Source organism: Phyllostomus hastatus, unplaced genomic scaffold (assembly GCF_019186645.2).
Source record: "Phyllostomus hastatus isolate PE091 unplaced genomic scaffold, TTU_PhHast_1.1 phas_contig_402, whole genome shotgun sequence".
Taxonomy (NCBI): domain Eukaryota; kingdom Metazoa; phylum Chordata; class Mammalia; order Chiroptera; family Phyllostomidae; genus Phyllostomus; species Phyllostomus hastatus.
In genome coordinates, this window is record NW_025333873.1 from 15,042,471 (window position 1) to 15,319,089 (window position 276,619).

General features: G+C 59.2%; 3 protein-coding genes and 2 long non-coding RNA genes across 18 annotated transcripts; 3 read left to right on the forward strand and 2 right to left on the reverse strand.

Moving 5' to 3' along the window:
• Nucleotides 1–12,504: 12,504 nt before the first annotated feature.
• MBOAT2 (membrane bound O-acyltransferase domain containing 2) lies at nt 12,505–81,144 on the forward strand. Of its 5 annotated transcripts, XM_045844542.1 has the most exons (13): nt 12,507–12,769; nt 35,649–35,794; nt 39,429–39,506; nt 54,086–54,181; nt 63,667–63,722; nt 64,977–65,031; nt 68,752–68,935; nt 70,098–70,290; nt 72,496–72,599; nt 74,959–75,023; nt 76,328–76,460; nt 78,343–78,494; nt 79,677–81,144. In XM_045844542.1, the coding sequence occupies exons 1-13, from the start codon at nt 12,695–12,697 to the stop codon at nt 79,900–79,902; spliced, it is 1,563 nt and encodes a 520-aa protein (XP_045700498.1). In that variant the 5' UTR covers nt 12,507–12,694; the 3' UTR covers nt 79,903–81,144. The 5 variants fall into 5 exon arrangements, with proteins under 5 accessions (XP_045700499.1, XP_045700498.1, XP_045700500.1 ...); XM_045844543.1 differs by lacking the exon at nt 54,086–54,181 and having other exon boundaries at nt 12,505–12,769; XM_045844544.1 differs by lacking the exon at nt 35,649–35,794 and having other exon boundaries at nt 12,509–12,769.
• Nucleotides 81,145–93,885: 12,741 nt separating this feature from the next.
• KIDINS220 (kinase D interacting substrate 220) lies at nt 93,886–165,334 on the forward strand. 9 transcript variants are annotated; one of them, XM_045844681.1, is made up of 31 exons: nt 93,886–94,035; nt 100,801–100,935; nt 102,126–102,224; nt 103,227–103,325; nt 107,462–107,560; nt 108,686–108,787; nt 111,051–111,149; nt 112,403–112,600; nt 114,983–115,081; nt 115,349–115,447; nt 116,709–116,807; nt 117,610–117,787; nt 120,204–120,368; nt 121,297–121,476; nt 122,274–122,439; nt 122,888–123,039; nt 123,243–123,532; nt 124,724–124,864; nt 125,583–125,826; nt 125,952–126,040; nt 127,400–127,544; nt 128,680–128,842; nt 143,055–143,233; nt 144,163–144,389; nt 146,976–147,089; nt 147,792–147,848; nt 153,335–153,367; nt 158,651–158,779; nt 159,043–159,141; nt 160,102–160,338; nt 162,537–165,334. In XM_045844681.1, the coding sequence occupies exons 2-31, from the start codon at nt 100,828–100,830 to the stop codon at nt 163,788–163,790; spliced, it is 5,343 nt and encodes a 1,780-aa protein (XP_045700637.1). In that variant the 5' UTR covers nt 93,886–94,035; nt 100,801–100,827; the 3' UTR covers nt 163,791–165,334. The 9 variants fall into 9 exon arrangements, with proteins under 9 accessions (XP_045700637.1, XP_045700641.1, XP_045700642.1 ...); XM_045844685.1 differs by having other exon boundaries at nt 108,689–108,787; XM_045844682.1 differs by lacking the exon at nt 93,886–94,035 and adding an exon at nt 95,862–95,921.
• An 11,970-nt stretch (nt 165,335–177,304) lies between these two features.
• ID2 (inhibitor of DNA binding 2) lies at nt 177,305–179,688 on the reverse strand. Its single transcript, XM_045844504.1, has 3 exons — nt 179,225–179,688; nt 178,813–178,876; nt 177,305–178,035 (listed from the first exon to the last, which is right to left on the reverse strand). The coding sequence occupies exons 1-2, from the start codon at nt 179,570–179,572 to the stop codon at nt 178,820–178,822; spliced, it is 405 nt and encodes a 134-aa protein (XP_045700460.1). The 5' UTR covers nt 179,573–179,688; the 3' UTR covers nt 177,305–178,035; nt 178,813–178,819.
• A 5,455-nt stretch (nt 179,689–185,143) lies between these two features.
• Nucleotides 185,144–207,452, forward strand: LOC123822611. Of its 2 annotated transcripts, none has more exons than XR_006786373.1 (4): nt 185,144–185,680; nt 201,439–201,612; nt 201,829–201,882; nt 207,176–207,452. It is a non-coding gene; the product is annotated as an uncharacterized LOC123822611 (long non-coding RNA). The 2 variants fall into 2 exon arrangements; XR_006786372.1 differs by lacking the exon at nt 185,144–185,680 and adding an exon at nt 190,245–190,494.
• Nucleotides 190,110–192,154, reverse strand: LOC123822613. Its single transcript, XR_006786374.1, has 3 exons — nt 190,727–192,154; nt 190,402–190,476; nt 190,110–190,251 (listed from the first exon to the last, which is right to left on the reverse strand). It is a non-coding gene; the product is annotated as an uncharacterized LOC123822613 (long non-coding RNA).
• Nucleotides 207,453–276,619: the final 69,167 nt, after the last annotated feature.

Here is a 276,619-nt window from a genome sequence, read left to right on the forward strand (position 1 = left end):
ACACACACCCCACCAGCTTCCCTGCGCCCAGGGAGCACCCTCGCCAGATTCTCGGCTGAGCGAGTAAGCCCGCCCACGTCCTCCGCGATTTGATGTTCGCTTAATAATCTCCATCTCGGACTTGATTATCGACGCTAATGAGTTTGAGGAAAGACCCTGAACATTCCCGTCTCCTTTCCCCTTCTCTCTGAAATTGCTCAGTTTTCGGACTGAAGCTGTAAGCAATCTCGTTCAAATACATATTCTGTCACCGGAAGATTAAAATGATGGGCATAGAAGGGGTTCCCCTGTTTTACTGATGGAAATAAGTTCTCTCTCATGATTGGATCTTTGCCTGGGTCAGGCCCACCTAAACCTACACCCACCGCTGCCCTAGAGACTCACAAGGTGTCAGCTGCTTTTGAAAGTATTTGACCCATTGTTATAGTAATAGAGTATACATTAAGTTTTATTTACACCTACGAACAGAATCTCTGCTAATGAAAAGTTAATAACGGAGTACCATGCATGCAGTTGTCAAAGCTCCTGTGACGTGTATGGGAATTAAGTGAAAATCGGACACTTAGTAAAGGTTTGCTGTTCATGGAAACAGTCAGATACACTTCCATGTTCTCTTCAATGACCTTATTGTTGTATACAAGAATATTGCACACGATTTGTATACAACACAAATCTGTCATGAATAGGGAACAGTGACGAATGCTTAAGCAAACGTTAATTTCATGCACTCCGCATGGGTGTTTAAATATCCTCGGGAGACGCCGTGAGCTGCGCGGCTATGCCAGTGCGTAGGTTTCATTTTGATTTTGCCACCTGTGCACATTTTAAAGGCAAAAGTGGAACTCCTGGAACGTCTAAAACTGGAACCATGAACACCAGTTGTGCTCATTCGTTGGGCCGAGTCGGATCCGTCTGACTCTCCAGATGGGAGGGAACACGGGTAGAAAGTCAGCGCGGTCACGGCCTCAGAAGGGGTCTTCTTCTGCCTCGCTCTGGGTCGCCTCTGAGCCCTGGGTCCCCCCCTGCGTCACTGGGTTTGTGCTTTAGATCGCTTAGCTGGCCTCCTGTGGGGGGGTACAGTAGCCATCCCCCCCTTCTCTGCGGTGCCACTCTTTGCGGTTTGAGTTGACATAACTGTGGCCAGCTGTGGTCTGAAAACTCAAACGGAAAAGTCCAGCAATAAACCATGTATACGTTTTCAGGTGCACGCCGTTCTGAGCAGCGGGGCGGAACCCCACGGCGACTCACTGGGCCTGGCCCGGGAAGTGACTTCACTCCGCATCTCCCCTCCGTCACTCGGTAGCTGTCTTGGTCGTCAGATTGGTCATCGGAGAGAGAGGGACCGCCTTCCCGTAACTTGTGTTACAACATATTGCGACGATCTTCTATGTTAGTACGTTTCTGTTGTTAGTCTCTTACGGCACCTCATTTGTAAATGAAACTTCATCGCAGCTCTAGGGAAAAAAGTATGCATAGCGTCCGGGACTACCCGAGGCTCCAGGCAACCACTGGAGGCCTTGCAGCGTGTGTCCCTGCAGACAAGGGGGCGTTAGCGCGGTGCGGGGCGCTCCACGGTGGCCTGTGGCTTTCAGTGCTGCTTTTTAAAGGTTGATGACAACTGTGTCTTGTGCCCCAGCTCTGACAGACGTCAAAATGACCACGGGTGGAAAAACTGTTCAGGATTTCTACCTTGTTAGCAGCCAAGAGGGGTGGTTCATTAGGCTGCCTCCCCATTACTTCTGTGAATACAGCCTGAATTTTGACTTTGTGAGTATGACATCTGAGGTAATACCAAATGTATTACACAGACCATCAAATGAGGCCATTGCCCGAGGTCAAAGACGTATTTCAACTTCCACGGGGATACCATGGAAGGGGAGAACGAATATCGTGGGAAATGCATGTCCATGTTGTAACCCATCGCTCGCGTCTTCAGACACAGTCTGGGTTTTTAAAAAATGAATGGGTTTTCAATACTTTGGTGAGTTCACACCTCACAACCTTCCTTTCCAATAAAGCACGTGTCTTTTTGAGAAGCTCAAGATGCATTTCAACCTGAAAAGCCAGGAGACTTATTACGAGATCCTATACATTTCAAGATAAAGGTCAACTTTTTTCACTAAATTATTTGCCTGACAAACTGTTTGCACCTCTATATTGAAAAGTATCTTTATATTCAGGACAGGTTCGTCCTTTCATAGCTCAGCAGGGAGAAATCGCGCACTGGAAACGCGACTATGGTCTAATAGGTGTTCTTAAGAAATCTTTGTAGCAAAGATTTGATGACAAATATAACTCGGGAAGAAGTAAACTTGGTTCAACACTTCAATCCGAACATTATTTGTGTATTCCGTGACATTTTTAATTATGAATATGTACGTGTATCTTTGTTGTTTTCTAATTAACTGGTAATTCTTAACAAGTGTACAAACACTAATTTGAGGTTGCAGTTTTGAAAACTGCTGATATGTGAATGCACACTCTTTGACATGGTGCTGTGTGTCACATTACGTAAAGCTGGCTGATTTAATGGGCACTGAGTTCAATTAGAAAAAAGTTCGAACCAATACTTTCCTGTGTGTGGAAACCACTCCTAGTGGTTTGTTTGCTGTCCTTCATTGCTCATGCTGTGTTACTGTAATTATTACTCATGCTATTTTATAGTACGCCGTGTCAGAGTCTCCCTGTAAGACCAGGGGAACCGGGATTACAGTGAAACCTGCTCAGCCAGCAGGTTGAGAGGTTGGTTTATTTGTTTTTTTTTTTTTACCTTGGAAACATCGAACAATTAGGGCGGAAGATGCTATTATGAGTCTAATGCCTGTATTGTGACAATCGGAAACATAAGGTGGATCCTGCATCTCTTCATGTCCTCATTTACGTTTCGCCAGTGGCTGATTTAGTAATTCTGTAAACAGTGATACATGGTGAGCTGGTCAATGGGAGCACTGTCTCCTACACGTCCCTTTGGGTGTGTGCTGAGTGCGTGTGTTTTCTTGGACAGATTCCCTTTCTCGTAACACGACATTTTTAACTGTGAAATATATTTTATTGTTATCTTATTTCGTCACTTCTATTCATTACAAGAAGTTTCATTGAGGGAAATGTACATAATTTTTGTGAAGGATTTCGTGAAAAATATTTGAAGGGCAGAACCAGCCAATCAGGAGAAATTTGGAAGACGAAGTTGAGGAAGTCTTATGTGAGCAAAGACAGAGCTGAAAAATAGAGAAAAAAAATTAACTTAGAGACTCAATCCGGGAAGTCTAATATCTTACAAATAAGAATTCCATAGAGAGCGAGCAGAAGTAATGAAGGGGACAGAATTATCATCAAAGAAAGAAGGAAGTCTCCCTGAATTGAAGGTCATGTGTTTCTGGCAGGGCCCACAAAATACCCGGCAATATGAGTACAGAAGACCCACCCCAAGAAAGATCGTTAAAGCTTCAGAATGTCAACAATATGGACACGATATCCAAAAGGCTCTCAGAGAAAGAAGAAACCCCCCAGCAGATCCCACACAAAGCAGCAGCAGTGAGAGTGCCATTTCTCAGCAGCAGCATCGGAACTGACAGCGAAACGGAGCACCCACCGCCTTCAGAAGTTCTGAGTGCAAAGCGTCCCAGTCCAAAATTCCGGACCTCCCTCTGGCAGGAGTGACGGACCGCCCCTGTCTCTGCTTCAAACGCTAGAAAGCTGAGACCACGTTTCCCAGGCTCCCTTGCAGCGACGGTTCTGAAGGTCACCCAAGTCCCGTCAGGCAGACTCCCCCACGAGGACCTGGCAGGGGGAGATGGGGACACAACACAGGGCGTCCCACGTCCCGGGGCGTCTGTGGCAAAGGCTGCACCAGCTCCGTGTTCCCCGGCCTCTTTGTTTTCGTTCCTGCTCCCCCGAGGAGCCTGTTGAGATCTTTTTCCCTCTAATTACCACCACTCGTGGAATTTTAATGCCACAGATACACTGTAGTAACTGTCTATGTGCTGTACGCTTTATAAGAATGCGGTTTTTTGGACTCCCCATGCCCAACAACAATTTTTTTGGTTTTGGGGGGAAATACTGCCCCACGGGGAATGCACATCCTGCCTGGTCCCTGGAGCCGTCAGTCCCGCACACCAGGCAGCCACGGCGGTGGGGCTGCTGTGAGAACGGTCCAGTGCTGTGACCGAGGGCCGCTCCCGGTTGGGGGGCAACCGGCTGTTCCCATACAGGAGGGACGGGCAAGCAGTCCTTCACGATGCCACAGGGGAATTCTCATCCGAAGGCCTGCTGTGGGGCTTAGGGAGCAGCCCGTCCCGAGTGGAACGGAAGAAGGCGGGGGGGGGGGGTGTCCAGGACACCTGGGAAGACGCAGAACTGACCACACTGATAAGAGTTTTAGAGTCGTGTGGTAGGGCTGGGAGATGAGCCAGCGACACAGAAAACCGAAGGCAGGAAAAGAGGCGGCAAAGGCCAACCCCAGGGAAGACACAGAGCGGTGGAGGAAACGTGAGTGTGGTAGGCTGCGTGACCCCCTTTGGACAGTGTTTGTGACGTCATAATAAGGGACATGCTGAGTATTTATGTGACTCCAAGTGGCAAGATAATGCTATTGGGAGAACAGGGCTGAAGGGAAGGTGGAGAAAGAGCAGTGTTCTCACCAACCACAGCAAAGTGGTCTGTGCATAATGTTTCAAATGAGAACATCTTGAAAGCAGGATAGACATTTTTTTAAAGATTTTCATTTATTTATTTTTAGAGAGGGAAGGGAGGGAGAAAGAGAGAGAGAGAGATCAATGTGCAGTTGCTGGGGGGCCGTGGCCTGCAACCCAGGCATGTGCCCTGACTGGGAATCGAACCTGCAACACTTTGGTTCGCAGCCCGCGCTCAATCCACTGAGCTATGCCAGCCAGGGCAGGATAAGCATTTTTTATAGGAAAACGTGCAGGTCAGCACCATTGGAGGCAGATCTGAGAGAGTTGAAAATGCTGACTATGGGAAGCAAAAATCAGGAGCGAGGGGAGGCCCGACAGGTAACTCTCCTTTTCCTACTGAAGTCCGTGCTATTTGATGTTTTAACCCATACATGTATTCCTTTATGAAAAATAAAAATAAAATGAAAGTCAAAAAAAAAATAAAAGTGGGAGAAAAAGGTGCCTGCACTGTTCTAGGGCCTCTTAGCTGCTTCTTCCTTCTCAACTTCCCCCCCGGGTGATCTTCCTAATACTCGTCTATAACCACCTTTTCTTCAAGGACCCCAGATACACCACTCCTGAGCGAAGACCGTGGGCAGCCATATTGTTCACAGGTCTTGCTTAGACGAGTTCCTTGCAATGGAGCACGGTGGTGCGTGAATTTCCTTTGCTTCCCCAATTCTCTCCCCGATCCAAACGCCCCAGCCCTCGGGTGGGGTTTCGGCCAATGCCAGACCTCAAACGCGGGGTCTCAAAGTCGGCAGCCTGCTGATGCTTGCGAAAAACCAGTTATCAGAACTATAGAGGAGCATTCACATTTTTATCTTTATTACACATTGCAGTCAACAAGAATTTACCCTGAGCATTCAGTGTCGGTTTCATTTAAATAACCACACGGGCCTGGGCAGTATTAGTTGTCATAGGTATTTGTACTAACTTAGTATCAGTGAATTTAATGAACATTTTCACATAGGAAAAGGGTTACAGACTTATTCATTGTAAATTGGAAAGACACTTAAAACCTAGCTAAATTACTTGTTCTAAGAGTCAGCACCTGTGAATTATTTCTGTATTTGATGAAAACGATGTCCTTAACGGAGTAAGAGCCTGGAGTGCTGGCCCTGGCTGGTGTAGCTCAGTGGATTGAGCATGGGCTGCGAATCAAAGAGTCACCAGTTCGATTCCCAGTCAGGGCACATGCCTGGAGTGCAGGCCAGGTCCCCAGTAGGGGCCACGTGAGAGGCAACCACACATTGGTGTTTCTCTCCCTCTCTCCCTCCCTTCCCCTCTCTCTAAAAATAAATAAAATCTTAAAAATATAATCATTCCTAAAAAAAAAAAAGAACCTGGAGTGCTGGTTCCCGAACTTCAGCGGGTGCCTAGGAATGACCCGTGGACACTGGTAAAATGCAGATTCCAGGGCCCTGGCCTAAAAATAACAGTTCTCCTTCATTTTCTGATTCTGATTGTTCGCGTGCTTGGTAATGCCCAGGCATCTGGACTTTAAACAGTGTCCTGGGCGGTCCCCATAACGGCGATCTGGGGGGAGCCACCGAGACACGCAGACTCGTCGGGTTGCATTAGACGTGCCTGAGCTCGTGTTCCTTTCCCTTCGATTTGTTTCTCGATGGCCCTCAAGCCACCCCCCAGGGAACCACTGTAAGCGCTCTCCCAGATGAGTCTCTAGGGACCAGCGGCTGGATGCATTTTACGCAAAGAGGACGGGAGCAGCTTCGTGCAATGAGACCGAGTTCCTGGCTCCTGTTGCCTGCTGGACGCCGACCAAAGCGGGACAAACATCCCTGGGTCCGGAGGCGGCGCGTGAAGAGGTGCTGTTCGGAGCGGCGAGGTCTAACGGTGCCTGGAGTTCTCAAATGCATCAGGGCAACGATTTTTAAATGTGCCACAAAGTAATACCCCCAATGACAAATTACACCTTCACTTGCTTAGTTCTTACCCATGAAATCCTCACCTAAATTTCCATTTGTCTTTTTTGCATCCTTTTTTCTATCGCGTAAGCTGTAAGGGCTCAGAATAGATCCTCGCAGCCAAAAATCAAGGTAGCCTCACGTACCAGACCGACTCCAGCGTTTCAGAGGAAAGAGCTGAAAACTCGTTGTCATCTGTTTCTGTACATAAAAGCTCTGCTAATGCTTTCAGATGAGACAGACCAGGACTGTAACACACCATTTAGTGTTCTCTTTACACTAATCCCAGCTCTTGGTATCTCTTTCCTCCTGTCATACACCAGCCAAACCGTTTGTTTGCTGCTCAAGTGCACTCCTGCCTGGCACCGGGGACCCAAGGGAGAGGGGACCGTGCGCTCCAAGACCCGCCACTTCTCTAACGACAACGGGGCGGGGGGTGATCTGGATGGAGGTGACAATGGCTAATACGACTGAGAGCTTACAATCTGACAGGCACGACATGCTCTATGTACATTAACTTACCTGGGCGGTCCAGACCATGATTATTCCCATTTTATAGGTGAGAAGACTGTGGCCCGAGAGATAGATAACATGTCCCAAGTCAAACGAATCCAACCCAGTCAAACTCAGGCAATCCGGTTCTAGTGCCAACTCTTCACCTGGTGCTTTGTGACATCACCCCCACCCCAGCGCCTCAACCAGGTTAGTGGTGGTGTTCCAAATGAAGAAGAGTCTAGCCCTGGCTGGCATAGCTCAGTGGATTGAGCGCGGGCTGGGAACCAAAGTGCCACAGGTTCGATTCCCAGCCAGGGTGCATGCCTGGGTTGTGGGCCAGGTCCCCCAGCAACCGCACATTCATGTTTCTCTCTCTCTCTCTCCCTCCCTTCCCTCTCTAAAAATAAATAAATAAAATCTTTAAAAATAAAGAGAGTCTAAGGAAGGGGCTCCTATGGGCGGTCATTCCCCCTGACCCACACCCTCACTCTCTAAGTGGCGACCTATTATTTAGACACCAAATAATGCAAATGGTTTAAGCTTCCTTGGGAGCCTTTGGTGCCCCTTCCCTTCTAGATGTTTATTATAAAGCTGTCCTGTGCTGTACGGGTTTTTAAGCATAGATCAGAGGTTCCACACCGAAACCCAAATAAGAGAGAGTAACTATCTGCTTTCAAATGGAACTAAATTAAAATATAATTTGGTGAAATCGAAACCAAGCCATTATCTGATCGTAAGGTCATTTCTTGGCAGGCAGCTCGTGTTCAACCAGAAGAGCCGCCTGTCCGGGACAGCAGGTCTTTGCTGAGGGAGCCGGGGTAGATGCGGTAGCCACAGGCTTTCCACAGAAGGCAGGGGGGATCCTTGTTCCTAACTCTGCGCCCCTTCGGGCTCCAGCACCGCTACTGGGGTTCGTGGAGCAAAACCAGCCTCTGAAAAAGCACAGTCGTGGAGGGCGTGTTTAAGCAGAAAGTACTTACCACAGAACACGTTTTTAGACACATTTACTCAGGGAGAGGAAGATTCGCTGCAAGTGACAGCGTCTGCAGGGTGACACAGAACTCCTTGCGGGGTGGGGGGGCTGGAGAGTCACCACTTTCTCTTTGTTACAGAGCTGGCATCAAAGGAGGGGGTGTGCCTCCTCCCGAGTCACTGGACTGCACTCCTTAGGAGAGAAGCGATGTGTCAGCAGGTGTGAGGGTGGGGGACCCTCTTCTGATCACAGATAAACGGACATAACCTGCGCGAGCAGGCACAGCTGAGAGGACGCGGCTGGGCGGGGCCGGAAGCAGAGGGACAAGGTGCTGCAGGTGGAGACGGTGCCGGTGCCGGTGACGAAACCTGGGAGGGTGTGGCGATTTCCACTTGGGACTCGTCATAATCTGAACACAAATGCCATCATTACGCAGACGTGTGGGTGCAAGGGGGTCGCACTTTGTTTTTCTGGGGCTGGAGACGGCAGGGTTTCACGTGGCACACTCACAGCGTACGTGAGCGTGCAGGGGGTGCTCTTTGGGCTGAGACTAGACTCAGCCGGAGGAAGTGAAAAAGCCAGGTAAAGTTCGAGGAAAGCGGTTCACCGCCCCAAGATGTACGGATGTCACTCGGACATCAGCGTGGGCCACTGCGAACGACAGACGTTTGCAAGGAGCAAGTCTGATCAGAGAGAGCCCACGAAGTACAGGGGCCCAGGGCCCAGCGGGGCAACACGCGGACCTCGGCCTGGAGTGCTGGTTAGTTTGGTTGGCACCCCTAAGACAGACCTGTGAATGTGGGTGCAGGAAGAAAGAAAACTTCCAGATGTTGCTGGGAGCCATGGAATTTTAGGAAGAAGGGGCTGCTGAAATGACTCAGTTTTTTTTAATCTCCTGTCTGGACAGCGAAACTGAAGATGAAATGACTGGCCGCCGCCCTGGCCTCCTCAGCGGTGGGGTGGCGCCGGGCCTCCCAAGCAGGTCGCCCACCGTTCCCTGTTCGCCATCTCTTGTCCCACCTCCCTCGTGATGTCCTGCTGGCGTGGCCTTTGGTCTCACAGGGTGGCTTCCTGAATTTCACTGTTTGGACTTGGGGTAGCGCTGGCTTGTAGGTGCTTAGGGAGGGCAACCGGTTGACTGGGGCTCTTACGATGGGTACGGCCCAATGCCTTTCATCCGCAGAGGTACACCAGGAGGTGAGGGCACAGGATGGGCAGGACCATTGCCCAAGAACACACGTGTCATGGCACGTACCGCTTTTATGAAACAAAAGCAGCTTGGCAGAAGAGTCATTTCTTCTGAGTGGCTTTATTCAGAGTTAAAAATAAGTTGGAAGGGAAATTTTCGTTTTAGCAATCTTTAATTACTATTACCACTTTAGGAGGGGAGAGCCAGGAGGAGGAGGAGCCTGGGAGACAGTCATTTTATTACTCCGTGAACTCTGCTCACTGCCCTCCCAATTGGGCCTAGGGTAGTAACTTGGTAAAATGTGGTTGCTATATTGAAATCCCTCTTCTGCTTATTATTTCTAATACTGACATTACTAATGTATTTAAAATAGCTTAGTCTATTATTAACTTCATGCTCAGAGTCACAATACCCCTGTGACACGGGACAAAGAGTTATCATTATCCCTTTTTAGCCAGGAGAAACTTCGGGCACAGGAAAGGTAAGCAGATTTTTCAGGGTCATAGCTGTTTAGTGGAAAAGTCAGGGCTGCAAATCAGGTCTCTGGACTTCCAGCCAAGTTTCCTTCTCCTGGATGTGTTCTTTTGAGTTTAATATTTAATGAAAGACCTCATTTGGTACTTTTCTTCCTTTTATTTCCCAATGACACTTGTCATACAATATCATGTTGGTTTCCAGTGTATGACACAGTGATTAGACACCTACCACGCCCTACGACAGGTGCTTTTCTGATAACACCCCTCTCTCCATGTTGTCTGACGGTTTCTTCTTTTGGTCACAAGCACCATTTACTCTTTTCGAACCCCACACAGCTTGAACCCGGCATGTTCTTGATAAATGTTTATTTTTGTTTGGTTTGGTTTTGAAGAATTCAAATGTGAGAATGTGAGAGTTACTTTCATAGAATGAATGTTCTCTGAGGTAGGACAGCGAGGCATTACATATCATTAGTTCAATTCTTTCTTTTCTCATCACTGTTCAAGGGTTTTGGGTCTGATTAGCAGACACTGGTTAGAAGGCCTGCATTGAATTTTGCTCAATATTGAGTTATTAGCTTAAAATATGGGTCTCAGTTTCTTCATTAAAAACATGAAAATGTAGTATTTTTAGTACGAGAAAAAGTTTCCATTTTCAGAGTTACATTATGTTTCTTGGATGGCGATTAATATATTTTAAGCCTTACCCTGCACCACACAGAGTTCGGAGGTCTTTATGCAAGTCCTATAATTTATGAATTATAATTTGTGAAATATAATTTTTGCTGTTATGCTCATTTTTACACGAGAGAACTGAGTCTTAGACAGGATAACTTGCCCAATATCCTGCAGCAAATAAAAGAGGTAGCTAAAAACCAGTTTCACTCCCAAATTTAAGCTGTTATTAAAACTCCTCGCTACGTTGCCTACAGCTTTATGACCGACACAGCAAATCCTCCCGATGGTTAAAATCCTCCCCATCACAGACACCCCACTTGCGTGCTCACCCCCAGGAAAGTCTGTAATAGGTTCTGTCACGTGCTACTAAAATGTCAGCCCAAAGAAGCTTTTTTGCACACACTCTTTGTTCTGGACCCCAGAGTGTGTCTTCAGGCTGCTTGCTTCCTTTAGGTTGTACTCCGGCCCCAACACTCACCTGTCAAGTTTTTTACACAGTATTTCAAATTTCTTCCAGTTTGTGCGCTGAGCCACCTGTATACCTTCTCTACACTTCCCAAAGTGGAAAAAAAGTGGGAAAACATACAGCATTTTCTAAGATGATGTGAACAGGACGTCCAGACTATCGGACGTTCCAAGAGCCGCCCAAGGAACAGGCTGGGCCTCCGGCGGAGGGAGGCCAAGTCCTGCTGGAAGCAGACCCCAGGGAGAAGGCAGGCTCTGGTGGGTGGGTGGTCCTGCCTTCCACCCTCCGCCCGGGGGCGGCGGAGCCTAGGGTTCACCGGATTCAGTGACCCACAGGACCGACCGAGCACGTGGGGCAGGGAGAGACTGGACCGGGAAATCCCACCGCCTCCTGTTCAGAGGGACCACTGCGGCCCGGAGCGGCTGCTCGAAGCCCGGGCGTCACCGCTGCGCCGTCTCACCACCCGACCGCGCAGGAGCCGTGGCGGAGGCCGGCCGCCTGACCACGGACTGGACCGCCGGGCTGGGTCTAGCGGCGGGACGACGAGGGCCTGGCGTCCGAGAGGGAAAGCGAAGGGAGGTTATTGGGATCGCAGTCCTTTCTCTGCGGATTATTACGGCCGCGCGCCCCTGGGCCAGGCACCGAGCTTTTCGGTGACTCGATGTCTTTCTTCGCTGTAAATGGAGGGTGGTCACAGGCCTCCGTCGCGCGGCGGCTGCGGCGATTACGTGTTAACACGCACCTCGAAGGCAGCGTTCGAAGCATGAAGGCTTGTGGTTCGATTCTGCTTAACCGATTCCCGGCCCCAAATTCACCCCGTTCCGTCCTCGAATTCGGGGCTCTCCCCGGCACTCCTCCCCTTTGGAAGTTTTGCAGACAGCAGCCGGCGCCGACCAAGTTCGGGCAAGCAGATGACGCCTGCGCACGACGCGAGGGCCACCCCGCACCCGGGGGCCTGGGGACGGAAGCGCTCCGGGGGGGGGGACGGAGCCCCGGAAACGGCGCGCTGGGCCAGGTCGCCGCGGGGGCGCGGGAGGCTGCGTCCCGCACCTGCGCCTCGGGCCCCTAGAAGGCCCCGGGGGTTGCGGGGGGCCGACAGGCGCGCGCGGCTGGACCTGGTCCTGAGCCTGCGCTTCCCCCCAGGAACCCCGAAGACAAAGGGGCTTCTCATCGGGCTCACTTTCTCGGGGGGCTGCCCTCCTCGTCGTCCCAGCCCCGGGCTTTGTCCCCAGCTTGCCCAGGGCCGGCCAGACGGCGCCCCTCGCGCCGTCCCTTTGTCTGCCGGCCCCGCGGGTCCCCTTTGTTGTCCGCCGCCCCTTCTAGGCTGGTGGGGGGGCCGCGGACCCTCGGGGAGGAGCAACAGGAGGACGAGGCGGCGCAGACCGGCCCGCGCCGCCGCCCGGCGCCCCTCAGCCCGAGCCTGGCATGGGGCGGAGCGTGGCGGAGCCGGCGCCCTCTGATTGGCCGCCGTTGCCGGGGCGCCGCGCCTGGATTGGGCCGCGGGGCTGTCTGGCGCGAGGGCGCGCGAGGTGGGGAGGGGGCGGCTGGAAGCTGCTGGAAGTCGGGGGGCGGGGCGGGCGCTCGGGCGGTCTAGGGCGCCGGGTGCGGGGCGCGGGGGCGGTCGGGGACGCGAGGGGAGGGTGCGCGGGGGAGGGCCCAGCCGGTCACCGCCCCCGGCCCCTCCCCGGCCCCGCCCCGCGCAGCCCCGACCGCGGGCGGCCAGGGGGCAGGCGCGCCGGCTGCATCCCCATCCTCGGCGTCGCCCGGCAGAGCGCGCGGGCGGCCGGAGCGCGGCGGGCGGAGCGCCAGGCCGGCCATGGCCACCACCAGCACCACGGGCTCCACCCTGCTGCAGCCCCTCAGCAACGCCGTGCAGCTGCCCATAGACCAGGTACGCGAGGCGGCCCTGCTGGCATTGCGCCCTCGCCTCCCCCTCCGGAGCCGTGTGTCCTCCGCGCCGGAGCCGGGAGTCGGGAGCCGGGCGCGGGCTGGGGTGGGGGCCGCCCCTTGAAGGGAGGGGGCGACCTGCCTGTTATTGTCCTCCCGCCGCCTGGCACTGTCGCCCCTCCCGGCGTGCCCACCCAGCCCCCACCCGGCCGGTGCCCGTGCCGCCAGGGGGGGCTCGGGGCACCGACGTGCGCGCGTGCATGCTTGGCCCTGCGCCGTGCCACAGTAGTGCCGGGACCGGGGCGTGTGTGCACCGGGAGGCCGGCCGGCCCCCCGGAGTTCCGAAGCCACTTACAGGGCGTGCGGACACCGGTGTAGACAGCGTAGAAGGGCTGTGTTTCGGGGAAACTCAGGTTTCTGTGCCCTGCGTGCATGCCTGGCGCCCACTGCCCCACGGGGAAACAGGACGGGTGTGCCTAGGTCGAGGGAGCACAGGACGAGGGTGTGTGGCGTGGAGGGGGCCAGCGACCTGTGCTGTCGGACAGTTAGCGCTGAGGTGTCGCTAATTTAAGAGGCAACAGTGTGTGGGAAGACAGGGGTTATGGAGGCAAGTCAGAGAGAGTTAATAATCCAAGGATTTCTGGGTGAGAAAGTTGCAACCTTGTAGCTAGAGGCAGCCACCCCGTCCCTTCCCTCCCACCAGTCGATAAAGCCTTTGACATCGTCTAGGGGAGGGTGGCGATTCAGGGGGGCCGACGGAGTTCGTGTGAAAGGCCTAGGGACTGTGGCGAAACACGCGGCCCTGGGATGGGCGCAGCAGCGTTCGGGTTACTCAGAAAAGAAAGTTCGCAGGTGCTCCGTCCCAGTGACATTCAGGGAAGCTGCTGATGGGGATCATGGATTGCTCCAGCCCCCAGCTTCAGGGAATTAACTGGACGTTTTGCTGCAAGCGATTTCAAATGCAATTGATACAGAAGGGTTTGCCCTTTGCAAGGGACCCTGGTGCCCTGTCCTCCTGAATGCGTAGTTGTCATTGATGTCATCGGGGACTTCTCTCGCAATACAGGATTCCTCTGCACCCAGACCCGGTTTCATAGCAGCGGGATGGGGCAACTCCTGGGTCTGCATTAGGACACTAACTGCTTTGTGCTCTGCTGCTTCAAAAAAAAAAATCCACCTTCTGTTCACATCTGAATTCTTTTCTTACGTTTTAGTCGTACCTTTGGGTTCATAGTACAATGCCTACCCGCCCCGCCCCCCATACCTTGAACCGGGATCATGGGCGCGTGCTGATAGGTTCAGGTGTCCCTGGTGAAATGGATCCCGTCCTCTGAGGAAGGGGTCGGAGTCCTGTCTGGTCATGAGCACGCTGGTCGGGCTTGAGGGGGCTCCTGTGGGAGTCTCCCTGTGGAGAGCCGAGTGTGACCTACCCCCGGCTTAAGTAGGTTGCTGCTGGTGTATCAGCACAGGCAGGGCAGCGCCGGTGTAGAATTTTTTTGCTGATGAGGAGCAAAGTTTATTTTAAGGAGAAAGGTGTATTCCTATTCTCTCTGTCCTCCTCTGCCCCTGCCGTGATGAAGTTTTTCCTAACCGTGCTAATACATTGAAATTTATATGAAGCTTATCTGTTCAGAGTGATTTAATATTAATGAAGTCCTTGAAACGTCTCAGCAGCGCAGAGCAAGTTCTTTTCAGCCCTGAGACAGCAGGGGGGCCAGGGAAGGGGGCAGGGGGGCCAGGGAAGGGGGCAGGGCTGCACTCCACTTCCCTTCCCTGTTACCCACAGTCTCGTTTTGGGCCTTTGGACAGGCTTGCTGCTCCTGGGAGTGCTCTGGGTTGGTAGGGCCGTGTGCACAGAGTTTTGAGTTGTTTTCTCTAAGCAAGTCTTTCTCTCTTTCAACGGGGTTTTCGTGTTAGTTTCAGGTGTACAGCATGGTGGCTAGACAATCATGTACTTTACAGAGTATCCCCCCGATATTTCAGGTTCCCGCCTGGCATCAAGCATAGTCATTACAGACTTATTAACTCTATTCCCTGTGCTGTGCATTACATCCCCACAACTATTCTGTGCCTACAGCTCTGTGCTCCTCCGTCCCTTCACCGTTTTCACCCAGCCCCCCCGCCCCTCCCCTCTGGCAACCACCTGTGCTGTGTGTCAGTGAGTCAGTCTCTGCTTTGTGTGTTTATTTGTTTTGTTTTTTAAATTGCACATATGAGTGAAATCTTACGGTGCTTGTCTTTCTCTGACCTACTTCGCTTAGCATAATTCTCTGTCTATCTATGCTTTTGCAAATGGTGAGATTTCATTTTTTATGGCTGAGTAATATTCCATTGTACATATGTACCACAATTTTTTTATCCACTCATCAACTGATGGGCACTTGGGTTGCTTCCATAGCTTGGCTGTTGTAAATAATGCTGCAATGATCGCAGAGGTGTGTGTGTCCTTTTAAGCTGGTGTCTTGGGTTTCTTTGAATATATGCCCGGAAGTGGAGTCACTGGGTCATAAGGCAGTCCCACTTTTAACTTCCTGAGGACACTCCGTATTGTTTCCCATAGCGACCGCACCAACATGCGTTCTTTCTCCATGCCCTGAACCATACTTGTTGCTGATTTACTGGTGATGGCCCTTCTGACAGGTGTGAGATGGTACCACACTGCGGTTTTAATTTGCATCTCCCTGATGATTAGTGGTGTTGAACATCTTTTCGTGTGTCCATTGGCCATCTTGATGTCCTCTTTGGAGAAGTGTCTCTTCAAGTCCTCTGCCCATTTTTTAAATTGGATTGTCTGTTTTTCCAAGTGAGTCTTAATGATATTAATATCAACGAACACCTTAACTTTTTATATAGCGATGATAAATGACTTCTTTGAAGCACTGAAGAGTTGGCTTTTTTTGTTGATAAATCCCTTGGGATTACCGAAGGCTCTTACTGTAAAATTGAATGAATAGCCACTTAGCCCATCATTTCAGAATTGAGCAAAATAGAAAATAATGTTGGTAATACGTAAATAATTGAGTCCAAGTTAGAGAGAGCTTGAGCATGGGTTGTAGTCAGACAGCGTGACTTGACAGGAAAGAGACGCATCAGGAAAGGCGAAGTGTGAACATGTAACTCTTGTTCGTGTGCGAGTTCGGCGTGTACTGACAGTGCTCTGAAGGTTCAGGAGGTCATGAAGGTCGTCGTCCATCTCAGAGGGAGAAAAGGACCTTGGGGCCAGAAAAACAGTCTAACTTTTAGACTAACTTTTCAATAGTCTACCTTTCTAGGTTGTAGAACTTACAAAACGATAGAAACTATTGATATGTATGGAACGCAGGGTGGGGCAGAAGTAGAAAATACTGTATAGAAAATAATACAGTAACGAATAAATAATGATGCGAGAATAAAGTCTGTGTTCCGTGGACTTGGAACCGTGGGCCGACTTTCGCCTCACCCCGTGTGGGGACGCCCATGGCAGGCGGGGTAGGCGAGAAAGGGGCGGGGGAGCGTTGCACAGGGAGACCAGGCAAATGGAAAGGAGCAGAATATCTCACCTTAGACCCCTGGGTGTCTCCCCTTCCCTGGAATTCCAGCATGGCCTTGGGGCGACCACAGTGTTTGTTCAGCGGGCCTCACATTGCGATGAAAATACAAACCCTAGTTTGTATCGGGTGAGGTTCCTCGATGCTTTAGGGTGGGAAATACCCAGCGTCTGATGTTCCCCCTCTTTAGGCCTCGCATCCGGGTGACTTCATTTTGAGGGCGGCGACCGGAAGGGGGCACGTGGAGGGTGGGTTTGTGGAGGCCCGGGGCTGAGGGACAGCTGTGCCAAAGTCAAGGGCCACAGGCGCTGGGTGCGGTGGTGCCCCTTGTCGGTTGCTGATGCGGTGACTTTTCAAGGCCCCGGCAGTGAGGCGCACCGCACCGAAGGGAATGACCGCAGGTCCCAGATCAGCCTGGTTTTCTTTCGTGTGTTTTAACCTTGACACGTCCATTCTGTCGCGTTTGGTCTACCTGAGTCTCTGAGTTATCAGACCGAGGTCGTCCTGTAGCCCTCGCCTCCCTCCTGGCCTGTCTCCCTCTTTCTCTCTTTCCTTGTTTGGGGGGGAGGGGGAGGGGTTTTGAAAGATGTGGTTTATTAGCTCTTTCCCTATTGCAAAGCCAGCAGTGCAGAAACTGCAGACGGGGACCACGGCGCTGAGTGTTCTTCGTTCCAGAAAATGCTGCGGAAGCATCTGCAAGCTGGCATCCAGGTGCGCGTGAGGGGTGGCCTTTTTTTAATTGAGGTGTAATTGACACTGTAACATACTAGTTTCAGGTGCACAACAAGTGATTTGTTATTTGCATGGATTGTGGGATGATTTCCACAATAAGTCTAGTTAACATCCATTAACTAATATCTGTAAAGAAACATCCGTGGTTTTTTTTTTTTAACCACTTTGTTTCCTTATTTTCTGTGATGCTGTAATTGCCGTGAAACTAGAGTACGTTTCCCTAGTGACGGGACATCCGGGAGGACACGTCTGGCAGGTGGCCCGCTGGGAGTGAGACTGGCTCGTTGAACAGTCCTGTCTGGGCACGGACGGGGTCCCTGTTCTGGGGAGGCCGTGGTTCACTGTTGGGGGGCGCAGAGGGGCCAGAGGGAGACGCGGGTATGTGGAAAGGCTTTGGAGGAGGGGGAACAGGGGGACAGCCTGCTGTGTGTCGTTGACCCTGCAAACGCAGGCAGTGATTTTAACGGGCAGCCCCTTCCGGTTTCCAGGTGGCGTCAGTTGCGTTATACGATTCAAGTGACTCCTCACAGCCCCTTGGGAAGACAGATCAGATTCAAGGCTTGAAGCATTTAGCTTCAGAAAATACATATATTTGACCTTGAGTCAAAGGTCAATTTTAATGTACAGTCTCAACACGTGGCAAAAGATTCGGGCTGGTCATCGCTTTAGCTCTGGGGTTGCCCGCACACTTTTGGAGGAGAGGGCGGAGGGAGAGGACTTCACCAGCCCCGCCGGGCTGGCGGGTGTGGGACCAGGAGAAGCGCGTGTCTGTGGGGGAGAGGGACGTGCAGAGGCTTGTAGAAAATTGTTTCCTCTCTGGTGGTCAGTTTGCTGGTGGGCCTTCTCTGAACACCTGCACCCGCACCGTCCAGGGGTGTCCGTCCTTTGGGCGCCTCTGCGCCACACCGGAGGAAGAAGAGCTGTCTGGGGCCACACGTTAATACACAAACACTGACAAAAAGTGATGAGCGAGAGAAGGTTTTAAGTACATTTACAGTTTTGTGTTGGGCCGCATTCGTAGCCATCCTGGGCCACATGCAGCCCGCGGGCTGGGGGTGGGACACCCCGATAGAGCATCAGTGAAATGAAGCAATGTTTAAAACATTAACCTCGCCCTGGCTGGCGTAGCTCAGAGGATTGATTGCGGGCTGCGAACCAAAGTGTCGCAGGTTCGATTCCCAGTCAGGGCACAGGCCTGGGTTGCAGGCCACGGGCCCCAGCAACCGCACATTGATGTTTCTCTCTCTCTCTCTTTCTCCCTCCCTTCCCTCTCTATAAAAATTAATAAAATCTTAAAAAAACACAAAAAACATTAACCCCTCTCCTCCCCCTCCAGTGCTGTACTATGATGAGCCCCATTTCACAGACGAACTAAGCGGCGCTCTCAGCATCGGCCCTTTTTAGGGATGTGAACTTCAGAAGAAGGTGAATGACAGCAGAGGCAGCCAGTCAGGGATTACGAACTTCATTTTGAAATGGCCACTTGGCCGCTCTGGGTGTGGAACATAAATGTTGAACGAATGGGTCTCTCGTGTCTGCTCTGCCCCCACGAAGAGCACCTGTGCTCTCGGGCGACCCCTGCAGTGCCTGCGAGGCCTGTGGGAGCGGCGTCCCATGCACAGGGAGGCCTCGGGGTGGGAGCTCGGACCCGACCCACACTGCAGGCCCCGTTGCTTACGCAACACACACGGGCGGGTTCTCTCCCGTGTAAGATGTGTGTCACGCTTCGTTTTTGAGTCCCACGATTCTTTGTCTCGTGAACCGAGGAAGCTGCCCCAGATTCTTCTTGGGCTGAGTTGGAGGGAATGTCAATGAGAACCGCGGGGAGGAGACGGACCGATACATTTTGAAGACTTCTCTCGGCAGTAGCAGTTCAAACTGCTTCTCCGTTTAATCGGAAGCCGCTGAGCGGAGTACACCACGTGCCCGGGAACCGGCAGGGCCCGTGGGCTTCCCCGAGGATCGGCGGGCGGGCTGTTTCCCTTGGTCGGTAGGAAGTAGCTCTGCGGGGGCGGGGGGGGGGGCGGGGAAACACCGGGTTGCCTGGCTTTGGAGCCAGACAGTGCCGGCCCGGTGCGCTGTGGCACGTCCTGGCACTGTTCCCGAAGCCCAGTCTCCATCATCTGTGCGGCAAGGACGGTCGGCAGCACCTGCCTGAGGGTGGCTGTGGCGGTCAGCGCGGCCCCTGTGGCGCGCCTGGCTCCTCCCGCATGTGTCGACCCAGTTCTTGCCTCCTTGTGCGTCACGCGGTGCGTGGAATTTACTGTCTCTTCGTCGTCCGAGGTACCCCACTTCTGTCGTCAGGGCTTCCTCTGTGGGAGGGGAGCGCGAGCCCCCGGTTCAGCCGTGCGCCCGCGCCGTGGCCAGACAGGATTAGAGTCCAGTTTGGAGTTTGGAGTCAAAAGTGGTTTTTCTGCTTCCTCGCTGCTTCAAGGGTTCTTTGTGCCCCTGTGTTAGTACTGCCTCACCGGCTACAAATAACCCCGGCCTCTGTTTACTGTGGTCTGAGCGCTGGCTTTCCAGGGGCCGTGATCCAAACAGCTCGCCCGCGGGGCGCCCCCCCCCCCCCCCGCGGCGGCTCACCGGGCAGGGCTCTGCAGTAGTGACGGAGCGGGACACGACGTCTGTCAGCCGCCAGCGCGGCCCCCGGGAGAGGGGTCACCTGGTGAATCTGTGAGTGACCCGGAGGAAGCCTGAAGCCGTGCACGCGTTGGCAGATGCCAGGTGTGGGGAGGGGGTGGGGAGAGCTGATGGGGAGACCCGAACAGGTGCGGACGGTGCGCCCTTCTTCCCTCGTTTGTCCGGGCCCTAGCCGTTCTCCCCGCCCCAGTCCCGCGCACCGTGTGCATAAATCTTTCCTGAATGCCGGCCACCTGATGGGCCTGCTTGCTCGTTTGAACAACGGAAGCATTTTGGATTTGGCGTTTGTATTCTGTTTAATGTTACGCGTATCGCTCAGGGTTCTGGTAGGAGACGGACTGAACTAGGTAACCAAGGAGACTTAAAGAATCATTCACCCCTGACATCCAGGCAGGTTAGGGGAACAGTCCCCCAGTGCCAGCTGCTCGGGGCCTGCAGGGCAAGGGGAAGGACGGCGCAGACCCCGGGGGAGCAGCCCCCGAGCCGCTGGGAAGGACCGTGGCCTCCAGTGAGGGACCAGCCAGCTGGAGGCGGTGGACTGAGGGAGGGGGCTGCGGGCAGGTGAGTGTGCCCCCCTCCCCCCACCTCCTGCTGGTGTGCCTCAGAGGGCAGGCCCGGGGCACGGCGAGGTGGGTAGTGGGTTGGAGGGCTCGTATTCCCACCCTGAACAGTCTGGCCGCTGACGCACCGAGCTGCACAGCATCGCCCGTCTCTGTGCCCGATGGACCCGGGGGAGGGGCCCTCACCGGGCCTCTGGCACGCCCTCACTCCCCTCCCTCCCAGCCCTGCGCCGGGAAAGGACCCCTGGTTCTTGCTTTCCCACTTTCCTCATTCCCGGTCACTCACGGCCGTTGTGATCGGGGCTCGGCCGCCAACACCAGTGGCCAAATCCAGCGCAGATTTTGAGGAACCGGGACTCACCGGTTCCGCCCCGCCCCAGGGCTGTTAGAGCTGGCTCTGAGGCCGCTGGTGCCGGCAGTCACCTGGGAGTGTCGTTAAAGAGACCCGTTCTCTCCCCGGACCTCCCGGGTGACGGCCGGGAGCCTGCGTGTTTGACCACCGCCGTCAGGGGGAGGGGGCTCCCCGGGCACATTTGTAGAAGACCCTGCCCGTCGTTACAGGGTTATAGCCACCGGTGCACTTTCCACGTGTGTGCACTGAAGCAGTTACCATGGACCCTCCGAGATGTCACGCAGGGTCACTGTGCCGCTGGCAGCGCGCCACGAGGTTCGGGGAAGAGGAAGCGCAGGGTGCGCTGGGGCAGCACGGCCCTGACACAGGACGCATGCTCAGCGGACGCGGTTCTCGCCCCCTCGCGGTGCTGTCACTGCGTCCCCAGGGGCCGTCTGTGTGGCCGCCTGGGCAGGCAGGGTCATCAGCCGGCCCACTCACGGCCCTTCCTGAACTGGGCTGCCCCGGGCGAGGCCGTGTTCCTCCCGGTGCTGCTGCTGGCTCGCCCGCGGGGACCCCGGCAGCCTCCAGAGGGTGGGCGCCAGCTCCGTTCCTCCTGTTCAGACGGCGCACCCCGCCTCTGCCCCCCTCTCTGACACTCACCTCTCACACTCACCTCTCACACTCACCCTCTCTCACCCTTGCACACTCACCCTCACACTCACCCTCTCACACTCACCCTCTCACACCCACCCTCGCTCACTCACCCTCGCTCACTCACCCTCTCACACTCACCCTCGCACACTCACCCTCTCACACTCACCCTCGCTCACTCACCCTCGCTCACTCACCCTCTCACACTCACCCTCTCACACTCACCCTCGCTCACTCACCCTCTCACACTCACCCTCTCTCACTCGCCCTCGCACACTCACCCTCTCACACTCACCCTCTCACCCTCACCCTCACACACTCACCCTCACACTCACCCTCGCTCACTCACCCTCGCTCACTCACCCTCTCACCTTCACTCTCTCACACTCACCTCTCACACCCACCCTCTCACACTCACCCTCTCTCACTCACCCTCTCTCACACTCACTCTCTCACACTCACCCTCTCACACTCACCCTCTCTCACTCACCCTCTCACACTCACCCTCTCTCGGACGGGGCGGGGGCGCCACGCGTGTGGAAGCACTCTGCCGGGGTTCAGTCCGGGCCTGCTGCACGCCAGGTGCCGTCAGCACACCTTCCCGCATTTGAACTCCATGCCTTTTCAAGCTGCTTCCTCCGCCTCACGTCCCCTCCACCCTTTTTTTGGCCGGACACACCTGTATTTTTCGGTGTTCAGCCACAGCCTGCACCCCCTCGGCACAGCTTTGGAAGCTCCGTCCCATGTTTTCCGGTCCCTCGACTCGACTCGCCCTTTCTGAGCCTCTGCTGCGTGTGTAAGACGCACGCGCACTGGGGGTCAGTGCACTCCTCCACCTCGGGTGGGGCAGGGTGTTCCTAGTGGAGCCTTCGTTCCTGTGCGCCTCCTGCTTACGCCCCGCAGCACTCGTGGGACGGGCTGGCTGCCCTGCGGCCTCTCCCTCGGCTCCGGACCCTGCCGCTTCTCCGCATCCACAGAGCCAGGGCCCGGGGCCACCCGCATCTGTCTTTCTTGGGAAGGAGTTAGTGGGCTCTTTGGGGGGCGTCTTTCCACTGGCACCTTGACAGCTGTGGGCCCCTCCCACTCTAGGAGGCAGTGGGAGCCCTCCCCCCCCCCACACTGCCCCCAGTTTGCAGAGAGCTGGCTGCCCGGCCGATGTCCCCGCCTTCCCACCCTGTCCTGCCCCGCTCCGACAGCGCCTGCCACACCAGCGCGGTCGCTCACCGCACAGGTCTCACTGCTGAGCAGCCGTGACTCACTCCCAGCACAGGGCCTCCTTTTCCTCACGCTGCCACCGCCTGCTTGGACCCTGGTCGGCACAGAGTGTGTCTGCAGTTCGCAGGGCTGGCATGACGCAGGACGTGGGCGCCTTGACGCTGCCGGCCCCGGGGAGCCATGTGGGCTGAGCCCGTGTGCGCCTTGGCTTCCTGGGCTGTGAGGTGGGTGCAGGCGGCCCTGCCTCCTGGGCTGGTGGTGGGCTTTGCGGGGGTGGGGGGGGTGCAGGCAGAGGGCAGAGCCCAGGGAGAGCCCGGTCAGTGCTGGGCGTCCCTAACTAGGTGGGCGCTTCGCCGGCGGCTGTGGAGGGATCAGGTTCTCTGTCCATCGGTGCGTTCTCAGTGACCCGTTTGCAAGTATCTGAGTGTCTGGCGCGTGCTGCACAGCGCGCTGGAAGCACGGGCGCAGGGGAGGAAGGGCTGCCGTTTAGTGCAGTGGTTTCCAACTTTCCAAACCCGTGGCTGCCGGGAGCAGTGGGCCAGGTGGCTGGGCGGCGACTGGAGCCGAGCTCCTGGCTGGGACTTAAGGCTTGGCGGGCCCTCAGAGGTCTTTTTCCTGGGAGCGTGTCCCTTTGTCACTCTCCCTCTCTGGCACTCACACCCCTGGGCTAGAAGACTGCGCCCTTTCCCTGGCTGAGGCCCTCCCCCAACTTTGCACAGCTCCTCGGATCGGGCCCAGGGCACGGCCTGCCCCGGGCGCTCCAGCTGGCCACTGCCATGCCTCTGGCGAGCTGCGTGGCCCCGAGGGGTGCGGTCCTGGGCTGCGAGGCTCACCGGGGATGCACAGCGGGCCTCCCTCAGGTGAGGAAGCCGAGGATCCCTTCTGGCTGACTTCTCTTCTCTGAGCAGGTCGCTTGAATGGAGACAGGCGTGCAAAGCATTGAGGGTTTGGGGGGGGCACGTGACTGATCAGAGGGAACGAGGGTGACTGTGCGAGGGGCAGCGGTCTCAGCAGGGTGGCGGTTATGGCCTGGGAGGCCGGGGGCGGTTGGAAGGGGAAGGGCTACCTGAACGTGTGTGATCACGACCGGCCGTCAGAGAAACAGAGGCTTCGGCGCGAGAGATGGGCGTCTGGGAAGAACAGAGGCCGCTCCGCCCGCCCTCTCTGCTCTTGGGGGCCCCACGCCCTCCAGCCCCTCCTCCAGCCAGCCAGCCCAGCCCGGGGTGGGGGGCGCCTGGCTTTTGCCCAGTAGCAGGGGTCTTCAGCAGACCCTCCGCGGGCGGCCAGTGCCTTGTGGTGTGAAGAAGCCAGGACCGCCCACCCCCACCCCACCAACCAGATGGACCTCACTCTGCAGAGGCCCAGGTCCCTGGCCGGCCTGCGTGCCCCTGTCTAGGCGTGGGGCGGGCACGAGACGTGCTTGCTGTTTTCATTCATGATCCCACGGAAACCTCGTTTGCTCTCAGACGTTTCCTGTTGCAACCCGGTGTTTGTGGGAGGTCCGAGGTGTAGGTATTGTATAATTTTCTATATGTTAAAGTTACTCAGTGCATGTACATCCAGATAAAATAGCTGTCTGCTTATACAAACAAGCAAAAGGGTGAATTCTTTTACTTTCTTTTGGAAACTCAGTGGTAAGGAGAGCTATAGCACGCGCAAGCCCGTCAAGCGATGCCGTGTTGAGACGGACTGGAGGGGGCTCTGCCCTTGGCAGAGCCGCTGGCTTCCAGAGCGCTCCTCGCGGGTGCCGAGTGCGTCAAGATCGACTTGAGCGCAGCTAGCTGAACAACAGTGAACTTCAAGGAAACTGTAAGGGCCTGCATCTGCGCTCCGGAAGTCAGTTGTGCGGAGCACAGGTGCCCGAGACCAGCGTGAGGTCTCACGAGCAGGCCCTGGGGGTGGCGAGTGTCATGAGTGCGGCTCAGCTGCGCGGGTCCCGGGCAGGTGGGGGGGTAGCGCCTTTAGGGCTCCCACCCAGTCCCGGTGTCCGCGGGGCCGCCGGCGAAGGTGGCTGGCCATTTCCTGAGTGTGGACAGCGTGGTCATCCAGAAGGCCCCCCTCACTTCCGCTGACGGGGGGACCGCAGCGGGTTTTTTGAGGGAAACTGGAATTCTGGGTTTCCTTCTGACAACCTAGAAAGTCGGCTCTCGGTTGCCTTTCCTTGAGCCCGAACAGCACACCTCGGCCGCTGTAGCTGACCGGCCGCCGGGGGGCGGGCGCAGCTTCGGTTGCGGGGGTGGCGGCCAGTCTCGCGTGGGTCACGCTGCCCTGCACTGAGGCCGAAGGGGGGGCACCAGTGGAGTGGGGCGGTGCCATCTGGGGGCGGGGGATGGGGGGTTGGTCGACGGGAGGCCCGGAGCCCGGGTCGTCCAGTAGTTGAGGACGCCGTTCCGGCACTTCGCCGCGCAGGCGTGTCAGCCTTGCCCCGGCCAACAGAATTTTACTTTTCATTTTGTAAATTTTTAAAAAAGAATTTTAATTTGGAAACAATGAGTATAATTAAGCATGAAATAATTTCATTCTTTTTTTAAAGATTTTACTTATCTTCCTGGCTGGCGTAGCTCAGTGGATTGAGCGTGGGCTGGGAACCAAAGTGTCCCAGGTTCAATTCCCAGTCAGGGCACATGCCTGGGTTGCAGGCCACGGCCCCCAGCAACCACACATTGATGTTTCTCTCTCTCTCTCTCTCTCTCTCTTTCTCCCTCCCTTCCCTCTCTAAAAATAAATAAATAAAAAAATATATATATAAAAAAAAAGATTTTACTTATCTTTAGAGAGAGGGAAAGGGAGGGCGACAGAGAGGGAAACATCAGTCAGGTGCCTCTCGCACGCCCCACACTGAGGACCTGGCCCTCAACCCAGGCGTGTGCCCTGACTGGGAATCGAACCAGCGACCTTTCGGTTTGCGGGACCGATGTGCAACCCACTGAGCCCCACCAGCCAGGGCCAGAATTTTAAGTTAAATTTTATCTGACTAGTTCTTTTCATTCAGAGAGGGTTTCATCTTGGAATATAGCCTTGAGAGGTGGCGCCCCGCTGCAGGGGAGGCCAGGGTCGCGCACGGCCGCACACGGCCACACACGGCCACCTCCTCACTCCTCCTGCAGGCCCGCTGTGCACGTGGCCGTTGGCCTGGGTCAGCAGGGCTCCCTTTGGGGTGTGACATTTTAAAACATGAGTCTAGCTAGTAGGGAAGGAAGGGATGTTCGGAAAGGTCTTGATTACCTTTTCATTGTTTAACAAAAATTTTTTTAAAGGAGAGAGGGAGAGAAATATCAATGTGTGGTTGTCTCTTGTGCATTCCCTGCTGGGAACTGGCCTGCAACCCAGGCATGTGCCCCGACTGGGAATCAAACCGCAATCCTTTGGTTCCCAGGCCTGCGCTCAGTCCACTGAGCCACACCAGCCAGGGCCAGCTTCTCAGGTTAACAGTGTGTATTACGGGATTTTGGCCGGAGTACTTCATGTTGCATTAGCTGCTCAGGCTGTGGAGTTTGCATCTGATCTGCGGTGTGCTTCCCCGTGACTGCCAGCGTGCCTTTCCCGTGCAAGGGCGGCACAGCTGTGCGTGCCGGCTGCAGACCGAGAATAGAAGTGACGGGGATTTTCGGGGTCTGGGTGGGGCCGAGAGGATGAAGGCGGTAGAGCACAGGGCGGGGCCACCCTCAGCCGGCGCCCAGTGTCCCTGGTGACAGCTAGGGTCAAGGGGCCCTGACCCTGAGACCGTGGCCCTGGTCCCTGCACATGTGCCGTAGCCGGAGACTGGTTTACATCTCCTTATTCCTGGAAACTATTTTAAAGCCACAGTTCACCGAGGGGAATCTTGGTAAATTTGCCTCTACCGCACTGAGCTTCAGCCTCCCCCTAGGCCTGAGTGGAAATGGTGATAAACCAGTCCCAACTGAAGAGTAGAATTCTGGGCATTGCCGGTCTGTGTACCCGGCAGAAGCGTTGATGTGGGTTGGAAGGGTTCGTTCTGAAGGGCCAGATTTTTCTTTTAAGGTGCGGGAAGGACAAAGTAACGGAGAAATACGCCGTTCCAAGGCGGCTTTTGGCATCGGCTCAAGAGTTTTACCAGGTGGGGCTGGGAAGCGACTTATCAAACAACGTTGCTGGGTGCACGGCCCTTGCTGGAAAACACCGGTAGGTTTTTACAAGTCCTGCTCGGAGTGTTAAAGGCGAGAGGATGTTGGGACTGTTTTGGCAACGCTGCCCCGTAAAAGAGACGGGGGCAACGCAGAGGGCTGGTCTTGAGCTGTTTCCCTTTTTCTGTCGGTTTTATTGAAAGTGGGGACCTCTGCAAACATGGGGGGTGTTAAACTGCTTTCCCCTGGTTTTGTCCCTGACTCCAGGTTTGGCTCCTGCCGCATGAAGGGGGAGGCAGGGGAGGCCAGGGGCTGCTCTGGGGGTGTCCTGGGTCCGTGGGGCAGTCGGCGGCAGGGCGAGGCCAGCAAGGAGCGCCCAGTGTTCTGTGCATCCTGGTGACTTCGCGGCGAGGGGAGGCGGGCCAGGGTCAAAGTCGACACCCCTCTCTGAAGCTGGGGCCCGGGAGACTAGGCCGTGGGGGTGCAGAGGACACGCCCTTGACACATCGGCATCGTTCTGGGAGTCAGCGTAGGTTTGGGAAGTTTCAGTCTGTAGGGAGCGTTGGGACTTCGGGAGCCTGTTTGAAGAGGACAGCCGGTGCCACTTCGGGTGCTGGGAGTGGAGGGAGAACGGGTCTGTAGCCTTTGTCTGCTGAGCCTGCGGTGTAGGCCGGGGTGTCGCTGGGCCCTGGGGAGATGCTCAGATGCGCATGACTCTGAGCTCTGGAGCTGGCTCTGGCCCCGGCGCGGCCCGGCCAGCGGGAGGAGCAAGCCTGACAGTTGGTAGCGGCACGGACGTACGTGAGCGTCCGAAGGGAGACGTGTCGGAGGTCATTGGGATGAAGCTGCTGTGGCGGAGTCCCAACAATGTCGGCGGCGTAAGCTAACACAAGTCTGATTTTCTCACATGACAGCGTGGATGTGAATTGTCCCGATCGCTGGGTAGCCCTGCTCCGCTCTGTTGGCGGCACAGGGACCTGCGTTCCTTCCGACACCTCCTCCTGCTCAGGACCGGGACAGTGGGTGGGGCCTCACCACCCGCCTGCTTACTGCTGGTTGGCCGCGGGCCACGGCCCTCAGGGTCGCCTGTGGGTCCCCTGCAGCACTCACTGCCAACAGGGACCGCTGGGCTGGACGACCAGGCTGTCTGACTCAGTAGGTCCTGGCTGGGGCCGGGTCCTGTGCGAGTGTGACTGGGTCACAGGTGACATTCCTGCTGCTGCCGCCCTGGGTCTCGTGCTTCAAGAATGTGGAGCCTTCCAGCCATCCGGCAGGCAGGACGGGGACGGGACCCCCGTGGTCACAGCTGTTGGCCAGAAGTGGCACATGCAGAGCACTCCAACTCACATTCCTTTTGCCGGAGCTTTGTCACGTGGCCGGCCGCAAGGAGGTGGGTGGGGGTGGCTGGTAAATGCCTCCTCTCTGGGGCCGTGCCCAGCCGCAGCTCTGCAGGGTGGGGGTTGGCGGGGCGGGCTCCGCCGCAGTCTGGAATCATCTGGGGCAGAGCTGTGACTCCGGGTTGGATTGGCCAGGGCCCAGTCACATTTGAGCCCAGGTCTGGAGGGTTACCTGTGTCTGGTGGCTCAGCGCGTGCACAGCTGCTAGTGGAGGAGCCAGTTTGCAAGGGAGAGGGGGCAGGCTCGCTCCCTCAGTAAATACTGGTGGATGGCGGGGGCAGGCGGGGGCGCGGCCGTGGCCGTGTGTGGCAGAGGTCAGAGGGCAGACGGGCAGCGCCCGATGGCGCAGCTGATGGAAAGGCAAAGGTGTTTCATACGGGAAGAGTCTGGTGGTGAAGACCAGGGGCTCAGGGCCCAGCTCAGGTTCAGGGTGTGGTTCTGCCACTTGGCAGCACTTTCGAGCTGGTGGGCCGCCGGAGCCGGGCCCCTCTGTGTCACGGAGCACCCTGCCCGTGTCCGTGGTCACGGGCCTGGCACCGGGGCTGCGAGCTGCTCTTGGGAACTGGAACCACCGCTGGGCACGCTGGTGGGCGCTCATGGGGCTCCTCTCCGCACAGCGGCCCACGGAGAGCTTGCTGCTTCTGAGGCAGGCAGTGCCGTTTCTGGACAGCGGCGGCCATTAGCCCTCTTCCCCACGGCCACCTCCTCGATCACAGGAGATAACACCCTTCTTTCTTCACGTGGCTGCAGTGTGGACAGCGGCACTTCAGTGACTTGGGTGTGAGCGCCCGAGTCTTCTGTGTGGAATTCACGGGCTTGCACGCGAGTGTTCCCAGCCCTCCGGGGGAGGGAAGCCGCGTCGGAAGGTTGGTGGTGTCCGCGTCGGGGCCTCTCCGAGCAGCGCAGTGTTGGCGTGCCGGCTGAGGATCTGCCGCCGTTGCCTCATTGTGGGCTCGTGTGCACCGGAAGCAAAAAAGTGCCGACCCTGTCCCGAGCACCCTCTGTCAAGAGTGCAGTTGAGACCAGGGTAGGAACCGCCGGGCGTGCCCCGAGCACCGTTTCCGCAGGCGCGGTGGACGCGCTGTGCTCTCCTCCGCCGCCTCATTGTGAGTCCGGTGCGAGACGAAGAGCGTGCCCAGGGCCACGTGGCGTGTCGCCGGAGGTGGTGTGGAGACGGGCCTGCCGGGTCCTGTCTTGGGCCGGGCGTCTGACGGCTGGGCACCGGAGTCAACACTGAGCCAGGGCCGGCCAGTCTCAGCGTCCGGGGTCCCCGGCTCCGGCCGGCAGTCGCCAGCCCTGTCGCCGCTCCACAGACACGGGTTTCCCCCCACCGCCACCGGTGCGAGCCAGCAGGGGTCCTCTTCTTGAGACGTGTCCGTGAAGACCATTTGTCCAGTCGGTCAGCGAGAACAAAACGTGTCTCGGGGAACTGGGTTCTTCTGGACACTCGGCCGTGCTCTTTGTGTCTCTGGGGTGTCTCTGGGGTGTCTCTGTGCAGCGCGTGCGGGTCACCGCCGCTGCTGCCGTGTGCGTGTGGGGCTGCTGCTGGTTCTGCTCCCATCGCTGGCACAGGACGCACGGTGTTCCCAAGCAGAGTTTTTTCCTCGATCAAGGTCATGGTCGTGACTTAATGGAACTGCCTAAAGATTGAATGCAGTTCCTAAAGGTCGCTTTGTTTTAAGGTAGTACAGCAAACGGTTTTGCAAGTAAGTAAGGGGATTATGGAATAATCTAATCTCTTCAGACCTTAAAAAGTTTTATAGCACTGGCTCAGAGGCTGTAATGTTTATTTAAACAAAATCGGGCGTATGCTGAGTATAAAGTTTCGGTGATCTTTCGTTTCTACTTTTTGAGAGCCATCTTCGGTTCTGTTAAATTGCTTCCCCAAACCTACGCATCGTTCGGATGTGGTGCTGTTTAGCGACTCCTCGGTCGCGTGTGACCTCTGCTCCCGCGATCTCACAGTGAAGTTCCTCATCCGTACGCTGGACACGTACACCCGATTATTTTACTTGGGAAGGGGGTCCTTGAGTCTGAGACAATATGTGAAATCACTGTTTTTTTTTAACAACTAGGATAACTTTTCCTTTTTTTCTTAAATTATTAGTTGTTTGCTTTCTCCTTTAGTTACACTTCCCCTTTCTTTTATTTCTTCGTACTCACACCCTTCAGATTTCAGGGGTGTCCAGCCCGAGAGCCGTGTGCGGCCCAGGATGGCTGTGAACGCGGCCCCACCCAAAATTGTAAATGGACTCAAGCCTCTTGTTTGCTCATCAGTTTGCGTTAGCGTTTGTGCATTTAACGTGTGGCCCAAGACAGCTCTCCTTCCAGGGTGGCCCAGAGACGCCGAGAGGGTGGGCCCCCCCCCAGAAGTCGCGCCGCCTTGTTCTCGGGCACCCCCGAGTCCTCGCCCAGGGGAGCTGCCCGTGCTCCCGGCCGGGGTGGGTCGGGGCCGTCCCGGCTGCCCCCGCTCCCTGAGCCTTTACCACCGAGGGGGGGCCTGCGGCAAGTGGCTGCCGTCGGCATCCCTGTCCTGGGCTGTCTCCCCCACTGGGCTGAGCTCCCAGCGCAGGCCTGGGCCTGCCGCGTCTCCTCCGTGGGCGCGGGTGTCCACCCTGCCGGCGCTTCCCAGATGTTGGCGTCGCGTACACGCTGGTGGTGCTAACGCTTCTGAGTCTTAGAAAGACTGATTTTTAACCCTCCAAACCAGCTGGAAGTCTACCAGCAGGTTTCCCCCGTACTCTTTCTAAACCATTCAGTCGCCTAAAAGCACTGGTAGAAGTTCGCTGTTGTGCGTGACCTTTCCGTGTTCTCGCCGTGGCTTGTTTGGTGTCAGGAGAGGCAGACTCGCCGTGAAGGGCCAGCCGCTGCCTCGGGGATGCAGGACACTGGTCGGGGCGCCCGGGGCTGAGCACCTGCTGCCTCACACTCGGGTCACACCAAGCCACCTGGAAGGAGGTGTCACTGAGCAGACCCTCCCATGTGTCCTCTGTCCTGCCAGCCGGCCCCACCACACGCTCCCGTGCGTCTCCCGCTGCGGGAGGAGGAAAAACGGACGGCACTGAGCTGCTGCAGGGCTGTGCTGTGGAGGCGGGCGGGCGGGCGGGCAGGCAGATGCCCAGCACCAAGTACTCGCGGCTCTGCCCTCTCAGCGGCCGCAGGGGCCCTGCCGACTGCTCCGGCCCCGCGTCCTGCGGTTTCTTCTCCCCGCCGTCGCCTGCCTCGGCGTCCTCACGGTGCCTTGGGTGTTTTCAGCATGTTCCTGCCTCTGGGCCTTTGCACTCGACACTCCTGCTCCCTAGCCATTTCTAGACCCGGGGGTGGGGGATGTGTGAAAAGTGGACACCAAGGAAGGGGAGACCAATTCTTCTAGAGATTTTTCGACAGTGGTGGTCAGCCGCAGTTTCCGCTCCAGTGGTGCGCCTGGCTGAGCCAAATGACGCACGCCCCGGACACTCCGTCGCACCGGACACTCCCTCACACCAGACACTCCGTCGCACTGGACGGACAGTCCGTTCGCACCAGACAGTCCGTCACGCGGGCTGGGCTGCGTCTCCTTTGTCCGCGGCGGAGGCCGTGGTGAGGAGGTCCGGCCCCTGCACAGAGGGTGGGGTTTACGAATGTTGATGTTAGGGCGTGTTGTCTCACTACAAAGTAAAGGCAAGGGGGAGAAATGAACATGGGAAAAGTACAGTGAAGCCTTTTTTGGACAAATCACATGAGCATGAAGAGTGAGGATTTTGTGGAAGAGGGTGTGTGTGCCCCCAGAGTTTGAGAACACGGTGAACGCTCGTCGGCGGCAGGTGCCTCACCGCACGGCGGTGAGCTCGTCCCGCCCGCCTGCTCCGGCGCGTCCCCGGTCAGAGCTCCCGCGGTTTCTGTGCCCTGGCAGCGACCTCGGTCGCCTGGTCCCTGGCCCAGCCTGACGACAGGTGCAGGCGGAGCGCTGCTCCGCCCCTTTCAGTGGGGAGAGCAGGGCCCCTTCCAACTCCGAGACTGAGACCGAGACCGCCTTCCTTTTTCTTCCCCCGGGGCTTCCCTGGTCTTTTCCGGCCACGATTTCACTTGCAAAGTAAAAGGTCACCGGGCAGGGCCTCGGCTGAGCTGTGCTCTGACTCCGAGGGCGCGGAGCTGTGGCTTTCCAGCACGTGCCGTGGCTGGTGGCAGAATCGGACGTGAGTCGTCCCGTGCACTGCGTGTCGGCCTCGTTTTCTTCCCTGAAAACCCGCAGGGTCTCCCACTTCCCCGCGTGGCCTGCAGGTTCGCTCTGTGTGGGCCCTCGCTGAGGTCTTCCAGCGCAGAGGAGACTCCCGTTCTTTAGCTCTGGGGACCCCTCCCCGGAGGTACCTCTTAGCCGGCTTCCTGCCCCCTCTCCTCCTCCTCCTCGTCGCTGTCGCCTCCCTCCCGGGACTCTCGTGTCGGGTGGCGGCGTCCCGGATGGGCTCGCTGTCTGTTCCCCGTTGCACCCGCGTCTTCGGGGACTTGCCTCAACTTCATATTTCCACCCGTGGTGGGTTTCATTCTCCAAACATGGTCACAGCAGTGTCTTCAGTATTCGCCACTCCCTGCCCAGGGAGGAATGTTTTCCCCTTGCCCTGGGACCTGGACAGGTTTACGACGGCGTGGCTGCTGCGGCGAACGGCCTCATGGGAGCGCGGGGGAGCGAGGCTCTGCGGCCTTGGGATTGACCCGTTTGCAGGCCTCCGCTTCCCACTGGGGCCTGTGGGGCTCTGTTTCTCTCCCCCTCCCCGCTCCCGCTTGTCCTTGAAACCTTAACAATAAAATAGCCAGTTGTCTTACCAGCAAAAATGCGTTTATTAGGGTTTAGCAGAGGAATCGGCAATTCGGCACATGCAAACTATGGCGAACGACAGGCAAGTGCAGGGAACCAAGGAGGGGAGCGCTATTTTACAGGGAAAACGCCCTGGGGGGCGGGGAGAGTTGGGGTGGCGGTGGCTTCCCATTGGCCAGTTGGGGGCTGAGAGAGAAACGCCCTCCCTCCTGCTGGGGAGCACAGTGCGCGTCCTCCTCCCCAGACTCGTACGGCCAGCTGCAGGGGTGCTGCGCGTGCACAGGAGCTCCCCCTTCAGGCCTCCCCGTGCCCCCCACACGGGGGGAGGTTTTCCTTTGCTCGTGCGCACACCAGCCGCCGCCATGTCGTGGGGAAGCCCAGGGCACGCACAGGGGCCACGCCGGCGTTTCAACCTCCAGCCCCGCTCGGGGTCTCAGAGCGCAGCCGCTCGAGAGTGAAAGGAATGTTGTTTCAAGCCGTCAAGTTCAAGGGTAATTTACACGTCATCAGATTTCTCATTTCGGCAATGACGTTTTTAAAATGTTTACTGAGTTACAACGTACGAAGAAATGCAGAGATTGGAGAGCCCGCTCTGATTGGTTTGAAACTCGGGGGACGCAGGTGTGGCCCCTCATGCACGTGCCTGCCCCTCTCGTCGGGCCCCAGAGCCGCCCAGGCCACCCTGGGCTGACGCGTGTCCTGGCGTCTTACTCTTTGCCCGTGCGATGCTCTGTGTGTGCTTGTTGAATTAGAGGCACTTGGGAGTTTTTACACTGTGAGAGGCTCTGTCGACCGTCGATGTGAGTAGTTATTACTATCAAAAATACTTACTTTTCAGCCCTGACCAGTGTGGTCCAGTTGGTTGGATAGTGAGCTGCAAAGCAAAAGGTCGCTGGTTCGATCCCCAGCCAGAGCACGGGGCTAGGCGGTGGGTTCGGTGCCCTGTACGAGAGACAGCTGACTGATCCACGTTTCTCTCTCTCATCGATGCTTCTCTCCCACTTTCCCCCCTTCTTCTTCTCTCTCTGAAAATAAAGTATTTTTTCTGGCCTGAATTGTTTATTGGGTAAGAATTTAAAAGCACGACACATATGAGCGGTGACGGTGGAGCTGGAGAGCCTTGTGTCCTCTCCAGGCTGCCCGGCGAGGACCACCAACAGTGTGGTGGCACCCGGGCCCTTTCCAAGGCCACGGCCCCCAGCCCGCCGCTGTCGGCCCCCACACCGCCCTGTGCTTGTGGACCGGCCCGGGGACCCACCGCGGGGGTGGGGCGGGGGAGGGGCAGGACTCCTTCCGACAGCCAGCCTCTCGGAACGGGTCAGGAGGACAACCTCAGGGAATCCGTGCGTGGAACCCTCCCCGATCCCGTGAGGATCTGGGGCGCTCAGAGCCCCCCAGCGGTGCCCAGCCAGCTCCTCAGCAGCAGACCGAGGGCTCCGGGCCCGCTGCGGCTGGTCAGCACCCAGAGGGGCAGGCTCGCCGTCGGCCGCACCCTCAGGAACAGGGCGTTCGCGGCTGTCCTGGGCACATGAACATGCTGTTTGTGGTAGGGCCTCGCCTGGCCTTGCGTCCCAGCCTGTGTGCCTCATCGGGCTTGGCCGGGGGGCCTTGAGCTCGAAGAGCACATGTCCCTCTTGTGGGACTGCCCCTCCCTCTGCAGCTCCTGGTATGTGCAAGCGTCCATCTCGGCTCACCTCGTGGCTGCGGCCGGAAGGAAAGAGAAGAGAACGTGGTTTAAAATACTTGTTTTTCAGGTGTGCTGTTTGCGTAATGAAAATGCTGTTCTGTTCCGGTGGGGTGGAAACGGTGCTGAGCACCTGGTGGGAGGCGTTTTGCTGGTATCGCGTCTGTTTCTGAGAAGGGTTGAAGGAACGGCAGTGTTCAGCTGATTTCCTCCTAGCGACGCCAGGAAGCGCGTGGGGCTGGCTGCCTCGGGGCGGAGACGCCTCCGTGGGTCCGCGCCCGCGTCTGCCGCGCACCGTGGTGTGCTCCTGCCGAGGTTCCCGAAACAGCCCCTCTCCCCGGCGGATCTGGGGTTCCTGCAAGTCCCGATGCCCAGTGGATCTTTCATTTGTTTGTGCAATTTTAGACAGGTGTTCCTCGAGATTTTAGGAGAATATAAGAGTGAAGTGGAGATCGTTCTTGAGTCTTTACGTGGCGTGAAGGAGTTTTCTCTGTACCCTTTTACTGTGTTACTTCTCTAGGGCAAGAAGTGGTGAGGGGGAGGAGGGGGCTCCGTCTCCAGCGTGCGTCTCACGTCTGCAGGCGAAGGGCGGTGTCGTCCTAGCGCGCTATGAGGACTGGAAAGCTGACACTGGCGGGCTTGGGGGCGAATGCCGCCCCCCCCCCCCACTGCTTTCTGAAGGCTCCTTCCTCTGCTGTCAGCCACGATGTCCTTCGTCCCTCCTGAGCCGTCCTTGAGAACCGCCAGAGCTGAGATGTGTGGTTCCCACTGTGTCCCCCGGGGTGGCTGCAGGCCCGCAGCACCCCCCCAACACCTCGCCCACTGGGGCGGGCACAAGCCTGCTGGGAGAGGACATGTCCCACCGGGCCCTCGGGGGTCCTGTGCAGACCCTGACCCCGGGGACCTTTGCAGAAACCCAGCTCTTATTTTCTCCCAGTTCAATAAGTCTCTCCCCCCACACCACGGGGCGCTGCACCTTCCACGCCGAGTCTGACCCTGTGTCCGCCCCGTCCTTCCGGGCGTCCCTCAGGTCTTCTCCCAAGCTGGGCTCCACCTGTCCCTACCAAGTGACAGGTGCACTGGCCGCCACCCTGGACCGGGGGCTGTCATCCCGGGAAGGCCCCCGCCGATTTCTGTTTGTGCTTCTTTTGTAAAACGGAAGGTCTTGGTTTTACACAGCGTTTTGGTCCTGAGAATCTTGAGACGACGTCACGTGAAACGTTTCCGTCCGGGTTGCTAACGGGGCATTTTCGTCTCCCCCCACAGGTCAACTTCGTGGTGGGCCAGCTCTTGGCCTTGCTGGCGGCGGTCTGGTTCCGAACCTACCTGCACTCGGGCAAAACGAGCTCCTTCGTGAGGCACGTGGTGGCCACCCTCTTGGGCCTTTATCTCGCACTCTTCTGCTTTGGATGGTGAGTGTCTCTGCGTGGAGACTTCGGGCATCTTCGTGCGTGGAGTGTGTAGAGAGATACACGCTGCAGGGTGTTGTGCTTATGTTTACTTACCATGTTTTGTCATTTTCATTTTAATGGGAAACAAAGAGTGGAGAACGGGCTCTGTCCCTTCGGCTGGGGCACGGGGCACACGACTGTTTATAATTTACGAAAAAGGGCAGATGAGGGATGGAGACATTTTATTCCGTCACGGGTAGTTCTGTTCACCTCTGTTGCAGGTGTTTTATGCCAAGACAAAGAAACCACTTAAAATAGTTAAAAACAAATTTATTTCTGTGCAAGTGGCTGTCACGAGTCCGGTGAAGCCCACCGGGGGAACCGTGTTACCGTGTTTTAGAGCCTGCCGCTGGCGAGAAGGGGTGTTCTGCTTGTTGTGGGGGGAAGAACTGTTTATGATGGAGAGCTCCTCTTTCTGGCCCTTCGGTGTTCTGCGGGCGTTCCCTCGGGCTGCCCGAGCGTTTGCAGTCAGAGGTGCCGCCCCACCATCGGTGCCGGGGGGACAGCAGAAGCAGGAGCGGAGACCCCCGGTGGGAGGGCTGCCCGGTGGTTTCTCCCGCGTCACCGCCGGCCGCCGGCTCCCATGCGCACAGCCCAGCCCTCTGGGCCTGCTCTCTCCGTGGGCTCCGCTCTGGGACCGAGGTTCCCCGAGAGCAGAGAAATGCACCCCCCGCCCGGGGGTCCGGTCCCTTCTCTCGTGGGGGGGGCCCCTGTGGGGCTTGGGGAGCGCCTCTGCGTTCCCTCCAGGGCGCCGTTTCCGGTTCCCGTGAGCGCTGGGATGGGCGCAGCTTCCTTGTCCAGGGTTTGCCTCCGGCACGTGCCCGTGTTCCCTGGAAACCTGTGGACGTCAGCCGGTCTCCCCCGCGTTGCCCGGTGACCGTCTCCTGCTAGATCCGGTGTGTGTCGTCCTCAGATTTGAGTGTGATCGCCTGTCACGAGCGGGTGCCTGTGATACGGTCTCTCCTGTAAGTCAGCTGAGCAGCCCGGCACCCAGGAACGGGCGAGAGTCACACCCAGGACTCTGCTCTTCACTCAGCTCTTACCGAGTGCGGGGTCCCTCAGAGTAGAACAGCAGCACGCACTCATGTCCTGCTCACACGGTGACAGTCTAAGAGGAATCTCACTCTCTCCCTCTCTCTCTCTCTCTCTCTCTCTCTCTCTCTCTCACATACACACACACACACACACACACACACACACACACACACACAGCAATCCTCGGGGGACAGTGAACCCGGGCCCCAGAGTCTCAGTCTGCGGGTGTCCGGGAGACAGCACGGTGGGAAGGGAGTCGTCAGCGTCCTGCAAGGAAGGGTCTCCGGAGCCAGGTGGGCAGCAGGGTGGATGACATCCTCAGCCCGGCAGGGCAGAGCCCCTGGCGGCCGATGCCGAGGGAGGCCAGCACGGCGTGGAGCAGCCCTCCGGGGTGGGGGCTCGGCCGTCTCAGCAGTGGTCTGGGACCTGCCTCAGTCATGCCCTTGAGAGGGGTGCACCCCACCCTTCTGGGCCTCTTGATTAGTGTCTTGGCACCCCTGATGGCATGTGGGGACTTTCCCCAGGAGCCCGTCTGTGGGTGGACCCGCTCTGCAGACGCGGCTGTTCTGACCACGGGGGCAGATAGCTTGGGTGCGTCTCCCTGCCGGATGTGTCTGGAGGGACTCGCGCGGTTTCCCTCTTGAACCAAAGTGTCGCGGCCTCCGGGCAGCCATCTCGGGGGACACGAGCGCCTCCACTTGGCTTTAGTTCCCTCATGCCGTCCTGACCGGACCGCTGCCACTTCACCGGTCCTGCCCTCCCGTCTTCACGCAGAGCAGACATCGTCTTTCCACCTCCTCGGTAGCGTCAAATTTATATCATCAGATTTTCCTAGGTTTTGCAGGCGATTCTGTGTAAAATCCTTGTCATATATCACGCCGTGGGGTCATGTGTGCGTGTGTGTGCGTGCACGTGCTTTAACTTTTTATCACAGCAAGTTTTAAGTACAAAAGTAACAGAATAGTGAGGCGGACACTCCCACTCCCACTGCTCAGCTTTGGCAGTCGCTGGGACGCCACCGTTCTCGTCTGTCCTTTCCCTGACTGACCTCCCTGGGGCGTGTCTCAGGGCACACGCTGTGCTCAGAAACGGCAGCATTCAGTGTGTGTCTGGATGTAGCGTATTGTAGGGCGTCGTTTGGGAAGGCTTGTAGTCTAGGGACACATGGGGGGGCTTGTAAGTGGGGGGAGACGGAAGGGTGCCAGGGGTCGGGGGGGGGGCCACTGTCGCTGTGCTGAGAGGGCCCCGCCCTGCTCAGGGGCTTAGTGACGGGAGGAACCCGCGGGGGCTCCTCCGGCCGAGGCCGTGCTCCTGCCCGTGGACGAGTGTCCGGAGAGAAAGAGCTTCGGTTTCGGCGTCAGCCGGGGTGTGACGACGAGCACGTGGCCTTCCAGCGCAGCCCTGACCGAGGGGACTGGGGGAGCACAGACCGCTCCGGACGCCGTCTGACCTGCGTTTCCCGCTCTCGTAATGTAACGCCGCCTCGTCCGGGGCTGCATTGCGCCCCGCAGCCCAGGCCGCACTCCCCACACGTCTCCGCCAGTCCCGGCGGCTGGTGGGCGCTGCTGGGCGGGCGGCACGCTCGTTTCACGCAGGAGGACAAGTGGGGCGCTGCACAGGGCGAGTCACAGAGACAGTCCCCGGGGTCCAGCGGCTCCTTGCCACGGCGGTCCGTGAGGCAGGCGGGTGCGGACCCCCCTCCTTGGGGGCCAGGTCACAGCAGCAGAGGCTCGCGCAGCCGGAGGCCAGCACCCCAGATGGCGCCCCGCGCACCCTCTGGCCCTGGTTCCCGGGCCTCGGGCACCCACCGTGATGTAAGGAGACACGAGACGCGGCTTCTGTGCCGTCCCACGCTCTTCAGGTTCCCGGGAAACTTACTTGTAGAAAAGGAGACACGTCCCCAAGAGTCTGCAGAGCTGGTTGGGCGAGCACCTTGAACGACCGCATCTTCAGTTAGCAGCGCCCTCAGCCCTCGGCTGTGTCTGGCCGAGGTCAGCACGTCCACGTCCGGTCTGCCGGGGAACGGCCAGCGCCGGCCGACGCTCGGGGTGGGCAGTGGGTGTGGAGAGTGTGTGTCGTCGTCGTCCTTTGCAGCTTCCGTTTGGTTCGCGCTCACAGACGTGCTCGTCTGCTTCCCGTGGCCACGGCGACACTGCGGGACCGTGCGGGACCGTGCGTGGGCGGAGCCTGCTTCCGTGTGCAGTGTCTCCGCGGGAACTGTGTTCGAAAGTGCGGCTGGCGTTGCCCCGTGGCAGTTGCCCGTGACTCCGTAACAATCAGGTTTAGAAGTCATTTCCATCGCAGGCCGAGAGTCCTGATGAGCACTGTGGAACGGTGTGCGGGGTCGGCGCGTTTTTTCAGGAATCCCGCGTGCCGTCCGAGGGTAGAGGGGACCGGAGCGTGTGCACAGGCACGCGTGGCCGGGACCGTCGGGTTGACTCCAGGACCGGAGTCCTGGCCGTGTCTGGCCCGAGTTTTGTGGGAGGGGTGGGCAAGTTGGGGCGCTCGCTGGGCGGCGGACGGCTGCCCACCCGTCTGACGGCGCTCCCCCTCTCCGCAGGTACGCCTTACACTTCCTGGTCCAAAGCGGCATTTCCTACTGTATCATGATCGGGATGGGCGTGGAGGCCATGCACAGGTAAGTGGTTGCTTCGCGCACACGTGCACGGAGGCGTGTTCCGCTCCAGCGCAGTCGGAGCAGAGCAGACTGTGGCCACGCGAACAGTGGTCCCGAACGGGGGCCGTCCGTCGAGAACTGTCACACGTGCCGAGGCAGAACCACCGGCACACACCGCGCGGCTGTCTCCCTGGAGCCGGGTCTCCCGCCGCAGAAGCGCCCGGAACGCGCTGCGACTGCATGAATGTGTCCAGATGTGCCCAGGTGGCCCTTGCGGGGCAGAACTGCCTCCAGTCAAGGCCACTAGCTTAATCCGAGGGGCGACGGCTGTGGGGAGGAGTGAGGCGGACTGGGAGAGACTTAGACGGTAGGACTGGAGGGCTCTGTGACTGACGGGAAGTGCGGGTGGGGCGAGGGGGTCCTGGGCGGCTCCCGGCTGCTGGCTGGAGCGGTGGGGTCGCTGGGAGCCCCATTTCCTGCTACGGGAACCCTGGAGGCGGGGCAGTGTTCGGGGGTAACATGTCAAGTGAGCATATACTTACTTAGCACCTAAAACAGTAAACCCTCAGTGAGCCTTTGCTGGATAAACACATGTCACTCACTGGCAGCTGGGTGTGGAGGTCGGGGTGAGACTCGGGGACTTTGGGGAGAGGTTTGTGCAGCTGCCCTGGTCGACCCCCGCCCCGGGGGGCAGAGCGGACCAGGGGACCCTAAGCCCGTGATGACCCTCGCACCGTGTTCCCGAATTCGGAACACGTACGATACGACTCCACGAGTTTGTCAGGAAGTCTGGACCTAGAGCTGCCGGACCGGCTCTCCGGTGTGGACGCAGTGGGCACCCGCTCTTGTGCCCCGCTGCCCTACTGTCCCCTCAGTCTCCGGGGGTGCCACCTGCACCGGCTCGAGGACACCCACGTTCACACGTTCTTGTTTTGATTTTGTACGAGGAGTAAGACACCCTTCGTGTTAGCTTTTTGTTTTAACTTTTCTGTGGAAAAACCTGTTTTGCATCCATCCCAGGAAGTCTGAGACTTTCGGGACACAGCACAAGGAAGCCCCATCATTTCAACGCGAACTGGGGGTGGTTAAAACGGGAAGGGCGGAGGAGCCTGCTGATCTCGAGAAGCGAAGCCGAAGTATTTTCCTTATGGCTCAGCGAGTAACGTTCAACAGAAGCGCCGAGCAGAAGAAGCATAACAGGCGTGGGGAGAGACGGGGAAATGGCGCGGATCCCGGGGGCGGCCGAGCCGGGACGGGACGAGCCGGGACTGGACGGGCAGAGCAGAGCTGCGGAAGGCGACGTCGCACCACCTACCGCCCACCCTGCGGCCCGGCTCCGCACCGCCTGGAGCAGACGTGTCCCGAGCGCCGGGGCGTCTCCGGAGACTCAGCGCGGGAGGGCGTGTGGTGCTTCGCCGCCACACTGCACCGCTCGCCGGGGACACTGAGGCTGTCAGTCGCGCAGCAGGTGTCTATCGTGCTGACGCTGGGGTCCAGCACAGGTGAAAAGACAGGCTGTCTCCACCAGATGCGTCCTGTCCCACGCCCCTGCGGCTGCGGGCACATGCCCATGCCGAGGGCCGGGCTCGGGGAGGAGGGAGAGGCGCCGGCACCAGCCGTTCTCGGCCGGCGCAGCAGAGGCAGAGTGCGGTGTGTGGTGGTAGGCAGAGTTGCGCCCAGTGTGTTTCCTGAAATCAGGAAATACTACGAGTACTTTCCTCAGACCGCTCCTTTACTGACGGGACACTGGAGCCGCTGGCCAGGCCTGGGGACAAGGGGGGACTGCGGCTCGGACCTGCACCGGGTGGCCGTGCAGCTGACTGGGTGACGCTGGTCCGGAGTCAGCCCTGCCCGGGTGTGAACTCGGGCCCTGCCAGATGTCCGTTAGCTTGGGGACCGTGGCCCAGTCCCTCTCCCTTCCCGGGTCCAAAGTGGGTTGAACCAGTGACTCAGCCGACGGTGGGCGTCCAGGTGAGCTCCGCCTGCACGGAGGGCCTGGCCACCCAGAAGGGGCGCTCAGACTCTGGGGGTGCTTCCAGAGGCTGTTCTCGGTGACGCAGTGTTTCCCGCGATGCCATGGCAGAGCTCGCCGCCCTCAGTGTGCGCACTGTCAGGGCCGCCTCCACGTGCGGCGATGCCGGGTCCCTGGCTGCCGAGTGCGGACTCCCGGCCGGGGCTCCGCGCCCGTTCTCTAGCCCCGCCCCCAGGGGTCGATGCTGGCAGCCCAGGGGGTGAGCGGCGCCTTTGAGTCTTTTTTTTAACATCCCTGGTTTTGGTTTGGTCGAGTTTTCTCAAGGAGATGTATTTGTTTGTGCTCCAGGCCTTAAGGAGCACGGTCAGTGGGCTGACTCACAGCCCTGTTTCCTGTCTCCTTTTCTGGTCAATTTTCTGGCCCTGAGCTCACCTCAGAGCTGCGGCCCCGGGGACTGGGCAGTGTGAGCTGGGGTGGCCTTTGTGTGGGTCCACCGGGACCCTGAAGGGCGGGTGGTCCGGTCCTCTCCCCCTGCCACGCACAAGCTGCCCCTGCAGAGGAGACTCGGACAGCACGATCCCGATGAAAGCGCCATTGGGAGATGCCGGAGCTCCGCAAGGACGGGACAGTGACCTTGGCAATGCCGTCTGGCAGACGGCAGCCTTGAGTTGCGTGAAGACTTGTGCTCGCGAAGTTAATCAGCAGGGGTGAGCGGCTCGGTGGGAACTCTGGGGAAAACGCTCGCCTCACTGAGGACAGCCCTGTGGGCCCCCGAGAGGGAGTGGGGCCTGGCAGGAAGGAGGCCGGACTCCTGGGTCTTCACGCCCTCTGGGGGTCCTGTTCCGAAGTGGTTTGGAACACAGCTGTCCGTTTGGCGTTGCTGTGCTAGAAGTTGGATTTCACTTGGAAACCCACCAGTCATTCTAAAAGTGCTGTTCTGTGCTCTCCTTGGGTTAAAGTTTCAGTCATCCCTGTGTGTCCGTGCTTGCACGCAGCCCGGACAGCGCCACTTAATGCGGGCTCAGCCCTTGCTGGTGGGCGTGGCGGACCTGTCTCACAGAGCGAGCGGTGAGTCACGGGTGGAGGCGGGATTGGAACCGGTGTCGGCGGCACCCAGGGCCACACCTTTTCCTGCTGCTCTGTGTGGGGAGCCGGCACCAGCAAGGCTTTGCTTGGGTGTATTCCAGCAGAGGTGCAAAGGTGCGAAAGGATGCGGCGTGCTTAGGATTCAAGGTTTTTAAGTATTCCCAGTTCCCATAGGAAGGAGCACCCGTTACGTGGTGGTAGGTAAGAGGGTGTCCGAGTCCTGTCAGAGCTCTGAAAGATCTGTGGGACCCAGCACCCCTCCACAGAGTCCCGCACTCAGGAGAAAGCACGGTCGGGCCCCTTTTTGTGGGTAGGTCAGTGGAGTGGACTTTGAATTCTAAATTTGGTTTCCGGTTGTAAACTGGATCTCTTTTAAGGAGGGTTCAGTCATCCGTGAGCAAGTAGAGGAGCTTCCCCCCTTTGGAGTGAGGTTTTCATAGGAAGAGGGGTGGTCACATTAAAGTAGGGGCACCAAAGAGACCAACCCCCATCTCCCCGGTACTAAAGGTGCCGCGCGGGGTGTTGCCGTCACGTCCGACTGGGCTGGAGGGGAGAGGGACCTGCCCAGGGCACCCCCGTGACGGCGCCTGCCGGCTCAGGCCCTCAGGGACGCAGACTGGCGGCTGGTTCTCCACGCCGTCGGTTAAAAAGCGAGAGAGCGTTTGAAGATGCTACCCAATCAGCCGATGCATCTTTCTTGTTTCAAAAGTAACGCCCACCTATTATTTTAAAGTAAACAAATAATTGTAGTGATTTAAAATAAGAACACTTCTCATTGGCAGAGTACAAGGACTCATCTCCTGATCTGGAGCACTTTTGGAGATTAATCTCACTTTTACAACATCCTGATCTTTGCCTAAATTAAGAGGAAATTAGGAAGCCGCACAACCATCTGTTAGAACGATGAGCACAGTTACGTGCCGTAACGCCACACTTTCACGTAAAATGCGGTGCACGCAGAGGCGTGTGCGGGGACAGCCTGCCCGGCCGGGCCGGGCCTCTCGACTTCAGGTGAGGGAGGAGTTGTCTGGAGAAGCAGAGCCTGCTGCACGGCGACTCTGCCTGTGGCTCGTTGTCGTCGTGAGCGGGTTGGCACGCCGTGCCGCCGCGTTCCCTGCCTTGGGGACTCTGGTTTAATGCCGTCTCTGGACTTGGACTTGGGAGTCTGAATGGGCACAGGGTGACTTCTAGGTGTCAGTCACGTCATTGAGTGCTCTTAACCCACATCCCAGTCACCTGTCCCAGCGGTCCTGTGTTCGAGGTGTTCTCGCCTGCGGTGCAGCGGGGGGAGCTTAGGTTCCACAAGGCGGAGGAGTCCCTCGAACAAGGCCAAAGCCAGTGTCTGCTGGCCCCGGGGGTCTGTGGACGCGGGCCCTGCTCCTCCGCTCCCCCGGGTCACGGCGGGTCCTGTGCTGTCCGGCTGCTCACCTACTGTGACTCTCTCAGGGGTTCGTTTATTTTCAGTTGGAGAAACAGAGAGACTTCCGTCTGCGTAGCAGATAGCACGAACATCCTAGCTTATCTTTTGAAAGAGTCACAAGTGCCATTCAGACATGGTGCTGGGGCTGGCTTCCTCTCTGTCTTCATTAGGATACGGTGTCGGGGCAGGTTTTAACCTCTACACACATACGTGAGTCATAGCAACTTTAATATCTAGAATCTCTTCCTTCATTTGAAATTGTTTAGCCTTTTGTAAGTGCTGTGCTTAAGGTTGCTATTTATCAAAATACATAATACAGACTTTAAAATACTGTTTTAATGTCACTTCAACTAAAAATAGAATTTTAAACTACTTTCAGACGAATCGTGGAGGGGAACAACAGACGGACCCCCTTGCTGCTGGCGTGCCGCACAGCCCCGACGGGGTTAGAGCAGCCGTGGGAAGGCGGAGGGTGGCGGAGGGAGTGTCTGGCGGCCGGAAGAACTGCCGGGCCACCTGGCACAAGGAAGTCACGGCCAGTGAGTCAGGACACCTGCCTCTCTTAACGCAGCTGGAGTTTTCTCTTAAACTCAGTGAAGCCAGAAGAGAGGTGTGGGTGCTGGGTTTCTCTGGCTTAGACGTCAGCCTTGGGGTGTTCGAGGCCCGTGCCTTCACGTGACCTGTGCTCAGGAGGCAGGAACAGGTCAGGGCGGCTGGGCCCTGTGTGCCTCTCATAGTTAGAAAATTCACGTAGAGCACTGACATGCTGTGGGAACTCCATTTCCTTCCAACACTCAAAAGTGGTCAGAGAACTATTGCTTAGACCAGTGTGTGTGCAAAGCTCGTGAGTGGGAGGTCAGAGCTGCTTTCATAATAACCCTCAGGCACGACTTGCCTTTCTCCCTTCCTGCTTTCCCGGGTGGACGGGCCTGCCCGAGGCAGCGTGGTGCGTGGCACTGCCGTGGAAACGTTTGAGAACCCAGCTGTCTTCCAGCAAGCCAGGCGTTGCAGAGGTTTGCCCAAGTGTAGAACGGTGCCACCCGATTCGCTAGTTTGTTTGTTTTGGAAAATATATGTACATGTCACAAAAGTGTTGTTTGTGTTGGCATGCTTATTATTGCAGTCTTGAATTAACTAATTTTAAAATTCTCTCTTTTATTGTAATATGGTAGATGTCAATGGCTGTTGTTAGCGTGGCTTATGCTTCTTCGGTTTCCTTCCTTTCTGAGAGGGTTGAGGGTCGCCAGACCACCCAGCCTCTGTCGTCGAGGCCCCCGAGCCCCTGCCCAGGTCCCAGTGTGTGTGTGCACTTTAGTCTGGAGGCAAACTGTAAGAGTCTGTATTTTGAAAGATAAACTAATCTTGCTTGTTACCAACAGCCAACGCCCAATTTGATATGTATAGTTGAATCAGCTTCGGAAATTTTTTTGTAAAGAACCAGTAAGTGACTTCATTGTGTTACTAATCCAGGTGTGAGAGCAAAAGTTGGGTTTTGGAAAAAGGCTAAACAATGGCTGGGCAGTTCGGTTCATTTCTGCCACCTGTAGATCAAGTGAGACGAGGAAAGAAGGAAGTAACTTCAGGTGTCACTTCGGGGTCACCGTTGGCTCCTGGTCCAGTCAGCACCGCTGAGCTTCGTCCCCGTGTCCGTGAGCAAGGCTTCGTCAATGAGCAGAGTCCCTCAACGACTTCTGTTGTGTTTATGACTCACCGGATCTCTGTTCCAGCCGCGAGAACACCTGGTCAGAAAGGGGGGACAGACACCCCAGCCAACCCCAGCTCCCAGGAGCAGCAAAATCCCACTGAAGAACATGAGGTTGCCCGCAGGTCTCCAGGAAGGAATTCTGTGTGTTCTGGCCTCCAGACACCAGGGTCTGGCGTCTCTGTGTTCAGGGGGGAGCCTGGGGCAGGGAGCCTGGGGGGGGGGGGCGGCGGTCGCTTTCCCCTGCCGAGACACGGAGGGCTTTTGCCGGTAAAGAAAGTGGTCTTTAAAAGTGGTTTACAATTCTTCCATTAGAATGGCCAACAGAGAGATGGTTCCCCACGGACAGAACTCAGTTCACCCCCTAGCGAGGTCTGGCGATCTCTTTGCCACCCAGACTTCACAAGGTATGGTTAGGTGTCTCATTTTCTAGGTCTTTGCTGGAACTCTAATTTCCCTACTACAGAAGTGATGTTTCCACGCCAGCCTACAAAAAACCATGTTAACTGATGGAGCCTCTTTTAAGGAGTGAAGAGGTGAACAAATTTTCTCCCCAAAAACAGTTATAAAACTGGATGAACGTCTCAAAACCATTTCAGGGCTCTGGAAATTGACCAAAAGCAAAACATCAATTTGAGAAGCATTTATTCCTAAAAAGCTGCTGACTGTTGAGTGAGAACAGCGGGAATCTGTGGTATGCTCGCCTGGGGTCACCCGCCTTCTTCATTCCTTGGCAGAGTGATTCTGCTAGGGCAGGCCTGGCCGTGAGGACGTGGCTTCGATGCCGGAGGCCACGGGCTTGCTCTGGAGCGGAGGGCAGGGGCCCGTGCAGAGGCTGGCAGGGAATGCCTCCAGCTCTCCTCTCCCGAGGGCGTGTGCCCTCCACTGAACGGAAAGATCCTGGGATGGGACAGCCGTAAAGGGACGTGAGAAGCCCTGGCTGGCGTAGCTCAGTGGACTGAGCGCGGGCTGCGAACCAAAGCATCGCAGGTTCGATTCCCAGTCAGGGCACATGCCTGGGTTGTAGGCCATGACCCCCAGCAACTGCACATTGATGTTTCTCTTTCTCTCTCTTCCTCCCTCCCTTCCCTCTCTAAAAATAAATAAATAAAATCTAAAAAAAAAAAAAAGGGACGTGAGAAGATCTCTGCACAGCCCTGGCTGGCTGGAGGCTGCATCCTCGCCCTGGGGAGGCCTGGGGGGCGGGGCGGAGACTAAAAGCTGGGAAGACTTGAAAATTGCCGAACCCACACGTGGATGCATCGGCAGAGGGCAGAAGACTTACTGGTTGAAGCGTTTGAGCAGAAGCCCTGGCCAGTCATCAGCTGGCCTCTGAGATATGCAGACACAGCGTGACTCCTAGAGCATTTTGTAAATGGAGAAATAGGGGGTGAGGAGGGGAATCAGCCGATTGAAACTGTCTCTGAATGGACCCCCAGACTTCAAAGCAGCTATTATAAATCTATTCAGAGAATTTAAAGATGACCCTGACTTAACAAATAGGGGGTGTATCAATAAAGAAACAAACGATTAAAAAGAACCAAATGAAATCCCTGGAGTTTTGAAGAGTGAATAACCAAAATGAAAAATTTCCTAAAGTGCTATGTAGTGGTTTGTGATGGCTGAAGAAAGAATCAGTAAACCTAAAGGAGGATCAGTAGATATTAGCCAGTCTGTAGAACAGGTGTAAAAATGCCAGAGAAAAACAGACAGCCTCGGAGGCCTAGAAAACATCAGGTATACGGACATATGAGTAATGACAGCTCCAAAAGGAGAGTCGAGAGAGAAAGGGACAAAAAAGCATTTGAAGAAATACTGTTCTCCAGATCCAAGAAGCTCCACAAACCCCAGGTAGGATGAACACATTTTCATGACGATACATTGCAGCCACATTGGTGAAAGACGAAGACAATGAGAGCATTTTGAGAGCAGCAGGAGGAAAACAACTCATTACATACAGAGGCGCAGTGCAGTTCTTACCGGAAACGATGAAGGCCAAAGGGAAGTGGAATGCTATATTCTAAATGCTGAAAGAAAAAATTCGATCACAAGTGGTCTATCTAGCAAAATTCTCCTTCAAAAACGAGGTGGAATAGAGACGTCTGCAGACGAACAAAGTCTTGCCTCACAAGAACTTCTAAAGAAAGTCCTTCGGGTTGGAAGGTGAGGTGACAGGTGTTAACTTGAACCCACAGGGAGAAACGAAGAGCTCTGAAAGTGGCAAAGAATGGGGTTAAACATAAAAGAGGGTACACACGTAAACTTCTTTAAAGGACATACGGCGGTGTAAAGCAGTAATTACAACAGGAGCGTTTGGGCTGTAACGTACAGATGCCGTGCACGCGGTAACAGCACAGAGGATGAGGGAGAGAAGGAGCGGTATTGGGTCAAACTTGCTGTATTTTCTCAGAATCAGGTCAGTATTAGTCTGAAATAGATGGTGACAAGGTAAGATGCATGTTGTAATCCCCAGGACAAGCACTAAGAAAATAACTAAAAAATATACAGTGGGGAAAAATCAACAGGGGAGTTTAAGAAGTATGCTACCAAATATTTGTTTTAATATAAAAGAAGGCGGCTAAGGAGGAGCATAAAGGACCTGAGACATATTGTATTTTGCCATGTGTAATGTGCACTTTTTGCTCAAATTTTTGAGGGGAAAATAAGGATGCTCATTGTACATGGGTATAGTGATTACACACCTCGCTATAATAATGGGTACAATAATCCTGTGTGTAATGCACACAGAAACTTGGGTGTGCATCGCACACAGCAAAATACGGTATCCACAACAGATAGTGAAATGGCAGATGTGTATAAATCTGTGTCAATAATGACCATTAAATGTGGATCAAAAGATTGTCAGACTGCATAAAAAAAAAGATCTAACTGTAAGTTGCCTATAAGACACACTCTTTAGATATAAAGACACAAACAGTTCGAATGTAAAAAAGTGGAAAATGTATTTTGTGCCCATAGTACCCTGACAAGTGCTAGAGTAGCTGTAGGAAAAGACCGCCAGAAGCAGTAAGTAAGTGAGTTTGGCAAAGGTGCAGGGTACCAGACCAGCATACAGAAACTAGTTACATTTCTCTATGTTAGAAATAGTCTAAAAATGACAGTACAGAAACTATTTTATTTATAGTATCAAAAAGAAAATGCCTACAAATTAACTGAATGAAAGAGCTATAGTATACTTGAGAACCACAAGTTTTCACGGGTGGACAGGGCCGTCGAAGCGCCTGCCTTCCTGGAGCTGATGTTCAGGTCGGGGGAGACGGGCAGTAGGCAGGTGGACAGACGCACACGCACGGCTAGTGGCAGAGCGGTACGGATGTAATAACACGGGGGGCTGTTTCACGTGCGTTAAGAACTAGCTGGTGCCAACTAGCCAGGCGTTCCCGGAGCCAGAGGGGGCGCACTTGTGGCAGACGGGGCAGCCTGCGCCAGGCTCCCAGGAGTGGTGGGGTGTTTGGTGGTGTGTTTGGAGACCCGAGAGATGTCTAGGCTGGCCAGCATGTGGTGAGCAAGGTCGCCAATGGTATAGGACGATGTCAGAGGGGAAGGCTGGGTCCCACGGTCGTTTGAAACGCAGTGGAAATCCCCCAGGGAATTTGAAACGGGGTGCATTTGGTTAAAATACTAGTCTGACTTCCCTGTGCAGATGGGGTTGCTAGCAGGTGAGCGTGGGGCCGGGTACAGCGGCAGGAGAACCCTGGAAAGTCGGACGAGAAATGTTAGCTTAGACTAGGAGGGGACCAGTGGAGACACAGTGGGGCGGGTCCAGGGTGTGCCTTCCAGGTGGGGCCAGTGCTACGGGGCTGAAGGTGGCCGTGAGCAGGGAGAAGAGGGAGGGGTCGGCTGGTCTTGGCCTGAGCAGCTGGGCGGATCTTGTTACTTCCAAGGTGGGGAAGGCTGGGGAGAAACAGCCTGTTGGTCAAGAGTGCTGTTTTGGGGCAAGCGAAGTTTGCTATTGTTAGACACTCATACGGCAAGGTCAAGTTGGCAGCCAGGCACATCTGGCATTCAGTGCAAAAGCTTCAAGTCGTCTTAGTCCACGGAATGAAATTAGCTACAAGTGAAATTAGGACAGAACGTAAGTAAAAAGAAGGGGCTCTAGGCTTAGTATGTAGTGTAACCATTTTTTCCTGTGACTCATAACTACGATGATAGGCATGCGGGACCCCCAAAACTGGAATTATCTCCTGGAGGGTGGGCCCCTGGTAGAGCGGGCTTCCCCTGCTAGGTGACCCTTCCAGAAACCCTTGGTGTCAGTGGTCCGGCTGGCGTTACTGTGCGAGGTCAGCCGCAGCGAGTTCTGTTTGCAGACTCTTTCACCGCCCGTTTCACGATGGCTGATTTACGAGCACACCTGCCCACGCTGTGCTGAGTGTCCACTTTTTGACCAAAAATGGCGAGATCCCTATGCTCCCCATTCACCCGCTCTCACCCTGAGCAACTTTTTTTCCCCCTGGATAAAAAAAAGTCCTCAAAGCTGTGAAACAAAAAATGGCAGGCACACTAGAAGGCCTCACAATCAGTAAGTTCAAAAACTGTTTCGAACAGTGGCAAAAAAACACCTTGATAGGTTATTGCATCAGATGGACAGGACCGGGCAGGTGACTTAAGTTTAAACATGTAAAAATAAGTACACAATTTTTAATAAATAAATTCTGGGTTTTTTGGGTTCCCCCTCATATTACTAGTCTTCCTATATTGAATCATACTTGCCTTCATCAAATAAGGCCTACTTGACCTTATCTTTAAGGTCAATTATCTTAAATTACTATTAGATTACCTTGAAAATGTGCTAAACTTTTATTAAGGAATTATTCCAGTTGTCTATTACAGCATGGCAAAGCACCCCAAACTTAGTGGCTTGACAACAATTACTCTTTTTCATGGTTCTGTAGGTTGACTAGAGTTAGTTGGACACTTTTTGCATAGGGCCTGGTGTGGTGGCTCCTAAATGTTGGCTGGGACGGCTGTCATTTGAGTTCGCTTGACACCGAAGATAGTTTTGTCTGGAGGGCCATCGGGTCAGCTCTGTCGGCTGGGAGAGCAGTCGGGACCTACACTCACGGAGCACTCCCACGTCACACCTCCGTGTGGGTGGGGCTGCTCACACACGGTGGCTGGGCTCAGGGAGGCGGGCCCAGGACGAGCATTCCCAGAAACCCAGTGGGGAGCTGCAGGACTTCTTAGGACCGAGCCTGGAAATTTCGGGAACGCTTCTCCATTGCATTCTGTGGATGAGCCGGTCCAGGTTCAGGGGGCGGGGAGCTGCAGCCCCGCTCTTGCTGTACGGAGCTGCATTGCCGCGGGGAGGGTTGGTGTCGGGGGCAGCAGCCTTTGGGGACAGCCCGTCCTCTGGCCCCACACCTTCCACTCGTCCAGCGTAGAAGCGCTCTCAGGTTTCGCCCAGGAGCCCCACGGTCTTTCCGCCCTGTGGCGTCCAGCCCGAGACCTGTCCCGTGGGAGCTGAGTCGGGTCTCCGCGGGGTGAGGCCTGTGTGGATGAGCCGCCAGCACAGTCTCCTCCGGCACGGTTCTCATCGGAGGCCCGAGAGCCAAAGGGGCAGGCTTCGGTGCCCCACGTACCCGGGACACGGTGGTGCGCAGAGATGGGGTGACTGTGGTCGACACTCCTGTTAAAACTGGAGGGAAAGCTGGTCGCTCCCTGATCCGGACAGACACCTGTGTCCGCTTCCTGGGTTAGGCCCAGACCCCACCCGCACGTGGCCCTCTGTGGCACCCACCCTGCGCCGCCGCCTCCTTCACAGAGAAAGGCCCAGCGTTGCAGCGGAACAGCTGTCTTAGCTGCTACGGACCAGCGCATTGTTGGGGACCTAGAGGTCTCTTCAGTTTGAACTGTCTCGCCCTCTCTGTCCGAATTCGTGTAACTGCCTTAAAAACGACGTGGGCTTCCTGTGTATCTCACTGTGAATGCGGAGCTTTAGACAGAAACCGCACCCACAGATCTGTGGGTTAGGGCGCTTCCATTGTGTCCAACATGCTGCGGGACGAGGCCCCTGGGGGTCCCCTTGTTAGCAGAGACAGTCCAAGGCGGGCCTGTAGGATTCTTAGAAGCTCTTTTTCAATCTGAGAGGTCCTGTCAAGGGGTGCCCTTCAGCCTTTCTGAGGTGTCAGCCAGGAGTGCCCTGGACTTCGTGTTCACCTTGTTCACGTTAAGAACATTTTGCTGGCTGGGAAGACGTCCTGAGCCCTTTCTGTTTTTTTGAAATATGGCTCAAAAGTTGAACATTTTCCTTTCTGAGTTCCTCTCTTGCTCCGTCCTTTGTCATGTGCACGTAAAGGAAACCGGTTGCGCTTTATCAGGAATGTCTCTTGATTTCCCCATTAGGGCGAGCGGCGGCGCTCCCCAGATTCTGCCGCTGCAGAACACGGCGCCCCCTCTCCAGCCTGTGGTTAGTGTCCTCGCCGCCCTCGGTGTCGTCGCCAGCAGCCCCCAGCCTGTCCCGCCGCCCCTGCCACCCCGGGTTTTGTGTGGATGGTGCCCTGGTTTCACCAGCTTCCGTTCTGGTCGTGTCTCTACACCAAACGCAGTGGCCTGAAATAAACAGGGGCATTATTTTCCTTACAATGTCGTGGGTCAGGAATTTGGGAGAGGCGCAGCTGGAGAGGCACCTCTCTCTCGTATGACGTCAGCTTCTTCACTCACGGATCTTAGGACTTGGCACTGCATGGACCCCCCCCCCCCCAGCACTCCATCCATCCGTTCTCTGGCTCATCCTCCGGAACCTGTGGCGTTGGGGGGGGGGGGGGGCGGGGCTCAGGATTGTCACGCTTCCCTGACACCCAGCTCCCGGAAGGCAGGAAGTAGAAACCGCCCCGTGAGTTATGGGCTGCGCCTGGATGGGGCGATGTGTTACTTCTGCCTCAGCCTGCTGGCCAGTGCAGGTGGGGGCCAGCGTGGGTAGGAAAGCAGGGGTCCTGCAGGTTGGGGGGTGCCCAGGTTGTAGGAGGGCACACGACTGGGCGACGTTGCTGCCGCATCTTGGGAAAGTGCAATCTGCCATGTGACTTCCAGATGTTATTTTCAGTTTGACTTGTCAACACCGTGTAAGTATGCATTATGCTATTTCATCAGGTACAGCTTTCAGGAACATAGTAACTTTGTAAAACACCTGAATTAGGAAGTTTCCTCATTTTCCTGTGCTCAGGAATGTTCAAACAGATCAGAATTACCTATTTGTCTAAAGCTTGAAGGCACTCTTTCATAAAACCACCTGAGCCCTGGGTTGGTGTGGCTCAGTGGACTGAGCGGCGGCCTGCAAACCAAAGGGTCGCTGGTTCAGTCCCCGGTCGGGGCACGTGCCTGGGTTGCGGGCCGGGTCCCTGGTAGGCAGGGGGGATGCAAGAGGCAGCCACACATTGATGTTTCTCTCCCTCTTTCTCCTTCCTTTCCCCTCTTTGAAAAGAAATAAAATATTTAAAAAAAACATGTGAATTGCCTACATGGAGAGTTTAAGATTTTAACTTAGTCAAATATATTGTTTTTTCCTTATTCATTTCTTCATTCATACATGGGTATGTGTATGTGTGTATACACACACATATATGTTTAGAACGTGACTTCCCCCACTTGAGCACATTTGAATCTGTGCCGCAGCTGCAGTGCGTTTCGGTTTTGTATTGCACGTGTAGTTCTTTGCGCTGTCTAGGCTGCGCAGATGGAGGGACGGCACCCTCCCCCCCGCCGACTGGGAACCAACCAGGGGATCATCCGTCATTCTCATTCATTTGCACTGGGGCTCTCACTCACGCAGCGTCACGCAACGTCACGCAACGTCACGCATTCTGGGGTCAGTGTCCGGGTCTGCGGTCTCTCTATTGATGTGTAAATTCCTTCCCCCTCGCTGTGTTTTTAATTGTGGTAACCCTCTTCCAAGCATTTTAAGACCGAAAACCACTAAATTTTCACACCTAAAACTGTGAGTAAACGCACACCAATGCACACACAGGACGTACGCACGCTCGCAGACTGTCCAGGGCAAGTTTAGAAAACCCTGCTGAGAGTTGGTGTGGTGTGTGTTTTGTGTTAAATTCTGTTTTCTAGAAAGATGGAAAAATGAGCAGAACGGACCACAGCACTGACAGTGCTGTGCGCGAGTGTGGTTCTCAGGTACTGGAGTCGGCGTGTGGCGGCCGCTCCGGGGGTGGGGGGCGGGTGCAGCCGGTAAGCGGGTGCGTTTGCCGCTGGAGAGGGTGCAGAACTCCAGTACACCGGGGCCACCAGTGCTCAGGAGTCCTCACAGCTCGTTGGAGAGAGCCCTGGTGGGGTAGATCTAGTAACACTGACGTTTTGAACCCTATCAAATGGTTAATAAATTACTTAAATGTATTCTTTAACAAAATGAATCTTTATTTTCACTAATCTAGCTTATTTTTGTTTTCCAGATATTGTTTTGTGTTTGCTTTGGGATACCTCATAGTGTGCCAAATTACTAGAGTCTATATCTTTGATTATGGACAATATTCCGCTGATTTTTCAGGGTAAGATAAAACCTTCAATTTAGTAGCCTGTTTTTTTTCTATTCTAACATGTTCATTAAAGGACAAAATATCGTTGCATTTAGTAGTTCGAATGAAAAGCTAGTACTAAACATTTTAGTTGAAAAGTCCTTTATGAATTTAAAAATTTTCTTCTTGTAAAGTGATCTTGTGTAGTGTTACATTAAGTCACAAAAATAACCTATCCTTTTAAATTGCCTTAAAATATTCTAAATACATAGCACTTGAATTTGTCACATGGCGTTCTCATATTGAAAGTGTCCCCTGACTCGGATAGAAATGTCTGCCGTCAGTTGTAGCAGCGGCCGGTCGCCCCCTGGAGCCGGCACCTTGGCCGCCCACCCTCGCCGCCCACCCCTGCTCTCTCTGCTCTCCATGTGCTGCTTGGATGGCCACCCGCTCTTGCCTCTTCGCACCCGTGGGGCCCCCTCTGGACCAGAGGCCCTCGGGCCAGCGCGTCCGTCTGGATTTCCCAGGGAGACCCGCAAGCCCGTGGTGGTTCTCCGTCTCTCTCATGGAACGCTCTGTGTTCTTAACGTGCAGTGCTCAGCGGGGCGGCGGAAATAACTTCTGCCTTCGGCTCCTCTGCAGGGGATCTGGTCCCCCTCTGCCTGTAACAGAACCGACTGCACGCCTGCTGGGGGATGAGCGCGCCTGAGTCTGCACCTGAGCTGGCCCACTCCTGGTCTTTGGAAAGGGGCGTGGCCCACAACGGGGGCCAGGTGCGGGAGGTGCAGATAAGCCTCTGTCTGCTCTGTGGCCAGCCCGCCCGCTTTCCCTGTTCAACGAGATACAACAGACCTACTTTTAAGTCAGTCCTGAGTCACCTGGACAGGGTTAATGATGACCAGAAAACCCAGTTTAAGGATAACTACAGGGGGAAACAAAACAAATCATGGTGTCTATGAAAAAAAAATGTCCAACAGTAGAAATGGACCAAAGGTGGATGAGCTTAGAGAAAAATCACTGCTGTGAAATGAGAGAATTTTATGAGATGAAACGCCCTTTTGTCCTTAATGAAAGTAAAGTGGATTTTACTTTCATTAAACAGGTTTTAAAAATAAGCTTGGATGAAAGGAGATTGCATTCAAAGGAACAAAAGCAAGCCAGAGCAAAACTGAGTCAATATGCTAAAAAACTGGAGAGTGCAATTGGCAGGGTGTTGGCTAGACCTGAGAACCCCCCCCGGGATTCAGAGAAGGATGGCGGATGTGGGGGGGGGTTCTGGCTGAGCAGGCGTGGGCGTTCCTTGAGGAAGCGGGCCGAGGGGCGGGGCCAGCAGGCGAGTGGGGCCACCACGGACGCCTGCGTGAACTCGAAGCGAGCCCCTGGTCCCGGGCTGTCAGCGGACTGGGGAAGGCAGGGACTGGCTGTGTGTGTTTGGAAGGGCCCAGTCACTCAGGCCGGTCCCGTTCCTGAGATCAGCGCCTGCCCTGGCCCTGCCCACCTCGGTGTCCCTGATGCCCGGCAGGGAGGGCGTGAGATACACACTCGCTGAGTCTGCACTGTCCTGCTTCAGGAAGGAAGGGAGTAGAAAGCTCAGCGGGAAAGACGTGGGAGAAGAACTAACGCGGCACAGAAAGACCTGAGCAGCGGGGGCCGCGCTGGCCTGTCCAGGGGGTCGAGTCCCAGCTCCGAGCGCTTGCAGGACGGTAACTAAGAGGGAACGAAGCTTGTAGCATAAAACAGAGACAAAAAGGGTACCATTGACGAATGCAGTCCGTGCGTGTTGATAGTAGAAATGTTAGCAGCAGCAGCAACTGGCTCGACAGTGTAGTTAAATCGTGGACCTTCCCACGGACACGGGCGTCCCAGGACCACGGGCGCGTGCCCGAGGCACCGAGCGGACGAGGCTCTGGCTGGCCGTTCCTCAGCCCCTTCTGCCTGCGTTTCTCTGGTTCCCGTTGGGGGATTCCACCGAGTGTTTGACTAAAAAACACGGTGCTGCTTAGCATCGGTAGCCCATGGGGTTTAAAAGCAGTTTAACGCAGCTGAGCTGGAATGTTTGGTGGTGGTCGGCGGTGTGAGTGCTGACTTGGGCAGCGAGCGCAGTGTTGGCTGGGCCCTCACAGCCCCCGCTTGGGCTTGATCTTGGCCACGAGCTCTTTCATTTCCCTTACCTGCTACGCCAAACTCTTGTTCCTCCCTCGCTCGTGGGGGAGGGGCTCCCTGCTAGGAAAAAAATGACATGAATCACCGTCCTTCCACAACAAGTATCTGTTTCTCACTCCCTGTATAGGCCCCTGAGGCGGGACCGTCTCCACAGTCACTTAGGCAGCCGGGCTCCTCCCTTGCGCCGGCCCCTCCCCCACGGTCAGAGCATCCCTCCATCCCTCCACCGGGCTGCAGGGGGCGCCGGGCAGCATGCCCTCACCGCACCCACTCTCACTCAGGTGGGGGGAGTGGTCACAGGACCCCACTACTAGAGGGCAGTTTACATTAAGAGCAAAATGCCCGTTCTTTTTTTTTTTAAACAGCTTTAATGACATGGATTTAAGTGTTTTGCTGAAATTTAAAATTGTACTTAAAACATTTAAAATTACATTCAAAGATTCAGTATGTGGGAGAAAAATAACGTAGCATTTTAAAGATGGGCAGTCTGATATAAAACTCTAAGTAAATGTGTAGTTTTTATCGATTAGGAAAAAAACAGTTGGCCGTTCCCAGTGAACTGATACATATTAGAAACGCAGTAGCTGAGGGGACCATCCCGGCAGAACTAAGTCGAAGGGCCCTCTCTCTCTCCATTTTTTTTTATTTTATTTATTTATTTTTAGAGGAAAGGGAGAGAGAAAGAGAGAGAGAGAGAAACATCAATGTGCGGTTGCTGGGGGCCGTGGCCTGCAACCCAGGCATGTGCCCTGGCTGGGAATCGAACCTGCGATGCTTTGGTTCCTTTTTTTTTTTTAAATGGACACGGGAGCGAGCAGAAGCCCCGTGGAGGCAGGCTGCCCCCTTAACAGCAGCCCTGGGCGTTGAGGAACTGAGTGTGTTACTGCACAGGAGACCCTGACGCTGTACAGTAGCCATCCAACGGGTTGGCTGCTGAAGAAGGTAGAATTGAATAAAGTGACCCCCCCTTTGTGCTGAGGGGTCCCGTCCCCCAGAAACCGGAAGCTCGGGAAGTGGAGCCAGGCTCTGTCAGAGGAAACCCAGGGAGTGCTTCCGTACGGGCAGCCTCGCCTGCACCAGGTGTGGGAAAGGTATCGTGTGTGTTTTGGGGGTGGGGGGGGGGGTTCAAGAGACATTTCAGATGTGGCATGGATGAGGGGGCCCTGTCCGTAGACGGGAGTCTGTCTCTGCAGAAAGGCTGAAACGCTGCCGAGGCGGCTGGCTCTGGGCAGGCGGACACGAGGGAGGTGCAGAGCAGCGGAGTGCCTTTCCTTCAGCGGCGGCGGCGATCTGTTAGAAAATGTAACAGGGACAGGATCCCAGTCTCGGGAGCAATGCGAACTGTGAAATACCTAGAAATTCCCGTAGAAGGAAACACATGGGACCTCAGGGCAGGAAACTGTTAAACTCGACTGTGGGACTTAAAAGACCGTCCGAGGAGAATCGGGTCCGGTCTGCGTGGGCAGTGGGCCGGTGCTGCGCAGGAGGCCACGCCCCTCCGGTGCGCCTTCAGAGCACTGTGGCCCAGGTCAGGGCCGGGTGCCTGAGCGCAGCGCGGCAGGGAGAGAGTGCTGCTTGTAAAGCCAGCGGCTCGTGAGCACGCCAGGGGTGGCAAGTCACCGGCAGAGCCGGAAGGGCGGCCCGGAGAAGGGTGGGGGAGGGTCCTTGGGGAACGCCCTCTGGGCTTTGGGGCACCAGGCGCAAAGGCAGGTGCTTGCCTCCTGCACAGGTGGAAGCAAGAGCAGAGTTCCTGGCACGAAGGGAACGAGCTCTGGTTGGAATAAGTTGATTTTTGTGGCGCCGGAGGGGCGGCTTAGGGGTCCACCGGAGGGGTCCATGGGACGTACGTTTCCGTTCGAATCAAGGGTGTATTTAAAGCTAACCGGAGACAGCGCCAGACGCCCGGTGAAGGTCTCACCCCGGGTACTGCTGAGTGTGCACTCAGCCGCAGTCCAGGAGCACGTGCTGTACCTTTGCTCAGTGCCGCGTGCTGTCGGCGGGGGGCGGGGACAGTCCTGACCGGCGTGAAAGGGGCAGGCCGTCGGGTGCACGGGCGTGACTGCCACGCCCCCTCCTTACAGAAAGCCTCACTGGGCAGGAGCCGGAGCGCAGACAGCCCTGTGCCCTGTGCCGGGCCCCAGGGGGCTCCTCGCTGGCCTTTCATCCTCCTCTCCCTCCTCCTCTCCCTCCTCCTCCCACCGCCCGGGCCGCAACGCCTGCTGGAGGTGTCCTCCCTCCGTTCCCCTGCCTGAGGCTCCCTCTCGGCTCCCCACACTGTCCTTCCGATCGCTCCTCTGGCTCTTCCCACGCCTGGTCACTCACACTGCGGCTGCCCCGCTGTCTGGAGAGACGGCACTTGGTAGCCGTGGTTGTGACCGGCCGTGCCCTGGCTGAGCGGCGGCCCAGCTCTCGGTACACGCGAGTTCCGGTAAACCTCTGCCGCATCTCAGACGCCGTTCAGGCATCCGCCATGTTGCTCTTGTGTTTAATCCACACGGCGGCGTCCTCGCCCCCTTGTACAGGCACTCGGGGGGAGTGAAGAGGCTTCCCGGTCTCCCGAGGCTGGTGCGCAGTGGGGTGGGGATCCCGGGCGAGTTCTCTGGCACGCGTTCGGCTCCCGTGCACCACGTCTCCCCAGCCGTCCGATGGGCATCTCCCACCAACCCCCTAAAACTGCACCCCTGCTTTGCCGGCCCTGCTCCTGCTGCTGTCCCTCCCGGCGGCTCCCCCTCCGGGCGGCTGCCCTGTCCAGAGCCTCGGGTCATCGCACCACACACCTTGCCTCGAGTCCACTCTCATCATTGCCGACCCCGATGGCTCGACCTTCCGGGGGTGGCTACGCTGGCTGCCCTGGAGACCGCCCGGGCTGTCCCCGTGCCCTTCTGCCCGTCTGTCCCCACCCTGGCACCACAGTCCTCTGCCGGGAACCCTTGTGTGTCGTCCCGGCGCCCCATAAAGGCCTGCTCGATCCGACCACCTGCTGCCTGTCCTTACCTTTGCTTCCTGTTCCCCTACTCACCTGCCCGTCACTTCTGAGCCCTCCGACCTGCCGCTCACGCTCCTGCCTGAGGGCCCTTGCGTGTGTGGTTCTCCCCCCCCCCGCCCGGGACCGGCTCACCCCCGACCTCCGCGTGGCCTGCTCCCTGACTGCAGAAGTTCTCTGTGCACATGTCACCTTCTGGGCCGGGCTGATTCTCACCCGTGTCCTGGCACCCCCATGGACCCCCCACCCCCGCTGCCTTCTGCTCAGCACTTAGCAGCATCTGAACATCTGATATTTTCTCCTGTTAGTTGGTTTATTTTCTGTCTCTCACTAATGCAGTACAAATTCCATGGTGGTGAGAGCTCTGTCTTGCTCACGGCTGGGTCTGGTGCACTGTAGGCGCTTACCAAGTACTTGTCTTCCGAATGAGGGAGGAAAGCGAATGAATGAATGGGTGTGGCATGGAAGCTGGTGGCCTTGCCCGTGGTCTCTCACTGCGTGTGTGTTTGTGGCTTTTTCTGTGATCTCTCACTGTGTGTGTATTTGTGGTCTTGCCCGTGATCTCTCACTGCGTGTGTGTTCGTGGCCTTTCCCGTGACCTCTCACTGGGTGCTCGTTTGACGTCAGGTAAGAGGAGTTTATTTGGGTTCAGTGGGTTTGGTTGTTTAGAAATGGCAGTGGGCAGTCAAAGCTGCCTCGGTCATTACATAATTTGTCCCCTGGTGGTGAGCTGGCCTTTGACCTCGCGGGCGCTGCACTGGCTTTGCAGGTGAGTGCGCAGGAGCCGGAGTTGGCGTGAGAGGAGGGACTGTTTCTAGCACTCACGCTCTGATGATGTTTAACTGCAGCCGAGGTTTGCTGTGGGATGGAACTTAAATCCTGTTGTTCTCAGTCTGTGTAGAAAAAATGGAGGCATGGCATGTAAGCGTATAGCTTTTGCATCCTTTTCTTTTTTGAAACTTCAAGAAGTCTAGAGTCTTAGTTTTTTACACCAGACAGGTGTTTCTTTATATTACCTGAGACTGTCTCATCAGTTGGAGCATTGCCCGTGAACAGCTGGACCCCTGTTTCCCGCACGCCCGGCAGAGCGCCAGTGGCAGAAGCACCTGCCCTTCCACTTGGGCTTCGTGCCGTCGTGAGGAAGGGACAGTGGCTGCATCCGAGGCCCCGACCTCCCTCGGAGGCGGCTCTGCAGCCACCTGCTTCCTCTCCCTCCTCCGACTCCAGCCTCCCCTCGAGGGAAACACCACGTCTCTCCGACTCTCGGAAACGTGTCTCAGACTTTCTAGCAGCTGGGAGGTGATTCACTCACACCTGAGGCCTCGCTAGGCGCGCAGTCCGCAGGTGGTCAGAACGTCAGTGCAGGTGTTCGGGAGTAGCCGTGTGGCCGCTCTGCTCGGCTGTGAGATGGGTGTTCATGAGCCCAGTGTACCGCAGAGAAGATCGCTGCAGGTAATCTCTCTGTGACAGTGGAAATGTTTCCACTCAGTGGAAGGTTCTCTTCGCACCCTGCGTTTTGCTGCGACAGACTGGGGTGTGTCCTGCCCTCCCCATCCCCCTTCTGTCCCCCGGTCACACACACGTCTGTGACGGGCTGGCCTGTCCGCATCCCCCTCTGGCTCCCTTTCCTGAGCTCTCATTCACCGTCTGTCCCTCGCCGAAGTTTTCCTGCGGTGCCTTCTTGCTGCTGTTCACAAGGCGCTCCTCCTGGTCACTCCCTAGTGACAGTGTCTGCTGTGGTTGTGCCCTCACGGTCCCCGCTCTGGCACCTCCCCACGATGGGCTGGGCCAGAGGCTGTGCAGCTGCCACTCGCTGAACCCTGGAGGGAGCGCCCAGGGCTGAAGGTCACCCCAGAGGGAACACAGAGAGGGTGGGGCGGGGGAAGGGCGGGCTGCCAGCCCTTGGGGCCGCGTGCGGCCAGGTGCCGCAGGCGCGGAGGTGAGCAGGGCGCTGCCCCTGCTGTGCCCGGAGAGTAAACACGCAGTCGCAGAGCGGCGGGGCGGATGCTGTCCAGCGCAGAGGGGGATGCACAGGAGGGAGGGAGTGCGATCGGCGCACGGAAGGGGCAATAGGTATCGACACTTGGAAGACTCCGTTTATTTGGTGTTTAAAAAATGCTTACTCAGCACAGATGGAGTGCCAGGCGCTGTGCTGGGTGCTGGGGGTTCAGCGGTGAGAAGGCGTGTCAGCACCTCACTTCTCGGGCTTCGGAAACGACCCCGGTGGCCCGATCGGCGACACGGCCCCAGGCGTGGGGATCTCGGGAGGAAGCGGCCTGATGGGGGGCCGAGTGCAGGGCGCATGCCTGTGGGCGGAGGGCGTGGGCGGAGGGCGTGCGCACTTGGAACGCCCCGGCTGCTCTCCGGGCTGCTCACGCCGGGGGTGGGGGGTGGGGGGGGCAAGGCGGGCTCACCGGCGGTGTGCACAACACGGGGGTGGGGGTCGTTCCTGTATTGTTTCCTCTCTGTTGTGTCATTTCCAGATGGACGACTGTGACGCTGCTTTTGCCCCACCCAGCATGCAGTATGTCACTACGTCGATGACAAATTTAGTAATTGTTTTACCAGTTGTCACTGTGTTTTAAGATGACACGGACGTTAGAATTCAGAACTGAAGGGTATTTTATCGTTCACTGGTGAACCGAACAATGAAGAGAATTAGGCAGAGTGAGAAAATGACTCTTTTCTCCCAGGGAAACAGGGAGCACGGGGCATTTTTGTGACCCTCCAAGGCACGTGAAGCTCCTTGCAAAGCTACCCCGCTCCCGGTGTCCAGGGCGTCCTGGCGGGTGGGCTGGCTGGAGCGTGGTTTCCCGAGTGGGAGCCGTGCAAACAGGCAGCTGCCCTATGTGGGTGGGGGCGGGGGCTTCGGGGCATGGCCGCCTCCCTGCCCGGCGGCACTCTCAGCGCCCAGCTGTCCTGAGGCCCAGCCCCAAGAGGACGAGAGGTCAATCCGGGAAGGTCTGGGCACCTAAGTGCCAGTGGGAGGAGTGTTTCACACAAACCCTTCACGGGGTGGCGGCCACTGTGAAAAGTCGTCTGCTTTCCCTGCGCGGTTAGCGGTTAGCGGGCCTCCGGTCCTGTCGGAAGCACCCACACTGGGAAAACACCACGGGTGCAGACAGGCCGCACGTCCGTGGCTCCTTGTGCTGTGCAGGGCTAACACGGTAAAAACACCAGCGTGCTTGACTGGTCCAGCCACTGTGTCCACTAACACTCCCTGCCGCTGGAGCCTGGCCGGTCACGGCATCCGGTCGGTGGGTCAGCGAGGCCCGAGGACCGATGTCAAGGACTTGGTGGCGTGGACCAGCTGTCTCAGTGGGCCATGTGGACGGGGTCGGTGTCCTGCAAGGGCTTGGAGATGCCGGTGTCTCGCTGCAAGTGACAGTGGACACTGACCAGCCCGGCGCTCGGAGCTGGGGGGGCGAGCGGGGCCGACTGGCCGGCTGCGGTCTGCCCCTCCCCCCGCCCGGCTGCCCTCTCCCGAGGCGCGTGCGGGGGTGGCCGTGCGCACGCAGAGGGCTCACGCTCTCCCCGCACGCTTCCTCGACGTTCCAGAGGCAGGAGTGACGAACCCGGGGCTCGTGCCTTGGTGCTCACGCCTGTGAGCTGATGGAACAAAGTAACAGTTAGAGGGCAGAAACGTGTCCTGGGCGTTTTCTCACGTGGCTTTAACATTTCTTCCTTTCTAAGTTATCCATTCAGTTAGAGACGATAACATTTGCCAAAATAATGCTAATTATCTGTGACATGATTTTAAAGTCGCCTTTCCTCAGGGGTGTGCCCCGGTGTGTGGGCTCTAGGGGCGGTCTGTGGGAGGAGGGGGGTCCTCACCAGGCCCTTGCCCCCCGGGGTGCCTGGCTCCGGGGGCAGGGAGATGGGCGCAGGTCCTTCTCCTTCCTCCCCCGGTTCCGTCGTCCTGTCTGCTCCGTGTTTCTTACCCAGACTCCTCTAGCGCTCTACCTGCTCCCCTCGTCCCAGCAGTTCGCGCTCCACCTTAAAGCACAGCCCCGGGGCAGGAGGCAGCTCGGGGCTTTGGGAAAGTGCTGAGGCAGAGCTGGGTGGCGGAGTCCGAGTTTCTCGTGGTCCTATCCCCTCTGGGGCCTCCCTGTCTCCCGCACAGTGAGGCCGGGCCACAGCCCTGCCCCCTGGGGTCTCGGGCCATGCGTGAGCTTTCCCCTCTGCTCCGACGGCGAGGCCTGGCCCCCACCTCCCGCACCAGCCCGCACCGCAGCCACTCCCCGCCCCAGGTCTCCTTCGGGTGAACTCGGTCCGGGGCCCTGTCAATGTGTAAGCACACTGAGCTGTTTTCCCTGCATCGTAACTGTTGTGTTAACTGTGCTCTTTCAAAACATTTGTTGTTTTGCCACAGCCCAATGATGATAATTACCCAGAAGATCACTAGCTTGGCTTACGAAATCCATGACGGTAAGAATTTAGAAATGAGCTTTGCGTCACTGAAAGAACCCATACTCAGTTCATCTTTTGCTTAAGGCGTCACCATAACTTTCTGCTCTTTATCTGAGGTAAGGCAGGGGAAAATAAATATTTAACCCTGCTTAGGGCTATTAAAGTGTTCATTTTTTTCCATGTTTTATCTTAATTTTTCATTCCTTTTAGTGACAAAAACAAAGTAAAACAGTGTGATTCACTCATGACTCACATTACTGGCAATTTAGAATATAAAGGAAATAGATATTTGGTCTAAAGGTTTATCGATTCCTGCTTCACCTCTGTGTTACATTTTTACTGAAATTAGAATGTTCTCCCCCTGCCCTCTGTCTCATTAAAAACACACACACATATGTAAGAATGCATAGATGCGTAGGTTACGTCTCCAGCGAGTGGGCGGGGTTTGCCCCGGGGTGTGCGTTGCCTGTCTGAGCCCTCTGCTGGGGGAGGACCCATGGCTGTTTTTCAGATGTGGTGGCTGCATTTTAATTCAGTCTTTCAGTTGGGTTTAGGGTCTAGGGAGTTGATGTGTAATCGTAATACTGCCCTCCTGCTGGGGGGAAGGGGCGCAGATGAGGAGAGCAGAGAGCACAGCTCTCGCCGATGAGGGTCGTGTCGCGTGGGGAAGTCATTCCTCCCTAGTGCTGACGCTGGTGGTTTGGATCATCCAGTGTAGAAACATTTTAATGCCCTTGGAAAAAGTTACAGCATTTACTGTTGTGTTTAAAGATTTCATTTTTTGGAGAAAGGAGAAGGGAGAGAGAAGAGAGGCAGAGAGACATCAGTGTGTGGTTGCCTCGCACGCCCCCTACTGGGGACCCGGCCCACAACCCAAGCGTGTGCCCCGACTGGGACCCGAACTGGGCGGCACTCAGCCCACGGAGCCACACGGCAAGGGTGCATTCACCATTAAATATGTTTGCTGTGGGGGATTTCTTAACTCAATACTAATTTCTGTGAGGAAGAGTCAAATCAGCTCCCTGGTGTGTTACCTGCCGCACACAGACCCGGGCGTGCTGGGTTCCGCGGTGGCCCTGGCCGTGACCGCGGTGGCCGTGACTGTGAGCGTGTGTGTGGCGGCGAGCAGGAGAGGGGCCGAGAGTTCTAAACAGTTCACCGAAATTGGGAGGACAGTGCGGGTTTCAGATGACAAGAGTGTGCATGGGAAAAGAGCAGTTCTCTCCTGCGGAGAAACCACGGTCGGTAACAGTGCCTGTCTTCATTTCTCAGGGATGTTTCGCAAGGACGAAGAGCTGACTCCGTCGCAGAGATACCTGGCTGTGAGGTGCGTGTGTTCCACCGGGTCCCGCTGCGCTCGTGGGGCCGAGGCTGGTTGTCATTGTGGAAGAACTGCCTTCGTGAAACCAGACCCCTCCCTCCGCACACCCTGCCACCAAGGCTTGCTGCCCCAGGCTAGGCCACCCCGCAAATAAGCTCCCAGAGTGCCTTGAGTGTATGGGCATACAGTATGCACCTCCTGTGTACCACGAGGCTCTCCCCCAAACCCTCCGTCTCCCCTCGGAGACTCCCTGGAGACAGGAAGACTCTGTAGCCCTCCCGTCTGCCCTGGGGAGATTGTGGTCCTGGCAGCGCCGCCCAGAGGCCAGCGGCCCGAGGCCGGGCGCTGGGTGAGGGACCGAGCGTTAGCACGGCACGTGGACGTCATGTTTTCAAATAAGGAAGAGCCAGTCGGATACTCTCGTTTTTGTTTGAGGACTTTATTCTGGGATGGGCTTCTCCTCCATTCATTACAGGCACTCAGGTGATTAGTTTAAGGAATAGCTTACTTTGCCTACACATCTCGCTGGGGAAGTCTGGTTAGAGGTGAGGCACCTGTTCCCGGGAACCTGGGCGAGCAGGTGCGCGGCCGCCAGGAGAAGGTGCTGACGCTGGTGACGGCGACAGGCCCGACCCCGAGTGTTCACCCTGGACCCCAGGTGCCACGGCCTGGAAACCTCTCACACTTCCCCGCCTCTGAAGTGTCCCACTGTGATGTTCTCCCCACAGCCAGCGTTCACCTGCCCGTAAACACACGCGTGAACACACGTGGCTGACGGGAGGCTAGGCTGCCCGGGGGTTCGGTGGCCTTCCCGAGGCCCTGGTCCCTCCCAGTCACCACCATCGGCGGGGACTCGGGTCCCAGTCCACCCTCGTCTTTCACGTGGCCGCCCGGCGACAGCCCACGCCAGTTCAGGTCAGCTCTCCGTCTGCACGGGAGAGGAGAGTGGGGGGACACGCTCAGGCTTGCTGCCTGGGCTCGTTTTGAAGTTGTCACCCCAGATTGAAGAGTCTGGAACCATCTGTCACTAGTGACTTAGGGCAGAAACGTAGGCAAACTCCCTTTTTCTTACTGCAAATGCACTTCGGCAAGTCTGGTTGACTATGTCTGTGAAATCGACCTCTGATTTGACTGTGACATTTGACTTTCTCTGAGCCTGACCGAGCTCAGGTCAGCTCAGGTTCTCACCGTTGCCATGGAGACCCCCAGCCCTGCATCCTGTTCTGTGTTGTCTGCCGTAACAGCTCCCCACGGGGCTCTGTCTCCTCTCCTGCCCACGCCGCAGGCAGAGCTCCTGTTAGGGCGCCCCGGATTAGCTCACCCCGGTCCCTGACACAAACCCTCCGGTGGCTCCTCTGAGCACTGAGAATGAACTAAGGAACTTCTGCCCGCGGCCCACGAGGCCTGGGAAGGGCCCGTGGCCACCACTCTCCCTTTGCGCGGTCCAGCGGCCACTCCCCAGACCCTCGCTCCCTCAGATCGGACCGCTCCTTCCTTCCCGCTGTCCCACTCGGCCCGGCCTGCTCGGATTCCCGCGGCGGTGTGCACCACGGTCTCACCGGCTACGTTTATTTCCACGGCTCCTGTCCCCGCCCAAACGTACGCTCCGTGGGGGCAGAGCTGTGTCTTGTGTATCGTTTTGTCTTCGCCCCCTGCTTAGCGTTGTGACAGATGTCTGAAGACGTTTCTTGTTGTCACAAGTGGAGGGGGTGGTGCTGCTGGCGTCTAGTGAGTGGAAGCGGGAAGGGGGGCGCGGGGGGCACCGCTCAGCACCCTCCGTGCGCGGGACGGTCCCCCCGGCAGAGTCGCTGTCAGAAAACGCCAGTGACGCCGAGACGGAGCAGCCCTGGCCCGGGACGACACGTCGTCGACATCAGACGCGGATCTGACGTCAGGAAGACGAGAGGCCCAGTCTTTCACTGAACGCCACAAATGAAGCATGCGTCACTGTGCTTTGGCTCTCATTTTAGGGGCGAATTTTATAGTTTTCTGCGGCAGTCTCTAGAACGACTTGTTTGACACGGCCGCTGAGCCAGAGGTGATTTCAGCCAGTTCCATGGTCGGAATCACCTGCCGTCCTTGCCAGCGGTGACACACGGTGTGACTGCGCTGTGCGCGGATGAGCCGGCGTGGTTTCCAGTCTTGCAGTAGCCGGCCCTGGCCGCGGAGCTCTGCCGCCGCGGCACGCCGAGGCCCTTTCTCGTGCCCACGGTTGCCAGGCACGTCCCGGGGCCGCAGGGTCAGCGAGCTCGCGGTGGCGGCGTGAAACAGGCTCCGGGGCCGAGTCTCTGTGGACATTGCCCTCCCCAGCAGGTGGGAGCCCTCAGGAGGGGTCACTGACGGCGTGAAGCACTGTTGAAGTGCAGGGGGCATTGTTCTGAAGAAGCCTAAAGGGAAGTTGTGGCTCAGTGGTGGCCTAGGTGGCGTCAGGTGGCCGGGAGACGCTGTCTTCTCTCTGGTTGTTTTTGTGAAAGTGCATGCCCGAGGGGCCTCGTCTCCCTCTCTCGGCCACACAGCGCGTCTGTGCTTCCTCGGGAGACAGCGTCTCGTGTCTGGGAGGCAGGTGGGCTGGGCGCACGTCCCGGAGGCCTGCCCGCCGTGCCCAGGTGTCGTCCTTCCATTTGGGACAGTTCGTCTCGGTGCACAGCAGCCTGATGAGTGCGGTTGAACTTGCACATCAAGAACATCCACTCCTGATGCATTTACGTGATGATGTGCCCAGTCCACGTAGTCTCCCGTGTCACCAACCGGCTTGTCCCTGGCTACCCGCACTGAGGGTGGAAATGCGTGGGGAACTGTAGGTGCCGTTCGGACTGGTCTCAGAGCAGGGGGACTAACCATGTTGGGAGACATCCTTTGTTTCCTCTCTCTCACACCCCGAGTCCAGTCCGCCTGCAAACCATGCGGCTGTACAGCCCCAGTGCGTGCAGATGCTGCCGCCCCCCCCCCCCGCCCTCTGAGCCACGCCCCCCCCTCCCCCCCCCCCCGCCGCCAGGTCTTCCTCCTCCCCACGGTGCCCCATCCACACCCGCTGTCGGTGTTCATCGCATTCAGGATAGAGCCCCGAGTTCCCACCGGGGCTTGTGAGACAGCCCTGTGGGGTCTCACCGCGGCCCCCGCGGACTTCCCCCCTCCCTCTTTGCCCTGCCCGGTCCCCTCCTGCCCCCGACCTCCCTGGGGCCTCCGCCAGGAGTCCCGGTCCTGGACACGCACACGACGCCCTCTCCGGGCTCCAAGTCACCGTCTCTGAGAGGCCACCTCTGACCTCGCACTGTAATAAAATGGCTCCTTCCCTCTGTAGTGCTTAGCATCTCGGCAAGGGTTCTATGTTTTTATCGTTTCTGCAAGTGCTGGGTAAGCTCTGTGAGCGCAGAACCCTCCGTTGTTCCCTCCGTCCACACGCTGGCGCGTGTGAGCTCACAGTCAGTGCACACACACATGTGCTGAGTGAGCGAGGGACCGGCTAGTGGTTCCTGGCGAGGGATTGCGTGGAAGCCTTCGTCGTTGCTCACGGAGGCCCGTGTGGAAGGAAGCTCCTGGTCCAGAACCACTGCTGGGCGTTTCTGCATCCAGATCTTCCTGAGTCTCAGGGTCTGGATGCAGGTGGGAAGGGAAGCTTGTTTTGTGTCGGAAATGGTAGGAGCCGCGGGGTACACGATGGCTGTCGCCGTCAAATGTCCTGACAGGTTCTGCCCCGTCTCACGCGTTGCCGTCTTGTCCCTGCAGGCGCATGCCCAGCCTGCTGGAGTACCTGAGTTACAACTGTAACTTCATGGGCATCCTGGCCGGCCCCCTCTGCTCGTACAAGGACTACATCATATTCATTGAAGGCAGATCGTACCACGTGGCACAGCCGGACAGAGACGGCAAAGAAGAGCCGCCCTGTGCCAGAGCGGAGCCGTCTCCCAACGTAAGCGTGGGGATCGCCCGGAGCCTTTGTCTTGCGGACTGACTGGTCCTGTTCACGCAGAGATGCTCGTGCATTCAAGTTTTGTGCTTACCCACCTACTTCTTTAAGATGTTTTGCAAGAGAGATGACTCTTGTACTAAGGACCTGGCAGTGGTGCTTAGGGGAAGTACGGCTGAGAGGGGAATGAAAAGTGGGGCACTCAGGGAGCTTCGTGAGCATAATGCTTTATACTGGCTGCGGGGCGTTTTACGAGAAAGCCCTTCTCCTGGAATTGAACCAACCTGATTTCCCAGGCCTTTCCAACCTAGATTTTACGTTCCAACGAATTCCAAGTGTTCGCTTCTCCCTTTCCCAGTGAAATCTCACTCCTCCTTAAAGGACTGCTTCAAACAGCACCTCTCCACGCAACCTTTTCCCATCCCCGCAGTGGGAAGGTAGCAGCCGACACTTTGCCAGAACATCCCACGTGCCAGGCACTGTTGTAAGACTTCACACAGTGGCTCCAGCCCACACGGCGGCCTCCGGAGTTGGTGCTCTCATTCTCATCATTCATACGCAGAGGCCGGGGCTGGCGGTGGGAGGACCGGTGGTCAGGCCCGGCGGGCTGTGCCGCACCCCAGGCGGTCTCCACTCCCTTTGAGCTGCAGGGCCCCCAGCCTACCCGGTGCTGCCTAGTCAGGGAGGGTTGGGGGCTCTGGGCAGGCGAACTTCCTGTGGGATGGGTGTGGCAGCATCTAAGGGTCCCATGAGAAGGTCGATCACAAAGTCTGTGAGGCAGTGGGAGTGCTTTTTCCGGCCGTGGGCATGGGGCAGAGGGTCAGCCTCCTGCCCCGGTCACTGCAGACAGAGAGAGACGAAGAATCGGCGTCCAGTGGTAAAAGCACTCCCCTCTGTTCCACCATGTAGCTCAGAGTGTTTGGCCCAAAAAGGTGCGTTTGTCCCCTACTTTCTGTTACCAGCTGAGTGTTCACTGACAAATTGTGTCGTACTGGGTTGCACTGCAGACACGACACTGTGTTCATTTCAATCTCTGCCACTGACTGCGCTGTGCCTCCAGGCGAGCACCTGGCCTGTCCGAGGCCTCCTGGCTGTAACCAGAGGGACAGGAGGGCACCGCCCGGGGCGCGGGCCCAGGTCACCAAGCCCCGTCTCGCCCTTCTAGGTGGCGGTTACTCAGAAGCTCCTGGTCTGCGGCCTCTCCCTGCTGGTGCACCTGACCGTCTCCAACTTCTTCCCCGTGGAGCACAACATCGACGAGCACTTTCAGGCCACAGCCTCGTGGCCGACCAAGATCGTCTATCTGTACATCTCTCTGCTGGCGGCCAGACCCAAATACTATTTCGCGTGGACGTTAGGTAAGTCGCCTGTGACTAGACTTTTCTTTTAAATATATATATAGCCCTGGCTGGCGTAGCTCAGTGGATTGAGCACGGGCTGCGAACCAAAGTGTCGCAGGTTCGATTCCCAGTCAGGGCACATACCTGGGTTGCAGGCCATGACCCCCAGCAACCGCACATTGATGTTTCTCTCTCTTTCTCTCTCTCCCCCTCCCTTCCCTCTCTAAAAATAAATAAATAAAATCTTAAAAAAACCAGCCCTTTAAAAAAATAATATATATATAGTTTACTGATTGTGCTGTTGTAGTTGTCCCAAGTCTTCCCCCTGTACCTCCCTCCACCCGGGTCTGCCACTCCCTCCAGCAGTCCCCTCCCCCGACCCTTAGTTCATGTCCACGGGTCATGCTTACAAGTTCTTTGGCTTCTCCATTTGCTGTACTGTTCTTAACCTTCCACTGTCTATTTTGTACCTGCCAATCAGGTTTCTTCATCTGTGCACCTTTTCCCCCACCCCCCCTCCCCTTCCCTGCTGATAACCCTCCAAATGATCTCCGTATCTATGATTCTGTTCCTGTTCTGGTTGTTTGATTAGTTGGTATTGTTAAGTTCAGCTGTTGATACTTTTGAATTTGTTGCCATTTTAATGTTCATAGTTTTGATCATCTTTGTGTTCCTAAATAAGTCCCTTTAATATTTTGTGTAGTAATGGCTTGGTGATAACTCCTTTAGCTTTACATTGTCCAGAAAGCACTTTCTCTGCCCTTCCATTCTAAATGATAGTTTTGTTGGATAGAATAATTTAGGTTGTAGGTCCTTGCTTTTCATCACTTTGAATATTTCTTGCCAGTCCCTTCCAGCCTGCAAAGTTTTCCTTTGAGAACTCAGCTGACAGTCTTGTGGGAACTCCTTTGTGGGCAACTCTCTGCTTTTCTCTTGCTGCTTTTAAAATTCTCTTTATTTTTAACTTTTAGCATTTTAATTATGATGTGTCATGGTGTGGTCCTCTTTGGGTCCAACTTGTTTAGGACTCTGTGCTTCCTGGACTTGTTTCACCAATCAGGGAAGTTTTGGGGTTTTTTTTATTATTATTATTTTTTTCAATTTCTTGATCATCTTCTGGCACCCGTATAATTCAGATGTTGGTGTGTTTGGAGATGTCCCAGAGGCTCCATATACTATAATCTTTTTTTATTCTTTTTTCTTCTTGCTGTTCTGGTTGAAGGCTTATTTCTTCCTTATGTTCCAAATCATTGATTTAATTCTTGGCTTCATCCCCTCCACTGTTGGTTCCTTGTAGGTTTTTCCTTATTTCGCTTGGTGTAATCTTCATTTCTGCCTGGGTGTTTTTTATGCTGTCGTGGCCCCCAGTGAGTTCCGTGAGCTTCCTAGTAACCAGTGTTTTGAACTCTGCATCTGGTGGGTTGGTTTTCTCTGTTTTGTTTAGTTCTTTTTCTGGGGGTTTGTTCTGTTCTTTGATTTGGGTCATGTGGCGCCTCAGTTTGGCCGCCTCCCCGTGTGGGTTTCTGTGCGTTGGGGACCTGCTGTGCCCCCCTGTCCTGGTAGTGGGGTCTGTGTGGACGAACGTGGCTTCTTTAAATCCTTGCTTGCCAGACCTACACACAGCTCGATTCTCTGGTGGTTCTGGTGTCGCTCGTGTTGAGGTCTGGGTCTGATTCTCTCTGTGGTCGCATGAGGAGGCGAGGCCTGTCCACCCACGCCTCCGTCTCGCCCAGAGGTTTCGAACTCCCTCTCACTCCTGCTGAGCAGCCTGGGCGGCACACGGCTGCCCGCCCTGTGGGACCCTCACCCCGAAGTCTGGCTCCACGCCGTTCGCTGGAGACGCCAGCAGCTTCTGCGGCCCGGGTGACTCCCAGGCTGCCCACGTCCAAGCTGCTCCGCTGTGACTGGACCTGTCTGTCGCTGTGCTGAAGCGTGTCTCACCCTGTCCACGGCCATGAGAGCGCCCCCTTGAGGATGTCCGGTTAGAGACCAGCTAGAAAAACCAGGGCCACTGAGGCAGAAGAAACAAACCTCATACCCAAAATGTGAGGGTTTGTCCTAAAAACCAGGTCGTTCTTAGGTCAAAACAAGAATAAGTCTCCTTGTACTGTTTAAGAGTAAAAGGTCATACAGGAGAATGTGGTGATAGACACGCCCCGGGAGAAGGTGACAGGCTGTCCCATGGGTTATTAATAGTGTTCTGTTTCACTTTGTCCACTCCAGCTGACGCTATTAACAATGCCGCGGGCTTCGGTTTCAGAGGGCACGACGAGCACGGGGAAGCTCGCTGGGACCTCGTCTCCAATCTGAGGATCCGGCAGATCGAGGTCAGTGCGCCGTCCTTCGCTCTCGCAGACCGTGCCGGGGTGTCCCGGGGTGGCACCGAGGGCCTTTCAGGGATGTCGCCCGTCGTGTCCTTGCGCCAGCGCCAGCGCCGACGGGTGGTTGACCGGGCCCCGGGGACGGAGCACGGGACGCTCGGGGCCCCGGCGGAGCTGTGATCTGGTGGCAGTTCCAGGGAGGCGGAGAGAGGGCAACGATCCGACAGGTGTGCGTCGTCGTCGTCGCAGGGCGGGAGTCTGCCTCAGGCGACGGCGGGGCCTGGAGGACGAGATGTCGTCGGCGGGTCCGCAGGAGGGAGGTGATGAGCCCTCCCCCGCCGCCCCCGGCAGAGGGGAGCAGCCAGCCCGGGGGCGCGCACAGCACACGGCTCCCCGGGTAGGCGGCAGCGGCAGCAGAGGCCGGGTCAGGCCCTGCCACGGAGGGCGTGTGGGGGGGGGGGTGAGCGCCGCTGGAGCGCAGTGGGGGGTGCTGTGCCGCACGCACGTGCGGACCCTGGCTGCCGACCGCCGGCCCCCCCGCCCCCGCCCCCGCCCCCGGGCGGGCGCCATTGTCCTCGCCGCTCAGCAGACGAGGACACCGAGACGCGTGTTTGAACGATCGGGATGTTTGAGTACAGAGTGGGTGTTGGTGAGGCTGGGGAGTGACTGCTGGTTTTGTTGGGTCTGATCATAGTTTCTGGAAAGTCCTCATGTGTATGAAGGACATACATTCGGGTCCACTGCGGGTGAGACAAGGTGTCCGGCGTTCTGCTCTGAAATGCTGTTAACGTCCGTGATAAAAAGGGAGCAGGGAGGGGAGGGTTGGTAACTGTGGACGCGGGATGATGAGTATACGACCGCATTTCCACCCTTCTGGTCGTTATTGTACCTTCCGGGGCCCCTCGAGCTTTTTCCAACATCCGCCCGTGAGACTTGAACGCCACAGGTGCACTGCGTATCTATTCGTGCTGTGTGTGTGTGTGTGTGTGTGCACACACACACGCTTTACACTCAAAGAGAGAGAGAGATCTCTGCTTCCCCGGGGGAAAATTGCCCCTGTGGAGAAGACACGGTGTAAGAAAAGGCGAAGGAAGGAGAAGGGGGTCCCCCTCTGTGGAGGGCGTGGGCAGCGGTGCTCCGCGCTGCCAAGGTGCCCGCTGCACTGAGACAGGGCCTGCAGCCCGCCGGCATTGGCAGTGTGGGGCCATTGGGTGGCGCTGTCGAGGCAGGGACGGGCGTAGAAGCCAGACCTCACGGCTCTCCGCGTTAGGGAAGGAGGGTGGAGACACGGCAACAGCTGGGGGCCGGGTGGTTGGAGGAGCCTTGTGTTGTTTTAAGTGGAGGGGCCGAAGCCTGTGTACTGATCAGGAGCGTGTGTGAAGACAGGGAGAGAGACTCACTGCTCTGTGGGGTCCCTGAGCAGGGGGGCGGGGGGGTGTGGGGCACGGTGCAGAGGGCGGGAGGGCAGAGTGACCCGGTGGGAGAGGGGCCACTTCTGCAGCAGAACCAGGACGGGAGGAGAGCTGCCCGCGGGTGCCCCCGAGTGTGCAGGTCCGACGTGAGGCGGTGGCTTTGACAGTTTCTGTCACGTCTGGAGGGAAGGATCCAAGTCCCCGCGGTGCGGGACTGGGGGGGCGGGGGGGGGGGCAGAGACCGGAGAGTGGGGCGTCGGCATTTCGCTGGCCCTCCCACGGCGCTGGTGTCCGCCTGGTTTGGACCCCCCAAACACACGGGCGTTTCCAGGGGCTCACTCCCACAGCTGTTTCCAGGAAGAGGAGAACACACCCTTATCTCGGGGGACGGGGACGGCCGTAGGGTTTGGGGCTCGTTGGAGTTCAGAGCCAGGCGGCGCCGTCTCGAACTCGTGTGACGACACTCTGCTCCCGGCATTCAGACGTTACGAGCGGGGAACGTGGGCGGTGCGGTTGGGCGGGGCCAGGACTTGGATGGGGGTTGCGTGAGAAGGGGGCAGGGAAGACATCGGGACCTTGACGAGAGTGGTGGGTGGTGGGCCACAGGCTGTGCAGGCGGGGACCCCAGTGGGTGTGGCTCGCGGGACGACCCGTCCTCCTGAGGGCCCCTTGCCCGTCTCCCGGGAATGCCTTTGGCATAACCCCACGCGCTCCCCTGTGAAGGACGCCGTGCGGGAGGAAAGGGCGGTGACCCGTCACCCTGCGGACGTGCCCCTTGCACCGCGTGTGGCGTTTCTGCGTCCTTAGAGCAGCAGCGCGGGGGGGGGGGGGGAATCCCTGCCCTGCCGTCCCTGTCAGGTGCATTGGTGTGCAGCACAGTAGTAAAACGTTATTACCTGTATTAAAACGCCATTATTTTGTGGGGCAAGGAATAAAGTTCCTTTGTTTTCCAGATGTCAACAAGCTTCAAGATGTTTCTCGATAACTGGAACATCCAGACGGCTCTTTGGCTGAAAAGGTGCGTGCCTTCACGAACAGCCTTCAGCTGCGCTGTGGCAGTCAGTGACCGGGCCGCCCTTCGCGGAGTTCAGGTTCCGGACCCAATTGGCCGTGCGTTGAGTGACGCTGTGGCCTCGGTGTTCCCCGGGAACACTGTGCGAGTCCTCCTGAGCCCGGCCCTCCGCCGGCCTGGGGAGGCCTCCGCCAAGGTCAGGCCGCGGCGCCCCCACTCCCGCACAGAACTGGCGACTGTCCAACCTTTGCGCTTCTTTACGCCCTGGGTTTTCCAGAGCAGTCCCGGCTCCCACACGCTCCACTCAGCAGGCCTTCCCTGCCGGCACAGGGTGGGAAGGCCGCCAGGGCAGGAGCCCCGGCCTCTGCAGCGCCTGCGGCCTCGTTAAAGACAGAGCCAGGCGGTCCCCGGGCGCTGTTCGCCGTGGAGCGAGGGGGAGGTGCAGCAGGGGGTGCCAGGGCCTGGTGATGGGGGGGGGGGCGCCTCGCCCCGACGTGGACGGTGAGCAGGAACGGCTGGCTGGGCGCCGGGAGGGAAGGGCAGCCCGGGCAGTGGGACAGGAACAGAAGACCGAGCCAGGGAATGGCTCAGAAACCCCGAGCAGCCCTGTCTCACTGTCCCGGGGGCACCTAACGCCCCTGTTGTTGTGTTTCTGTCACTGGTGGCCCTGGGATGGCGGGGGGCTCTCAGCACCGGGCTCCTTTGGTCCCACCCCCGTCTCGGGATGAGTGGGGTGTCTTCACCCTGCGGGAGAGCCAGGACGTAGCGTCACTATCGTCATCACTGCTCCCTGCTGCCCCGCAGTGGCCCCCATGGCTGCGGGTCTGGGGGCTCATTTGCTGTGTTATTTCTGGTGCTGGATTCCAGTGTGATCCCTTAGGAAGATGCTATATTCATCTGAGTGCTCTAGCCTGTTCCAAGGAAACTGTGGAGCAAGCCCTGCCCACTTGCCAGAACGAATAGTGTTATTAGATCAATTGAAAGGTCTTAATGATACTAACAAAAAAATAGTGTGAAATAGAAATAACTTGAATCGTAAAGGGTTTTTTAACTAGCACAGACTCCCCAAACACTTGGAGTGGTCGTTCCAGGTGTTACGTCGCGCCAGTAGGAAGACGGGGTTGCACTTGGGTTTCCACGCTCGGCACCTCGCAGCTGTGAGGGGCCTGGGCTGGCGGATGGCGTCTCGGCCGGAGGTGGCCGGTGCACGAGTCCCTGGTCCCCCTGAGCCCTCGCAGGCGGCAACAGAGCGGCTGTCCTGGGGGCTGCAGGGTCTAACCGTGCGCTCCCCCGGCCCCCCCTCGTTCCAGGGTGTGCTACGAACGCGCCACTGTGAGCCCCACCATCCAGACGTTCGTCCTGTCCGCCATCTGGCACGGGGTGTACCCGGGGTACTACCTGACCTTCCTGACCGGGGTGCTGATGACGCTGGCCGCACGCGCGGTAAGTGCCTGCAGCCGGTGTGGAGTGGAGGCCGAGCAGAGCGCGGACCGTGCTCCCCTCGCTCCAGACGCACCCGTGGGCCCTGCACGCGGCTCCGTGGGGAAGACCCGGCGCACAGTGGCACCCACAGGGCGACCACTGCCGTTGGAGAGGTTTTTAAGGAGATGAAAACTGTTCCGTAAGACGACCAGGAGGGCTGGTGGGGTTTCAGCGACGTTGCCGGAGCGCTGGAACCTTCCAGCGCTGGTGTAGACGCAGGGCCATCCGGGGGCAGGCGCCGTGAGAAGCGGGGCGCACCTCCGGAGCGGGTTTGCGCGGCTGGGGCCTGGAGTGACCTTCTGGGAAACGGTTGAGCAGGCGGACCTCCGTGACGAGGGTGGGAAAAGACGGGGGACGCTTCAGCGTGCGTCCTTGAAAGGCAGCCGGAGGAGAGCAACGTGACAGAAGCGGTGGTGGGCAGTCTCACCTGCCCCTTCCAGGTGAGGTGGCTTCGTGCACCAAACGAGCAGGTGTCCGCTGCGCCCGCTGGTGAGGCGCCGCGGGGGGCGTGCGAGAGAAGCACCGAGAGGAGCTCACCGAGGGCCCTGCCTCCGGTGGTTTGTGGGCTCGCTGGGGGCGTGAGACGCGTGTGCACGTGTGCACCACAGGCCCGTGGGGGGGGGGGGTTCTGCGCGCCTACCGGCTGCAGCACAGGTGTTCAGGGGCGCGGGAAGTTCCCATGGCCTGAGGGTCACTGGCGGCGACCTCCCTCGGACAGCGAGGCTGGGCCTGGGCTCTCGGAGAGCAAGTTCCTTCAGCGGTGAGTGGGGGCGGGGAGAAAGGGCGTTCTGGGCGTGCAGGTGACATCAGCAGAGATGGCTCTGAAAGTGCTCGGGTGCTTGGGCACGACAGGCCCCTGCGGTCTGCGTAAAGAAGGACCGGTCTGGAAAGGCGAAGGGCAGGGCGCAGGCAGCAGGGCAGGAACAGGAGACAGAACCTGACCATGAGACTGGGCAAGGGCCTCGTCCCCTTCTGTCTGCGCGTCAGGGACCCAGGCACTGGAGGAGGGAGGGGTTGCCGAGTGTGGCAGAGGGGACAGCGTGGGCGGGCACTGCTGGGGAGGGTGCTGGGCAGGGAGGGGCGGTCTGGGCCGGGGGCGGGGGGGGGGGGGCGCGTGCCGTGCCCCACACAGCAGTTCCCCTCGGACGGACTCACACCGCGTCCTCGCAGCAGGGCCACCACGGCCCACCTGTCAACGTCCTCATCGTGGGAGAAGCAGTGAACGTGACACAACAGGAAACAACGTTTGAGTTTACGCTTCTCACAACCGATTGTTCTCTAGAAGCTAAAAACCACGCAACAGCGGCTACTGGGCTAGAAAGCGGCTTTTCCGGCAGCCCTGCCCAGCCGGCACCGACTGACCGAGGGTGCGCGCCGCTGTCGTTGGCCGTGGGAGAGCTGGAGTGGGGTGCCGTCCTCCGCAAACGCAGAGGCCAGAGCAGGGGCTGTCCCCGCCACGGTTGGCGTGGCGAACCTCGTCCCTGCTGCGGGAAAACGGAAGACAGATCTGAGGAGCTCTGGGCAGCGTTATTTTTCACTTTTGGGGAATGTGTAGTTTTCATATAACTTTCAGGTCTACGGCAGAGTTGGGGGGACTCCCCCCCCCGCCCTCTCCCCGGACCCACGTGTTCCGCCCGTGTGTCTCTGCACCCTCTCCCGTGTTCTACCGCGTGCGCGTGTGATCTCGAACCCGCCTCCTGGCAGGGGCTCCCCCGCCGGGCCCCCACCAGCCCGTCTGAGTGCGGTTCCCCCGCGTCCCGGAGCCCTCGGTGGAGGCAGTGTCCTTCCGTACGTACTGTGAAAGGTGAAAGGTGAAGCAGGTACCTGTGTTTCTCTGTTTCAGGTGAGGAGTAACTTCAGGCATTATTTCACCGAGTCGCCCCAACTGAAATTGCTGTATGACGTGGTCACGTGGGCCGCCACGCAGGTGGCCGTGAGCTACACTGTCGTGCCGTTTGTGCTGCTCTCCGTGAAGCCGTCCCTCACCTTCTACAGGTGAGCGCTCCTGCCCCGGCGGTGTCCCCGGGGCGACTGCCCCCTGGAAGAGCGCTCCGTGCTGTCCCTGTCCGGCGTGACGCCGCCAGCACCTCGTGTCCTGCCGCAAGGGGCCGGGCCGGTACTTTCTAGTCTCGAGACCCGCAGTTCCCGGTCTCTCCCCGCTCGGTCCTCAGTGGGCGTCGGGGCTGGGAACCGGCAGCCGGGTGGCCAGGGCCTCGGACACCCCTCCCCCCCCCCCCAGGTTAACCAGAAGGCGTAGCTCTTCTTTACAAGGAGCTACTCACTCTCTTAGCTTCTTGAATCGAGAGGACGTAAGTCAGTGCCAGTCCCTTTGCCTGTCCGTGCTTCCCTCTGTCTCGTGCTTCAGCGGCACTGTGTCGTCGCCGTGACAGGGACGTCACCGTCCTGGATCCCACGCTTCCTCTCACTCCTCTCCTCCCCCGACCCCAGCGACCTTTGAGGTCAAAGACCTCGTTCTCTCCCAGAGTCTTCGCTGCCCGGCATTTGGAAGGACCGCACGGAATGTGGGGCCGAAACTGGTTGAATGTGACGATAATACCCATTTTAATGAAATTGTTACATATTTTGTAATGAGGTGGAGTGAGCTTCCACCCAGTATTTCTGGTCACAGTCACTGGAACTTACAGCTGTGGGAGCAGCTTGGGTCACATTTGGCTTCTACTTAATCTGTGCCACGTGATTTTCTACTTTTGTGACAGTGACCCTCAAGCAGCAGTGTTGCTTGTCTGTTACTTCATCGGACTGCGCGTAACTTAGTTAGGACCACACGCAGCCGGAGATGCCAGGGCAGTCAAAGTCTCTGCTACTCTTGCATTCTCTCCTTTGCTCAGTATTTGGTTCTGTGGGTTTGAGAGGTTACTTTCAGGTCGCTGCTGCTACGAATAAGTGCCTTTTTGTTGTTGGTCTATTCAGCCGTGGCCTTATGACCCTTACAAAGAAATGTAACATGATAACTAGTCTCAGGCTTACACTCAGCTTGGACTCATCCGGAGCTTCATAAACACCCACTGGGACACACTGTGGAGATTCGTCTTGGGCAGGGGAGGGGGCTAAGGGAGTAATGTAGTAAATAACACATGGGGGGGGTGTGACATTTTGCCAAGTGCACAGTTATTAAGGATTGTCAAACTTGAATAAAGTGTTTCCTTTTCCTTCCAGCTCCTGGTATTATTGCCTTCACATTGCTGGTATCTTGGTATTACTGTTGCTACCAGTGAAAAAGACTCAAAGAGGAAAGAATACACACGAAAACGTGCAGCTCTCACGATCCAAAAAGTTCGATGAGGCAGAGAGTTCTTCGGGACAGAACAGTTTCTCCGCGACAAACAGCGTCTGCAGCCAGGACCGGGAAGCGGCCTCCAGACACCCGTCTCTAGGCCAGTGACGGGAGGACGCACAGCGGCTGCTTTTCCTACCTTAACAGAAACCAGTCTTAGCACCTTCTGGAGGGTCTGGGTTTGTCTGAAGAGAGAGTGAGTTGGGGGGGGAATCGGACAGTTGTGGATGGGGAACTTCCTGTGCGCCCGCTGGGGAGTGGGGTGGAAAGAGCCCTCCCACGCCACGTCCCTGGGGGCCACACCTCACACAGGACACTCCCGTCATTTCAGAGGGCTCGGGGCCGCGGCCCACGGCAGCTGGGGCACGTGGGCGCCCTGCTGCCGAACCTCCGTCGCGTACCCCAAGGCGCTGAAGAGGTGGAAAAGGATGGTGTCGACCTGGGCGACGGAGAGACGTTAACTTTCCCGAATGAATGTCTTGCCTTAAGCCCTCTGCTTCCTAAACTGTGGTCCCTAAGTGGTGTTAGTAGGTGTGCTACTGTGAGAGCTCTGTTTCAACATTTGATGTTCTAGGCTAGGAAGGAATTCCGGGGGAAATCAAAACAGGGCATTTAAGATTGTGGCTGGTTTAAAAATGCAATACACATCTCAGTACGCGAAGGGTCTTCTTCAAGTATCTCAAGTCACTACAGCAGGTAGTGAATCAGTAAACAGGGTGGGACGGACGCCAAATTACAGGGAGCTTACTGTCCCGGAGAGTTTAATTACTTTGTCAGTCAGAGAGCCCTTCAAGGAAGAATTTCCTAAGTATAATCAGAGATTGGTAATGCGATATTTCAAGCTCATTTTCTAACAGAAGAGCGAGGAGACGGCGGAGACAGGCCGGCAGGCGGGAGGGCAGGAGTGCACAGGGCGCCGTGTGGTGGGCGGGAGCTGGGGGCCGTGGGAGGCAGCGCGGGCGCGCGGCAGGTGCTGGGTGCTCAGCAAAGTGCTTTTCTCCGGTATTTATCCGAGCTTCTGTGATTTGTGAGATACAGAGGTTTAATAACTTTTTAATACTGTGGGTCTTAAATGAAGTTTATCAAGCATAAATTATATAGGACTGCAAACGGATTATGGAATCAATAGTGAGAGATTGCTTGAGGGTTTTGAAAGAGAAATCACTGGGTAAGGCTGCTGTCTGGCTATGCACCTCCTCCTCCTTGACCGTTTGATTCATATCTGGGAAAGTTCTGGGGAAATGAAGACTTAATGTCATTGGGTTTGAACCACGTTTTTAGAGAATAATATAAATTAGTTTCCGAACTCTTAACTTCTCACATTAAAATTTTGCTGTTAACTCTTGTTAATGAGTTTTCGATTCTATAATTAGAAAAATGTGCTTTTATCTTTCGGGTTGTTTTCACCAGAATGAACTTGCCTTGACTCTGAGGTGTCTCCCCGAACCCCACGGTCTCATGCTGCTGCAGTAGCCGAACGGGGACAGTGGGGTGACGTGCCGGCCTGGCGTCAGGGCCTCGGCCGTGAACCCCTCCCCAGGGCTGCACCTTTACTTGACCAATCTTTGTGGAATTTATTTTCTTTTTGCCTTAAATTATTTAATGAAATGCAAATTATCTGTCTGTGGTCTCTATTTTTGTTATTAGTAAATTTTCAAATGAAGTTAAGGACAGAATGACCATCTGGCTGAAGTGAGATAGTATTTCACTTAAGAAGAAAGGAAAGCAGCCCCGGCTGGTGTGGCTCAGTGGACTGAGCACCCTCCTGTGAACCAAAGGGTCACGAGTTTGATTCCCGGTCAGGGCACAGGCCTGAGTGGTGGGCCAGGTCCCCAGTAGGGGGCGTGTGAGAGACACATTGATGTTTCTCTCCCTCTCTTTTCCCCTCCCTTCTCCTCTCTCTAAAAATAAAATCTTTTTTAAAAAGAAGAAAGGAAAAACAAACATACTTGGAGCTTTTGAGGTCCTAATCAGCAAAAATGTCTCTGTATCTTTTTAGACCTTCAGCGATACCCGAGTATTTGTATGAATTGTGTTTAGTTTTCTAAAGGTCATTTTCCCCACCCGATGAGGTCAGCAGCCACGCCCCGTGACCTGTCGGAGAGAGCAGGGGGCTGAGTAAATTAAACTGGCTGTGTGATGTGAGAAGACAGGCAAGAACGACCATGGAAAATATCCCCCCCCCGCCCCCCAAACCTCTCCTCAGTTTAATTACTGCTGCAGAAAAGCCGGTCACTGTTAAGGAAAAGTAAGTAAGCTTAGAGTTGAAAAGACAAGTCTAGGCATGTCATAAGTGAAAACTAGGAAGCTTAATAAAACTTTTTCTGTTCAGCCTATTTAACCATTTGCAAAGAGCCATGTTTATTTCTATTCCTGGACTGCACTTGGGTTTCTCGCCTGTAGCCCTCAGGTCGCTGTCACCTCCTGCTCAGTGAACGCGGCCGCAGTGCGACCACCGCAGAAACGAGGTAACTGGTGCGGTTTCCAGCAACTTGGAAGATAAACGGACTGATTTTCACTTCCCTGGATCAACTCATTGTTTTTTTTTTTTTAATGTATGAAATCGTTGGGTAGCTTTTCTCTAATTTTGCAGAAGTTATCGTCACAAGTGTGCAATCTAGAAGAAAGGCTAAAGAAATGATTCTAATTCTCAGGTTGATTTGTCTCCTCAAAAAGCAACTTCTCGTGCTCCGTGAAGTGAACGCATCCACTCGCAGTGCCCCCGCCCCCCCTCCGGTACGGGAGGTGAACTCCGGGGCATCTCCGCCGCCGCCGTCTCACTGTGAGCGGGTGGGAGCGGACTCGCTGTGCCGCCTGCTGCTTCTGAGTCACAGCACAGGGTTCCGCGCCCGTGTGTGTGACTCCTCCACTCCTCGCTTGTCATGAGGCCACCCCAGAGGTGGTCCGTCGATGTCATGTGTGTACTTCCTGCTGATTAACGACACTGCAGGAAAAAACAGAAGTCATTTTCTTGGGACAATAACAGTTATTTTAATTTGATGTGTCTCAGCTGTCTCCATTTTACACGGGCTTATTCTTGGTTTTTAAAAGAAGTATTTTTATTGGAACCTGGGGGAAGTGGAGGGATTTATGGAGCTTGTGAAGCACCCTGCGTGACAGAGGTTGGTTTGGTTTCAAGCATGGCCGGCCCTCACTTAGGCCGCCGCGGTGCCGCGGGTGGGAACGTACTTCGTCGTTGCTCCCCGCCACGGGTCCGTTCCCGGGCAGGACCTCAGGCGCCAGTTTGGAGGAGGATTTGCAGTGAGCAGGATGGTTCCGGGAAGCGAGGGTCGCCACACAGGGGCACTGACGATTGTGGCGGTGGGGGGGGCTGGACCCTCCTGCGGCCCCGCCGTCCAGGAGCCTGTGGTTCAGACGGGCCGCCTGCACGCGGGGAGAAGGTGCCGAAGGGTCGGTTCTCCAGGCCCGCCACCAGCCGCGCTCCTCACAAACGGAGACCGTGAGCGAGATCCGTGTCGAGTCCCGGGCGAGGGCAGGTCCTCAGTCAGCATCACTGTCACGGTCGTTCTCTGTGACGACTGGTGTCAAAGCCCTGGCTCTGGAGAAGGTTTTCGATGGCGACAGAGGAAGACCCGTCAGGCCACTGAGGCGAAAGGCACACCATTTCTATAGTGCGTGCAGCCCTTGAACTGAGCCTGTCACCGTGCAGTGGCCTGTGCCGAGGGAGTGTGCTTCCCTTTAGCTTTCTCCATTTCCTCTCTCACTTGCTTCTCTCTGTGCCGTGTAAACGTGAAAAATACATGTAAAACTTCTACGCACACTGCCAGCCTCACGGGCACCGTTTACCACCTTACCACTTCTCAACTGTTACTTCATTCAAAGATATTTCAAACACACTTAATTTAGTTCTACCTTATTTTAAACTACAGGAAAATTAAATTTCTTGCCACTAAAATAATTACAAAATCTATACTTTAATTCAAGGACTTGCTTTCCCAGCCAGGGTACATGCCTGGGTTGCAGGCCATAACCCCCAGCAACCGCACACTGATGCTTCGCTCTCTCTCTCTCTCTCTCTCTCTATCTCCCTCCTTTCCCTCTCTAAAAATAAATAAATAAATAAAAACATAATTTAAAAAAATTCAAGGACTTGCTTACACTTAGGACAAGGATCTTCCCTATTCAGGACTTTGAATATTCGTGAATAAATCTGGACATTTATTCTCTTCTGCTTCCTTATTCCACACTGTTCAAAATCATCAATTGGTTTTAAGTGTTGTACATTGTAACTGAAAGAAAAAATTACTGGAGAGAATAATTCATTCAGAACAGCACCTGTCACCACCATGAGCAAGTGATTGGTCCGAGTTGCAGACACAGACTGGTATTTTGTGGGGTTCATTTAGCCGCTAACAGTCCATCTGAAGTTGAATATGTCCCGTGCAACGTGGGTGCGGGGTTCTAAATGACAATGTGAAGTGCCACCCCCCTGCCCTCCAGTTCCCGATGCCACTGTCCCCTCGGCCCAGTGGCTGGTCATTGTGCTCTGCGCGTCTGAAGGACAAGCTTTGCGTTTAAAAGAAGAAATGCCACTCGGACTTGGACTCGGAAGATTAGCAGGTGGGGGCTGTCTCCAGCGGGTCTCTGCAGCACCTGGCGCGCACACGTGTGTTTGCAGCAGCTCTCCGGGCTGAAGGACCGTGAAACGGGATCTCCGTGTGGTGGTTGTGGGGACGCGCTCAGAGTGGGCGCCGAAGCTGCAGACGGAGCGCTTGGACAGAGGGTGCGGCCAATTCCATGTTGATGGACGGGCTGCGGAATGATGTTTTATGTGTTTTAAAATGGTATTTATTTCAGCAGGTTTTCACATCGCGCAAGCCCCAGTGAAGAGCGGAGGAGTGCTCAGGTCCGTCAGTGGGAAGACTTTCTGAACTGAAACAGCCTCGAGACACGTTTTTTTTTTGCTGATGTGCCTTGCCTTTAAAGCTGACTGTAACGGCCTTCTTTCTGTGCCCCTTCTGTAAGGTGGACAACACGCACCCCACGACCCCGCTCCGCGAGCACCAGGGCGAGGGTCCGTGCGGGGCCACGAGCTCCGGCTTCCTCGGTGGTGCAGCCATCCTCAGTGAAAACTCAGTCAAGTTTTGTCAAAGTTCACTACCGTGGAAAGATGCAATTGTAACGAAAACCCAGGAGTTACAGAGCAACAGCAGTGGAATGACTAAACATTTTCTGAATAACCTGTTGGACATGGAAACAGTGACTGGCTGTCTTTTCCTGGAATCGTAAATGACAGTGTCCTGCCCGGTCTCTATTTTGGGGTAACTTCTTTGAGAAATTGGTGTGTTGGTATTCCTTTTTGTCCTTTCCCATCAGAGGACAGATGTGAAGAGTTTCACAGACTTTTAAAGCATGCCTCTCTCCCCATCGTGTTTCTGGTTCTGTCACACGGATTTGTCCCTGAAGTGCACTTGCTTCTGACTTGATCGCTTGCAGGAGGGAGTCCGAGTTCATTCATCACAAACACGTTCCGAACCCGTCTTCTCATCATCCCTCACCTGCGTGCTACCGAGGGGGCTCCGAGGCAGAGCAGGGGGCGGAAGTGGACGCGGTTCAGGTGGGAGTGTGTGATTTCATTCCCACCACCCCCGTCTCCACCCGGGAGTGGGTGGGCGTCGTCACCGAACCGGAGCAGGGTCCCAGCGCCCGCGGTTTACAGGGCGCCTTTGCCCTCCCCGGGGGAGCACAGAATGTGGTGGTCTGTGCTTCTTGTTCTTATGATTCCAAATGTGTTTTTTTAAGAAGCATTTTCAACAGACCCGTACGTAGTTCTCGTCGTGTGGTCAACGAGACCGCCATGTGCAGGTCCGCCGCAGCGTGGCGGTTCCAGGACCACCGGGTTCCACGACCACCGGGTTCCAGGCCGTCCTCAGAGCCGCGCTGCCGGCTGGTTGCATCGGCGACCACGCTTACACGTGGATGTTCTTCTCTAATCTGTGTGTCTTCACAACCGATTAAACAGTAGTTTGGAAATGGGTGTGTGTGTGTGCTGATTGCAGAGGCTCCGAGTTCCATGTGTAGAGCTGGCCACCGGGCCTGTCGTGAGAAGTAATTTTTTTTTATTGCCAGGTTCTTCAATGTAATAATGAATAAAAGTCTAAGGATTCGTCGACTCACTAACTGCTCAAAAATTATTTAAAAGAAACTTACCACATGATAAACACTTTGGAAGGCAGTGTATACCACCTTACATTGGTGTGTGGTATCTTGCATTCTCTCTTGAGACACATAACGCGAAGCTGTTGACATTGCTCAGTTACGACGACAAGGAGCCGGCCTTCCCGTCCTGGGGACCTTTCCGCCCCGTGGGCCTTCCCTGCGTGGACGTGTGTGCCTGGGCTGTGCTTCCCGGGAGCCGGGCACCGGAAGTCCCACCAGGTTTCCATATGACGGTCACACGCCAGGGCGCTGGGGCGTGCCCGCGTAGACGCTGCCGTAGGGGAACATCGTGCGCTAAGTTGTGCCGTGGTGCACGGGTGCCAGCTGTGCAACATCCAGGTGCGTCCAGCCGTGGTGCCTCCTCCCTGGAGGGCCTCAGACCGGGATGGCCGAGTTAAAGGACCCCATGTGGAGGCTCGGGGCTGTGCCCGCGCCGCTGGCCAGCGCGGCCCTCACGGGTGTGTGTGTGAATGTGCTGGGCGGCCAGGGCCAGCTGGACTGCACCGTCAGGAAGGCCCAGCAAGGCCGGGTCCTCACAGGCCTCTTTTATAGAGGTGAGCCATGCATTTAGGGTTTTTTCTTTCAGGTATTCATCCCCCAAGCTAAATGAGCTCCTACCCGTGTGCTGGGTAATTCAAGAGTGAGTCACTGCCCTCGCCTGCCAGGAGCTGACAGGCGCCGCCCAGATAATGCAGCAAGCGCTTTGTGAGAGCGCGCACGGAGGGCCTTGGGGAGGGGGGTGCGCGGGGAGCCTGGCCAGGGCCGCGTCGGGGCTCACGGGGCCTGGCACCGGGTTTGGGAGGAGGCGTGCACTGGGCTGAGAAGGAATGTGCGAGGGGAGTTCATTAGAGGAAGGGGCCGTGCCGGGGCCTGTGGGGCGCTGCACCGGGTGGAACCACGACGACCGACCGGAGCGACGCCAGTGCGGGGCTGCTCGCCCCTGTCCGACAGTGACTTCTCTCCCCCGGCCAGCAGAAGGCGTAGTGGGAAGAAACGGAGCCCCTTTTTAAAAAAATAAGGAATTCAAGCATGTGGATCACAGGGCAGCATGACGGACGCTTGTGCCCACCGCTCAGGTGGGACACGTTCCTGCTTTGCCTTGTGGGGTTGAAAATTTGTCTTTTCTGGAAAAAGACGGCGTCCATAAGGCCAGCATATCTGCCTCTGCCCTTCGCTTCCCCCTCCCTTGTTGGAAGTAGTAACTGTCGATCTGAGCCTCTTGGTCAGCTCTTCACTTGGTTGGCCTGCCCTGTGCGCTTGGCTCTGATTTCAAAAGTGCCCCCCTGCTCCCTGTCCGACAGCGTCCTAGGTGTGTGCAGTAACGTGGGTCACGTGGACGCCGTCCGCCTGTGGCTCCAGCTGGGTGCCGGTGCAGGTTCGTCAGATCACTGAAACGCTGCATTTCTCCTTCCTGGTAAATCCTTTTCTACTTTGTCATGCTGTGTCTTATTTATCACGTGTGCTTTGTTTGGTGTTGAGTCCTCCGCTCTGTCCACTGGCTTCCCTGAGCAGAGCCAGCGGAGGGGCAGAGCCAGGCACACTGTGCCCAGTGCGGTGCCAGTTGCTGGCCGCCACCCCTTTTGCAGGTGCGCCTGAGATGAGCCTTAAAAAACGGGCCCCAGCCCTGGCTGGCGTAGCTCAGTGGATTGAGTGCGGGCTGCGAACCAAAGTGTCGCAGGTTCGATTCCCAGTCAGGGCACATGCCTGGGTTGCAGGCCACGGCCCCCAGCACCCGCACATTGATGTTTCTTTCTCTCTCTATCTCCCTCTCTCCCCTCTCTAAAAATAAATAAAATCTTAAAAAAAAAAATAAAGCGTCTCAGAATGGGAGATGTTTAAAAAAAAATAAAAACAAAAAACGGGCCCCAGCCCTGAGCTTGGGTGCCACTGTTCACAGCCACCCCTGGGGAGACAGCTGCCCAATACCCAGCACCCAAGAGCCCATGAGAAGGTGAGCCCTCCCACCAGCCAAGGGGGCCACCTGTCCCCCCAGAAGTTGATTTCCTGTTTGTACGTTTTCTCAGTGCGCGTGAGCCATTAGCCTTGAGGACCGAGATGCTCTCATCCAAAAATCACAGACAGGCAGTGGGAACCTGCACTGCAGCCCACTTGCGGCATTGACGATAAAGCTCCTAAAAGAGTCACCGGCACAGTCCCTCTGCTTCCTTACTCGTCCCCACCTCCACTGAGTCCCCCTGCAAGGGGCCGCTCTGGCCTCTGTGGCTGACGCAATGGCCAGTCCCCGCCCCCCCCCCCGCCCCCACCCATGTGTGCAGCCTCAGGCCGCGCTGACCACTCTCCGTGAGCGTCTTCCCTCGGCTTCTGGGAGGCCGCCCTCCCCGGCCTCTTCCTGGACAGACGCTGGCGCCCCGTGTTTCCCCAGTAATTCTCTCTGGGGCGCAGTTAGGCCACAAACAGGTGAAGTTAATGAGAGCTTTTCTTAACGTTCACCGGGAAGAATTACAGAAAAGCAGTCAGTGAGGTGATTCCAGACACAACCAGCCGCTCTGGGGAGACAGCCCAGATGACCAGCATCTGACTTCTGAGTCAGTTACCCAGGGAGAAGCTGCGAAGGACACACGGGGGACTTCTGTGCCCGTGGTCAGGTGCTCCTGCCATTTTTTCCATTAGGGGGGTGGACCCAGGACCCCGTGAGGTCAGCAGGTTTTTTGAGCAGACGGTGGGGGTGCCCTTGGGGGGGAAGTCCCTTGCGAATGGCTGAACAAGATCAGACTTCTGTGCAATGCCTGCTGCCCCCCGGGACTGCTGCCCCGGGGGTTGCATCCAAGTTCCTTCTCTGCCCGGAGGCACAGCACTCCACGCTTCTCCCTCCGCCCCAGCGGCTCCATTGTCGTGGTCGGAAGCGGGAGCCTGGCGGTCCCACACAGCTCTGTATGGCCTATCTTCCGCCCCCGCCCTGTCCTGGGAATGCGGGGTGCATTGTGAGGAAAAGAGCCCCCAAGTGCCTCTGGGGCTCCCTTCCCCTTTGGCTCCAACGAAAACCCAGGCGTCTCCTGAGACTGGTTCCCTGGCAGCCCTCTCTCCGCTGGGGCCTGGAGGGGAGGTCCGTGCCCTCTGTCCCTCCTGTCACCTGAGGACAGTCGTGCCCGCTTCCTCCCTGAAACACCCGAGCCGAGAAGCTCCTGCCGTCCCTCCTCGCTGCTGCTGCCCTGGAGCTTCCCGGGTCGCTCCCTGCTGGAAAAGACCGGGACCCGGTCCCTGCTCCCGTCTAGCCCGCGGCCCGCGATGATTCTGAGACCCCTGCAGGAGAACCTGACAGCTCCCGGCCTCTCAGGCCCCTGGCCTGCTGGCCCCCGATGGCCGTGTCCCCTGTTCCGCTCAGGGCGCCTGGGTAGACGCTTCGGACCTGGTCACCATCACTGCTGATCTCTCACCCCGGGCAGTGTCCCTTCTCAGCCAGCTCCTGCTCCGCACTTCACGCCCTCTGGTCTGCAGACTCCCTCACGGCCATGACCCCGCCGTCCTCGCCAGCGACCTGGGCTCACGGCCTTCCCCGTCCCTCGCCAGCGGAGGCCCCTTGCTGTGCGGGGGCCCAGGTGTCTTGTCCTGAGAGCAGAGGGACTCTGATGAGAGAGGGGGAAGTATGGCGCATCGGAAACTGCTGAAACATTAGGTATATGTATCGCCTTCTTCCAGTTCTGGATTGACAGGAAACGGGAAGCTAGCCCAGCGCTCCCCAACCGTTAATATCCCATGTGTGGCACTTCCGTGGAGACTAACGCACCGATGTGGGCCCACGTTGTTACCGACAGCCCCCACTGCACTCAGACCTCCTTGCCTTGGTGTTCCCCAGTGCCCTCTTCCGCCCCAGGGTCCTGGGTAGGGCGCTCCCCATGCGGTCATGTGTCACGTTGGCGGGGACGATGCTCAGACCTTCCCCGCTGCTTCTCAGGACCTGGCGGCTCGGAGGACGGCTGGGCAGGGGTCATGGGGAACATCTCCCCACAGGATGGGCCCGGTGTTTTTTCTCCTGGGTGTATTTTCACGGGAGAGCGCTTCCGTTTCAACCAGGTGTAGATCTTGCAACGTCTCACGTCTGTGACGGAAAGAGTGTGGCAGGGACGAGCTTCTGGGCCTGGCGGGGACACACCTGCCTGGTCCTCACTTCTCAGCTGCCTCCGGCCCTGGGCACCTGCTCCCAAATGCACCCAGAACCCGACTTTCCATCTGTGCGTCTGTCACCCCTGCCTGGACCACCCTGGCCTTGCTTGTAGCATTGCAAAGAAACGTCCCAGCTTCCACCCCGGCCTCCCAGACAGGCAGCGGGGCCCTGCTCTCTCTCAGTCTCCGGGGGCTCCCCTCTTCCCTGCGGCAACACTGTCTTCCTTGGGGTCCGAAACGCCCTGCCCTGCGGCCTAGCCTCTGGGCCCCTCCACTCCTCCCCTCGCCCCTGACCTCGCCGCCCCACCCCCGGACCTCCTCTTGTTCTCTGAACCTGCCCAGCTTGTCACCACCCTGGGACTTTGACCCCGCTGCCGCCTCTGAAAGAACCTTTCCTCCTGGTGCACCACCTCCTGCTCGGCCCCTCGGCCTTTGCCACGTGCTCCTTTTCCACGGCAGGTGGGACCACCTGCGGCCTCCCAGCCTGTCCCTGGTCCGGTGGTTGTCTGCCCGCCCCCCACTTTGGGGTGTGAGTTACGACGGCAAGGACTCGCCCTCCCCCCTGTGTCTGTCCTCACACTGCCGCCTGGAGGAGTGCTGAGCGCGTAGTAGGCATTCAGTCATGTTGGTGCAGTGAGCGAGTCTCAGAGAGGCTCCTTCCCCACCGAGAGGAGCTTGGCCTGTGGTGAGGGCTCCTTGACGGCAGCAGGTGAAATGACTGAATGAGCGAATGGAAGCTGATCCCACCGTTGAGAGCCTCTGCCGGGACGTCCTGCAGCGCCCCCCGTGTTTTCCCACGAGCAGCCTCTCCCGGTGGGGCTGCAGCGGGCTCCGCGTGCTGGGGTCACCCAAGCTGTGTGCTGGTTGCTGTTGCTTCAGGCCTCGTTCCCAGATGTCCGATACACTGGTATTCGGCTAGTGTTATCTGCTTCTCTCTTCCGCCCCTCTCCCTCCCATGTTATGGTTAGACAGTTGCATTCGTCATGTTTTGACTGTACGTCACTCACCTCCCTGCTCAAGTAGAATACTGGCCACAGAAAGTGCTAGACAACCTGTAAGGGAAAACCAGCTCAAATCTTATCTTGACTAAGAAGTCCTTTCAGCTTCCTCCACATGCAACGAATCTCCTCCTCTTCAAAGCGTATATCCACATACCCAGAGCAGAGCATGAAGAGACTACACAAGGCAGGAAACACAAACGAGAGAGTGCGAGACACGGCGGCCGTGGCTGGTTCAAAGGTCGGGCACGTGAGTGACCGGAGTCCAGAGGGGAGAGACTGTCAGAAAGATGGTGTTGATGAAAGCCATCAACGACTGGGAACTCGGAGAAGGTCACGCAGTGGAAGTGCAAAGGGCCAAGAAGGACAATCTTGGAGAACTTATTCTAGAAGATATTGCAACGGATTACAAAGTGATAGTAATCTGAAGTGTCGTATTGGTTCCAGAATATCCAAACGCATACACAAATCATGTTGAAGTCAGTTTAATTCAAGAAAGAACCACTTAGTAGGCAATTTGGAAGTCAAGAGGAAGAGGTTTACTTCTTCATGAGAAGCAAATAGAAAAGCAGTTATCTTTAGGTTATACGTTGGTTTTAGAGGAAAAAACTACAGAGATAAAATAGAATTATTAATAAAAAGTAATAAGAGTAGTTGAGCCCTGGCTGGTGTGACTCAGTGGATTGAGCGCCAGCCTGCGAACCAAAGGGTCGCCGGTTCCATTCCCAGTCACGGCACATGCCTGAGTTGCGGGTCAGGTCCCCAGCTGGGAGCATTCGGGAGGCAACCACACATTGATATTTCTCTCCCTCTCTTTCTCCCTCCCTTCCCCTCTCTCTAAGAATATATAAATAAAACCTTTAAAAAAAAAAAAAGCTATCCCTGGCTGGCATAGCTCAGTGGATTGAGCGTGGGCTGCGAACCAAAGTGTTGCAGGTTCGATTCCCAGCCAGGGCACATGCCTGGGTTGCAGGCCATGACCCCCAGCAACCGCACATTGATGTTTCTCTCTCTATCTCTATCTCCCTCCCTTCCCTCTCTAAAAATAAATAAAATCTTTAAAAAAACATTAAAAAAAACCCCGAAGTCGTTTCCACATGAACTGATATGAAGTCAGTTATAACTTTCTCTCCTCCCCAGCTCTCTCCCTGCTGCTCTCTCCCCAGCCCACCCCGTCTTGAACACAGGGCTCCATGGTCCCCCTCTCCTCTCTGTCCTTAACTCTGTGCTGTTGTGCACAGGACAAGAAGAAAAGCCAGACTCTCGAAGTGATTTCAGTGGTTTGCTGAAGCAAGAAACCCGGGAAAGTGAAATACTGGGTAAGGGGGGGCTACTGTAGTTTGCTTCGTCTAGAGCACAGGTTCCCACCCTGGACGACCGATCCCTACGGAACCACAGACTCCAGTTCCCTGGAGCTCTCAGGACCGGTGGTCCCTAAATGGCCGCCCGCTAGCCCTGTGTAGGTCCTCGAGAATGGTGTGACGAGGGCTGGGGGGATGGGCTGGGATGGGAGTAAAAGACAGAAAACTGTACTTGAACAATAACTAAAATAAAATAAAGAAAAAAAACGGTTTGACATTAAAAAGGGACATTCATATTTGAAGTCACTGCTTTGGACACAGTGGGACCAAAACCCAGGTCCGAGGATGGTGTTTCACTGGAATTGGCTGGGGAGACATTTTAAAATCCCCAAAGTGTGTCATGTTGATGTTTTTCAAAGGTCCACAGGTGTTTTTGATGCGCCGAGGTTCGGAACTATTGAAGAGCATCTAACTCCCAGTGGATGAAGTCAGCAAAGAGTATGGCTCCATCAGGCGTTGGTGCGACATGCATGGGACAGTGCGAGCATCCCAGAGTGCACGGCGGGGTGGTGAATTGCCTTCTGCCTCAAAGGCTTGCCAAGGACAGACGCTGTTTCAAACTGTGTGAGCGGAATTGGTGTGGAATGAGCATGGAGTGAGCGGGTGGGGGCAAAGACAAGCAAACAGGCTAAAATCGGCTTTAAGATGTACTTTTGGGTACCTCCTGCCGCCCCAGTGCCGAGGGGTAAAAGGTGAGTCCAGAAGGTGGAGTGACAAGCCTGCGTGAGGTCATCCAGGGAGCTGACCGAAGGGGGGACTGCGTGAACTGTACCCTAAAAGACAAAGAGGCTTCATCTGTTGGGATCAGCCGGACGCAGGCAGGGAAGAATGTCCAGGTGTGGGAACACTTTGGAAAAGAGAGCAGAGGAGGAGGAAGAGCATGGCCCAGCGTTCCAGAAACTGCAAATATGGCCAAGTGGCAAGTGGGGCGAGCCAGGCGTCACCTCTGCAGAGATGGGGGTGGAAGCCGGACTCCGGGGGACTGCGGAGTGGGTGTGAGCGAGCCAGGAGCCGGCGGGCCCTCTGGACCAGAAGTGGGGAACCCCTGCGTGTTCAGAGAACGCGGAGTCTCGCTGGGGGGCCCCAGGAAGGGTTGTGAGCCAGCCTGCATTTGCAACGTCTTCCGAAGTTACTCTGGCTTCGTAGGTCTCTGCGGTAAGCTTAGGTTCTGATGGTGAATGGGGAATATAAATCAACCACGACAAGAAGAGTGACGTTGACAGTGATGAGAATATTGCCCAGCACGTGTCAAAAACACCTGTTTGGAGGCTAGAAGGAGGCGGCAGGGCCTGGGGACTCGCGTGCCCTGCACGCACCTGCGCGCGCGCGCCCGCCGGCGCCGGCAGCCCCTCCAGCCACGCCCACAGGTGCCGCCAGACCTCTGGGGGCGTGGCCATGTGCCGCCCCGCCCACCCGAGGCCACGTGACCTGTCAGCTCGGCGAGACGGAGCAAAATGGCCGCCGGGTGTGTGAGGGGCTACGTGCTGGAAGCCGCTTCGTCCGCATTTCCCGGTTTCTAACAGCGCCTGCGGCAAAGCCGGCCCTTCCCGCCCGAACCGTCCTTGGCCGGCTGTGAGACGGTGAGTGTCGTGGTCGGCTTCGCGGGGTGGCCGGCCGGGGAGGGGGCGAGGCCGGGGGCCCGGGCCCCCCCCCCCCACCGCGAGTGCGCGCCGGCGTGAGGGCCCGGAGGTCTCGGACTTACGGCCTCAGGTCCGTCTCACCCGGCCCGGCGGGCGCCTCGGGGCGGGGGCGGGAACGGGGGCGGGGCGCGGGTGAAACAGTTGTTTTCCCGGTGCGGAGCCGCCACCCGCGCCCCGCCGCCCGGAGTGCCCCGCCCCTGCCCTCCGCCGAGGCGGGCGCGCGCGGGGCCGGTGCTGGGGCTGCCGGGCCAGGGCCTTGGTTTCCCCGTTTGCTGTCCCCCCGGGCCCGGTGGCTCCATTGTCCTGTGCCGCCGGCCTTCAGACGCGTGGCAGCGGAGCGGCGAGCCGTCGATTTCTCGCCTGTGCGATTTATTGCCACGGGGACGATTTCTGGGTCACCACCCACGTTGGGTCATTTTTCTTTCACGTCGTTTTGACACACAGGAAGGTGTAAAACAATGAAGATCCTTTCCCTCGTAACAACTGTGTATGCAGCCCCCTCGGCCAGCCATCGGGGGCGCTGGTGCACCAGGCGGCCTTGTCCTTGGAGAGTCCCGCTCGGCTGGCCGCGGGGTGTGGCCGGGCGACGCCCCTCCGGACCCGCAGCGGGGTTCGGGTACATTTTGTGGGTGCCCGCACGTCGGCAACGCTGGGGTCCAGACCCCCGAGGGTGTCTGGAAGCGCCGCAGGGCGCCCGGCGCAAAGCCCAGGTCGGGAATCACCGCGGCCAGGTGGGGTTCTTTGTTCTCCCGCGCGGCCGGCCGGCCGGCCAGGATGCTGGGCTGAGCTGGGGCGGGAGACAGGAGTGCCTTCTCTTATCAGGCGTAGGTCCTCGTGGGAGAGCCAGCTGCCAGACGGGAAGGTGTCTTAAGTGACAAGTTTGGAAAAGGGTTGTAATGGGAACAAAAAAAACAACCACCCTAAACCAGAAGGACCCTGTGACAGGTGTAGCCCCGCCGAGGGGAGGCCGCTCAGAAAGGGGAGTGAAGAAACGGCAGCGTTCTGGGGTGGTGGCAGGGGCTGGAGTTCTCCAGTCCCCGTGTGCTCCGCACGGGTTTAACCCCTTCTCACCCGAACTGTGCAGTTGTTTAAAGATGGAGGCACTGAGGCACTGAGGCCAAGAAATGGGCCCGCCGTGATAAAGTGTTAATAGTGGAGTCAGGAGCCCACCCAAGGCAACCCGGCTCAGGGTCCGTGCTTTCTAGCACCGTGCTAAACGGTGTTTTGCGAGGAAGGCCTCTTTGAAGAGATGTCATTGAAATGAAGGTGGGACAAGGCTCCCGTTCTTGTCTGGTGTTCAGATGTGATTTCCAGTGGCCTTGTTTTTGCCCTGATGTCACGGTCAGAGTGGCCGCCTCCGGTGCTGGTGTTCTGGGAGGTGGTTTGTGTCCCCGGAGGACACCAAGGCCCGACCAAGGGGCTGCTTTTCTCTCTCTCTGCCCCGGCTCCGGGGTGCAGGCACACGGCTAGAGGGAAGGTGGGTCCCGCCCCAGGAGGGGGGGGCTGGGGGCTGAGGGCTGATGTGGACGAGGGTGAGTGGGGTGGGAAGCCGAGTGTGGCGTGAGCAGTCTAAGTTTAGGTGTCCACGGAGGGTAGGGGTGGAGGTGTCCCAGGGCAGGGACCCAGGCTGCTGAGCGTGAGCACTGTCTGGGCAGGCTTCCAGGAGAGGCGGTGCAGGAGGAGCCGCTGTCCAGGCCCACGTGTGGGGGATGGGCGTCCTCGGAGGAGGGGCAGTGAGTGCAAAGGCTGGAGAGCAGGAAGTGGCGGGGGCCCGCGCCAGACGGGCGAGCCAGGAGATTAGTCTGGCTGTGGCTGGCGCTGTGGCTGTGAGTGGGGGAGCAAGGTGGGGCCGAGGGTGGGAGGGCGACCGCCAGCTGAGGCTGGAGCTGTGGGGCCGAGCCGGGCTGTGACGGTGCCTGCCCTCGCTGTCACTGTGGAGGACTGAGTCTGTGAGTCCTCACTGCCCTGCAGGGAGCACAGCCTTGCGTAGAGGGGACTGTGGAGCCGGACCTCCACAGTGGCCGTGAAAGGCTTGCAAGGGCTTCGGGGCCTTGGCTGACTTGTGAGTAGCGAAGCCGTAATCTCCTGTTCTCCCAGCGCGAGTCTTTGGGGAACTGGGGAAGGACTTAAAGAGCAGTGTGTTTCTCATCAGTCTTGCTTCCAGGTGGCACGGGGGGCTGGGGGAGGGGAAGACGGGCGGAGGCGGCACAGGTCGGGAGACAGTCCTGGGGGCGCGGCGAGAGGCGTCGCGGGGGGCCGGTTTGGGGCCGGCACCTGGACCACAGCAGTTCCTCTTTTCTGCAGACGGGGTGGACACGGCGTGGCCTCGTGATGCCTGCCCAGCCCTGTGACTGTGACTGTGGTCGATGGGTTCCGCATGGGCACCTGACACAGTCTGGGTGGTCAGAGCCTTGTGGGGGACTTTCGGGTCTAGGATCAAGTCCAGACTTCCTCTAGTTTCAGAAACTGTTCGATTTGGGCTGCCGAGCTGTTGGCAGCCACACTCCCGCGCGCGTGGAAGCTGGTCTAGAACACAAGTGGATGGGGCCACAGAGAAGGAGAGCTCTGCCGGCACCCGAGGTCCAGGGGCACCCGTCTTCCCGCAGTGCGGTTGTGGGAAATAAACCAGTCTCCTTAACATAAATGTTCTGTTTTGCCTAATCTAGCTTAAGGTCGTCTCTTGCGCTGCTGGCAGTCTTCCTTAGCGGGTAGATGGTTCGGGCCCCAAACCCCGGCCCTGAGAGTGGGGCTGGCGGAGGTTGGGCGTCGGGAGGTGGATTGGAGGGAAGCAGAAACGGCCGCGCTCCGGGGAGAGAGGGACGCTTTGGCAGGTGGGCGTGAGGGGTGCTCGCCGTGGGGGGCAGACAGGGCGGGGCCAGGGCCGGGGGGGGGGGGATGCTGGGTCCAGGGAGCGGTGGGCAGGGCCTCCTCCCTGGCGGCCTCTCTGAGCATGAGACTTGACCCTGGGAGACGCGGGCGCACACGGATGTTGAATGTCGTTGGTGACCGTCAGCACACGTCTCTTACTGGTCTCCAGTGACGGGAGCACCCCGTCCTAGAAAACCCGGATATAAAGGTTCTAAAGAAAATTAAAAATTACATTAATGCCATTTCGGTATTTGAAAGTGTGTATATTTTAAATAGTTGAGATGCTGTATATATAGTCTTGTTCAGCTGGTTTTTTCCTCCCTGTTAATACAGCACAGGCGTTTTTCTGTCAGTACGTATTTTGGAGACATTTGATGACCGTATAGTTTTCCAGTGTGAATGTATCACAAGTTACGTAATCCTCCATCTTAAGGTTTTTGCACTATGACTAAAATTGTGTCACAATTTTAGTCATAAGTACAAAATATAAGATTAAAATCTTCATGTTTCTTGTGCTTTTAGAGTTGATTCTTAGAATGAAGTTACTGGATCAAATAACGTAGCTTTCTGGATGATTATTTAACAGTAAGGCATTATTGAGGTACAGTTTCCGTGCAGTTCATTCTTTTCAGTGTTCGGCTTTGAGTTTCGACCAAGCCAGATAACTGCGCGACTCCCACCACAGGCAGGACGTGCGGCAGTCTGAACCCCCCCGAGCTCTCTCCCACCCCGTGGTCCTTGTCTCCCTGCCCCGCTGTGACGCCCCCCGCCGTGCGGGCTGTTCCTGTCCGTGGAGTCCTCCCGCTCCGGAGTGTCGCGGTAGTGGGTGGCAGTGCAGCGGCTTCTGTCTCCTGGCCCCAGAGACGGGCTTCCGTCCCACACTCGAACCCCTGCACCTCGTGCCGGCCTCCCAAAGCCTCGGTGCGCTGCAGGGCCAGCTGGGTGATCAGAATCTCTCGCTTTTAAGGTGACTTTTGTCAGCTGAGAAGTTTCCGTTCCCATCGTCTGAATCAGCGGGCAGGGTGGCCCTGGGGACACAGTCCTGCCCCGCGGGAGCAGACGTGACTCCTCTGCGCCTGGGGACCTGTGAGACACGGGCAGAGCCTCTGCGCTGCGGAGCGCGGTTGGGGGGCGGGTGTGGCCCGCCAGGTCAGCTGACCCTGGTTCCTGTTGGGAGAAGAGGAGGGGAAAGGGGTCACCAGTCCCCTGCAGCGCTGTTCCCCCGACAGCAGACAGCAGTGGCTTGCAGTTTGGGCGGGCTCCGAGTGGTCCGTTGTCTTTTTTAAGCCATGCTTTTAGCGTTATATAAAAAAAAAATCTTTGCTCAATCTAAAATAAATCTTCGTTTTCTACTGGAAGTTTTGTGCTTTTCTACGTGACATTTAGGTGAACTCTGTGTTAGTATATGTGTTTGGTGCAAGGTGTGAGTTTTGTTTGTTTGCATTTGCTGTCCAGTTGAATACAACAAAGTCCCTGCTCTTTGGGGACTCGGACTCTAGTTGTGGCAGATGGACAGTGAGCACATGTGTGTCGCATTTCTGACGGTGGTGAGTGCCACGGAGAACACGGAGTCCCAGCAGGGCTGGGACTCGGGGGCGGGGCAGTGTGGGGACCGCTGTGGAGCGTGAGGCTGTGACTGTTTTACGTGGCACGGGCAGACCCCCTGGCAAGGCCACTGAAGGACGTGATGGAGCGGCCAGGGGCCCGTCTGGGGGGAGAGAGGCTGGGCAGACGGAAAGGCTGGTGCAGGGGCCCCAGGGCGGCGCGGTGCTGGGCGTGTTCGAGCCGGGAGGAGGGTGAGGAGCGGTGGCAGGTGAGGCCGGAGGTGACACGCTGCCCCTTACACTGAGGGCCTGACCTTGAGTGCTCGGAGAGGCCAGCGGAGGGCTGCGAGCGAGGAAGGACCAAACGGGACTCAGGGCCACTCACAGGGGAGGTCTTCAGCCGGCAGCTGCGGCCGCAGCCTTGCCTGGGCGCTCGGTAAAGACTCAGGGTCAGGGCCGCGCCCAGACCCCGGCAGAATCCCTGGGGGAGCGCCAGCCCTCAGGGCTCTCCGAGGCCTCTGCGGGATTCCGAGGCGTGTTCCAGTTTAAGAAGCTCTGGGCCAGCTTACAGCTTCGCAGAGTTGCTGTGCTTGCCTTGCGGGGGTAGACTGTGGGGCAGGCAAAATGGAGGTAGGAAGAGCCCTTGGGATCTAGATGAAGGTCACGGGGGCTTGAACCAGCACAGCTGTGATGGAGCTGGTGAGTTGTGCCGTGTATTTTGCAGGTAGAACCAAGAGGATTTGCTAAGAGAGTGACCCTGTGTGAGAAGTCGAGGCCGGTCATAGGTTTTGGTGTTGGAAGATGGGAACTGGAGCTGCCGTCTCCTGGGGGAGGCAGACGACAGGGGCAGCAGGGGAGCCCCCTTCTCCTCTCTGGGGGGGCCCCGAGGGAGGGGTCCGGAGTTGGGAGCTGGGATGAGTTAGATTGACCCGAGTGTGTGTCTCGGAAAGACAGGGTGGGCATTTGGAAGCTTGTAGCTGAGCAAACCTGGGCCCATCCCTGTGGTGCCTGGGTGCATGACCCAGCAATTCCTGTTGAGGAAAACAGGTTTTTATTCGCAGGATTCCAGCCTCGGGGGTGCCGGGAGCTCTCTGCTCAGAGCCCTGCTCTCCCACGCGACCCAGCACTTCCCCTGCTCCCCACCGGGCTGCGAGCCACACCAGGCCCAGAGGTTCCCCGTGGCCTTATCCGTTCTTAGGCTGGCCTCCCCAGCAAGTCTCCACCCCCTCTGGAATGTGCACTGTGGGTGTCGGGGGCCCCGCCAGGGTCCCGCAGCAGCCCTCTCCTCCAGCATCTGGGGTGTGTTGTCCTCAGCCTCCATGTAGTGGTCCAGGAAAGCATGTGCCGTGTTGCACTGCGCCGTGGTGGGGTCCAGGGAGGCATGCCTCCCAGAGAGTGGTTTCCATATGTCCTTCGGAGATGCAGAAGTCAGCATTTCCCAGGCATCCCCCACGAATCTGTGCGTGGTCAGGCAGGTGCCCGTGATTCCCAGCTCCGTCAGCTCTGCCGCTGGCTTCCCCAGGCCGGCTTCCCAACGGGGCTCCCCTTTCTGAGTCCAGCCCCCACTCAGTACCGCCGCACGCCTGCTTCCTACCTCACCGGGCTGCGTGGCGGGAGCCTGACTGCAAACTGCACGGCTGCTTGCTGCTCTCTCCCTCGGGCCGCGTGGCCCCGCCCCCCAGCGCCCCGTCCCCACGGCGGCCTGCTCAGAGGAGCAGACGTAGCTCCCCGCTGGCTGCAGGCGGCGTGGCTGAAGCTCTCACGGCTGCGTGTGGCTTCCTCGAGACCCCGTGGAGTACCACCTTCTTTTCGCTGCCCTCCCTTATTTTAAATGCTGACCCGGAGCTTCCCACGTGACCTTATACCCAGCCCTTCCTGTCATGGGCTACTTTTGCCAGTTCCCCTTTGTTTTTGGTCTTCTTTCGGCTGCCGTCTTTAGTCAGGGCGAGCGTTCTTCCTGGACACCGGAGCCTCCACCCCCTGCCTCGGGAGCAGGTGCTATGTCAGGGCTACCTTGGAGTCTCATCCACATTTCTCCCTGGGCGGTAGCACAGGTATTAACTTGCCCTTTGCAATGCCAAGTATCTTAAGTGCCCATGCGTCCCCCATGCATGGCTGTGGGGAGTATGCTCTGTTTGGGGGGGTTGGGGGGCTCGCTCCGTATCCTGTTACGGGCTGAGCTGGGGTGCTTTGTTTCCAGTCCTGCCAGGGGAGATGTATCGGTACAAGTTAAGGTCAGACTTTCGTTTCGTATTCACCAATTATGTGTATTTTATCTAATCTGCTTTCACAGGCATTGGAACCACAGCTCTCTGTGAAGATGTCAGTTCTGATATCACAGAGTGTGATAAATTATGTAGAAGAAGAAAACATTCCTGCTCTGAAAGCTCTTCTGGAAAAATGCAAAGATGTGGATGAGAGAAATGAGGTGAGACCGAGTGTCTGAAATTCAGTTCTTTCATGGCCGTTTGGGGACTGCCTGCTGCTGTGTGCTCGGTGGTGTGCTGAGGACGGCGGCTGTGCTGGCAGTGCCAGCGTGAAAGCAGGACACCGATTCTCACAGTGGGAGGGCGTCAGACTCCTTGTTTCTGGAACGCGTCCGAACTTACGTAAATGATTGCGTATTGAATTGAGATTTAGGGGTGGCTTTTTTGCAGATGGAATAATCGATGTTCAGGAAGTTTGATGACTAAAATCTAAAGTGTTTCCAGGAAGCTTCAGAGAGCTTCCAGACCCAGCTTTCCTATAAATAGACTAACGAAACAAAATTAGGACTTTCTGGGATGTTTTCTTTAATGGGGCCCCAGTTCCCTTTCTGAGCTGTTCCTTCCGCACGCCGAGGGGTTTTAAAGGCCCTCCATCTCCGAGAGTGAGTTCAATAGGCCGTGCGTCCTCTCCAGTGGACAGGGAGGTATAACGTGTACTCACCGTTTTCATCAGCTTTAGATACTTCTCTTCGACAATACCAGTAAATAAAATGTTGATCTTACTTCATCCTGAACAGCCACGCTGCAACATTTTATGGGCTAATACACCTTTTGCATGAATTTTTAATGGCAAAGTATGTATTTGTTTTTTGAAACTTAATAAAAATAATTTTGTTTCTTAAAACTGTGTTTTCAATATAGTGTAATTTTTTTTGCCGGTGGTTAAGATGATAAGAAGTGATTTTAGTTTTCACATATACATATGTAAATATGAATGTGTGAACTTTTGTGCCTTTAGTTCTGATGATTTGTCAAATACATATTATTAAAACCACATTCTGTATTATAACCTAACTGGATTGTTAGAATTTGGTTACCATAGGTATCCTAAGATTTTTATATACTTGTGATAATTCTTTTCAGAGCCTGGTAATACTCGTATACTGATTCCAAATGAAATTTCAGTGCCATAAGAAGATTACTCATGTTGTAGTAAAAAAAAAAGTTTTACTTTTTTCTTGGTTGCATTATTAGGAAACTGGAAACTTGAGATCTCAAGGGTGTTTCTAACTTAAAGAAATTCTGTAACCGGCACTGAATGTCGTGTTAGGGAAATGTAAGCGTGTGCCTTTGGCGGTTCGGCCGCAGCGCAGCGCCCTGACGAGCTCTCTGTGCCCTTCGCCTCCCGCAGTGCGGCCAGACCCCGCTCATGATAGCCGCGGAGCAGGGCAGCCTGGAGATAGTGAAAGAGCTGATTAAGAATGGAGCTAACTGCAACCTGGAAGACTTGGTATGTGTTGAAACAACTTGCCTTCGTTTTCTTTTCCTTTGCTGTTTGTTTTACAAAGTGACTCGGAAATAACAGGTTACAAATTACACTAGCAGTTATATATCATCTTTGGCTGCAGCGGGCCAAGTTAACCTTTTGAGAAGGGGGAGGTTTTCACTCTGAAGGAAGGTTCTCAGCACCTCCTGGTTTCAGATGCCGACGGCGCGGGCAGGGTAGGAAGCGTGCGCACACGAGTTAAACGCCTGCCTGAGAGACGCCCGCCTGGGAACCAGGCTGTCACACAGCTCCCTGGGGTGTCCCCTCATTGCGGTGGGTATCATCGCATCCGTCACGTGGTGGTGGCGGCTGGGAAGCCGTGCCCCCCCCCGACAGCACTCCGAGGGGCGGTCCGCTCGGGCCCCGCAGTGGTTTGTAGGCTAGAAGATTTTTCCACGCCTGTGTTTTAAAATTTATTGTCTTAAATCGATGGTTTTTATTGAATGGTCATTTGAATTCAGTGGCACCCAGGAATCAAAGTTCGGACAGCACACTTGTGGCCTGTGTCTAAAAAAGGGAGAAGAGCTCTTTCTCTAGCGCATGCTCTCCAGCTGTCGCGGGTCGCTCCAGTTTGGCGGCCCGCCAGCGTGCGCTGGCGTCTCCACTGCCCTTGCTTTGCATCGCAGTACAGAGCGGTGGGGGCTGGCCACGAGACTGGCTTTGAGGTTTTGACAGGCATCTTTTCTCCTTTGTACAAAACACACTGTGTGATTAGAAGTCTGGCGAGAAGACTGAGCAAGCAGCTGTGGGACCACGTCTGCGCCGTGCAGTCACACACGCAGACGGAGGGCCCCCCCGCCCCCCCCGCCCCCCCGCCGGGGCTCGGCTCCCTGTGGCTTGGGAGTCGGGTGGGTCCGTCGTGTCAGTGGGGTACGATCGTGTGGTACGGACGCTCGGCTTTCTTGTCCTCAGCTTGAAGTAGTGTTTCGGTTTTGAAACAGCAACACCTGTGTTTGTGTGTTCAAGGATAACTGGACTGCACTCATATCAGCCTCCAAGGAAGGGCACGTGCACGTGGTGGAAGAGCTGCTCAGGTGTGGGGCCGACGTGGAGCACCGAGACATGGTACGCGGGCCCTGGGCCGTGGGCGTGAGCCGGCTGCCGCGCAGCGACGGTGACGGGCGGGCGGGAGCTCTCGTGTCGTTGCGTGTGCGGGGACGTCACGGTGCTTTCAGGGGCTGGGGCTGGGCGTGGGAGTGACCCTCAAGAAGGTTTCAAAACTCAGGTGGTGTGATACGCCTCTTTTAGAATAGTCTTAGTCGTCACTTTTAGAGTTTAAAATTCAGAAATATTGTTAAAAATACTCATTACCCTTTAATGTGCCAGTGTTTTAGAATTTATGAGAGAATTATCTATTTAAGAGGGACATAGCATCGTTTTTAAAATATTTTTGTTGTAATTTTCAGTATAATAGTTACAAATTTATTTATATATTTTTAAAGATTTTATTTATTCATTTTTAGAGAGGGAGGGAGGAGAGAGAGAGAAATATCCATGCATGGTTGCCTGTCACACGCCCCCTACTGGGGACCTGGCCTGCAACCCAGGCATGTGCCCTGACTGGGAATTGAACTGGCGACCCTTTGGTTCACTTGCTGGTGCTCAGTCCACTGAGCCACACCAGCCAGTCTGTAACTTTATTTTTAAAATGTAATCATGTTCAGACATGCTATCTATACCCATTGTAAGCTTAATGATATGATTCTTAATTATCTTGGCTACTTATGTATATTGGCATCTGCTTAGAGCACAAAAATAAAGAAAGGGATTATTTTTGGCTTATTCATTCTGCAAAATGTTTAGTCTTCTCAAAAGTTAATTTTCACAGTGGGAGAAAGAAAGGAATCGATCCGCTTTGACATGTAAAACCTGGGTTACTTTGCTGATGACGTTTCATGAAGCATGGAGGGTCCGCGTGCTTGAGAAACTGCCGCATTCCACCGTCTCACTCAGGCTGTGTGCTGTTCCTTGTTCCAGGGCCGGATCCGGGCCGGCGGCGGGTTCTGCTCTCGGCGGCGCGGCTCCGGGGTGCAGCCTGGGGGAGGCGCCCTTGCTCGGAGTCACTCGGCCGCGGGGCAGGCCGCTGAGTTTTGAGCCCGTGTGTGCGGGAGAGTGAGGGTGTGTGGAGCATGCGTGACAAAGGTGCAAAACCTCATAAACTGTGTAGAAAGTGATTTCTTAAACATTTTTAGTTCTTCACATTTCTGTTTCCCCTAAATAATTATCACGACACATTTTGACGTTTAAAGGGTCTGTGCGTGTGCATGTAGGACACCACCGGCCGGGGAAACCGGGCGCTGTGTCTTGCTGAGGAGTCAGTGCTAGGGGCCCTCACCGCGGAGGGCTGGGGGGCGGCGGGCTGGGGGGCGGAGGGCTGAGGGGCGGCGGGAGCCTTGAGCTGTGAGGGAAGGTGTGGCCCCTGCGACTCGGGTGGGGCGAGGAGGGTTACCCTGCAGGGTTGCTGGGGTTCGGGAGCCATTCCGGGGCCCAGTGTCAGCACGTCTAGTGGGCAGTCTTCCCCGAGAGGGCCCGAGTGGCTGGCGGACTGCAGCCCCCGCTGAAGGCGGCGGTCCCCACCTTCCTCCTTTGCCCACCTGGGCAGAGTCGTCGCAAGGGCAGGTGCGTATCTGGAGTCTTGCAGAGGGAGGGGCGTGGGATCGAAACAGGCCTGCCCGGAGTTTCACAGGTGGAAGTATCGGTGGGGGGGAGGGATCTGACTGGACTGAACCGTCCAGCCCTGCAGTGTCTCCTGGCGCCGCCGCCGCCACCGCTGCAGACGGCTCGTCCGGCATCTGTGGACAGTCTCCTTCCCCTTGGGCTGCCCGGCACTCCTCACGGTGGGGGTGGGACTGCGCTGCACTGGGCCGGGCACCACGGGCCCGAGCGGCCCTCCTCGGAGCCCCGCGTCTTGGCACCTGGTGGCGACGCTGACCTTGATCTCCTCACTGTCAGATCACTCTCTTTCCCTTCGTGGGCACTCAGTGTTTGCGGGGGGGCGGGGGGCACTTTAATACCGTGCACAGTAGCCCGGCTTTGACGACACGTTCTCTGACGTGTTGTTGCACCCGCCGGTTTGCGGCCTGCAGCGGCGACTCCCGGGGTGTGGTCGTGGGGGCTCCTCTCTTCCTCTCGTCCCCCTGCTCGTCCCCCTGTTCGTTCATCGCAGCTCTTCTGGGAAGGAGCACTCCCCCACTCCGTCTGTCCCAGACATAAACACACGTGGGCTCACGAACGAACGTCTCTCTCACTCTGTGAGCTGTCATTCAGTTCTCTCCCTGGTTTGTTGCTCAGGCTGGTCCGGCTTTGGCCGTGGGAGCTTTTGCACCCTTGTAAGACGCCCTGCCCTCTGATTGACTTCCCACGTTGTTTAAGTGCGCCCTTACTGTCTGGCACCACGAGGTGCTTCAGGCCCAGGTTCATCTCCCGTGTTCCCTCGCTCACCTTCCCGACTGTCTGCCCTGGACTGTTTTCCACGGAGCCTTGGTCCCCAGGCCTGGACAGCGGTAGTGAGAAATCAGTCCTCAGGTGTTAGGGGTGCTTATTGCTGCCGGGGTTCGCTGGTCGTAGCCCCCCTTGACGGAGAGACGTGGGAGTACGTGCGGGCGCTAACTCGGGTGCGCCCGTACGTTCCTCTCTGCGCCTGACCGTGTGCGCGAGTGCGTCTGTGTTTCGGGGCGAGGCCTGACGCCGCCAGCTCCGTCCGTGCAGCCTCCTCCCGCTCCTCCCCTCGTGGCTCCTCCCGGACGGTGACAAACCTGGCCCTTACTGTGTGCGCGCTGGGTTTGCGCATCTGTCAGCCCTGGGGGACAGACAGAGTGGTTGCAGAATTCCTAGCCCATATCCAGAGAGAAACAAATTTACCTACTAAGTACGGCGTTTGTGTACGGTTATTTTGGTTTTTAGCATTATTCAGTCCAAATATGTTTTCCAAAGTTACCAAGGGTCAGCTTCTGAGTAATTATGTGCTTCAGTTGTGACATAGTTAGATTCATTTGTCCCAGGCTGTGTCTTCGTGTACCCTGGTTGACTTTTAAGAATATTTCCTGCAGTAGAATTCGCTGTCTGTGGCGGGTGTGTTCTTTGGTTTCTGACGAGTGCGTGACGCCGTGTGCCCACCCCACGGGCCTGTGCGGGGCCTGTGCAGGGCAGTGTCACCGCTTCACCTGCCCCGAGCTGCGGCTGTGGGGTCAGCCCTCCGCTCACTCCCCAGCCCCTCGCCGCCACGGACCTGGTCTCCCGTCCTACCATGCTGCCTTTTTCAGATTAGGACAAGTACTTCTTAACTCTCTTTTTTTAGTGATGATGAAACAAAATCAGAAGAACTGATTTATATTCTCAGAATCAAAGAATTGGTCCAAGTACTGATTTTTAAGAAAATAAAATGTTTCTTATAATTTGATTACATTGGTCTCTTTTATTGAATTGTATTATAGCTAAAGGGAAAATTACTCAAAAAGAGAAGATTGCTTCTGTAGCATAGAAAACAGAAAGTTACCCTGCTGTTAATTCACACTGATGACATCGTTTGCCCTGGAAACCCTGATCCGCAGGTCCCTGCCTGAGTGCCCTCTCTCTCAGCAGGAGGCCCTGTGTGGCCTGGGCCCGAGGGTGTGCTGACACTCGGCAGCAGGGCGTGCTTGCCGGGACCCGCTCCGGGAGTCTGGGCGCAAACAAGGAGGGGACTGTCTCAGGACAGAGCATGTTTTGAAGAAAAGGTTTCAAGCAGCTAAGACAGATCTTGGGAAAAGTCCGACATAAGTGTTCCACGTTTCAGTGTTTGTGGCGCAGTGCTGCGTTTGGAGTGTTTATTTGTGGGCTTCTTTTAGGTACTTTTGTGCACAGGGTCCAGCAGAAGGAAGGCCTGTCTGTGTGTGGCTGGTGGGGTGATACTATCGGCGTAATGATGCATAGTTTTAATGTGAACACTTCACCTGAAATGTCATATGGTGTGGTTGAGTGTGATATCGTTATGTTACGGAATTACATGCTTAGGATTTTGCAGTAAAAGATTTTATAATAAAAAAGGGGTGTTATTTGTGCCCGACCCCGTATTTCTCTGGGGAGCGTGGGAACTTAAAACTATATAGTAGTGCCCTCATAAAGCAATGGTTTTATAAATAATAGTCACAGAAGGAACTTCGTTAATGGCATTTTTGTGCTTGGAGACTCTTCAAATTTTCTTCCCTCCACCATTTTCTCAGGGAGGATGGACAGCTCTCATGTGGGCGTGTTACAAAGGCCGCACCGAGGTGGTGGAGCTGCTCCTTTCCCACGGCGCCAACCCCAGCGTCACCGGTCTGGTAAGCATGGAGAGACCCCTCCTGTGCTGGGAGCGGTGCGTTCTCCTAGCAGATGCTTCAGGCTGCTCATACTCCGGGCTTGACAGCGAGTAGAAGTGACCTAGATTGTCGTCTTTGTTTTTAAGATTTTATTTTTCTATTTTCAGAGAGGAGGGAAGAGAGGGGAAAAGAACGGGAGAGAAACATTGATGTGTGAGAGATACATTAATTGGTTGCCTCTTGTATGCCCCCTACTGGGGACGCGGCCTGCAACATGTTGCCTGACTGGGAATCAAACCGGCGACCTTTTGAATTTCAGGCCGGCACTCAATCCACTGAGCCACACCAGCCAGAGCAACCTAGATCTTCTTAAAGATAAAGATAAAGAATGTGATTTTAAAGTGCAGTGAGACTTTTTTCTCAAGCTCAGCTTATTTCTTAGTTTTTATCAACAAAAGGCAACCCTTAGAGCTTAAATGTTAATTATAACTGGTGTAACATTTCAGAAGGAGTTTTAAATTCTGAAGACATCTTACCTGTTTTCTGTGGGCACATATTCTTCATCTAAACTTTTTTTTTAAATAGACATTTTTCTGGGCATTTTACAGATGGTGATACACACATCCCTACTTTGTGTGACTCTTGATCTCAGACTGCAGATTAAGAGACTTTCATAATGGATCCTTTCACAATATGTGTGTATCAGATCATGCTGTACACTTGAAATGTCTCACAGTTTTACCAGACGTACCTTGATAAAGCTGAAAAAAGAAATGTATTTTTATTCAAATTAATGGAGGTGTTATATAAGAAAAGTTTCCTATTTCTATTGTTAGCCTTACCCATTGGCTAGATAATCGCATCAAATGTGTTGACTCTGTAAAAAAATAAATGAGCTCATAATATTTATTTAAGGTTGAGTGCATCTTAGCTGTCAATTATATATTATGAGTATCGTGTGTTTTTAAAGTGGAGAACGGTCTGTAACTTGATTTTTAAAACATTACTTTGTGTTATTCCATTTATTTACTTTTCTTAGTGAATGCATGCTGTGAATATCCACCTAAAAGATTTTTTCTCTCCCTCGCTCCCTGTCTTCCTTCCTTCCCTCTCCTCCTGGCCGCCCGCCTGCGCCCTGCCTCCCAGCAGTACAGCGTCTACCCCATCATCTGGGCGGCAGGGAGAGGCCACGCGGACATAGTGCACCTGCTGCTGCAGAACGGCGCGAAGGTCAACTGCTCCGACAAGGTGGGTCGGCGGGGCCGCCCGGGCCGTCCGGACGGTGCCCTTTGGTGGGTGCGTCTTGGGACGCGTGTTTGCGTACATCTCACGAGGCTGCCAGGACGTGCCTTCCAGTGACGCGTATCAGGACACTTTATGTGGATACACACCTCGCAGACGGTCCTTCCGTTGCTTCCATGTCACGGTCATCATTCTCAGGAAGACAGACGGGGCATTCGCCGTCTTCACTGTTTGGATTTTTCTTTACAACTTTTCTTCCTAACTTTAGTCCCGTCTGCTTTTCGTGTTGTTGCCAGAATGGTCTTTCTAAAATTCCAGTTATCTCTGTCCTATGCTTAACGTCCTGGAGACGCCAAGCCCCGGTATGCCGTGTGAAGATGGGCCCTGCCTCCCTTCCTGCCCCTTCTCCTGCCCTCTGCACCCCACATGACCTTGTGAACCGTATCTTACCAGGGTGGCTTGTTGGAACGTTTCTTAGGCTAGGAGAGACCTAAACCCATTTGTAGGAAGGGGGAGTCAAGGGGAAAGACTGGGTGATGGGGGAGGAAGTCACTGAGCACGTTTTTAGGTGAACCAGGAAAACAGGATCCGCAGTGCACAGGGAGGGGCTGGATGTATTGGGGGTAGAGGCCAGGAGTCAGGGCGAGACAGAGAGACTTGTGGAGGCGGTTCTGAGTGCTGCCGCAGAAGCGTCTGCCATGCCGGGCGAGAGGTTGGGAAGCCTTTGGTGACAAGAAGGGAGGGGCCTGCCGAGGAGGGGGCGCCATGGGGGGCTGTGGCTCCGGTGCCGCCCAGTGCTCTGCCGACCTGCAGCCGGCGTTCGCACGACCACGCCGTCTTTGAGGACGTCCGAGGTGTCTGATTTGTAGACTTGGGGAAGGCGTTTCAGCCAGAGGAACGTTATCCACAAAGGGAGAGGCTAGAAAAGAATTTAATTCTGAGAGAAGGTAGATGCTGGAGAGAAAATGGGAAGCTCCTCAAGGGTTCCTTATTCTGTCTAAGGCTGCTCCAAGGCCTCGGCCTTGACCTCTGCCCCCCCCACCCTTCATTAGGCTCCGCCCCCGAGGGCTGTCCTGGGCCCCACCCTCCAGAGCCCCAGGCTACAGCTTTCAACAGTTCGGTTCCAAGATGTTTGATGTCCAGGGGTGTCCAACCTTCTAGGGACTCTGGGCCACACTCGAAGAAGAAGAGTTGTCTTGGGCCCCACGTTAGGTACACAAACACTAACGAAAACTGGTGGGCAAACAAAAGGGATTTAAGTCGGTTCACGGTTTTCTGTGGGGCCGTGTTCATGGCCGTCGGGCCACATGCAGGCCATGGGCTGGGCACCCTGAGTGGGCTTCCTGGGGCAGTAGCTGCCAGCCACAGGTAGCTATTTAGACTTACGTCGATTAAAATAAGGTGAAATAACTCAGCTTCCCAGTCAGACTTGCCACATTTCCAGGGCTCGACAGCCTCGGGTGGCTAGTGGCTGCCGCTGCGGCTGCTGCAGAGGCAGGCTTCACGGAGGTCCGTTTCCACCTGCGGTCTCCCGGGCAGCTGGAGGTCACGGTGGGTGTTGGTGCGTCTCCTGCCTGCCAGGCTCCCCAGAGCAATAAAAACATTGCTATTTTATGCACGATTTATAGTCTTTGATGCCTTTTGAGTCCTGTTCCAGCAGAAGGTTCTTAGTGCGGTGTCTAGGCTGCAGTGTCTTCCGTCAAGTGCGGAGCTGACGTGGGGCGTGGGCGAGAGTGCAGACTGGAACCAGGCTTGCTGGTTGGTCGTGGGCCCGGCTCCCCTCTGGCTCCCCTCTTCACAGCGCTGTGACCTTGAGCCCGCACCTAACCTCTCAGGGCCTCATGTGCCGCGGCGGGAAAGGGTGACACTGCCCCATCTCCTTATTTGTGTGGTAAAGATTCCAAGAGTTTACATTAAAGTAGTTCAAGCTCTTTTTGCCTGTAGTCAGACTGTTGAACTTTCAGTTATATTTCACAAGATACGGGAAGCAACGAAAGCTTGTTGAACGGTAGAGTGTGGGCCTTCATGATGGAGAGGTCGGCACTCACCGACTGTAGAAGGCGAGGCCGGGTAAAAGACGCTCCGCGCAGCGGTCAGTCACCTCTCCCGGGAAAACAAAGGGGGGTACGCTTTCGCTGCGGTTAGGGCTCTGCTGGGTGTGCGCGGTGATCCGAGACACTTGAAGGGGGACCTTTATCAGCATTCGCGGCGCAAGTTTCTTTTCATGCAGCGTTGGTCACAATTCTACATGTGTTGTTCGTTTTTACAGTACGGGACCACCCCTCTGGTGTGGGCTGCTCGGAAGGGCCACCTGGAGTGTGTCCGGCATTTGCTGGCCTCGGGGGCTGACGTGGACCAAGAAGGCGCAGTGAGTGTCTTTCCTGTTTCTCCCCTGGTAATGGAGACGTGTTTCTAGTTGTAAGGGGGAGAGGTTTTTTTTAGTGTACACCTAGAGAAATTTCCCACAGTTTGTAAGTGATGCTTAGAAAAATAAGCATTTTCTTGCTGTTATCCTGATAAATATGTTATAGATATTATGTACTGTAAATTTTTGCTCTTAAGGATCCATTCTTAACGCACGTAAATTTTGGGAGGCTACAAATAAAGAATATTGTTCAGTGATCTTAGTGTAATTAAAATAGTCTCAAATCAAATGGTTTGAAATACATGAATTATGGGAAAAGGGTTTTGTTTAAAATTTATTTAAATTAGAAAGTAATACTGTAATATTTGTATATTCTTAACTGTGAATTATTTTCGTTCTTCAATAGACAGATTTAAAAATATAAAAATATCGGAAATTGGATGTCTAAACCTAGAAAGCTTTAAAAGTGGTTCAAATACAACCAACTCACAGTTACTAGTCGCTCCCTGAGCCCCTGCTGTGGAGCCAGCCGGGTGAGGGGTGCTGGAGGAGCCCCCACACGCTGCTTCTCTGCGCGTGGGGCGGGGCTGCGCCCAGGCGCCGCTGCAGGCTGGACGGGCTCTCCCGGTGAGGGTGCGGCTCACAGCAGAGCAGAACCTGCAGAAGGGACTTCAGTACTTGTAGTAGTGGGGCAGACTCTTCCGTTAGGTGATCGTAGTTATACATTGGAGGTGCCGTTTTTGAAAGAGCAACTGGAATAGGAGTCTTCAAAAATGGGGTCTCCGGATCACGGTAGAAGACAGCAGACTACGTTGTACTTTTATTAAAATATCCTGTAGCCAGGCAGTCATGTTTTCAGTTTTTTCCCATAGATTTGGCTGTAGACCGCTCTTTGTTGAGTCTGAAAGACCGCACTTGGGGTACTTTAGTTTAGAATGAGTTTAATTTTGAACCGTCGGGTCAACCGTGTGAGACGGTGCCGGGAGGGTGCATGGCTGCAGCGAGCCCCTTGCAGGGCGGCGAGCGAGCGGAGAGCTGAAGGGCCGGGCGTGCTGCCGCCCCGGGGCGATCTCCCTTCCGAAGTGCACGCAGGCCTCCTGGCCACCTCGGCAGGCTTCCGGTTACTTACACTGACGTTCACTGTCAGAAGTGACTGGTAATGGGCCACCTCCTTGCGAACATGGGTTTTATCATCGCGGCTCGAATCGTATGTTTTCTGGGGTGCGCTGACTGCTCGGGCTTCTCTCTGCACGTAGAACTCCATGACGGCACTCATCGTGGCCGTGAAAGGGGGCTACACGCAGTCGGTGAAGGAGATTCTGAAGAGGAGCCCCAACGTGAACCTGACGGACAAGGACGGGAACACGGCCCTGATGATCGCGTCCAAGGAGGGGCACACGGAGATCGTGCAGGACCTGCTTGACGCTGGGACCTACGTGAACATGCCTGACAGGGTAGGCCGCCCGCGTGCCTCCCCGCGGTGACGCTGCGGGAAGGTGACGCTGCGGGAAGGTGACCCCGACTTCTCACCGCCTTGCACGGCCCTCCGTGCAGGCCTACTCGGTTTTAGGATAAGTTTTATCTCCTCCTTCAGCACCAGTAAGTTACAGACTGCTGAGTCATTGCGAAGGGTGTGCTTTCTGGTTTTGTCAGATGATGTCCTTACTGAGAATGTCACGTGTGCCATTAGTCTGCACCTGTCCTTGATGTGCGTCACCGTGGATGTTCTTCATGGCCTCTGGGCTTCAAGGACCTCCCTTACACTGGGAATTCTCCAGATCCGTCTCTTCCCAGAAGTCCACACTTGTGTACGCAACTCCACATGAACCCTCTCCTTGAATGGGCTTGGTTTTTTAAAGATTTTATTTATTTATTTTTAGAGAGAGGGGAGGGAGGGAGAGAGGGAGAGAAGCATTGATGTGTGGTTGCCTCTTGCGCCCCCCTCCCTGGGGACCTGGCCCACAACCCCGGCATGTGCCCTGACTGGGAACCGAACTGGTGACCCCTTGGTTGTCAGTCCTGTGCCCACTCCACTGAGCCACGCCGGCCAGGGCTTGAACGGGCCTCTGAAACGTTCAGCAGAGTAGACGTTTTGTCTGTCTCTCCCCAACCCGCTTTCCCTCGGTCTTTTCCGTCAGTCATGGCCCCGCCTCCACCCTGGGGTTGAAGCCCCCGTCCTGCGCGATGGCCGTGCTTTCTCTCCCTACCACGTCTGACCCTCAGCAGGTTCCATTGGTCCTCCCTCCAGGACAGCTTTCCTCTGCCCTTGTCCCTTCGTGTCCAGGGCCCCCTCCCAAGGGCAAGCCCCCGTCTCCCTTTGTGGGAGCAAAAGCATCTTGGCTGGGTTCTCTCGTGGGCTCTAATGGATTCTCCACGCTGCCCTCGGAGTGGTCCTCAAAGCAGTGGGTATCACGTGTCCCCCTTTACTGAAATCAGCCAGGCTTCCTCGTGCACATAGGAGAGCCGTCGCACCCCCAGTGTGCGAGTCCCGCGTGACGTCGTCTGTGGCCGGCTCTTCGTCCTCGCGTGTGTCCACTCCTCTCCTCCTGACACCCGTCCAGCGGCGCGTGGCCCCGTGGGCGCGTCCACGTCCTGGAACACGCAGATCTTGTGGCTGCCCGGGGCCTGCGCCCCCGCTGTGCTATGCTGGGGTGCTGCCCCTCACGGCCATGCTGGGGCTGGCTCTGGCTCCCGGCCCAGCCAGCACCTCCGCAGAAGGGTCTCCAGCTGCCCCTGCCACCCCGCCACCCAGCCAAGTCTCATCACTGTACTTTATTTTATTTCCATGGTGTTTGTCTGGTTTTACATTGGTGTCTCCCAGTGTTACCTGTCTCCTGTGGACTGTCCATCCTCGAGGAGACGGAACCCTGTCTTCCTGGTGTCCCTGTGCCCACACTGTGGGGCACGTAGCGGGCAGTGAAGCGTCTGTAACCTCGTTTGCTGGTCTGGAGCCGTGTCAGTGCTGGCATCCTCCACCAGCATCTGTCTGCCTGGGCTTGTTGCTGCTTCCCACGTGGTGGTTCAGGTGCGACACCGTGGCACTGCACCCCATGACCCTCGAGGACCGCATCCCGTTTTGTAGCTCACAGGCCCACTGGGGCGGAGCTGGGCACAGCGCACGGACAGGCCGACCCACGTCCCTGCAGCTGGCGTGTGATCTAGCAGTTAGGAAAATGCCCATCACCAAAGCAGCCGTCCCCGCGAGGCAGTGGGAAGATGTAATTAATAATGACTATTGCTTGGTGAACGTAATTTCAGGGCAAAGAGATGTTGTTATGAGGTAACGGCCCCCCGGAGCCTGTTCTGGGGCTGAGTCGGGCTTCTGCGAGGCTGCCCTCCCATGCCGGCGGGGGCCAGGACGGGGGGGCGCTGCTCCCAGGGCCGCCCTCCCCCCATGAGGGCGGCCGCAGACCCGCGCCGGCGCCGGCCCCGCAGCTGCTCCTGCAGAAACCACGGCCTCCGTGGCGCAGCGTCACCCCGGGGGGGGGGGGACGGTGTCGCGTCGTTCCCGGACCTTCGCGCGGGTCACTGGCAGCCGTGGGGTCGTTTCTTTACGTTACGTTTGTCGTGGAAGGTCGCCCTCAGAGAGGACGGCTCACTGTCCTGGCGGCTGTCTCCCTGAACCTTCGTCCTGGAGCCTCGGAGTCTTCGCCTGGAGGGCTGGTCTTCCGTCTCTCGCTCCAAGGCAGCAGCTGAAATTTCTCTCTGTGTTTAGAGATACCGTTTCCCAGGAAATTTTCAGGAAAAACCTGTGGTGTTGGCAGGTGACTAACGTTGACGCCCACCCGGCGTGTGTGTTCTCACCGTGGGCTCACCTCGTTCTCTTGCCTCCTCAGAGCGGGGACACCGTGCTGATCGGGGCCGTCAGAGGCGGGCACGTGGAAATCGTGCGAGCGCTTCTCCAGAAATACGCCGACATAGACATCCGGGGGCAGGTGCGTGCGACGACGGCGCCGCCGCGCGTGTCTCTGGGCCCGGCGGGTCCTCGTGGTGGCCGGTCTCAGTGCCGCTCCGCCGACTCTCCTGCAGAGACAGGCGTGCGAGCACTGCCGGGCCCGGTGCGTGCCCGGGTCGCCCCGTGCCCCCGCCGCGGCTGCGGGGTCCCTGCGTCGGCGTCGTCAGATCTTTCGCGTTCACGTGTAGCAGTGTTTGAACGCCGCGCCTCACAGGAAGCAGTTGCTGATTCTCCCTTTATGACGCAGGACAATAAGACGGCCCTGTACTGGGCGGTGGAGAAAGGAAACGCGACCATGGTGAGGGACATCCTGCAGTGCAGCCCGGACACGGAGATCTGCACCAAGGTACGGCGGCCGGGCCTGGCGGGCGGGCCTGCGCGTCTTTTGGTGGTCCTGGTCCGGTCTCGCTGGCGACATGCTGTGTCACAGTGAGGAGCGGCTTTGCGTCCTTCCAGGGACGTGTGCTCACGGGAAAACCGAGTGCGCAGTTATTACTTTAGGTAACTGTGCCCGGAAAGGACAGTGCCAGCTGCTCGTCAGCCGAGGACGGACCACGTGCCCGGTGTTCCTCTGTGCTCCCACTGTGCGGGGCGCAGAGCCCGCTTGCTGGGCGAAGGCGCCGTGCGTGGCTGTGGGCCTGCAGACCGGCCCCCGTGGTCTAGTCCCTGAGAGCCCGTGAAAGCAGAAGCCCGCGTCAGACGCTGGCGGTTGCGCCTGGCCCCGTGTGTGACGTTTTCTGTGGGGAAGGCGTTCTTGGAATTTTAGAGCGAAGTGGCAGGAACCCTTCGTGAAGAAAACAAAGTTTGGGTGTCGCCCGTAAGACAAGGCTGTTTGGTCTGCTAGCGGTGGGGACAAGCGTCTTCCCGCACCAGTGCTGGAGACTCGGCGCCCGGCAGAGGGTCCCCGGGCCGCCTGCTGGTGTGCAGGTGGTTCCTGGTGACCTCGCTTCTTCCTCTGTGGGCCGGCTCTCGGCCACCACGACCACCTGCAGCTTCTGGCCAGGCTTCTCTCTCAGCTCAGTGCCGCGCTGTGGTCTCTTCCTGTTTCTCTTGTTTTTTTTTAAAGGAATCATGAATTCTTGACGTTTTCCAAAAGCGTACTGCTGGGTCAAATTGTTCTCCCTGCTACGCACAGGCCTTCGTGAAAGGGCACAGAAAGTAGACGTGGCGCAGGTGTGGACGCGGGAGGAATCTAGACGCTGGCCTGCCTGGGCCCGGACGGCTGGGCTGTGGCTGGTGGGGGGGGCCGTGGTGAGGAAGGGCGGCATCTCTGGAGGTGTCACCCGCACGCCGGCCTGGGACCGGGGACACGGGGTGGGGACAGAGCAGTATCGAGGGCCAGTGCCTGTGGCCAGAAGTGGCAACGAGGCAGTGGGTCACATCCCATACTTGGCTGAGTGACGTCAGATTATTTTGATACAGAAGAATGGTTGTGAAAGGAAAAGCAGTTTTCTTGTTAGTCTTTACAACTCTGTTTTCTTGGGAACTTTGTTGACATCGATTGGTTCCAGAATCGGATCACGGAATCCTGCACATGCGTGTGTGTGACGTGGAACATCCAGGCGTAGCACTCTCAGCCTGGCAAACTCTTGTACGTGTGCCCACAGGACGGCGAGACCCCGCTGATAAAGGCCACCAAGATGAGGAACATCGAAGTGGTGGAGCTGCTGCTGGACAAAGGCGCTAAGGTGTCTGCCGTGGACAAGGTGAGGCCCCTGTGGGCGGGGACACTGTCTGGACTGGAAGGTGGCTGGGGGGCTGACCTGTTCATCTGGTGGACAAGGGGTCCGACTGCAGCGGTGCCAGGAGATCCCAGGGCTGCAGCCGTTTCCTGGCGGTTCCCTGCATGCTGAGCTGAGGGGTGGGGGGGGCGTGCTCCACGGGCCAGCCCGGAAGCTGCCTCAGAGGACCCCGTGCTGCTGGAACCAGTTGGGGGCTGCGGCGAGCACTGCAGGTGGGGGACATGTGAGGGCGGAGCCTCCTGCAGATGCGCAGCAGGGAAGACCCCGCAGGACTGGCCCCCAGAGCAGCTGGCACCGCCCCGCCATGCCCGGCAGGAGAGGGGGCTCCATCCCATGCCCAGGCTCTGCTGCTCTCGCGCTAGGCGGGGCAGCAGTGCGGGTCGCAGAGCTTCCAGGCAGGAGAGGGGAGTCTGCAAGCCGGAGCCTGGGCTGGCTGAGGAGGGCAGCTGGCGTCTGCGGGCAACCAGTGCTGGAGGGGACCAGGCCGGGAGGAGCTGCAGGGTGACTTCAGGGAAGGGGGGAGGGGAGGGGAGTGACCTTCGTTTTGGAGGGCTGCGGGGGACGGTGTCCCCAAGGAGAGCTGGGTGAGGAGAGGGAGAAGGACATTGCCGGGGAATCTGAGATAAAAACCCACAGTGTTTATGTACTCCACCTGAAAAACACGAGGAGTTCAGATTTTCAGTTGTTTCGCAGAAACAGGACAGTTGCTCTGCATATTCTGTATTTAAATATATGGAGGTTCACGTGTTCTGCCGCTGGTTTCCAGAAAGGGGACACGCCTTTGCACATCGCCATCCGCGGGAGGAGCCGGAAGCTGGCCGAGCTCCTGCTGCGGAACCCCAAAGATGGGAGGCTGCTCTACAGGCCCAACAAGGCGGGCGAGACGCCCTACAACATCGACTGCAGCCACCAGAAGAGCATTCTCACTCAGATATTTGGAGCCAGTGAGTACTGGGCTTTGTTCCTGCCTGAGCTTTTAGAAGAATGGGTGTTCTGTGAGACAATGTGGGGGCCAGCAGCAGTTTCGCATCTGTCACTTAACCAGCCACATACTTGAGCGGTTGTGTCTACATTTTCTGTTTTAACACTTACTGTATGTGGCTTGTTATCCTGTCCCTTTCAGAATTTTCTCGCATGCAGATCCCTGGGCCCCGTTGGGTATCCCTGCGTCCTCTGGAACGTGTAGTCAGTGCCTTGGCTGCTGGGCTGAGGTAGTTCTTGAGTGACAGGAATGCACGTGAGAACGCACGCGCTCACGTGGGGTCTTTTGAAACTGCTGGTAGAGCAGTTGTTACTTGAATGAAAGAAGAGGCGTGTCACCAACATACCCAACAAGGAAACCAGCAGGAGGTGGCAGAACCCCGCCGCCTCCCCCTTGAGCTTCTCACTGCAGGCTGTCTGTAGAGAGGACTCTTGCACTGTAAAGTATTTTGAATTATGATAACACACTCATTAAATCTCAAGAATGAAGACACAAGTACAGTATCGGTACTACAAATCTCCCCGTCCCGTATCACCTACTACACAGTGGTTTGAATGACCCTCCCAACAGTTTTGCCTTTCTAAAAATGTTTTATACCGTATCTATAATGTTAAAAAAATCAGGTCATACCATATTATAAAGGTTTTTAATAATGAACTGAACCATATTTTGACTGTACAGTCTTTCATTTGTAGTATTTTAATAGTGCGTTCAGGCCTCCGTTGATAAATATTTGGTTTGTTTTGCTGTCAAAAGCCGGCACTGCAGTGAACATCTTTCTACACACATCCAGTAACTCTTATCTTAGGGTTATTTTCTTAGAATAAGCTCCCCAGAGGAGAGCTGGCCGGTTAGTGCTTGTTCGCAGCTTTGGTCGACTCTCCGGAACGGCTGGAGCGCCATCTGCTCCCTCCGCCGTGTGTGGAGCGCGGCCCTCTGGGGCCCCGCCCACCCGGTCCCTAAGGGGGCGCTCACCGCAGTCTCACTGCGTAGTCACTGTGGGAACGCAGTTACCGTGAGAGCACAGTCACTGTGGGAGCGCAGTCACCGTGAGAGCACAGTCACTGTGGGAGCGCAGTCACCGTGAGAGCACAGTCACTGTGGGAGCCCAGTTACCGTGAGAGTGTGGTCCTTCCACACATTCCCGGCTGCCTGTGTTTTTGCTCTTTTTCTCCTTGTATCCCTAGCCAACGTTTTTCTTGAGTTTTTAATATTTTTAAAAATGGATTTTAAGTGTCTGTGCGTGTTACAGATATTGATCCTGGATCCAGCCTATCTGTCGCATCTCTGCCCCAGCTTATTCTGTATTTCATTCCCTGTCCAAAAGTTAGTTTCTTTTTAGTTTGTCACTCTCCTCCTGCAGTTCTGGCTTTGGTATTCTATTGAGAACGGGTTTTTCCAAGGAAATATTTAAAAAGTTTATTCTGCCCTAGCTGCTGTGGCTCAGTGGATTGAGTGCCGGCCTGCAAACAAAAGGGTCTCTGGTTTGATTCCCAGTCACGGCACATGCCTGGGTAGTGGGCCAGGCCCCCAGTAGGGAGCGCATGAGAGGCAACCACACACTGATGGTTCTCTCCCTCTCTCCCTCCCCTCCCCTCTGTCTAAAAATAAATAAATAAAATCTTTTTTAAAAAAGTTTTTTTCTCCTATTATTTTTATGGTTTTCTTTTTTACATTTAATTTTTTAATGTTTCAGAAACTTACTTTTATTATGTAAGGTATGAGATGTTTGGAGTAGTAATTTTATTTTTTTTTAATGGATGTCTAACTTCTTAATACCACTTACTAATTCATACTTTTTCCACTGATTTGAAACGTACATATGTTTATATCCTGTGTGAGTTCTATGTTTTTTTAGTTATTGTATCTTTATGGACAACTACTTTTTGGTAGTCTTCACATTTTCTTCTTAGCTACTCTTACATGTTTTTGCTCTTGAATTTTTCAAAACAGTCTCTGTTTTTTTTTTTATTGGAATTGCCTTAAAGTGATAGATTAATTTGGGGAGAATTGATAGCTTTAAGCCATTGAACCTTTCTGCCTGGTAGCGTGGAGTGTCTCCTCTTCTTGAATTAACCATGATCTTTAGTAACTTTTGTAGGTTTGTTTATGTAGCTGTTACACGTGTTAAATTTGTCCCCATGGACTGCTTTCTGTTTTAACCATATTGTATTGATTCTAAAATGTACCCTATTCCACATTTCAACATCTCTGAAATTGGACTGTATCTCATCATTGATGTCAGTAGGTATCTTAAGTAACATGTGGTATTTAAGACCGTCTGAACCTGTTTTTACACAGGTCCAACCACTTACGATAACTTTTCCCTCTAATTAAACAGACGGTAGGTGAGAACTGACGTCTCCCTTTACTCCTAGGACACCTGTCTCCCACGGAGACGGATGGGGACATGCTGGGCTACGACCTGTACAGCAGCGCCCTGGCGGACATCCTCAGCGAGCCCACCATGCAGCCGCCCATCTGCGTGGGGCTCTACGCCCAGTGGGGGAGCGGCAAGTCCTTCCTCCTCAAGAAGCTGGAGGGTAAGGGGCCGGTGGTGCAGTCTGGTGGTTTCAGGTGCTGTGAGTGGAGGAACACAGAGCTCCGTGCTGGGTGCGTGTGTCACACCGTGCACGGAGCTGAAAGGAGTCGGGTTCTGACGCCCCTCGTCGGTCCCCCACGCTCGTTTAAGTCCTCTTTCTGAAAAGAGGCCCACCGTGTCATGACCCAGTGACCCTGCACGTAGCAGCGGTTTCTGCCTGTGCCGTTGTGGCCCGCACGTCCAGTGTCCCTCACGCGCTGACAGCACGCGTGGCCGCACCGCCCGCACCGCCCGTGCGTGCTCCGTGCTGCCCGCTCTTGCAGACGGACCAGACGCTTTGCCTGGGGTGGTCCCTGTGCCAGACTCTTCCTGGACAGCTCCCCACGTCCTGCCCCCCGACACCCACGCTCTTGCTCCGCAAAGCCTCACTCGTCCCTCGGGGTAGGTCTCAGCACTGCCTGCGGAGTTTCCACCCGGTGTCGTAGAAAGAACAACTTGTTTAGGGCTCACCTGGGCTCGACACCCTCCCAGAAGAGCTGCGATCCCCAGTGTGATTGGAGGGCACAGTGTGGCGGGGTGGGCGGTGCGGCGAGGGCACAGCAAAGTCACCTTCCCGGTGTCCCATCCGGAGACGGTACCTTGCTGCTGTGTAAGGCAGACCTCGACAAACCAGGGTCAGCAAAGCCCCCGCGAGGGACATGCCCGGAGGAGGAGGACCTTGTGCCTCTTCCACGGGAAGCAGGAGGGCGGGTCGGACAGGCAGGTGCCCCTCGGGATCGGGGCTCTGCTGCTGGTCGCGGGAGGTCATTGGTTTCATCCAGGGTGTAGCAAGGGCCCTGCAGCTGTTCCTGTTCAAACGCAGAGCTTTTGGGCTGAGCTAGGAGTCGGGTTTCTTGGGTCGGGAGTGACGTCTTCACCCTCCCCTCCAGACGAAATGAAGACTTTCGCGGGGCAGCAGATCGAGCCCCTCTTCCAGTTCTCCTGGCTGATCGTGTTCCTGACGCTGGCGCTCTGTGGCGGCCTCGGGCTGCTGCTCGCCTTCTCGGTGGACCCCAGCCTCGGCGCGGCCGTGTCCCTCAGCGTCCTGGCCCTCCTGTACATGCTGTTCAGTGAGTCTTTGCTTCTTAGGTTCTCGGAGTTGTGGAAAGTAGCGAGACCCATTGTTTTACTTGGAAGATTGTATCTATCTCTTAAAACCTGTGGGTTTTTTCATAGTGAGGTTAGAAAGTTGATCTTTTTGCTGTTTTACAAGCTGGCCTAAGGGACGCTGCCCACAGCCGGGCTGGACTAGCTTTAAAACTAGCGTTCTGCTTGTTCCTAGGGAAGCGGAGCTCAGATTTACGGTGCTTCCTGCCCTTCTGTGTGTCAGTCAATGATTTATGTCTGAGTCGTTTTGAAAATAAGTCCTCATAGCCATCACTGGCATGCCCTTGAACATTTTGACCATGATTGTAATTTTTACTGTATTTAAAAACAAAGTAAAGGATGTGTGTGTGTGTATATACGTACATACATATAGATATATATATGTGTGTACATACATAATCCCTGTCTTCAGGGTGTTTTCAGTTGTAAGACAGGAAATAGATCTAGGATTGGAGGAACTGGTGGTTTCAGCAGTTGTAAATGGCAGTGAAGTCCAAAGTATTCACGTTGGAATCTGAACTAGGGGATGTTTCCAAGGCATTCTTTCCTATGTCGTATTTGAGTCTGTTAACTTTACAGTTTTCATATGCCTTCTATATATTGGTGGAGGTTCATTGAGGAACTTTTTCAGTTAGGAAGTAGCATAGGACATGAGAAATTATGTAAACCTACCAGTCGTATTTGACACTTGTTTGGAAGAAAGAGGCTGCTGAACTGATGATCGTTTTGGGTAGTTATTAACTTCAACTGTACATTTCAGTCGTCATTTATTTCGGCGGCCGAAGGGAAGGCGAGAGCTGGAACTGGGCCTGGGTGCTCAGCACCACGCTGGCCAGACACATCGGCTACCTGGAGCTGCTCCTGAAGCTGATGTTCGTGAACCCGCCCGAGCTGCCGGAGCAGACCACCAAGGCGCTGCCCGTGCGGTGAGCAGGCCCCTTGACAGGAGCAGAGGGAGGGAGAGAGATGTCCATCAGTTCCCTCCCGTGTACACCCCAGCCAGGGTTCGAGTCTGCAACCTTTTGGCGCACGGGCCAACCGAGCCACCTGGCCAGGGCGGGGGTGCCACCTTCTGGCCGTGTCACGAGGTCTGTGAGGTGTCTGGTTCCTTCCCAGACGCTCTCATACCCTTTGTCCCCTCTGCCTGTAGTCAGAATTGCTTCGTGTGAAAGTGCCGCACGAGACTTTCTCACGGTCTTGCCAGAGAAAAACGTGTGAGCGGCTGGAAGCGGGAGATGCCTGATTGCAGGTTCTCTTCCCTCCTTGGAGTCTGAAACTCGGGCCTGACTGGGAATGAGACGTGAGGAAGCGCAGGGTAGAGGATGGGCGTTGCCGTGGCTTCCTCAGGGGCTGAGGAAGCCCCTTCTGCCCCAGGTTCCTGTTCACAGACTACAACCGGCTGTCCAGCGTGGGTGGGGAGACGTCCATGGCCGAGATGATCGCCACCCTCTCGGACGCCTGCGAGCGGGAGTTCGGCTTTCTGGCCACCAGGCTCTTCCGAGTATTCAAGACGGAGGACACGCAGGGTAGGACTTCCTCCCCTCTCCTTCCCCCTCCCCGCCGTGTGTGGGGGGTTCGGGGTGCGCCGCGAACGTGCATGAGCATCAGGCCTGTCGTGCGCGGTCCCGCGGTGCCCGGGACTCCCGGCCACGGGAGGGTCACCTGGCCACGGGAGGGTCACCCGGGCACGGGAGGGTCGGTGACGGTGAGGCCGCCCGTCGTGCCGCAGGTAAGAAGAGATGGAAGAAAACGTGCTGTCTCCCGTCTTTCGTCATCTTCCTGTTCGTCCTCGGCTGCATCGTTGCCGGGGTCACCCTTCTGGCCATCTTCCGGGTCGACCCGAAGCATCTGACAGTGAATGCTGTGCTCATATCCATCGCGTCCGTGGTGGGGTTGGCCTTCGTGCTGAACTGCCGAACCTGGTGGCAGGTGCTGGACTCCCTCCTGAACTCCCAGAGGAAACGCCTGCACAGCGCCGCCTCCAAGCTGCACAAGCTGAAAAGCGAGGGGTTCATGAAAGTAAGCGCTCGGCGGCTGCCGGGCTGGCCGTGCTGTGCGTGGGCGCCCACGGCTGCCTGCGGGCTTTGGGCTTGGGGGCGTGCGCGTGCCGAGTGTGCGTGTGTCGCGTTTGCAGTGTCAGCCCGGTGTTTCCTGTGGACATGCGTGTCTGAAGTGGGAAAAGTTGTAGCAAGGACACGTTTTTATAAAGTAGACTTTTCTAAGACATCAGAGGAGTTAGCGCATTGATGACCCCATCGGCGGTAATTCCTACCTAATAATGTGGGTTTTTCAGAGCAGCGGTTTTCAGCTGGTGCGGCGCTGCAGGAACTCCTGAAACACCACGCGCCACCTGACCGTTGAGTCGGGCACGGACCCCTCTTCCCTGAGACTGTCAGATAAAAAACAGCCGCCGCCGACCCAATGGCCGCCGTCCCGTGGGAAAGCCCTGTCTTGCACCATAAACGTGCAGGTCACATAGCAGAGTTGCATCTTACTGGTCTCGTTGCATAAAAGGGCTGCATCTGATTGGTTAATTTTGGGGACCAGAAATTTTAACATACAAGTATAGGCGCACCTGACTTTTTAAAAAGTCACTTTGGAGCAAAAAGAGTAGGTAATTACTATTATTTTTGTGTAAATCAAAGTCACACCTTTTTTTTGTTTTGTCAGATCAGCCAAAAAATAAATATTTTGTGATGTGCCCCGGGATTTAGTCGTTAGTGGATGTGTGCCGTGAGGTGAGCAGGGCTGGAAACTGCTGCCCTGGAGCCGGGAGAGAGAGCGGTCGGAGCCGCCGAGAGGGAAAATGAGGGGTTGTTTCAGAGCCCAGGGGCCCGGGCACGGCATCCGCGGCCCCTCCCTGTGGTCAAGGCCACGCGTCGTCAGGGAGCCGCCTGCGTCAGGTCGTTCAGATTTGCATTCGGACCTCGGGCGTTAGACGTCGGGGCACGTGGTCTTGGAAGGAGACCACTGGGCCCAGTGTAATGGAGAAACGGGCTGCGACAGGGCCTGCCCGGCTGTGAGGGCGCTCGCAGCACTCCCGTCACGTGGAGTCACTCTGGGGGCTGTGACTGCACCCACTGCGGTTCCAGGGGACCGTGGCTGGTGGCGGGGCTGTGGGTCCCTTTCTTCTTGGTAGAGGGCCCCGCGGGGCTCCGCGGAGCGTGCTGAGCCCCCTCGCGTCTTCAGGGCCGCCTCTCCTCCCCCCAGGTCCTGAAGTGCGAGGTGGAGCTGATGGCCAGGATGGCAAAGACCATCGACAGCTTCACGCAGAACCAGACGCGGCTGGTGGTCATCATCGACGGGCTGGACGCCTGCGAGCAGGACCGAGTGCTCCAGATGCTGGACACTGTACGTCTCCCCACCTTGACACTTGTGGTTGTCACCTGCGGCCGCTGGGGGGCGTGGCTCCGTGAATAGCTCACGGGGAATCGGAATAGTGCTTTTTCTTTTGTGATAATGACCGTTTTCATGCTGAAACACAGCGAGAGTAAATAATTCGTCCCAAACAGATTGAGATAATTGTAACTGAGTGGCAGAGTGAGGAGACACCCGCGTGGAGGAGCTCTGGAGGCCACCCTCCGTGGGGCTCCGGCTTCTCCGGGCCGATGGCTAGGGCTCAAGGGGGCGAGGAAGGCAGGGGGCCCACAGAGCCCGTGGGCTCTCGTTCACGCCGGGCACACCAGGGCTCTCCGCGGTGCGTCGTGTGCACCGGTGCCTAACGAGGCGGAGACCGGCGTGCCCAGTGCCTTGTGCGTGTCCACGGCATTTCTCACGTGTGCCCGGCCTACCTCTCACGTGGACCATGCATGTCCAGCGGAGGGCAGGGCCCGTCGTTTCCCGGGGAGGCTCTGCCGCTGTGCGGTGGTGGGAGCCTGTCAGGTGGGGGAAGTCCAGGCGGAGACGTGAACGAGGACTGTCCTCATGTAGAGTGGCCCTCCGGTGCGGAACAGTTCGTAAGGAACACCGTCGTCCAAGGGTGACGCGGGTTCCGAGGAAACCTCTTCCGACTCGGGGTACCCTGACGCCTGTGTGGCGAGCGCACGTGTGTCCCCCCCTCCCCCCCCAGGTCCGGGTCCTGTTCTCGAAGGGCCCCTTCATCGCCATCTTCGCGAGCGACCCGCACATCATCATCAAGGCCATCAACCAGAACCTCAGCAGCGTGCTGCGCGACTCCAACATCAACGGGCACGACTACATGCGCAACATCGTGCACCTGCCCGTCTTCCTCAACAGCCGCGGGCTGAGCAGCGCCCGGCGGCACCTCGTCGCTGCGGCCACCAACGGGGACCTCCCGTGCTCGGACGCCATGGGTGAGCCCAGGGGGGCAGGCTCCGCGGGGCCTCCGGGCCGGGGTCTGCAGCTGCTCCCGGGGACCCGCCGCCTTGTGCCGCGGCGAGTCCCGCCAGCCCAGCGGCGCTCTGCTCTGTCGTCCAAGGGGCCCAGGAGGACGCGGACCGGCGAGTCTCGCAGATCAGCCTCGGGGAGCTGACGAAGCTGGGCAGCAAGACGGCGCTCAACCGGCGGGTGAGGCTGTGCCGCTCGTCTCGGGCACGCGTTGCGTGGCGCTGTCGCGCGAGTAGAGCGGAGGGGGCGTCACTTTACAGTCTCTCGTGAGCCAGACCCATCAGGTGACCTTTGTCACTGGTTCTCCTTCCTGCCCAGCGGTCTCGGGAGCGTCCGGCCCCACGGCCGTGGCAGCCGAGAACTGCGCAGCAGCCCTGCCCGCCCCGAGCCTGCTCCCAGCCGCCTGCCCTCCAGCCCCCGCCCGCTGGCACCCGAGTCCCTCGGGGGAGGGGTTCACAGCCCCGCGGGCGCCCACCCTGCGCGCCGCTGGCCCGCAGCTGCGAGGGGAAGGCGGCGGGTCATGGCCGGGAGGCCCCTTGCCCCAGCTTCCCGTTGGCCTTCCCCTCCCCGGGTGGCTGCGGGGCGGGGGGCTGCCTGCTGCCCCCGCACAGTGGCTGCCCGCCCTTCCCCGCCGCCCGGCTCTCCTGGGACGCTCCGGAGGCTCCTGTCCCCGCTCGCACCTTCACTGGCGCTGTTTTTGGGTTGTTCGGGTCTGGGGGTTGTTTTTGTTTGTTTTAAGTGTGTGATCCATGAGTCTGGATATTTTACATTTAAAAATGTGCCTTCAGTGGCGTTTTGACATTCTGACTTTATGCCTCACCCCGTGCAAGTGTGGATGCAGAATTAGTGTCACGCACGGCAGTTGGTGACATGAACTCAGGTGGGGTGTGGCTCACCCTTTGAATTCCTGCCCTGAGAGTCTGCGCTCCAGGGTCCCGGGGGGCGCCCACCGTTCCCTCGGGCCGTGACCTCTGAAGAGGGTGCCTTGTTGTGCCCGTTCCTCCTCACTGGGTGGCAGTGCTCGCCCCGCCCCCGTCAGGTGCCTTTCATTGACGTCATCCCTTTAACGGGGTGCATTTAGTGCAGAGGTGAGGATGGGGACAGCAGAGGTGAGGATGGGGACAGCAGCCGTGCTTTTCAGGTAGTTGTCACACATTAAAAAATAAAAATAAGAACACTGAGTCCTGGAAACTAAGCAAGGAGCTATTTGCTTTATTATTGCAGGGTTCCTATAAATCCTGAGCTCCTACGAGAGTTTGAATTGAATGCTCTTTCTAGAATTCTGCCTACTTCCCATCTTCAAGGGGCTGCGCCTTCTCTGGCTCTGCAGCTGCGAGTCGAGCTGCGGCCGAGCTGCGCCCAGGCCAGAGCCCAGCTGCGCCCAGGCTGCCGGGCGGCCCCGCCCTCGGGGACGGCGGGGGCGGGGGGCGGGGGGTGCGTCCACTCAGTCTGCAGCCTCTCCCTCTCCGACCGAGGACTGAGGCTTCGTGGTCCGGCCGCGAGCACACGCGGCTCACCCCCCGACGGCGCCCGTTTCAGGACACCTACCGCCGGCGGCAGATGCAGCGCACCGTCACCCGGCAGATGTCCTTTGACCTGACCAAGCTGCTGGTGACGGAGGACTGGTTCAGCGACATCAGCCCGCAGACCATGAGGAGGCTGCTCAACATCGTCTCTGTGACAGGTGACTGTTCCTTGCCGCCTTCCCGGACGGGGGAAGGGCTCTGACGCCCACCATGCAGTTCAGTGTCCGAGGCGTGTGCATGCGCTCGCGTGTCGCCACGGCTGGCCTCCGGCTTCATCTGCACCGAGTGCGTCTCGTAAAGCCGGCGTCCGCTTTGACGGCAAAAATCAGCCGTCAGTTGTGCTCTGTTGTTTTAGAACTTGAGGATTTAAAAAACCCTTTCTTCCGTCTCGGGCTGACTTGGGTACAAGGTCAAGACCCTGCCGCTGATCCAGCAGGCCAGACGCCTCCAAGGGGGAAGCGTGCGTGAAAAAGCAGGGGGCTGCGGGGTGCGGGCCCGGGACGCACGAAGACCTGGGTGGGGGAGCATGTCCACCAGCAGTCGGGAGAGGGCTAATCATTCGTGGGTGAGCCGGAGCAGCCAGGTCTCAGTGCACACGCAAACCGACTGGCGGCCCCCGGTACAGCTGACAGCCTGTAGAATGAGAAAGCAGTGACTTCTGCCGTCCGGTACCCTGGCTGACCCGAGGATAACGTGAAGAGGCAGGAAGCAGGCGGCAGCCCTGAGAGTGTGGGGATTGCAGCTGTCCCCACAAGAGCTCACCCCTGTCAGGGCGCTGCCGTGGGGCCCAGAAAACCCCAGGGATGGGCCAGACTTCGGGGAGCTGTGTAAACGAATTTACAGACACGGCGTGGCCCACCTGCAAGTGGACGTGTGGGGTCACACGCTTACGCGTGGTGAAACAGGAGGGACCGGCAGCTCTGGGCCGCCCTGTCCCGGGTGCACCGGTGCCCCGCTGTGTGGCCGTGGGCCGCGACACGGCCGCCGGACACCGCGCTGCGTGTGCGCGGTCAGAGCCATGTGATTGACACAGCCCCCATGGGACATCACATAAAAGGTGACGTTAGAAGTGGCCAGGGCTGGGGCGAGCCCCAGAAGCTTCCAGCAGAGCTTGTGGGTCGTAGGAGCTGTGGCATAGTAGGTCCGCGTGTGCTGTGTGACTGAGGTGGCGGGTCGCAAGGATTCAAAGTTAAATTCTCCGTGGATATGCCAAGTGTTCTGCTTAGCAGCACAGCAGCACACATCCGCTAACTTCACAATGTTAACTTCACGATGTTCCTGTGCCTCTTCCAGGGCGGTTACTGCGAGCCAATCAGATCAGCTTCAACTGGGACAGGCTTGCGAGCTGGATCAACCTGACCGAGCAGTGGCCGTACCGCACCTCGTGGCTCATCCTGTACTTGGAAGAGACTGAAGGTGTCCCAGATCAGATGACCTTAAAAGCCATCTATGAAAGGTACTTCAACCTCTTCACATTTAACTTTGTCTTAGATCGAGTTCACTTTTCAGAAGGAAGTTAATGCATTTAAAGCAAAATGAATACAAAATGTTATGTATAAAATGGACACTTCCAAATTCAACTAATGTCTCTCACTAATTCCATTTGGAGTTGTATTAGCCCAAGTACGTATTGCATCTTATAAAATTTATAGCTCTGTCCTGGCTGGTGTGGCTCAGTGGATTGAGCACTGGCCTGCAGACTGAAAGGTCGCCGGTTCGATTCCGAGTCAGGGCACATGCCTGAGTTGTGGGCCAGGCTCCCAGTAGGGGAATGCAAGAGGCAGCCGATAGATGTTTCTCTCACACGTCGGATGTTCCCCTCTCTATTTCCCTCCTTTCCTCTTTTCCTGAAGATAAATTAATAAAATTAAGAAAATAAAATTTATAGCTTTATTTGGATATATTTGTCCCTTTTCATTGTAAGCTGTATCATAAAATTTTTAATAGTCCTATTGGCTTTATGAATTTATATATAAAGGTGCAATGCTTAAAACACCATTGTTTGTTTCCATCATATTTTTTATTCTAAATGTCTTTTAAGGCAGTTATATTTTCTAAGTCATTAGTACAAGTATTTTCTCAGTTTTATATCTGAAGGGTTTTAGGAACTGAATACTGATTGGAAAACATTCTTTGAATTAAAATAATAAAGGAATGCATTGTTCTTTTATATTCAGACATTTGAAATACTTTTAAAATTTCTACTTTTGATAAAGAAATTGATTACATTTTTGAAAGATGTGCAGTTAAGGCTCAGGGAAATGCCAGGAATATAAAATATCAGAACTAAAGTTATGATCCTTTCTGTTCACCAGAACACTTAATACCTTCAAAGTTTTCAACTGCCACTCTGAATAAACCATCTCTTAGAAAAAAATATAATACAAGGGAACTATATAATTTTATAGAACTCGGTAAGATTGAAACTGTTGTTTTGTACCTATAAATGAAATGTTAACCCTAACAAAGCATTTAATTTATAGTTCACATACTGAAAAAGATTCCACACCACTCCCCCCCCCCCCACAGCGCCCCTAACTTCCCTCCGCACTGGCCGCAGAGCCTCTCTCTCAGTCGCGTCAGTAAATCTCGTCTGTACTGCACACATAGCACTGAAAAAAAGATTTCAAATTTTTCTTTTCTTAGAATATTGTCAGCATATGGTTTTCCATACTTTCCAATCCCCATTTTTCATGTACATGATCTATTTAATATTTTTTCGTGGATAACTAGTTCTGGAATTGTAGGGGATGGTTGTGGGATTAGTCCACAGATTTGAGCATTGTGGTTTTCTGTGTTATTTATGCTGAGCCCAATCAGTTGTGTGAGCCCTGGGCGGGTGTCCAGTAGGGGGCAGCGACGCGCAATTGCCACAGGGCCTCCAGCGCTGTGTCTGCCCTTTGATGGGGCAGAAATCCTATGAGATGTGTGATTGGCATGTTTCCCGAACACACATGTGCATCACAACACAGATACTGTGTAATTATGAACGTTTGCTAGATGAGCGCAGGATTTATAACACAGTTAAAACAACTTCTAAAGTTTCAACTTAACAATAATTCACATCCGTCGAGTGGGATCTACCTTTCGTATGGTTATTTTTACACAGAGCCCTGGTTAGCACGGACAGGTAGTCCTTGGCACCCTTCTCTGCCCCTGAGACACTGGTGGTCTTTGTGCAAATACAAACGTACCAGAGAACAAGGGTAAGCCTCCACGAGGAACTGTGACCTGGTTCTCGGGTTCCATGTTGCCCAGCCCGCTCGGCGTTGCTCTGAGCGGCACGCACTCGGTCCCAGGGCGCTGGCAGGTGGGCAGGAGAGCTGGCTGTCCGTCGCGGGTGGCGGGGGAGGGAGGGGCTGCTTGCGTCGGGAGCAGCTCCTTGCAGCGCGTGTGCCCCAGCCGGCCCCCCTCGGCGCCAGGCGCCCGCTCCGTGCCTGAGGAGTCCCGTGGGTCTCTGCAGGCTCAGAGACGTGCTCGGGGTGGGGCCGCCGCCGCGTTGTCAGCAAGGACGTGTGTGGTTCGGAGAGTTCGGGAGTTCGCAAGGTCACCAGCTCTCACGTAGCTGAGCGCCTTCCATCCGACTCTGTGAGCACTTTCCGTTTAAACCCCCTGTGCCCAGCCAGTCCGTGAGGCGGGGGTAGCAGGGATGGCAGGAGGAGGGACATCGGTGTGAGAGAGAGAGAGACACCTTCCAGTTGCCTCTCACACACCGCCGCGCCGGCTGGGGACCGAACCTGCAACCCAGGAATGGGCCCTGACCGAGCACTGAACTGGTGACCTTTCAGTTTGCAGGACAACGCCCGACCCGCTGAGCCACACCTGTCAGGGCTCTGTTAAGTTTTTTTCTGGGATAACGACAGGAAGACAGATACAAAGAGAATGAGGACTAATTTGATCTCGTTTTAGAAATTATCGTTTGAGTATAGTATGTCTTTCTGAAATCTTGCCTCTTTTTAAAGAAGCCAATAAATTTAATAAAAGATTTAAACATAAGAAAATAACTTAAATTTTTGTAGGGGGAGTATTTCGCTCAAGTAAACATAGATTATTATATATTGAAGGTATATGTACGAGAAGATGACTTTGTTTTGCTATTTAATTAATCCTAATTAATTAATGATCATTGTAGACTTCAGCCCTTGGTGGGCCTGCTGTCTCTGAGTGGGCTGTATTCCGGGTGATTGTGAGATGGTTTTTTGTTTTTTTTTTAATAAATGAGCATGTCTTGCATGCCTACAGACGCTCACAGAGAACGTGCTGTGGATACTCGCAGGAAAAGAGAAAGACAGTGTAGTGAGAACCGTTGAGCGTTCATGAAGAAATTGACTCAAAATAACTAAATTTAAGATGATTTAAACGAAAAACTGTGAGAAGACAATTGGATCAACATATTGAAAGATCGAGTATTGGAATGTGTTAAAACATCATCAGTGACCGCTTCTACGGACTGTGGTTGAGTTCTTCGATGCTGTTGTTTGTCACTTGAATAATAAAAAGTTACTTATAGCAGACAAGAGCAGCAGTATGTAATTGATATCCATTTATTTTATTAAATCTGATTCGGTAAAAACAGTCAGAAAATAATATTTTTGACGTTGGCAGTAAGTTTTTTCCATCCGCAAAAAGCCTCACCTGTCTTCATGGCGGTGTGTGGCGCGCCTGCCTGCCCCGCTCGGCCGGGAAGGAAACGCTGGCTCTCGGCGTTCGGCGAAACCGCCCCGTCAGATTATCTCCTGGGTTGTCCGGCTTTAACACGTGGCGTTTGGTACTGACCCTGGGAAGCAACTTCAGCTAATGTGGTAGATCCCTATGAACCATTGGAGCATTAAGATGATGTCCTGCTCATTCAGGATTATTTTAATTGGTACAATTATTGTAATTTTTCTTGCAATTATGTGTTGAGCTAAAAGCTTTTGTCTGTATCATTTGAGGTTTTTTTTTGTTAACGTATACTTCGTAAGAAGAAAGTAAAATAAGAATTGTAGATAAAGATTTTCTGTCTTTTTATTATAGTGTTTTAGACAACCATGGAAATATTTTAGCTGTGAAACTTTATTTCTAGTATTTTTCAGTAAGCACTTTAAGCAATGGTAGAGGTTTTGAAAAGGTGGATGTTAAGAGTTTTCTTGAAGATGATGTTTAGCATTTTTGCTTTGACACTGCTCAAGAAGTCTTACTCGGGATGATACAGTCAGAGTAGTTTTGTGATAAGGATAACTCCAACCTTTATTTTGTTACTAGATTTTAATTTTATTTTATTTTTAAAGATTTTATTTGTTTTTAGAGAGGGGGGAGGGAAAAGGAGAGAGAGAAGAAACATCAATATGTGGTTGTCTGTCACGCACCCCCTGCTGGGGGACCTGGCCGGCGACCCAGGCACGTGCCCTGACTGGGGGTCCAACTGATGGCCCTTTGGTTCGCAGCCCGCGCTCAGTCCCCTGAGCCGCGCCAGCCAGGGTGGCAGGTTCTGATTTCAAAAACAACTGAGTGAGTTTTGAGAGAGCCTGAGAATGGAAGCCATCTTTCATCTCATTGAAATAGCTGTTTGTTGAACAGACAGTACAGACATGTAGTTCATAACATTTGTATGAAATTCAGTATCTTTAAGTTATTTAAATAGTGGTATTTCTGCACGGAGGACATTTTTATAATAAAATGTCATCTCATGACTTCTTTCTCACATTCAGCCCGAGTTTTCGTGAGCTTAGTCCGACCACTCCTAGGTTGTCCCCGCCTCTCCCGGCTCTCACCGGCCACCTTCCTGGCTCCTTCACGGTCCGGGGGTTGTTGGCCGGCCCCCGGGCCCCGCAGTGTGGCCCAGACTGTGCACGGGTTAGTTTCTTGGCGTGTGGACTTGAATTACGGATTTGCATAGCATGGGAAATGGGGCACACGCTAGTTTACGTGGGTGGAGAGGTCATCTCCTTCGTGACACAAAGGATATCCTTCGTACTGGTGATTCTTCTCTTCATTCAGGTCTGAGATGCTGTAGACACTCCACACACTGTTTCCTGCGTGCTGGTTTGTTTTTTGTATGTATAGTTTAGGGTCTTAATGCAGTTCTGTCTTCCTGACTCAGCGTGACTTCTCCGCGGGTGGTCATGCTGTCCTCGGTCGGTATGTGTTCTGTCGCTCCCGCGTGCAGTCACTGGTCTCACCTCCCTCCCCCGAGCGTGTCTGTGATGCGAGTGCTTTGCCCGGCAGTGCGGCGCTGTGCCAGCAGCATCTGCTCTCTGTGACAATGGCCTGATCTTTGCGAATCGCGAGCTGATGCTCCAGGGAGGAGAGGAAGCCAAGCAGGTTTGTGGGAAAAAATACCTGAAGTAGAAGTTGCCTTTTATTTGGGTAGACATGAACGGCATTTGTGTCTTTGGCAGGGTTGTAGTGAAGGTTGAGCCTTCCCACTGTGCACAGAGACGCCTGCGAGTGGATGCGGTGTTGACGACAAGTAAGGCATGCGCACCTGGGGTGCACTGTGTGTTTTTGCCTGTCGTCTCCGTGGAAGGTAACTGGAAAATCCAGGTTCCTGAAGATAAATAAAGGTGAAGGGCAGAATGTTCTAGTTCATTTTGATGTGGCTACAAATCATGTCTGCTTTGGTTTTTTGGAGGAAAGAAGTGGGACATGTTAGACCAGACGCGTGTCACTGTTTGCTGAGTTCATGTGTTTCTGTGTCAGGCCACCGCTGTGCGCTGCTGTGGCCACCAGGCTCGCAGCAGGCCCGGACGTGCAAGGGAAACCGCGGGTGGGGGCTGATGTGCGCCTGCTCGTTCTGAACAGAGGTATGGCGCCCCAGTCGGGGGTCAGGCGCCGTTCAGGAGCCGGGTGCGGCCACGGACGGACAGACGCAGGTCCCTGCCCCCGGGAGCTCGTGCCGCATGGAGTGATGGGCAGCAGTGTCTGCGGTACGTAACCGCACAGCATGTCAGGAGGTGCCGGGCGCCGTGGAGAAATGAAGAGTGGGGCAGAGTTAGGGAGGCGGGGAGCATGGACTCCGCTGGACCACAGCAGGGTCCTGGACACACTGCGTCCATGCTCTGTGTGCTCTCGGCACCAGTCCCGTGGTCCTGGCGTGCAGCCTGGCCTGGGGGAGGGGCCCTGCTGGCTGACCTGGGGAGCGTGCTGGAGGCTCCCCTGCAGGGAGGGTGGGGGCGGGTCTGGCTGGGAAAGCGATGGCCGGTGAGAGCTGTGCGGGAAGTCTCGGCAGGCAGCCGCCCCCCCCCCCGCCCCGCCCCTCCGGGTGACCTGAGTGGGGGGAGCGTTGTGCGGCAGCAGGGGAGAACGCAGGGGGCCGGGAAGGCGGCCGCAGCCCTGCTGCAGCGTCCGTCCAGGAGGAGCCGATCTCTGTGCCCCCGCAGGAGTCCAGGACTCGTGTCCCGGTGCGTCTCCTTCATGGTAGTTTCTCGTTGCTTAGGATACTGTATCCTTCTTTTCTGCTAAAATGATGCCTTTATAAGCCTACTTTTTGGATCATTTTTTAAATTGCCTATTTCCACCTTGGGTTTGCCAAGGAAATACCGCATTTGACTTACGAGTAGTGTCAAGTGGGATGGCGGTCTCTGCACAGTGAGAGGGTGAGGGGTGATGATCGGCTGGAGTTCTGTGGCTGGGAATCGGCCCACCCCGGGCTCCAGGTGGCTCCCGCCCCGTCCTTCCGGCCTTGTCTTCCCTGCCGCCGCCCCAGGAAGCCTGTGTACCTGGGCACGCCCTGTTCTCCAGAGGTGTGTTAGGTGAGCTCCCGGGACACCTCCCCGAGTTACCCTGTTCTAAGTACTTGCCGTGCTGCCTCTGTAATGTTTGTTTCCTGAACCGGGCTGCTAGCTTCATGGACTGTACCTTCCGTAAACCGTGCTGAATTCCTTTCTTCTGGACACTCTCGGCACAGAGCGGTCAGCAGCGGTTGTTTCTGGAACGGGAGCAGCGCGATGCTCCCCCTCCGACTGAGGGGGGCCTGGGCTGGGGGGGTGGGCAGCAAGAGCCACGCTCTGAGTTCAAGGGGATGCCGTTCACGCAGGCCCTCGTCCTGTGGTTCCCAGGGTGGGCCGGCTGTCTCTGTGGTCACGGCTGTGCGCCCCAGGGTCGGGCCCCCGGTGCCCAGGGGTTGAGTGGGGTCCCTCGTTTCAGCTAACACCCGGGAGGTTCTGCCTCGGTTTCCGTAGGCGTGCCCTGTAACTGTCAGTGCAGGCTCGTCGTCCGCAGTTCCTCGCAGCTCCCCTGCCGGTGCGAACGGCCGAGTGTGCAGGAGCTGCGCGTGAGCACGCCTCCCGGGGCCGGCCCCTCGCCCCCGGGGCCGGCGTGCTGGTCGTCGGCAGTGGTGTTTGTGACTCGGCTGGGCTGCGTTTTTCTCTGTCACCCGTTGTGACTGTGTTCGTTAAACAGATACTTACGAAGCCTACTGTGGGCAGGGCACATGCAAGTAAGAGTCCTGGCTGGTGTCACCTGACCCTCAGGGCACGCCGCACATTGGATTCCCCCCCGGCCTCGGTTCGTTGGTAACGCTGGGAGGCGCAGAGCGGGCCGGCACGGAGACCACCCGCTGGGCCTGGTGCGGCCCCCCCAGGGGCCGTCGGTAACCGCACAGCTTTCAGAAGTGCAGGCCTGGACTACTTCTGTAGTTATTTCCAGATAGTTTCTATTCATTTTCAAATGAAATTTTGGAATTATTTATTATGCATCAGTGGGAACGTAAGAGCAGGTGGAAAATTTCCCAGAGCATTGAGTTTATCTTTCCTATACAATGCAAAGCCTCTCACCAACGCGTGTAAAACCCCAGATGTGTGCTGTGTTCGGTTCTGTCGTTTCCGTCACCGCGGCGGGTTTCGTGTGGAGAGCGGGGACTCCGCGGTCACAGTGAGCACGCACACGGCGGGCGCGTCCGTCTGGCTGAGCCTTTGTGCCGTCCTCCTGCGTGCTGAGTGGCCAAGACCGTCTCCCAGGTAGCGTTCAGCAGCTTTTAACAGGGCAAAGTGGGTTTTTAAGTACATTCTCATTTAAACTTGTCATGATGCCACTTCTGGTATTTTATGCTAATGTGAAGCAGAGAAAGAATTCTAAATGTGCCAAAGCTCTGTGTTTCTAACTTCAGCATGGAAAATTCAAGTGTGCTCACTTAAGGCTGTTTGAAAACAGAAGTAGCAAAATCAGTTTGATACATACATTTTGTAATATGTAAAAATAACTGCCCTTGAGGTTTAGTTTATTTTATACCACAGTAAGAGCATTATGCATGTATGCATTTAAAAAACAGATTTGATTATTGAAGGGTTCAAACTTATCAAAAACTTCAATATGCCTTTAAAGATCAAGTAGAGATTGTTTTTTTCCTGAACTTATTTTTTCAACAGGGGTTTGGGATCTCATAATTTCAAGTCAAAATGTTTTCAGGTTTTTCACAACATGAGAATAACCAAAAGTAACGCACAACCCAAACACCGGCTCGTGGACACACGCAGGTGAGGTGCTGGGGGGATCCCTGCTGCCGCCGGCCTCGGCCGCAATACCCCAGACGCCCAGGAGATGGCAGCGTCTCCCTGGGAACGAAGGGCGCTGTGGACCGGCCTCTCCCCGCGTTTCCCTTCCCGGTTCCTAGCAGAACAAAGAAAACACCCAGCTTACCGGATATTTTAAACTCTCAAGTTCAAGCTCAATTTCCACTTCTACTTTTTTATAAAATGGCTTCACAGGACATTTATAAGCACTGAGAATCAAGACTGTAGGCAAATGAATAATTATCTAACTATATGGCATAGTTTTTGTTAAGTTTAATAGTACCTTTTCCTCCTAAAATTCTTTTAAATTAACTTTTGGGGAAAGGGTGAATGTGAAAAAAGAGGAGTTTTTAAACTTGATCTTACGAATTTGTATTCACATTTAAAAGTATTAAGCCCCAAACACTGTGGAGCTGGCGTTCTGTGCGTACCGGGCATCCAGTCCACCTGTAGGCGCCCGTGTGACGGAGGCGCCGCCGCCTGTGGAGACGCGCCCGGGCAGGGTGTGTGCGCGCCAGCCTTCTCTGTGCCGCCGTTGCTCAGAGTGTCTCTGCGGAGCGCTTGCTTTCTGTGTGCGAGTCACGTGAGACTTCTAGAGATTCGTTGAAGGCCGCAATAAATAACGTGAGCATTTGCTGTCCCTTTGCAGTACCTTATAGTGTTAGTGCTTCCCAGACAGCTGTGGAAATCGGATTTCATTTACTTTCACTGGGATATTTTTAATACCGCACCTTAGTATGAACTGTCGACATGAGACAGTGGGCTTGCCTTTTTTACTGGCCGGTACTATTTCCATAGTGAGGCGGCCGTGAGTCGTTTGGCCACTCCCAGCCTCTGCACTTGAGTCCCCTCCGTCACGGCAGCTGGAAGAGACTGCTCGTCACCCGAGTCGCTCTGCTCTGCTCGGAGCCCTGGCCTGCGAGCCGCTGGGCCATCACTCGCCGCTGCCTGGGCTTCTCCCTGCAGCAGGAGGAATGTGAGCTCTAAACTGGAGCACTTCCCTGTGCATCCCGGCCCTGAGATGAGTGAGCTGCTCTGCAGAGGGCTGAAGGGGAGCGCGCGTGGTTTGCCCGCCGCCCCGGTGCGGGCAGCTCCCTGCTCCTCTGCTCAGTGTGGTGATACAATCTCAAGAAAATTCTGAATCCTGACTAGGTGCAAATGTTCCCAGTTTTTAAACTTGCTTTGCATGGTAAGATGTTTGCAGTTAACCCGATGCAGAAACTTGAAAGATTAGTTGGGGATTTTGCTTCACAGGTGAATCACCAGTATAATCTTAGAGATGCACCCGTTTCTTATAACTAGTCGAAGTGTTGGGTCTGCCTCTCGACTTGGTCCAGGCACCTGCGTCACCAGTTATCACTCGGCCTCTCACGGGTTTCTGCAGTCTGCGCTCGGGCATGAAGTACAGTCTGCACTCGGGGCGGGGTGCTTGCTTACACGATTTTGTGAACAGAAAAGTGTTGGCCTGGATTAAAAGGAAAACAGTGGAGGAATTTACATTTGCACATAAAGGTGGAGGAGAAACTTTATTTCTAAGTCTGCAAAAATCTGATACAAAAACCAGGTGACCTGGTAACACAGCCTTACTGTATGTTGGCTCTTTTTCAATGTCTTAACATGTAGTAAGTAACAATGTTTCATTACATATGTATTTTTTACTTTTCAATTACAGTTGACATTCAGTATTGTTTTATATTAGTCTCAGGTGTACAGCATAGTGCTTAGACACTTACGTAATTTACAAATAAGTCTAGTGCCCACCTGGCAGCAGTCATAATTATTACTGTATTGACTGGATTCCCTGTGCAGTACTTTATATTCTTGTGAGTGTTTTGTAGCAAGTTAGCTCTGTCAGTGATTTCCGTGGCAACTTAGACAAGTACTTTCTTTTTAAAATATTTTACTTTATTTATTTTTCAGAGGGGGGAAGGGAGGGAGAAAGAGAAACATCAGTGTGTGGTTGCCTCTCATGTGGCCCCCACTGGGGACTTGACCCACAACCCAGGCATGTGCCCTGACTGGGAATCGAACCAGAGACCCTTGGGTTCGCAGCCCGCGCTCAATCCACTGAGCCACGCCAGCCAGAGCTAGACAGGTACTTTCACAGTTTGTGTTGTTGGACCCTAATTGGACTGTCTTTAAATACCTCCGTCAGACACTGGAAACCAGAAACAGATGAGCCTGGAGGTCTGGCGTGGTCCTATTCTCGGTGAGCACGCTTACCGTGCTGTGCCCGAGTGTCGTCCCTGAGCAGGATGCCCAGAAAGTGCCACCTGGCCTCTGTCAGCTCTGAGAGCAGCTGTGGGGCGGACGCTGGGCCCACACACACTGCCGCCTTGAGAGCGGCCCCGGCCACCCGGGCGGGAGCCCGTTGGTTGCTCCCCTCCCGCCGTGCTCTCGGCCCCAGTGAGGGCCGCTCTGCACTCGGCACAGCCCTCTGCGAGGTAGACGTGCGCGCGCTGTCCGCTGCCGGCCGCGAACACCGGTCGGCCGAGGATCTGAGGGAGTGGAGAGATTTCCTGAGGTCACGGATGGAAGACGGAATGTTAGGCTGTTGGTGCTACCCAAGGCGACCTGCCGAGGCAGTGCGACCCCTCTCCAAGGCCCAGTGGCCTCTCGGGGCAGAAACAGAAACCCGACCTTCAAGTTCATGTGAACCACAAGGGAACCCAAGGAGCTGAAACAATCGCAAAAAGGACTAGGTGGGGGGACTCTCAACTCCACAACTGCCTGCAGAGCAGCAGCCGTCGGAGCAGCGTGGGGCCGGCAGACGGTGCCAACTGGTGGCCCAGAAGGAGCCTGGGAGCCCGCGGAGGTGGAGCTTCGACGGGCACCACCTCCGTTCAGCGGGGGAGGGTCAGTCTCTTCCCCGCAGAGGGCGCCGGGGCCACTGGAGAGCCACGGGCAAACAGAGCGCAGTCGGACCCCGCGTCACAAAAACCGACTCAGAATTTGGACCATCCTGCGCTTTCCCAAGGTCTCCTTCTCTGCGTCAGAAAGTATAAATGAAGTGGAAATCATTGTTATTCTTTAAGATTTTGTTTATTTTTAGAGAGGGGGGACGGTGGGGAGAAAGGGAGAGAAACGCCCATGTGTGGTTGCCTCTTGCGCGCCCTGCCCCGGGGACCCAGCCCGCACTGGGAATCGAACCTGCAGCCCGTCGTGTCGCAGGCCGGCCCGCAGCCACTGAGCCCAGCAGCCAGCCAGGGCAGAAGTGGGACTTACTGTAAGAGGATAAGTCCCTTGGGAGCAGTGCGTTTCCTTGTGCAGTTTGTTTCCGCTGCGAGCATGTACTGTGGGAAAGGCCCGAGGCGGTGGCTGCCCCGGGCCCAGGAGATCCACGGCCAACAACACGGCACTGCTGCCGGCTCGGACGGGGTTCGTGGGGTCTCCCGTCTGGGGGGACACACGGGAATGAAGCAGTGCCGCAAGTGGCTGCAGCGGGCTGCTGGTGCCGTGTGGGTGCGTGGGTGCGCGAGCGTGTCCGTCCTGGGAGGGCCCGTGGTAGAGGGGAGCCACCTGGGCTCCGGTGGGGGGGGCAGGGGCGGGGGTGAAGGGGGGGGGCAGAGCTGCAGAGGGTGAGGAGGCACTAACTCGGGACGGAGCGGGAAAGCGTAGTCAGCTCCCGTCCAGAGTTTCTGGTTGTCCTCCCGCAGGGGGCAGGGGGCAGATCACAAGGCTGCATTTTGTCTGTGTGGCTGTCCCCTGCCCGCTCTGTCCGTCTCCCAGACCCTCGGAAGTGCTCCGTGCGCGAGCGTGTCTATCAATACGTGGGCGTTCGCCGGGGGAAGGGTTGGGAAGTCCCCTAGAAGTCAGGTTTGTTTCATGGTGGTAGAATTCTGGGGCAGTGACTGGTTTTTCCTGTTTTTAAAATTTTAAGGAAAATTTATCTTAATTTTTAACCTCGTGATTAAATAATGGCATTTTAGGCAGCTACTTTTACATAAAGTACAATAAGTAATGCCATCTCCGTAAATTATGCTCTTAGAACCTATTTATATTTTGATTTTAAGTAGAATTTTTTGCCATGTGATTTAAGACCTCATTTTGAATGGAAGTAATATGAATGGCTTATGTAATTTCTGCCAAGGAATTAAAATGGTCTTTCTGTAAACCACTAAGAAGTGTAATCAAAATGGTTTTAATTTACACTGATGTTGGCATTAACAAGCACTGCCGGATGGCTTTTAGGCTGATTAGGAGCTCATTCCTGCCCAAGGTTTCACAGTGCTTTCTGTGGGCCATTTGACTGGTGGCAACGTTAATTCACGCGACTCATAGTGCTGGGAAGGTAAACTCACTCTTAAGTGAAAAGTGAAGTTACTTAAATTCTTTAAATACTAACCTTCGGAAAAATACCTGGAAAAAAACAGAGGCACCTATGATTTTGGTGGCCCACTGCCAAAAGCTTCTCACCTCCATCAGCGCCTCTTTCGGGAGAAGAGTATGACGTGCTGAGGTCGAAGGTCGGCATGGGGACTCCGACTGGGGGCAGCCTCGGGCCAGCGGCTGGCGCACAGTGGCGTTGTTCTCGTCCGGAGCACGGCTCGCGCGTGCCCGCAGAGCTGGCGTGGCCGCGCAGCTCCCTCGTCCCGTGCGACCTGTCAGCCGTGTGCCTCTGCCTGCATCTTCCCGGCTTCTCCCCTGGGTGTTTCATGTCACCCTCCTGAAACCGATGGGACACCTCAGCTGTCCGCACGCTGACTTGGGGCCACTCCTGCAACGGTCCTGAGCAGCCACTGTCCAGGTCGCCCGTCCCACCTTAAATATACGTGACAGTCAGGTCCAGTGCTGTTCTGGGACGAAGTCACCCTGCCTCAGAGGTCAGAGGGCTTTTCTGCTTCCTGCTCGCGTGCCGGGTCTGTAGGAGGGACCCCGAAATGTGTTAAGGCGGCACTGCTGTCCCTAGTTCCTCACTGGTTCCCCGGTCTTTCCTCGTGTGCCAGTTTTGTTCTCTGGATTTTCCCTATGGCTTGTAATATTTGTCTAGTCGCCACACATGGGGTGCTGGCAGAACGGTGCTAGCCCCCAAGAGGTCATAGAGCTGTGACTACTACTAGATCGCAGGGAGGTCATAGAGCTGTGACTGCTACTAGAGTGAATGGCGGAGAGGTCCTGGAGCGATGACTCGTGGTAGGGTCACTCAAGCTGCCTTTGACGTCCTCCGCCCCCATTCCTCTGCACTGCGCCCGTGCTCGCTGCCGCGGGCTGGCCATGGCCTTGTGTGCGGTGGGTTGAACCATATGGGATTGTCAGTGTTTGACCATTTGGACTGTAAAAATGGCAGTTTTGTATAGTTTGACAGAAAGAAGGTAGTTTATTAAGTATTTCTTTAACCTTTCATTGGAATTTTTCCCGTTGTGGTTTATCCCTCCTGTGCCTCTTCTGCCTGCGCACCTGCCCCGCCCCCGCCTGATGCACCGGCCGAGCTGCGGCCCGCGTCCGAGGCGGTGCGTTGTGCGTTTCTCCGTTGGGCCTCTGCCGGGCGCCGGGCTGCCGACATACAGACCCTCGCCGCATGGAAATTCTGCGTACCGACTGCCATTGTAGTACTTAAATTCTGAGGGGCACACGTGAGTGGGCATTATTATGTCTGACAAGATCATGGATTTTTCCTTCTATTTTTCTGTATTTCTCTGCCTTATAAATATGCATATGTAGTAAGCACCTATTACTTTTGCAATAGAAAACAAACCTTTTTCAAGAAGGGAAAGCCTGTGCTAATACCTTGTTTCTAGCTGGTGTAATTTGTCTCAAAGTCATTCTTCATTTCGTCTTTGCGAGGCAAGACCCGTGGCACGCCGTCGCAGACACGGAGCGCGGAGCTGTCCCGGCGGTCCTGTGGCCCGGGGCGGCCAGTGCCGCCACCTGAGACCCACGCGCCCCGTGCGGGGACGGACGGCCCGCTCGGCCCTCACTGCGGGCTCGCCGGCGTGTGCGGGCCTGGCACGCGTGTGTCCCCCCCCCCCGCCCCGCGTCCCTCGCCCGAGTCCCGCCCTTGTCACTTAGTCGTTTTGTAACTGTGCCGCTTACTTCGGTTTTTCGTTCTTTGAAAAAAGTTTTAAGGACAGCAAAGTATGTAATCTTTATTTTTATAAATAACAAACTTGGTTATGTGCAGAGTTTGCCTTTCTAATGGTGACATGAATGACCTTCCCATTTGTTTCTCGTTTGAAGAATATCAAAGAACATCCCGACGACGAAAGATGTCGAGCCCCTGCTGGAAATAGACGGAGACACACGGAGCTTTGAAGTGTTTTTGTCCTCGAGAACCCCAGTCCTCGTGGCTCGAGACGTGAAGACCTTCCTGCCGTGCACTGTGAACCTCGACCCCAAGCTACGGGAAATCATCGCAGGTGGGTCTAACTTCCCTTCTCTCAGGTTCTCAGAAACGCTCCGCCTGTGTGTAATCGGCTGCGGGAGTTCCCGTGCGCCGGGGGAAACCAGGAAGCTCCAAACCGCGCCCTGCACGGGGCGGGGGTGAACGGTGAGGGTCTGGTGAACGGTGAGGGTCTGAGGCCCTTCTGGGGACTAAGAAAATGTTACCTGTTCAGCTCCCATTACTGTGTTTCCCGGTCCACACACCTGAACCTGTACTTTGGGTCAGAGTCCTTTTAACCTTTAGTCTCCACCTTAAGATACCAGTCTGTTGGAATTTTTCTGTCACCAATTTTCTGTTCCTAATAGGGATCTTTACCCAGAGAGGTAAGGAAATCTTTCTGTCACTTTTTAAATTTTACCTTAACTGTGAGGACTGGACCTTGAGGGCGGTGGCATGGCACTTCGGGAGTAGTGTAAGTGGTTCTGGAGGCTCCGCTGTGTGTGCTGCGCACACCCTGTGTTCCGTGTCCAGACCCCTGCTGGAAGGCCCCCGCCGCCGCCCGGAGGTGGGTGGGCCACAGACCTGCCAGCTCCTAGCTCCCGGTCTCAGCCAGCACCGTGCTCGCGCGCACTAGCCAGGCGTGAGTCCGCAGGAGATGCTGGCGTGTTAGGAGTCGTAAGAACCCTTGGAGCAGCTCAAACGAACGCCCTGCAGAGCCGGAGAACACTGTGCAGCTCGGATGCTGAAGCGGAGTCCGATGTCGGTGCACGCAGCTTCCTGCGGCCGAGCCAGCCTTCCCCGGCCGGGCCCGAGTGGCCCGAGTGCCGGCCGCCTCTGTGAGGTGGGGGGGCCTGGCAGGAGGGGCCTCCCGCTTCTGTCTGGAGACTGAAGGAGGCGAGGGGCCGGGACGAAAGACCGACGTCCCCCTCTCTCCTGCCTGCTGGGGGCCCTCTTGTCTTCCAGATGTCCGTGCTGCGAGGGACCAGATGAACATCGGAGGGCTCGCCTACCCCCCGCTGCCTTTGCACGAGGCGCCCCCCAGGCCCCCGTCGGGCTACAGCCAGGCTCCGTCCGTCTGCTCCTCCTCCACGTCCTTCAATGGGCCGTTCGCAGGCGGGGTGCTGTCGCCGCAGCCTCACAGCAGCTACTACAGCGGCATGACGGGGCCTCAGCACCCCTTCTACAACAGGGTACGGCGGTCGGGGCTCCCGCGGTGCTGCTTCTGCTTGGGGGGCTTCCTGTCATTTCGAGACTGTCCTTCAGCTTTAAAATAAGGAAACGTTCAAGTGTGAATTTAATGTACAGAGGGGGGAACCCAAAAACACCGGAATTACCTTCTGGAGGGTGGACCCCTCGTAGTACAGGCTTCCCCCGCTGGGTGGGTGTTCTGGGAGCCCACCTGTGTTGGTGGGGCAGCTGGCGTTGTGGTGAGAGGCTGCGTTCGCCTTCAGTGCATTTTTCTGAAGACTCTTCTAGTGCATCTGCCTGTTCCACAGCGGTGACTTACGAGCGCACATGCCCACACCGCGCTGAGTGTTCGGCAGTTTTTGACCAAAATCATCCTGACCCCCGTCCCCCACCTTGCCTAGTCACCCAGTCTCACCTTGAGCGGCTTTTTTCTTTTTGTTTTCCTAGATGAAAAAAGCCCCCAAAGGGAAACGTTTTGTTGATGTTGAAACAGGTGAAACAAAAAATGGCAGAAGCATTAAACAGCATTAAAATCGACAAGTTCAGAAGCTGTTTTAAGCAGTGGGGAAAAGGTCTTGCTAGGTGTATTGCATCAAATGGAGAGTATTTTGAAGGTGACTGAAGTTTACAAACATGTAAGAATAAATACACAAGTTTTTATAAATAAATTCCAGGGTTTTTTGGGTCCCCCCTTGTGCATGATGTTTTAAAAATTAAAAGCACTTCAGTGGGTTCTAGATAGCAGTAGAATCTGAATATTAGCATGCTTTTTGCATTTCTTGACTATCGTGATAAGAAAGTGAACTCTGCAGGGTCAGCAGAGACTGACCTACACTTCAGAGGGAACTGTGTGTCCATTTGTTGATAAACAAAAGTTCAATTTGCTATATTTTGTATAATAATTTATATTGGCACTGAAAATGATGATAAACATAAATTTCTGCAGTAGTTCAGTAAACCTGTATTTAATATATATTATAGTTTTTAAATGTGAGATGATAACGGAAAATATGCTTGTAGCACTCAGATGTTATTGCCACATAATAGCACTACAGCCCATTGCAGAGTCTCACTTCGAGCCGTCTTCAGCCACTCAGCGTGGGGCTGCTCACTCAGTGTGAGCTGGCGGCTTTCTGTTCGCGAGGACGGGAGCGCAGTCCGCCCCGGGTGCTGGGCCCTGCCAGTGCAGCCAGTGCTGCGGGCCCAGGCCGCCCTCGCTGCGTGGGCCGTGGGCCCCGCCTTTCTCCCTGGAGGACGGGGCGTGAGCCCTCGTGTCGGATGTACTGGGACTGGCTCTTTGGTCCGTTGCAGCATTTTTTTCTTTTTCCTTTTTTTTTTTTTTGTCTCCCTCTTTAGTCTGATTTGAGAAAACATAGGGGCTAGTATTCTAGAAACCTAGTGCCTGCCTATATAAAGTTCATATGAGCTAGGAAGAAAGAGAAGTTTAGAACAAACTGGCAAAGGAGGAATCCCAGAGTTTAAATTGAATTTTCCATTTGAAAAGTGTGGGCCACATAAGTGATTAACTGCACCGTCCCAAGAGGCCCTCCGAGTGTCGCTCCATTCTGTGCTCTGACGAGGAGGGAAGGCGGGACAGTAGCATTTCATAGCGTGTCCTGTCCCCGTGCACTGTGCCTGCGTGGGAGGCGGTGTGAAGCGCAGGCTTCGTGTGCCAGTCCGAGACCTGTGGCAACTGCCCTTCGAGGGCCCGCGCCGGTCTCCGGGGGACGGTCAGACTTCTGAGGCCGGGAGCCGCCTAGGCCGAGACTTTGCGTCCGCCTGTTGTACACGAGTAACAGCCACGTGCGACTGTAGTAACTTACTCTCGTTAAAACATTTACATTTTTTCTCATGTTTTTAGGGCTAGTTATTTTTTTTTTGCTCTATTTTTTTTTGCTGAGGTTCTCAGATAACTAAAAGTAGAAGCAGCATAATTTTCTTAAAATAGCAGGAGTCATAAAGGGGTTACTTCAGTGTAAGGAAACTTGGGGAATTTTAATCTTTGTTTTTAGCCTGTGTAATCTGACGGTGCTGTTACCAAGGAGCTTGCTGGACACACTCGCTGTAGTTACAGTCTCACCTGACGCGCGGATTCCTCGTGTAAAACACGCCCGCCCGTGTGAGACCCGAGTCCGCTCCAGCAGCTCAAGGCAGCGGGCGTTTCTGCAGTCCGTGCTGGCTGTTTTCACGTCACCAGGACTTTTTATTAAAAATCGGAAGGCTGTTTTTGTAAAGAATAGTTTTCTATTCAGATTCCATCCTGCTTTTTAGAACAGAGATTGTGAGTTAATGTTTGTAAACCACTTAGAACCTGACACAGAAAAACAAGCCAGTAAGAGGAACTCTTGTGTCAACTTCTAAGGTGTAAAAAAAAAACTTAGTATATCAACAGTACAAAAATTTAAATAAAATGTCAGGTTTGGGTCTGACGGCTTACAGAACTCGAGGAAGGCATTTTCCTTTTGTTTTGTCGCTCGCACTGAAACTCGGGAGCTGTGTTTGTTGGTCAGTTTCATTTGCTAGCGCTCATCACACTTTGATTTCTGTGATTGTTCATCCCGTTCTTTTGTTGCATGTTTTCTCCATAGCCGTTCTTTGCCCCACACCTTTACTCGCCACGGTACTGCCCTGGCGGCCCCCACCACCTCATCTCACGTCCGTCTGTAAAATCGTGTCTGCCCAGAGAGCAGAGCAGTGGCCTAGTAAGTATGCACGAGGGGAACTAAAGTGGGAATCCAGCAGGAAGCGGCCAGAACGTTGGAGTTGGGTTCTGTCCTGTGTTATAAATCGTTTTAAGAAACATAAGCTAGTACTAACCGTAAAATGTGTTTTGCTTTTGTGTCTGTTAAATAAATGTCTGTGGAGGGGCCGACGGGCAGCCTCCGTGGGCGGAGGTCCAGTGTGTGCGGCCAGCGCTCGGAGTCGGGACGCGGCGTTCGCCCCCGGGCCGCCGGCGCTGAGCCTCCACGCCCGCTCACCCCCAGCGTCTGTGTGAAGGACACTCACGTGGCGTCTGTGTGTGTGTCAGCTCTGGCGTGTAAAAATTGGAAGACATACTGAAAGAGCATTTTAAGCTAATGTTAGACATTAAATAGGATAAGAAAATTATTCAAATGTGCTATTGAATCTAATCCAAAACAAAATACATTTGTGCCTAACATATTAGGTGTTCCTGTTGGTAATTAGTTTAATAAAAAGAGAAAGTCCCTGTTAATACAGTTTTATAAATTAGGAGGCAGAAGATACAGGACCTAACCTTCCGTGTAAATTTTTCCATGTCCTCACCGACGGAGAAACCTAACCCCTTCCAGGTTCTGTGTTGTTTTGCCGTCGCGTCCACCCCTCCCCCAGCGTGGCTCCCCCTCGCCTGTCACCCACGCTCTCGTTCTGTGTTGTGTTGGTAGGAGGCTATCCAGGAGGACGCTGCGGAGGGGCTGCCCTCGCCCACAGCCTCCTCGAGGGTAATGCGCAGCCTGCGGGCGCCTGCCTGTCTGCACTGGCCGGGGTCACTAACTGCGTCTGGGGTGTGGCGCCGCTGGGCACAGCTGCGGGCTACTAACCCTCGTGCTCCCGGTTAACCCTGAGGCTAACGCCCGCCCACCCCTCGTCTCCTCCCGCCCTCTCCTCCCGCCCTCTCCATTCTCAGGGGTGCGGGCGGGGCTTCTCACTGTCCAATCAGGGGGCTCTTCCGCAGCCCTCAGGGGCGTGGCCAGTTGGCCGGGGTGGCTCCGCGGTGGCGAGCCCTGGTTCCAGCTGGGCCTGTTTTTGTTCAGCCTGCGCTTAGTGCTCCTCGCGGAGAAGGTTTGTGACAACACTCCAGATCGCCCCTCAGACTACACAGGGGCGCTGGGCGCTGTGTGGTGCTGACCACCAGTGGCTGCTGGGCGACTCCTTGGTTTCTGAAGCCCTGGTGTAAGCGTAGCGCTACTGCTCACAAGTCCACGTGCATTTATTGAAATAAAATTTCCAGGTGAACACGGAGCTAGTTCAGCGTGTAAAGGGAATGATTTAGCGAACCCTTTCCCCCAAACACCCTAAAGTAGATTAAAAAAAAAAAAGCAAACCAACTTGTATAGGAAGTCATTTTGTGTTTTTATTGTTCAAGACTTTATGCTTAATAAGAAATACATTTAATGTGGTGAGCCTTAAAATCTTCATTTACTCAGTGTGGCTTTTAAAAATGCAGTTTGTATTTTAACTTCTGCTAATTTGTGTATAGAATGTTATGCCCGTGCAAACACAACCAGTTTAATCCAGAGCTGTGCTGAGCTGGGGCATGGCTGCTGGAATTAATGTGATAAAACATGCATGCTGAGTTTATCCATAATGCTTTAACTTAAAACATGCATTTGGATAGACAGTCGTTTTTTTAACTTTAGTTTGTAGTTAATGTTGGTGAGAAAGAGGACCATTTTGGTGTTTTCATTGAAGAGTTGATGATTCTTTGTAAATCATTAATGTTTTAGCTGAAGCACGTGAGTGAATTCAGTTATCCGCGAATGACAGGCACAATAAAACACAGTGATTCTGTGTGGGTGTCGGAGGGTCTGTAATCCGTGGATCACGGCCACTCTGTGCAAGAATGACTTCAGTCTGACAGTTTTTGACACATAGATGCACACGTGCGATGCAGTTCTCGGAGCTGACACTCCTCAGCACACTTCTGATGCACATCAGACACTGTGAAGAGCGTGGGGGCCTAGTGTCACAGACATGCGGGAACGTGGCTGTTCCGTGCTTAGGAGTGCGAACACACACGCAGAGTTAACAGGCGCCTGTGTGGGCGCTCCAGGGTCCAGCGAGGGGGCGTCGGGCCGGTTTGCAGTGAGTTCCGGGGGAAGGAGGAGGAATGCGGCTCTGGAGACGTGGGGAGAAGCCCAGTAACAGAGAGCAAAGATGTCCTAAATATATTAGCGCCTTTGTTTAGTGGAGTAACCATGCTATTTGCTTTCTTTTAATATTAAAAGATAATTTTGTGATCTGCTTAGTGAATAATAGCTACTTACGGAGCTTTCTTTGCTTTTGAGAAATTAACAATGACAGCAGCCTGTAAAATTTGTTCTGTAGAAGACTAGTGGAAGTAGACACTTAGTTCAAAGCCACAGTCAAAGCAGTGGTGGAAATGGGAAGAAGCATCTGCCTGGGGGACGCTGTCCCGGGCCTTTGTGGCTCTGAGCCGACGCAGGCGCCGTCCACGTGAACGTCAGTCCGCCTTCCCGTCCATGGAGCGCCCCAGGCCTGTCGAAGAGAGCTGCCTCCGCTTTGGGGTCGCAGGGCTGCGGACGGGGCCCTCTCTGCTCATTCATTGCCCCTTAACTGGGACACTTGACAGGAGCTGCTTGTGGGTGAGTCAAGAGCCGCACAAACATTTTTCGACAAATTGTCATCACAGACACAGAATAATGAGTTAAAAAAGTACAAAAACACAGCAAAAAAGCCAGACTGTAAAGCGTTAACCAACTGTAGACTTTTCAGTGTGGGGGGCCCCATCTTTTCCGTCATGAGGCATTTTGGACACACCTTTATAAAGGGGGTCCTCGTGGAGATCACTGGGTGTTCTCACGCTAAGGCCCACTGTAACGGTTGTGTCCTGTGGAGGCCGGCCAGGACGTACCGGAGAGACCCCAGAACCGTGCGGCTGTCTGACGAGGGAGGGGAAGACGTAAAATACAAGCCTGCGTGCTAGCTTCTGTCTTCTCCATGGAGAACATCCGCGCCAGACCTCGTAGAACCAGGAAAGAATTACACTGGACCCAAGGTGTGCTCCCCAGAACATCAGAGCTGGAAAGGAGCAGTTTTTTCCCACTTTTAACGCAGAGAAGCCTGTTTTAGAAATGAAATCTCAACCAGAACTCCAGTTTATAAAACCAGTAAAAAGAGAGCTCTGGCCCCTGCCTTCAACACGCCTTTCTTCTGGAGGACCTCTGAGGGCCCTGGGCCCCAGGGTGGAGGCCCAGTCCCTCTGTGAGGCTGCCTGAGCTGGGGGGGCGCGGAGGGGGCGCACCAGGTGTGGGCGGGCAGCCGAGGGCTGCTCTCCGCTGCTCTCCACCCGGGCCGGGCCGAGCTGTCCTGTTGGCACTGGGTGTGACTTGGCGCTGAGTTTGGTCTTTCCAGTTGCACAGACCCTGCTGACCCTCCGGGATGCGCGGCTTCCTGCGCCGGGAAAAGCAGCCCTGCCCCCTAGGTCCCGGGGAGAAGGAGCACTTGGCTGCTGCCCGCTTTAAGCACTGAACGATTTTATGACCACTGCCCCCAAGGCCAGATTCTTGCACGGAGCTTTAAAGGTCAGAAACTAAGACTGCTTCGTGCTTAAAAACCTCTGTCTCGGTACGATTACTCCAGTCATTCAGGCGAACTCAGCCTTTCATCTGCTCGTGCTCCTCTGGCCGAGAAGGGGTCGGCTGGTTTGTTTTCGTAGGGGTCAGCGGGACTCTCGGCTCTGCGTGCCCCCAGTACTTCCCGCTGTGAGAGCTCTCCGGGGGTTTCACCCGCTGCTGCTCCCTCCAGTCCAGTCCAGTCCAGCTGGGCGGCCGCGGCGTCCGGCCCATCCGGGGCCGTGACGGGGAGGCCCCGTCGTGCAGGGCCCGTCTCCAGCGTGGCCTCCTCAGGGGCACTCCCTTCCCGACTTCCAAGAGGTGCCCTCACAGGTGCGGTGGTCCGCGTTTGCTCAGGGCGGCTGCTGGCCGCGGCATCCGTGTTTCCCCAAGAAGCGTTCTTGCAGAAGGCATGACGGAACCTTTCCTTAGCTTTTTGTCAACTCGCTCATTGCACGTCACGCACTGCTGGTGCCCCTGTGGTGGCCCCCGGTCCAGCCAGCGCCCTGAGTGTCCAGCAGGCGCTGTCGTGGGGGGGCAGCCGTGGACAGAGCTGACGAAGCCCTGCCTGGGGGCGGGGGCATGCGTGGGAAGGCCGTCAGGGAGCAGCACGCACGAGTCCTTCCTCGGCCTTCTCGGCCGCAGGGCGACTCGGTGCCTCAGACGGTGGTATTTGTGTAGGTCACCTTTGTGCCTTATCGAAAAGGCAGGAAGATAAGTAGCACAGAGTTTAGCTGTCAAGGACTTCGGAACCGCAAAGGCAGGGTTAAAACCGTGCATCCCAATTTCTGTTGGGCCACTACTTTTACTTTTAGAGGTCTATGAAAGTTACTGAGTTAGTTCATAAAGGCACTAAAAATGAAGGTCTTGGTTTTCATGAAATGGTTAAGAAGTCAGTGGAGTGACCGAGTGAAAAGTGAGAAAAGGCGGGGCTCGGCTGCAGATGGTTCTCACTTCCACCACTGGTTTAGAACCTGCCCCCTGTCTCCAGTGAGCACGTGCCGCCATTAAGCTGTCTCTCCTTGTCCAGGAGCGGGCTTGGACGACGAGAAGGTTAAAGACGCCGCGGGTAAGGCGCGGGCCGGTGGCACTCCGGGGTGGGGGGGGTGCAGGCTCGGGGTGGGCCTCCCCGCCAGCTCCCGGCAGCACCCCCAGGAGGCCCGTGCCCTCCCTGGGCAGTCGAGAAGTGCGTTTTCATTCCGTCCCGGTCTGGGCAAGAGCTCGTCTCCTCTGTGGTGACACGGTGGGCAGTCCTTGGCCAGACTTCAGCCCGAAGGAGCCTTGTTCCTAAACAATGAGTGAACCGCAGATGAATCCATGGAGGTGTTTTCACGGAAGTGTGATGTTGCAGCGGTGATAGCGCTGAAATCCGAGAGCATGGTTAAAAGTTAAAGAAAAAGACAAAATCATACTCATTGCTGCTGTTTAATACTTGTGTTTTTTAAAACATTGCCCATAAAATGTGACATTAGGCCTCATCTGTCAACTTGGACCTAGTTATTATTTCTCCGGTATCTGAAGAGTAAGGCACACCTTCCAGCCAGGTCAGCAGTAGCTTCCTTTTGGGTGCTGGGTCTTTCGTAGCGAACTGGACCTTCCTTAGCGCTTCTCTCTCCGTACTTTTCTAGTCCCCACGCTTACGCACGGGATCTCTCTCAAGAGCCTCCCTGCCCTAGGCTGATGGGGGAACGAGGAGACAGGGTCCCAAGGAGACAGGGCCCCAAGGAGACAGGGCCCTGAGGAGACAGGGCCATGGGCAGGACAGGGAGGGGATGGGAGCTGGGGGGGTGGGGGGGGCGTCCCACGGCAGCCGCAGAGCACCGCCCTTCCTCCGGCTGCAGCAGCGCTGGAAGTGGCCGAGGCAGCGCTGTCACTCACCTCTAGGTCCTGTGAACTCTTGTGAGAGTGTTTCCTGGCGGCCTGGTGCATAGGGAGGATCATTGCTGGCACCGTGTCTGCTGTGAACGGGAGTTCCTGAAACTCCCCCTCCTCTGGACCCTGATGTTAACCGAGGAGGCAGGTGGTGGCCACCGGTGCGGCTGAGCCGTCTCGAGCCGCGAGGCTCCGGCCGCCTTTCTTCGTAAGGGGCCTTTTCTCAGGGCGCATGCGTGCCTCCAGCCTCACGGGACGAACCCCAGATTTAAAGTGTGTGTTTTCAACGTTGGCTGTAGTGTAGCTAGAGAATACTTCGTTTTATGGAGTGATCGTGTGAATCCCAAGTATGTAGATCTCATTAAATTGGTCTGCAATACATCACTGCAATTTTAAACCAGAATGTTTTAACAATTAACTTTACATTTGTTTGTGGTAAGATTACTGACTTTTCATAACGAATTTGGTTTACCAGCCTTTCTTGTTAAACGCATGGCAGTGACTGATTCTTTTAGCAGAGTGTAAACTCTGAGAGCGCAGCGTTAGAACGTGCACGCATGCGCTGGCCCGACGGAACCGCTGTGTGTGTGTGTGTGTTGGGGGGGGGTCCCTCGCTCAGTGCTGCTGTGGAGGCGGTTGGTCCGAAGTCACGGGGAAGTGGAGGGCATGGCAGAACGCTGCTTATGTTTATCATATGTACGTGTATGTGATGTTTTACTTGAAGCTCGTGTCCTTCATTCTGTTTTATTCCTTTTTTAAAGCCGTGTGACTCGGGGCTTAACAAGCAGAGACAGGTACAGAACCTTAGTGAGACCGCGAGACGCGAGCGTCCGTGCCAGCTGTGCAGACGTCCGTGCCTGTTGCCGTGCTTCGGGCTCCCTGTGCTGGCTGCTCTCGGTCTCTGCACGGCCCGCGTTGCTGGCTAGGCAGTGCGAGGCTTCTAGTGCACTCACCAGAGATGTGCTTCAGAGTGTGGCTTTAATCTACTTACGGTGTAGACTTGTGTTATCACATCAAGGTAGTTTTAGTCTGTTTTGTTAGCTTTACTTTTGCCTGGAGAAATTTTGACTTGTATGCATTTTGGAATTTATATTTAACAGTTTAAACAAACTAACATCTTCTGCATTCAGTTTTGTGTGTGAGAAAATTTTTAAAAAAATAAGTTCTGGTGTATGCTGAAATTACCCGTTCTTGACTTGTAACAGGTAGTTTTCAAGTAAGGATGCATGGTGAACTTGAAGGGGTCACTGTTCTGTGTCCAGGTGTTTCCCTGTTGGGTCACTGCGTGTGCTTTTTCCTGTCACTCTTGTACTCCTTCCCTTTCCTTTTATGAGATCCCCTCCCAAAATTCATTATTTTGGTTCCTTTCATTTGGTACCAAAATAATTTTATTATATCTGATTATTTTAGAAAAGTTTCCCCTGTAGGAAAAGGGGAGAAAAGACTGTACCCCACGGAGGCAGCCCGTCAGAACCCCGTCAGGTTTTCAGCAGAACCCTCACGAGCCAGGAGAGAGCGGAGGGGACAGTCCCACGCAGCCCTGAACGGGAAGCGCCAGCCGAGGGCAGCTGACACGTCATCGCACGCCGTGGTCGGGGGGGCGGGGGGGCTCGTCTGGGCATGAGGAGGCTCACGCCTGCAGACCAGTCAGTGCCGTGCAGCGCACCAGTGAAACAGAGCTAGAAGTCCGTGAGCGTGACGGTGGACAGGAAGAAGCACCCGGTAGGATGGCCGCCCACTCGGGATGGGAACCGTCGTCAGATGGGTCGGAAGGGGAGTGCCCGAGCAAAGTGAGGGCCGTCTTTGCCAGACTCTTGGGTGACACCGCACTCCGCGGGGGCCCTGAGCGCCCTCCTCTGGCATCGGGAACAGCACCAGGAGGCCACTCTCGCCACTGTGGTTCAGCGCAGCGCCGGGGCCCAGCCAGAGCACCCCAGCAAGGGAGAGAGAGAAAGGCGTCTGAATGGGAAGCAAGAGGTGGAACCGCCACTGTCTGCGGGTGACGTGATTCCACACGGAGGACACTCTGAAGACCGCGCGACGGATGTCCGGACGTTCAGGAGCAGCACACGACGCTGGGAACCGCAGGGTTCAGAGGCAGCGCACAGCTCGGCTGTGGCTGCGGCTGCCAGTGACCAAGTCTTAGAAGAAGTGGAGAAGACAGTCCCGTGTGCAACGGCAACAACCAGCGGATGCACTTGCTGGAGGGTGGAGGGCCTGCGCACTGACCACCGGTGCTGCTGGGAGAGACCGGGCAGGCACGCAGGAGGAGGACGCCACCGCGCTCTCGGGTGGAAGGACCGGCGTGGTCCGAGCGGCGTGGTACTTACAGCCGTGTGCAGATGCAGAGCGTCGTTCGTCAGAACCCCACGGCCTTTCCCACAGAAACAGAACCAACACCCTCCCAGTCTACGTGGAACCATGGACGACCCCGAGTCCCAGTGAAGCCCTGAGAAGAAAGAGAAACCTTGACTTCAAGCCGTTCTGCTAAGCTGCCGTGATCAAGACAACGGGGAAACAGACAACAAAATCGAGAGCCCAGAAGTAAACCCACGCGTATGGAGGCAACTAGTTTTCAACGAAGAAGCTGGAAACGTGCAGCAGAACAAGGAAAGCCTCTTCAGCGGGTGGCGCGGGAACACGGGGCGGCCAGCGGCCAGCGGACGAGGCCGGGCGGCTGTCGGACACCACGCGCCAACACCGGCACGCGGCGAGTGAGGGGCTTAAACGTGGGGCCTCGAACACTGAAGCACGGGGGCGAAGACACGGGCACCAAACTTGCGGGCCTTGGTCTGGGAGAGTTTTTTGAGAACTGGACCCCGACGGCAAGGGAGACAAAAGAGTAGATGAATGGGACCACTTCTGACTGAACTCTGCCCTCACCCTGCACGCGGAAGCGGAGACCCCTGCCCTCACTTAAGCAGCTGCAGGGAATGTTGACCCGTTCTGGCCAGGCCTGTTGGCGAAGGCTCGGGCCGCGGTCAGCGTTGGGAGCACCGTCTGCAGTGCAGGGGTGGTGGACCCGCCCTGGCGGCCGGTGCTGCCCCAGCAGGAGGCCCTGCCCCCGCCGCGGCCACTGCAGTGGCGTTTACGTAATGCCCCAGCTGAGGAGGACGACGGGAAGCAGAGAGAGGACTTCGGTCTTTTTGATTAACCCTCTTTTGTAACACATTCAGTAAAAAGCTGAACTCTGCAAATAAATAATAAAAAGCTTCTGCACAGTAAAAAAAAAAAACAAGGCAGCCAACCAAATGGGAGGAGAAATTTGCAAATTATACTTCTGATAAAGGTCTAATGTCCAACATATGTGAAGAACCCACACAACTCGTCGCTCGTCAGAACCCCACGGCCTTTCCCACAGAAACAGAACCAACACCCTCCAGAACCCTGGAGAACTAAAGAACTAAAGAACTGAAGAACTAAACAACAATCCAATTAAAAACTGGGCAGAGGCCCTAAGTGGACACTTTAACAAGGGAGACGTACAGCTAGCCAGCAGATGCATGCAGAGATGCGCAGGGTCACTGGTAACCAGGGGGGTGCCCATCAAGACCACAGTGACATACCACCTCACCCCCGTTGGAAGGGCTGCCGTCAACAAGACGGGTCGTAACAAGGGCTGCAGAGGGTGCGGGGGAGAAGAAAGGCCCCTCATTTACTGTCAGTGGGCGCGTAAACTGGTGCAGCCGCTGCGGGGAATGGTGTGGGGGCGCCTCGTTGGGAGCGGAGACAGTTAGGAGCGGAACTACCGTGTGACCCCGCAGACCCTCCTCCGGGAGTCCACCTGAAGTCTTCGAGAACTCTTGCGTGTGAAGACACACACACCCCCCTGCGCTCACTGCAGCACTGTTCACCGTGGCCAGCGCCCTCCGGTGGGGGTTGGGTGAGGGAGCGGTCCGTGCCCACAGCGGAGCGCCGCTCGGCCAGAGGGGCGGAAAGGTTCCACCTGTGACAGCGTGGGTGGGTTTGAGAGTGTTACGCTAAGGGAAGTAGGTCGGGTGGAAAAGGACAGAGCCCGGTGGCATCACTCCTGTGTGGGGTGTATTTAAGGAACAGCAGACCAACTAAGAGATACAGACACCAGAATGGTGGTCACCAGCGGGCGGGGGCGGGGGAGGGACCAAGAGTGAAGGGGTCACATCCGTGGTGATGGGGGGAGACTGGGCGTCAGGGACGACGCACGATAGAGCGTACAGGTGTCTGGTGTGAGGTCAGGCGTCTGGGCCTCGCACGACGCCATCAGCCAGTGTGGCCCGGGTGGATTTAGAAACGCACAGGGAGTACTTCACCTCGTCATCGTGCGCAGCGCACAGTGGACACCGAGTATCGGCTCTGTGCGTCCAGGCCGAGAATGGAACCGTGCGTCGATAGGAAGACTGAATTATTGAAATACCAGTGTTTTGCTGTTAGTATTTCTGAAGGAATTTAACCTCAGACTATGTAACACGCAGTGTATTTTAAATTTATATCTAATAAAACAAACTGAGTAAATGTGTTTGGTACGCGGTGCTCCAGGGCATTCATTTCCAGACCTCTGCGGGCCTGTCTCACGCTCGTCAGCCGGCTGCGACTCCCGCCTCTCACAGAGGCCCCGCCCCACCTGGCCGCCCCCTGGCCGGCACTGCATTCGTGCGCAGTGCTGGGGGTGCCGGGTGCGTCCTCCAGGTGTGTAGGTTCACCAGTTCACGATGGAACGATGTGTTGTGCTTCTACGTGACAGCCACATTTTGACAGCTGGCTGACAGCGTGTGCTGGCAGGTGGTCTGGGCTGTGGTACAGTCTACTTCTGTCCTGGTACTGACGGGAGAGGCAACAGAAAGTACAGATGTACGTAGCCTGGAGGACAGGATAAATTCGATCACTGTACAGTTAGATCGAACGGTGAACAGGATAGATCATTTGGGAAATTGTCTTTATCCTCTCTCCTGGCTGGTGTGTTCTCTTTGTTGTGGTTATCACTTCCCTAAAGTGTCAAAAGTAGAGCAAGGGACACAGGAAGTTCAGGCGCGTTAGGGTTCTGGTCCAAAGCTGCCGTAGCCGCTCCCTCATTCTGTGGCTCCGGGGACGAAGGTGGCCCCTCTAGACCTCCGCGGCCGCCCCTGTGGTGGGGGACAGCGGCCATGCCCAGCCGACTGCGGCGAGCACTCCTCTGGCCCACCGCCGCGGTCGGAGGGGGGGCTGTCTTCTCAGTCAGCACGACAGTTGTCGGTTGTCTTGACTTTTCTTTCGGATGAGACCACATTTAGTGGGTGGGGTTTACTCTCACATGTTAAGGAGTAATCCTGTTGTTTTGTGTTTATGAGGTTATTGTGTAGATTTTTTTAAAGATCTCATTTACTTTTACTTTTAGAGAGCGGGGAGGGAGGGAGAAAGAGAGGGAGAGAAACACCAATGTGTGGTTGCCTCTCACATGCCTCCTCACTGGGGACCTGGCCCGCAACCCAGGCATGTGCCCTGACTGGGAATCGAACTGGCGACCCTGTGTTTCGCAGACTGGCACTCAGTCCACTGAGCCACACCAGCCGGGGCCATTGTGTGGATTCTCGAGGGGAGGTTTAGATCCCTTGGGTGTAAAATGTGATCGAGACCTGGGAACTGGCTGCCAGAGACTGTGAAGTTAGCATGTAGAGACACTTAAAGCCATTTAGGTGCTTCTCATATCACTTCTCAGATCGACCGTATGTGTTTCTGTGCGTGGGCACGGCAGCGTTCCCCTTCGTTCCTGCTCTCTAAAACAGAGGAGCCCTCCTGTGAGGGAGGGCCGCCCCCTCTCCCCGGGGGCCAGGCCGTGAGCACTGACACTGGCCCGGGCTCGGTCCACGGGGCGGCTGCCTTCTCCAGGAGTGGCCCGGGCAGGCGGTGTCACTGCTGTGGCGCGAGCTGCTCGCCCACTCAGGTGCAGCGGAGGCGGCGCCGTCCCCGGCGCCATCGCCCCATCCTGCCCCCCTCCCCCCCCCCAGGGTTGTGCCGCCACCAGAGCACGCCCCAGCACCACCGCCTGAGTGCCGTGGCCATGTGGCCGCCTGTGTCTGACCTTGCGTGCTGTTCACACACGTGTGTTCCCTCGACTGTTGCAGGGGCCGGGCCCCGCCCCAGGAGCAGCGCTGCTGAGCGCCATGACGGTGGACGCCGTGTGCGAGAAGCTGAAGCAGATAGAGGGGCTGGAGCCCAGCCTGCTGCCGCAGTATTGCGCCACCATCAGGAAGGTGCGTGCCCCGGCCTGCCCCGCCCGCCCCCCCCCCCAACCCCGGGCCGCCCCGAGGCTAAGACACTTGGGGAAGCACGGAGTGACGCCCCGTGCTGCTCGCATCCAGCCTGGTGGCTACGCTGTTAAGTGGGGTGACAGCCTCTTCAGGTCAGATTTTCTGGTCGCCCATGATTCTCTTATGCTGTGTATATAAACGCACTTCCAAATCACAGTCTAGAATATGTCACATTCCTTCTGTTTCTTTGTCTTTGTTTTACTCAGGCAAACATAAACGGCCGTGTGTTAGCTCAGTGTAACATTGATGAACTGAAGAAAGAAATGAATATGAATTTTGGAGACTGGCATCTTTTCAGAAGCGCAGTAAGATATTTTGTATTTACAACATTGCGTGAAATAAGTGCCAGTGAGTGTTGGTCTAAACTGGAATGTTTCTGTGTCTTCGCAGAGGTGCGAAGAGAAAGCTGCACTTCGCACCTCTGCCCAGTCCTCGTGGGCTCTGTTAGGCACAGTGTCCAGAGCAGCAGGCGGTGACCTTGGTCTTGGGCGTTTCACCTGGGAATGTGGGGGAGAGGCCCCTGCTCATTCTCCCTGCTTCACTGACGGAGACTCTGTCCTTGACCCGCCTCCAGTGCGGCTCCTCTGAGCCTCCAGGCCTCGGCGTCCGGCCTGCACCGCCCAGTTACGGGAAGAGCCTGTCAGGCCCGTGTAGGAAGAGCCGCCGCCGCTCCGTGTCCCACCACCCTCATACGGGGTCGGGCTCCCCCTGGCCCACCGCCCCCTGCGGCCGTCTGTGCCCCGCTGCCTGTGTCAGGAGTCTGCCCGAGCAGCTGGACCGGCCTCACACGGCCGGCCCTGAGCGGTTTCCCCTTGAGTTTCTGTCCCCGGGACGCCCTGCTCGCCCCCTGCCGTCACCCCTGGCTGCAGCGCCCCGTCCGCGTCACCTTCGGGACTGAGCCCAGCTCGAGCCCAGGTCCCTGTGCCCCGGTTGCCCTGGTCCCCGAGTGCAGCCTGCTCTGGCCACTGCCCCGCCCCGGCTTCCTCTGGCACCGCCCAGGGGCGTTCGTTTTGTCCTTAAGTTAAAGGTTAAGCTAAAATGAGAGTGTAACAGAGTAGAGTGTGGTGGAAATAGGATGATTATCGCCATGACTTCCTTTAGCATTAAAGTGAACGGTGAGCAGACAGAGGAGAAGCTCACTTAGGGGAAGTGTGCTTTCTCCTGGCCACTGTGATAACTTCGTGATGCTCTGTTTTAAAATACCTCTGAAGCTTCCCAAACGTGACCTGTCGGTGTGGATGTAAGTGGTCTCTCTCCTCCCGAAGGTGCTAGAGATGAGAAGTGCAGAGAGCCAGCTGGTGCCCGAGGACCCGCGGCTGCTCAACGAGAACAACAGCGGCCCCGCCCCCCCGGGCGACCCCGCCCGGCGGGCCCCACCCGGCGAGCTGCCGCACGGCGAGCTGGCCGCGCAGACGCCCTACACGCTCAACTTCAGCTTCGAGGAGCTGAACACGCTCGGCCTGGACGAGGGCGCCCCGCGCCACAGCAACCTCAGCTGGCAGGTGGGTGGGCGACGCTGTGCTCCCGTCCTCAGGGACGAGGGTGGTGCTCGGTTCCTGAGGCTGTGTCGGCGCACCCGCGGGCCACTCAGAATCGGTGCTCGGTGGCGCCTGAGCCCGTTCCCAGGGAGCCGTGCAGAGACTTGGGAGTGCGGAGGGGGTGGAGGGGGCAGGGAGGGCCGCGGCAGGGGCGGCTCGCAAAGGCCACCCCCGGCCTGCTGGGGGCCCTCACGCTCACTCATGGGCTGGTGGTCAGAACACGCGTCCCCTCGGGAGCGCCGCACTCTGGTGTCTCGGCACAGACGGTGCTCCTGGCGGGCATTCCCTCTCTCCGTGTCCCACACTCAGGTGTGCAAGTTCCTCCTCGGGGTGTTCGGAGAAGTGGGCGTGAAAATGCAGGGAGAGGCCAGGGGAGAGTGTGCGGGGAACCAGGAGAGACGGAACCCGGGGGACAGCGGGGGGCAGGGGGAGGGGGTGGGGGGAGCGAGGACACGTGGGGGAGGAAGCCCAGCGCGCAGCTACAGGGACGCTCGCTGAACGGGAGCGACGCTTAGGAAGCGAGTGCGTGGTCGGTCCGCCGATTTTAGGGGCGGCTTGTTTGGGTCGGTAGTAAAAATATTTCCTCAGTTGTTATTGTCTTTTCCTAAATACTGTCCGCCTTATTTCTTGGAATAAGTTGGAAAACCGATCTATTGCTGGGTGTTGACAAAGATTAAAAAATTCCCTTCCTTCACGCTGCGATAGGCCTGCCCTTGTGCTGGGGTCTCTGCGTGTCAGCCGCAGCGGCTCCTCTTCTCCGCCGGGGGCCGGGACTCTAGTGCGCTCCTCTGCCGCCCGCGCCCGGGGCCTCCTGCCGCAGCCTGGGGCTCCCGGCCTGCCTGCGACCACAGCGGGTCTCAGACCTGCTTCTTTCGGAAAAGGACAGTCTCAGAATTCTTTCCCACTGCTAAAAGTTATTGGGGACCCTAGGAGCGTTTGTTCGTGTAAATTTTATCTGTCAATATTTACTATATTAGAAACAAAAATGGAGAAACTTTTGAAATATTCACTTAAAAATAAACCTATTACTTATTAACATTTTCATGAAAAACGACAGTATTTTCTAAAGCAAAACAAAATTTAGTGGAAATGACGGGTTTCACAAGTCTCTCTAGTGCCCGGCTTAGCAGAAGGCAGCTCGGAGCCCACGTCCGTGCCTGCGCCAAGTCTCCTGTGACAGCACCCGCCCCGGAGAGGGGTGGGGAGGCGGGTGGCGTCTGCATCCGTACGGAGACAGTCTGGACCCGAGGGTCCCCCAGAGCGGGAGCACCCGGCCTTTGAGAGCAGAGGGTGCTAAGTCCCGGCCGAGGTGGCCCCGGGCCTGTGGGCCTGCGGCAGCCAGCCCCTCCTCTCCCCGCAGACGGATGGACGGACGGACGGACACTCCGCCTCGCTCCTGCGTCTCAGCCTTCGAGTGTCCCTTCAGCCCCTCGACTCTTTTCCTCCGTTCCCGTCTTTTTCCGGATCTGTGCCTTTTACTCCTCGTTTGTTAGCTTTTCTGGGATCAAAAGCAAGTCTAAGCAGAACCCTTCTCGTTGGAAATCAGCCTGTTAAAGCCGTCTCACGTCTCTCTCTGCTCCGACTTCACGGCCCGGCTGCTGGCCCCGTGGCCTCCGTTCCTGCTGCTCTCTGGCTCCTGCGTGTGTCTGCCGTTCCCATGGCACTGCGTGTTCTGTGCCTTCTAGATCCTTCTTTTTTGGGGGGGGTACCTTGAGCACATTTTCTCACTCTGAATTGAAATTTGACAGAACCGTTGTGTCTTACAAGTTGAGAAAGGTTCTTTTTAATATACTTGGAAGATATGAGTCTTTTGTTTTTGAGATGTAGCTTAGCTCTAATCTCTCTTTTCTAAGGGGGATTTTTACATTTTATCAGTGAAGGTTACTTTTTCCTTACATAAAAGTTAGAAGTTTGAAGTTTTGAAAACAAGTGCTAAGATTATTTGTTAATACATTTAATTATATTTAAATATTAAACCAATTTTATTAAAATTTGTGCAACACTTTCTATTCATGGTAAAGTTTTCTGCAGTCCACGGCTTTTGTTACACTTTGTTACGCAGAATTCTTCCAGAAGACTCGGGTGTGTTGGAGACAGAGAGTTCCTAAGCTGGTGTGTTTGGTTCTGGTTTCCGCTCACTGAGGTTTTTCTTCTGTTCGCAGTCACAGACACGCAGGACCCCGAGCCTCTCGAGCCTCAACTCCCAGGACTCCAGCACCGAGATCGCCAAGCTCACGGACAAGGTGCAGGCCGAGTACCGGGACGCGTACCGGGAGTACATCGCGCAGATGTCGCAGCTGGAAGGGGGCCCGGGCTCCGCCGCGGTCAGCGGCCGGTCCTCCCCACACAGCGCCTATTACCTGGGTCAGAGTGCGTCGGGGGGCTCCATCCACTCGAGTCTGGACTCGGAGAAAGGGAAGGACGGCGAGCCAAAGCCGGATGACGGGAGGAAGCCGTTCCTGCTGAAGAGGGGCGACGTCATGGACTACTCCTCGTCGGGGGTCTCCACCAATGACGCCTCGCCCCTGGACCCCATCACGGAGGAAGACGAGAAGTCCGACCAGTCGGGCAGCAAGCTCCTCCCGGGCAAGAGGTCCTCGGAGAGGTCGAGCCTCTTCCAGACGGACCTGAAGCTCAAGGGCGGGGGCCTGCGCTACCAGAAGCTCCCGAGCGACGAGGACGAGTCGGGGCCGGAGGAGTCCGACAACACCCCGCTGCTCCGGGACGGCAAGGACCGGAGGGCGGAGGGCAAGGCCGAGCGCGGGGCCAGGTCCCCGGAGCCCAGCGCCGAGCCGCTCAGAACCTTCATCAAGGCGAAGGAGTACCTGGCGGACGCCCTCCTGGACAAGAAGGACTCCTCCGACTCGGGGGTGAGGTCCAGCGAGAGCTCGCCCAACCACTCGGAAGCGGCCGACGACCCGCAGCTGGAGAAGGCCAACCTCATCGAGCTGGAGGAGGACGGCCGCGGCGCGGCCCGGGGGGTGCCGCACAGCCTCAGCGGCCTGCCGGACCCCCTGGTGGCCCGCATGTCCATCTGCTCCGAGGACAAGAAGAGCCCGTCCGAGTGCAGCCTGACGGCCAGCAGCCCCGAGGAGAGCTGGCCCGCCTGCCACAAGGGCTACAACCTGAACCGCACGCCCAGCACCGTGACCCTGAACAACAACAGCGCGCCGGCCGGCCGGGCGCACCAGCACTTCGATGACCGGGACGGGACCCGGGAGCCGCCCCCGGTTACCCCGAGGCCCGCCTCCAGCTCCGGCCCCGCGGCCGTTCAGAACGAGAACCTGAAGAGCACGGCGCACAAGCGGGCCCAGCGTGCCAGCTACACGCGGCTCTCGAAGGACTCCTCCGAGCTGCTCGCCGTGGCCGCCGCTGAGAGCACGGGCTTCGGGGAGGAGAGGGAGAGCATCCTGTGAGGCACACGCGCCGGGCCGGGCCGCGCTGGTGGTGGTGGTGTCAGTGTCAGCGTGCCCCTGACTCGCCGGCCCTCCGGGCGCGTCTCCCCCGCGTGTCCCTCCCACACGCGTGGCCGGCGAGGAGGCCTGTGGTGGCAGGGGCATGCAGTGCGCCACAGGGGACGGTGCCGGGAAGGCCGGGCCGTCCGCCTCCACCGTCTTTGCCATCGGAGGGTTTAAAACCCACCGCTGTCACCCTGTCCACCGGAACACACCCCGTAAACGTCTGTGAGACAAGACCTGAGCGCAGAGCCAGGTCAGCTACGTTGTGGCAGGCGGAGGGTTTGACCGGCGGACAGCAGCAGCTGGCGGCCCGGTGTGTGGAGCGCTCTCTCCTCAGATGTTTGGGGGGGGAGGGGCGTGCTGCGGGGGGGGGCGCTGACGCCAATTCTGCTCGTGAGGCCCTGACAGGCTGTGGGGTAGCCGGAGCCTGAAGCAAATAAAGCAGATCGAGAGCCAGGGTTCCCCTATGTAAACGGTCACACGGCCCATCACAGGGTTTCAAGTTTTAAGAACAAAGTGTGGGATGAACAGGGCGTTCAAGATTGATAAGCTGGTGGGTCGGAATGGCCCCGACCCCGGTGCTGCCCCCGAGTGCCAGACCCGGCCCAGGTGCCCGGGAGCCCGCCCTGGCCACGCTGGGTCCCTTCAAACCGCGTGCCCGCGGTTTCTCGGTGGCCCGGCAGGGAGAGGGGAGAACTGCACGCCCGCCGCTGGAGGGTCCGGGGGCACGTGGCAGCACGGGCCGAGTGCACGTCTGTGGAACGGGGGCACGGGCAGGTGGCGGCGTCCGAAAGGCCGGTGCCCAGTCGGGTGGACCGAGACCTTGACCAGTCTCAGCCACTCCTGAATTGGCGTGTGAGTTCTTTCCGGGGAGGGGGGTCGTTTCTCTAGGGTTAAAAACCAGAACAAAGCAAGGGTAAGGGTGGAGGGATCCCAGCTAGGGTTCCCTCCCTGCACCCTGCAGTCACGCACTGCGGGGGGGGGTGCTGTTTTAACGTAGCCGATTGGTGTGGAATTCATTCTGGCAGCGTATCAGTCAGACTTTAGATGGTGAGACTGTAGATGCTGATTATCTGAATTTAGTGTTGCGTTTGTGATGCTTTTCACTTCGTGGATTTTTATTTATGTGCTGAATAAACTATTTCCTTGACCAGACATTGCACTAGATAGCTGCTCCTGGGGGCCTGGTTGCTGTGGGGTTGGAGCGGGACCTACCATTCTCATGAGGTGTCTCTGTGGCATGCCCTTAGCAACCGTCTCAGCCAGTTACAGGAAGGCAGACGTTGTTGACATTAATACATTGGAATGGTGACATTTTAGTACTCACGGTGTTCATTAATTTGCAGTGTTGTATAATTAGTAATTTGGGGGCAATATTGTGTCTTTTCGGGTGGGTGGAAGCAGCTTAATGTCATTGTAGTGCGTTTATGCTGTTTGTGAAGTTAACACTATAATATTAAGTGTGCAAATCGATTTAGAAATAAATAAAAAATTGCATGCAATTCTGACTCATGGATTTTTATTCACTACAGTGGCAATTATTCACATTTGATTAAAAATAAGGAAGTAACGGGTGTGTGTGTGTGTTACTTCCGATCTCCCAAGTTTGTCAGGCCCCTCGGGTGCGGCGCCGGTCACGCAGCCGGCCTGCGGCCGCAGGGCTCCAGGCTGCGCGCTCCTGTAGCTGCGGGAACCGGGCCGTCCACGTCCTGGGGGGACCGGTCATCACATGGGCGTCCCGGAGGAGTTCGCGCTTCCACACCGTCTGTGGTCGCACCGTCCACTCCTCGCATCTGCGTGTGTGTCTGGCGGACAGCTCCGTGTGGTCCTCACGCGTGCACGGGTGCAGCACGCTGGGTGAGAAGCGGCGGAGCAGGGGGCCGCTGCTTGGCCACGCGATTCCTTCAGCGCCTGCGTCATCTGCCGTCCTTAACCGGCCATGTCACAGACCTCACTCTGAGCCGGGCGTCCTGCCCACGGAGCGGTGGGACCCGGAGCCAGACCTGCGCTCCCTGGGCGCACGCAGCGAGCGGGCGCTTCTGCGGGGCAGGCAGGCAGGGAGGCGGAGGTGTCGGTGTCGCCGTCTCCGCCAGCTGGCCCTCTCCCGACGCCCGGTGTGCAAGAGCCAGCGCTGGAATCCTGGGGGGCGTGAGCAGCCGTAGCTAAACCAGCATTTCCGTCACTGATGGGAGGTTGTGTGCTGGCGGCATATTTCACTGAGGCGAGTTTTAGAAGCGGGCAGAGTGATTTCAGTTGCCAGCCGCACAGCGGGGGCCGCGTCTGCCGCCGTGCTCGCCCTGCACGGAGAAGTCCCCGCCGTCTGCGTGCCGCGGCACCACGGTGTCGCAGTGCCGCGGTGTGTTTGTGGCCGTGATCTCCTTTTCTCCCTGACAGTGTAAGAAAACACTTTTTGGGTGAAATCGAATCCTTCATTCTTCTGGCCAAAATGCTAAATTTAAATAGTTGTAAGACGACCTAATTTTGGGTAGGACCAGGAATTCTCAGCCCACTTAGAAGTATCCCAGAGCTGAAAAATCCCTGACTTCCCGGCAAGTTTTGGGCAAACCCACGGAACCACCAGGAGAGGAGCGAGCGCTGGGCACCGTGCCTTTACTTCTGGGGCGCGTGACGCCGGGGGGGTGGTGCGTGGGGGGCCGCAGGGAGGGCGATAAAACTAGCCCCCTTGGCAGGCGGGCTCCTTCATTCCCCCCGTGCTCCTAGACCGCGGCCGCCTCGGGGCAGCGGGGTCGGGGAGACGGGCGGGGGGACGTTCTTGCCTGGGGTGCATGCGGGAGGCTAAAGGAGGTGATGGCGTGTTTAACCTCCGGGGGGGCGGGGGGTGTGCCCCGCTCTGCCCTGCCCCCGCACTGGAACCTCCGCATGGGAGGCAGAGACCGTGGCCGTGCAGATGAGCTGGACACAGGAAAAACGCCCGCGTGGAAGCGAGCCCGCGCTGGGTGGGCCTTTCGTGGGCGGAGTCACTTCAGGGAGGTTGAGGGTCCCTGGCTTGGCTGCGGCTGATGAACTGACTAGAGCTGAGAGCCTCACGTAATTGTGACCCCTTTCGTGCCTAGGAGAAGAGCGCCGCCCTGGAGACAGATAGGTCGTCCGAGGATCCCGTGTGAACCCAGGTATGTGAAACGTCAGCTTCAACATCAGGTTTTAGGCCCGCTGTTGGAAACGGTTCGCACCAGTGGGGAGAGTTCTACTCTCCCCATCTTAAGAAAGAGAGTTAGGCAAGAACCATCTAGAACAGCTGCTGGAAGTCCAGCTCTGTCACCTCCGTGGCCAGAGCGTGTGTCGGGTGACTGACCTTCGGTGAAGCCCAGCCGTGAATGGACCGCCGGGCCTGGGGCTGCGCGAGGGGGCCAGGGCCGGAGCCGCAGGCTCCGGTGGAGGGGGCGGTGGTGCTGGGCACCCCCCGGAGCAGAGCGCTGCCTGAAGGGGGCCCGCCCCCGTGGGGTAGACGCCACCCTGAATTCCCAGGTGCAAAGAATCCATCAGAATCAAGGTGATTTCCAGACAAACGCCAGTGATTCGACCCAACTGGAGGGAACGAAGACTGACCAAAATTGGCAAAAACACGAATTTCTTAACACTGTAAAATAAAGGCGGTGCAACTGTTTGGACGCACACAGAGTATTTTGAATCTGGAGTGTAACTAGTAGTCGGTTTATACAAACATGCTCACCCGAGGGTGTGTTTATGGACTTTATGGAGCGAGAGGACGGGAGGGGCAGCACCGCCTGGCTGCCGCCTGCACACGCCCCGCCCAGGAATCGAACCCGCAGCCTTTGGGTGCGTGGGGTGGTGCTCCAACCCGCTGAGCCACCTGGCCAGGGCCAGTCGCTTGTTTATAAATATGCAAGTCTTCAGTTTTCTGGGGCTAAGGACGCTTTTTACAGGTATTAACACCAGTGCTACATGTTGGGAGTCCTTTCTTGGTCTTCAGCATAACAAAGTATCAAACTGATTTATTAGAACTTGAATAAGTGAAATTTTACTTTAAAAAAGGTATAGAACCACGTGCACCCTATTACTCAAATTAAGCTATTTGGAATAGTTAAGACCACCTTGCTTCCTCGCTGTCATTTTCTAATTTTAACGCGTATTTTGTGCTTATTTGCCTCATTTTCTCTCAAGGCAGCAGGGCCCTAGACCTCAGTGCCCCCCCGCAGTTCGGCGCACCCCTTACCGTTGGCTCCCTCGCCGGGCGCACGGCACAGAGGACGCCGCCGCCACCAGGCCCGCGGCCGGCCGGCCGGAGAAGGCACGCACTCGCTGCCGCCGGTCGTCTCGGTGCTGAGCCGGTGCTGAGTTCGAATTCGCCCCGATGAGATGTCCGGTCTCTAAGACTTCAGGTGCAAGCCCAGAGGCAGAGCGGAAGGCGTGTCAGCGAACTCACGCACGAGACACCCCTGTCTCTCGCGGCGTCTCCTGGGCAAACGTCGAGTGAAAAGCAGCCATTTTCAGGACTGTGGTTCCTGACACCCGCCCTTTGCCAAGCTGTGTCCCTGGGTGCCCACTGTGGAGCGCATCTTGTTAAACTTCGTGCACATGAAACTGTTTCTGTTTTGAAATAAATCACTTTCTTCTGAGTTGTTGGGTTCTTCCTCCTCTGTCTTTACCTGGGCTCTTCCCACTCGATTTGTGTCTTGAGTTTTTTTTTTATGTTGCCACGCCTTCAGCCCACGTCACGTTTACCCTGACGCGTTCCCGAGGGCAGGGGGCGGGACGGGACCTCACGACGGACGGTGCCGAGACCCAGTCCCGGGTCTCCGGCGGCCGGCAGGACCGTCCGTGCCGGCGGTGCCTGTGGGTGGGCGTGGTCGGCCACCCGAAGGGCGGCCCACAGGCCTGCTCTGGGGTCCCTGACGGCCACCCCCCCCCGCCATTGCTCCGTGCCCGCCGGGTACCTGCTGGCCCCGGGGGGGAAGGGTTTCTGCTGGCGGCTGTGGGCATCTCCGGAGGCGCCCCGTTGGTCCTGAGCTCCCGGGGAAGGACACCCCCAGCCCCTCTGGGCGGGTGCTGTGCTGTGGACTGGGAGGCACTTGGTTCTGCAGGCCCAGGGGTTACCACCCTCCTGCGCCCCGTCCGCCCGGCGCTCTGCCCGGCCGGTGGGGGGTGCCTGTTCTCTGACGGCGCCTGACCGTGGAGTGGAGTCGAAGGGGCCCCACGCCTCCTGCCGTCTCGGGGCATCACTGGCATGCTCGGGGGCGGCGGCCGTGGGGCCCACCGCCATACTGTTCTTGGGTGGTCGGGTGCCGGTCAGTTCTCACGTTCCCATGATGTGTGGGGACCGCAGCTGTGTCTGCGGTGTCTGCGTCGTCCCCTCGGGCGGGGCTGGGCCGGGCCAGCCTGGGGGCCTGCACATGCCGTCCGCGTGGGCACCCTAACAGCCTCTCACGGACCCACGGGTGGGTTCACAGAGAAAACAGCCTGTTTGCTTTAAACCTCAGACTCGCTTGTTCCTGCTGATGATCGTGGAACGACACTCAGGTTCTGGCTGGAAGTCTGTTCCCTTTTCTAACGCCCCTCACCCCGTCATTGCCCACGGCCTGGATGGCTGTGGGGGTCGGGGGGGCCCTCTGGGGCCGTCGCTCGTCCCCGATTCACTGGTGTCTCGGTGTGTGGCTCCCACGGGCCTGCCTCCCGGCTGCTGGGGTCGGGCTGTGACCCCGGGCACGCTGCGTGTGCTGTCCCTCACACTCAGCTGGACTGGACTGGTGCGTCAGGAGTGTCCGTGCAGAAAACCACTGCTGCAGGAGGGTCCTATTTTAGTGGCTCCGGTCACTGTCCCCTCAGGAGAGAAGGGAAGAGAGTAACAGGCAAAATGAGATTGTCCTTCACGGTGGCAGCCGGCCACCACCGGCAGAAAACCTGCAGACACAGCAGTCACCGCAGAGAGACGGCGACCGAGGTGGCGGGTGGGCGGCACCGGGTTGGGGGACTCACCTGCCTAATGATCCAGGCGCTCGCCCCAGCCAACACGGTGGTCAGCGCTTCCCACGGGCCAGCTCCTGACTCCCGGACAACGACCCTGTCGTCACCCAGGGTCACAGTTGAGGATGCGCAGCGTGTGAGACCTTTACAGCTGTCCCTAAAACACGGGAGCCGGCGTCACTGTCCTTACCTCCCAGAGGAAGGGACCCAGGAGTCCGAGGCCGCCCCGCCCCGCCCTGCCTGGCCCGAGTGCGCGCAGTGAACAGCCAGTGACCCAACGAAAACGCCCGCCCTGCTGTTCTGAACACCGGCCACCACCCCGGGCCCTGTCACTCTGTGCTGCTGGCCGTGCTGTCTCGGTCCCCACGCCCCGTGGCTGCAGGAGATGGCAGCGGTCTCCGCGGCTCGGCAAGGCCTGGCCTCTGGAGGGAGCCGGAGCTGGAGCGGCGTGGGGCTGAGGGAAGCAGCCACCGGGGAGGGGGGTGGCGTTTCCTCGGTGACCCAGAAACAAGGGGTCTGAGTTCGCACTGGAAAGTCACAGTGTTCTCAGCCCTGGCTGGCGTAGCTCAGTGGATTGAGCGCGGGCTGCGAACCAAAGCATCGCAGGTTCGATTCCCAGTCAGGGCACATCCCTGGGTTGCAGGCCACAGCCCCCAGCAACCGCACATTGATGTTTCTCTCTCTCTCTCTTTCTCCCTCCCTTCCCTCTCTAAAAATAAATAAATAAAATCTTTAAAAAAAAAAAAAGAAAGTCACAGTGTTCCCAAGACACCCAGAAGCGTACACGGCAACATCGCAGGGAGTGGGCGGCTCTGTCCCTCTGCTCCCCACGGCACCGCCAAACCCGGGGGTCGGATGTCCTCCCATGTGGTCACACGCAAGAGCGGGGGTGCAGGGGACGCGTAAAGCGGGGCGCTGCCCGGCGTGCAGGGCCCAACACCCGCTAGGGGACCTCCGTCCTTGCCCCTCCTGTGGGCCAGTTGCCTCGCTGCCAGGTGCGGACGGGGCAGGGGTACGCCTGTCTCTGCCCTCCGTCCACGCCTGCCCAGGTGAGGTGGTGACTGCTGGCAAGCAGGCCCAGCAGACCCGTCCTCCAGAAAGCAGGCGGGGGGCGACACCCGGGGCCCCGGGGCTCCTTGGGGGGCACAGACAGCCTTCCCTGAACAGAGTGGGGGGGCTCTTCATCTCGGCCTCCTCCCTCAGAGAAGGCGGCACTGCTGGGAGCGGGGGGACAGGACTCCCCCAGTGTGTGTGTGGGGGGCTCTAAAAGGCACAATGAACGCCCCAAAGGCAGGTCCTCCTGGGTGAGGTGTGAAGGTCCCGCTGCCCAGTCTCGGGGCCCGGACAGCGTGGGTGGGCGGGGAGGACGCTCGTGTGGGGGAACAGCAGCAGCCCTGGCCACGCAGGAGCAGGTGGGGCCCGGGGCCCAGGCCCTGCCTCGGCCGCGGTGGGGCCGGTTGAACATGGTGGCCTGGGGGACACTGGGGGCTCTGGCACCCCTGGGGGGGCAGGACTGAGAGAGCAGTGCCAGACACTGGGACCAGCTGGCCAGAGGCCACGGGAGAGGAGGCCTGACGTGGCCACCTGGCCGGGCGACAGGCGTGAGCAGGGTGCGGGGGGCCCCCCCCAGAGTTCTCAGAGGAGCCCGGGAGGGGCCGATGCTGGGCTGCCCACAGGCACCCAGGACGGGACACCCACCCAGGACTAGTGACCCCCCCGCCAGGGTGAATGGAGAGCATGGGGTCATTTGTCCTCCGTGGCCGTGGGCGTCACTCTGTCTGCAAACCAGGGGAGGCGTCATGGTCTGGTGGCAGCGGCAACCCCCCCTCCAGGAGTGTCCTTGGGAAACCACGGCCGTCCCCCCGCCCCCACTGACCTGCACTCACGGAGCGGCCCCTCCGCCCAGAGGAGAGGGGCCCGAGGGTCAGAGGGAAGGGGGCAGTCTCGGGCGAGCCCGGCCCTGGGGGGCTGTCCAGGGTCGGAGCCCAGGGTCCTGGGCCCTGGTGCGGGTCTCCTGCCCCCCACGACACTCTCTCCGGGAAGAGGAGGGTCCCAAGAGCCGGGGGGAGTCCGGCCCTCCCTGCACACCCCCAGCTCCTCTCTGGGCCACCCCCCCCACCGCTGCAGGGCGCTGGGCGGGTGCCCCACAGGCCGGGCCTCAGTGCACCCTGGAGGCCCTGGCTCACCCGCCCTGTCTCCGGCCGAGGGCGGGGGAGGGCGGGCGGGGTGGGGGTACAGACCCAACTGAGAGTGTGGAAGCCCCCCGCCGAGAGGCTGAAAGCTTCCCCGTGTGAACCCAGGACAAGATTGGTGACGAGTCTCCAGAAGACGGGCATTAGACATCCTTCGGTGTCGTTCCCGCGGGGATGACCTCACGTCGTAATCACAGACCCGCTCCGCGCGCTGGGGACCGTCAGGATGCGGGGCTGCGCGCCCCGCCCGCCACACTGGCAGCTCCCGGCTCCATGCTGACCGCCCTGTCCACCTCGGGGGCCCTCGGGAGGGACAGAGCCGCAGAGCCCGGGGACAAGCCACAGCCCGTGCAGCCCGGGGGGAGCAGGGGCACGGCCCCCCCGAGGGAGGGGCCGGAGGCAGATTCTCCAGCGGGGACCAACCTCCAGGTGGCGAACCCTGAGCCGGAAGCTCCTAACCAAGCCCTTCCCGCCCCGCCCCTCGGAACCGAGAGGTGACCTGTGTCGCTGTCTGTCTGCAGCTGCGTATGTGCGGGGCCTCCATGCTGCAGCAGCCTGGCAGTCACCCCGAGCCAACGCTCTGCTTTAAGTCCCCCCCTCTCGTGAGCCTTGGGAGCTGCCCCTGCACTGTGAGGGTCTCACGTCACACTGAGGGGGTCCGGGCGGAGACAAGCTGGCCGGTGACCCTCAGTGGTTGTAACGGACGGAGTGAAACGGCCCCCTAGGTGTAAAGCGCTCACGGGGTCACTGACGCAGACCTTGCTTCCGGAAGGTTCTCACGGGCATTGTGGGGTACGTGCCACGGGCATTGTGGGGTGCACCCCAGGGCCTGACAGGCTGGGCCAGAAAACCTCCCTAGTCAGGACAGTTTTAAATCGGATGGACTCAGCCAGTTTGGATCAAATTTAAATGTGAGGTTTCTCGCTCCTTCAGGTATTTCCCGTGGGGGAGTGAAGTTCCAGTTGACATGTTTGGGAGTGATTTTCCCCGGGAGGCCTGGGCGAGGCTGGGGCGAAACCTGGAGAACGGAGGGCGGTGGGCGCGGCCTTCCCTGCCCGCGGCCTGCGGGGCTGCGTGGGGTTCCTTCTCTCCCCTTTTTTCTGTTGAGGCCTTCGAAGGGATGTGTGAGTTTTTAAGAACTTTCTTGCAGAACTGACGAAACTTACTTCGAAGACTCTGTTTGTCAAATAACATGTACGGCGTGGGCTCCAGGGGGAAAAAAGCCTTCCGACCTCGGACCGTATTCCCACAGGTCGGCGCCCGTGGAAACACGTGCGTGACAGGGCAGAGGAGAGGCGGGGCACGACCTCTGGGCCTCACGCGTGTTCCTTGCTGCCGCAGGGGGACCCGTAAGAGGTGCCTGTGCTCACGGAGCCGAGTCCCACCTCCGTCTCCGTGGGTGCGAGGCCGCCCGGCCCGGTGACGTGGGTAGGTCACCGTTTTTTTCAAGTGTTTTTTTTAAGATTGTTTTAGCTATTTGGGCTCTCTTGAGATTCCAGGTATATTTTTAAATGGGTGTTTCTATTTCTGCAAAAAACAATCACTGGGGTTTGGACAGGGATTGCGCTGACTGTAGATTGATTGCTTTGGGTGGTATCGACATTTTAACAATATTAAACTCTCCGATTCATGAATGCGGAGTATCTGCCCATTCATTTATGTCTTCTTTAACTTTTTTCAGCAATGCATTGTCATTGTCACGGCATGTCTTTCCTCTCCTCGGTCAATTCCTAAGTATTTTGCTCTCTTTGATGCTGTGGGAAATGGGTTGTTTTCTTCATATCGTTTCAGATTGTGCCTGGTTAGTGTATAAAATGCTCCAGTAGTTTTTAATCTGGGTTTTAACCATTTCATTGAGTTTTCAATTTCAGTAACAATTGCTTGTGATTTTCTTATGTTTTCAATTAGTTCTTTGATTTCTTTAATCAGTTTAATCACCCTTATTTATAGCCTTCACAGTTCTTTGGTTTCTACTCTTTCCCTTCATCATCTCTACGGCGTCTCTCGTGGCAAACTGCTCTCCAGAGGTTTAGACAAATTTTTAAGTTTTTTTTTAAGTATTTTTTTAAGATCCCATGTATTTATTTTAGAGACTGGAGGGGAGGGAAAGAGGGAGAGATATATCCATATGTGCTTGCCTCTGGCACGAGCCCCCCCACACACACACCGGGGACCCGGCTCACAACCCAGGCATGTGCCCTGACTGGGAATTGAACCAGCAACCCTCTGATTCTCAGGCCGGCACTCAATCCACTGAGCCACACCAGCCAAGGCAAATTTTTAAGTTTTAAACGGACTTTCAGCAAGCCACTGAGAGCTCGGTGTGGGCTCTGCTGAGGGCTTCGCTCTCCAGATGCGCTGTGTTTGCTATGGCCAGGAAACCCGGGGGTGGGGGGGGGCGCCAGCCAGGAGCCCATTTTTATGTTAATGTGTCTGCATTAGAATGTCTCAGACCGATCCCCTCCTCAGGAAGGCCGCTCTAGGGCTCTGAGTGTTCCAGGGAGACATTGGTTCCCTCCTGAGCTCAGGCAGACAGAGCTGAGATGGCGAGATCACCAGCCTCCACCGTCCTGCATGCTGGTCTCAGCGCCGATGTCCTGCTTCGAGCGGTTGCAAACCCTTGCACCCCAGCTCCGGTCGGGCCGGGGCCCCTGACGACTCGGGTCACGGCCTCCCCTGCACTCTCGGCGCACGTGCGCACGCGCGTCCCTGAGCTCTCTCCGCGGCCCTGCCGCCCTTGCGGTCTCCGGCTGGCGCTCCCCAGGCCCTCGCACATGCTACACCCTGTGCCTCGCCGGAAGCCCCTTCTCCAGGGGCCGAGGGAGCCTGTCCTGGGCCACTGTGTGCCCCCTGGTCGCTCGCTTCTCGCCTCTGCGCCCAGTTTCTGCAGAAATGGGAGACCGCAGGTCTGCCTGCCTCCGAGCATCTGTCCGCGGTGTTGGGAACCGAAACGAGATGCGAACTGACCTGCACATTTGTCGTCTGCGGTCAGGGAGGCCTTGGCTGCAAAACCGGGTGAGGACAGAAAAGAAGCGACAGCTCCTTTTCTAGTAAAAGACTGGCTAATGGAACTCCACCGTGTTGGCTCGTTCGAGTAGCGTGCATCGCAGGCATGCACGGAAAAACCAGTGCAGTCTGCTAATATCGACACAGTGAAAATGTTTTACCAAACGCACCCCCAAGTTATTTTTTACGATTCTCAAAAAAACCCACAAAACCAAACCCCACCCTAACCCTGAAGCGCTCCTCCTAAAATTGATGGACTGTATCTCCCCACCAAACCCTAGGGCCACGTGACGCACAGCGGAGAAAGCCGGACCTATTCTCGGTAGGATCTGGGATAAGAAGACACGGACATCGTCCCGCTCCTTCACCGTCACCGGGAAGTCCCAGTTAACGCTGTGAAGCAGCTCAGAAAAATAAAATAAAATAAGATAACACAAAAAAGTTAAGGAAAAGGGAGGGAAACGGCCTGGGTTTCATTGGACTTCACAATTCATTTTTCTCCGCCACGCAGTTGTAACCTCTTTGCAGCCAGAGGTCGCGTCCGATGCATTTACTAAAATCCGGGCCGGCGCGACCCAGTTTTCGAGTTGGTGGTAGGTACTCGTTTACAACAAGGATGCGGAGTGGCGGAGATGAAATGAGATTCACACGTGGAAACGACTTGCACGTGCGAGAGAGGTAATCTCTCGTGACATCACCTCTCATTTCAAAAGACTGTGCTGCTGCCCAGGCGTCCAAGCCCCCAGCTCACGGCCCCGCCCCCGCCCCGCCCCCTCCCGGGCCGCCTTCCCCGGGCCCGCCAGCAGGTGGCGCTCGGCCTCCACCGGCCGGACCGCACGCGCCGCCCGGCCCCGCCGCCGCCCGTTCCCTCCGGAAGGTGGCGCTCTTCCCCGACGCTGCCGCCGTTCCTCGGGGCCCGCGTCCAACCGCGGCCCGCGGTCCCCGGCGCCCGGCGCCCGCGCCCCTGCTGCGCGGCTTGCCCGGAGGGCCCAGGAGCCCCTGCCGGCGGCCCTCCGTCCGGGCAGCTCCCTCGCCCGTCCGGGCCGACCGCGCGCGGGTCGCCGAGGCTGGGGGCGACCCGGGCCAGTGCCTGCGCCCCCGCCCGCGCGCGGCCCCCGGAGGACAGACGGAAGGACCGGGCTGAGGGCGGCGGCTGACCCCCGCGCTTCCCGCCCTCGCCCCGCGGGGACCCTGCCAGGCGGCGCCAGGCGGGCTGGCGTGCGGTGGCCAGGCCCGGGGTGCCGGGTCCGGAGCGCGGCCTGCGTCGGGACCGCCGGCCCCGGCCCGGTGCCGCCGCCGAGCCCGCCCCGCCCCGCCCCGGAGCACCGGTACCAACCGCACCGACGGCCCCGGGGCGCGGCGGGGGTCCCCAGCCGTGCGGGCCGCCCCCGCCCGGTGCCCCTCCCCCCGCTGGCGGGCGATGGACTCCGCGTCCGGGCAGGAAGCGCCGCCCCCGCCCCCCCCAACACCTGCACGGCCGGGCCCAGAGGGTGGCCCCAGGTGAGACGACTGCCGTGCCCCTTCCCTCCTCCGGGTCAGCGCTCCTCCCTCGGGCCTTCCAGAACCTACCACCCCGGCCCTCACCCCTAGGGGAGTATCTCCCACTTTGAGAATATAGTACAAATACACGAGGACTTTTGAGTTTTAAAGACGTATCTAGATTAACCACCCCTTTTAAAGCAGGGTCCGAATGTTACCACGTGGGGGCTCGCCGCAGCCACGGCACGTGGGGGTGTCTCTCGCCTCTCCTTCCCTGGGAGTCGGGGAGCGCAGTCAGGGGTGAAGGGCGAGCGCGCAGCCACCTGCGCGGGAAAGCAGGCCAGGCCCAGCCCTGCCTCCGGGCGCTGGGCGGGCGGCGGGTGCACCCAGTACCGGGAAGCTGCGGAGGCCGAGCGCTCGGGGCCCCGCAGCTCCGCCGCTGGGAGCCAGGTGACACCCGAGGGGTCTCTTAGCCCTTCCCCTAAATCTTCCCTCACGATCTGAAACCTATGGATCCTTTTCTCTTATGAGGAACAAGCAGTTCCCTTTACTCCAGAAGTGTCGGAACACCTCCTCGGGCAGGCAGCCCGTCCAGACTCCAGGTTCACTTTGAATGAGCGACTCCTCAGTCTGAAACTCAGCCACAAGGCACAGAACCAGTTTTCCCTGAGGAACTAAGAGAAACTCGGGTGTGTCTACCGTCCCAGCCCTGGGCTTGTATCAGATAAGCGTCTCTGCTCTGGAGCTACCAACAAGGCCTCCAGAGTGGCCGTGGCTGCAGGGGTGAAGGGCAAGGGGTTAAATAAAATGGGGGCCGGGGTGAGACCTGAAAAACCATCCAGAATTCAGATATCGGCTCCAGACATGTTTTATTATCATCTTACACAGTCTACATAAATTTGAGCTTGTATTGATTCAGGTTCAGTTATAACATAGCATAATAAAAATCAAAGCACTGGTCCTCTGAAATAAAGCGAGCAAATCACCATTCAATAAACACACTTGATTTATTCTGTATAAAAGGTTAAGTTTACAACTAAACTTTTATAAAAAGTTTAGCATAGGTACATCATTACACTTTGTACGCAGAAATAGACATCTCTGCCGCTATACAAGAAAACTCTGATTAAAGAGTTCACAAGGTTTCACTCAATATATATTTATATATAAATATATACACAGCATTCAGCAGGCTTGCGTCCAAATGGCCACTGCTGACCGAAAGACTTCACTAAGTAACTGAACACTGGATCCTTCTGGTACTCGCGCTCCACCTTTGTCAAAGGCAAAGTCTGCTAAGATTGGGCAATTCCTTGTGATTTTCACGTTGGCGCTCCCCATGGTGGGAACAGTATATAAAGAAAACCTTCCAACTGCAGAAAGGGCATTAAAAGTCTTTTTCATAAATAACTACCACAGTCCGGCCCGCGCAGAAACTCCCCGGGGAGGAGGATCTGACCCTTCTTGGTTCTGCTTCCATTTTTTAAAAAGGTCCATTCAACGTGCTGTCCTCCTTGTGAAATGGCTGAAAAGTAAGTTCCTGTGGGTCTGTTGTTGTGCAAAGCGGGGAGAGTCATGAACACCTGCAAAAGATTGCGAGAGAAAGGCAAGTTTAGGAGAAGGCAACCTAAGGGCAGAGGCGGGCAAGGCTGGCGCCGGGAGGAAGCCACAGTTTGAACATTTAACCAAACACTCAGATTGGGCAAACCCCGGCGTCCAGATGCGGCACACACAACACTCGGCCCCACAGCGCAGATTAAACACTGAAACAGCAGCGACTCCAGGGAAAAACTTCCCAGCGCAATCTCCCCTTCGGATCTGCAGCAGCGGCGCTCCCAGGCGCCAGTCTGCTTCTTGTAACAATTATTTGATTGAAAACAGCCCTTTCGTTAACAGATAGGGCAGCCGGATCCCACATCACAGGCAGGGCGGGCTGAGGCACAGGGCAGCAGTGCCCGCCTCGCGGAATCCCACGGGGCCACAGTTTTGGGAAGGAGGGTCCCTGTGGAATTTGCGGCGATAAGATTAATCACACGGAGGTTAGTACCTCGTAGTACCAAAGCAGCAGCAGACAGCCGCCAGGGCACTGCATTCCAGACAGAAGCCAACACACACTTTCTTCCACCACCTTCCTAGGAACTTCTTGGCCTGTTTCTCCTTTTTTTTTTTTTTTTTAAGTAAAATACCCTGGGATCTTGGGTCACCAGGGCTAGAAGCTCCTACATGCGGACAATGCACTCACATTCATTTACTAGATCCAGTTTTTTACTGATACACAAGTACCCGCACACGCGAAGAAACACTCCAGGGGCAGTTTCGCCAGCGGGAGCCACAGGCAAAAAAAAAAAAAAAACACTCACCATTTACTCAGCCACAGAGTGCTTTGCTGTCATTTGACATGAACTCAGAAGGGAATTCAGAAGCCTGCGAGAGACAGGGGACAAACGGCACGATGTTAGACAACCTTACGGAGAAAGGGCCTCTTTCTCCCTCTCTCTCTCTCAAAGTAGCCCATATAGCAGCAAGTTCCGTGGAATATGTCTGTGCTATAATTCAGATCAGAGAGAGGGATATGAGCATGTCAGAACTTAAAGCAATTTCACGCACGGCTCAGTCTACACCAGATTGGTAAGAAAATAAAGTTAATTGGCTCATCTGTGCAGTCCCCGACCACAGCCGTTTGGACAATAATGGGGTGTGCCCGCGGCAGCCCGGGCGAGGGGAGCCGGGGTGCGCGGCGGCGAGCCGGGGGGCGCCGGGGGCAGGCCTTACCTGCAAGGACAGGATGCTGATGTCCGTGTTCAGGGTGGTCAGCGGCGTCCTGGACGCCTGGCTCTGGCCGGGGCGCGGGTGGTGCAGGCTGACGATGGTGGGGTGCGAGTCCAGGGCGATCTGCAGGTCCAAGATGTAGTCGATGACGTGCTGCAGGATTTCCATCTTGCTCACCTTCTTGTTCTGGGGGATGCTGGGCACCAGCTCCTTGAGCTTGGAGTAGCAGTCGTTCATGTTGTAGAGCAGGCTCATCGGGTCGTCCACCGGGGTTTTGCTGCGGGAGATGCCCAGGCTGTGGTCCGAAAGGCTGTTTTTCCTAACGGACCTCACGGGGCTGAAGGCTTTCATGCTGACCGCGGGGAAGGAAGGAGAGAGCGGGAGGGAGCGGGCTGCCCCGGAGATCAGGCCGCCGCCGCCGCCGCCTGCTGAGCTCCCAGCGCTCGGCCCCGGGCTCGACTCAGAATGAAGCCGGGAGCGCGGCGGGGCGGCTTTTATCTGCGTTAGCCGGGGCCACACGATCCAGCTCTCCCGCGTCCCCATTGGTGAAAGGAGACGCGTCCATCAGGCCGGGTGGGCTCTCCCATTGGCGGGCGCGGGCGCGGGGCGAGAGCTCGGTCCTTCCGCGTTTGCAGCCAATCCCCGCGGGGTGGGCGGGGCGAGCGCGAGCCCAGCTGGGGTGGTAAATAGAGTACAGTACGCGCGGGGCCGGAGGGGGCAGGGACACCGGGGCAGAGTGAAGGGGGCCCGGGGGGAGAGGGTGGGGGGCGGGGAAGCCGGGGAGAGAACCGGGTCGGTAAGGGAAGGTGGGGGAGGGGGACTCGCAGCAGTCTAAGTGTGCGTCTTAATTCTCATTCCAATGGGGAGGCAGGACCCTCGCCCTAGGGTGTGCCCGACACCTTGGAGCGACCCCCGCCCCCGCTCCGCAGCCTTGGATTCGCAGCGCCCCCGGCGAGGTCCGCGCCGCCGAGGCAAAGCCCCAGTTCCCTGCGACCCAGGCAGGGAATGTTACCTAGACAGAAAGCAATTCTGCACAAAGGAAAAACGCAACTAAGTTCGTCACTGGCAACTGACATTTACAGAGAGACTTCGGTCTTTTAAGGAAAAGCTTTGTGGGGAAAATAATCCACGCGCGCGCTCAAGGACGGGTCCAGTGCGGGGTCCGCAACCCAGAGCAACGCGGGAGGCGTTGTTGTCAGCTCGGTGGCATGTGTGCGTGCTCGTTGGGAACGGAGCCGAACGCGCAGGAGCTCTGAGATGCAGGACGCTCTGGGGGGCCTTTTCCCGAACTGGGCAGAACTATTATAATGATCGCACTAATCGGAAATCATTAGGGTAATTTGCATATTGAGGCCGTATTTACATACACTGCCCTTGAGGCTGCGGGTCTGTGCCCTGCAGTGTAGGTGGCAAAGTAATGTAATTAATTATGCACAAGGAGTGATTGCGGGTGTCACATTCCAGCACCTCCAGTGCTTTTAAAGCTTCGTGACAGCTAGGCGGCCCCAGCCCTGGACCGACATCTTCACACTCTTCTTCTTAACCATTGTCCTGTGTGAGGTTTGGAGTCTTTTCCGCGCTGGTGATGAATGCAGCTTAGGGGGTGTTTTCCTTTATTTTTTTTCCTTTCCTGTAAATCTTTAAACACTCATTCCTGAGGTCTAAATTTTTATTAAAGTTTGCAGCTCTTTATTCAAACACTTCGCAGTTAATTCACACGTAATTCCAGCTTAGCTGAAGCCCACAGTAAATTGTGGGTTTTGAACATCGTGCTCACCCCGGCGCACACTCCACCAGAAAAATGCGAGAGCATCTTGTTTGTGTTTGGCCAGGACCTCCGCCTTTTCCACAGTGATCCCCACCTCCTTTGCATTTAAGAAGAGAAAGGGGGGAGAAAAAGCAGCGCTTAATAATGGGGAAACAGTCTTTCCCCTTCCATCGGTGATGAATTCCTCCGCCGGTGGGCCAGCCCTGTGCCCGCCCCAGGGCCTCTCCTTAGGGAGGCGGGGTGGGTGGCGCGGAGGTGCAGGTCACTCGCCCGAAAACCCAGCCACCTCGCTTCGCAGGAGGGAGGTGGGCGGCTTCCTGGCCAGCGGAGAGATCTGTGGAGGGCCAGGCCCTTGCGAGCGCCGCGGCGTCTGCTTCCTGGCAGAGGGTTCGACGAACACCGAGTCTGGAAATGACTTCATGCCCGAGTCCCCCACAGCCCCAGCCTTTGATGGGCGCTGTGTGCATGTGTCTCTGTCACAGACGTGCGGCAGGAACAGATTTTGTTTTGACACTATTTCGGCTCGTGATGTTATACTTTGACTATTTTACAACAATAGCCAATGTAAACACACATCTCCGGGATTCTCGGATTATGACTTGGGATTCTTGGACCTTGCCGCTCTGAGATGCCGACGCGTTCCCAGCTCTTGCCCAGGACGCCGCGCGCCGGAACCCCCTCCCCGCCCCCCGCCCCCCCACGGACCGGCTCTGCTGGGGGCAAGGAGAGCGGAGCGGTGTGACTTGCCCCCTGGGGAAGTTGATGAGGGTAGCGCCTCCTCCCGTGACCGTTTCTGCGCCCCGGGGTAGTACAATGGCTAAACGGGGTGCACATTTTCTGCCGTTTCTTTCTTCCGCTGCCATGCCAGAGTCCAGGCAGCCCGACGGTGTCGAGGTCGACCCCACTGGCACGCTACCCAGTCCTGCGTGCATTTAAAGATCATTTTAAGGAGATTATGAGGCTGTATAAGTTAATGATTAAAAAAGAAAGGCTCCAGTCCCTGGTAGGTCTGTCTCGGCGAGCCCAACACGGAATCGCCTTGAAAATGGGGGTTTCGTGGGGGAAAGCGCGCCGGGGCGTTGCGGGGCGGCCACCAGGCCCCGAAGGACCTGTCGGTGGCCGTCTCCGCCGACTGGCAAGCGAGGCCGCCCAAGTTCAGATGGTCCCAGCTGCAGACCGGGCCCTGGATCTGCGCGGCCCGTGGGTGGTGGGAAGGTGTGAAGGGCTTCCGGTGGGGGGTGGAGACGCCGCCCCCCCCCCGCCACTTAAAGCGACACGCCGGCCTGGAAGTCCCCCTAGCCGGCTGCAGGGCCCGCGCGGGCGCTGCGTCCCCATCCCGGCCCGGCCGGCGGCTCGCCGCGCGTCCAGCCCCACGCGTTAATCAGAAGCAGCCCCGGCCCGGCGCGCGTGATGCAGCGCGGGGGGGGGGCGCGGGAGGGGCCTGCGGGGGGAGGGGGCGCCCCGAGGTCCTCTGCGCACGTCTGGCCCGCTGGGGAGCGCTCGCCTTTCTTCCCTCCCGGTTTTGTTCCCACAGCTGTGTCCGTTCCGCCCGTGACCCCCCGAGTGGTCCCTGACAGGTGATGAATGGGCGGCGGCGGCGGCGGCGGCGGCGGCGCGCGGGCCGGGCCGCGGCGGGGCCGGAGCCCGAGCCCCGGAGCAGACTCTCTGGCGCCAGGCGCGTGACGCCGCCCATTCACGCCGCCCTGCAGCCTTGTCCTCGCGGCGCCGCTCAGGCGGCTGCCATGGCAACCGCGCCGTCACTCAGCGCGCGCGCCCAGCTGATCAATGCCTGCGAGGCCCGGCGGTCCCAGGCTCGCCCCGGCCCGGCCGCCCGCCCGCGCGCACCTGCAGCCGCTGCACGGCTTAAGTTTCCAGCGATTTGGGGAGAGGAAGGACGCAGAGGAAAAGAAAAGGGGAGGGGGGGGTCAGGGGGAGAAGAAAAAAAAAAAAAGCAAGCCAGGAGAGGGAGAAGAAAGAAATCTTCCTTTTGCCGAAGGAGGCGTAGGGTGGCGTAGAGGTTGCCAAAGCAAAAGGTTTTGCTTTTTAATTTGTTTTTGCAACCGAGGTCTTCGCGGGGGGGGGGGGGAAGGGGCAGAAGGTGGCTGCCAAAGTTGATGGCGAGAGTTATTTATTGCTTTGGGTGCTAGCGGGGGTGGCTGGGACGCTGGGCTCCTAAAAATACCTTCCGAAGGTCTCTCCCCGACCCCCGCCCCGTGCCCCCTGTGTTCCTCCTCGGAACCTTCGGGGGCTGCACTAGGAAGCACTAGACTTTTCCGAAAGAACAGCACCCCTGCGGCGGCCTGGGGGCGGCGGGCGGACGTCCCGGGTGCTCCGAGCCCGCCCGCGGCGGCGGGGCAGCATCCGCGCCCTCGTCACCACTGCAAAGCGAGCGGGCGCCTTCGCCCCTTTCCGAGGCTGGGTTTCCACCGAGGACGTCGAGAGGCCAGGAACGTCCCAGGCAGCCCGCAGACGCTGACGCCGCCTCCCTCCGTCCAGGCTTTATCTCTAGGGAAAGTTCCAGGGAAGGACCAGATGCCAACATTCCTGGCGGCTCCGCGCGTTCCCGTCCCTCCAGGGGGCTCCTCTGCAGGCAGAGAGTGAGCCGCGATTGTGCGCCGTGGGTCCCGGAGAGGCCGCCCTGCCCGCGGCCGCTGGCTCCGAGTCAGGGGCCGGGGCACGCCTGTTCCCGACCCCGCTATCTGGTTCAGCACCGCGCGGGGTGGTTTTCGAGGAAACGGCCTGCGGATTACAAGAGGATTCAAGTTTTTGCTTGCATTGTTTATTTAACATCTTGGCAAGAGAGAGCCCTTGCCCTCAAACCAGATAACCGAATTTGGGCTTGAGACAGCCTTAACTACGGGGGCGATGAGAGGGGAGGAAAGGGAGCAAAGCCACAAAAAGCAAACAAGGGGATGTTTATTTTTCTCCCTCTGGGTATTTTTGAAGACCTGCCTAAACTCTCCTTGTCGCGCGCGCACGCGCGCGCAGCTAATGGCATGGACAAAGCGCCCCCGTCTCCTCCGCGGAGGCTTAGCAGTCCCCACCCCCTACCCCCCGGTCCCGGCCCGGTTCCTTCGAGGATTCTCGGGTCCTGCCCGCTCAGAACCTCAAGAGCACGCGGGAAAACGCGAGCCGGATCCAGCCCCTTCCAGGGGTCTGCTCTCCTCCTGGGGAGATCCCCTTTCAACTCCCCGCGTTCGAAGAAAGCAAAGTTTGGGAAGTTTGGCCGAGGGGCCGAGTTAACGACCAACACAGCAAATATTTGGTTAACAGATGCCGCGACGTGCCCCGGTGCGTGCCTGTGTTTGGCTTTTCATAAAGGGTTTTCCTGGGACTTTTGTTCCGGTCACCAAAAAATCGACTTGAGTGAGAGATAACGTCTCGGAAAACAGTCCAGGGCCGCCCTCGAGCTGGCGGGCGCGGGGCTGGCGTCGCCGCGTCTGCACCGCCCCCCTCCCGGGGTGTGCGGCTCGGGTCCATCTCCCCCCCCCCACACCGTGGGGAGCCCGGGTCACCGGGGGTCCCTGCCGCTGCCCCCGCCCCCCCGCCACGCACCCAGGTGCCTGGGGCTAGCCGTCGTCCTGTGGGAATCTGCGGCCGCCCTCTCCAGCCAGCCACAAGGGCCAGCTTGTCCGGAATCAAGCTGCATCCTAATGGAACGCAGCACCACAAGCAAAACCCGAGGCCCTGGCTTGTGGGTCCCTAACAAGAAACACATTGTGCTTTTTGGCGGAAAACACGTTTGCGCGCCACGCGGATGCCTCGCGCCAAGTCCATGACTTCAGTGGGGAGGAACCCGCCCGCCCTGCAACCCCCTCCCCGCCGCCCCGCCGCGCCCCACCACCCTGCTCTGCAGCCTGGGCCGGGGCTCAGGTCAGGGCCCGGGTTGGGGCGCGCTGCGTGGACACGTGCCCTGCGCCCTGGGCGCTTGGAGTGCTGCCAGCGCGGGAATGCTAATCACTGCCTTCCAAGGTGGAGAGACTTCTGCTTTTAAAGTAGTTTGACGTCCTTCTCTGGCCCCCACCCCGTCTTTGAGGCTTCCACTCTGATACTGGCCGCCACCCCCCCCCCCCCCCCCCGCCCCCGCCGGCTCCAGGACTATTTACAGACGGCCTCCTGTCCCAGGTAGAGAGAAACCCGCGAGGGTGCTGCAAGACTGTCACGTGCCACCGCTGCCCTGTCTGCAGGCAGGTGAGCGCCGCCCCTGGGCACCCCTGGCCAGCTCTGCGGGGCAGCGGGGGCGGGGGGCACTCCTGCCCTCCTCCCAGTGCCCCTGACCCTCGAAGCCAGGAACCCTCCGTCTACTTCAGTGCCCCGCTGACCACCGCCAGGACCCCGGAGGAAAGGCCACGTGAATTCAGTCAGATGTGGGCACCTGAACCGTGCCCACTCTTCCGGCGTCTGTGTGAAGGACACAGAGACATTCCGTCCCACAGACAAAGGAGCGGCCTGGTGGGCCTCTTCACGGGAAGGTCAGACATTCACGCGGTGAAGAGTAACTGTTTACCAGCCTGCTCCCGGCTCCTGGAGTCCGCTCCTCCCTTTGACCCCGCGCCCGCACCACCCCCCTTCGGAAAGGCAGGGGCTGTCTTCCTCTTACAGGGGGAGAAGCTGAGGCACGGAGGAATGGCAGACCCCTCTGGGGCCCACACTCCCTGTGATTCTGTGTAGCTGTGTGACCTTCACCCCAGGTAGGGTATCGATTACTTTTTTATTTCGAAATTCGCTCCAGTCCCGCGGGCTGGCTCGCTCGGAGCCAGGAATGTGTCCAACACTGTGTTCTCACCTTGTCCAAAGGTCGCACCGAGTGACCGGGCCTCTGCTAACCAAAGGTCCCTCTGTGGACTTCTCAAACCTCCGTGGGCGTAAGAGTCACCGTCCCCACAGGTGGAGCCGGGCGCCCACCCGTAGAAATTCTGATTCGGGGAAGCGCCCCCTGTGCCCGCCTCCTGGGGAGGTGCTGGTGCAGCCATGCAGGGGCCGCCCCCTGAGGGGCTGGGGTGCCCTCCAGCACCCCCTCACCTCCCTGCCGCACAGTGGCTGTGCTTGCCCCCGGGGTGAGGATCTCGGACCCCTTGAGGACCCAGGCATTTGTTTTTAAAAACCTCAAGAGGACAAAGACAGTTTACCATATTTACCCCCATTTTTCCTTTTTCCCCTTCCCGCTGTCCCTGCTGTCTTTGATCGATGACCTTGCTGCTTCAAGAGCGTCCCTTAGACGGACGCTCTTCTGGGGCAGGTGGGCCGGTGGCGAGCTCTCTCTTCGTTTCCCTGCACCTGGGAAAGTCTTGTTTTCTCCCGATCCCTAGGGGCCGTTTTCGCTGGATGGAGACTTCCTGGGTGCCGTCTTTTCCTTCGGCGTTTGTGGTGCCGCACCATTTCCCCCGGCCTCCACGGCTTCCGGCGAGAAGTCTGCTGTCGCCCGAATCGCATTGTCCCCTTCGAACCCGGTGCTGCCTTCTGCCCTTCCTCCGTCTTCCGTTTTCAGAAACGTGCCCAGGCTGTACCGCGGCACGGGTTCCTTCGTGCTTTCTCCAGGCTAGGGTTCTCTCGGTGTCTCGACTCTTGTGGTTGAAGTGTTTTGCCAGATTTGGGGAGTGTTCAGCCAGTATTTCTTCACATGTTTTTTTCAGCCCCCCTCTCGTCCCTCTCCTGGGGTGCTGAGGACAGAGGACATTCAGTCTCCTGTTGCAGGCTCTCGGGCTGAGCTCGTCACGTTCGTAGCGTCCTTTCTGTTGTTCAGACGGGGCCGTCCCTCCTGTCCTGTCTTCACGTCCACTGGCACCCTCTGCTCCGCTCTCCCCTGTGCCTTCCGAGCCCAGCCAGTGCGTGTGTGTGCGTGTGCGCGCGTGTGCGCGTGTGTGCGTGCGTGTGTGTGTGTGTGCGCGTGCGTGTTTGGCTGTGGTTTTCCAGGTCTAAGATCTCCCTCTGCGTTTTTTTCATTTCTTCCCTGTCTCTGCGGAGATTTTCTGCTTCTCTTTGGTTACGTTCGTAGTCGCTCGCTGGCTTTTCTGATCGCGGCCGCAAAACCCTTACCAGTTCATGCCAGCCGCACGTCAGCTCGGGGCTGGCAGCTGTGGGCTGTCTCTTCTCATCCTCGGGGAGCTTTTCCCGGTTCTTGGTGCGGCGGGACCAGGGGTTCTGACGGAGGCCTGGCCGTGGGGAGTGCTGTGTCGCGAGAAGTGGGATCTCACTCCCGTCTTCGGTCGGAGCAGGCTTCTGCGGGCGCCACTCTGGCTGAGGGCGCGAGGGGCCTCCTGGCCGCTCCCCGTGTGGCCCACAGGCACGGCGGGGGTGGCGGCCTCTTACCTCTGGAAGGCAGAGGGTGCCCCAGCTTCTCACTCCACCCTCTCTGGGCCGCCCCGTGGGCGAGGAGGACAGAGCCTGGTTCCCGTGGGTGAGAGTGGAAGTCAAGGGTCCCGCGTGGTCTCCTGGGTGCTGCTGAAGGGGCCTCATTGGTGGCTATCAGAGGCGAAGGCTTCTGCTCACCGCTCTGCCTGCCACCAGCCCCGCAGAGGGAGGGGAGATGCGGCTGGGCGCGGCTCCCCACGTGGCCGGGGCCGCTACCCGATGGGGGCGGGGCGGGGGCAGGGCTAGGGCTGCGTTTCCTGCGCGATGCTCGGGTGGGATGGTCCCTGTCTGCAGCTTCTCGCCTCGTTCCTGCCCACTTGGCTGCCCGTTGGTGTTTGGGTGCCTGTGTCTCCGGGACCAGGCCCAGGACATACAAAGCACAATGAAAACCAGAGAAAACACCACCTCGGCGTTTCTAGGGCCCCGCAGTCGCTAGCCTGCCTGCCCTTCCCCCAACCTCCCAGAGCCTTGAGCCGTCCGTTCCACAGCCGCCATGCAGGGCTGGAGCTCTGCGCAGCGGGGCAGAGAGGGCGAAGCACATCTACTCGGCCTTGTCCAGGCCCGGGAGCCCCCACGCGGTCGCTGTCAACGGAAACAAGAGCACAGAGCAGGGACGCTGGCTTAAGAAAAATGATGCACGTTTCTCTCTTTGAAGCTGCCTAGCGCTTTCACGTTTCCCTCACGTCATCGAGTCCTGGGTGTTACAAAGTGTCACCCAGTTGACCCTGGCCAGCCCTGGCGGCCGTATGGAGGCCTCGCCAGGTCTGATGGCCGTGGGACCCTTGGCTGGACGAGGGCCTCCTCACCTTTGGCCGGAGGGTGGGTTAGAATTCTTCTGGACCAGGGTGCACTCATCCCACCAGCAGCTTTGGGGGCCTTTCCAGCCAGGGGTGCAGGAGAAATCACCCCCCTTCCACGGCAGGGTCCTGCTCCTCTGTCCTCCCGCCGTGGCAGCGCCCACTCACAGCCAGGCTGCCTGGGCACACACACGTGGGCAGGGTGCCGGGTCACAGCGAGGAGGCTTTGGTGTCTTTGTCTTCCCCGAGGGGCCTCGAATGATGCGGAAGCAGAGCAGGTGGGAGCTTGGAGGGGAGATGCAAAAACCGAGCGTCTGGGTGTCTTCCCCGGGGGGCGGGGGGGGCGTGGTCATGGGGAAGCCCCGTGAAGGGGGTTGGCCCACGGGCATATACGGTGTATGATACGTTCCTATACCTACCCCGAAGGAGGCAAGCAAGAGGAAACACGCAGGAAGCTGTTCGCATAGTTCTGTATTAACGCGTGCGTGAGCTAGTGAACAGGCAGGCAGGTCTGATGGAAACATGTCAGCAGTAAAGTGGCAAAGCTGGTTTCAGCGAGCAAAGTCTCCCGCTCACGAGCACCCAGGACCCACCTCAGCGGGGCCGGAAGACTGGTTTTCGGGGCTCAGAGACCGCGGCCAGTGTGCGCGGAGCTCCCGGTCAGGCGTCCATGCATCCGTCCGCCCGGGGAGTATTTACTGAACGCCCCCCACGCCCCAAGCAGTCCTGTGTGAGCAGAAATGATAAGTCCCCCCTCCCCCACCAGGACGCTACATCCTTGGGGGAAGAGACAGAGAAACAGAGTCGGGGTGTGGCTCACACAGGTTATTAGGTGAGGAGGCCGACGGCAGTGCAGCGGGGCGGGGGGGGGGGGGCGCTGTGCTGGGACGGAGCCGTCTGAGCGGACCCTGGACGGAGGCACGGCTCACACCACTCGGAAGGTGAGGAGGACACAGCGCAGGAGGAGAGGGGCAGGCGGGCGCTGGGCCCGCAGGCCGGGTCCGGACAAGGACCGAGGAAGGACCTGCAGCGTCAGGGGCTCCGTGGGGGGGCAGTGAGAGGCTGGGACTCGGGGAGGTTGAGTAACACGTCGGAGGGCACGGAGCTGCCGCGGGTCGGGATTGGGGGCCAAGGCGGGGACGGTGTGTCCGCTCTCTCCGCCCCTTTCTGCCGAGGACGGGACGGCACGGAGAAGAGCGGGTCTCTCGCGGAGCGGAGTGACCAGACGCGGACAGCACTGCCTCGCCTCTCGGGGCCGCACTGTCACGGAGGCGGCGGGGGTGCCTGGCTCGTCTGTTCTCGGGGGCACTGCCCGGGAGAGCCTGCCCAGAATGATCTGGAAGCTCCTGGGAAAGGTGGATGTGTAGACCCTGACCCTGGCCTGTCCCCTAAGAATCTGGGGGTGCAGTGAGGAGTAGGGCCAAGGACTTGACATTTTTCCACACAATTCCGGGGCGACCCTGGGACCCTGCTTTGAGAAACACCGCCCGGCCCCCAGCCTCCTGGCAGAGCACACGTGACCGCAGATCCTGCATTTCCGATGAGACCCCCAGGCGGGGAGTGGAGCGGCCCCTTTCTCGGGCAGCGGGGGCTCTAACTTCCGGGGACGTTGGAGGAGCTACAGGAACAAGCCACTCAGGGGCCGTTTAAAAACGTAATGATTTACCATCAAAATAAACGAGTTTGTTCACTTTAGAATGTAAGCCATACAACGCGGACATCAAGGACAAATCGGGAGAACCACCCCATTGAAGCGACCTTTGTGGGGTTTTTTTAACTTTTTTTTTTAAAGATTTTATTTTCAGAGAGGGAAGGGAGGGAGAGAGAGAGAGAGAAACGTCAATGTTCAGTTGCTGCGGGTCATGACCTACAACCCAGGCATGTGCCCTGACTGGGAATCGAACGTGCGACACTTTTGGTTCGCAGCCCGCGCTCAATCCACTGAGCTACGCCAGCCAGGTGACCTTTGCGTTTTGACGGGGGTGACGTTCTGCCTCCGTTTTTCCGCTGAATGCTCCTGTCTGTCCTCCCGCCCCTCGCTCCGGCCTCATCTCCTCCCCCGCAGGAGCAGCTCTGGCGAACACCGGGCAACCAGGCGTGGTGCTGTGTGAGAACTGGGGTGGGGAGGGGGGGTGGGTCTGCCGCGGGTGGAGGCGTCCACCCTCGTCCCTGGGTCCCTCCCAGAGGCCAGCCGCGGCCCTGCGTCTGCCCCAGCCGGCGTGGGTGACCCCCGCCCCTCCCCCGACTTCCCCCGGGGGACTCACATGACTCAGCAACCTGACTCATCCCGGGGAGCCGGGATGGTCTGTCACACCACCGACACGTGGCGAACGTTCACACTGGAGAGCAAGATCACGGTAAATCAAACACACGAGGACGGGGGGGGGGGGGGGGGGAGACAAACAAGGCCCGGATTTAAGGGCTGCCCCCAGGGGGCGGCTCCGGAGGGGGAGGGGGAGGGGCCGAGCGGGCGACCCCTCCTCTCTGAAAATAAAACCGCGGCCAGGACGAGGACAGCCCAGCCAGCCGATGTCACAGCTCCCACCGCTGCATCAGCTTTGCCTGTCTGCGGGGAGAGGGGCAGCTTACCCCAAGTGTTTAGGCTTAGCGAGCCTGGAGCTGCTTCTCCTTTCAGTGGCAGGAGAGGGAGGCCGTGGAGAGCCCGCCGTGTGTCTCCCCGCGCTGCCCCCGCGTGTCTCGGGACGGGGCTCTGCAGGCTGGGAGCCCCGCGGCCTGGCGCCCCCCGGGCAGCGTGCGGGCTCGCCCACTCGGTCCCGCAGACAGTGCAGGGCCCCCGCGTTACGCCTTCGCTTTCAGAGCGGCCTCTTTGGAGCTGCCCACTCGCGCGGCCGCCTGGGCCCGGCCGGGTGCCCCGTGCCCGGTGGTGGTGCCGCTCCCGGACGGACGGAGAGCGCGCAGGGGGGAGGCCTGGCCTTTCAGCTGGGCGTCTTCTGCCGCTGGGGCAGCCTGTGCCGCTTCGGGAAGGTTTTGCTTTTTGGGTCAAAACTCGGAGCTGGGGGACTGGAAGAGGGTCTACCTTTTTGTTTCGTCGGTTTTCGTGTCTCGCCTGTGTGCGGGCCGTTGGCAGGGCCTGGGAGTAAGGATTCAGAACCGGAGACGAGCCGGCGGAGGGGTCGTGCAGACGCGTGACCCGCCCCGAGCGGGTGGGACTGGAGGTTCCGTCTCAGGCTCCGGGCTGACCCCCGAGGCCCGTGGGCGAGGGGCGCTCCGCGGTCATCCTCGCTCCTGCCGGCCTGTTTCGGTGCTCGCTGTCGCCCCTTGGGACGTTCTCATAAAGTCAGCTCCCGAGGGCAGGGCCTCCCCCCGCTGTGCGCCCTGTACCCCGACGCCTGCAGAGGGCCTGCACTGAGCTCCGGGGGAGCGAGGGAGGCCGCCCCGGAAAAGCCGCTCTGGTGGAACGCGCTCTGCATCGCGTCGATCATTCGCCGAGTCTCGGGTCCCCCGACTCGGCAGGAAGGGGTGACGGCCGGTCCGTGAATGTTCAGAAAATGTTCGGCTGAGCCAGGAACCCCAGGCAGAAGGACGCCGAAGAGCCGGCCCCAGCGCCGAGCACGGACTTGGGTGACCGCTTGCGAGGGACTTTGACCACCTTGACCGGAAGCAAACGTGATTCAGCTCTGTGGGGGCAGGAGAAACCCGGTGATTGATTGCTTTGTAACAACGGTGATCTCACGCGGTCTGAGTTTCATTTTGTTGTTTAATTTTTAACTGGCAGTGGCGCCCCGGAGGCGGCACCTTTGGCTTTTGCCCAGTCCTTGGGCGAAGGGAAAGTCGCCCTCGATGCCCACGGCGGTGCCACGCGTGGAGAAAGCACTTCTCTGCTCTCCTCCAGAGGGCTCACCCACGAGGCCACGTGGGCGGACAGACACGCGCCTGACGCTGGCACCTGGCTCCACCCCCCACCCCTACCCCTGACATCAGATGATAGACGGTGAATAGAAGACACCCGACCAGGTCACAGGCGTGCCTGACATAAGAAGAAGCAAAAAGACCTGGATGCACAGGTCTCCTTCTCTGGAAGGCCGGCACCAGGTTGTCATGGGCTCCCTGACGCAAGTCTTCTACCTCTAGATGATTCCACGTTGGGCTCGGGGAAGCCAGGGTCCAGACACTGGCTGCTGGCTGCGCGGTGCTGCTGGACAGCGGGAGGGCCAGACCCAAAAGGCAGGGAGAGAAAAGTGCCCAGGTCCCTGGGGATTGGACCGCTGAGTATAGACGGAAGGATGGGGGAGGGGGTGAGCCTGCCGCCTCGCTCTCACCGCCCACGCAGGGTCCCCGTGGCCGGGCGGGGAAGCAGGTGCGTGGGGACCGCAGAAGGCCGAGCTGCTGCAGAATCCCTTCCCCTTGCCTTGCCCGGAGGTGCTACCCATCCAGAAATCTTAATTTGGAATGTTATCGCTGCCATTTCCAAAGGGCAGTGGGGAGCGCGTGTCCCTTTTTCATTGGTGTTAATGTCAGCGCTTTGAAAGTTCATTCCTGGGGAGCACCCTGCGATGCCCTGGAATTCCCGATTTAACACCCAATGAAAATCAGCATTTTCGGAGCGAGTCCACTAGTCCACGGTTGATCGGGGAGCTGGGAGCTGGCCCCGGCAGGGACGTGCCGCTGAGATTGGCACGAAAGTGAAGATCCTGACGTTTAGCTCCTTTGTGCCTATAAAACGGCCCTGCCGCCATTCCTACGGGCTCTTTGTCCTGGCAGGACAGGGGCGGTTCCAGCCTCGCCTTCTCGGTGCCAGGAACAGCTCTCTCCTCCTGCTTGAGGTAATGATCTTTTAAAGCAAGATCGTGGAAGTGCGGTGATTTCACTGGAGGAAAGGTCAGGAGTGACTGACGAACGTCTTTCAGGGTTCTCGAGGGTTATGAAGGTGTTAGCCCGCTTGCTCATCTCCTTTTCTGCAAAACCCCGTCCAGCTTCAATCCAAAGAAACAAGTGTGGCGGGCAGCAGTGCATTATGGGGGCATTGCAGCCCACGCGCGTGTGCGAGGAAACAAACAGGGTCACACGGCTGAGACTCTAAGCTGAACTGAGACCAGGAGATTCGGAGCCCGGGTCCGCTTCCTGAAGGGGACACACACCTAAGACAGCGTCTGTGGAGGGACCGAGCCCTCTGCTTCCTGAACACGCTGCTGGGGACCCTCAGGACGGGGGTGTGCCGAGAGGTCGGTGTTCTGGCATGGACAGGGAGTCCAACGCTGGTGCTGCACAGTTGGCCTTGCACTCTGCTTTGGCTTGAAGGCAGGGTGAGCAGAAGCTGTGGCAGGGAAGACGCAGTTGGACAGAGTGATTCTCATGCTAATCAGAGCCACCGAGCCCAGGACGGCTGGCGGCTCAGTTATGTCATTGCCACATATCTTTAAGAAGAGACTCACCAATAAACTGACATCTGTGTGCTCACTGTGGGACAGACATGTTCATTCCCTCACTCACTCACTCATTCATTCATTTATTCAACGCGAGCATCAGGGCTGTGGCAACTACTGAATAAGGCGCACAGGAAGCAAAGATGAAAGACACAAATTTGTGGGTGAGAGGGATGGACAAAGGGATATGTTGTAATGCAAAATAGTAAGTTCCAGGGGAGAGGTGAACTTGGGGCGCTAGGAGCCTGCAGCAGGGGGCTTACCCCAGCGGGGGGAGCCTGGGGCACAGGAGGCAAGAGTTCCTGGGAGGCGGACCTCGCAAGAGGGTGCGGGCAGAGTGGTGAGCCAGGCGCCTGGCTCACGGCTCACACAGTGAATCGGTGGTTCTAGGAGCAAAGTGCTGAATACCGCACCCGTGGCCTGCCACAGTGGCTGCTGCTGGAGTCCCCAGTGAAAGCAGACAGGAGACCCCCACCTCGCTCGGGCTGGATCGAGGGACAGAGCAGTTTGCTGCAAACTCGTGTCCTCAGTGTTGTATGGTCAGGCCTGCGGGACTAAACTGATTCCCTTTTACCGAACTACACCTTTTAAGTGCTTCGTTTCTTAGGGTAAGTCTTGTTTCCAATGAGCTGAAATCGGAACCTACGAGAGAACTTTGGAAAGAAGTTCACTTCCTGGCTGGGATTCGAGTCAGAAACTCCACGTAAAAGTCATCATTGTCTTGACAAGTGAAGGAGGAGTCAGTCCAGGCAGAAGAGGAAGGGGCTCGACCACAACTCGGGACGAGCGCAGGCTGGGAGTCTGCAAAGGCGGACGGAGGGCGCCGAGAGCTGGGGGGGGGGGGGGGTCCCATGTCCAGAGAGGGGTGCCCGGGGCGCCGGCTGCAAGGGACCCCGAGGGGCTCCTCGGCGCACCCGCCTGGTGGCCGCTAGTCCCATCTCTGTGCCTTTAAGGGAAAGCGCAGGGCGCCCAGAAAGCCGGCGATGCCTCCACCCTTTTCCTTTGCAACCTGCGATCTAATTCATCCCCAGATTCACCCCCATCCACGGCCTTCCGATAAGCCGCGCGTCCCGGGCAGGCGCGCTCCCCTCCGCGAGGCCCCGCCCCCTTGTGATTGCGCCTTCCGGCCCTCTGGGCGGCCGCTTCCGGCAGGATGCGCCCGCTTCCGCCCGGCCGCCCGCGCGCGCCGGGGCTGCGCCTGCGGGGGACGGCGGCTCGGGGGACGGAGGAGGAGGGCGTTGGGCGGTGTGCGCGGTGGCGGGGGGCGCCCGGAGGCCGCGGCGAGCTGCTGAGTGAGGCGCGTCCGACCCCCCGGAAGGGGCGGCACCCCCGGGCCGCCGGCCGGGACCGGGCCGGGACGGAGGAGCCCGGGGTGCCGCCTGCGTCCCCGCGTCGTGGTCTTTCCCTCCTTTGCCCCGGAGGCGAAGGGCGTTATCGGTTAAAACAACAACGAATCGTGCACAAATACCCACAGCAGCGGGCACACGCAGAGTTGCCTGTGACCCGTGAAAATGAGCCAGAAACAAAATCAGTAACAGCTGATGCCGTGTTGGTGCGGGAAACGCAGCGTGCTGGTCGCCACGGCTCTCCGCACTAACTCGGGTGTTGCACGGGAGCCGGGCTCGTCTCCATCACGGCGCTGCTGGACGCCCCCTTGGGGGCTGCACTCAGACCTTCCCCGCGGCCTCGGTCCGGGGCTGGCCCACTGCGCCCCAGCGTCGTCGGTGTGGCCCTAGCACAGGTTCACTCGCGGAGGTAAAGAGCCTCTCTCAGGCCTCCCGGGGCCCGCTGCCCGCCCCCCTTCTCCCCTTTTTATCGCACAAAACTCATCCTTCACTGACCCGCTCAAGTCTGCCCTTCGCTGTTAAGCCTTTGCAGCCCCTCCCACCCTGGGAGCGTCCCCTCCCCCGCGCTGTAGCAGCGTCCGGCTCACCTGTGCGCGAGCCCCTATGTCCCTGCGGGTGAATTTTCCTCATGCCTGCCTCTGACTTTCTCTCCAGATGGGGAACTCTTCAAGGTCGGGCACCATGCTTCACTTATTTATTTGTGTCTTGCATGCCTTTCCCAGTATGTGGTTGATGGGCGCCCACGGAGTGGTTCACATGGAATTCTTGGGTACTAAGGTGGGTTTTCTGAGTATTAATACACCGTGAGTTTGAAAAAGTAACTGGCAGTGTGTGAGTCCTGTGCTCTGTTCCGGCGCCCGTGGGACCCTCCATCGCATTTGCGTGGTCCCCTGAGCGGCCGTCTCTGGCTGGCGGCTGTGGGGTGCAGCTGGGGCGGGTAGGTGGCTGCGCCCGCGAGTACAAGCGTTTGAAAGCTGGAGAAGGTGCTCGTAGCAGGAAGTCCAGCGGCGGGCTGGGGAGGTATTTGGGAGGGCGGCCCCCATGTGGAGCTCATTCAACAAGCGCTTGCTGACCGCGTAGAGATTTGATGGATAAGTGAGGCCAGCAGTCAAAGCACAGGTGTGATGGATAGAAGGGAGGGGTGTTGGGAAAGCTGGGGCGCCCATGGGGGGGTGGGGGCGATGAGGGAATGTGGAGGCATCTTGGGGCACGGGAAGAAGGAAAGGGATGACTATGTGCCATTTCCCACAGATGTGGGTCTTCCGAGTGATCTGTCCGTGTATTTTCCTGTTAGACTCAGGTCAAGGAAAGGGGGAAGTTACGTGTCGTGGAAGGGCCATTGGTAACTCCAGCCAACATCACGCGGTCATATTTTTAGTTTTACTGCTCTGGGATATTTAAGGAAGACAACTAGGTTTTGTAGTGACACTACGGTGCACAGGCGTTTCGGCTATTAAAAGCTGAACTTCTGGAGGAGCCGTGATTTAGGAAGGTCATAAAAGGGAAAAGGCAAAGACCAAGAACACCCGCAGTAAGTCAGAGTCCAAATACGGGTCAGGCTCAACGTCATGGCCTAACGCAGCCCCATGACAGCCACCACCTCCGGGCCACGGTTCTGGGGGCCCGGGACTGGGCGAGGGCCCACGGGGTCGGAGGGTCTGGTGCCCGCGCCGAGGCCTGGCCCTTGGCTGGACTCTTTCCTCCGTGTGGCCTCCCTTTGTGGGCTCGCCCACCACCTGGCTGCCTGCTCTGAGTTTTTTGGGGGGCCGTCTGCAACCCAGGGGGCCCCATCCTCCTCGGGGGCCAGCAAGTCACCCACTAGTGAAAGTGCAGGAGCAGAAGTGTGAGGTTTCTGTCGCAGGGACACACCGTGGGACTCCTGAGGGACAGGGGTGAGGGGAGGAGGGGCGCGGGCGCTGAGTGAGGCCGGAGGAGGAGGCTGCGGAAGGGGTGTGTCTGCCCTGGAAGGACAGCCCAGAGGAGCCACGCCCTGGAGCCCCGGGCCCCTGAGGCTTGGAAAGGGGTAGCTGACCCTGTGCATTGCAGTTTCTGCAGCTGCGGGGGTGGGGGGAGTGCAGGTGGGGGGTCTCTGAAATGGTGGCAGGCCGGGGGCTATGGTGCAGGGGTCTGACCCAAGTGAGTCAAGGTTGGCTGAAACCCAGTGCTCCATGTGACCACAGGAGGACTCGGCCCGCCCCAGGTGGCCCGCCCGGTGAGGCCTGCCTTGGACCAGGCCTGTCTGGCGGAATCTGGGCTGAGGCGGAGTCTGGCGAGAAGACAGCTCTCAGGTCCCGGAAGCTGCCGCCTGCAGAGCCTGCAGAGCCTGCGGCTGACTGCTCACACCTTGCGGTGGGCACACAGCTCCAAGGAAGGGGTTGTGTTTCAGACCCTGGGGCGGCCCCCCGGGGCTCATGCCTGCCCGTGTCACACACAGGGGCAGCTCGGTCCCACCTGCTGCCGACGGGGCGCCGCTCAGGGGCCTCTCTGCACACCTGGGGCCCGCACCGGAACCTGGGACCGCGCAGGGCTGCCTGCCTGAGTGCAGGCTGAGGCGGGAGAGGGGCGGGGCCTGCATCGGGAATGAACCTGAGCAGGAGAGTGATGGGAAGTCAGGGAGCAGGGGTATTGTCCTAGATCCAGAGTCTCTTGTCATCCTGGGGAGAACCCCTGAGGCCGGGAAGGTGGTGGACTTCCCCTGCCCCTCCCTGCCGCCCAGCCCTCCTGCTGGGGGCGGGGGGAGGGTGACAGCTGTGCCGGGAGCACAGCGGGGGAGGGACAGGCCCACTTCTGATACTCACTGCGCCCCGGGCTAGGGGACAGCCAAGGTCCTGTCCTAGTCTTCCCCCTTCTTCTCCCCGCTTCCGAGTCCGCCTGCCATCGTGGAAGGGTCTGTGAGTCGCCTGTGGACACCGAGCCCTCGGACCCAAGCTCCTTCCCGACGTCCTGCAGAAAGCTGGCCCGCCGGAACGTGGGGTGTTGTTGCCGGTGGCGTGGCTGCCCTGGGCGAGGCACGCGTCGGCGGGGCCTGCTCGGGCCCTGGGCCCCCAGTGGGTGTGGGTGGCCCTGTGCGGGTGCCCCAGCTTGAGCAGCAGGCAGCAGTGTGTCCCCTTATGGAGCCCCAGTGGAGGTGCGGTGGGGCGGGTTCCTTCTGGAGGCCCGGAGGAGAATCCACCCCACCTCCTTCCTCGGCTCGCAGGGGGCACTTCTGTTCACATGGCCTCCTCCCCGCCCGAGTGTCTGGGTCCAAATTCCCCCTTTTTATGAGAGCGCCATTATATTGGATCAGGACTCACCCTAAGGACCTCACTTTAACTGTTTATCTGTGTAAAGACCCTGTCCCCAAACAAGGTCCCGCTCTGAGTTCCTGAGGGTTGGGGCTGCCATAAGAACTTGGGGGGAAACGGCGTAACGCACAGCATACCCGTAGCCCAGTGGGGCAGAGCCCAGCCAGGTGACGGCGGAGTGGGTCCCGAAAGTTCAGGATCCAGGACAGGCCCCGACTTCTAATTGGGGGAGGGATGAGAAGTGAGCTCAGAGAGTCGTGCGTCCTACTTAGGCAGGGCCGAGGGGCAGCGGGGCAGCTCTGAAGAGCCACTGGGTGGGAGCCACGGCCAGCAGATCTGGCTTCGGAGCCCACGTTCCCAGCCCTGGCTGTACCCTGCACCGGGGACTTCTGGCGCTGGCCAGACCCGGAAGGCTTTCCAGGTGCAGCAAGCCCGGCTGGGCAGCAGCAGGGAGGCTGATGGGGGTGGGCTCGGGGCCCCTAGGTAGGAGGTTTCAGCAGTTTCCTGGGTGGGCCACGTGGAGGGCCTGAGCCCAGGGCGAGACTCCGGGGACCGGAGGAGGAGGGGACCCACTTAGGAGACCTCTCTGAGGCACGCCCTGTGGGGCTCATCCTCAAGGTCTGGGCGGCGGTCCCAGAGACAATCTCATGCCCAGGTCTCTGAGGTGGGCTTCAGGTTGCCTGAGCCGCCGGCCCCCGGAGGTCAGCAGGCAGGAGCTGTCTTTTGCGACCTGCCAGGACGAGTTTCGAGGTCCTGGGCTGCCCGAACAAGGCATCGAGGTCCGGAGCTCTGGGAAGGCGTTGAAAGAGAGAACGAGGCACTCGCAAAAAGCCGGGGTCAGCTGGCCTGCATCTCAGTTGCCCTACAGTCGAAGCATGTGGCTTCCTGCACGCCTCCTGTGCGAGCCGGCCCCTCTGTGCCTCCGGCTGGTGGCCGGAGTCCGTCTCCTCCCGGGCCTGGAACTCTGCATTCAAACCGCCGTCCGCACGTGGGCACGGGACACACGCGGCCACAAGCCCAAGCACTCGGAGCAGCCCGGACGGGCCTGGGCTGTGTCAACGGGAGCGACCCTGAAGCCGCCGCATCCCGCCTGTCTGCGGGACGGCCCAGGACTGCTCGCCGTGAATGTGACGGGTATTCTTGGCTGTGCTGTGCGCAGAGCCAGGTGAGGTTATGGCAAATAGAGGAGAGAAGAGAGTATTCGTCTTTCCTTCCAAAAAGGGCTCTTAAATGTCATATCAAATCGAAGGGAATCCTTGCACGGAGCAGAACACATGTGAGTTGCCGATGACGTCCCCCTAAGAGTCCCCCCAAGAGTCCCCCCGGCCTCTCACCACCCCTCCCGTGCGATTGGCCTGGGCCAGTTGAAACAAAGTTCAAACACACTCATTAGTTGAGCAAATGTCATTTGCTGGAGTCTGAGCACAACTCATTAGCCGAGCCCCCTCTGTTCTTCGTGGGGCTGAACTTGCCCGACGGATGACAAGGCTCTCGGACAGCAAGTTCACCGGCCCCCCCCACCTCTGGGGTCGCCTCTAACGCCTGCGCAGGACCAAACATGACCAGTCCCCAGCCCTCAGGCCTCTGCATCTGGGGGGCCAGGGGAGGGAGCCAGGAGGCTGGGGGCCCCACCGCAGTGCGATGAGACCTTGGGGGGCGGGGGGTGGCGGGTGATAAACATGTGCCCCGCCCCCCAGGGCAGGCGCCTGTGCGGGGAGCTTGTGTAAGGTTCTGAGATACCTCTGGGGCCTGGGGCGGGCTGGGGGGGCAGGGGAGGAAAAGTGGGTGTGTCGGAGAGGGGCACACCTTGGCTGACCGTCCCGAGGCAGCCCAGGACTTCATGTCCTTGCCAGCCCCGATCCGGAGGAGGCCCTGATGGCGCGCAGCGGTCGCCCACCGCGTGGGGGGCGAACGGACTCGGAATGAGCAGTGACTGGGGAACCGGCTGGACCCGGCCTCCAGCCTTGTTCGCGGGTGACCCCGGGCAGGGGCCCCGGAGCTCGCGGCACAGATGGGCAGGGGAGGCCCTGTGTCCTGTCCCTGGGCACGCCACCCCCACCTGTGTGCGCGCCTATTTCAGGTCTCACCGAGTCTGTCCCATTCCTCGCACCCCGAGAACCAGCTTTGGGGGAGTTCGCGATGAAACAGCGTCAGCAGCCATGAGCATGTACGATATCCCCCCTAACCGATGTTTCGGATAGTCCTGTGTGGTGTAGAAGAAAAGGCAGATGGAATTAAGAAATCACGAAAAAACATTAAAAGCTTGGAGGACACACCCAGCATTGGCTCTGCAGGGCTCCCTCCTGGGTGAAGGGACCGGCGGATCCTCGCGCCCGTGGGCAGCAGGGCGCCCCGGAGGGCGAGAGCTGTAAATCAGAGCAGCCTGGCATTATCTGGTTTCCTCTCTGGCGGTAAAAGCCAGACCAGATGTCACCAGAGAGGCCAGAAGGGGCTTCACCCACCGCGAGGGGCTTTCTTGCCCTCCGTCACAGGAAGTGCCTTGAAATGCTAATGCAAGCAGTTGGCGTTGCCCGGGTTCGCATGGCCATGGTGGGAAATAGCCCGGATCCCAACAAAACCTTTTGTTATTAATCAGGAAAATCTGGTCTCCTGAAGCAGAAAAGAGCTGGAAATTAGCAAGGCCACTGGCCACGAGGCCCCCGGGAGCCGGGAACGCAGGAGCAGATTCCGGCGCTTTGCAGAGAGACGTGGGGTGGGCCTCGCTGGATTTCCACGAGCCCCCCCGCCCTGTACCGCCCCCCCCCCCAGCCTCTGAGCACAAAGGGAGGGGGCATCTCTCCGTCTCTGTGCTTGAAAGTCGTGTGTTTTCTTCTTCAGCAATTTCAAGAAGCCGGCGAGAAGCACACCCATTAACAGCATGCTAATGAAGCGTGCTAAGAAAAGAAAGCTAAGCACCACAAAATCAGAGTGGAGCATTTTGCTTGGCTAATGGGCTTGATTATGAGATTTTACAGGCCCTTTTATAAACTTGAATTTTATTTTGTGCTGGGGAAACAGGAAATTTCTGTTTGGTTTTAAACATACATGAGCACACCACCAATATTCCTAATTTAAAGCCGTGAGCGTACCAGCAGCAGGCTGGAGGCGGCAGGGAGGAAGGGGACCAACAGCCCCCCCCCCCCACTCCCTGTCGTTCATGCGTGTGGCTCTCCCCCTCTGACCCCCTCGGGAAGTGGAGGAGTCCGAGGCGGCACAGCCCTCCTGGGGTGCCTCTGCCTTTCCCCACCCCTGTGTTCTCCTAATGATGTCCGCCCTTCTTCCTTCAGGAGCAGGTGTGCCCACCTTGCCACAGCTGGAGCAGGTAACTCTGTCACGGGGGCCAGCTTCTGCCTGGTGGGAGACTTGGCAGCATCCCTGGCTGTACCCGCCCGGTGCCGATAGGAGCCCGCGCCCCTGGTGAACATCCAGAAAGTCTCCAGCGTTAAATCGCCCCGAACCAGGTACATCACCTGCCTGGGGGTGATGGGAACCGCCTCTAAGTGCCCAGTGGCCGGCCTGATGTGGGGCATGGGGTGGACACGTGCTTCTGCGATGGTGGGACCCAGAGCTTGGTCAAGGTCGGACAGGTCATTACAAGCAGTGGGTTGGTGTCTACGTCCAGTCTCCCTCCACACCCACCCCATGACACCCAACGTTCGCCTCCCCCCGTCTTCTAGCCCACAGGCCGGAGGGGGACAAGCAGAGGGAAGAAGCCAGGAGTGGCCGCTCAGGTACGTGCCTTGTTCTGAGGGCTGTGGGTACCCTCCCCGGGGCACCCTGAGCCCTCATGGGGCAGAGATGCGGCTGCCGTTGGGTGCCCAGTCGAACCTCCGGAAAGATTTCAGATGAGGCTTCGCTGGTCTTTGAGTGGCGCTCCATCACCCTGTGGAGACCCCTCGCTTTGGGGAGCAGCGAGTGGACGAAAAGTCGCCCATCTGGAGGGTGATAAGCATTCACCTGTGACAAACGTCTCCGGCACACCTTGTGTTCACCTTTCAACAGAAAGCGAACTTTGAGAAGAATCTGCTGTGGGGAATTTATTTAACTGTGTCCCGGACCACCCTCCCACTCTCCGTCCGGGGTTGGTCTAGGCCGGTGCAGCCCAGAGAAAACACGGGGTCCCCGGGACCGGTGGCCTCCTGCAGGCAGCGAGGAAGTGTCGTGGTCACCCCACAAAGTTTATTCACTTTGGCAGGAGCCTGGTGAGAGGGCCGAGGTAGCGTAGGGAACCAGGAACGCCAGCACATCGGGGAGTGGCCCCTCTGTGCTGATGATGGCAGCAGCAGAGAGCAGCGACTGGCACGGGGGGGGGGCGCGGGGGGGGGAGAGAGGACGCAGAGACAGAGGGGTGGGCAGGCGTGTCTGGCCCCCCTCCCCCCCACAGGGTGCTGTGGAGCACACTTCTGGTCAGGGGTCAGGGTCTCGTCCCCAGGGAGGCAGGGGTGAGCGGTAACTGGCCCCCTGTGCAATGCCCCCCCCCGCCCCCAACCACGCTCACCTTATGCGGAGGGGACAGGGGACTCCCTGTCTGACCGCCCCCTCCCCTGCAACAGCCCCATTCTGGGACTCGACATGCCCATTGCCATCACCTGGGAGGCCGGCCACTGCAGGGACGGAATCAAACGTTGGGGACAAGCTGGATCCCAGGGGACAGCTCCGACGTTGCTTCTGAGGGACAAAAGCACTTTGCATTTGAGTCCTTCAACTTCCCAGGGAGTTCTTGGAACTCAGCGTGTAGGTGGGTCAGGGCCAGAGGGAGAAGCAGGCGCCAGCCGGCCCCCTTTCTGGCCTGGTTCCTGCAGGGCCTCGGCCTCGCAGGCAGACGCAGCGGCCTGGTTAGCGCCGGCCCCTTAGCACCTCTCCCGGGCTCCCTGCCGCCCCCACCCCTCCCCCGAGTGCTGAGAACACCCCGCTCAAAAGCAACTTCGTTTCCTCCGCAGGCACGGAAAAAGCTGCTGGTGTTGGAAGCAGCAGCATATCCTCCTAGACGGAGGTTTCGCCTCGTAGGGGGGCGAGCAAGGAGCAGAAAAAGGTTCCATTATAAACACCTTAAAAATAGACAACAAAGGGGACGCTGGCGGGAGCCGGCTCCGGCGGGCAGCCGGGGAGGGGGGGGCTTTGTGCCGAGTTCAAAGCCCCGAGTGAAAGCTAACGAGGACCATTGTGTTTGGGCAGAAGACAGCGCGGCGGAGCGCCTGTCGGAAAGGGGTGTTGGGTTACCGGCCTGGGGCTCCTGCAGCTTTGAAAAGGCAGCCCTCGGAGCCCCCGAGGCTGTGGAGGTGTCCGTTTTCTGGGGACGGTTTCTAGGGGACCCTTTCCGGGGGGTGTCTCCTGGGGATCACGCAGGGTGTGTGGTCTGTCCCCGCAGCGAAGGAGCTCGTGGGGGTGGGGGGGGGGGGGCAGGGGCGGTGGGGGGCAGCAGTGACTGCCGGCGTCCGGGACAGTCAGCATAGCGGTGGGGCTGGCACCGTCACCGCTTGGGGGGACTGAGAGGCTGCAGGGTTGGGCGTCAGGAGAGCGCACGCACGGACTCGGGGTGAAGCCAGCGCTGCCGGCGCCCTTTCCCGTGCGTCTGGGGGCTCCACCCGTCAGTTTTTGGATGCTCAGCCCGGGAGCACGGGACGAAGTCGGGGGGGGGGCTGCTGTGACTTCGCACGCGTCCCGGGGTGCGTGGTGGCACGGGTCAGCTCTCAGGGCCTGCCTTGGCCTCCGAAAATGCCCACCGCAGCTGGGAATCCAGGGACCCAGCCACGGAGGCCACGTGCAGACATCCCTGGGGGAGCCTTTCTGTGCTCTGGGGACCCCCCGGGTCAGGCCCCCTGCGGGAATGTCCTTCCTCCTCCCTTCTCGGGGGCCTGGACACCCGCTGGCCTCTGCCAGGGGCGCCCAGGGGAAGCCTTTCTCTGCCCCCGCTGCCCAGTGTTGGGGGGTTGCTGTGTGTGTGTTATGTTCTCTCAGTGCCCATCCGCGGAGGGAGGAGGGCGACAGCAAGAACAAAGTCTGTTGCCACAAAACCGCACCACCCAGCCCTGCCCGGGGACACCCCACGCGACTGTGGGGGCGCACTAGGGACAAGCGTCAGGGAGTAGGACGTGGCTGATGTTGAGTGAATGACCCTGACGGACACCCGGTAGGTGGGCACGCGGTAGGTGGACACCCGGTAGGCGGCCCTGCGGCAGGCGGCCCCACGGAGGGTTTTCCGGATAACGAGCCCCGAGCTCTTTGCATCGGCTGACGGAGTTCCCCGTGGGCTCATTCTCATTGATCTTCTAAAAGCCCCCAGTGTCCTTCGCGCGAACAGCAGTCCCGGAGGCGGGCCCGCAGGGACCACAGACACGGAGAAGACATTTGAGGAATGCGAGGGAGGAAGCTGCCGCCAGGGGAAGGGTTTGGGCCGTGCTGTCTCAGGCCCTGAATGTCAGACACGGGGGGTGGGGGGGGGCAGGGACAAGGTGGGGTGGGCGTAGGTGCACTCAGACGGGTGCAGGGAGACCCTGGAGGCCCAGGGTGTGTGAGTGCGGAGGTCGCAGGGAGTGTGGAAGGCGGGACGGTTGGCGGGTCCTGGTTCCCGGGCACGGGATTCTCCACCACGGGGGAGCCCACAAGGGCTCAGAGCACCCTGTGGCATTTCCGGAACAAGGTCGGTTTCAGTCACCCGTGGGAAGTAGGTTACTGTCAAGGCTCTGGCCTGAGGTCCCAGGCTGGGGCTGCTGCTGAGCCCCCGAGGGTGGGGGCCCAGTGGGGGCCTGGTCTGCACCCTCGGAGGTGAGAGCTGGGAGGGGTCTGGGAGAGGCGGGGCGCGGGGGGACCACTTTCTCCCTGTAACCAGCTGTTGAAACTGGAAAAGACACCGGCGTTTGGGCCGCCTGTCACTCCCAAACCCAATAAACCTGAGCAGAGACAGGGATGGAACCTTTATGGGCGCTTTATTCAGATGGCCAGCGATCTGAGAAGATGGCGGGTGCACACCCTAACAGACCATCTTGTCTTTTCTTTCCAGGCCAAGGCTTTGATAGCGGGGTAAACAAGGTGTGGTGAGGGGCTTTGAAATTCAGGGAGGAGTTAATTGGATTAAACAAAAACCAAGTCCAGGCATTCTTGCCCTGGATGGTGGTCTTAGGCTGCTCCCCAGGCGTGGTCTGGTGGGTGTCTCCCCCTGGAGCACAACGGCTTAGATATCTTCTTGAATTGCTTGCCCTTCCCCCGAGGAACAAAGGTGGGGCTGCTTGTGGTGTCCTGGAGTCAGGGCGGGTGGTCCTCCAGTTCCCGGAACAAAGCTTTTACCTGCATTGATTGCTAAGCTTCATAGCTATCACTTAAACTAAAATTTTCCGACTCTTAAGCCCCCTGTCACTGTCAGCCCCAGCCCTGCGCACTCCTCGGGGCTCCCCCAGTGGTCTGTGGGCCTCCGTGGTGCCTGGCCGTGCTCGGCCGGCAGCCTCTGGTTGGAACTGGGCGAGTCCTTTGAGGACCGAGGGCCCCACGGCACCTCTGGCCCAGCCACCTGGCTGTGAGCTGGGGTGTCCCCTCCCCCGGAGACGTGTCTGCATGGCTCCAGAGCAGCTAACACGCAGGTCCCTGAGCGCTCAGGGTCCGCGCATCTTCTGTTTCTGTCCGTCCTCACCACAGCCCCACGAGTGGATGTTAGTACTTCCCAGAGGAGGAGGCACTGGGGCTCGGGCCGCTGAGGGGACTCGTCCACGGTCTGCAGTGCGGCCAGTGGGCAGCTAGTGGGGACATGGGCCGGACCCCAGACCCGAGCTCTTGGGGACCCTGCTCTGTGCCCGGGGCTGTGTTGGGGGGTTGGGTGGGATGATCGGGGAGGAACTGCGCTTTGTCTAAGCTCGTGCTTCTTCACTGTGTAAGGACCGATGATGTTTCAAGACAGTCGTGATCCTTTATAAAGCGCCACGTTTGCCAGCGATTCCTTAATTTTAAAAGCATGTAAATTAGCTGAGATTCCGGGTTTCGTCTGGGATGTTCCCACCCTCACTCTGATCCGTGTGCAGGAGAGAGCTGTCTCAAACGTGTGCCTTTGCAAGAGCAGGTTGAGGAGTCTGTGCCAGGAGGTGGCTGGGTTCCACCTCCCTGGGGTGGGGGGTCGTTATCCTAGAGATAGGGAAACCCAGGCTCCAGCAGAAGCGGCACTGGTGTCCTGGGCACAGCTGTGTCTTCGCCGAGGGAATGTTCAGTCCTGACCCCCGGGTCCGAGAGAGGCCTGCCCGCAGGGAAACTGGGACAGACAGTGGGGCGCACCGGTGAGCAGCTTGCAGCCGGGGAAAGAAGGTCACCTCCCTGGAGACGACGTCGAGGTCTCGACTTCAGGGCCAGAAAAAGCAGCAGAACCAGGCGGGCGCCCCCAGGACCAGCTGCGATGACTAGGCCCCCGGCCCTGACGCCCACCGACCAGCAGAGACCCTGACCCTGAGAGAGCACCCCCCGAAAAGCCAATGCGTATTCTGCTGAAACGGTCCCCTGAGATCCCCCTGTAAGAGCGAGAGAAAGACACTCAAGACAAAAGGCCCAGCGCCCGGGGAACACGCCCATGGTTCTCCCTCCCTCTTCTCTCCCCCGACAGGCGTGCGTCTCCTGAACTCTAAGGGTCCCCACGATACTGGCAGCCAGGGGAGCAGTGGGCAGTGGCCAGTGGCAGCTCGTCCTGGGCTGACCCCCCACACCTGTCCCCAAGGCCCCCTTCTTTCTGACTTCCCAGTGAGCTGAGGCGGCCCTGAGTGGGCTCTCCTGTCGCTTCCTCTGTGCTAAGCCCTTCCTGGCGTCACTGTCCCCAGCTGCGGTGAATGCACCCCATTGTCCCCTGGACTGGTGCTGCGAGATCCTTCCTGCGCGAAGTCAGGAACCCACACGTGACAGCTGGCCCTGGGCAGTCCCGCTCCGGGCTGGGCCCCTGTCCGGTGACAGGTACCTGCGGATGTGACTGTATTTGGTCAAACCATGTTGGCAGCTACAGTTGGATTAAGGTGAGGTCACAGGGGTGGGCTTAATCAATGATCGGTGTCCTTGTAGCCTGGGGCCATTTGGACGGATGTGCAGAGAAGAATCTGGGAGAGCGTGCGTGACCGTGGAGGCAGAGATCGGAGGGCTGTGCCTGCCGACACCTTGACCGTGGACTTCGGGACACCAGCCTGGGGGGCGGCAAACCGCTGTGCTGGAGACCGGTCCTTCCTCTCTTTTTCCCCTCCCTCCCCACTCTGAAAATGAGTGAAATCATTAAAAAATAAAATAAATAAATAAATAAATAAAGGTTAAGCCCTGGCTGGCATAGCTCAGTGGACTGAGCGCGGGCTGCAAACCAAAGTGTCACAGGTTCGATTCCCAGTCAGGGCACATGCTTGGGTTGCAGGCCACGACCCCCAGCGACCGCACATTGATGTTTCTCTCTCTCTCTCTCTCTCTTTCTCCCTCCCTTCCCTCTCTAAAAATAAATAAATAAAATCTAAAAAAAAAAAGGTTAAAAAGAAAAGGAAATCCAGGCCCCCCCCTCAGCACCCAGAGGCACTGCAGCGGGCGGGGCGGGGGAGGGGAGGAAGGTGACCTGGATGGTGTGGGCTGACGGGTGCCCAGGCAGGGGTGAGGGTGCCGGGGAGGAACCGACTGCATCTGTGAGGGGGAGGGTGGGGAGAGGAGGCCCCGGGAGGAGCCGGGCTGCTGAGGGGTGGGGGTGGCCCCAGGCCCAGGGCAGGCGGGCTGCAGCCGGCCTTGCTGGCGCAGAAGCGCACGTGGCTCCCGCTGGTGAGTGACCGCAGGGGCGAGAAACGTGGTGCTGCCACTGCCCCGCACGCAGGGTCCGAGGGCGCTGCTGCTCTCCTGACGCGGGCGGCCGGGCGGCGTGGAGCGAGAGGAAGGGGTTAGCGTCTCATGAACGCTTGGGGCAGGCCGCCCGCATCGGAGAGAGAGTTAATAATTAAGCCGTTGGCGCTGCCGCCGTGGGCCGGGCTGGCCAGGGTCCTCCGGGCTGACCCCGTTCCCCGCCCGCCCGCCCGCCCGCCCTGCCCCGCGGCCTGCGGCCCACACGGGAAGACTGCAGGAAGCGCAGACCGCAAGGCCTGAGCAACAAGGCGTTGGGGCGGTGGGAGCTGCCAGGACAGGAAATGAGCGAGGCTGATTAGGAAAAGCGGTTCAGCTAGACTTGCGTTCAGTAGGAGGCGGGGAGAGGTGCGGGGGAGGAAGCCGGCCTCTGGTGGGGCCGAGGGGCGTGCGGATCCCCCGTGGGGCGGGGTGCTCGCCTTCCTCTCCAGAGGGGAAGCTAGGACTCGGGGAGGGTGAGGGGTTGGCAGGAGGCTCTGCCGTGGGACGGGGCGGCCCAGCCAGGAAGGAGGGTGCAGGCAGTGCTGGCTCCTGACCTCCCGACCCGAGTGCCCACGGTTGCACGGCTTTCCCCCTGAGCTCCTGGAGCTGGGGGAGGAGGCACTCAGGTGTCAGCAGGATGTGGGGGGGCCCCTCTCCCTCCCGGGGAGGGGGGGGCTGTGGCCACTCTCCAAGCTCAGCCCTTCCAGCTACTTCCCGTCTGGGACTGGAGACAGGCAGACGTGCCACCTCCTGGAGGAAGTGTCCCACAGAAGACACACCCCCGTCTCTCTGCCAGCCGGGCACAGGACCTGGCCCTGGGCAGGTCCCTCCCTGGCACCAGAGCCCAGGCGGTGCAGAGCGGTGTCTGTCCCTGATGACAACGTTGACAGGCTTGTGGCTGTGGCTCCCGAGGGCCCCGAGGCCATCTGGCTCCTGCCTGGAGATGTAGGTGCCTCTTTCTCCCCCACAGAATGTCCTGGGGGCGATCCTTCCTTTGACTTCGGGGGGCAGCATGACGGTCCCCCAAAGATCCCCCAACCCAAACCCCAGGACAGCGGTGCTCTGAGTGCAAAGGGAGGGTGTGGCAGGGGAGGCGTCACCCCAGATGGTCCCGAGGGGCCCCAGTGTGCTCGGCCCTTGAGTGTGGAGGGGGAGGTGGGTAAGTTGAGTCCCGGTGCTGTGGTGTCAGAAAGATCCTGCCTGCCGGCTTTGCAGGCGGAAGGGCTCGCCAGCCCAGGGGCGTGGTGGCCGCCAGAAGCTGGAAAAGACGAGGGAACAGACTGTCCCTCAGAAGTTCCAGAGAGACCGCAGCCCTGCCGCACCTCGGTCGGTGGGAGCCCCCGGGAGCCCCACGTGGGGCCTCTGGCCTCCAGGGCCGTACGATGATCCGTTTTGTGTCGGCCACCAAGGCTGTGATGAGTCTTTAGAGCGGCGACGGAGAAAGAGCACACCGGGCGACATCTCTTCAGGGGACGCATCTCTGCGAGCAGATCTCTGGTCCCGTGTCCAGGGGTGGAATGCGGCCACAGGGAGCGAGGGGCCTGGGAGCTGGCAGGTCCTGGGGGCTTCCCGCCTGTGGCCCAGCGTGGCCAGGCGCTGTCCGCGCCTCGCTCAGACAGAGGCGCTCCCCGCACCGCTGCGTCTCGCCCACCCGGGCCCTCGGATCTGGAGCCGCTCCGTCTGGCTCTGGGCGGTGGGCACGGAGTCTGCTCTTCCCTGGGCCCTGGACGCCGGTCTCCTCGTCTGGACAAACGGGAGGGGCACCCAGGGGACAAGGGAAGAGATGGGGGGCGGGGAGGGGGAGGCAGGGCAGGACCAGGGCTGAGCGGAGGATGTCCCCAGACCTGCGGGAGGGGCCTGGAGGGGGCGTGGAAGCCAGGTCCACAGCCTGACCATGTGGCGTGGCCCAGATTCCTGGTTCTGTCTTTTCCCCGGGCACTTGGGGAGTCCCCCCAGCCCCCCGGTGGGCCGCAGGCCATGCAGCTGTGTGTGGTCCACTCGGTCCCGTCCCGGAAGACCCGAAGCCACACGCTCCGGGCTGGGCCCCACGGTGTGCAGCCCTGGGGAGCCCGGCCAGCCCAGCCCTGCAGGCCTATGGTGGGAGTGGGGGGGGGGGTGACCTTGGCCTGTGGAGCCTCAGAGACGCCCAGGTTAATGTCTCACCCACACACAGTTGCCCTGCCTCGGGGGATGGGCGGAATTTCGAAGAGCCCCCCGCCTGCAGAGGGTGGGCCGTGTGTGACCGCAGGCCCGAGAGTTAATGTTTACGGGAGGCCGGGCGCCGAGGGAGCTGTCTCCGGGTGGTGGCGGGTCCCGGGAGATAACCGCTGAGGAGCGGCGGTCTCCGGGGTGGGGGGGGGCGGCCAAAGGCCACCCTGGGCGAGAACCTGTAACTCCTCGAGGCCGAGATAAGAGGGTCCAGGTGTCTTCTCTGCGCCTGCCCTGCCCTTGGGCTGTTTTTCGGGGCCTCCGGGCCCTGCAGCCTGCGCAGGTGCCGGAACAGGAGAGAGTTGCTTTGCATGAGGGGATCACATTCAGGCTCGGTCGGGGCGGGGACTTTTAAAAGTAGACAGTTCTGGAAAATAAACTTCGGGTGGTGGCGGGGGAGGGGGGTCTGTGACCCCCTGGCCGTCTCCCCTGCCAGGCCCACGGGTCGGCACTGATGCTGTTACTGCACGAGGACCCGTCTGTCTAGCTCCCTGAATCCAAAACGGGAGCCTGTGCCACCTGCAAGACGGTCCGTGCGAGGTCAAGGTCGAACGTGCGGACAGAGACGCTTGTAGTGTTTGGGGGCTTCTGTGGTGACCCCCCGTTCAGAGACTCTGGGGCCCAGGAGGGTTGAGGGTTGAGTCTGTGGGAGGAAGCCCAGCCCCAGGCCCCTGCCCAGGGCCGAGTCCTCCGGCCTGCATGGGGGCCTGGGGCCGTGAGCGGCTTGCCCCCCGACACAACTGTGCCCCCCAGCCTCGGCCCCGTGAACACCCATCAGAGGGCCCCCAGCCCAGGCCCGGCCCCCAGCCCAGGCCCGGCCCCCAGGCTGGGGACAAGGAGAGAGGAGAGGGAAGCTGGAAGTTGCCACATTTTTCACTTTAGAACTTGCCACACCGACTTGTCAAGTTGAAATTAGCACCGTGCTGAATTCCGGGTGTTTGCACACCTAAAAAAGTCTGGGAGGCGACAGACGCCGCTTGCTCACTTCGTAAGGTGCGCATCCCGTAGCTGGCACGTCTTAAAGGCACAGAGCTTCCTGAGACGGTCCGGGGCGTTGGTCTGGCTTTGTCTCGGAATCACGTTGGGATCATTTCTTTGTCTCAAATCAAACGAAAAGCCTGAGCCCGGGACTTAGAAAAGAAGGGTGGGACTGCCTCAGCCCACCTGCCAGCTGCCCCGGTGGATAACCGGTCAGCGGAAGGCTAACTCCTGTCTCCTGAGCGGCCCATGCACTGTCCGCAGGACCAGTGCCGGCTGCCCCCCCCGCCCCCCGACCCCTCCTAGGGCGCGACACAGCCTCCTGAGGCCGGTGGGAGTGGGGTCAGCCTGGCCTCACTCTGCTGCCTGGAACAAAGTAAGTGCCCAGTGCCTGGTTCACTCCCGTGCCCGCAACTCCCGTGGGGTAGACGACCGTGACCGTCAGTGGCGTGGGGGACGCAGGACACCGAGCTGGCCCAGGCCAGGTTCCGGGGGTGGGTGGCGTAGGGACTTGGGGGGTGGCCACGTGGCTGGCTGCGGTGCGGTCCCGGCTCAGAGGTGGCCGTGTGCCGACCAGCCTCGGAGGGGGCACTGGAGGGGCCCGCGTTTTGCAGACAGAGAAGAGCATCCGGGTTCCCAGTCCTCCGGCCTCCGCCTCGGGGGCCCTCGCTCTGACCGCCCCGGTGGGTGGTCTCGGGCCAACTCCGAGTCCAGTGTGGTGGCCGAGATCGCAGCAGGTGGGCTCCAGCTCTTCTCTCGGGGCCCCCCCCCCACTGTTCCCTGTGGCCGAGCATGAGCTGGGGCTCTGGCCCTGCTCCGCAGCCTGCCCCCCACCCCCCGAGCCTGCCACTTCCCTGTGGCTCACGCTGCTGCTGACTGGCTCCGGGGTCCCCACGTTCCACGCGGGGTGAGTGAGGTGTGGTGGGGGGGGTGTGCGAGAGTCCGGCTCCCCAAGCACCAGGGCATGACAGCTCCCTGAGCTGATCATCACGGCGGGGAAACAGGGAAAACGGGGGCTGCTCCCACCCTCTGTTCTGAGTGAAGGGCCTCGGTGGCCCAGGGCTGAGGGACGGTCCCTGGACTCTCGGACCCCTGGCCTGGCCTGCTGCATGGCCTCAGCGTCCCTGGAGGAAAGTCGGTACTTCTCCTGTCCTACTCAGCAGGACAAGGTCCCCCCTCTCAGCAGGACCCCGGGGCCACCCCGTCCAGACCCCACCCCCAGCTGGCCCCTGACCCTCCCTCCGTACCGGCTGTGTGACTGCGGGCCGGTGTACGACCCTCTCTGAGTTTCCCTTCCCCGTCTGTGAATGGAAGTGGTCCTCACTTCCGAGGGCTCTTGGAAGGGTGCCAGGCTTCTGACCCAGGGCCTGGCGTTTGGAGATGCTTGCATGCCCCTTCCCCGTCACCCCCTCTCTTTAAAACACTCTCCCCCTGCCCCGCCTCGGTCCTCGTCCGGTTTCGAGCAGCTCCTGGGGGCTTGCCCTCTGGCAGGTGCCCCTCTGCGGCCCCCACCTGGGCCCCCGCAGCTGTCTGAGGCCCCTTGTGGGTCCCGGCTCCTGGGACAGCAGTGAGCAAAGGGCACACGTGGGGTTTGAGGGCTGCGTAGAGCCCCCTGGGAGAAGGGGCTGCGCCTGCCCCACGGCCACTCGGAGCACGTGCTGGTGGCAGCAGGTGGGCTCTTAAACTCGAGGTTTTCTGAAAAGAAGAAAAAAGTGGTTTGACGTGGCTGTTCAGCTGTGGTCACCTCCAGTGCACGACCTGAAGAGGGAGGGGGAGTGTGTGAGTGTGAGTGAGTGAGTGTGCATGCGTGTGCATGCGTGTGTGACGGGGAGGTGGGGAGCAGGGCCTGTTGTCTGCAGCCCCCCTCCTTGCGCAGTCGCCCCGCGTCCTGGCTGCCCTTTCCCGTGGTGGCCCGGGTGCCAGGGGCTGGGTCCCAGGGGACGTGTGCAGGGCCGTCCGCATGGCCACACCTGCTGCGTGAGCCCCCCTCCCGTGGGTGCAGGTGCTGCTGGTGTCCCCCTGTCCGCCGGCTGAACCGCCAGGGCGTGCCCTCCCGAGGCCCCCCGCTGAGGGAGCCCCTGTCCTCGGGAGGCGCTGAGCAGGTGGGGAGCTGGAGTAGGCCCGGGCCCCCCCTCCGTCGGACCACCTTCCCGGAGGTGGCATTCAGGACGTTGCTTAGACGCCCCTTTGTTTCGTGGGGCTGCGCGGTCAGCGTGGCCACGAGGCGCTGCTCTGGGCTCCTGACGGGCAGCACCTCTGGGTGGCCCTGGGGTGTCTGGGGTCAGCGCCCTGCTGGGGGCTGAGCGACCGAGGGGAGGGCTTCTCCTTGTGGGGCACCGGCCTGAGGCTCACGGAGGGTCCCGCTGAGGATTGCCACCCCCATGGGGCCCTGCTCTCGGGGGCTCTGCCTCCTCCCGTCAGGGCGACCTGTCCTTGACCCCCGGACGAGGAGCCCGGCTCTCTCGGCCTTGGCGAGGTTTTATGGGGCGGTTGTTGGGGAGACACGGGCCATTTCTCTGTTTGCCCACCTCCCCGGGTCGGCCCCGATAACACTTTATCACGCCGCTCCCCGCCCGGGAGAGCTCGTCACTGGGGGCTTTTTGTTGACCTCTGGCTTTATGGCCATGCGGTGGGATGGCGGTGGTGCGGCCTGTGCGCTTAGCTGCCGAGTTAAATTATAGATTAATCAGGGTCTCGCCCATCCCTGCCTCCCTCTCTCTCCTCTCTCACACACACACACACACACACACACACACACCCTCACACCCTCACCTGCTCCGGTGGCCGCGGCGCCACGCTGTGAACTGTGAGCTCGGGGTGTGAGCGGTGCTCTGCGGGGCTGCGGGGCTCCCGGCCCAGAGCCCAGGGCTGGGCCGGGGTGAGGGCTGGCACCCGGCCAGGTCCCCCTTTTCTCTTCAGTCGGACCAGCCTCACTTTTCTGTTTTGTCTGCTGAAGCTCTTCCTGAATTCTCTTAGGGAATAAATAGTTCTATTGCTAAAGAGCATCTGAAAGTGGTGGGCCCACCCCACGCAGCTCTCGGGCCTTTGGGGCGTCCGTGCGGGGTGGGGCCGGAGGAGGGTTACGGTTGTGAGGACCCGGGACACAGTGTATCCTTGCGCAATGCCATTATTCACTCATTCCCTGTTGTGCTATTTCCCTACGGACAGCGGCAACCCCGCGTTTGCCCCGCCCTGTATTAAGCCCCTGTGTTTCTGCACCCCTGACCCAGGGAGGAGAGGGACGTCATTTTGGGGGGTGAGTCTGCGACTGAGGGCTGGAGGTGAGGGGCTCTGTATGGGGGGGCGCTGGCTGGACACAGCGCTGCAGGGTGGAAGAACATTCCTTCTCGGGGTGCGTGTTGGGGAAGAACGGATTCTCTTCTCCTCCAGAGCCAGCTCCTCCGTGACCCATGTGTCTGTCCTTCATCCCCGACCCCAAACTCACCCCCCCACTTCCCCGCCCTGTGTTCACCATCCAGGCGGTCCTCACGTCCCGGGGCCGCCTCGGCCCCACCGGCCGGTCCCAGTGGCTGTGAGTTGTTTCCTGGAGGGAGGGGGAGTTGGTGGTGTGTGGTTGGTGTGGGGCCTGGGGGCCCGGAACGTCCGTCCTAGGAGCACTGGGGTGAGCCGCTGGACCGAGGAGGCCGCTGGACCGAGGAGGCCGCTGGACCGAGGAGGCTGGTGGGATGTGACCCTGTTGGCTGAGAAAGCCCAGGCCGGCAGGCAGAGCAGCGTGTGAGGAGGGGCAGGAACCAGCAAGGTTGGGCTGTGCCGGGGTGCGGCTTCCTCCCGTGGTGACAGAGCAGAGCGCTCCTGCAGGGCACTGGGCGGGTGGGGGGCAGGGCCCCAGCCCCCAGACGGGGCCCAGCCCAGACTGCCAGGGCCAAGGCCTGGCCCCTGTCCTGGGTGCCCACAGATGCCCAGGATCAGAGCCAGGGTCAAGGGGTAGACCAGATGTCCGCATCCGCAGCCATGCTGGATGCACACTCACCTCCGGTCGAGGCGACACAGGTGAGGCAGCAGCTGGCCAAGTTTCGGTCCCAGCTGCACCTCTGACCTTGTGTGGCCTTGGGCCCACGGCTGCCTCCCCGGGCCTCTGTTATCTTATCTGTGTGACGAGGAGGCTGGCCTAGAAAAGCAGTAAGCCCGCCCTGGAGACCTGGGATTAAACCGAAGGCCACGGGTGGAAGCCTGAGCATTTATTTCCCTCCCTGTCAGCACCGCGGAGGCGGCAGGAGAAGTTAATATGGAGGCGGGCCTGAGACGGGAACCTGGCGAAGGGGGGATTTTATGGCTGCTTTGGGATTGTGCACTGGGTCCCTTTCCACAGAATTTAGGTTTGTAGGTTAATTATAAAAACGTTACCAGAAAAAAGCAGCCTTGCCCTCCTGATTTCTCGTGGTTGGTGGACCCAGTGGCTGAGCCCCGGGCCCCGCTCCCCCGGCCGTCTGAGGTTTGCATCTGGACTGCGTTCCAGCTCTCGGGCGCGAACAGCCGGCCGCGGAAAGGCCAAGGTGTCCAGTTTTCTTGCGTGTCGGCAGCGCCGGTGAAATCCTCGGTCTCTTCTCTCGCAGTTACTTTCCCTCGCACACAAACCCTTGGCTGGATGGCCGGTGAAAACATGTCGAGGTCAAGGAGGCGAGTAGAGAAGCCATGTAACAGTCTCCTTCATCTCTGCCCCCTCGGCCCTGCCGTCATAACGAGACACCGTACAGTGGACAGCGAGCCCCTGGGCGTGCCCAGGAGGGAGGAACGGGAAGCGGCGCCCCGGCGGGTGGTGGGAGCGTGGAGCGCCGCCCTGGAGCTGGATTCGCACTCGACACTGGTCTGGACGAACTTGGGAAACCTGGACAGGTCACATTTTCCCCCGGGAGAAAGGCACCGTGGAGCCCCATGGCGGGGCGGGAGGAGTCTCGCAGAAGGGAGTGTGGCAAAGAATAAGGAACTTTCCTGTTCCTCCAGACTCCGTCCGGCGGGTGGGCAGACCGTGGAGGGGCCCCCTGATCTCTGCCCAACCCCATTGCCGCTCTGTCCTCAGTGGACCCCGCCAGCAGCCCCCCTCACCCCCCCCCCGCCCCCCCGCCTTTCGCTCGGTGAGAGCAGAAAGTTCTCGGGTCGGTGCTGCTCCCGGGGAGTCTGCGCAGATAAGTCTCCACCTCCCTCCTGGGGGGCGCCTTCCGCCTCTGCTTCCAAGTCCAGAGGTTTTGGGGGGAAGCTCCCCACCGCCCTGCCACGCCTCGGGAAGCTGTGCTCGCCCGGGGAGGGGAGCGGGGGTGTAGTTCGGGGGAGCCTCTTTTCAGACGCGGGGCACATGGCTTCCTTAGGGTCTCCCGCCCCGGCCTCCCTTCCGCACACCGGGGGACAGCTGGCTCCTTACACCCTGATTCAGGCTCACGCTTCGGCTTCTTTGTGGCCGCCTGCCCAGCCCGTCGCCTCTGCCTGGCCCCCCGGCTCCCAGCATGTCCTGCCGGGCTCCCCCGACCCCCCCAGTGGTTGCAGCCCTGGCGCGCCTCCCCAGCACCGTCCTGTGGAGGGAATTTTCTGGAACGATGACAGTGTTCCTTACCAGCACCGTTCAGTGTGACGGCCACTCGCCACGTGGGGCTCGTGGCACGTCAGGTGGTGCTGGCGTGGCCCAGAAGCGGGATTTTAGAGTTCACTCAATAAAAGTGTAAATTGGCCGCGTGTGGCCGGGGCCCAGTGTTGTATGGCGCATCTGCATCGTAAAGCCTTTGTTTCCGAGGGACTGGGGGAGGGGGGACAGGGAAAGGGCGTGCCAGCCCCCCCACCTCCGACTTTACCCCCTGCCCTCCTTAGACCCCCCCAGCATCCCGCACAAGTCTGAAATTTTGTTTCAAAGCGCTCTTGGAACTACACCAGCCCTGCCGAGTTGAAAAAAAGGAGGGGGTTCTGGCGCTGCGTAGAGCCATGAGCTCTGCCCCACGTATGGTTCTGGGTGCGAGGAGGTGGCTTTGGCTGGGGCCCCTCCTGTCACAGGTGAGCCCCTCTGCAGGTAGGGAGGGGCGGTGCCGCTGTGGTCACAGAAAGAACTCGGGACCCCTGTCCCCGGGTCGCTGTCCTCACCGCAGCCCAGCTCTCCTGGTTGCTGCAGGGCCCGCTGGCCCCACTGCAGAGCCCCGGCCTCCTGCCGGGCCGGGCTGTGCGGAGCTCCCCAACGGCACCACCGGCGCCGGCACCCCTCCAGGGCTCCCAGACGGCCAAGCCGGCCTCCCAGGCCCTGCGGCCACTTGGCTGCCGGAAAACAGATTGGGTTGGTAAAAATACGTGTGAATGTTCTCACAGAACCCGAGAAAATCACACCTCCACTTTGATGGGAAAAAAAAATCTGTTTGTGTCGCTCTAGTAATTAACTCGGGAACCGGGGGGACCGCAGGCCATATGCCTGCCGAGCGGCCAGCGGGGGAGATGGTGCCTCGCTCGCGCCTCGCCAAGAGCCCCTCCGGCCGATCCGCTCCGGGACGGGGAGAAACCGAGCCCCAGGCCTCTGCTCCCAGCCGGTGACCCCAGCGCAGACCGCGCCCGGGGGTGGCGGAGCAGGACCGGAAAGCGGACCCTCGGGTTCACGACAGGAGCGCGCCAGGGGAGGGGGGAGGGGCCAACAGGATCTCGGAGGTCAAAGGTTCGGTGGCGGGACAAGGGCAGACGTGGCCCTGGGAGGTCCCCCTCTGTTCGTGGTCTTCCGCTGGGCCGGAGGGCCGGAGAGCGTCCTTCTGTCCCGACGTCGGAAGGCGGCCGTCTGTCCGCGTGCCCTCGGCCTTTTCTGCGTGTGTGGCTGCGGGGTTCGCTCCCGGGGTGATTGCGGCCCTACGGAAGCCGAGGCACCCACCTGGAGAGTGACACCCCAGAGTCGGCCCCAGCTAGTCTAGAATGTTCCCCACGACACTGTTCTGGACCCAGCCCGTCTGGTGACAACAGCTTGGGGACTTGGGGTGATCTCAAATGCTGCACGTCTTGGTTTTCCCACCTGCGACTCCAGAGGAGAGCGTGAGAAGCAACCAAGCGAAGGGGTGCAAAAACCCTTCAACAGCGCACTCCCTTGTGCGCCCGTTTCAGCGGTAGATGAAACACGTCACTCGTCTTCTCTAAATGAACAGCGTTCCGCTCACTACCTGCTGTTCCCAAGGTGACTAGCCCCCTGTCTCACCTGTAAAAACCAGTTACTGACACCCCGTGGCCCACGTGTACTGGTTATTCGGAAGATCTGGGAACGGAAGTCTACCTCTCGGATTTTTTTTTTAAGATTTTATTTATTTATTTCTAGAGAGGGAAGGGAGGGACAAAGAGAGAGATAGAGAAACATCAATGTGCGGTTGCTGGGGGCCGTGGCCTGCAACCCAGGCATGTGCCCTGACTGGGAATCGAACCTGCGATGCTTTGGTTCGCAGCCCGCGCTCAATCCACTGAGCTACGCCAGCCAGCCAAGGCTTACCTCTCGGACTTTTCCTCCTCACCCAGGAGGGGATTTGGGAAGGGGAGGGGCTGCGGGCTGCAGGCGGCCCCAACGTGATGGAGTTTGGGGGTGAGGCCTCTGGGAGGGAATCCGGCAGGGAGCCTGCAGCCCCCATGCGTGGGCTCAGCGCCCTTGTAAAAGGCGACGTGAGAGAGACAATCCGACTCCCCGCCACACGCGGGCACAGCGGACAGGCACCGTCTGCGTGCCAGGACGGGGGTCCCACCGGAGTCCTCCCCCCCCACCCCCACGGGAGCCCCCATCTCGTGCGGCTACCCACGCAACGAGTAAGGAACGGTGGTTGTTGAGGTCGCCTGGTCGGAGGTGGCCGGCCCCAGCTGCCTGGACTGGCTGCGACGGGGCCGTGGCCTGCGTTTACCCAAGCCGGTGCCATGGTCCTCACCAGCCTGGCCAGCAGCGGGGCAGGTCAATTCCTACTGTTCTGGGTCCTGCTGGACACCTGTTCCCGCAGTCCCGGCGGTGGCCGTGGGGACCCACGAGTCAGCTCTTGCCGCCACAGTTGATTCTCGGTGCTGCTGCTGTCCAGGGAGCACAGGACCGTCAATACAAGGGCGTGTGCCACTTGTACTACGCCAGCCAGGGCCTGAGCTCTGTTTTAGCGGCGACCCGGAGGCCTCCTGCCCCACCTCCTCTCCCACCACCCGCCCCACAGCCTCCCTCCCTCCAGCTCCAGCCATCTCCTCGCAGCTCCCCGAACGGGGTATTTTGGCAAGCCTTCTGGCATCTCTCCTTCCAGAACAATCCCAACCTGCATGCCAGAACCAGCTCACTGGTGGCCTTGGAGGACGGGAGATACGGTCTCTCTCCTCGGCTTCCAGATCCCCCAGGCCCTTCGTTAGTGCTCCTCACCCTGTCTTGTGGCTGCTTCTCCCAGGCTGACCCGGCCAGCTGGGCCGGGGGTGAGCGGGTCCCCTGGGTGTCGGTCACTGCCGTCATTCACGGGTGAGTTTGCTTTAACGCACTGGGCCCTCCCACGGCCCCCTGGGAGATTCCCTGAAGGCTCAGAGAGGCTGAGGAAGTCAGCCAGGCTCACACAGCAGCAAGTGAGGGCCAGGGCGCCCGTGTGGCCACTGTGCTGTGTGACCTCTGTCACCCACAGCGTCAGTGATACGTCTTCTCCACGTCCAGGCCTTCCCCCACAGAAGGCCGGTCACGAGCGGCCTGTTGGGTGCCCATGTGGGCCTCCGTCCACATCGCCCTTAGAGATGATCGGTCCATTTCAGCAACTTAACGAGTGAGAAAATAAACGCAGGAGACGCTTGCTCTCCTTGTTGCAAACAGAGGAGCTTGACCTTCTCCGTGACCGTGAGCGCCGTGTCCCCCCGGAACGGCCAGCACCGATGTTGCAGCATCATCCGACAGCAACACAGCATCCCGGCCCCCCCCCCTACCCCACGTGCTCGCTCGCCGGCCCAGAGCGCTCTGGGCTGTCATCGGGGTCCGTGAGCCAGCCAGAGGCCAGAACGGGCCGTCTTACAGTGTCCGCTCCCCAGACGGCTGCCGAGTCGTGGGGGGAGCAGAGCGGGGGCCCGGTTTGAGTGACACAGCGGCACAGACCAGGCCGTCTCAACCACAGACACTCGTGGTCTCGCAGCTCTGGGGGCCGGGGTCCTTGTCCAAGCGGTCAGTGGAGCCGGTGCCCCCTGAGGCCTCTCTCCCGGGCCTGCGTACGGCTGGCCATCCCTCTGTGCGTCTGTGTCCTCACCTCCTCTTCTAAGGATGCCAGGCCTGTAGGGGCAGGACGCACCCTAATGACCTCACGTGACCTTAACTGCTTTCAAAGGCCCTGTTTCCGAACACAGCCGCATTTTGAGGCGCTGAGGGTTAAGGCTTCCCCACGTGAACTTGTGGGGCACAGTTCAGCCCCCAACAGGCTCCGCCTCTGTGGCCTTGGGCGAGTCCTCCCCCAACTGGGTTCCAACGGCCTTATCGCTGACATCGAGGGTCAGACGGCATCGCCGAGACTGCGCCGCTTCAAAGCGCTGTGACGACCCAGGAAGGCATCTCCTGCGGCTGATGTACTGCCTTCAGCGTTCAAGGCCACCGGGCCCCAGTGTGGCCTGAGGTTTCTCAATATTTGAGGACAAACTCTGTTATCTCGCTGTTGACAAGGCAAATACGTCTCCTTGGCCCCGATGATAACAGCTGCGTCCTCTCCTCTCGGCCGGAAACACCCACGGTGACACGCTGGTCTTTTCAGTGACATGTGGGGCCCGGGGTGCGGGCGTCTGACCTCGAACTGGCGGCAGGAAGGTGCCCCGGACCTCCTAAGTGGAACACGGGCACTTCCTCTTTGGGGTGGTTCTCTGCACGTGCACAGTTAGGGAAGACAGCCCCCCCCACCCCCCCGACCACTGGGGGCTGAAAGGCAGCCAGTCAGCAAGGATGGCAGCCCCTCTCACTGCGGGTGCGGAGGCAGGCCCACTGGGTCACAGTCTGGCTTCGACCGGCTTGACTTTCTGGGTCCCTGGACTCACCCCCTGTAGGCGGTGGTTCCAAAGCCTGAACCCGTGGCTTGCAGCCCCTTCCCACTGGGCAACGACAGAGCAGTGGTGCACGGACCCAGCGCCAGGCCTGCCTCCCGGGCGGGGGAGGGGGCTGGATGCACGGGGCCGGTTGCCTGCAGCAGGGGCGGGTGGGAGGGAAGAGAACCTTCCAGATTCTTCGCCTGCTCCCCCATGACGTTGCGATGCTCATGCCCGGGAGGGCTGCGGTGAGGAGGGAAGGAGGCCTGTGGGCACACGGCAGCCACGGGATCGTTAACTTTGTGCGGGTCTCAGCCAGTTTGGGTGGGAGTGGGCGGGTCTGGGGTGGAGTTTCCTGAGGGGAGCGCTGCCTTTAGCTGCCCTGGGGCTCTGCACGGCCGTCGGGCGTGGATGCAGCGCCTGGGGCACCCGGCGTGTCACACAGATTCTCTCCACTGGCCCCTCCCCTCACACGGTGACGTCTGCGCTGTTCCCTCTCTTTCTGTGAGGGACGCACCGGAGACCCGAGGGTCAGGTGAGCCCCTTGTCCGAGGTCGTACAGGTGGCGAGAGGACCAGAGCGACCCAGGCCCGGGTCCCCACTGCTGACCGGCGCTCGGTCGCCGGGCCCCGGGCTGCCCCGCCCCAGGCTTCCTGTCCCGACCTTCCTGCGGAAGCCTGGGCCCTGGCCCTGTGTGCACTCCCGCCCGAGGCCGGTGCCCCTGCTCGCCCCCTGCTCGCCCCCTGCTCGCCCCCTGCTCGCCCCGTGGGCTCGGTTCCCCGGAGCAGGTTGGAGGCCGAGCCTCGCGGAGGCCCTGGGCGGGCTCCGGCTCCGGCAAGAACCCGGCTTTACCGCGCGGTGTTCTCCCTTTACCCGGTTCCTGGCACCGTCGCTCTGCACAGTGCGCCCGAAACACGCGCCTCAGAAACCGGGACTGGGTGTCGCCCGGTGAAGAAGCCAAATCATTTGATGCGTTTGGGGGCACATTCTCAACATTTGTAAATTTGGAGGCCGGCTGTCCCCCCTCCTAGCAGGGGGCACAGTCAAGTCCCCGAGAGGTGCACAGTCTGGTTGGTGGGAAGCTGACCAGGGCCCAGGCCGGGGGGCGGGGGTCTGCCTCGGCGCCGCCTGCTGAGAGCGGAGGATCTTCAGGGCCTCGGGGTGGGGGTGGGGGGCTTCGGGGGGCAGGACCAGGGCCTGCTCTGGGGGCAGAGGTTCTCCCCTGGCTGCCCCCAGAGCTGGCCCAGCAGCAGGCAGCTCTGTGCGGGGTTTGGTCTCGGGGAGCGGGAATCAGGGACGTTTGTACCCCGATCTTCCTCTTGGAGGGAGGGTCCCTCTCTGGGGTGAAGGGCAGGTGGACAGAGGCTCCAGCGTGCACGTGACCTTACGACGTCCAGTTCACGGCTCCCGCTGGCGTGATGGGTGGGGGGTGGACGTGGCAGTCTGGGGGACGTCAGCCTTATAAACGTGCGAGGAAGAGGTGCTTCCAGATCCTGGGCTGGGGCCGGGGTGTCCCCTGGAACTGACTGACCGGGGGTCTGTAACTGGTGGGAGGAAGGGCCAAGGGGGGCGGCTGGGGGTCATCTGGTCGAGGGGAGAGAGCTGGCTTCGGGGTCAGGCCTGTCCGTCTCGGATTCTCACTCTGACGCCAGCCGAGCGAGCGACTTCAGACAAGTTACCCGACCTCCCCGTGCTTTCTGGCCCCGGTGAAGACGGCCGCCCCGACCTCCAAGGGGCGTTGGGGGAACGGGACGTGAGGTTGCCTGGGAGGCAGCCGGCTCCCGGCAGAGGCCGCGCGGTGCCTTCTCCTCGCCCACGCGCCAGGTGCCAAGGCCACACGTTAGTCACGGGGCACAACGCATGAGTCACCGGAGGAGTGGGTGGTGGGTGGACGCGGGGGCGGGAACCCTGAGCAGCCCCGCGCCCTTGGGCTGCGGCAGTGCAGGTGGTGAGTCACCTGCGGCTGTGACAGAGAGGCCTCGTGGGGCGGGGTCAGCGGGCTGCCCAGCGTCACACAGACCCGCCCAGCCCTCACGGCCCCAAAACTGTTTGCTCTCCCTGCGGGGCATCAGGAACGCAGTTAAGAAGAAGGCTCCTCGCCTCTTTTCTGGGGGCTTTCTTCTTCGGGGGTCACTGAGTCAGTTTCTCCTGGTCCATTCCGGGGAGGGGGTGGGGGGAAGAGCAACACGGGGTGACCAAGGGGCCCGCAGGCCCCCTGTGCTGTCGCTCACTAGCTGGGAAGGCTCATTAGTCTGCTTCAGCCTCAGTTTCTCTGTCTGGGAAATGGGGGCAATGACACCAACTGCACAGGGTTTTTGTGAGGCTGACGATCGTAGTGCATTCGAAAAACAAGGCCACCCTTGTGTGAGGGCTCTTTCCTGGGGCTCTCAGGGCGGGAGGCAGGGAGGCCCTGGCAGGCTCTCGGGGGAGCAGCAGACCGGGAGACCAGGAGGAGAGGCCGCTGGCCTTTGGCTAAGCGCTGCCGGCACCACCGGCTCCCGCTGGGGCTCTCCGGCCCGAGGCGCCTGCATTCCGGCCAACATTGCTGCCGTCTCCTGTGGGCACTGGGGCTCGGGGACCTGGTCAGGGGCTGGCCCAGAAGCTGACTGGATCTAGGGGACAGCAGGGCGGGGCGCGGGGGGGGGGGCGCGCTCTGTCCTTGTCCTTCTGTCCTGCTCCAGGCTGAGGCAGCCCATCCCTGTCCTTGGGGCAGGGCTCTGCGACCCTCTGTCGGACCCCAGCACCACCCCGACCTTGGCCCTGCCTCCCACGGGCCTTCCTACCTTCTGCTCCAGGTTCCTCCTTAAATTCCGTTTCAAAATGGCCCTTTCTCTAAGGAGAACAGAGTGTAGGTAAGGGATTTGGAGTTCAAGGGCAGTTCTTGGATTAAGAAAACTGCGGCCTTCTCTCCCTGGGCGGTGGTCTGAGCCGTGCCCTTGGGCGCTGGGCGTCTCCCCCTGGAGCACCATGGCTCAGACACCCTCTGGAATTGCTTGCCGTCCTCCTGGGGCACAAAGGTGGGACTGCGTGTGGTCTCCCGGAGTCAGGGTGGGTCCTACCTTCAGACCCCGGAACAATGGCTTTTACGCGCATTGATTGCTAAGCTGCTTCGGTATTACTTAAACTAAAATTTTCCAACTCCTGAGTCCCCTATCAAGAGCAAAAGGCTTGGGCGAGCAGCGCGGACCAGTGGGAGCCGCCCCAAAGCTGCCGGAGCTGCCTTGTGGGGCGTGAGTGGGCTTCCGGTCACTCAGGGTGTCCTCGAGGGTCTGCTGGACCCTCTGCCCGGAGCGTTTCTTGGGTTGAGCTCCGGTCAGGGCTGGAGAGCTGGACTCGGTGACTCACACGCGTCCCCCGTCTCTCGGTCCTGTCCGTGGTTGGTGACGCACGCGAGGCTTCGTCCGTCCTGGAGTCAGTTCTGGGTGTGACCGAAGAGAAAGGTAAGTCAGGACCCAGCACTTCCGAGGAAATTATATGCCGCTCACCTGTGAGGTCCGTTACCGCTGGTCCGGGGCGGCCGTCTGGCTGTGCCAAAGGACGAACTCTCAGCCAGGCGGATCTGTACATCTGATCGGCTTTCTGAGCGATGCTCTCAGCAGGCGTCCAGCAGGCGTCCAGCAGGCGTCGGGGCCCCAGGAGTCGGGCACTGGGGAAGGCATTCATGGGCGGAAATTGGGCGGGACAAGAATGTTATTAGCTCAAGAGCGGAAAGGACAGTTTCAGGCAAGGTTCCCTCAGGGGGAGGCGGGTCTTATCAGGCACCGTGCCCCAGCTCCCTCCCTCCCTTCTGGGGACGGAGAGGCCCAGGGTGACCCAGAGCCCTGCTGACACAGACGGAGTCAGTTACGTCCCTGGAGAAGGTCGAAACTGCTGTAGGCCAGCTGTGAAGTGTACGTCCACTGTCTTGGGCCAGGGAGGCCTCTGGCCGGAGGCTCAGAGCCCGGAGGGAACCCAGAGCAGAGGTGGAGCCCCCAAGTGCCTGCAAGCCGGGTACCGGCCGGGGGAGCCCCCGGCAGCTGTCCCGCACCTTTCCTGGGCACCAGGAAGTGATCCTTGGTTCTCAGCAGGAGACAGCGGCCCCCGTGTGGACGGACAGAGAGCCCTGGCCGGGCGGGGGCACAGCAGGACTTTCGGGAGCTGGGCCTGCTGGACTTCGCTCCCAGAGTTACTCACGTCAACAGTGGAGGTTTACGATGGTGAAAAACCTCCAGATTTGGCAATCTGTATTTATATGTCTATTCCCACGTTGGATTAGTTTATTGGAGTTTTTTTTTAAGATTTTATTTATTTATTTTTAGAGAGGGAAGGGAGGGAGATAGAGAGAGAGAGAGAGAAACATCAATGTGTGGTTGCTAGGGGCCGTGGCCTGCAACCCAGGCATGTGCCCTGACTGGGAATCGAACCTGCGACACTTCGGTTTGCAGCCCGAGCTCAATCCACTGAGCTACGCCAGCCAGGTCTGCTTACTGAAGTTTTAACCTTAAGTTTGTGGATTTGATTCCATCTCCCGTAAGCCGACGAGCCCCCCATGTGAGCGCTGTACCGTCTTCTCAGCTCAAGGAGAAGCCCGCTGATCAGAGGCGAAACCTGGCGGTGCTGACGGACCCCCGTTCTTTGCAGGAAGACGTTTCTACGTGTCTGTGTGCATGGGAATTTCTGGACAGTGTTACCTCTGGAGCGGGGGGTGGGGGGGCAGGGGGCTGTGAGACGCGCAGAGAAGGAACCTGAGAGTGTGGGACATTTCGTGGGGACCCGTTTGTTCACTGTGGATCCGTGAGATTCTTGTTGTAAACAGGTAGCCCTTCCCTCCAACGAAGATCTAACCCCTCCTAGGCCGCTGTGAGGATCAGATGGGATAATTCCACTCAATCGAATGCAAGTTATTCCGCTCCGGCCGTGTCCCTGCCACCGGCCAACGTAGGCAGAGGCCGCTGCACAGGCCACGACTAAGCACCATGAAAACTGAATGCAAACGGTCATTTCAGCCAGTGCGCAGGTTAACCCCGAGTCTGCAAGAGCCCGCTGCCACGGGTACGCCAGGACCCTCCAGACGCCGGGGGGCTGCCCAGCCTCTCAGCGTCTCTGGGCCTCACTGGAGGAAGAACGGTTGTCTTGGGCCACACATTTAAAACACTGCGACCCGTAATCACAAAAAATCCCATGATGTTTTCAGTGAATTTACGATTTTGTGCTGGGCCGCATTCGTGGCCGTCCTGGGCTGCACGCGGCCCGTGGGCCTCGGGTCAGACACCCAGAGGACATCCAGGTTCGTTGCCAACGAGCAGTTGTTAGTTTATGAAGTGCTCGATTTTAACACCACAGAGCTACAAAGGCACAGCCTTAAAAAGCACACACGTGAGGTGTGGAGATAATCTTAAGAGCTGGGGTAGAGTTGTGCCTTATCAGGAGACGTGGTGGGGGAGACAGAGAGAGAGAGAGAGAGGGGAAGAGAGACAGAGAGAGAGGGAGAGAGACAGAGAGAGAGAGAGGGACGCTATCGGTTGGCCATTTTTAAACAGCACAAGCACGTGCATCCTGTCTCCAGGACGCCATTGTCCCCTTTAATTCCTGGACTCACCCTCCTGTGACTTCTCGGCTTGCAGAAGTGTCGGGAGACCGTAAATGTTCAGGTATCCCATTAAACCGCGTCCGCCTGTGCCGAGTGCCCATCGCCTTCTGACCCAGCTCCTGCTGGTGCTTTCGACCCCCGTTCAGGGCACTGGTGTTGTTAGGCAAGTCCCTTGAGCCAATATTTCTTTCTGTGTCCCCAGCTGGCCTGCCGGCTGCACATGAGCGTCTTCCCGGGCCGTGGGAAGAACGGGCGTCCTAAAGATGCCAGGAGGCCTGGGTCGGCGCAGCCGTCAACACCGCCGCCCGGGGCGCCGAGAACCCGTGATCGATGATGCAGTGGGGCCCGGCCCTCCGGTGGAAGGGGTGGCTCCTTAGAGCCCCCGAGGCGCCACACTGGCCCCTGGGGCTTCCACACCTCTGTCCCCCCTCCCCCTGCCTGCCCCTGGCGGGGTCCGTGCGCCCACACTCTGTGTGGTGGAGGCGGAGCTCCGTCTCATTGGGTGAGGTTGAGGCTCTCCGCCTGGGCGTGGCCTGGGCTCTGCTCCCAACTCCAGCACCTAGCACCTGGGGGACTCGGGGCGTCCACACAGCCTTTCTGTGCCTCCGTTTCCCCCCTGGAGGGTTGTTGGGTGGCTGGAACCAGGGACCAGACTTTGGGAGAGAGGAGGAAGGGCGTGGGAAGCTGGGAGGGAGACCATGTGCTCCTTCCCGTCTCTCCTCCTGGAGTCACGTTTTGTTTCGGGTTGTGCGAACGGTCTGCCTGAGCTGTTCTAGAGGTTCCTGACCCGAGGGCCTGGGGGCCTCCGGGGACTCTGGGAAAGCTGGTGGGGTCAGCGTGGCACCTGGTTGGGGAGGGCCTCTGGGGGCACACGCAGGGTCACCTGCTCCAAGGCCGAGGGTGTGAGGCACTGGCAGGGGACCTTGGCTTCCAATCAGGCTCTGCCGTTTACTAGCTTTCCACCTGCCGCTTCCAGTCCTGGATCCCAAACCTTTGAAGCAGGGATGACCGGAGAGAGCGCGCATTAGACACTCAGTGTGTTGTGTGCACCTGGCACTGGTCACGGAGGTGCAGCTCCTCGAGACCTCGGAGGGAAGGCGGAGCTCCGGAGCAGAGCACAGCTTAGGGAAGGGCCTGGGGCCCCTGAAGCTCCCCCAGGTTGCACCTGAGCCCTGCAGCTGGAGGGAAGCCCTGGGCGGGTCTGGCCCCCGCCAGCTGGGGTCCTGCTGTGGAGTGCTGGCCGCTCTGGTGCGTTAGCCACTGCGGGCCAGGCAGGAGGCTGTTAGAAGGTGCCTCCGGCGAGGTAGTGAGCTGGGGCCCGGAGGACAGGGTTCGAGAGGGCAGGGTGCCCGTGCCATTCTGCTGCCCCCAGGGCACACTGCCTGCCTGGCGTGTTCCTGCCAAGCAGAGCTTTCAGGGGAAAGCGGGGTTCCCCAGCCCCCACGCAGGTCCGCTCGGCTGGGGGAGGGGAAGCAGAAGGAGAAGCTTCCGCCTCTCCCTGGCGCTCACTCAGCACACGGGCTCTCTCGGGCCCTGGGCTCCCGGGTTCGGGCCAGGGGAAGTTCAACAGCCTCACAGGGTCAGCTGTGCCTTCCAGCTGGGCCGGGCCGATGCCGGGGCTGTCCCCTTGTTCACACCTGACCTGCAGCCCCGGGAGGCCACGTGCTGTGGGTGACTCTGGCCGGCCAGGGCGGGGGAGGGGTCTGCTAATTCAAGTGCGCCCTCCCCCCCCCAGAATGGCGCTGCTCACGCAGCACAAGCTCCTGGTTTTCTCTGCACCCGCGTACTCCCCACTGGAAAGCGAGTACATGTGTGTGTGGCTTGGACACTTCTGACCCTCCCAACCGCAGTCTTCGGGTTTCGTTGCACACCTGTCTCCAGTGTGGGGTGAGTCTGGCCTTTGAAGGCGTGTGGTCTGAAGCCAGTGTGTCCCTTCTTTTGGTTGGAAGCGATCTGTTCTGGGTCCTGAGAAGGGGCCTGACCTGGGACCGCCCGGCTGAGTGCCCTGCACCCCGCTGCGGCCTGGAAGTCCCTGTGCTGTGCCCACCCTCCCCGCCCACGTCCCAGGCTCTTTCCGTCCTGCTGGCTGCCCCTGGGGGGTCTCGGCCCCACTCCCTCCCCCTAGTTGTTCTTGTTCGGAGCCCCCTCCCCCCCGACTCCTTCTGGGACCCCTGAGCTGCCAGCCCCCTCCTCCCCGCTCAGCACCATCTCCTGCTCTGCCCGGCAGCTGAGGGCCAGGCTCCGGCTGGTGGCCCCAGCTGTGCCGAAGAAGGGAGTGGCAGCAGGGGTCTCGGAGAAGCTTCTAGAGGCACGCAGGTCACGTGGGTGTTGCTGTGGGTGCGGCCTGTGGGGGACGGAGTCACGTGCCCTGTAGCCGGGACCCTAGCCCTGACCGGGCACCCTGCAGGTGGCGACCTCCGCTGTGTCTGAGCAGGGGGCTTCTCCCACGTCAGGATCTGTGACCGCCCCCCAGCCACGCCCCTGCCAGGTGACGCACAGCCAACTCGGAGGCGGAAAGTTCAGACATTTCTGAGTGGCCTGAACAACAAGTATAAAAAGGGGCCCGAAAACAGACTGGAAAAGGCCCGAGAAAACCCAGACTTTCACAGATCCCTAAACACAGCCACACTTCTCCTTCCTCGGGAAAGGGACGGTTGGAGCTCGCCCTGGCACGCTGCGGCCGTGGTGGGAGCTGTGGCCGCAGCGAGAGGGACGGCGGGGTTCCGAGTGGATCAGGGAAGTTGCCGCCTGTCCTTGCCGGGCTCCTGGGAGACACACACGGCCAGTGGCCAACAGGAAGTGGGTGCGTGGATGCAGAACGAGAACGAGAGAGAGAGGGAGACACTGGTGTATTCTTACGGGTGGGCTCCCGAGATGGAGCGGGCGGAGGAGCACAGGCACCCCGCCCCTGCTGGGCGTGTTGTCCCCATCCTGCGGATGAGAACACTGAGGCTCAGAAAGGCGAGTCAAGTCGGTCCAGGCTACACAAGCAACACGTGATGAGCCGGGTGCGAGCACAGGGAGTTGGGGTTCAAAGCTTGCGCTCTGAACCCCCATTCCGCCCTGGGCATCCCAGAACAGCGCCTGCTGGCGGGGAACCTGCGGGCGCCGGCACCTTCCCGCAGTCCCGGAGCAGGTCTGCCGGGGAGCGGGACTATCCATCCTCGTTTCGCAGCCCGAGACGTGGAGGCTGGAAAGCCGGGAACCCCGGCCTCCGTGAGCGGCACAGCCAGGGCTTGAGGGCATCTCCCTGACCCTGAGGTTTGCACCCCTCGTACCTTGCTGCACACCCTCTCCTGGACCAGCAGGATCTGGCACTCTCTTGGGGCCCCGCCCAACGCTCGGGGCGCAGGGGCCCCCGGAGTTGCCCTTCAAGGCTGCAGGTGCGAGGAGCACCGGCTCCGCGGGCCCTGCAGAAAGGGGGGAGCCGGGCAGGGCCGGAGTGGGGAGGGCGCAGGGCGTGGCCCGAGCTCATCCGCGGATCACACGGGTGGCGAAGGTGGGGGTGGGGGTGGTTCAGGGGGAGCACCGGAGTGAAAGCCTTCATCTGAAGAGGTCTTCAGCAATGACAGGGACTTAATAAGCACAAGAGGCGTTTGGACAGGTACAGGTGACGCCTGGACACAGGAGTAGGACGGTGCAGGCCTGGAGGCCGGGTGGCTGGATGGAGAGGCAAGTTGTCCCGGAGGAGGAGGCGGCAGGGAAGGCAAACTTGAAAGACCGGCCCCAGCACCGGGGGGCGGGGGGCGGAGCATCCCTGAGCCCCGCCCCCGCCCCTTCAGGAGGGAGGGCCGCAGTGTGCGCTGGGTCTAGGGGACTCCTAGCTGCTCTGCAGGAAAGATGAAAACGCGTTCCCCCTCCCCGCCCCCCGACTCGAGGGGAGGAGCTGCGGCAGGTGGTCTCGGACTGTGTGTTCCTCTTCGCCTCTGACGTCTGGAAGGGGAATTCAGCAGAGCGACGCCAGCCCGGGCCCCGAGCCGCACTTCCTCAATCCAGGCTCCCGACAGGTGCCCGTGCAGCCCGGCCCAGGTTCCGCGGTCCGCTCACCCCCTCCCGCTGCCTGTGCACCCCCGTCCACGTCCCTGGCCCACGTCCAGGGGCCCTTGGGCGCCCTCGGTGCCTGTGACCCCGTGCGTCCCCGCCCCCACCCCATCACCTTGCATCACCGAGTCTGTCCCCTGGGCAGCCGAGAGCTGCTGCTTCAGTTCTACGATTTCACATCCTCACGGATTCCACCAAAGTTACGGAAGGAGTTGCCCCTCCTTCCCGAGCCAGGCACCAGGCAATCAGGGCGCGGGGGAGGGGTGTGCCTCCTTCCGCCCGGGGTCCCAGCCGAGCATCTCCCTCCATCCCTGGGCAGCAGGGCGCCCACACCGCAGGGGCCCTTCCCACGCCCCTGGCTCCCCTCCCGGGGCCCGGAGTGGCCTCAGGGGCCCGGAGGAGCTGCAGCTGCCCTCGAAGCCACTTTCCCAGAGGTGGCTGTGCTGCTGGCCCCCCCTGAGCCCTGCGGCGGCCCTGGCCCCCTTCTCTGGATTCCTGGCCTGGGGCACCGGCTCCCTGCCCTGGGCGGGGCCTGAGTCGCTGCTGGAATCTGGGATCCCTGCACCTCAGGCCTGTGGAGTGGCTTCTTTGATTTCTTCAGCTTTCCTGGGAAATTGGCTGGAAGGGGAGGAGGAGGATCCGGTTCTGAGAGCGTGCCCCCTTCCTCTTCCCAGGAGGCCGCCCACTCGGTTCCCGGACCTCAGCACCAGCCAACGACCGAGTGCTGGGGGCTGTGCCGTCGGCACCAGGAAGGCAGCTCCACCAGGAAGCCCCCCGGGCTTAACCCCGAGGCAGCACTGCCTCCCAGAACTCTGTGGACCACCCGCTCTCTCCGGGGCCCTGCTGAGAGGTGGTCTCCGAGGGGGCCATGAGGGCCCCGGGGGCTTCCTGAGTCACTCTGGGAGCAGGGCCCGTGTTCGCTGCCCGTGAGCTCCCCCCCCAACTCTGCCCCAGCGGGAGGTTAAGAGTGGGAGGAGGCTGGTGGCGTCTGGGCCCCGGGACCTGGCTCGTGCTAGAACTCCATGTGCCCACGCAGAATGCAGGTCAGTGGGTACCCTGGGTGTCAGAAAAAGCAGGGGCTCTGTGTCCCCCTTTCTGGAGGTGGCAGGAACCCCTCTGTCCTTGCCTCTGTAGTGCCCCTGGCCTCGGGGTCATCCTCGCTTCCTGCCTGGGGGTCCTCATCCTAGAGGGGCACCTGAGAAGGGGTCTCCAAGGCCCTAGGACTGGAAGGCATCTGGGGTTCCCCTTGGAGACGCCATCGGAGCCCTTCATGAAGACTCGGTCCCCTGCAGGAGGGGCCCGAGAAGGGGCAGGAGAGGCGTCCAGGCTCCGCCAGGCCCAGCAGTGCCCCGGGCCCCAGGCCGTCGGCTCACAGGGCTGCGCGGTCTCCTGGGCAGGGCCCGTGCTTCCGACGTGGTGTGTGGCCCCTGGCCGCTCCGAGTGCGTGGCCCCTGCCTGACAGCCCTGCCGTCCCTCTCTCCAGCCTGGCTCTGGGAGCCGGGCTGCTCTCACCCCGCCTGCCGGGTGCAGGAGACGCGGTCTGCCGGGCGCCCTCCCTCTGCCTGGGAGCCGGGGGTTCCCCTTCCAGTGAGGGTCTCCCCCAGCCTCCTGCTCCCCGTCCGCCTGGCTTCTCCCGGCTTTCAGATCAGGCAGTGCCCCCACCCCCACCATCTCTCCCCTTTCACCGCTCTGGGAAGCCACCTCTGCCCTGCCCCCCGCCCCCCGCCCCCAGTCACCCCAGAGCAGCTTCTTCCTCCTGCCTCAGCAGCTCTTCCCACCCCTGGTGGGGTCAGCAGATCCCTCGCTTGTGGGGCCCTGGGCCCCAGGCCACATGATCTGGAGGCACCACGTCACAGGCACCAAGTCAGTGTCCTGCCTGTTGCAACCTGCTCCCTTGTCCTCCAACCCAAGGCCTCACGGCTTCGGGGTGCCCCAGAGTTACCTGGAGGGCGGGCGGGGGTGGGGGTGGGGAGCTCTCCTTGGGGTGGCTGTGTGGTTGCTCCCCTCCGAGGGGGCTTTGTGAGGAGTTTCTGATGTTCACGGGGTCACAGCGCAGAGCAGACGGTAACTGTTCGTGACGGTAGCTGTCTTTGCGCACCGCTGCTGTCCGCCGTGCGAGAGTGCCGCGGGGGCGAGAGCCGGGGCCGTGCCTGCTGCTGCTGGCACGTGGGCAAACCACACGCTCGCCCTTTCCCCCACCTCTCCTGGTTCCCTCAAGGCTGAGACATTTAAAGTCACAACTATTTTTTTTTAAAGTCTACTTTGTTGCAAAGTTGCAGAGTTTCGCCTTCCCAGCGGGGAGGGTCATTTCAGCAGTTCAAGCATTCCTCCTGCATGTACTGAATAAGCAAGCTTTCTTGAGCACCTACTGTGTGCTGGGCACCATGCTAGGTGGGCCGTGGGGGCGCACAGCAGCGAAGAAGACAGACTCGGCCACCCCCCGGGGAATAGTTGGCCAGTTGATTTGAATCCCACTTTTGCCCTTTGCCCTGTGACCCTGGGCAAGTTGCTTGATATTTTGAGCTTCAGTGCTTTTGTCTGTCAAATGAACATGGGAATTCCTGCTCCCCGAGTGGGCCCGGCACACAGTAGGTGCTCAACAAGTAGCAGCTTTCCCTGTTATTTTCCAGGCTGTACACTGTCCTTTTTTTTCTCGCGGGGGCGGTGCCTGGGAAGCTGCTCAGGTGTCGGCCCCTGACTCAGCTGCTGTGCTGAGTGCCTGGGGGGACCCAGGGGAGCCGGCCGGTCGGCCGCGGGCCGGGCATGGCTTCGTCACCACCCCGAGTCGGAGCTGTGGCTTTGTCCCCTTCGCATTTCTGTTCCTCTGCATGCTTCGTCATGGGGCCGCCCGCGAGGGTAGTTAATGACCTTGGGACATGGTCCCCGCCCTGCCCTGTTCCCCGTCTTGGGCAGCCCTCGCTTCCGCCCCGATGCCGCCTCTGCACCAGCCGGGCTCGGCATCGTCCCCGCGGCACTGCACGGTGTGGTTTTCTTGCACAAAAAGGAGGGAAATATCATCGCTAGCTTGAGTAATCGTCTTCCGAAGGCTGCGAGCATAACCTCTAATTAATATTTCACTGGCGGCCAGGGCGGGTGGCTGGGATAGGCCCTGGAAGGACCGCCCCCCCTGCGCGTGGGGAGATCACCAGCCGGGAGACGCGGAGCCGGTGCCACGCCATGGTTCGCAGTTACTTGTGAAATGAAAGCTGTTTAACCCATTCACCTCTGATACATTGGGGGGGAGGCTTTCAAGTTGCAGCTCTTTACTGAGTGGGATACAGGGGCAAATTCCAGGCATATGTCCTTTCGGCCCCTCCGCTGGGGGAGCCAGGGCGTTTGCCCACGGGATGAATTTGGGGCACAGGGTCTGGGGCGGGGGCGTTGATTCACCGATCAAAGCCAGGCTCTGAGGTCACGTCCGTCAGGCGCCGGGCAGCGGACTCACGCGGGGCCCTGGGGTGGAGGATGGAGCGGGAAACTCCGCCGCTGTCAATGTGTCCTGGAGCCGCAGTGCGACGCCACAGTGCCTCCTGGGGGCGCGCCAGCGGCTGTGCCCTGGGGGCCCGGGGCCAGGAGAGGCCCAGGCCCTTGGGGAAGGAGGGAGGCCGGCGAGGGCCTGGCTGCAGGACGGGTTGGGAGGGGGTGCAGGTCAGCGGGTGGAGAAATGGGGTCACAGGCCCTGCAGGGACTCAGGGTGATTCTGGGCGGCTTCCTCGACATCTGTGAGGTTTGCTCCTGGTTGGGGACCGGGGCTGGCTCCCGGGAGGTGACGCGAGGCCACCTGCCCAGCTTCTCACAGACAGGAGCCCTTCTGCCCGGGCTCGCAGCCCCGAGACCTGTGGGAACTCGGCAGCGCGCGCACCATCAGCATTTACTGAGGTCTTAGCTCATCAGATTTCGCACCGAACGCTCCCCAAACGCACGAGGAAGGAGACGCTTCCGTGCAGATGAGGAACCTGGGCCTTCTGGCCCGAGTCCTCGGTTCCCAAGACCCTGCCTGCGGCGGTGGGTGCGCTGGACCGGTTCTGGGGGCCTGGGTGGGGGCTGCTGCCTGCGGGGCCCTTGGGGCGGTGGGGGCCGGTCAGCCTTCGGTGACTGAGCAGGACAGACGTGGGAGGCCCCCCACGCGATGGGGTCACTCGGCTGCCGGCACCCCCCCTCGAGTCTGTGTTCCCGGGAGCCCTCGCTGCTCCCCCAGGGCTGACCAGCGGGGCAGAGCCAGTCATGTACCTTCCCAGACACCACGGGGTCATGCAAAACCTTCCTCCTCCACCCGGGAGTCGCCGCAATCTCGATGTGTGCGTTTTCCTGAAGAAATAAAAGATAAAAAAATAAAACCCAGAGAACACTGCCCAGTAGTTTTAGCGCCACCCATGGACATACTGTCGTGGGGGGGCTTCATTACTCACCTCCCTGGGGCCTCTGCACGCCCTGAGGTCGGCCTGCACCCGAGCTGACAGCGGCGGCGCCGCTGGGCCTCCCCTCTTCCAGGAGGAGCCGTGGGGGTCGGGACCTGCCAGCTGCCCTGGGTGGCGGGGGTGGCGTCTGGGTGGCGGGCGGGCGGGAGGCTAGGGAGGAGGCAGAACAGGGAGCTGACCGAGGCCTGGGCGCTGGGCACCCAGTGCTTCTCAGGGGCCCTCACGGCGGGGCCCGCCCTTCCCGTTTTGCACACGAGGACACAAATCCTGAGAGACGGGGTGACACCCAGGTGCCCGCTCGTGCTCAGAGAGGGGATGTGGATCCCGGCCCCCCCGCCCCACCCCCCGTCTGTCCTCCGGGCTCCTGCAGCAGCCGGTAAAACCATCCCACAGGCGTCGGAACAGGGAGTGCGTTTTGTTTACTCTTCCCTTTCCTCGCTCGTTTTTTAATTACAAAGTAACACCTGCTTGCAAAGGTTGGGTTTTCTTCCCGCCGCCCGTGTGCAGGACGCACCCGTCTGTCTGCGGATGCCCCTCCCCCCACAGGGCTGTGCTGCGAGGACGAGTCGGAAGAGCCGCGCCGCCGCCACAAACAGGCGGAGCTGCGGCGCTGCAGCCTGGCTCCCAGGGGAACGATCTCCCGCGCGGCGCGAGAGCTGCGCACAGGGCGGCGTCACCGGCAGACGCGAAGGCCGGGCTGTCTGCTCCAAGCAAGCGCGCCTCACCCTCGCAGCAGCTCCACGCGGGCGCACCTCGGACGGGGGGTGGGGGGGGGACCGCCCCGCCCTGCTCCAGCGCACGGTCCCGGCACGGCTCTGCAGCAGCATCGGGGCTGGGTGGCTCCGGCCCGGCTGCCCCCAGGAGGCTGCCTGCTGCCGCTCAGGGGAGTCTGTGGTGAGCGGTCCCGCGCAGGAGGGTGCGGAGTGCGGGGTGGTGCTGGCGGGCAGGGTGGCCGCGGCTGCAGACCCCAGACTTGAGCCGAATCTTCCTGGAGGGCAGTGCCCCCCAGGCTGTTCCCAGGATGGCAGCACGCTCACACACTGCAAACACACACGTGTGCACCACATGCCGCACACCACAAACACATGCGCACAAACCACAGATACCACACACCACACACACTACACACGTGTGTGCACCACACACCACACACCACATACTATAAGCACGCATGTGCACACCACACAGGCCACACAACAGAGACCTGTTGTGTCCCGCCACAGGCAGACACTGAGGCCCAGACAGGGGAGGTGTCCTGTCTGCCGTCACAGCAAGGCAGCGGTGGGGCTGGGGGAGGGCCGGTGCCTGCTTATGCCCGCCGTGGGGGTGGAGGGGGGTGCAGATGTTTCTCCCAGCCTTCCTGTGTGCCTGTGGTTTCCTCGGGGTCATGCCCCTTGCCCTTTCCCCCCTGCTCCTTCCTGCTGCAACCCCTCAGGCGGGTCTGCACCCCCCAGCCAGAGCTGAGGGGCTCAGGGCAGCCTGCTGAAAACTCCGGGAGGGTCCTGCTTCAGCGAGGTCTCCTGGGAGCCCAGGTGTGACTGCATGTGTGTGTGTGTGCTGCACACAGGCAGCAGGCACGTGGTGCACATGGGTGTGGCACGAGCACAATGTGCATGCACAACACACATGGTTATAGCACGTAGAGTGCACGTGTGTGCACACACAGCACACATGCATTTGGCACACATGTGACCTGTGGTGCACATGCGCGTGGTGTGGTATACACAACATGCACATACGTTTGTAGTATGTGGTGTGCGACACACAGCACACATGTGTGGCATGACGTGTGTGGCGTGCACACGTGTTTGCAGTGCATGTGTTGTGTGTGCCTGTGGTGCACGACTGTGCATGTGTGTGGCATATGTACAGTGCACGTACATATATGTGTGTGATGGGAGACAAAGGGTGGCTCTGCCACAGGAGTGTCTGACCTGACCGGCAGCAGGGCCAGCCCCGGGCTGCGGGTCCCCTTTTCCTGTGGGCCACCGGCGGGAGTGTGTCCCCGCACCGGCCCAGCCAGCACAGCCAGGGACCCGGGTCAAAGGCAACTGCTTTCAGAAACAGTAAACCGCTGTTTTCCTGCCGGCGCTTTGCCCTTATTAACTCAGGTAGCAATTATCCATTCTGAATATTTGGCGGCTGATTAGTTTTTCCTGTGGAGATGGCGGACGGAGGGACACTAAGTCCCGACCGGGTCTACTTCTCAGTTTCCTGAGGGAGGCGGGGCGGGGGGGGTGAGGGCGGAGCCGGAGAGGACACGCCCCACGCCTGCAGCGCCCCGCTGGCTGCCGGGGTCTTCGCCAGGAGTCTATAGGCTGATAAAAATAGCGCGCCCGACCCTGGTTTTGTTCTTGCTTTCGTGGGCCTGGCCCGCTTCCCCTGCGGGAGCCGCTGCTGGCAGCCTGCCCGGCCGTGTAGGTGTGGGAGCAGAAATTCGAGGCTGCTCGCCGAGTGGCGTCGCCTCACCCGGGAGCTGCGTCCTCTGAAGCCACAAGGGGACCGGGGACCAGGGACCGGGGACCGGGGACTGGGGACCCCGAGGGCAGGGTCAACGTGCCCGGGGAGAGTCTTGGGACACACCAGTCAGGGAACTGTGAGTTGAGTCGGAGATTGCCTCATAGTCAGGACCTGCCCTTGATTCGCCTTTTCGCCCTTGAACTTTCTGTTGCTGGGGGATAGTTGCCAATGCCACTGTCGTCTGTCCGTGGAGACAGGCAGGCGGGCTCGTAATTCAAGTCTGAGCATCTTCCTGAACCGGAATCCCCCACGGGCGTGTACGTAGGTGGGTCACACGGACGTTGCTGCCCCTTCTCTGGGGGCTGGGGAACACAGAGGCTCCCACCTAGGTCTGGGCACTGCGGCCCCGCCCGGGGGCTGCCCCTGTGCCCCTGTGAGCCCACCCCCTGGGGGCATGCCCACAGCAGGTCCTCGGGGACCAGGCCTTCTGCCCAGCACTGTGTGGCTGGCGTCTCTGAGGGGCGCTCCCCACCGGCCCCTCATTTTCCCCTGGGCAGGGAGGCCTCCACTCACCTTCTCTGGGCGGCCGTGCTCCGGGCCTGGTCTGGGCTGTGGCCAGCCTGCCGCCCCCACTTCCCTGTCCTCGGCCGCCGCCTCGGCGGGTGGGCAGGCATGCACTGACGGACTCGGCGCCTGGACACAGTTCCCCCCCCACCCCTGCAGCTGCAGGGCCTTCCCGGGCCCCGCGGGGCCCCTGACCACTCTGCACGTGGCTGTCTGTCCCTGTTACACAGCTGGTCGTCCCTGCTGATGCAGAGTTTGGCTCCGGTCATTTGCACGCAGCTGTGGTTCCAGGCCCGGGGCCTGTCCCCTGCTGTCTGGGGTTTCATCAGAGGCGCAGGCTGTGCTCCACCCGGGGGACAGCTGACGCCAGGCCACGCGGTCAGCTCCCCGGCTCAGGTGGCCACCACTCTCGGACCAGAGGCTGGCCCACAGTGCTGGTTCTCCCGGCGCCGAGGGGCCGGGCAGGCTGCGTGAGCGCATGGAGCCCGACTTCCCTCATGGAGCCCTTCCTCGTTTGGGGGTGCACTGCCTGCAAACTGAGGGAGCTGGACGCAGGGTTCCCAGGATGTGAACTGGGGGCACTGGGGGGAGTTGGTGGGGGCCACCCTCGAGTGGCCCGCGGCCTGGACAGGTGGCCCCAGGATCTCCCTTGACTCCCCAAGGGCCTGCGGGGTCACAGCCCAGCCCCCTCCTGCCCGGGGCCTGGAGTGAGCCCTTGGCCCGCATGTGGTGCGTGCTTGGGGCCCTCCCGGCCATCGTCCAGGTCACCCCAGGGTTAGGGTGGCCTTTGAGAAGGCTCCCTCACAGCTCATGGGCGCTGGGACATGAAGTGGCTTTGGGGCCTAGTCCAGCTGTCCCCACGACCGTGGACAGGGCTCGGCTTGTCTCCGCATGGCCTGTCCCCCCAGCTGTCTGGGGAAATGCAAAAACACCAGGTGCGGGCTGGCGGGTCGAGTTTCCATTCACGTTACCTGCGGCTTCTCTGCCCGACTCCCCTCCCCCGAGGCCCCGGGCCTGCCGTTCCCAGGCCACCTCTGCGGGAGGGACTGCCTCAGGGGGCCGGGCTGCTGCCCGCCAGCGGACACCCTTCCCTGAAAAGGCAGAGCCACACGGTCCCGTCACAGGTCGGAGTCTCTGTCACCACCTGGGCGGCTTTGGGCAAGTCCGGTGAGCACAGGGACGAACAGCCTTCCTTGGAGACCCGGGGTGAGGGATGAATAAACCAAGGAGTGTGCAGGGCCTGGGAGGGGCCTGGTCAGGGGCAGCTGACAGTAGAGCTGGCGGTGGCCATCCTCTGCAGGACACCACGCCACAGCTCGGCAGAGGGCTTGCGGCCCACGCCATGTAAAGGACACAGCAACCCCGTCCCGCCGAGCGCACGGTTATCCCCATTTGACTGACGGGAACACTGAGGCACGGAGGAGCCGCACGATGTGCGTGTGCACCTAGCCAGTCGAGCTGGAGGGTCTGCACGGCCTCGTCCCTTGCTCTGCCCAGGACGGGGCCCTGAGGTCCCCGTGCGTCTGCGGGCCCTGCTGTCCCAGCTGCAGCGGGCCGGCGCCCGGGAGGGTGCCACAGCTGCCCTGACACCAGCTGGGACCTTCGTAAACGGCAACCTTGATTTTGTCACCAGTATGAATAAGGCAGAGAGTGGCTACTGTTCTTACGGATGCTCTTTTTTAAGAGACCATTTTTTAAGACTTTATTTTTTAAGAGCAGTTTCAGGCTCACAGTCAAGTTGAGAGGAAGATAGAGATTCCGCGTATAGCCCCTGTCTCTCCACTATCAACGGCCCCCACCGGAGTGGGACATTTGTCACGGTTGAAGAGCCTTCGCTGACACAGCGTTGTCACCCGGAGTCCCTGTGCACAGTGGGGCTCACCCTGAGTGCTGTGCCCTCTGTGGGTTGGGACAGCTGGGTGCTGACACGTGTCTATCACCACAGTGTCACACAGAGCATGTCCACCGCCCTGAAGGTCCCCTGCACCCCTCCTGTCCACCCTGCCCGCTTTCCTCCGTAGCCCCTGGCCACTGCTGGGCTTTCTCCTGTCTCCATGGTCTCACCCTGTCCAGAGTGTCGCAGAGTGAGAGTCACAGACCACGTGGCCTTTCCAGACCGGCTTCTTTCACTCAGAGACGTGCACTCAAGCTCCTTCTGTGTCTGTGCATCGCCTTGCAACTCCCTTTTCAGTGCTGCATAATATTCCACCGTTTGCACCGACCACTGCCTGCCCTTCCCCCACCTGCGGAAGGGCGTCTGGGCTGCTTCCCAGTTTGGGCGATTAGGGATGAAGCTGCTGTGAACATCACATCTGTGCGTGGACATCAGCCTTCAGGGCCTTTGGGTAAATGCCACGGAGCAGGGTCGCTGGGTCCTGAGAGTCTGTCTAGTTCAGTAAGAAATCTCCCAGCCGTCTCCCAGCGTGGCCGCGCCAGGCCTCATCTTCCCCAGAGTTCCTGCGGCGGCCGGGGCCTCACCGGCGCTCGGTGCTGCCGGTGTCCCGGGTCCTGGCCATTGGAACGGGTGTGCGCCGAGCCTGTCACACTGTGGTTGTGACGGGTGTGAGTTTTCACTTTTAACCGTGAGGGATGCCCCTGCTGTGCTCCTGGTCTCCTTCTGTGCCTCATTTATTCGGCAAACTCTCTGGAGGAGCTTCTCCTCGTGTGCGTGCGGGCCCACGAGCAGGTCTCAGCCCCACTCACTGTTGGGTGTGTCGTGTGAGTGTGAGCACGTGTGTGGTGTGTGTGTGTGTGTGAGAGAGGTGTGGGGTGTGAATCACTGTGCGTTTACCTGCCCCTCGGGGGCCCAGGCAGGGACCACTTCTGACTGTGCCCAGCCAAATGCCTGAGCCAAGGTGGACATTCAGGAACTAGTTGTTGAATGAGGAAGGGGGAATCAAAGAAGGCTTCCCGGAGGAAATGGCGTTTGAACTGAGGCTGGAACTTAAGTCACATCCGACCAGGGAGGGAGGCAGGGAGGATGCAGGATGGCGGCGCCAGGCTCAGAAACTTGGAAATGCACACGGCTCCCAGACTGGGATCCAGGAGGAGGCCCAGCTGGGCTTTCTTTTGTCCCAAGCGTGCAGAGTGTCTGGGGCCGGTGAGTTCCTGGAGGAAAGTAATAAAGATTTATCTGTTTGTTCAATCAACACTGGCTGGCCGCGCACCCTACGTGAGGCTCAGTGCAGGCCAGCCCGCGGCTGTGGGAGGCGCTGGCGTGCTGGGAGCCAGTCGGTGCCCTGGCGTCTCCCAGTGCCGGGGTGGCGGTCAGGTAGGGAGGGGTGCGCCAGCTTCGGGGGCCGGGGCAGGTGTCATGGGGAGGGAGGAAGTTGTGGGGGCCTTTGCGAGGGTCTCGGACGTACCCTGGGGAGGCTGGCGGGGTGCTGGATGTTTCCGGGTAGCTGTTCTCGCGATGCCTGGAGCTAGGAGTTACCTGGTGGCGGGGCAGAGCCTCGGTCCCACCCACCCACGGGAGATGTTGCCCGGTGGGACCAGGGAATGTGCATTTTACTTCCATGTGCGTGTTTTTAGCACACCAGATACTTCTGACCCTGCTGGTCCTTGATGTAGCAGAAATACTTCTTTTGGGGCTGGAAGCTACCCAGGCTGAAAACCCTTTAAAACCCCTAACGTGGCTGAGGAGGCTCCTGCCCAAACTGCCCCTTCTTGCGGGCCCTGCTGGGGCCACGCCCCAGGGGACAGGGGCAGGGACAGCATATTGGGGGGCCTGGTTTCCCTCCTTTGTCAGGTGTCCTGCGATCTCCCTTCTCGCACTGCTTGAATGTCCTCGGGAACGGCGTTCCAATGCAGCGCCGGCTGCGCGCGCGCGCCCGTGGCTGTGACTCTCCCCTGCGCGCGCGCGCCCGTGGCGGTGACTCTCCCCATAGCAACTATTAAACAGAACCGAAGGGAAGTCTTCCGCGAGGATGCCGTTTACAGATGTTCGCCACTTCAGCAGCCCCGGATTGAGGTGGCCCAGCTCCTTAAATGACTCCTTCGATGGCTGCTTTGGGGGCTGGGGTGCGTCTCCAAGGTGACACCAGCGTCGCCCACAGGGTGTGGCTTCCCTCCTGGGACAGTGTCCCGGGAAACTGTTCGCTGATAGTTTCGGCATCTATGAAAGGAGTGTGAGCAGACTTCGCTTTAGTGCACATCACGGATGTTGTGTTTTCTGCAAATGGAAGGCGAGACCCTCCACCAGCACGAAGACGCGGCGTGCGTACCGCGGGGACGCGCACCGGAGCCCGGCGTCTCTGCCGCGCGCCTGCGCCCTCGTGCGGCGCTGGCCTTGGGGTTTCCGAGTTCACCCGTCGCCTGGTTCTGACGGAGACGGTCCCTCCACGGGACGCCTGGCTCTCAACGTGTGGGCCGAGGGGCCGTCTGGGGCCTGTTATCCTGACAACGACTGGCTCGTGTGACTGCCCTGCACGCAGAGCCGGACGGCTGTGGCTTCGGGGGAGCCCTGTGCGTTACGCATCCACGGTCAGGTGCGGGCAGGGCGAGCAGGAGGCCACTTCCCGTGCGGCGGTGGCTTCTGGATGGTCCACGGAGTCACCGCTGACCCCAGGGCACTCGGGCCGGGACGCCTGAGAGAAGCTGTGAACAGCACAGAAGTGCACGTGACACGTGGCTAAGGAGACCTCTTTGAAAAGGTGCTCTCTCTCCCGGAGGTGCTGGCAGGCGCGCGCGTTGCTATGGTGACAGGCTGTTTCGACGCCGCGGCACGGCGGTGCTGCGGGCTCGCCTGCCAGTGTGGGGTCGCGGAAAGCAAGCAGCCCCGTCCGGGAACCCTTCGCCAGGGCCCCTCTTCCTTCCCTGTTCTGATTTCACTCGGTGCCTCCAGTAACGGAGCCGCGTCAGAAGGACAGCCTCTGCCCAGCTCGGGGTTGAAAGGTCAAGGCCTTTTCCAGAGCGAAAGGAGATTAAAAAAAATCCATAAGGAACTTAGAGCATCAAAGAGTCAGGTTCTGGGATCCTGTGGGCGCTTCACTGACCCGCGAATGTCTGTGCGGCCGACGGCACTGTCGTCTTGCTGTGTAGGAGCCGACTCTGCAGCTGGCCGTGGGGCTATGTCAACGAAACAAGTCTTTGCTGAGTGCCAGCTGTGCCCACTGAGGGCGAGGGGGAGGTGGCAGGTGCAGTGACAGAGACAGGAGCCCGCCGGGGGAGGGTGTGCCCAGCATGGGCCAGAAGGAGGGCTCCGTGCCCACGGGGCCCTGGCCACTCCCCTGAGACAGCACCTTCTGGAAGCTCTGTGGCTGCCCAAAGGGACCTCTGACGAGACCGATGTGACCGGCACAGCAGAACAAGAGCAGGCGACGGACACCTGGGTCTGGGGTCCTCAGCCCGCCCCAGAGAGGGCACAGGCTTGAGGGACAAAGGGGGCTTGGCTTTCTTGGACTCTGTACCCCTTCGGTTCCCCAAGGGAAGAGAGAGGCCGGGAGAGACAGCGTGGGGTGCTCCATCCATTCCGGGCCGGAGCCGATCAGCCGGAGCCCTGTCCTCCGCAGCTGTCCAGTAGGGACAGCAGTGGCTGCTCGGGTGACCTCGGTGGGTCCGGGTCATTTACTGCAAAAAGGTTCGTGAACTGCAGATATGGTTCTGTTCTGTGGAATTTGAAAAATCAAAAACATTAATTTTGCTCTGGCACATACAGTTGATACCTGTTCGTGGCATACAATTTGGAAAAGACCCAAAGAATTTTTTAAAAGGAGAGTAGCCCACCCATCACGCCATCCCTCGGGGGTGAGCGCCGCTCGTGTTTGGTGACAGTCACCGCCTTTCTTTTGTCGGAACCCGTGTGTGAGTTTCTACCTGTCGTGTCCTTCCACCCAAACTAGGTCCCGCCCTGGGCACGTCTGTGAAAACATCTCTTTTTCATTTGGCAACATTCTAAACACATGTCTGTGCCACCACACCGTCCCCATACCCGGCGCCCTGGGATGTTATCCGAGTGGCAGAAGCCACATTTGTCCAGCGTGACGAGCCTCCCACTCACCCGCCTGCTCGGGCTGGCCCGCTGACGCTCCACCTGAGAGGACCTGACGCAAGTCCTCCTCCTGGCTTTCTCTGGGCTGTGCATCTACTTTTTAAAAGATTTTATTTAGTTTTAGAGAGGAGGAGGGAGGGAGGAAGAGAAAGAGAAACAGCGATGCAAGACAGAAACATTGATCGGTTGCCTGTTGCATGCACCCTCGCTGGGGACAAAACCCACAACCTGGGCGTGTGCCCTGACCGGGAATCGAACCCGTGAACTTTCACTCTGCGGGTCAACGCCCAACCCACAGAGCCACACCGGCCGGGGCTCTGCCTCTGCCCTTTGACTTTTCTGCACCGCCTCTCTCTGCAGCGAGAGCAAAGTGCCCCTCGTGTGCAAACTGGAAGAACCGGGAGCAGGAGTTGCAGCTCATCGCACCAGCGAGTGGCCTCTCGTCGCCGCCGGCTGCAGGTGCTCGTGGGTCTGTCCGTGGGAATCTGGCGGGGTGGGGCTGTGTGTGTGAGGCCTCCCCTGGGTGGGCCTGACGGGGGCGAGGTGAACGGCAAGGGCCGAAACCAGCTGGTGGTTTCTTCCCTGACGTGTTTGGGCCCTGGGCCAGGCTGCGTGGACAGCTGGCCCCCGCCGGGGCTGGGGCCGGAGCAGCTCGCTCGGACTCCGTGTGGCCGGGCCTCCCCCGAGCATGGAGGCCTCTCGGCCCTTTGTCCTCGTGGTGGAAGCTCAGGGCCCCGGGGGCCGGCGTCACAGCGGAAGGAGGAGGAAGCTGGACGGCCTTTCACGGCCTCACATGGCAGTCACACGGTGTCATGTCAGTTGGTCACACACCTGCCGAGACTCAGGTGGGAGCTTTCAAGTGAAAATCGGAATTTTAGAGAACTCGTATCCGCCACCAGGAGCTGGGAGCTTCCTAATCATCGCCGCCTTTTTGGGTGAGGGTGTCGGTCACGCTCATGCGATGCTTCCTGGATGTCCTGTTGTGGAACGCGTCAAAGGTCATCGGTCTGACTTCCCTAATGAATTAACATCCTCTTGATGACCAGCGCCCGAGGTTGCCGGGTCGTGAATGGGGGAAGAAACGTATTCAACGTGCGCGAAGGCGAGTGGAATGTAACGGAACAGTGTATGCAGAATCAGCGCGATTTCAGACCCTCGCTGCCGCGAACCTTTGAGAAGCTACCACTTGCTCAGTCTCAAAGGAGAGCAGCCACGATGACCTGAAAACTGTCCTCTCTTTTCCGACTCTGGATTCGCCGGGGGGCGGGTGGGTTCTTGTTTCTCGCCTCAGCCGCCACAGCGGGGCGCCCCAGGCGGACTGCGGAAGCGATGTGAGCACCCCGCCGTCCTCTGCTGACCCCGACCTTCGGGACCTCGGGGGTGGTGTAAACGACTGCGTTCTCCTCACCGTCATTCTTCTTTTGCAAAATGTCATTTCTTTTTTCTTAAAATGTGGAATGTATGCCAATATGTAACGAATTTATTATTGTTACTTTAATCCTCACGGGCAGGTATGTTTATGGATTTCAGAGAGAGAGGAAAGGAAGGAGAGAGAGGAACGCTGATGTGAAAAGAAACGGATTGGCCGCCCCCAGCATGCTCCTGGACTGGGGATCCAACCTGCCACCTAGATGTGTGTCCTGACCGGGCGTCAAGCCCGCAAGCTTTTGGTTTAAGGGACAGGGCCCAAATTAACGGAGCCACCCAGCCAGGGCAATGCATTATTATTTTTGATCCAAATGGGTAAATCTTCAAACATTTTCCCAGTTTTAATTTCGAATACAGTAAGTATCTTCAAATACGACCCACATGAGCACCTGCTCTGTGGAACGCTCCATAATTTTTAAGAGCAGGAAGTGGTCCTCGGGCCAAAAGGTCCGAGACGGGTGCTTTGCAGAAACGCCGGCCTCAGCCTGGAAGAGGGAGGAGACTTCCTCGCAGGCCCCGGGCGTGCCGTGACGGCGACAGGAGCGAGGACAGGTCTGCACGTGCAGATCTCACCTGTCGCTCTCCCCAGATCTGACTTCCGCCTCTTAGGCCGATGGCCCCGGCGCCATCTGGGGTGGCTCCAGAGCACGCACGGGGCGTCTCCGCGCTGGCGTGCTATCTAAAAGCACAGCGCAATGTGGGCACCAGTGTTTATTTCTGAACGCTGTGCAAACGGAGACCAGCAGCGTGCAAAGTCCAAGGGCAAGCGCACGGTGAGCCACGGGGGTGTCATCCGCTGGGCTGGGGGCCGGGAGGCGTTGCCTGGAGACCTGGGCCCTGCGGGCGGGCTGCCCCTGACGCCCCCGCAGAGCGCCTGCGCGGCTTCCTCTCCGTCTGCATCTGTGTTTGCCGCCGCCCCGCCGCCGCCCCCGCAAGAGTCAGAAAATGAGCGCGGCCCCCGCAGCCGCTCTGCACAAAGCCGTTGTGCGTCGTCGGTCTCCATGTCCCCGGACTTTCCCTCCCGTTGGGGCGATGCCGAGTTTGCGTTCTTGGGTTCCAGGTGGAACGGCGTGGTTGCACTTCTGAGCGCCAACGAGCAGAGGGGCGCGTCTCAGGTGTGGTTTTCACAGGGACCCCCATCCGCGGCCAGGTCTCCTCTTCCTCGTCGTCGCTGAGCATGTTCACGGCGGCCGCTGTCCCGCTCGGGCTGCTGCGATAAGTCGGGCACATGTCGCCCCTCGGAGACTCGTTGGGAGGATCCGGGGAGCCGGAGCCGTGCGTGCGGGGGGCCGGAGAAAGCCACCCCCTTGGGGCGTGGGGCTGCTGGTCGCCAGCGGTCAGGGGGAGGCACCTTGGGAGCCGTGCCCAGGGAGGCGGGAAGCTGAGTCCGGCGTGCCCGAGGGAATAAGCAGGGGGTGAGGGAGCTCGGCCGCTTTTCCGGAGTGGGCTGCCTGCTGCCGTGCACATCTGTGCGGGCCTGGTCTAGTGCACGCTGCCCCCTGCCTGGGCTGGGCCGTTGGAGGGGCCTTGGAGAGGCTCGTTGGAAAGGGGGGGCCTGCACTGGACCGTGAAGGGTGACCAGGACTCGGGTAAGTGAGGAGGAGCGGGAAAAGCGTTCGGGGTTGGGGCGGAGGGGGTGGGTAGTGAGAGGAGGCAGGGCAGCAGGAAGACCCCAGGCCTGGGGGGCAGCCGGGCCGAGCGGAGGGGCTGTGTGGCTGCAGGTGTGCGGGCAGTGCGGACGGCCTGGAGTCCCAGGCGGGAGCTGGGGCCTTGCCTTCGGCCCTGGGGAGCCAGGCACAGCCTTGGAGTGGCCACCTTGTATGGACTGTCGAAAAGGGCCATTGTTCGTGCTGCCCAGCCCCGGGAGGGTGTCCCTGCGTTCTGGGGGAAGCGGGAAGGAGGAAAAACATGCATGTTAGAGGCGTTGGGACCAACTGGAGGTGGAGGGCCCGGGCGTGGGTGGGGTGAGTGTGGGGCGGGGCGCTCAGCCTGACGCCGGGGGGACGCAGACACATGCTTTCTTCACACAGCTACGCTTGCGGGTGGTCTTTAGGAGGTGCTCTTGTCTCCCTGGGCACTGGGCTTCTGGGAAGATCAGGAGGAAGACTCCTCTGGGGCTGGGAGTCAAGTTTCAGCTCACTTCGGGTGAAGATCATTAAATACTTAGGAAAACGCAATTAGGGTTCGGGGGTGGGGAGTCAGAGGAAGGACGGTGAGCTCCCGCCCTGTGGTTGCGACGCCCCCCCCCCAGGCCCCCATGTCTGGTGCCCGTGACCTCCCGCAGCACGGCTCCCTCGGGAGCGAGCCGGACCTGGTGACTCCCTTGTCACCAATAGGTGTCGGCAAAAGTGATGACATGTCCCTTCGTGATCAGGACACAGAAGGACAGTGACTTCTGTCTCCCTCCCTCCCTTCCTCCCTCGGAGGGAAGCTGGCTGCCCTGCTGCGAGTGGCTCTGTGCACGGGTCCCCAAGGCAGTGAGTGGAGGTCTCCAGCCCACAGCCAGCTGAGGCCACCAGGAGCCCCCAGAGTCACCTTGCAGCCAGACTCTCCCGCAGCTGAGCCCTGAGGTGACCGCGGGCTGTCACCCTGTGGCAGCTCACAAAAGGCTGGGGGCCAGGGGCCCTAGCAGAGCCGCTCCCAGATTCCCGACCTGCTAAATCTGGGGACACTTGTCACACAGCCATCGAGGGCTGATGCACCCAAACCCCCTTGGTGGCGTCTCAGAGAACCGTGCCTGACGCTGGGCGGCACGGGCTCGAACCCTGGCCCCGCCACTTCCTGGCCGCACAACTTCGAGCTTCTTACTTGGTTCTGAGCCTTCGCCTGTGCCCTGGGAGAAAGAAAATCTCCTGCGTCAGAGGGCGACCGCGAGGACGAGGGGAGACCGTCCACAGGAGTGGACAAGGACACTGCTGGCGCTCTGTAAGTAGGAGCTGCCCTCACCATTATGATGGCCCATCCGTTACAGGCCAGCCTGACGCTAAGTGCTCCTGCAGTTCGGGCCATGCTGCCCCACCCATGCTGACCTCCGCCCCCCGGGGTTTCGAGGGCGTCTCGCCTGCACATCACGTGCTGGTGCTCGGGTGCTCTCAACGGGCCGAGGACAAGGGAAACGGGACCAGTCGTGAGCTTGCTGAGAGCAGGGACGCCTGGCGTTGCCGGCTGCCGTGCGGCCGGGGCCTGGCACTGTCCCCGCATGGAACTGGTGCGGGGCAACCTCGTTTCACTGGACGGAGGGAGCCGATAGGAGACAGGAGACAGGCGTCTATGCGCAAGCCTGGCGGGGGCGGGGCGTGAGGGTCCGTGCTGGGTGGGTGGTCTCGGTGGCACACAGGGGTGCCTGGCACGTGGAACAGGAAGCTTGTGGGGGGGGTGATTCCGGCAGATTCCAGGCAGGTTCACTGAACCTGGCCGACGTGTTGGGATTTGGATGAGGGGGAAGAGGCTATCGCTGGGGGAGGAATGCGGGGTTGGGGGGGCCCAGGCCAGAGGAAGGAGCTTGGAGGTGGGAGTCCACACGGTGACCTGAGTCCGGGCTTGGACTTTGGAGCTGGTGTCTTCTGGGCAGCGCAGCGCGGCGGGCAGGCCTGAGCAGCAGGGTGGCAGGGGTTGGGGAGAAGGCGGAGGCTCTGATGGGCAGAGGAAGGGCCTGCAGGGCCCCCCTGGCCCACGAAGGAGGGGAGGGAGGCCCCCCCCATGTCACTGTGCCAGAGTGCCATAGTCGGTGAGATGAGGCGGTGCCGCCCTTGAGCTCCGCCCCGTTGAGCTCGGCCCCGCCCCCAGCGTGCCGAGGCACCTGTCCCGTCCGCCTTAGGCAAGGCGCCTACCTGGCGAGCCTCTCATTCGTACCTGCCACAGTGGTCAGAACGGCTTGTTCAAAACCCACCCCGTGGGAGCCGCCGCAGATCCCCACACGTGTTTTCTGGGCGCCCCTCGCGCTGGGCCTTCTAGACACGGGGGTGGGGCCAACCTTGCCCGGTGGCATCCCAACCCCCGAGGCTGGGGTGGCGCGGGGGTGCGGGCGCTGGGGGAGGAGGCGTCCAGCCTCCCGGGGTGTGTGGGAATGCGGGAGGGCTTGGATGCCGTCGCGGTGGCCCGGAGGCCACAGGCATTTAGCTGGTGGGCGGCCCCTCCCGCCATTCCCAGACGAGACACCTGGAGTAACACGTTGCCTTTCTCAGAAGGCGGCCACCTCCATTAGCCCAGTGGGAGAGCGGACTATTAATGGGTGAGCCACACGAGTAAGTGAGTGATTACAAACTTCTGGAAGGAAAATGGAGCGGGAAGCTCAGACCTTTCCTAGGGCGGGGCGGGTGGGGGAGCCGGGAAGGGGGCGGCTCCCCAAGCAAGCATGAGGGAGCGCTGGGTTGGAGGGGTGCGTGCAGGCCTGCATGGAGGGGTGCGGGGCACGAGGAAACTGCTCTGGGGGGAAAGACAGAGGAATTGGGAGACACAGGCTGAGGCTGTTCCCATGGGCCCTTAGAGGCCATGTCGGGCCCTGGTGTGTGCCCCCAGAGTTTCCTGCTGGAGGGCCACCAGGCCACCCCTGAGACTGGGAAGGACATGGCAGGCAGAGGGGGCGGGGTTGCGGCCCGGCGGGCCTGGGGTGGTGGGTGCTTGCGCCGGGCGAGGGGACGGAGCTTGCAAAGCAGACGGACCTACCGGACGCCAGGAGGGACACGGGCTCGGGGGTCATCAGGGGCAGAGGTGACCAGGGGGCGGTGGCCGTCCAGTGCGTTGCAGACCCCAGAGGCAGAACAGGTGTGTGGTGGGCGGGGGAGGCCATGGACTCAGTCTTGGACAAATGGAGCCCGAGGGGCCAGAGACAGCCAAGGAGGTGGGTGGGAGAGATTTGCGGCCGTGTCTCGGCGGGAGGCAGAGGAGAAGCCTGGGCAGAGTTAAAGTCTGGGGGAAACCGATACAGATTTGGGTCCTAGAGACCACGGCAGGGGGCAGCTCCCCTGGGGCGAGTTTAGCCAGAGGAGACCTGGCCCCTCTTAAGACTTGAGACGCTGGGTAAAGAAGGTGACCCAGCGCCCGGGTGATAGGCAAAGATCTGTGGGGGGGAGAGAAGCAGGCTGGGGAGGTGGGGGGTGGGCGGCAGGACCCTGAGCCGCCCCGTAGCCCAGGGCCATGGGCCTCGGGGGCTGGGTGGCCTGCAGCGCTGGCTCTTGGTGTGAGGCATGCGTGGGCGGGCGCTGAGGCTGTGGTGGGGGGCGGACCAGCCACCTGGGGAGGGAACCCAGCCCCCTGACCGTGCCCTGAGGAAGCTGGAGAGGGGAAGGGAGACAAGGCCGGCATTGGAGGGGCCGGGGATGGCGGGGGTGGGGGTGGTGGGAGGCGTGTGCATGTGTAATTTTGGGTGGGCCGGGCTCTAACGGGCCCCAATGGGCCCCTCGCAGCTGAGCTCAGACTGGGAGAACCGTGCGTCGGGCCCGGACCTGAGCACACCCACGCACAGAGGTCGTGAGGATGACGGGGCTGTCCCCCGTCACGGCCCCAGGTCACACCACGCCCAGTGGGGGTTTAAACCCGGAGGCCGAGTCCACCTCGCTGCTGCCCGGAGTGGAGTCCCGACCTCAGGCCGCCCGGCCTCTCAACTGAGCCTTCGTCACTGCTCTTTGCCTGCCCCGCCCCGCCCCCGCCCCCCGGTGTGGAGCCCCCACGGGAGGACGGTCCAGCTCCACGTCCCACGATCTCTCGGGCCGAAGTGGGGGCATTCACGGCCCGGAAACGGGTGCCCAGCAGACACCAGAGCCACCTCTGAACCCCCCGCAGAGCCAGCGGTTGGAGGGTCGCCAGCTCGCTTGGCAGGAACCCTCCTTCCCAGACCTGCCTTCCATCCCGTGCACGGGCCCCGAGGGTGCCCAACTCCCCGGCAGGGGGTCCCCCCACCTTGGGGCTGCAGCTGGGAGGCCCTCCCGCCCGCAGGCCACGAGGCCTGAGCTCCAGGCTGAGCTCGGGGGACAAGCCAGGAGTCAGGGGGACCCTCGCCGCCACCCAGGGCTGCTGGCCAGAGCCTGCCAGGTCCTCTGTGTGGGGTCCTGCCATCCCCGCCTGCCCTTCCGCGGCCGCCATCGCTCTCCCTCCCAGTGCACGGCGTCTGCCCGGAGAGCGCAACGGCAGCCCCGGCTTCCGGAGCTGCCGCTTGCCCTGGCTAAACCGTGGCCTGGTTTAAACGGGGCCACGGAGGAGTTTTCACAGAAAGGGGACAGAAGGGGGGGGCCGCCTCCCGCCTCAGGGAGCGACCTTCAACCCATGGAGCCACGAGCTGGTCGGGTGCCGCCGTGGCCACGCCACGCCACAGACCGGCCGGTGAGGAGCGTGAGTGGCAGAGCTGAGATTCCCCCCAGGGCAGCCTAGGAAGGCCCCCCTACCCCTGCCCGTGTTCACTGTCCCCGCTGTGCGTCTCTCGGGCTGTGGGCCCCCTCTGAGGGTCAAGTGACCTCAGGATGGTGATGGGGCTTTCCTGGGGCCAGACCCGCCACCTGCCTCACAGGCGGCCAGGCCCGCAGTGGGCGCCCAGGGCTTCCCTTTTCTGCCGCCCAAGCCCAGGCCTCATGTCCCAACCTGCAGCCGGCAGCATGCGCCCCCCCACCCACGTGACGCCCGGCCAGTACATTTCTCCATTCAGCTGATGGTGAGTGCTGGGCTATTTTAAGCCCACATGGAAGTATTTTTTTTTTAATAAGGACCATCTGCTCCTGGCCCCGGCCCAGAGGATACAGTTAGAACCTACCCACAGCATCCTCTCTGTCTTCAGAGAGTTCCAGGAACAAGGGTGAATCAGTCTTCCAGCTGAGCTCCCCGCCTGCTGCCCGCGAGGAGAGGGGGCCCCAGCGCCAGCAGAGGGGACCGCTCACACCCTGGGGCAGGTGCCCGGCGCTGCTCCTCGGAGACAGGAAGGGGACCCCACCCCCAGCCGTGCCAACTGCGGGAGCCAGAGCGGGCCCGGGTGCCCAGCTCAGTCCTTCTCAGCCGAGCCTGCCTCACAGGCTGCAACCGAGCTCCCGAGTCAGTTGCAGACCCTGGAGCTCCTACCGCCGCTGGGCACGCAGTGCATCTCAGAGAAGGGAGCCGCTAGCAGGCCGCCCGCTCTGGGTGCCCGTGCAAGATCCGTGGGTCTGCCTTGGGGTGCAAAGAGGGGGTTCCCCTCTCATGGGGCAGCTTGGCCTGGCATCCGGCCGGGGCCATGGGAGGATGTTACCAAATGCTGACCACAGCACTCGGCTCTGGGCTCTGCTCACCTCCCTGTCCCTCCCTCCCCCGCCCCCCGGCATGGGCGGCTCCCCGAGAACAGACGCTGTGTGTCTCGGGGCCTGGCAGAGACCGCAGTCAGAGTCTGAGCTCTGCCCCCGAGGAGCTCTGCGGCCCCAGGCAGGGTATGTAGACCCTGAACCTCCATTTGCTCATCTGTAAAATGGGGGTCATTCACCCTGGCTGGTGTGGCTCCATGGGTTGAGTGCCAGCCTGTGAACTGGAAGGTTTCAGGTTCGATTCCCGGTCAGGGTACATGCCTGGGTTGTGGGTCAGGTTCCCAGTGGGGGGGGGGGGTATGTGTGAGAGGCAACCACACAGTGATGTTTCTCTCCCTCTCTTCTTCCTTTCCCCTCTCTCTAAAAATAAATACATAAAATCTTAAAAAAAAGGGGGGGAGAATAACCTGACCTACGTTCTAGGGTGTCTGTGAGCATTCCAGGGACAGAGGGCCGGCCCCTCGGAAAGGCAGCGCCTCCAACCTCAACTGCTCAGCGTCCCTCGCCCCCCTTGCCCCCCACCACCCCCCAGGGCTGCTCACTTTTGCGGGAGGGACCCTGGATAAAGGGACTTATCTAAGAAAAAGAAGATCAAAAATATGAACAGCAAGATGACCACAAACTCACAACTACAAACACACGAACTGAAAAAAAGAAAAAAAAAATCCCCACGAAAACCAAACCTAAGCAAACAACCAGAAGAGGACAGACTCAGAGAAACGGAGGTCACATGGAGGGAGCCCAGCGAGGAGGGGGAGGGGAGGAATAGGGGGAAAGGTGCAGGGAAGCAGAAGCTTCGCTGGCAGGCATGAAGTAGACGGGGAGAGAGAAAAATGGTGCAGGAAACAGAGGACTCCAAGAGCTTACATGTACAACCCATGGACGTGAACTAAGGGGGGAATGCAGGAGCGTTGGGGGGTGCAGGGCGGAGGGGGGATAGAGGGGGGAAATTGGGAAAACTGTAATAACGTAATCAATAAAAAATATTTAAAAATAGATACAAACAGTACGTTGTGAGATAAAAAAAGAAAAACGCGCAGGCCGAAGGTAGTTCGGGCCTGGCCGTGTAGCTGGCCCAGCCCACCGTCCTCTCGGCACAGGCCCGCGTATTCCAACCGCAGCCTTGGGCGACCGGGATGGCAGCCCCCAGCCGCCGGTTCCTCGGCGCATCGCCACCCACGGCCAGGTCCCCGAGCCGTAGCGGGGCGGGCGCCCGCAGAGGCCCCGGGAGCGGCCCGAGCGGGAGCAGGCCTGGGCCGAGCCCGCCGGCCCCACTTCCGGCGCCGGAGTCCCTCCGCGCTGCTCTGCCGGTCCTACAGTTTATCTGTGGTCACCGCGCTCGCCCGCTTCCTGCCAGCTGCTACTGGTCTCTCCCCGGGCCCCGCCAGTTCGGGGACTGGGAGACGCCTGGGGCCGGGTGATTCACCAGCTCCGGCCGGCTGGCGGGGCTGCTGGGCCTGCAGAGGTGGCTCCCTGCAGCGTGGGGGCGGGGGGCGGGGGGCGGGAGGGGCAGCGCCTGTGGTTCCGGGGGGCGCCCCCCGGCCCCCAGCGGGACTCCGAGAACGCCGCACGTTCACTGGGACCCGAAAGCGCGCTGTGCGCGGTGCGGTGTGCGTTTGGGGCAGGAGGGGATCTTTGTGCCGAGCGCCCCAAAGCCACAGGGAGCGGCGCCGTGCTCTGGGAAGTCAGAACAGAACCCCGGGCCCAGCTCCGCTGCGCTGGCGGGGAGCCCCGGGCCCCCTCTGAGGTGAGACAGCGGTGAGCTCGCAGTGGCCCCGGAGGACGGGACACCGCGGCCACAGTTCCCAGTTTTATTTTCTGGCATTTCCAGAGCGAAAGCCCCCACCGCGGCAGCAGGCTCCCTCGCCTAGAAGCCTGAGAAAGGCCCCTTCACCGTCCTCTGCGGGGACCTGTCTCCAAGTTGCCCCAACGTCCGTGAGCACCGTGGTAGCGCAGCATCGTCAGGGCCTTCCACTGGCCGACCGATCCCTCGGGGAGGACGGGCTCCAGCCTGGAGAGGGGCCGCCACGCGGAGGGGCAGGCCGGGGTCCTCGGCCACGGCCCCGCCCTCTCCCCCCAGCCCACCGGGGCCTCCGAGCAGGCCCAGCGTGTACCTGACTCTCCCCGTGAGAAGCAGCCCTCCAGACTTCGTCGGTGGATTTTGTTATTTTTGTGAAGAATAAAAACGATACTCCAGCGAGGAGCTAAATGATTCACCCTGCATGTACATACTGCCCGCCTCTGTGGGTCCCAGGCTCCATGCTAGGCGAAGCAAGGGACCAGCTCCCGACCGGGTCCTCGGGGGTCCTGGGCCTCGGGGGTCCTGGGCCTCGGGGGTCCCTGTCCGGCGGAAGCAGAGTGAACAGTACGGGTGCCGCCCAGCTGGGGAGGAGCAGAGGCACCCTAATCAGACACACAGGGCCGGGGCGCGGTGGGGGGGGGGTGCTCTGGAGCACAAGTGGGACCCGAACCATGGGAATCAGATGAAGGGGGGCAGAAAGCTGGGGGTCACAGCGAGAGGGAGTGGGCTGCTCTCGAGAGTGGCCTCCGCAGGCTTTTGGGGTTCACTCCAGCTCTGAGGTGTGGAGCACTGGAAGCTCAGACAAGCTCCTGCCCCCTCTCTACGCCTCAGTTTTCTCGCCCGCGTCATGGGTTTCACGTCCTCTCCTTGTACCCGGGGTAATGCATCTGGCCCTTTAACAACGCGGGTTTGAGCTAGATAGGGCCCACTTCCGTGCCGATTTAAACACCCACGTGTAAGCGGACCCTCAGGGTCAAACCCCTGTCGCTCAAGGGCCCACTGTATTTGGATTCGTGGTTGGGAATCCAGGGGGAGGGGGCTGACGGTGGTTACGTGGCAGCGGCAGGGGCGGCGGCACCTCCACCCCTGAGCTGTTCAAGGTCAATTGCACGTGCAAAGTGCTTAGCACAGCCCTCGGCAAGCTGAGTAGAGACAAGAACAGTCACTGCCTCTGAAGGGCAGCCGGGAGTGGCTGGAGGCTTTCCAGCCGGCCGGGCGACGTGAGCAGAACGCCGTCAGGTCAGCACCCCGAGCGCCCCTGGTGCCGGGAGGCCCTCGGGGGCCCTTTGGAGGGCGAAGGCACACACACCTTCACTATTTCGAATGATCATCGTGCTTACAATGTGAGAAAAAACATCTCAAGTCCTGAGCAGTGACCCCCTGTCCCCCCACCGCAGGTTTGGGTCCTTCCCGCTGAGTGTGGACTCCGGCCCCCTCCCCAGGCCCCGAGCCTTTGGGTGGAGAGCAAAACACCCTCCAGTTTCCCCTCCTGGAGCCGCGGGGCCTGGAGCACACGAAAGCCTTGGCTTCGGGTGCCCGTGCCACTCGGGGCGGCTCTCGGGACCTGCATGCCACCCCCGCTGGCCCAGGCGGCTCCGGGTGGGCAGTGATGACCAGACAGCGAACCGGGGTCTGTTCTTTCCAGACACGGGAGCTGGGAGCAAGGGGGGCGGTGGGCCACAGGCAGGGGGTCCTCGGGAAGCACCGCAGGGCTTTCTGGGGCGCGACACTCCTGCCCGCCCATCCCATCCCAGGGCAGCCTGGGCACAGACAGGCAATGGTGGCCCCGTCCAGGCTCTGTCCTCAGAGCACTCCGTCTGGGGGACAGACGCCGTTCAGCAGGTGGCACAGAGGGGTGTGTGTGTGTGTGTGTGTGTGGATGGGGACAGGTGGGACAGAGCCGTGGGCAGTGGGCCCGTGGCTCCGCAGAGCTAGAGCCGGGGCCCCCGGTCCCCCGTCTGGCCTCGGGCTCTGTGCAGACCCTCCTCCTCCTGAGCGACTCCCGCTGCTGGCTCCACGCCGGAGGGGGTGGCGTGTCTCAGGCGGCGCGCCTCGCAGAGCCCAGACGCCCACACGGGGAGCCGTGCACGGCCCAGGTGCACTCGCAGGAAGGCGCGTGCAGCTTCGGCGCCCACATCAAAGGCGTGCGGTCCGCTGTGGGAGTCCAGGGCGATCGGAGAGCCATTCCTGGTGCCGGCGCCGACTCCCTGCGGCGGCGCGGGGCCCCTCTCTATCTCGGTTCCCCGTCTCCACGACGGCGGCGCTAGATCGCGCTTTCCTGGCAAACCACCTCACGGGCCAGGAACCGGCCTTCCCGTTTCCGCCCTGAGGTTTTCTGAGAACCCGTCTGCTACGGCTCCGCTCTGTGTCTTAGAGAGAGGGGTCCCGTTAGAAGCAGCACCCCGGGTTTCAAGGTCGCCACAGTGTCCCTGCGGCTCTTCGCTCCAGCCTGGGCTCCGGACTCTGTCCTGCCTCCCCAAGGGTCTCCCAGCCCACACGAGGCCCGACGCACCCCTCAGCAGAGACAGCCAGGGCCCCTCCGCGCCTGCCCACACACTCCCCTGCTTTCAGAAGTGTGGGCGTCAGCGCTCACGGCGGCTTCAAGGTCCCCAGTTACCAGGGGCTCCTTCCAAGGTGCAGAGGCTCTGCATCTGCAGCCGCCTCTCTCTCGGTGTGCCTTCCCCTCTGGTCGGCTCAGCAGACTCCTCTTCCTCCTCCAGAACCCCGCTCCGTGGCCGCCCCTGCCAGGAAGCCTTCCCGGCCCCCTGCCTTCCCTCGTCCTCAGGCTCAGCGCCAGGGGCGTGTGAGGCTCCCTGAGGCCTCGTCCTGCCGCCGGATGCCTCCTCCCCACGAGGAGGCCTGGAAGCGGGAGGGGCCCTGACACAGGAGTGGAGATGGGTGGAGGGAGAAGCCCCTTTGGGCTCAGAGCAGACTGGCTGGGGCTCCTGGCAGTGTGTGACCGCCTCCTGCCTTCAGAGTCCGGGAGCTGCTTACTCTCGGGACGCCGGTGCCCCTGGAGGCCCTGCTCTGTGGCCTCAGCACAAGCCTGGTGGGCGGTGGGTCGCCAGCGTGGCAGGCTCAGGAAGGGGCCGCAGATCCGTCTGCCCCAGCTGAGTGGCTGTCTGGGCGGCAGAGGGGCTGTGAGCAAGGAGAGGCCCCCGGGGAGCGAGCGGGAGCAGCAGAGGGGAGGGGAGAGGCCCAGCCCCTGGGTCCCTGCCCCCGGCTGACCGGTGACAGTCAGACAGTGCCTGGGTCCGGTTTATCCTGCCCCTGAAACCGCTGTGGGAAGGCGACTTCTCTGGGCTGGGCCGGGACTGGTCTCTGGGGAGCCTTCGTCCCCCTCCCCCCAGGCCATCCCCCCCCCCCACCCCGCCCCAGCCCAGCGCAGTGTGATATCTCAGTTTATAGAAACAGGAAATTCAGGATCTGCATCCTCACCCGTCCCATGCCGCCGCCCCGTTTCCTAGAAAGGAGGGGGCAGAGGCCGGGGTGGGGCTGACAATGAGCTTTCTGTCCGGCTGCCCGGGTTCCGCCCCGGTTCCCCTCCCAGGGGTCACAGAAGCACGGAGGGCAGGGGGCAGGGGCCTGAGGGGAGGGGAGCCCGGGGGGCCCTGAGGCCTGGTAGGTGGGTCTCTGAGGCCCCCGGAGCCGCAGGGAGGCCTCGGCAGGGAGAGACACGAGACTCCCTGGCTCGGATCTGCCCCAGCTGGCTCCAGGGTCAGCGTTGGCCCCGAGGCGGGGCTGGGCCCCGGAGGAGGGGGCTGTGGACGTGACCCGGCCTTGGCCCTTGGCATGGCGCGTTTTCTCTCTGCAAGCACCAGACCCGGGGCCCTAGTCTGTCGGCCTGGAAGGAACCGGGGGTGGGGGAGGGCTGCATGCAGGAGCTGGATGGGCTCGGAAAGTTCTGGACTGCTGTCTTGTCAGGCCTCCAAGTCCTGGTGGCCTCTGTCCTGGGCCATCAGAACTGACGGGAAGGGTCACCTGGAAGGAGGGAGGGACACAGAGGGCACAGAGGGGCTGGAGTAGCTGTGGGTCTGGTGGCCGGGAGCCCCCCGGGACCTCGCAGTGCAGAGCCAGAGCGAGTGTAGGCCGTGGGGGCAGCTGGCCCCTGCACAGCCCGGGAGGCCGAGGCCCCAGGCGTCCAGTGACTGGCCCAGCGCCCCACGAGGGCAAAGTCAGCTGTGTGACACCCCTGCCTCCCCACGAGGGGCCTTCTCGTGACGTCCCCACTCTGAACTCCAGGGCCAGTGCGGGGTGGGGGTGGGGCATGCTCTGGGGCCGCTCCGCTGGGGCGTCGGGCTGGCGGCCACCGCCCTTCGAGAGCGCACGAGGGCCGGCCGGTCTCGGAGCTCAGGGCGGCGGGTCTCCGAGCTGAGCCTGTACTGAGATGCCCGTCCGCTTCTACCTGCTACTCTCACTGCGCCCCCAGGAACCCAGCCCTGGGGGTCCGATGCAGGAGCAGCCATCTGTCGTGGGGAGGGGAGGGGTCTGGAGCAGCCGGGGCAGGGTGGGGGGCGTGGTCCCAAGGACTGGCCACCGGGCCCAGGCCTGGCTCCCGGTGTGGCTCCTTGCAGACCCTGGGAGGGTCCATGGGGACCCGTCTTCACCCCAGAACTCAGACCTCAGGGCTCCCCCAAGCTCTCTTCCCTTCTGGAAATCCCTCCGGCTCCTGACCCCTGACCCCAGTGCCTCTGTCAGCCTGGGGAGGGGAACCCGGGCGGAGCCTGGGCCGCTGGACAGACAGAAGCGCTCACACCGCCTGCCCTGATTTCCCCGAGCGTGTTCCACTTTCAGAAATAGCTAATGAGGAAATTAATTTCCGTCACCCAGATGTATTCCGTAAAAAACGTGTCGGGGAAAGACAATTAACCTCTGCACTGATCGACTTTCCCCAAATTAATGAAGTTAACATCGGTGGATGCTGAGACAGTCCTCTGGGGAGAGGGGCTGAGGGGGCAGGGCTCCCTCGGGGGGGGGGGGAGGAGGGACAAAGATAGAAGGAGGGGAGGGAGGGAGGGAGGGGGGGGAGAGGAGCGAGGGGTGGCCCAGCAGGCAGACGGGGAGATGGGGAGACGGAGGGAGCCCGGGCGGCGGGCAGGGGCGCTGGGGACGGGCTGCGCTGTTTTTGGAGGGTCCTCGGTGGCCCCGGGCAGGCGCGTGCAGTAGGCTTCTGGGCGGAAGGGGGCCCGGCACCCGGAGACCGCCGAGCGAGCAGAGCCCGGGTTCGTTGGAGGTGTGGGCCGTGCCAGCCCACGTGGACGGTTCTGGGCTCTCTCTGCATGGAGGGCGGCTGCCAGGAGCTGCGGGCCACGGGCCGGGGTGGCTAGGCCTCCGGCTGGGGGTGACCCAACACTTGGTCCTATTTCCCTGGGTCCCCCAGAACCCTGGCTGGAGGGACCGTGAGGGTCAGCCTCCCACACCCCACGGGGACGCCCCCTCGTCTCCTCCCTGCCCACCTCCAGGCACTGGGCACGGGCCAACGGGCCCCCAGACGGTGTGAGCGTCCGGCTCACCTCGTTGCGTCCGGCTGGTACTGGAGAGGGAGGGCAGGCGACCTTCTGTCCCGGAGAAGGACGGGGCAGCAGGTGCGGGCAGGCTGGTGTGCAGGAGGCAGGGGTCAGTGTGAGAAGAGTGGCCCGAGCTCCCGACCCTCCGCGGCCCTGGCTCCCGTCTGAACGGCCGGCTCCGGGAGCACGTCCCGGCGTGGTGCTCCCGGGACTGGAACCGGAATGGACCTCCCCTGGGGACCCGTGGCTTCGGCGACGACGGCAGGTGGAATGGCGCGGGGTTGCCATTGGCCTCTGGGGGCTCAGTTCTCTCTCAGACGCCGACCGGCTGGGGGTGCTGAGGAACCGGGAGCCCCGTTGTCTCCAGAGGGCGAGACGCGGCTCTCCGCCCCCCCGTCACCGTGCCGCCGGCGACTCTCGTCTCTTACAAGAGGATTTCTTTTTTAAAACATTAAAAAATAAATTTTATTTATTTGTTTTTAGACCGAGGGGAAAAGAGGGAGAGGAGGAGAGAGAAGCCTCCATGTGTGGTTGCCTCTCCCGTGCCCCCATTCCCCGGCAGTCCCCAGGCGGGGACCTGGCCCGCCACCCAGGCATGTGCCCTGTCCGGGAATCGAACCGGCAACCCCTTGGTTTGTGGGACGACGCCCCACCCAGGGGCCACACCAGTCGGGGCAGAAGAGAATTTCTTTATTAGTGTCTCCCAACTGTGTGAAATGAAAACAGGACAGGAAACATGCATCATTGGAGTCCCTCCAAAGCACTAATTTTGGGGAGCAGAGGTCAGGGCTGGGGCGGGGTGGGGGGGCTTGCATCGCCGTGTTGAGAGAGCTTTTCTGTTGGGAGGCAGAGGAGACGAGGAGAGACACGCTCGTGTCCAGAAAACCCAGGGTGGCCATGATGACCAGCCAGCAGGGTGGGGGGTGGGGGGTGGGGGTGGGGGGCCGGGGGTTTGGCTGGAATTAGCTCTGCGAGGGCCTGCGGGTGGTGCCCGGGAAGGCGACGACATGGAGGCAGCTGGAGGGGACACGGGACCTTCTGAGGAGGGCAGGCCTGCCTCTGCTTCCACGCTTGTCAGTGCCCCCCTCCCCCCGGGTGTTGGCCGCTGTGGGCGCAGGCAGAGCAGCAAGGCGCTGGGAGTCTGGGGCTTCTGGCTTCTGGTGACTGACCCTCCCCCATCCCATCTTCCCAGGCCGGGACGGGCCTGCAGGTTGCAGGAGATGGATGGATGCCACCCATTTGACCTCAGTTGGGCCGCTGGGCTGTGGTGCGTGATGTGTCCCCTGTCCCCACCGGAAAACAGGGGGCATTTGTCCAGATATCTGGGCCCCAGGCGGGGTGGGACGAAGCCCCCGAGTGCCCACCCTCCCGGGGAGGGTCTCACAGGCCCAGGCCTGCTTGCCAGGGTCAACACACTGAGGACAGAGACAGACAGGAGGACACTTGTCAGGTTCTGCAGAGGGCCTCAGGGTGGGTGGGGAGGGCAGTCGGCTCGGGATCTGGTGCACGAGGCCGAGGGGGTTTGCAGAGGAGTGGAGGCCAAGGGCAGACCGGGGCTGGGCGCGGGTGTGGGGATACTGGCCCGGGAACACTGCCTCTGGGCCTGCTCACCTAGAGCCTTTCACGCGCCCGCTGCCCTGCCCCCCCGCCCCCCCAATCTGGGCTGCAGACCGCCACCTGCCCGCGCCCACGCAGCGGGGCTGGTGCTATTTGGAAGCAGGAGCCCGGGAGGCCTGCCGACGTCTCCAACTGTGCTCTCTGCCCCCCGCACGGCGCCCACCCCCAGGCCGCTGCCCCCAGAGATTAGTAAAGGCTGAAAAATTAGAAGCAGGAGGGAAGTTCGGGGGCCGATGAGACTGGGGGATGACTGTTCCGTCGGCAGGAACAGGAGGGCGGCGGCGGGCGGGTGTGGGGTGGGTGGCGCCGGCTCCTGCCCAGGACAGATGGACAGACGCAGGAAGCAGCTTGCACTCCAGCTGGCAGGGTTGGGGCGGGGGAGCTGGCTGGGGGTTGGCTCTGCCGACTGTTACCTGGGGATGCACCTGCGTGGACGCTCTTAGAGACAGGCAGGTGCTGCCTCGTCGCCGCCGAGACCCATCCTGCAGCGAGACGGGCTCTGCGACACCCCAGGGCACCACGGGGAGGCCCACAGGTCCCCGAGCCGGTGGGAGGCTGCTCCCCTGTCCCCTGCGATCTCACCGTCTCCACCGCACGGGATTGCTGCGAGGATCGGAGGCACGAATGTGTGTAAAAAAAGTGTGCGCAGTTCCGACGTTCCTGGCACACACGGGCACACACACTGGGCCCCAGCGAGTCACTGCGTGCTTTGGGGAGCGCTCTGCTCCTCTCCTATGACCTCCCACTTCTCCTGCCCCGCCCTCCGCGGGGCAGAGACCACCAGGTCTGCGTGCACTGCCGAGGTCCAGGGCGGAGGGGAGGGCCTGCTGGGACCCCTTGAGGCCCTCCAGCCCCACTGTCCCACTCTGGGTCGCCCTTGGGAGGAGGACTCCAAGAGGGTGGTACAGGCGGCCGCTGGGAGGTGCAGAGGAAGAAAGTCCTAAGCAAAGCCACCTCCAGGGTCTCCTGCTTGCTCAGGGTGGACCCTTGTTGAGGAATCAGGACTGGACATTTTAGCAGAGCCCTCAGGGTCACCAGCCCCACACCCCCCGGGGTGCTGGGCGCTGGGCCTTTCTGCCTGCAGGGCGGCTGCCGGTGGCGGGGGGGGGGGGCAGGTGGGGGGTGGCTGACCTGGCCTCCCCAGAGGGTAGAGCCTGCTCCCTGCCGCCCCAGCTGGCTGGTCCGAGGGCCAGGTTTGTTGACAGCTCGCAGGGCGGGAGGGTGGCTACAGAAGGGAAAGCAGTGGGGAAGTGGCCGCCGTTTCAGAAGTCGCTCAGCTCGGGCAGCTGGCCCTACTTCCCGGTTCCCCGCCAGCTGACACGCCCGAGGGCCCTCGGCCGCGGCCTCCCCTTCCCCGCGGCACCTGCGTACCGCTGACTCAGCTCTTTGCAGGGGTGACCGTGGCCAGGGGTCAGCGGCGTTTCCCAGCCGGGCTGGACTGGATGCCTGCTGCCCGGGAGCCCAGGAGACGGGGGACCTGCTGAAGGTCACGGGCCCAGCGGTACGGCGGGTCCGCCGCAGAGGCAGGCTGGCGCCCAGCTCTGCCGTCCGCTGGGCTGGGCTGGGCCAGGCGGCCTTGGCCACGTTCTTCGTCTCCCAGACCTCCCGCGTCCTCCCCTGTAACCAGGAGCCACCACACGGCCTGGGCAGTGGCGTGGGTCCGCTCGGGTGGCCATGGCGTGATGTCAGGGCCGGTGGCTTACACAGCCGAGGAAGGCCAAGGTCGAGGTGTCGGCGGGGTCGGGGCCTTCAGAGGCCGTGACGCACCATGTGCTCCGGCCTCTCCCCCAGCGGCTGGTGGTCGCTGAGCATGCGTGTGCTAGGCTCTGTTTTATGTAGTGTCTCAGCAGCACCCCCAGACCCCGCACTGGGACCTGCTTCCCTGCATTGGCTAGTGCTGGCCCTTCGGGGCCCTGGTGCTCCTGCATCCTGGCTCCGCCCATCCGCCAGCTCACGTGGGCCCGGCCTCGGCATCCCCAGCCTACTGATTGTCTCGCTCTCCCTGACCCTGAATGAGGGGAGGCTTTTGGGCAGAGCTGGGGTCAGAGAGCCCCACTGTGGGGCAGGCTGACCCGGTGGAGTGGTGCGGACTGCTGGTCCCCCAGGGGCCGCCCGCCCTCCTGCGGTTGGTTGGTCTGGGGTCCTGCTTCGAATGGCTGGGGTGGGGCTGGGAGGCCAGGCCTCCGCCCACGCCACCTGCCCAGAGGCCCCCGCTGACCCGACTGTGCTTCTCGCCTCCAGCCATTTACGGGCCGAGGCCTGACGCAGGCACCTCGGCTGGAGATCCTCCGTCCCACCCAGAGCCTCCAGCGTGCGGAGGCCCGTGGTCCCCAGGCCTGCAGTCCCCAGGCCTGCCCCCGTGGGGCTGACCCGTGACGCTTTGCTTTGGGGTTATTTCTGGACTCAAGTTTGCGTGTTGGGGAGCTGATGTCCCCAGAGGGGAATGTCGCACTGCGAGAAGTGTCCGCCCACCGGGCCTCAGAGCCGGAGAGTGCCGGACACCGTGGCGCTTCGGCGAGCGCCCCCCTCCACGCTGAATAGACGAGGACTTGTTTGACCTCGGCGGGCGCTGGGGAGGGTGCAGGGCTGGGTCCCGAGGGTCGGCCGCGGGGCCCGGGACTCTGCATTTCTCACACGTTTGAGGAGATGCCCCTGCTGCTGTGAGTGGCGACTAAGCCAGGGTGTCCCGAGAGCTTTGATCTCAGGACGCTGTTGGCCTCCTAACACGTACTGGAGACCCCAGAGAGCTTGGGGGGGTGTGTGTGTGGTGGTCCTGCCTATTGCTCTTCACCGCATCGTTAGAAAGGAGAGCTGACCGGTGTTAAAAATATGATTTTTCTACGAATTTATTTAAAAATAATGATGCTTTCATTAAAAATAACACTCATACAACCATTCCATATTACGTTAGATAACATATTTTATCAGACAAACTATATTTTTTCCCAAACAAAAAATAGTTTATATTTTTGCAAAGCTCTGGATTTTCAGTGTCTGGCTCTTTGGAAGACACCAGAGTTCCCTGCGTCCGAGTTCGACCCGCGGCTGCACACGGTGTCGGCTGCAGGGTGTGAGGCCCAGGGTCCGGCCTCGCACGGCCGTGCAGTCAGAATTTAAAGGCCTTTTCAGGTCACTGTGGACTCGGAGGCGACCCCAGAGCCCTGCGAAGTGAGCTTCTGAAATGTCGATCGTGGACGGGTGTGCTCGGTTAAACTCTGCTCTCCCGTCACACTCTGCGTGCGAGTGGCCTCCCACCCCCGCGTGGGTCTGCACGGCCCTTTGGGAACACCGCGTCCTGAGCTGCCAGGGGCTGCGGACGCCGGCCCGTCTCACGGCGCAGGGCCCGGAAACCGCATCCGTGCTCCCCTCCCCCATCCGAAAAGCCCCGGAGAGCTCTCGGCCAGGCGCGTGGGGACGGACACGCACTTTCCGAAATTCCGCTGTTTGCTCGGAACCTCCGACAGTTCCGAGCTCGGGCAGTGAGTGCCTCAGTTTACCTGGAACGAACAGGCCCCTTTGTGCGTTTTCACGAAGCTCGCCCAGAGTCCCCGCTGGAAACGCCGCGGTTTAGTGGCAGGTCCGGCTCGTGACTCCGAAAGTCACTGCAGAGCGTCCCCTCCAGACGACGCCCCTGCCCGGTGCCGGCAGAGGGGCCCTCCGGGTCCCTCCCGTGTCCTCACACGGAGCGGCGAGAAGCTGTGTGGTCAAGCACAGGGAGGTGGTGACAGCGCTATTTTCTCTGCTTCACCAAGGGCGTCCTCCAGCGACACCGATGGGCGGGGCAGCGAAGAGCCCGGGACCCTGGTCGCGCCCCGACGCCACGGTGCCCTGCCTTCACTGGCGCCGTGGTGGGTGTGGCTTCACCTGCCACTGCTGTGTGGCCAGCCCTGCAGCCGCTGGCGTCTTGGTGTTAGAAGGACGGCTTTCATTGATCGCAGGGACACGAGAGGTCCCGGGGGGGCCTCCGGGGGCCTGTGGACAGTGTCCCCGGACTCTCTTCGACCCCAGGGCCGACCTCCTGCCACAGGAACCCGAGGCCACCCTCCGCCCGGCTGGCTCCAGCGTCGCTCTCGCCACGTCGCTCCGAATGCACTTCTGTCGGAAACGGCTCCCCCTGCCCCCGCCGGCCTGGGGCGCAGCTGTCTGGGGACAGCAGCCCGTGGGAGCCGGTGGCAGGAGACGAGGTGAACATTCACACGGCCCAGGGGGCTGCTGTTGGTGGCTACAGGGTCTCGGGCCAGGGGTCCCCAGGCCTGCGAGGTCTGCCCGGGAGGGTCTGGCCGGGCCGAGGCCGCCGTGGGAAACATCGGACGCGGAAACCAGGCGGCGGTTCCGGACGAAGGGCCTGCTTCTCGCCGCGTCCGCAGGCGAGCCAGCCTCAGAGCCAGAGGGGGGTTGGTTGCTTTGGGCTCGTCCCCCTTTCTCTCCCAAGTTTAAAGGGGAGACCGTGCCGGCCCAGCCTCGGTGCCGCCTGGCCTCTGTCTCTCCGCTCTGGCCGCTGCTCCTGCTGCCGTCTGAGCTGCCAGCACACGACTGGCTCCTGGCCAGAGGCCTGCATGAGCCCCGAGACCCTTCCCCAGAGTGGAAGGCACTGTGTGTGTGTGGGGGGGGCTCCCCAGCGCTGTAGGTGGCAGTCAAGCCCAGTCAGGCGGCCCCTCCGTGAGGGGCGTGTTCAGGGGCTTCTTTTGCTGGGAGGGTGGTGGAGAGCGGCCTCACCAGCTCCGGCTCCCGAACAGACGCCCAGAGTCCAGGGGGGTCACTGCAGGGCCGCTCAGGTCCTGGAGGCCGGGGGTCGCGGACCAAGGCCGAGGCCTGCTCAGGCTCGGAGAGAGCTCTGGTCCCGGCCCTTCCCCTGAGGCCGCCAGCCCCGCTGGATTGGGACCCCGCACTCACGGCCTCATTTAACCGCACGGGCCTCCTCAGAGCCAGTCTTCAGTCCCGGTCACACTGAGGGTTGGCGCGTCGGCACACGACTCTGGGGGACTAGGTTTGGCGTCTGGCCGAGCACTGGCCTACCCGGGCCCGTCCTGCTCACCCCCCACACAGCTCAGGCAGGCCCGAGGCCGGCTCCGAGGAGGGCAGAGGCCAGTGAGGGGCACCCCGGGCAGCCCTGGCCCCGGGCAGCCCTGGCCCCGGGGCGAGGAGAGTAAGAGACCCCCCTGGGCGCTGGCCAGCCTCTGCCCACGCCACTGAGCACTGCAGCATCCCGCGGGAAGTCACTTCAGAGCTGACACGCTGTTTTCAGGTCCTTGTCATCTTTGTTTGTGTGTCTAATTAGTCTTGCCCTCCAGCTAACAAATATCAGCCCTCTTTCAGCCCTCTGAAAGAGAAGGTTTCTCCCCAAGAGCTTCCCTCTGGCAGAGATAAATATTAATTACTCTCCTTTAGCATGTGACTATTTGTGGGCACCAATGTCACCACAGTGCGTGAGGGATGCCAGCCCCGGGAGCCATGGAATGGCTCGGGGTCGCCGCCAGCTGCCCAGTGAGCCCTGAACTTGCAGAGCAGTGGCCGTGGCCAGGCCCTCGGGCCCCTGGGATGCACCCCCCCATGGGCTGTGGTCCCAGGTGGGCTCCGGGTCGGAGGGAGCACAGGTCAGAGACATTCCTCAGCCTTGCGCCTCTTGCCCGAGAGGACCCTGCGCGGTTCCGGTTGTCACAGTGGACTGAGTGTCCACGGGGGACCCAGGGTGCTCCGGGCAGCGCGCCGGCACTGGGGACGGGGGAACGGGTCCGGAGGCACGGCTGGCGGGGGTGCAGGCCCAAGTTCAGAGACGGACACCCGAGTTCACGTCAGAGTAGCCCCTGGGGAGTGTGTGTCCTTGTGTGTCCTTGTGTGTGTGTGTGTGTGTGAGTGTGCGTGGCTGTGAGTTGTGGTTTGTGAGTGTGTGAGTGTGGGTGTGTGACTGTGTGTGTGTCTGTGGGTGAGCGTGTGTGTGTGAGCGTGTGTATGAGAATGTGAGTGAGTGTGTCTCTGTGTGAGTGTGTCTGTGTGTGTGAGTGTGTCTGTGTGTGTGAGTGTGTGTGAGTGAGCATGAGTGTGTGTGAGAATGTGAGTGAGTGTGTCTGTGTGTGAGTGTGAGTGTGTGTGTGTGAGTGTGGGCACCCGTGCATCAGTGGCGGCCCAGACGCCGACCGCGTGCGCAGCGAGGGACCCGCGCCCGGGCACGGAGGGCCCGTCTTCCCAGACGCGCCTGCTCGGTGCGCAGGGCCCCTGCATGCGCTCGCCGGTGGGGACGCGGGCCGCACGGGCTGTGGCTTGTCCCCGGGCTCTGCGGCTCTGTCCCTCCCGAGGGCCCCCGAGGTGGACAGGGCGGTCAGCTTGGAGCCGGGAGCTGCCAGCGTGGCGGGCGGGGCGCGCAGCCCCGCATCCTGACGGTCCCCAGGGCGCGGAGCGGGTCTGTGATTACGACGTGAGGTCATCCCCGCGGGAACGACACCGAAGGATGTCTAATGCCCGCCTTCTGGAGACTCGTCACCGATCTTGTCCTGGGTTCACACGGGGAAGCTTTCAGCCTCTTGGCGGGGGGGCTTCTACACTCTCAGTTGGGTCTGCTCCGCCCCGCCCTCTCCCCCTCCCCCACTCTGCAGGAGACAGGGCGGGTGAGCCAGGGCCTCCAGGGTGCGCTGAGGCCCGGCCTGCGGGGCACCCGCCCAGCGCCCCGCAGCAGCGGTGCGGGGTGGCCCAGAGAGGAGCTGGGGGTGTGCAGGGAGGGCCGGACTGCCCCCGGCTCTCGGGACCCTCCTCTTCCCGGAGAGAGAGTCATGGGGGGCAGGAGACCCGCACCAGGGCCCAGGACCCTGGGCTCCGACCCTGGACAGCCCCCCAGGGCCGGGCTCGCCCGAGACTGCCCCCTTCCCTCTGACCCTCGGGCCCCTCTCCTCTGGGCGGAGGGGCCGCTCTGTGAGTGCAGGTCAGCGGGGGCGGGGGGACGGCCGTGGTTTCCCAAGGACACTCCTGGAGGGGGGGTTGCCGCTGCCACCAGACCATGACGCCTCCCCCGGTTTGCAGACAGTGACACCCACGGCCACGGAAGGCAAAGGACCCCACACTCTCCACTCACCCTGGCGGGGGGGTCACTAGTCCCCGGTGGGTGTCCCGTCCTGGGTGCCTGCGGGCAGCCCAGCATCGGCCCCTCCCGGGCTCCTCTGAGAACTCTGGGGGGGGCCCCCCCGCACCCTGCTCACGCCTGTCGCCCGGCCAGGTGGCCACGTCAGGCCTCCTCTCCCGTGGCCTCTGGCCAGCTGGTCCCAGTGTCTGGCCCTGCTCTCTCAGTCCTGCCCCCTCCAGGGGTGCCAGAGCCCCCAGTGTCCCCCAGGCCACCATGTTCAACCGGCCCCACCGCGGCCGAGGCAGGGCCTGGGCCCCGGGCCCCCCCTGCTCCTGCGTGGCCAGGGCTGCTGCTGTTCCCCCACACGAGCGTCCTCCCCGCCCACCCACGCTGTCCGGGCCCCGAGACTGGGCAGCGGGACCTTCACACCTCACCCAGGAGGACCTGCCTTTGGGGCGTTCGTTGTGCCTTTTAGGCACCCCCCACACCGGGGGAGTCCTGGCCCCCCGCCCCCGACAGTGCCACCTTCTCTGAGGGAGGAGGCCGAGATGAAGAGCCCCCCGCTGTTCAGGGAAGGCTGTCTGGTCCCCTGGGGGGGCCCCAGGTGTCGTCGGCGATCTGGAGGAGCCCTCTGGAGCCCTGTCCAGCTGACACGTGGACCCCGCCCTGGTTGGACTCTGGCCCTGGCGTCCCTCACCTGCTGGCTCTGCGACCCCAGACAAGTGCGTCTGGGTTTTCTGCCCATGGACCCCAGGCGGGGAGCCCTCCCCGGGGAAGAGAGACTCCAGGGAGAGCGTGCCCAGAGAGCCAGCCCCCGAGGCCCGGGGGTGGGGGCCTGAGTCCCGCTCCTCAGCCTGTCGGGGAGTGCCGACCGGGCCGCGTCCTGTGAGGCAGGTGAAAGGGACAACGGCCGCTCCGCTGAGGGACACGGGGAAGGGGCCCGGCCTGCAGCGGGTCGCTGACCCCCGGCTCGGGAAGTCCACCTGCCCTATCCAGTTCCCCCGCGCCTGCGCTGAGCAGGAAAGTCCCCGCAGGTGCGGCCCGAGCCTCACAGAGCAGGCTGGGAGGTGGCAGCCCTGGAGAAGCAACGCCACCTGTGAACACCGGTGTTGACAGGTGCTGTGTTTATCTGTACAGTGAGTTTCTTTTTCAAACGCCGTTGGCACACAGCGGTTCTCTTACCTGCTCAGGTGCGTGTCGTATGGCGGCATCTGGGGACCCGCTGGCTGGGGGCCAGCCCGCCGCTCCGGAATGTGTCCCCCTGTGTCCGGGCTGGGGGGGCGGGGCCTTCCCGGGCTGCTGCCGCCTTCCTGCTCCCGGGACGGCAGACGGCCAGGAGCGCGGCCGAGCGCGGCTGAGTGTCGGCTCGGAGCCCTGGCGCGGCAGGGAGGGGTGACCGGGGGGGCCCCTGCAGGTGCAGTGACCCTGGCTGGGCTGGATGCGGGAGGACACCTGCTCTCTCCCTGGCTGGCCCGGGTCCCTTTGCATTTTCACACCCGGAGGAAATCTGAGCCCCTGGCCACCTGGCTACCACGGGGCCCTGAGAACCCAGACGCCAACGACCCGCAATGAACCCGGGCCTCCGAGAGGTGTGGGCCGGGGAGGCATCCGCCCCATGAGGCTCGTGTGCGTGCCGGGAGGACCAGGGTCTGTCCGGAAGTCCCTCTGACTCGGGGGTGGGGGGGGCCCTCTGGAGGGTCTCACGGCTTCCCTGGCTCGGGGTCTCGGTCACAGGAATGTTCGAGGCTCAGGCCGGCCCAGGCCTCCCCATGCACGGGCGCCCAGCAGCCCCTCATGCTCGCACCTCCAGGTCAGGCTGCTGTGTGCCCAGCCAGGAGCCACGGCAGGGATGAGTTCAGGGAGCCCGCCCCGCCCGCCCGCCCCTCGCCCCGGCTGAAGCCCCCCTCGCCCCCTGCTGATGGCTGGCAGAAACGAGGCCTGGCTGCGGGGTTTGGCAGGAGGAGCGCAGGTGCACGGCCATCTCCGTCCAGTGCAGGGAACATGCTGCCACAGGACTCAGCACGGTCGCCGGGACCCCCGTCGCCAGCGCGGGGCCGGGGCCACCATGACGTCACCCCCGCTTGCCGTACCGTCCTCTTCAGGCAGGTCACAGGGCGGAGCCCGCCCCCCAGGGGCAGCGGCTGCAGAGACGGTCTGGAATTCTTCTGTGGGGGTGGGCTGTCTCTTCTGTCGCTTGTTTACTCAGTGTTTTATTTGTATCAGCGCCGCCCATGTTTAGCTTAAACGTTGGGTTATAACCCGGTGCTGCCCTCTTGTTCGGTTGTTTGTGGGCTTTGGGGAGCGGGTTTGGCTGCGCCCCGGGGCCCCGGGGCCACACCCCAGCCCGCGGTTTTCGGGGGCTTCAGAAGGGAGGCCCCGGCTCTTCCAAGCGCCTGCAGGCTTCGGCGTGAGCGCTTCCTAGTGCTCCCTTGTTTAACGATGGCCGTTCACTCCTTTCGGGAACGCTCTTCCTCTGGGACCCAGGGTTCACTCTCGTCCCAGGGGTGGGTGTCCCGTGGGGACAGGCAAGAAGAGGAAGGGGAGGGGCCAGGTGGGTGGCTGGGTCTGTCCGCAGGCTCTGCTCCTGACTGGGACCTGTTTGCCTCTCCCGCACCAGCCCGCCAGCCCCCGTCTCTGACCTGCGACAGGCAGGTGACCCCCCTGGACCCCAAGGAGGGCTGCGAGCCCTCGAGAGCAGCGGGGATGGTGGCTCGGCCGTCCCCAGGCCTGGGCCTGCCCTGGGGTGACTGTGTGTGCTCGCTTCCTGGCCTCTTCGGAGCTTAGTTTCCTCGCCTGTCGGACCAGGGGGCGGCACCGGGGGGCCTCGGAAGAACCCCCTTCCTGAGTTGCCACGTGGGCCCAGTGGGGACGGGTGACTGGGGGAGGGGCGGCAGAGGGGCCAGCAGGCCGGACAGCAGGCGCCCTGCAGCCCAGCCCCGGGCCGGCCCGGCCACGTTGGGCTCCACCCCGCACACCCGCCCGACACGGGCGACGGCGGTTGGCTCTGGAGGACGGAGACGGCGTTGCGCACTGGGAACGCGGCCTGTGTGTCTGGACTGAGCCCCACCCCCCGCCACGGGTTCCAGCCCCGAGCCCGCCCCGGCCGGCCGCAGCTGGGCGCAGGCCGGGCCGACAGAACGTCGGGCCTGGGGCGCGCGGTGTACACGCGTGTTTCACGGGCTCCGAGGTGTCTGGCCTTCCGGCTCCATGTGCCCCCCCCAGCAGTGGCGTTTGTCAGCTTCTGTCAAAAAGCAGGATCGGGGTTGGGGTGTGAGGTTGGGTTTTTGGTGTAAGTTTCTGAGGTTGGGTGCAGGTGCCGAAACCGGGGGCCACGGCCTGCTGTGGGTGGGGGTGGCGCGTCCCCGAGCTTCCTGTGGGAGCTGGGCCTCAGGTAGGCGAGGGGCTGGTTTACCAGAGCAGAGAAGGGGCAGATCGGGAGGGTGGGCAGGGGGCACAGACAGAGGTGCCCGCAGCTTACCCAGTGCAGCGTGGGGTGGGGCGGCTGGGCAGTGGGGCTGGGGGGGCCTTCGAAGAGCAGTGGGGTTCAGTCCCAGCAGAAGGAGCGGAGGCACCTGCCTAGACTGAGGCGCAGGTTAGTGGGAGCCCAGGCCAAGGCCATGGGTGTCCTCGGGTTCCGGGCTGGGCAAGGGGGTGAGTGAGGGAAAAGGGGGACCCACGGGTGAGCCTGGCAGAGCAAAGGGGCTCAGAACATCCAGGCAAGGGGGTGAGTGGCAGCAGAGGCCAGCCAAGGGGATAGGTCCCCTGGCCTCTCTTTCGCACAAATCATCGCGCAGACAAACCCTTGTCCAGACGAATTCCCACCTGCGTGCAAAGATGTGTCTGCTGAAACGTTTGCAGAAGCAGCCGTTTGTGGCGGGTCCTGGCGTTGCTCTTGACAATGGTGTTGTGAACCTGACACTAGAAGCAAAGGCAACAAAAGCAAAAATAGACACGTGGAACCACATCAAACCAAAAATGAAACGCTTTGCTCAGCGAAGGAGCCCGTCTGTCCACAAGAGGAAAAGGCAGCCCGTTGAGGGCGGGAAGACATGTTGGAATCGTGTATCCGATAAGGGGCTAATACTCAACACACAGAAGTAACTCCTACAGCTCAGTAGCAAAAGTCTGATTCAAAACGGGCAGGGGGTGTGAACCGGCATTTTTCTGAAGGAGACGTACAGACAGCCGGCAGGGACACGGAAGGAGGCTCAGCGTCACTGATCACGAGGGAAATGCAAACCCAGACCTCAGTGCGACAGCGCCTCAGAGCCGCCGGCGCGGCCGAGGTCGAGCAGGCCGGAGACCGCCGGGGCCCGCCGGGGCCGGCGAGGCCGAGGAGGAAGGGGACCCCCCTGCCCTGCTGGTGGGAGTGCAGACGGGGGCGGCCGCTGTGGAGAGCGGTAGGGAGCTTCTTCAAGAAACTAAAAATAGAACCGCCCCACGTGCAGCCATTCTGCTTCTGGGCATTTGTCTGAAGAGAAGCACAAACTCAGAAAGATACCTGCCCCCCAGGACCCTTCTTGTGCGGGGACCCCAATATACACACTGTGCACACACACGTGCATGCACACACACACACACACACACACACACAGACGACGCTCGCAGACGCACAGAACAGATTAGTGTTGGGTGGGGGTGGGGAGGCGGGTGGACGGTTCTCGTTTGCTTTAGGTTAAATACATTGGATTGAAATACCCGCGCTGCTGAGTGAGACCAGCCGAGTGCGGCCTCCCGAGCGCAATGCCTACCGTTTGGATAAACGAGGGAGTACACGTGGTGCTCACTGTGTCGTGTCCATCGGGACTGGCTGTCCTGCGAGGAGACGCCTGACCAGCACTGGTCTGAAAAGTAATGGTTTGTCTTTCCCATGAAACTCCCTCTTGAGATAGGCAGCTGCTGCCTACCGAGGTTTTGGGGAACCTGGGTTCTTTCTTTTCCACGCCACCTCCATGAAACATGCTGGTTTGTAAAATGTTTACACCTCTGTCCTCATGCTCCCAAAAGAGCTGCCGCGGATGCAAACATCACATCCAAGTACAAAAAGCGAGGAAGGAGGACGGTCAGTGCCAGACACCATAGTCTTTTTTTAAAAACAATCTGCTACTGGGGAGCTTCCCAGGTGTCCCCTGGCCATTGCCTCCGGACGGCCAACTCACCGCCACCCTCACTGTCCAGACAGGGTCATGTGTCCAGCTACCACACCGCTGTGAGAGCCAGCCCCCGGCTTCCCACCCGCCGCGGCAAGGGGGCGGGGTCTGCAAGGCTGCTCCGCTAGGCAGCCGAAGGGTTCGCCCCGGGCCTGGATGGACTGGCTGGGGGGCGCCCCAGGGGGCTCTCGGTGGGGACCTTGCTGAGGAACGGGAAGGGGGACCTTCATTATCCGTTCTTTCACGCACGGACGTTTTTGTTGCCATGTGTATGCATGAGTGTTTCAATGAAAAAACGTAATTAAAATCAAACTAAAATGTAAGGCAATGCCGGGGGTGCGAGATGGCGGGCTGAGAAAGTTGCCTCGGGACCGGGGGCCCGGGGAGACCCCCAAGGCTCCCGTGCCCGGGCAGCATGGCGTGGGGGGGACTCCTTTGGCCAGGAGTGAGTGGGCTGGCCATGAGCGTGAGGGGGAGTCCCCAGTGCCTGTTGTGGGACGTGCATGGTGGGGTGGGGCTCGCCCGGGGCCTCGGCAGCGGGGAGGGGAGGGAGGCGGGGAGCAGGGGAGCCGGGGAGCCGCATCCCCCATCTTTCCAGCCCTCGCCTGGTGGATGTCCGGGACTCCCTCACGGCCTCGCTCTCCAGAAGGGGCAGCGCAGAAACCGCGTTCGCAGGGAAACCCCTCCTGTCCTGCCCCTGTGACCCCCACACGTTCCCACTCCTGCCAGCCGGCCGGACGAGGGTCTCTGACGACACGACGTAAAGCAGCCACCTGGAGGTGACCTCGGTCGGCCCTTGAGCCGGATGACAGCGGTGACATCGGGAGACCGCAAAGGAACGTGCGCTTCTGCGTCTCCCGAGGGTGAGCCCCTGACGGGGGTGGCGGGAGGGCACCGCGCCCCGGCACACGTGTGTGTGTGTGTGGGGGGGGGGGGGCACCCGGAGAGGGGCAGAGGCCGGCACCCTGCTCAGTGCCAGTGCCGCCCGAGTCTTCCCCTGTCCTGTGAGTGAGCGACCTGCAGTGGCCCCGTCGGGGGACGTGTCGTGGCCACACTCAGCACAGGACTCGCCTGCTCTGCGCGGACCGGGCGGCAGGAGATGCTGGCTTCGCCCTGGTTTGAAAGTCGAGCTGCAGGGTTTCTGGGAGGAGAACGGTCCCCCAGCTTTCCTCATCCATCTACGGGGGGGTTCGAAGGTGGGGTGCGCTTTGTTTGAGCCCCTGAGTTTGTCTTTAGCAGAGAATGATCTGTACCAGTGTGTGTCTGACTTGCTTGTGTGTTCGAGAGAGAGCCCCCCGCACTCCCAGGCATCACGTGAGTCTGGGTGCTCAGGAACAGAAACTCCAGGAGAGGGCGAGGGGCCCCCGAGCCCCCGGCAGTGTGCAGGGGCTGACCGTGGATTGGGGCGGGACTTCTCAGGGGTGCCTGGCTGCGGCAGACAGCCACTCCCTAAACTCACACGGCACGCAAGGATCTGCGTGCGAACCCCAGGGCGGTGCGTGTGGGAGCCCGTGGCCAGGGCTGAAGCCACTCCAGACCCACCAGGCAGGAAGGGTCATCACCCAGGGAGTCTGCTCTTTTCAAAACGGGCGGCGGGGCTGGAGGAGCAGGCTCTGGGCTGGGCCACTGGCGAGAGAGAGTCCTGGGAGAATGCAGCACTGGCCACGAGGAGAGAGGCTGCTGCCCCCAACCACCGGCCCCACGGGGTCTCGGCCCAGGGGCGAGGAAGCCGGGCCGGCACAGCCGGGAGCCGATGGGCGGACCCCGTCCCGTGGCTGCGCCCCTCTGTCTCTGTGGTCTCTCCTGTGGCAGCCACAGCCGAGCTCCGCAGGCGTCACTTGGCGCAAACTGGTGTCTACCCAGCATCCCGCTGCAAGGAGGCCTGGGAACGGCCGTCCGACTCTTGCACCAGGCAGAGGGCGCCGTCGGCTGGGTCCTTCTGGAAAGGCCGGCTCCCAGGGCAGTGCCAGCCGGTGCTGGGCTCGGGCAGGGTGGAGGGGGGTCAGACCGGGCACCCTGGCCTCAGCCGCACCGTATTCTCACACGTGGCTTTGGAAAAGGCTCAGCCGCCCCAGCCGGGGACCGAGGGCGTGCGGTGAACTTGAAGGTGGCGTCCGGCCGGGGACACGGTGTTTCTCGCCGTGTCGACAGCTCTCACCTCGGGCCTGGGGCTGGAAGTCTTGTCAATACTTCTGTGAACGGCGGCTCTTTGTTCCGGGGTTTTCAGACTTCGAGTGCCCTTCACAGGGGTGGTCTGAGTGCTCCAGAGGACGGAGCGTGTGGTGGGGGGGTGGGGTGGGAGGAAGCTCTCGGGGGGCTGGGCGAGGCCCGAGCAGAGGTGGACGGCTGCCCGCGGACGGCGCCTGCAGCTGACTGCCCGGCCTGCGGGACTTCCCAGGCTGGGTCCGGCCGGCGCTGCGGTGGCCTCCCTCCACCGAGGGGGCCACTGCGGCTTCGCCCGCTCTGTGACGTCCCCGGGGATGCTTGGGAGATCACGTGACCGACAGGGCTGGGCAGAGCACACGCGTGCAGGTGGTATGTGCGCTCACTCAGCCACAGTGAGGGGCCCTGTCCCCTTGGAAGCCCAGCGGTCCCTGGCTGGGCTCCCTGGTAACCAAGGAATCGGGGGAGGGGGACTGAGGTTCTCCGATGAGATGGGCTCCA

What these genes read in the sequence shown, in the direction of transcription:
- MBOAT2 (XM_045844542.1), top strand. Translation starts at nt 12,695, where the DNA reads ATGGCCACCACCAGCACCACGGGCTCCACCCTGCTGCAGCCCCTCAGC. An exon ending in CAGAGATACCTGGCTGTGAG is followed by an intron (nt 65,032 to 68,751) that starts GTGCGTGTGTTC and finishes TTGTCCCTGCAG; the next exon opens with GCGCATGCCCAGCCTGCTGG. An exon ending in TGAGGATCCGGCAGATCGAG is followed by an intron (nt 72,600 to 74,958) that starts GTCAGTGCGCCG and finishes TTTGTTTTCCAG; the next exon opens with ATGTCAACAAGCTTCAAGAT.
- KIDINS220 (XM_045844681.1), top strand. Translation starts at nt 100,828, where the DNA reads ATGTCAGTTCTGATATCACAGAGTGTGATAAATTATGTAGAAGAAGAA. An exon ending in ACGTGGACCAAGAAGGCGCA is followed by an intron (nt 111,150 to 112,402) that starts GTGAGTGTCTTT and finishes CTCTGCACGTAG; the next exon opens with AACTCCATGACGGCACTCAT. An exon ending in GGCTTAACAAGCAGAGACAG is followed by an intron (nt 153,368 to 158,650) that starts GTACAGAACCTT and finishes CGACTGTTGCAG; the next exon opens with GGGCCGGGCCCCGCCCCAGG.
- ID2 (XM_045844504.1), bottom strand. Translation starts at nt 179,572, where the DNA reads ATGAAAGCCTTCAGCCCCGTGAGGTCCGTTAGGAAAAACAGCCTTTCG. An exon ending in TCAGCATCCTGTCCTTGCAG is followed by an intron (nt 178,877 to 179,224) that starts GTAAGGCCTGCC and finishes TGTCTCTCGCAG; the next exon opens with GCTTCTGAATTCCCTTCTGA.